The sequence below is a fragment of the Budorcas taxicolor genome, chromosome 11 (genome assembly GCF_023091745.1).
Source record: "Budorcas taxicolor isolate Tak-1 chromosome 11, Takin1.1, whole genome shotgun sequence".
Taxonomy (NCBI): Eukaryota; Metazoa; Chordata; class Mammalia; order Artiodactyla; family Bovidae; genus Budorcas; species Budorcas taxicolor.
In genome coordinates this window covers 63227636-63515993 of record NC_068920.1, presented here as the reverse complement: position 1 = coordinate 63515993, position 288358 = coordinate 63227636, and the positions used below count along the sequence as shown (strand labels likewise).

Below are 288358 nucleotides of genomic sequence, written 5' to 3'. Positions count from 1 at the left end.
CAAAAAACCCTGTTATTTAAACAAGCAAATAGCATATTATTGTGTTAATAATATCTAAAATCATCCTGAAATTCAATAATTTGCTAGAAGGACCCCCAGGACCTATAAGTTATTTTGCTCAAGGTTACAATCTATTGCAGTGAAAGGATGTATCAGTTAAGCCTGTAAGGAACCAGATTAATTTTTATTTAACTTTTTAATAATTTCTGTCTCTTGGACTTCCCCGGTGACACAGTGGATAAGAATCCACCTGCCAGTGTAGGGGACATGGGTTTGATCCCGGATCCAGGAAGATCCCACACGCCCCAGAGCAGCTAAACCTGTATGCCACAGCTACTGAGCCTGTGCTCTATCTAAGGCCTGGGGACAACAACTCCTGAGCCCGCATACCCTCGGGCCCATGCTCTGCAACAGGCGAGGCCCCACAGTGAGAAGCCTTGGCACCGCAACTACTGAAGCCCTCACTCTAGATCCCATGCTCTGCCTCCACAACGAGAGAAATCACCGCCATGAGAAGGCTTTGCGCTGTAGCGAGGAGTATCCCCTGCTCGCCAGAACTAGAGAGAGCCCCTGCAAAGCAGCGAAGACCCAGCACGGTCAAATAAATGAAAAAATCTAAAACCTTCTCTTTACTGATGCTCTTTATTTCATGAAACATTGTCATAATCTTTTTTTCACTTCTTTATGTTTACAATGACTTTGATGTCTTCTTCCACTAAGTACAAGCTAGGCTCTCTCCCAGGCGGTTTCTACAGCCTGCTTTTTCCTTTGCTTCTGTTTTCCTGTGTGTGGGTCACACCTTCCTGTTTCTTTGCATATAGGAACGGAGAGGAGCAGCTACGTAAGAGGCAGGACATTCCAGTGTCTGGTTACTTCTTTCAAAACCTGAGGGTGGGAGAACTTTCGGTTTCATTTTGTCTTCCACTTTCAGGATTCTGTGGATGTGGGGTGGATTTTGATCATACTTCTCCTTTTAGGTGTTGGCTCCCTCCTTTGATGACTTGTCTCCTGGCTGGTACAGCTGGATGAGCCTGGAGCTGTCTCACCCTGGAGACCCTCGAGGCAGGCCTCTGCTCTAGAAGCACCTTCTCTTCCTAAGTGGGGGCTTCCTCCGTACCTTCCATTCTTTGCTTCTTCCTATGGCACTGCATGTCAAATATTTTTACTTCAGGGCACTCATTTCTCCTGGATGCTGGGGTGGGTAAAAGAAAGCCTCTTGCAAGTGGAGGTGAATGCCTTAAGGATTCTGGCCCGCCCAGACCCCATCAGGAAAGTATATCCAGCACATCAGCTGAGCATAAGCCCTAGGGCCAAGATAAAGTATCAGTCATAGGAAAAAGGGACAAAGAGTCTTCTCAGTCTGATTTTGGTACAGGCCTCAGGCGAGAAGTCCAGAGTGTAGCAGTTAAGTCTGTTTTGTTGTTGTTCAGTTGCTAAGTCATGTCCAACTCTTTGAGATCCCACGCACTGCAGCCCTCCAGGGTTCCCTGATAGCTCAGCAGGTAAAGAATCCGCCTGCAATGCGGGAGACCCGGGTTCGATCCCTGGGTTGGGAAGATCCCCTGGAGAGGGAAGGGCTACCCACTCCAGTATTCCGGCCTGGAGAATCCCATGGACTGCATAGTCCACAGGGTCGCAGAGAGTCGGGCACGCCTGAGCGACTTGCACTCACTCACACTCGCAGCACTCGAGGCCTCCTGCCCTTCACCATCTCCTGCAGCTCACTCAGACGCATGACCACTGAGTCAGTGATGCCATCCAGCCATCTCACCCTCTGCTGCCCCCTCCTCCCCCTGCCCTCAATCTTCCCCAGCATCAGGGCCTTTTCCAGTGAGTTGGCTCTTCGCATCAAGTGGCCAGAGTGTTGGAGTTTCAGCTTCGGCATCAGTCCCCTCCTGTAAGGTTCAAATATCATTACCTCTGGGAAGTCTTTCTCCTTCCAATTTCCTCAAGAATGAATCAGTTCATCTTTCGTCTGTACTCCCAAAACAAGTACACATCAATGTGCTACAGCACTTTTTTACACTATCTTCACACACGGATCTGTTTCCCCTATTAGTCAACAGGGTCACAGAGGGCAGGATCTCGTCTCACTGAACTCTATGCGAGGCCTCACTCAGCGGGGCCCAACACCTGCTGCATGGTGTGTGTTCAACAATTTTCATTCTAGAAATTCTTTCACTTGGCTCCATGTTAGGGTCATCTGGAGAGTTTGAAAAAATTGTAGCTGTCTAGCCTCTACCCCCAAACCAATTAAATCAGAATTGCCAAGGATGGGGCCCAAGCATCAGGATTTTTAAAGGCCTGCCTGGGTGGTTTTAATGTGCAGTCAGGGTTGCACACCACCGGTTTAATTGACTGGTTCACCTTATCACACTTGCTCTTGCCATTGAGTCCTGCCATAAAACCAGCTTCTCCTGAGATTTGATTCAATTTAGCAGGTATTTTTGAGCACCCATTCGGTGCCAGCCATTGCGGACACCGACCCTTGCTACACAAAGTGTGTTTTATGGACCAGCAGCTCTAGCATCATCAGGGGACTTGTTAGCGATGCAGAATCTTCAGGCTCCACCCCGGATCTACCGACTCAGGATCTGCATTTAACAAGATCCTCAGGGTGGTTCGCATGCATACTGAGTTCTGAGGAACAGTGCTGTCACAATGTCAGAATGCTTGCTCACCGCGAATTTTATTTCACTTCTTATTCACTCTGCCGGAGAAGGCAATGGCACCCCACTCCAGTACTCTTGCCTGGAGAATCCCATGGGTGGAGGAGCCTGGTAGGCTGCAGTCCACGAGGTTGCTAAGAGTCAGATACGACTGAGCGACCTCACTTTCACTTTTCACTTTCATGCATTGGAGAAGGAAATGGCAACCCACTCCTGTGTTCTTGCCTGGAGAATCCCAGGGACGGGGGAGCCTGGTGGGAGGCTGTATATGGGGTCGCACAGAGTCAGACATGACTGAAGCAACTTAGCAGCAGCAGCAGCAGCATTCACTCTGCTTTTCTTTCCTATAAAAGAGTATCGTAGGGCTTCCCAGGTGGCTCTGTGGCAAAGAATCCACCTGCAATGCAGGAGACATGGGTTCGATCCCTGGATCAGGAAGATCCCCTGGAGGAGGAAATGGCAACCCATTCCAGTAGTTTTCCTTGAGAATCCCATGGACAGAGAAGCCTGGCAGGCTACAGTCCATAGGGTCACTGGTGCTGTTGCTGCTAAGACGCTTCAGTCATGTCTGACTCTGTGTGACCCCATAGATGGCAGCCCACCAGGCTCCCCCGTTCCTGGGATTCTCCAGGCAAGAACACTGGAGTGGGTTGCCATTGCCTTCTCCAATGCATGAAAGTGAAAAGTGAAAGTGAAGTTGCTCAGTCGTGTCCTACTCTTAGCGACCCCATGGACTGCAGCCCACCAGGCTCCTCTGTCCGTGGAATTTTCCAGGCAAGAGTACTGGAGTGGGGTGCCATTGCCTTCTCCGCCATAGGGTCACAGTTGGACACAATGGAAGCAGCTTAGCACGCATGCATGCACGCAAAGGAGTATCACAGTCTATTCTATTCTCCAGCTAAAATGGAACATCTCATTAAAACAGGCTGGGACTAGGCAGGGGAGAGATGACCTGGTGGATTCCCCAAGTGTGGAGGGAAGAGGGAAGGTGAGGCTGGCCCTTGGAGAGAGGAAGCATTCCTTGGCACACTGAAAATCAGTGTATCGGAGGCCTTGGGGATGGGCTATTGGAAGGGATGACTCCTGTCTGATGTTGCCAGTTCAGTGGGAATGATCTGGGTGTGCTGGAGGCCTGGAGAAGATCTGGCTGCCAGGGAGCATGCTGGCCTTGGTGCCTTTCTTGCTAGGATAAATAAAGCAGCCTTGCTCATCATGTGCTTTGGGGATCAAGGTATAGTGAGGCTCACAGACACAGAAAACAAACATATGGTTATCAAAAGTGAAAGCAGGGGAGAGAGAAACTGGGAATTTCGGACTAACAGATACACACTACTGTGCATAAAATAGATTAACAACAGGGACCTATTGTGTAGCAGAGGGAACTGTATTTAATATCTAGTAATCACCCTGCTTATTTAACTTGTATGCAGAGTACATCATGAGAAACGCTGGACTGGAAGAAACACAAGCTGGAATCAAGATTGCCAGGAGAAATATCAATCACCTCAGATATGCAGATGACACCACCCTTATGGCAGAAAGTGAAGAGGAGCTAAAAAGCCTCTTGATGAAAGTGAAAGAGGAGAGTGAAAAAGTTGGCTTAAAGCTCAACATTCAGAAAACGAAGATCATGGCATCCAGTTAGGGAATGGGTAGTTCGTGTTGGGCTTCCCTGGTGGCTCAGAGGTTAAAGCGTCCGCCTCCAATGCAGGAGACCTGGGTTCGATCCCTGGGTCGGGAAGATCGCCTGGAGAAGGAAATGGTAACCCACTCCAGTATTCTTGCCTGGAGAATCCCATGGACAGAGAAGGCTGGTAGGCCACAGTCCATGGGGTCGCAAAGAGTCGGACACGACTGAGCGACTTCACCTCAGCTCATGCATAGCTGAATCACTTTGCTGTGTACCTGAAACTAATACAACGCTGTAAGCCAACTACAGTTTGTGATGAAAGGTATGGTGGGCTAGACTTCCCTGGTGGTCCAAGTGGTTAAGATTCCAACTGCCAGTGCAGGGGCCATGGGTTCCGTCCCTGGTTTGGGAAGATTCCACATGTGGTGGGGCAACTAAATCAATGCCCCACAACTGCCGAAACCCTCTCACCCTAAAGCCTGTGCTCTGCGATAAGAGACGCCACTGCAATGAGAAGCCACAACTAGAGAGTGGCCCCTGCTCGCCGCAACTAGAGAAGGCCTGTGTGCAGCACTGAAGACCCAGCACAGCCCAAAAAGGAATGTTATATTAAAAAAACTATCGTGGGGCATTTTTGAGGGCTGGCAAGTTAGGAGTCACAGGTTATTCACAATATAACATTTTTTCCCCATGAAACTCACAAACAATTGAAACCTAATTTTTGTGGTGCTATCAGACTGCTGACTACAATCTGTAGCAAAAGAGTGAATTTTATGTCCCAATCAAATACATGACATGTGAGTGTAACAAACATGGTTTCCATGGAGCCATACTCCTGTGTATGGTGCCAAGGCAGTCTATTATTTTTATTATATTCCCCTAAAATTTGTTATTAGATTGGCTTCATGACCCGATCATGGATTGCAGTCCACAATTTGAAAAAATAAATAAATGCTTTTCACAGAATCACAGTAAATTTGCAGTGAAAGCATTAGACAGTCTCTGAACTGGTCAAGCTGACCCAACTCCTAGGGTGTAGTTTAGCATAAGTGGCTAAAATATGGGCTTCCGGAAGCCTGCCCGGTTTCCTAGCTGTGTGCTCTAAACAAGTGATTTCATCTTGCTCAGCCTTGGTTCCCCATCTGACAATGGGAATAGTGACAGCCACTTCCCCCTCCCTAAATCTCTTCTAAAACTGAGTTCACTCTTAGCCATCCCAAAGATGGCAAGATAAAGAGATGTGCCTCTGGGCCCACGGCTGCCTCTGTTACCACCAGCAGAATGGCACTGCAGGAATCTGGGGATGAAGACAGCACCCTCAGGAGCATTGTGGGCCAGGAGGTAGGTTTGGAAATGAGTTTTATAGAAATAGAACCCCGACTTGCTGGCACAGGAAATACAGTGCTTCCTTCCTGATTCAAAGGCAGACGTTATAAAATATTACACATAAACCCAAATGTCACTGGCTTCACACAGTGAAGGCCTATCACTTGTATCACAGTCTTGTGGGCTTGGAGGCGCAGGCTCTGCACCATGAGGCCTGCAGGTCACGGGGAGGAGGAGGAGGAAAGCGTGGGGTAACAGACACGCTACTTCCGCTCACACTTCTCTGGCCACAACTGGTTCCCTCGTCAGCCTGACTGCAAGAGAGGCAGAGTGAGGCCTTGGTGTCTGTCAGGGCACCCTCACCAAGACATCACCATAGAGACGAGGAAGGAGAGACGGTGACCATCATCAAAAGCCACCCACCCAGAGGGTCAAACACCTAGGAGTGTATTTATCATCAGTCATTGCATCTTAAATTCTACGAATGGTTCCAACCACATTCTTGCTTTGGCATCTTGATTACTGCAGTGTGCTAAAAAGGCCAAGCCACACCTTGCTGCCAGCCCTGAAGGCTGACGTTTGCACAGAAAAGAGCTGTTCCCTCCCACTCTTGCATTGCAAGCAGATTCTTCTACCGCTGAGCCACCAGGGAAGCCCTGTCCCTCCCACTCTGACCTGTTCTGTCTCTGAGGCGTGGGTGGATCTCCTGGTACAGGTTTGCACACAGTTCAGCCCAACCTTTCCCTGGAAAACCACTCCAAGTACTGACAGCCGTGCCCTCTGGATCCCTCGCTTCCCTGATTATTAACCTAAACTCTATAATCACACACACACGACTTCTCCTCTAATGCATTTAGGAAAGATACAGGCTATACTTAAAGCACAGAAGAGTCCAACGTTGCCAAGTCTGTGAACACTTATGTCTGTTAACAGCATGCACCTCGCATACCTGCCTGAATTAAATGGAAGAACGAAATAATTCTGTCAAAGCCGACGCTTCATCTGGGTCTAGGGTTAACCACTGCCGCCAGCAGCCGTGATCGGCTTGCTTCAGTAGCTTTACCAGTCCCACGGGGGAAATACCACCCAGATGATTTATACTGTGTCGTTTGTAACTGTCTACTCTTAGGCAATTTCATTGGTGATATATCTATTAATGTACTGACCAAAGTTTAATCCTAATATTTGAAAGTATATCTGAAATTTCAAAAATTTCCAAAGACCATCTTGAAATTCCCATTTAAGATCCTTGCCTTAGTGAAACAGAACTCAGATTGTTTTGAAGGAATTGTCAAAAGTATTTTGATGTTTTTGTAAGCTACTCTTTCAAGACAGATGCTATTCAGTATCTGAAGCATCATTTCCCAGGTTGGGGAGCCAAACACATGGTTATATTCAAGATAACTGACATTAGAGTCTTCTGGATTGCAATTGCCACAGTATAGCAATTGCTAGATACAAAGTCTGGTTTCTGTATAACTGCTTTGTCTTGGGGACAGGCAACTTTTGAAGTATAATGCCATGGATGTGTGGTTTTTTTCTCCAAAAATTTTGCTTTGTTGTGCTTCTGTGAAATCCATTCATCATGAAATTCTTGCATATAGAAAAAAATAGTCCATCATTTTAATTCTAATGGTTTCATTCGCGTTTACCTACTTACGTAGTCTCTGTATTCCTGATGCGGTTTAGCAAACACAGCCTTAGAGCAGAGTGTTAAAACAGAAGACTTGGAGGATTAAAGAATATTAGATGTGCAGGGGCCTCTCTGGCCAAGACAGGCATTGAAATATGAAAGCTGCTTACCTGGCCTGGGGATCTACCTCTTTCATGTCTCTTTTGTTTTTTTTTTTTCATAAATAATAACAAAAGTAACACATGCTTGTGTGTTGGAAAAAAATTGGATGGTACAGATAAGCAAATAACAAAAGGATCTTTCCAATTCTACCAGCAGACAGTGGCGTTAAGGATTTACACACGGATATTTCCACCTTTGGCTGTCATAGCTATTGCCTCTTCTAGAATGAAAGGCAGAATGAACTAGCACAAGAGAACTTGCCAAGGTCGCCAATGTCCTTCTTGTTACCAAATTCAACGCACACTTCACAGTTCTTCAGGGTGTGATGTGACATCATCAGTCACACCCTCCTCCTTGAATTTCCATCTCTGACTTTTACCATATCCTGACTGCTTACTTGCTCGTCTCAGTTCCCTGAAGGTTTCACAGGCAAGCCTTCTTTCTCCTTCAAAAATGGTTATGCCTTCCAGGCTTTAAAATACCGCTGACTACTTGACCTGTTAACTGTTTCTTGATTCTGTCTCTACTTCTCCACTGTTCAGCTTGCCATCCCCTTCTCCAACCTAGACCCCTCCCCTAGCCTGGACAACTCCCCTCTCTGGGCCTCCAAATCCAACTCCCACATAACAGGGGTTTATTTAGGAGGCAGCTCAACCCTCCAGTGTCTCTTTATTGCCACAGGTAAAGTCCCAAACTCCTTAGCATATGAATCTTCAGGAGATAACATTGGCAGAGGGGGATGACTTCCTATATCACAAGAAGCATCACCAGCTTTAACAGGTGGGAGAAGGGAGATGTCCAAGAAATAGGGTGAGGAAGGCCTTGCCTGTCTATCCTACTTCATCTCAAGCCACTCTAAACTTCTATGTTCTAGCATTATAAGATGTAGAATGAATGAATAAGTGATGCTGGTGGCCTAAAATAAGGGCGAACTAGAGTTTTCACCCTTATTTCAGTAGCTTCAGTAGCTCCAGCATCTCTATCCACAGAGGAGGGGAGGGTCCAGAGGCCAAGCTCCAGGGAAATGCAGGCAGCAGCCTCTTGTCACTTAGTTGAGTAGCTGCTTCAGTTTGCTGCACTGAGCTACAAACTGGTCCAGGAAATGCACCAGAGGGCAGCGCCCAGATCCTGGTATGGAATGGTGCTGGCTTCTTATCCAGCACAGATCGATGACTTTCCCCTCCACATTTGTTGGCAGTTTGTTGCTACATGCTTCTGAGCTCAAAGAACAAACTGAAAAAGCTGGTGACTCACCTAGGGAACTGAATGTGTACATGTGAACGCCCAGGTCCTAAAAGTAGAACCATCCCATTCACTGAAGACTGTGTAAGCTGCTTCTGGGTACACTGAAAAACTCATTCCTGTACAAATTTCTCTGACTAAGGGGAAGAAAACGAGAGTCATTCACTGCAGGCATCTTCTTTTTCACTGCCCCTCATACAAATAAAACCTATAGAGAGTTGCCAAAAAGAAAAGTTTGGAAAGTTATTTAGAGTTAGGATTAGGTTTCTTTTGCTAGAGAATCAATGTTACAAATGGAGATAAAGTTTCCAGGGAGCCTATAGATTTCTATTTCACTGATATAAAAACAGTGTTTCTATTAGAAAATGAAACCAGAATTCCATCAGGATGACCAGAATCTTTCTCTCCTCTGCTGCAGTCAGGATCTGTCCTCGCTACCCTCCACCCATCACCCGTTGTCTGCCTTGAGAAGACGTGCAACCCCGGCCTTGCACCGCTGGTGGTGGCAGGAGCATTGTGGGTGAGGGCAGTTAGGAGGATGTGGCAATAACTGTGGCCAAGGAGGGGTTGGGGTGGGGAAGGGCGGCCAAACAAGAGATGTGGGCTCCCTCAGCAGCCTCTCCTCCTTTCTTCTCATGCCCCCTAAACCCTTTAGATTTGCCTTTTGCCCCAAACAAGTGGGCCTTGATCTAAAGGTGAGCAAATTTTCTAAACAGGGAGCTTTTTGATGAAAATGGTATTACTTGTGTGTTTGACCTGAATTACTGAACAGCTTGTAGAGAACAGAAGTGAATTTGTACAAAGACTGAACTCTGTGTGATACAACATAAATCAAACTTAAACTATAGTTAGCAAGTACAACTTTCCACCAAAAAGAATTTTTTAAAATTTCAGTAGTTCTTGACCAGGCCCCCCACTCCAGGGTGGGGACTGGGAGGTGTCTGGAAAGGATATTGGCCTGTCAAGGTGACTGCAGGTGCCCAAAGCACTTAGTGTGTGGGCGGGGGGAAAGGGCCAGATGTCCTCGGTGTTATGCTCTGAACACAAGAAGGAGCTGTCCTGCCCCAGATGACACTGATAACTTAGAGTCAACCATTTACAGTTCCTGTTTCCATCCGTGATGACTATGTTTTTCAATGTTTTCTGGAAACATAAGGTCCGTTTTAATTGTCATGGCAATAGTAATCAAAGGATCTGGGCCACCTACAAAACAAGAGGGCCACAGTCTCCCTTTTTCCTACCCGCAGGATCAGAGACGGGCAGAGGTGGGGGGGCCTTGGAGACTGGCTGACCCCATCCCCTGGCTCTGCCCCAGTGTGTGCTAAGCTATTTCAGTCATGTCCGACTATTTGCCCACCAGGCTCCTCTGTCCATGGGATTCTCCAGGGAGGAATATTGGAGTGGGTTGCCATGCCCTCCTCCAGGAGATCTTCCTGACCCAGAAATCCAACTTGTATCTACTGGGGCGGATTCTTTACTGCTAAGCCACCCGGAAAGCCTAGTGCAGAGAGCTGCGATAGCTGTGATGTCACCCTGTTGGCAGCAGCATTACCTGACCACTGCGGCCCCGGGGCCCTGAACACAGTAGCCTTTCTCAACAAAACATCCAGAAACATGGTGGAGCTGTAGCATTTACTCATTCAACATCTGCAAATCCAACTGAGTTTGGGGCTAAAGAGGAGAGAGGGGAGGAGGGGAGCACTCTGAATGGTGTGGAAAATTCTGCCTGTCCTTCTGCTGCTAAAGTGGGCAGGGATCCCAAGAGTGTCTCAGAGTGTGAGCAGCCTGGCCGATGTGCCAGGACAAGGCAAACACTTTTTTCATTTAATAGATTTTTTGTTTCTCAGTCTCAACAATTATTACAAACATAAGGCCATTATTGAAAACTATATGCCTGACCAAAGAGATGAAAGACTTATATGCTGAGAACGATAAAACATTGATTAAGGAAATTGAAGATGACTAAAAGAAATGGAAAGATATACCATGCTCTTGGATTGGAAGAATTAATATCCTTAAAATGACCATATTACCCAAAGCAATCTACAGATTTAATGCAAGAAGAAAATGGCAAACCACTCCAGTATTCTTGCCTAGAAAATTCCATGGACAAAGGAGCCTGGCAGGCTACAGTCCATGGGGTCGCAAAGAGTCAGACACAACTGAGCATGCACACACCCACACACTATTAAATTACCCATGACATTTTTCACAGAACTGGAACAAGTAATCATAAAATTTATATGGAACCACAAAAAATCCAGAACTGCCAAAGCATTCCTGAGAAAAAAGAACAAAGCAGGAGGCATAACCCTCCCAGACTTCAGACAATACTGCAAAGCCACTGTAATCAAAGCAGCATGGTATTAGCAGAAAAGCAGACATAGGGATTAATGGAACAGAACAGAAAGCCCAGAGATAAATTCACACATCTACAGTCAATTAATCTTCAACAAAAGGGGCAAGAGTATACAATGGAGAAGAGACGGTCTCTTCAGCAAGTGGTGTTGGGAAAACTAGATAGCTGCATGTAAATCAGTTAAGTTAGAAAACACTCCCCCATACCACATACCGAAATAAGCTCAAAATGGCTTAAAGACTTAAATATGACACCATAACACTCATAGAAAAGAACATAGGCAAAATATTCTGTGACATAAATCGTAGCAATGTTCTCTTAGGTTGGTCTCCTAAGGCAAAAGAAATATAAGCAAAAATAAACAAATGGAACCTAATAAAACATAAGCTTTTGCACAGCACAGGAAACCATTAACAAAACAAAAAGACAACCTATAGACTGAGAGAAAATATTTGCAAATGATGTGGCCAGCAAGGACTTAATTTCCAAAATATACAAACAGCTCAAACAATTCAATAATGACAACAAAAACCCACAAGCACCCCCCCCCCCGAAATGTGCAGAAAGCCTAAATAGATATTTCTCTAAAACATACATACAGATGGTCAACAGACACATGAAAAGATGCTCAATATCACTATTTGTTAGAGAAAGGAAAATCAAAACTACAATGAGGTAACACCGCTCACTGGTCAGAATGGCACAAATACTAAGTGCAGGAGAGGGTGTAGAGAAAAGGGAACCTTCCTACACTGTTCACCCCACACCAGTACTCTTGCCTGGAAAATCCCATGGACGGAGGAGCCTCGTGGGCTGCAGTCCATGGGGTCGCTAAGAGTTGGACACGACTGAGCGGCTTCCCTTTCACTTTTCACTTTCATGCATTGGAGAAGGCAATGGCAACCCACTCCAGTGTTCTTGCCTGAAGAATCCCAGGGACGGGGGAGCCTGGTGGGCTGCCGTCTATACGGTCGCACAGAGTCGGACACAACTGAAGTGACTTAGCAGCAGCAGCAGCCTACACTGTTGGTGGGAATGTAAAATGGTGTAGCTGCTATGTAGAACATCACGAATGTTCCTTAGAAAATTAAGAATTATCATATCATTCAGCAATCCTACCCCTAGGCGTATGTCTAATTCTAAAATCTCTCATTCGAAAAGGTACATGCATGCAATGTTCTCAACAGCACTATTTACAACAGCCAAGACGTGGACGCAGCGTTACGTGTCCGCTGACAGGCGAACGGGTAGAGGAGATGTGGCATACGCACACGGCAGAATACGCACACGGCGGAATACGCACACGGCGGCACAGGCACACGGCGGCACAGGCACACGGCGGCTTACGCACACGGCGGCATACGCACACGGTGGCATACCACTCAGCAGAAACAAAAGAACGAAGCAACGCCGTTTGCAGCAACAGTGGAGGGCTGTTGCGACCATCCTAGAGATGATCATACTGAGTGAGGTAAGTCAGACAAGACAAGGATCATATGGTATCACCTACGTGAGCAATCTAAAATAGAACACAAATGAACTTAGTTACAAAACAGAAACAGACTCACAGACACAGAAATCAGATACGGGGTTACCAAAGGGGAAGGCTGGGGGGAGAAGTAAATGAGAAGCTTGGGATTAGCAGATACACACTATGATATATAAAATTAAAAAAATAGTAAGGTCCTACTGTGTAGCGCAGGGAACTACATTCAGTATCTTACAATAACCTAGATGGAAAAGAATTGAAAAGAACATATTTATATCTATCCATCTATATAATTGAATCACTTTGCTGTACACCAGCACCACAACATTGTAACCAACTATACTTCAGTAAAAAAAATTTAATTTTTATTTTTTACAGTTACTTATTTTGGATTGCATTGCACCTTTGTTGCTGCCTAAGGGCTGTTGCGGAGACCAGTGGGGTACTCTCTTGCTGTTGGCTTCTCAGTGTGGTGGTTTCTCTTGGTGGGAGCGTGGGCTCCAGGGGTGTGGGCTCATGGGCTTAGTTTCTCCGTAGCATGTGGGATCTTCCTGGACCAGCGATTGAACCCATGTCCCCTGTATTGGCCAGGGAATTTTCAACCACTGGACCACCACAGAGTCCCAGCAAAAATTTTTTTAAATAAAAATTATATGAAGTTATCAAAGAAAATCTGAATTGTTAATGAGTTGGGCACTCAAAATCACTCAGATAAATTAATTTTGAAACAGATGCACATACTGCTTTCATGGAAATAGAATGCCTTGTCAGTTTTCATGCTGGTGTGTCCTTTATCTCTTCTGTAAAAATGATCACTCCTTTGGTCAGTTTCCTTGTGGCATTGTAAACCTTAAAGAGAAGCTTTCTACTGACAAGTGACACTGGCTAAGATTTTGTATATAAACATATACAAAAGAACTCGGAAATGAATCAGGTAAACTATTGCTGCAAGTATCCTGCAACACTCTTGTCGGAATAAAAAAAACAGAGCTCACATCTCTGTTACTTGGAAGGGAAAGACACAAGGCTGCCCTGTCCAGAGAAGACTCTTTAGCTCTCTCTGCTGGGGAATTGTCATACTATACTTACTATATTAGAACAAGACCCTCTATTGCCATCTGCAGGAAATCCATCATAATAAACACAGAAGTGTGATTCTAACAAGGCAAGATGCCTCTTTAGGAGGGACACTTTTGGGCGCTGGGGCTTCCCTGAGAGCTCAGCTGGTAAAGAATCCGCCTGCAAGGCAAGAGACCCCGGTTCGATTCCTGGGTCGGGAAGATTCTCTGGAGAAGGATAGGCTACCCACTTCAATATTCATGGGCCTCCCTGGTGGCTCAGATGATAAAGAATCCGCCTGCAATGCGGGAGACCTGGGTTTGATCCCTGGGTTGGGAAGATCCCCTGGAGAAGGCAACAGCTACCAATTCCAGTATTCTGGCCCGGAGAATAATGGACTGTATAGTCCATGGGGTCGCAAAGAGTGAACATGACTGAGCAACTTTCACAACTAGAGCAACCATATGTGGCAGAGCCCTGAACTTAATCACTTAAAGTAAGCCAACTGTTTCCTCACGCTAGTAAAGTAATGCTCTAAATTCTCCAAGCCAGTCTTCAGCAATACATGAACCATGAACTCCCTGATGTTCAAGCTGGTTTTAGAAAAGGCAGAGGAACCAGAGATCAAATTGCCAACATCCACTGGATCATGGAAAAAGCAAGAGAGTTCCAGAAAAACATCTATTTCTGCTTTATTGACTATGCCAAAGCTTTTGACTATGTGGATCACAATAAACTGTGGAAAATTCTGAAAGAGATGGGAATCCCAGACCACCTAACCTGCCTCTTGAGAAATCTGTATGCAGGTCAGGAAGCAACAGTTAGAACTGGACGTGGAACAACAGACTGGTTCCAAATAGGAAACAGAGTACGTCAAGGCTGTATATTGTCACCCTGCTTATTTAACTTATATGCAGAGTACATCATGAGAAACGCTGGACTGAAAGAAACACAAGCTGGAATCAAGATTGCCAGGAGAAATATCAATCACCTCAGATATGCAGATGACACCACCCTTATGGCAGAAAGTGAAGAGGAGCTAAAAAGCCTCTTGATGAAAGTGAAAGAGGAGAGTGAAAAAGTTGGCTTAAAGCTCAACATTCAGAAAACAAAGATCATGGCATCTGGTCCCATCACTTCATCGGAAATAGATGGGGAAACAGTAGAGACAGTGTCAGACTTTATTTTTTTGGGCTCCAAAAATCACTGCAGATGGTGATTGCAGCCATGAAATTAAAAGACGCTTACTCCTTGGAAGAAAAGTTATGACCAACCTAGATAGTATATTCAAAAGCAGAGACATTACTTTGCCAACTAAGGTCTGTCTAGTCAAGGCTATGGTTTTTCCTGTGGTCATGTATGGATGTGAGAGTTGGACTGTGAAGAAGGCTGAGCGCTGAAGAATTGATGCTTCTGAACTGTGGTGTTGGAGAAGACTCTTGAGAGTCCCTTGGACTGCAAGGAGATCCAACCAGTCCATTCTGAAGGAGATCAGCCCTGGGATTTCTTTGGAAGGAATGATGCTGAAGCTGAAACTCCAGTACTTTGGCCACTTCATGCGAAGAGTTGACTCATTGGAAAAGACTCTGATGCTTGGAGGGATTTGGGGCAGGAGGAGAAGGGGACGACAGAGGATGAGATGGCTGGATGGCATCAAGGACTCGATGGACGTGAGTTTGAGTGAACTCTGGGAGATGGTGATGGACAGGGAGGCCTGGTGTGCTGCGATTCATGGGGTCACAAAGAGTCGGACACGCCTGAGCGACTGAACTGAACTGACTGAATTGTTACCTCTGATTCTCAGCCAGAGTAAGCTGAGATACTGGCATGCCGGACCTAACACAATCCTAGCCTGCATGCAGAGGGCAGTTTGAGAGATAAAAAAATGTATGGTCCATAGGTATATATACGTCCATCCCAAGAACGTTTATAGCAATGTTACTCATTGTGGACAAGAAGAGAAACAGCCCCAATCCCCACGAATACAAGAATGGATAAGTAAATCATGCTGTGTTCACTCAATGAAACAGTAGACAGCTGGAGAATATGGGCTACAGCTACACATACACCATGGATGAGTTTCGATAACTTTGTGTTGAACAAGGGAAGTCAGCTACAAAAAGCAAATACGATGTGGTTCCATTTATATGAAGTCAGAGAACAGACAAAGCTAATCTCTAGTGACAGAAATCAAATGGTTATCTTTCAGGGAGTTCCACTGACTGGGGAGTGGTGCAAGGGGGCTGCCAGGATGCTGGAGCTGCTCTCTGCACACGGGTTCATGTCCACATGTAACTATGTATCAAACTCTACATTTAAGATACTTCCCATGCGTGTCTTATCCACAACAAAATATTTGTCTGGAACTTCCAGATCTCAACCTCATTTAACTCCTTGTAAAACGAATTCTTTCTAAATGGATAAAAGATTCAGATATAAGAAATGAAGCCACAAAAATCCTAGAGGTGTACATGGGTGGATATGTCTATATTCTGAATGAAAAGACTTAACTGGGACATAAAGGCCAAAACAGATAAGACATTGATAACTTCAACATCAAAATATAGAAATCTTTGTGAACAAAAACTAAGTAGAGGGAAAATTGTATCACATGTTGACAAAGGAACACCAATTTGTTTTCCTAATATCTTCTCAGAAATGAATATGAAAGATGAAAAGCAGATATATAGGAAGCATTATAAACAGGGGTTTTAAAAGAATCATAAATAGCATATAATCATAAATTATTATATAAATGCTCCAGTTATATTTATAGTGAACTAAATCATGTTAAATAAGGTAATTTCCCAACTATTAGTCTGATAAAGAACAAAAATAATGATAGTACAGAGCTACTCTTATACACTGTAAAAAGATATAAACTTTTGGGAGAGCAACTTAATGTGCATCAAAAGTCTTTTTGAGAATTCCTACACTTTGACTCACTGATTGTACCTCCAGGAATTTTCCCTAAGGAGATTAATCCCTTAACCATTCAGCACATATTTATAGAACACCTATTATTATGCTTGGTTTTTTGCTGGGTATACACTGGTAAGAAAAAAAAATGACCAGATATCTATCAGAATGGAATTTAGTGTAGGAGGTAATGAGATGAAACCTCAGTAGAAAAAGGAACTAAGAGAATAAAAAATCATTCACCAAATAAGAAATGAATAGTGGAAACATGGGTGATTAAAGACTGACCTCGCTCACCTCTGGAAAGGCTGGGAAAATACGCTCTTTCGGGCAGGAGGTGGGCACACACCCTGAGAGAGATGTTCTGAGGCCATGCACACAGAATTTAAGAAAATGCTAAATGTGTGAGCCTCTTGAATAAGAATGACATATTTTCTTGGTGTCTGATAACAAGTCATGTGACTTAGTGTTTTCTTTTCTATTTTCTTTGGGTGCTCAGAGCCCTATTTGATGTTCAACCTTTAACCATTTAAATCTTAGGACACAAAATTGCACAACCTAAATCTAAACACGTGGGACATCTGAGAAACCCAAATGGAGGGAAATTCTGCAAAATAATCGGCTTCTTCAAAAAAGAGCAAAAGACCAAAGAAGATGAAGGAGCCAAATGTTCCAGATGAAAGGATGCTACAGAGATGTGATGATAAACACAGTTTGTGAGTCCGGATTAGATCCTGGACCAGGAAAAAGTAGAGCTTCTTGGGACTCAGTGAAATGTGAGATCAGATAAAATCTTTAAATCAGTGCTAAACTTCCTGCTTTTGATAACTGCACTGTGGTTAGGTAAGAAAATATTCTTTTCCTTGTTCTTAGTGAGGATGAGGGTGAGAACCACTGAGCTACAGACTCATCCAAGGACTGGGTCCAGGAAAAATTTTAAATCCAGGTAAATGTCTTTCTTCTATGCTATGATTATCCTAGTAAGTTATTAAGAGATTGTGAGGCTCTCTTTAGTCCTGGTTTTTGTTGGGCTGCATTTAACTTCATTTTTGTTAGCAGGCATGCTATCCTGCTAAGAAAAAAAATCCATGAATCCAAAATTGACCACAAACTATATACTAAAAAATGTTTATTCTCTGACGGCAGGTAATTTATGTTAGTGAATACAATGCCAAGACTTGGTGCTTTTTTCTCTTATCTCAATTGATTTGACACCAGGTGTGACATTTAAATTTTTGGAGTCTTAGTTTCCAAATTTGCAGGATGGGGATTCTAATACTTGCCTCCAAGTGTTGAACAGAAAAAAATGCAGAGCATCTGATATTGTACCAGACACCAAGCAGGTGCCTTCCACATCTCAGGGAGTATTACTGCACATGTCTCCAAGTCTCTTCCTGTTAGCTTAGCTGATTAGAGCCTGGGTCTGTGAAATACCAGCTTGATGCCTGCCCAAGGCGAATTGGTACTTTCTGGTCCTAAGCCAGCTCCCATTCCTGGATTCTGGGGTACTCATCAGCAAAGCCATTGGATCATAGAAAAAGCAAGAGAATTTCAGAAAAATATCTACTTCTGCTTCATTGACTACGCTAAAGCCTTTGACTCTGCGGATCACAATAAACTGTGGAAAATTCTTTAAGGAGATGGGAATATCAGACCACCTTACCTACCTCCTGAGAAATCTGTATGCAGGTCAAGAAGCAACAGTTAGAACTGGACATGGAACAGCAGACTGATTCCAAATTGGGAAAGGAGTACATCAAGGCTGTATATTGTCACCCTGCTTATTTAACTTATATGCAGAGAACATCATGTGAAATGCCAGGCTGGTTGAAGCACAAGCTGGAATCAAGATTCTGGGAGATAAACCAATAACCTCAGATAGGTAGATGACATCTCCCTAACAGCAGAAAGCGAAGAGGCACTGAAGAGCCTCTTGATGAAGGTGAAAGAGGAGAGTGAAAAAGCTGGCTTAACACTCAACATTCAAAGAACTAAGATCACAGCACCTGTCTCCATCACTTACTGGCAAACAGATGGGGAAACAATGGAAGACTTTATTTTCTTGGGCTCCAAAATCGCTGCGAATGGTGACTGAAACCATGAAATTAAAAAGATGCTTGCTCCTTGGATGAAAAGCTGTGACAAATCTAGGCAACATATTCAAAAGCAGAGACATTACTTTGCTGACAAAGGTCCATCTAGTCAAAGCTATGGTTTTTCCAGTAGTCGTGTATGGATGTGAGAGTTGGACTATAAAGAAAGCTGAGCATGGAAGAATTGGTGCTTTTGAACTGTGGTGTTGGAGAAGATTTCTGAGAGTCCCTTGGACTGCAAGGAGATCCAGCCAGTCCATTCTAAAGGAGATCAGTCCTGAATAATCATTGGAAGGACTGATGCTGAAGCTGAAGCTCCAATACTTTGGCCACCTGAGTCAAAGAACTGACTCATTTGAAAAGGCCCTGATGCTGGGAAAGATCAAAGGCAGGAGGAAAAGGGGACAACAGAGGGTGAGATGGTTGGATGGCATCACTGACTCAATGGACATGGGTTTGAGCAAACTCCAGGAAATAGTGAAGGACAGGAAAGCCTGGCGTGCTGCAGTCCATGGGTTTGGGAAGATTCGGACACGACTGAGTGACTGAACGACAACATCAGCAATGCAAGATCCTCTTACTGAGCCATCAGGGCCCGAGCCACCCTGTGTCTCACTTCCCATCACCATTCACAAAAAGCCACTGAGAGCCATGACCACTGATACATGGGCTCCATATAAAAGGTTAGTACAAAACTTTTGTTAGACATTTTTATTATTTTTAAGATTTTTTTGATGTACACCATTTTTAAAGTTACTATTGAATTACAGTATTGTTTCTGTTTCATATTTTGGTTTATTGACCAAGTGGCATGTGAGATCTTAGCTCCTCGACCAAAGATTGAACCCACACCCCCTCACTGGAAGGAGAAGTCTCAGCCACTGGACTGCCAGGGAAGTCTCTGTTATTTTCGAAAACCATCAGCCTATGATAGAAACAACTCGGCATGGTGGTTGCCTCTGAGAGCGGAATGGAGGTTGCCTGAGAAGGAGAGTGTGGAACTTTCTGGAGTGTTGGTAATGCTCTACATCTGTCGCAGGCTGTACAATGATCAGAGCTCAGAGGACAGGCACTTACTGTGTACTTCACAGTTCACACGTGCGTTTTGTCTCAGTAGGAAAAAAAAAACCCTGTAAGCACAACACTCTAACTTCAACACATGTTGAAGTATTTGGGAGGAATAATGGCAGCCGCAATTTACTTTGAAATGTATTTTAAAATTAGGCACATTAATGGATGGATAGAAGAATGGATAGATGAGTAGTAATAAAATAAGTACACTAAAATATAAATGGTAGAATCTAGGTGGTGGGTATATTGTTGTTTAACCACATAATTATTTCTATTTTGCTACATGTTTGAAAATTTGCAATACAGAATGTTGGGGATGTGGGGAGGAGTCAATACCCAGGACCCAGGACCTCAAAATGGACTGACAGTTAAAATAGTGATTATTTTTAACATTGAAGCCATAATCCTCATTGGGTTGGGTGAAGAAAACATAATTCTAACCATGAATAATCAGTTACCTTTCTTCTGTCTTGGCCACTGGCTGGTCTAGTGAACTGTAAGGACTTGGGCAAATCCAGGTCAAAGATGAAGGTCCGATGTCCAAGTGCAGCTCAAGGTGCAATTCTAGGCTCAGGACTCGTCACCGCGGTCTTCGTCTTCACGCTCACCCCAGTCCTCATGCTCAAGCTCAACGTCATGCTCATGGTCGGGTTCAGCTTTCCTCTCACCCCCAGGCTGACCCTCACTCCTGCGTTCACTCCTACTCCACACCGCAGTCTCACCTTTACTCTCACCTAGACTCACCAACTTCTAAGTATTCACCCTGACACCCTCAGTCTCACTCTCAAGGTTATAATTGCCGTCACCCTCACTTCAACCTTCTCCTCATTTCCACCATCATGTCGAAAAAAGTAGACACATGTAGATCCAAGATCCATGTCCAACATCTCTGTTAAGATCCGAGGTGCAGACGCATCATCCACGACCAAGGTCCGGTCTCGGTCCATACCTGAGGTCCGGATCCATGAGACAGTCCCAAGGCATAGTTTAGGACTGAGATTGAAGGATGCTTCCAGTTTTAAATTAAAAGGAGAGAGGTTCCCCACCCTCCCTCATGTAATAGCTGTGGGCTACAAGGGTGTTCTTAAATTCTGGTATTTTGGTTCTTTTCCTTTTTTTTTTAATTAAGATGACGCTGCGGTAAACATTTGTCTGTCTCTGGGTATACACACGTGGAAGCTTTCCTGTAATACGGAGCCAGAAGTAGGGTTCCCACATCACAGGTATGGGTTGTCAACTTTACTAGGCAAAATCACTTCCTGCACTTCAGAGAAGCATTTTTCCTCTCCAGTTTATTCCTCATGGTTTTCATTTTGCATTTCCTTCCTTGGGGTATTTTCTGGGCCCCCAGACCCAGAAAAGGAAGCTGCCTTGGCTTCCATTTAACAGAACTCTGGCAGAGGGGTTCTAGACAGACCAGAGTTTGCTTAACAAAGTTACAATAGTCTCTGTTAAATAGTTAAATAGTCTCTGGCCCTGCCTAACTTAGGGCGTTGGTAGCAGCAGATATGTGAGGGCTAGTGCTTCAGGGGGATGGAGCAGTCTTCTCTCATACTGAACCAGTTGAGTTACCAATAATTTCAGATGCTCTTTTTACTGGTTGCTGCCAGGATATCCTGGCATATCAGTGTGTCCTTAAGGTCTAGAAGCTCTGGGACTTCCCAAGTTTGAGGTATCAGAACCTTTACCAGGCTGGGTTCCTCAGACCCAAAGCTCCAGCCTGCTCATGCAAGGTCTGGCCAGCTCCCGCCTCCCCAGGGTTCTGCCAGGGAGCCTGCAGTCAGTCTGTACGTCAAGGGTCTGTACGTCACCAGCGTTTTCTTCCTTTCTTGTCTTGGAGACTGTTTTTCCTGAGACCGACAGATACACACACAAACACATACACACAAACACACCTCTATGAGTTTAGATTCTCATAGAAGGCACAAAGAGAAGCTATCTCCTGGCGTGGACCCCGGTGCTGGACCCGGTGCAGAGGGAGGGCCTGCCTGCAGGGGCAGCACATGGGCTGGGCTGGGAGCCCACAAGCCCTTTCTCAGGTTCCAAGACAGTGAATGGAAGTCCTGAAAACAATCTGAGACAATTTCCCAGCAACCTCAGCAGCCAAGGGCCAACTAGATGAAACTGTGTTCATTTATTCCTCCAGGATAATAATGTGACATTTTCTGCACCCAAGAGGTTGAAGGGCCATCTTCATTATACTGTATAATTTTAAAGTTTGTTCACAACAACTCTGCGAGGTGGGCAACGTAGTTCCCATTTTTCGGGTGAGGAAAGCCAGGTATAGTGAGGTCAAATAACCTGCCTGAGGGGCAGAGTCGTGACTTGAACAAGAGCAGTCCCAACCCCCTCACACCGAAGCCCATATTCTAACTTATTACCCAAACTTCTTGGGCGTAAGCATTGGACAAATTTGGGGAAATGCTTATCTGGCTTCCTGAACATCCATGCCTTCCTAGACTGCCTGACCACCACCCCCATGGTGACCTGGGACAAATGTTGCCAACAGGCTTAGCATCCCGCCTGGGATACACATTTTATATAACTGAATGCTTTGAGCTGCTCACTCTGACGAATGTCACAGGCCTGTTTGTCTTTCCTTGCCTGCTTTTTGTACACACCCCCTCACACGGTGCCTGTGTGAAACCTGCTCACCAGTGCCCGTTCCTTTGGGGAAGCTGGGCTCATTGCTCTAGAAACATACCCCAGGGTACGTGACCATGTGAGTTTTCACTTATGACAAAACATGAAGCAGGAGCCATTCAGTGTTTTTTTAAATCCAGGTCTCTATTTTTCCTGCGTAGGCAAAATTAATGGTTAAGGCTTTTAAAACATGTGCATTTTGATAACACGTTGCTAGTTACATTGTGCTGATGATAAGAGCTTGGACCAGATCTTTCTTTAACAGTTCTTTGAAATTTCTTTTAAAAAGTTAAAATGGTCAAATGATCCATAGTAGAAACCAGAACAGACCCATGTAAATCCAAAATGCATACTTGAAAAGGCAGCACTTTTTGTATGAACTACATTAGGGCCCAGTTATGTAGCATATGGATTGTAACTTAGACCACAGAGACTTCGAGGTTTCCAAAGGACATGGGGCATCTTGTCTGAGAAGGAAAGAGCATAGGAAGAAAGAAGAAGAGGAGGAAGAGAAGGGAAGGAAGGAAGGAAGACGGGGAGATGAGATTGGAGAGAGGAGCAGGAAAACCTGCATATATGGCTTCCCTGCATCAGGAGAGTGACTTGTCTTGGGTAATTTACAATGTGTATGAAGCAGAGGATGGACCATTAACCCTAATCTATAGATATTCTAAAATCTTAATGTAATATTATATACTGGATTAAACAAAAAGAGCCAGGTCGATACTCGGCACATTTTTGTCTAAGAGCTTTGCCTCAGGATGTAATTCCAAGGGAGAGTGAGGCTTCCTGTTCCAGGGTGCAGGGACAGTTTGGAAAGACATGGCCTAAGGGTCTTGTCTCTTGAAAGTCTTAGTGGTCAGCTTGTTTGCCTTAGGACCCCATTCCAACCTCCAACTTGGGAAACTTTCCCAACATGACTCTCCCCTCCAGGCCAGAACAGGCTGTCCCAGGGCCCCGAATCAGGGACTGGGACAGAGGCTGTCTTTGAAGCCTGTTGGGGAGTTAGGAGATGGCCCTTTCCCTAATGGAGATGCTCTTTGCCAGGAAACAGATTCTGGTTTCACAGGAGTTGATGGCAGGGCACCTGGATTTGCTTCTCAGACTTGAAATGGCCTCAGCCGGGATGACCTGGCTTCGTTCTTTGTGCCTGTCACGGCATGAAAGAACACACAAGGACATACCCAAGTCAGAAATATGCCCAAGCTGTTTCGTGTATCCAATCTGAGTTACCACGTGTACTCTCAGCTTCTGTTACCACTCCCTCATCAGGAGGTGGTGGAGTGAGGGGCAGGAGGGGTGGTTAAGTAAATAACCTCCCATTTACAAAAAAATGAAGTTCAGGAGTCTAAATATTCCTCACGGATTTAAAAAACAAAAAACTTCTGTGCTCCCATTTTTATACTCTTGGCCTGGAGATATCTCACACTTCACAAAACCCTGCCCCACGAAGCGTTTCTTGAGGAGTTCGCTGCAACCTGTCACTTAACTGGGACAGACATAAAGAGTTCCATCGTCTAGATGAGGAAAACCAAGGCTCTGCCCCAAGGCCACGCAGCTCACAGAGGGTGGGGAAAGCTAGAATGCGGTCCCAGCGAGCCCCGTGCCGGGCAGCGTCGCACTGACCGCCGCCCCAGGGAGGCGGGAGACGGCACCTGTGTCTTCAGGGCTAACTGGCCTCCGTTTGCGGAGCATCCCCATCAGGCGGGAGGCCCATCTTCACCTGGCTTTCCAACTGGCTGAGCCGCTGCTTCACCTTCATCTGAGTGGCGTTGTACTCAGCCAGGAGCCGCGCGAACCTGGTCTGCAGGGTGTCCAGGGAGGTCTCGAGGTGCTCCACCTTCTCCTCGATGTCCTTGGGGTCAGCCCCGGCCTTGGCCAGCTCCTCATCAATCAGGTTGTCCTTCATGAGGATCTGCCGCCCCTTCTCCTCCAGCGCCTTCTTGGCCTCGGGGTACTCGGTGAGCGCCTCCATCAGGTCATCCTTGGAGAGGCAGAACAGGTCGGAGTAGCCGATGCTCCTGATGTTGGCTGTGCGGCGGTTCCCGGACTTGCTCCCCTTGATGTTCAAGATGCTGATCTCCCCGAAGTAACTCCCGTCGCCGAGGACCACGAACTGGGTGATGCCGTCCTCGGCCACCACTGCCAGCTTGCCCTCCTTGATAATGTACATCTCCCTCCCGATGTCCCCCTTCTTGCAGATGTAGTCCCCGGGGCTGAACACTGCCGGCCGCAGCTTCAGCACCAGCTCCACCAGCAGCCCCGCCTCGCAGTCCTGGAAGATTCGGACCTTCCTCAGGGTGTCCAGGTGCACGTTGATGGCGATCTCGGCCTTCAGCTTGTCGGGGAGGCTCTTGAGCACCTCCTTCTCATCCACTGTCTTCTTATTGGCCCACAGGTAGTCGAACCAGCGGATCACCCGTGTCTCCAAGTCCTTCGTCACCTTGCGGAACTGCATGTACTGCTTGATGGAATCGATCTTGGCCTGGAACTCGGCCCGTGAGGCGTTCATGTTTGAGATCATGGAGCCCACGTTGCCCACGATGGTGGCAAAAATCAGGACGCCCACCAGGAAGTCGATGACCACAAAGAGATACTCCTCGTCTTTTACAGGGGGCGGGGTCTCCCCAATGGTGGTCAGGGTCAAGGTGGACCAGTAGAGACTGTAAATGTACTTTCTGGAGAGGCGCCCATACTCTGGGTTGGAGATGTTTGGGTAGACCCAGGAGTCGGTCCCAAAACCGATGAACTTGGAAATGGCAAAGTAGATGCAGGCATTCCAGTGGATGATGATGAGGATGTACAAGACCAAGTTCCCAATCCTGAACATGTTGGGGTAGTTGGTCCTTGTCTCTGTGCGGTCAAAGAACTCGAAGAGCCGGGGCAACTTCAGTAGGCGGTTGAACCTCAGTTCTGGGTAGTTCATGCCCAGCTTAAGATAAGCCAGGTCTGTGGGGACCAGGGACAGCACGTCCAGCTTGAAGTGCAGGGTCTTCGTGTAGTGCTTCCACAGCCGGCTGGCGTCCATGACCATCAGGCCTTGCTCCAGGAAGCCTAAGGGAGAAGACAGATCACGTGGGCATCAAAGAGGCTGCCTGTTTATGGTCGTGGCCCACAGAAAGATATTTTACCTTGTGACTACACAGGATGTGGTTTTATATATATATATATAATAGAAACAATTTCCAAAAGCCATGCTCACTATTATCACAGGAAACGTGCTCTGGTATTTTCTATCAGATCATCTAATCTATTTTATTCAATTAAAAATACAGGTCAACTGGGTAAATTTGAATGTGGATTGGGTATTTGATAGTAGTGAAGAAAGATTATTAAATTTTAAGAGATAAATTGAAGTTATATTCTAAAGAATGGGTCCTGGTTAAAGCTACATGCTAACATGGTTACTGTCTGAGAGTCACTTTAAAAAACCTCCATCCAAGAACAGGGTGTGGGAGGATAAATGAACCAAAATTAGCAAAGTGTTGATAACAGTTGGAGCTGGATGAGGATACATGGGGATTCCTAACAGTGCTCCCTCAGTTTTATATGTTTGAAAATATTAACAATAAAAACTTTAAAAACACTGGTCATGGCCTAGCAAATTGACTTTACCAGTTACTAATGGGGCATGGCCTTGCCCATGGGAATTCCCTAGTGGTCCAGTGGTTAAGACTTCACCTTTCAATGCAGGCGATGTGGGTTCCATCCCTGGTCAGGGAGTTAGGATCCCACAGGCTGGTCACTCAGCACTTCTGGGCCCTGGTTTCTAAAGCAATAAGATGGAGATAATCCCACCCACGCTTCTTGTCTCTTGCAGCAGTTCTTATGACAAAACAAGATGTGCTTGGAATGCTTTGTGTATTATAAAGCTGCCCAAGGTTGTGCTGTGATCTGGTGGTGTTTGTATCCACAACCACAGCACAGTTTTTAGTTTAAAAACCTTGGAAGTTTCTTTAGATAGATATATTCCTAAGTATTTTATTCTTTTCGTTGCAATGGTGAATGGAATTGTTTCCCTAATTTCTTTTTCTACTTTCTCATTATTAGTGTATACGAATGCAAGGGATTTCTGTGTGTTGATTTTATATCCTGCAACTTTACTATATTCATTGATTAGCTCTAGTAATTTTCTGGTGGAGTCTTTAGGGTTTTCTACATAGAGGATCATGTCATCTGCAAACAGAGAGAGTTTTACTTCTTCTTTTCCAATTTGGATTCCTTTTATTTCTTTTTCTGCTCTGATTGCTGTGGCCAAAACTTCCAGAACTATGTTGAATAGTAGCGGTGAAAGAGGGCACCCTTGTCTTGTTCCTGACTTTAGGGGAAATGCTTTCAATTTTTCACCATTGAGGATAATGTTTGCTGTGGGTTTGTCATATATAGCTTTTATTATGTTGAGGCATATTCCTTCTATTCCTGCTTTCTGGAGAGTTTTTATCATAAATGGATGTTGAATTTTGTCAAAGGCCTTCTCTGCATCTATTGAGATAATCATATGGCTTTTATTTTTCAATTTGTTAATGTGGTGAATTACATTGATTGATTTGCGGATATTGAAGAATCCTTGCATCCCTGGGATAAAGCCCACTTGGTCATGGTGTATGATCTTTTTAATGTGTTGTTGGATTCTGATTGCTAGAATTTTATTTAAAATACTTAGGAATATATCTACCTACAGAAACTAAAGACCTATATATAGAAAACTATAAAACACCCATGAAAGAAATCAAAGAGGACACTAATAGATGGAGAAATATACCATGTTCATGGATCGGAAGAATCAATACAGTGAAAATGAGTATACTACCCAAAGCAATTTACAAATTCAATGCAATCCCTATCAAGCTACCAGCGATATTTTTCACAGAACTAGAACAAATAATTTCAAGATTTGTATGGAAATACAAAAAACCTCGAATAGCCAAAGCAATCTTGAGAAAGAAGAATGGAACTGGAGGAATCAACTTGCCTGACTTCAGGCTCTACTACAAAGCCACAGTCATCAAGACAGTATGGTACTGGCACAAAGACAGAAATATAGATCAATAGAACAAAATAGAAAGCCCAGAGATAAATCCACACACATATGGACACCTTATCTTTGACAAAGGAGGCAAGAATATACAGTGGAGTAAAGACAATCTCTTTAACAAGTGGTGCTGGGAAAACTGGTCAACCACTTTTAAAAGAATGAAACTAGATCACTTTCTAACACTGCACACGAAAATAAACTCAAAATGGATTAAAGATCTAAATGTAAGACCAGAAACTATAAAAGTCCTAGAGGAGAACATAGGCAAAACACTCTCCCACATAAATCACAGCAGGATCCTCTATGATCCACCTCCCAGAATACTGGAAATAAAAGCAAAAATAAACAAATGGGATCTAATTAAAATTAAAAGCTTCTGCACAACAAAGGAAAATATAAGCAAGGTGAAAAGACAGCCTTCTGAATGGGAGAAAATAATAGCAAATGAAGCAATTGACAAACAACTAATCTCAAAAATATACAAGCAACTTACGCAACTCAATTCCAGAAAAATAAACGACCCAATCAAAAAATGGGCCAAAGAACTAAATAGACATTTCTCCAAAGAAGACATACGGATGGCTAACAAACACATGAAAAGATGCTCAACATCACTCATTATTAGAGAAATGCAAATCAAAACCACAATGAGGTACCACTTCACACCAGTCAGAATGTCTGCGATCCAAAAATCTGCAAGCAATAAATGCTGGAGAGGGTGTGGAGAAAAGGGAACCCTCTTACACTGTTGGTGGGAATGCAAACTAGTACCACCACTATGGAAAACAGTGTGGAGATTCCTTAAAAAATTGCAAATAGAACTGCCATATGACCCAGCAATCCCACTGCTGGGCATACACACCGAGGAAACCAGAATTGAAAGAGACACATGTACCCCAATGTTCATCGCAGCACTGTTTATAATAGCCAGGACATGGAAACAACCTAGATGTCCATTAGCAGATGAATGGATAAGAAAGCTGTGGTACATATACACAATGGAGTATTACTCAGCTGTTAAAAAGAATACATTAGAATCAGTTCTGATGAGGTGGATGAAACTGGAGCCGATTATACAGAGTGAAGTAAGCCAGAAAGAAAAACACCAATACAGTATACTAACACATATATATGGAATTTAGAAAGATGGCAATGATGGCCCTGTATGCAAGACAGCAAAAAAGACACAGATGTATATAGCGGACTTTTGGACTCAGAGGGAGAGGGAGAAGGTGGGATGATTTGGGAGAATGGCATTGAAACATGTATAATATCATGTAAGAATCGAATCACCAGTCTATATCCGATGCAGGATACAGCATGCTTGGGGCTGGTGCACGGGGATGACCCAGAGGGATGTTGTGGGGAGGGAGGTGGGAGGGGGGTTCATGTTTGGGATCACATGTACACTCGTGGTGGATTCATGTCAATGTATGGCTAAACCAATACAGTATTGTAAAGTAAAATAAAGTAAAAATAAAAATTTAAAAACAACAACAACAAAAAACAAAAACAAACAAACAAAAACCTTGGAAGTGACAAGCAGGGCCGCTGCCAGCTTATGTGATGTCTTTGTGCAAATCAGAAAGAGGATCCTCAAGGATGCACAGCTTGGAGACTGAGGCATGGGTGCAGCTTTAGGCCCGGCTCACAGCTAGAGGTGGTCTTGTTACTGTCTGGGGTCCTTGGACTCTTTAATCAGCAGAAACTGGTGAGAGACCAGACCAGGAAAGACCAGGAATTCAAGCAAGGCTTTACTGGGGCTCGGGCAGCAGTAGCACTAGGCAGTGAGACAAGTCACAGCCATCTTTGCTGGCTCCCTGAAGCTGGGCTGGTTTCTTAAGTGGGGTGGGGTGGGGGTGGACCTGTGGGTTGGGCTGGAGGTGTGGCTTAGGTGGTGTGCATATGGGGATAGTTATTTTTCATTTCCTATAGATCCTTTGTATTCTGTTGCTGCACCGCACTCTGGCAGAGGATCGCAGCTCACAGGCTGTCTTAATCTGAAGGAAATCACACCCTCCTAGGCCCTATTTCAGATTTTAGTTCTCTGTATATTACACCTACTCTGAAAGCCACGGGTAACATGCCCTGGCTCTTCTGACTGTCCACGAAGAGGAACCCCAAGGGCGACTGTTCTGGATCTCCCTGAACCTGCCCCCAGGCCCCAGGGCCCGGCCCCCCCTTGGCCCCCCCTCGGCCCCCGACTGCTGCATGTTGTGGGATCTAGGACCCAGGGCCCAGGCCCACTCACCTGTCCGGGCTCGGACCAGCACATCCACGCCATAGAGGATGTCCGCTGAGTAGTCCAGGACCAGCCAAAGCATCAGGTGCTCGGACTGGAGCTCATCGAAACAGGCCCTAGAAAAGTGCAAGAAGGGCCGTGTGGGGGAGGGCCCAGGGTGGGCAGCGCTACAAACTGGGGCTCAGTTCATCCCGCCAGCAGCCCAGCCTGCAGTGCTGTATCCCAGCACCCCACCCTGGCCTCAATGAGGCGCCCGGGTGCTCAGAAGCTTTTCTGCCTCGAGGTCACAGACCTCCTAAGAAGAGCTGAGACTGACCCCAAAGAGTGGGCCCTGTTGCCTCTTGACAGTAAGTGATGGCCCCTTCCCCACACTGGGGAGGGAGCAGTTTTTCCAGGCCTCAGTGGTAGAGTCAGATGAAGGGGCTGAGAATTTGCCCTTTCTGGGGCCAAATGCCAACAAAGATACAACAACTTCTAGAGATTAACAATGGAACAACTCACATCTCCCCCCACAAAATAGTAGCTCACCATGCACCCCAAACAGCTCAGAAAGCCCAAAGCCCCCCTCTGGTGTCTGCCCCCTGGTGGGTGAGGTTGGTCCAGACTGGGATGGACATACACACTGCTATATGTTAAGTAACTAATAAGACATCTAATAAAGACTTATAGTATAGCTCAGGCAACTCTCTGTATGACTTACACAGGGAAACAAACTAAAAATCAGTAGATGTATGTATATATGTAACAGACTCACTTTGCTGAACCCCTGAAACTAACGCAACATTGTAAATATACTATATGCCAATAAGAATTAATACAAAACAAACAAGAAAGCCCACAACCAGCGGAGAACACCACCTGTTACCTACACCACCGTCCTGCAGGTCAGCTCAGGAGTGACCCACCCCTCCCACTTCCCCTCAGGAGAGCAAAAACTCGCTCTTGCATCTTCCTCCTGTGACTCAGTTAGGAAGGCTCCAGGGTGCCAGGCCCTTTGCTTTGATCTCAAACACAGGTCCCCACTGGTGCTCCTTCTTTGAGCCCTTCCTTATGGACAGAGCCCTGGAGGGGGGCATGGCAGCCCACTCTAGTATTCTTGCGGGGAGAATCCCATGGACAGAGGAGCCTGGTGGGCTACAGTCCATGGGGTCACAAAGAGTCAGATACTACTGAGCGACTGTGGACAGAGAGATTGAGGCACATCTAGCCGGAGGGTAGCCCCCGGGCACTCAGAGCTCTGTCCCTAGCTGCCCCTCTTCGCTACCTGCACACGAGCAGACACCAGTTGTAGAAGACAGGCACGGCGATGACAGTCAGCCAGTGGTAGTACATGTTGCTGGAAGGGTCCACCACAACACTGTCCTTCTTCTTCCTGGGAATGCCCACACAAACAGCGCAGTGTGTTGGAAGTCTGCAGCTCTGGAGGGGTTTAGAGACCTGGTCTAGCTTACAGACCCCAGGGCAGCTGTGGGCTGCAGCGGAAGAGATGACTTCCCAGATAGGGTGCTATCAATCTCAGCGGGGCTCCTGTGGGTGTCCCTGTAGAGGGCCTTCTCTGCCAGCCCCAGGAAGCCACGGTAACTCTAAAACCATGGTGATGACATTCCCACGTGCCCTGTGGTGTCATCCAGGCACTGCAGGGTGCCAGGGAGGAAAGCGGAGCACAGTGATGTTGGAACCACCTCAGGGAAGCTTTGGGAAAATGCAAGTTCCCAGGCCCACCCAGACTCCTCCCGGGCTGGGGTCTGGAAATGTGCATTTGACCCTCGCCCCAGGTGGTTCTGAGGCAGCTCCTCTCTGGACTGACCTTGGGACCCCGGGGCTCCCCTTCAGGAAGGTGCTCTGTCCACTTCACTAACTGCATTTGTGCAGATGTTCTAAAGCCTCACTTCCGAGCACTGGGGTCCTGCCTCCCACTGAAAACCACCAACCTGGGAATCACTGCAGTTATGTCAGCCAAGACTGAGTGGAAGAAATAGCTTAGGGTGCTTTCTGCTTTCCTTTTCAGGATTTTTGGAGGGTTAGAATTTATAGGTGGTACTGGAGATCTTTTCTTTGGGTCCACCTGTCTCCTCCCCCATGCCAACTCCCTACCATGCCCACTAGGCCTGCAGAGCTGCTCCTGCACCCCAGAGGACATCCTGGGTTGCCTTTCTGCTTGCACCTCAACTCAGCAAATGCAAGATCAGTTTCTCACTGACGGGGCTTTGGACATTCCCAACCACCAAGACTCATCATCACTGGGTTTGAATTAGTTTGTGAACATGGTATTTTCTAGTGCCCGGGAGAGGGGCTTCTCATATCCCAACTGTGAAGATGACATGGTGGGCAAACAGAAAGCCCCAGGAGAGGGCACTGGAGCAGGCTCCCAGGGAAGTCCCCAGCTGCCCACCCAGGGCTGCAGAACACCCTGCCTACCTACAAGCCCCACTCTGAGGTCCCCGACTTTCCCCGCAGAATGAGACCCTCACATGATTTCAGCAGGCCTGATCCCTGCCTGAAACCAAGTCCTTTTCCATAGCCCTAAGCAGCCCCCTCTCCAGGGCTGACCCCGAGGCCCCACGGGGTCAGGCCCCTCTCTCCTCCCCAGGGAGGGACCAGGCGTGCTGTGACCCCCGAACTTCCCCTCTTTGGGGGCAGTTTCTCTTAGTACTTACTCCTCTTTCTTGGGGTCTTCCTTTTTCTCTTTCTCCTCCTTTTTCACCTTGTCACTGGATGACACAGGGTGACACTTAGCAATTTTTGTATACAACGGGGAGAGGGCAGGCCACTGTGACTGGAGGAGAGAGCGTGGTGCAGGAAACTCATCTTTCCAGCACACTGGGGTGAAGCAAGCTTACTGATTTCAATAATAATAATGTCAGGAAGCTGATGCACAGAGAGGTCAGGTAACTTGCCCAAGGTCACAAAGCTCTTAGGTAGCTGAGTTGGGATACAAATGCTCTTAACCAGTATATATATTAAATATATAGCATGTATGTGGTGCTAGCGGTAAATAAGAGACGTGGGTGTGATCCCTGGTTCAGGAAGATCCCCTGGAGAAGGAAAAGGCAACCCATGCCAGTATTCTTGCCTGGAGGATCGGGGAGCCAGTCCATGGGGTCACAAAGAGTCAGACACGAGTGAAGTGACTTAGCATGTATGTATGTATGCATCTATTTATCTACCCATCTATATTCTCAAAACATAGACCTAGAGAAAACTTGGAGGTGTATTTGCCAGCATGTGTTTCTCTGATACTGGGGTTCAGTTGTTAACACAGAGCATACTTTTGTGGTTGTGTGATCATGGGTGCTTTTCTGTGTCTCAAGTTTTTGACAGTGAGCATATTAATGAATTGAGTAGAAACAAAAAGTTATAATTGGTAAGTCTGTTCTCTTGAATCTACTGGTCTTTCAGCAGCTGAAGTCTTAATGCCAAGACACCAGCAGAGGGTGCTGCCCACAAGCTTATTGGGCAACTGAGCCCTGCTGGGAGTTTAATTACACCAGGCTCTGCCACCCTTGTTCAGGATTTGTGGCCTGGGTTACAAGCTTCGGCCTTTCCTCTGGCTACCAACCTGCTGAGGCCTAGGGAAGACCCTGTGCCATCCATCTGTGTCCCCGAATACACCCAGCACTGACTCAGGGGACCTGCACAGAGCTACAAATCGATGGTGGCTTTGACTGAGAACAATTTGATCAGGAGAAGGAAATTTTCAGAACCCATGGACTAAGCGAAAATGACATAAATGTGGTGGAAAAGTGGGGGAAGGTGTCCGTAAGAATTACTTCTGTATCTTTGTGCCCAGGTGGCCCCATTTGGGAACAGTTCCCAGTTTTGTCCTTTGGTCCTTGGACCCATGGTATGAGCCCCTCTGAAAAGATTTATCAGAGCCTGATGCAGCTGACCGCATCCACCCCCATCCTTGCCCACATCCTAGCCCCAGGTCGGAGAAGCCTGGAGACCCACCCACAAGGCCTCCGCCCAGTCTGGGGTCCTGAGTCTTTACTCAACTGCAGGACTTTCAAGGGTGTTTGATGTCAGGTTTGCCTTGACATCAAGCACATTTCGAAACAGCTATCATTTTGCAGATTAAATCATTTTGTTTTTCTGACATTTGGCTCTCTGGATTTGATGTCCCAATTTGGATTAGGAGTTTGAGATCAGGTCAACTCTTTGTGACCCGATAGACTGCAGCCCACCAGGCTCCTCTGCCCACGGAATTCTCCAGGCAAGAATGCTGAAATGGGTTGCCATTCCCTTCTCCAGGGGATCTTCCCAATCCAGGGACTGAACCTGGATTTCTTGCATTGTAGGCATTATTACTATCTGAGCCACCTGGGAAGCCCTTCTTTTTTTCACTTCAAGGGAGAAATGGATTGAGCATTGGGGATTAGCAGATGCAAACTGTTATATATAGCATGGATAAAGAACAAGTTTCTACTGCATAGAACAGGAACCTATACTCAATATCCTGTGATAAACCACAATGGAAAGGAGTCTGAAAAAGTATATAAATATATAAAACTGAATCACTCTGCTGTATACCAGAAATTAACACAACACTGTAAACTTATTTCAATTAAAGAAATAAATTTAAAAGACAACAACAACCAAAAAACCCCCAATGCAACTAATGTTCGCGGAGGGAAACAGAAACAAAAATTCTATCAGAACAAAGGGAAATAACAAGGAAAAGCCTTGGCATAGTTCTCTGTCAACTGGAAGTCAAGAAATTGGCATTGCTTGCTGATATTGTCCTCCTAGGCTCCAACTGAGACCACCCCCTTCCCTACCTATCCCCGTGGTGTTCCATAAAGGCTGGAGAACGGGGCACACGTGCACATGTGTTCACACATATAAATGGTCACACCACATATACACTTCCTGTTTGGGATTTTGGATGGCGTTGCCAGAATCACACATCAAACTTCTCTGCCAGCTCAGCATCAGGTGGTAGGAAACAATTGCAGTGGGCCAGTGTTTTAAGAGGTTGCTCTCTGGAAATATTTAAATTTCCTCTTTCCACTGATTACATCCTGATCACATCCTCCAAAGGGGCCCAAATTAGCCTTAAGACAAGAGCATTTCCCTGGCACATAGGAGCTTGAGGACGCAGAGTGAAAAGTACATTCTTATCATGAAGGAGAACGTCCACTGCTCAGTAAAGGGACTCCAGCTTTGCACCTTCAGATACACAGCAACAGAGGGTGCTGGCACTGAAAATGTTTACCCCTCCAACTCCTTCACTTTATAAATAAGAACAATGCAAGACACAGAAAAGAGGACCTGCCCAAGCAAGTCTCACCAAACAGGTCCCGCCCCACATTTGTCCTTGGGGACGGGTTTCCAATGCCAGGAGCAGGGTTCTAGCAGGGTCTGGCGGGTGTGGCAGAAGCAGCAGGACTGAGGAGGGAGACACAGCTGGGGTGTCTACAGCAGGAGGGCGGTGGTGGGGAGTGAGAGGGGACAGAGGTACTCACTCCTTCTCTGAGTTGTTGCAAGTGTTGGTGTTGTTTCTGGCCAGGGGCCAGTCACTGTAGGAAGGCAAAAAGAATCTGAACTTGGTCCACTTGCTGGGGACCCCTTGCCCTCAGGCAGGTACTCTGGGACTCCCATCCCCTGTCTCCTGGGCCTTTCCACGCAGTTTGATCACAGGGAATTGTTATCGTTGGGGACAAACTTCTTTTGTGTGTGTGACCAGTTTGTGCTGGTGAATGCCTTGGAGTAGAGGAGAGGATGGACACTGGGTAGCGTGAGGATTCTGAATAAATGGGGAGTGCCTCTTTGAATCCCATCCAGCACCCTGGCCTCAATTCCTCTCACGTTTTAGCGTGTGCCAGGCAGTGCACCAGACACTACGGAGGGCACGGAGGCTAGCCAGCATGGCGCCCGCCCCCGGGTGCTCCTGGGGGAACAGGCTGAGTGCCTTGGGCCAAGGTGGACAGAGTTAGCAGCAGCAGCAGCACTTTGAGAGGGTCGGCAGGGACGAGGTTCTCACAGGGCCCCTCCCTCAGACACCCTATCACAGGGGTCGCTTCTGATTCTTAGGGCCGAAAATAGACCGAGGGCAGAGCTGCCCCAGGGTTCAGCCCATCCTCCCCACCCCTGTCCCCAACATTCACCTTAAAACTTCAGGGCCCACTACCCAGATCTATGTGAGAATCTTGTAGAAGGTGGGGATTGGTTTTGCACCCAGTGATGTTTATTTAAAGCTGGACTGGGCAGTTCTTGATGGTGTTCTTTAGGAAAAGGCGTGATCCTTGTGAGCTCAGCTGCCAGTTCACATGTGTGACAGCTGGTTTAAGAAAGCCAGCCTGGCCTCACAGGGCTGGAGGGCGGCTTGCCTGTCTGTGGTCACTGCAGACCAGTCGCAGGACAGGAGGTCTGGGGGCCACAGCCAGTGCCTGGGACTCTCCAGACTGACTCTCAAAGCACCTCTCCTCTGATGTCAAACATCTAGCCAAATACTTTTTTTGGTACTTCTGCATGCCCTGCCCATGCCTCCCTCCCTCCATTCAGGATGTGGCTCTAATAGCTTTTTTCGGGATTAATTTACCATCTGAAAATCCCCCGAGAAATCAAAGCTGTGCTATTACAAAGGAAAGTTTAGGTTTCTGGGGTGCAGTGGCATGTGATTGCCACACCCCTGTGCCCATAATCTCATTGGGCCAAACCCCTAGGAAAACTAAGACCCATTTCTGCATACATTTTGCTTGGCTAATAGGACTTGGCCTTGAAAATTCAAGGTCTTCTTCCACCAGGAAGCCTCCCTGATTACTCTGCTCCCATCCTGCATCACTGCATTCACCTGCCCACCGTGAACCTTCCAGTGAGTTAATCAGGCATTGGTGGCAAGTTGGGGCCTGGCCCTGATGGGGTCCTAGCTCAACCCTCTACTTATCTGGTCACACAGGGAAATGTACAGAGTCTAGTGTTCGTCTCCATGAATCTCAAGTTGTGGAGAAAACAGTTTGATCAGTTAAGCCAAGGAAGTCTTTGCTTGCCCCAAAGGAACTGAACCAGTTTGTTGACTTGCTAACAAACCTCCTTCCCTCCCTACCACTTCTCTGCTCCCTGTACCCTACCTCCCTGCCACACACCATCCTTGCCCCACCCCGCTTCTCCATGTTCCCCTCTTCCTTAGCCTCCGTCCCTCCTGTCTCTCTGGCTCAGCAGTGAACAGCACGTGTGCCGTGTGGTCCTAGAGCTCCCTCCCAGGGGTGCTCAGCTCTGGGAGCCTGCACATGTCCCAGCGCTCAGGCCCTCCACAGCACCCTTCTCACAGCCCAGGAAACCAACGGTTTGTTGTCCAAACTCGTGTGAAACAGTAGCCCAAAAATGCTGCTCCACTGGACCTCTGCCTCTCAGCCAACAATTCTCATGCCTTCCTCAGCAGGGAAGACTAATGCAGACCTCCTAATGTCACTAGCAAGACATTTCTTTGAACTGTCATATTTTATCTTAAGCATGCTTGTATGTCTTGCACATTTCACAATGTATTGCATGACCTGTAATAAAAATATACCCCCCACCCCAATCTGGAAATAAAACTGAAGCTCTGAGAAGATCCATCCTGTTTTCCCCAAAGCTTCAGAGCCTTCACTCCCCAGGGGCTTTCTCTGCCTGTTTGAGGTGCCACATCTGAGCCCTTCTGTTTCTTTGACTCAAAAACAGCATTTTCTCTATCAAATGACATAGGGACTGTCGGTTCTGCAACAACCATGCTTCTTTTCACCCTTCTTTTTATGTCTTTTAAATCCTGGCATGACCTAGAGAATTCAGCTTAAAGATCTTGTTCAAGCCCCTCTTTCCCTTAAAGCAAGTTCTGAGCAAGTGTCCTCCTGTTTGTGAGGCTGAGAAGAGGTCTGCTTCCCCCACAGGCTTACCTCTCTTACTGCTAAGGGGTCTTAAAGAGACCTTCTGCTGTTAATCGACAACCGATTCAACCCGTGGTGGCTCAGTGGTCTCCCACTGACTAGAAGCTGGGTGCTTCTCAAGAGCACTAGAGGGGATGGGGAGGGGAGGCAGCAGCTCTGTGTGGGGCGGGGAGCAGGGGATATCAGTCTAGCCCCTGCAAACTTCTCCATGTGCCTGCACCCCACAGCACCAGCCACAAGCTCCCCGCTGAGTAGGGAGCCAGGCAAGGTGCTCAGAGCCCTTGTTCTGCAGACCCTTCTCCTGATGAAAAGCAAACACTCTCCCCATTCCCCCCAGGGCCACTTATTGTCCCCTCATTGTTCTCAACCTAACCTGGGGGTGGAAGGTTCCCCTTGAAAGTTCTAACCAACCTTCAGATCTTTTCCCCAGAAGAATGCACCTATACCCATCCATAAAATTGTGGGTACCATGTAGGTACTCCTCGAGGCTCGTGGTACAAAAGCCTCAGTTTTCTAGCAAGAGGGGTCACAGTGCAGTGTAGGATGAGGGTCCTTTGATGGAGAGACTGGTGAGGCCAATGTCCTGCAGGTGCGATTCTGAAGGGACCATCAGCAGGGGGTGCTAGGGGGGCTCTGCAGAGGACAGGGTCAGAGCTCAGCTGAGGCTAGGGCCTCAGATGAAAGGGCTCATCTCCTGCAGGGCTTCTTGAAGTCTGACGGAGACGCTTAGAGCATGCAGTGTAACCCCAGAACAGACCCTTTTTCAGGGAATACCTGGGCACTGATGCTCCAGCTGGGCTAATCCACACTGGACCACATGAGCCACAAGTGCTTCCAGCCCCATCTGGTACAAGTGGCCCCGTCTCCCTTACCTTCTCCCTCTGTCTGGTGGATCCTGGCTGCCCACATTGAACTGGGTATGGCTTTCTTGGCTGGACACCTCTTTGAGCTCGGCTCCGTGGAAATGCTCCAGCAAAGAGTCGGGCCTCTGGTCCTCCTGGTGTAAGTGCCTGGCGGTCCAGGCACGGAGCGAGATGATGAGGCGTGACAACCTGGAAGGACACAGATGGGCAGCCAGGGTGCAGTGGAAGGAGGCGGAAGCCACCTCCCAGGGGGTGGGGGCAGGGGCAGTGATGCCGGCAGGACAGGATCCCCCGGCAGGCGGCAGGCTCAGGTTTGACCCCACCCCTGCCCCCCACTCCCCAGAACTGCTTCTTCCTCCCTCCTCTGCCACCTGGGATGGAGCTTCCTCCATAAGAGATAGTATTTTCATTGTGGCTTTGTCACTTTAATGCCTGGACTCCATCAAAGGCATGATCCTTCCACTGGGGCCTTAGCAAGTTTTTCTGCTCATTTTTCCTTTTGCCCCATGTAGAGCTCTTTGTTATGAGTGGTAAGCAGAGGAACAGTAAAAAAAAAAAAATACAATTTCCAAATAGGGATAAAATTCAGAGCAAGTTTAATGGAGGAAGCACCCAGATACAACCTAGGCTCTTTCCCCAACACTTGTCCTATGAATTGCTTTTCATAAAAACTTTTATTTTCTCTCCAGGCCTGTGGAGAAGTCCCTTTGCCATGTGCACTGACCTCTGTCTTGCAGCAGACCTGGTCCAGGCCTCAAGCACCTGAACCCAGGCAGCCCACATGCCTAGAGCTCATCTCAGCTCCAGCTTTCCCTGTAAAACCTTCCCTCAGCCCCACCTCCTGAGTCTCTGCAGTGGTGGGGGACATTTGGAGGAGGTGAGGGGGGTGGGGGGAGTTTGGGCCGAGAGATTCAACTCTGTTTCTTGGTGTCTGGTTTCCCTGACTTGGCACCCACAGTACAAGGCACTGTCCCCCCAAATCTGTGGTGACCAACCTGGTATGGAGTCATGAATTGTCACATACTTTGATCCCCATCACACTCCTGTGACCATAGCCTAAAAACAGATGAAGTGCAGGAATATCCCACAAACAGAATGGAGAGGCTTATAGCTGCTGCAGCAGATGAATGTCAAGGTGCCTGCCCGGCCCAACCTCTCTGCTCTGACACTCCACCCACTCAGGTCCTCTCTCTGCTGAGGGGTGGAACAGAGCTCCAGCCTCGGCCAACAGGCTCAGGGATGGGCAACGGACAACTGACCCACAGAGACTCAGTCACTCAAGCCTCTGAACTCAAAACCACTCCAAGACGGGCTTGGGTGTTACAGCTCAGGATCGCATGGTGCAGGCTGTTTTCAGCCTGTACCCGCTGAGGTGAGAGAAGAGAAAGCCAGACACGGAGGAGGCACGCAGGAAAGAGCACATGGATCATGGAGTGCTGTTAGCGAAACGAGACAGGGAAGGCGGCTGCCTCCCCAGGGCCTCTCATCAGCCCCACCATCTCCATTTCCATGAGGTGGCCTGGACCTTAGCTTATTCCAGCCTTGCTCTAGCCTTCCCCTCTCCATTTGAGGTGAAGGTGTTCTCGTCCTTATAATCAACAGGCCTCAAGAGAGCATTTTATTAATAAGATGAAAAAACCCACTGCAAATCACTTAAGTGCCCAGCTACAAGCAGCTAGCGAACTAAATAATCCTCCACCATCAAAAACATGAAGAATAACTAGACAAATTAATTTTTTTGAAATACTGTTAAGCAGAAACTGTAGAACACACTACTGTATGAAACTCCGGCTTTGGATGAAAAAATATCAGTGGAAGGAAATAATGAGCCCAGCATTTGCTGACTGTCCAGTGTGGGCTCTGCGGCAGCCCTCATGCTACCAGGTGCATCTTCAGACAAGATTTGAGAGGCGACATGACATCCTCCAGGTGGTGCAGCTATTGATGCTGGAGGACAGATGTCATCAGAACGGAGACAGAGCTCAAAGCCTAGTTAATCTTTCAAATGCTTCTGCAAGGATGTGTGCTATGAAGTCTAGACACATGACTGCAGACCTGCCAGGGGCTATTTCAGACAGAGCCGCCATTGCCACCTGCCTGCCACCGGGGTCCACCCCGTAGTCCCCCCTGGCTCGCTGGCCCTCTTTCTGAATTCTTTTCTGAAACTTCTCTGGTTGGCTTTTTTTTTTCTGAATTCTTTCAGAATTGAACAAGTACCTTGATATCATTTTTTATGAGAAAAATTTCAGATAAAGGCAGTTTTTCTTAGATTTTTCTGAGCTCAGAACACCTGACCCAAGAGGAAATTACTCCCTGATAGATTTCTGCCTCTGCCTCTCCTGCCCCTTTCTTCTCCAAATCTGCAACCCCACCCTCATGCACCATTTTTTCCTAAGACTTATCTTGTTTCTGCCTCTGTCTCCTCTTTCCCAAGCTGAGGGCTGAAACCGGTCAGTTACCTGGTGGGTCCCTGGCTGGTGAAGGAGCTTTGCCTGGATTCAGCCAGTCCTCTAGTCTCCATGGCAATGCCTTCCTGCAGTTCTGATGATGTCTCCTCGCATGGCAAGTGGGTCCTAGGAAATCAAATATGCAGCAAGCGAAATTGATTTCCAGCTCATCCACCTCTTGGACACGTTAAGGACCAAGATGGCCAGATGCTCTGCTTAAAGAGGAACGCCGCTGTCAGAGATCCTCACCCCAGGTCTCCACACTTCAGTTCATGCTCCAGCAGATCCTGGCTTCTAGGATAATGTGTCCTTTCCTTTATGGCAAGGAGGCCACTGCCCATAGCCTAGGTGAAAGGGGCCATCCAGCAGTAAGTGGTCCTTATTAGAGCACTGAGGGCAGGGGGTTGGGGTCGGGGAGGTACCGTGCCTGCCTCTGGACCCACAGCAGTTGTTTCCAAATGAGGATTCCAGAACAAGGATTTTGGTTCACACACATCTCTGCATGCTGAAACCCTATCTTCTAAAGCCAGATCAAGTGCCTCCTCCTTCAAGAGGTCTTCCTTTGCCCTCTGTCCCAGTGTGTATGTGCTGCAGGAAACCACTGATTAAGAGGAGGGTCCTGAAATACTGTAATGAATTGGCTTCATATTTGTATAGTGCTTTCAAATAAAAGTCCACTTCTGCTGTGCCCTTCTGCCAAGGTAGGGGCGGAGGACTTTCCCTTGTGCAATTCAGGGCAAAAAGTCTGAGCATTAGCAGAGCCTGGTGTTTGTTGAATTTCCTGAAATAAGATCTCTCTGTTGGAGCCTGTTTTCCTTTCTTTCCCTTTAAAACTTCCTGGGGCTGAAGTCTGATCAGCCTGATTAAAAGCCATCCAGGCACTGGCCTCTAAGGATTTGCACTTCATCCTTTGAGTCTTGAGGAGCCCAAGCAAGACAAATTAATTTGATCACATGACCTATTCCAACCTAATCAGCCTTCTTAACAAGGTGGCAACATGGTTGAAGAAGTAAGCAAGAATTACTGTCAGGGTAAAGGCTCTGTGTCTCCCCAGTGAGTGATCAGAAGTCAGAATTCCACACCCCAGCCGCCAAGCTGCTGCCTCTTCCTTTCTGCAACAGCCCTGCTGTCTCCAGCATGGGGGGAGCTCACTACCACACCGTGTCTCCTCCAGGCAGTCTCTGCTCAGCCCTGACAGCCAGCAGGTTCTTCTCTCCCTCAGCTTCCCCATATCGAGGATACTTTTTTTTTTTTTTGCTGAAAACACACAGAGTGATACATAAAGTATCTTCCATTTATTGACTGCTTACTGTATGTCAGCCACTTACATTTTATTACTTAAATCATGTAACAACGTTATAAGAATGAAACCGAGGTCCAGGGAGATTAAATAACTTTCGGGAAAAACAGATTTGAATGCCATTCCATCCCATTTCAAAGCCTGCTGTCACCCACTCATGAATCTGCCTTCTGTATTTTCTAATTAAAACAAAAGTTGAATAGGACATGGCTGAGGCAGATGGTGACTGCAGCTATAAAATTAAAAGATGCTTGCTCCTTGGAGGAAAAGCTATGACCAACCTAGACAGCATATTAAAAAGCAGAGACATTACTTTGCCAGCAAAGGTCCGTCTTCTAGTCAAAGCTAGGGTTTTTACAGTAGTCATGTATGGATGTGAGAGTTGGGCTATGAAGAATGCTGAGCACTGAAGAACTGATGCTTTCGAAATGTGGTGTTGGAGAAGACTCTTGAGAGTCCCTTAGACTTCAAGGAGATTAAACCAGTTCATCCTAAAGGAAATTAGTCCTGAATATTCATTGGAAGGACTAACGCTGAAGCTGAAACTTCAATACTTTCTTGATTTGATGTGAAGAACTGACTCATTGGAAAAGACCCTGATGCTGGGAAAGACTGAAGGCAGGAGAAGGGGATGACAGAGGATAAGATAGTTGGATGGCATCACCGACTTGATGGACATCAGTTTGAGCAAGCTGCAGGAGTTGGCGATTGACAGGGACGCTTGGCGTGCTGGAGTCCATGGGGTGGCAAAGAGTCGGACACAACTGAGGGACTAAACTGAACTGAGGACTGAGTTCTGTAGCATGCCACTAGAGACGCGACTCTGGTTCCCCTAGCTGCACTATGTGGGCGTGTTTTTTTTATTGCCAAAGCACCTAATTGAATTCTCTCTCTAATCTCATAAGAGACTACTCACACCTCAACCTTATACATATAAGAGACCCTGTCAGGACTTCCCCTGACAGTGGATGAGAATCCATCTGCCAATACAGGGGACATGGGTTCAGTCCGTGGTCCAGGAAGATCCCACACGCTGCGGAGCAACTAAGCCCATGCACCACAACTGCTGAGCCTGCGTGCTGCAACTAGGCAAGCCCGTGTACCTAGAGCCATGCTTTGCAACAAGAGAACCAGCTGCAATGGGAAGCCTGGGCACTGCAACAAAGAGTAGCCCCCACTTGCTGCAACTAGAGAAAGCCTGCACGCCAAAACAAAGACCCAGTGCAACCAAAAATAAAATTAATTTAAAGAGAGAGACCCTATCAGAGGCCCTGCTACAATTATGAAGCTACAATTCCCTTGCCCTTCTAGTATTGTGTACCACAAAGCTGGGAATGCATCTTCCAAGGCACCAGGTCAGTTACAGGAGGAGGAGGCAGGGGGACAAGTGAATCCATCTCTCCAATCCCTGGTTCTGAGCAGCTGGCATGCCTGGGGGTGGGGAGCTGGAGGTGGGGGCAGCAACCGGTAGCTGGGCTGGAGCTCCGCATGGCCTGTGTGCCCGGAAGATCTGGAGGTGGTCCCCAGGACGAAGGTGTTCTGTCCCCGCCAGCTCCTCAGGGAGCTCCAGGTGCCAGGCAGTCAGCCCAGCATTTCTGCCTAGTCTGGTTTCTGCTAATTGTGTGGGAGCACCTCCTGAGAGCAGATTTACTTGCATCCGCAGCAAAAGACTCCATGCGCATCACATCAGGTCTTGTGGGTGAGTGAGAGGGGCAGAACTCATCCCAGATTTCAAAGCAGGCCTGCAGCTCGCAGCAGTGAGAGCCACTGCATGTGGCCTGGACCTACGACGTCCACTGGGAGGGGAGGCAGCAGAGTGGGGGACCCAGAGGCCTGGGTTTGAGTCCCTACCCCAAAACCTGTTAGCTAGGTGTACTGCGGGCTTGTCACTTACCCTCCCTGAGTTTAATTTTCCTGGTCTTTGAAAAGGAAACAAAGGAAAAATTGATTTAATAATGACTTGCTCAAACACCCAAGTCCCAAAAGGCACATTTAGTTGTGAGAAACAGGAAGGGTCTTATATGATGTAAGTCCAAGGGACCCAAGAGCCTTTTTTTTCTGGATGCATCTCCCTAATTGTTTCTTGATGCCCAAAGTTCTATGCTGATGTCTTTCTTCTAGCTCCAGAATCTCTACCCTTTTTAAACGCCTGGGAGATACCTAAATAATAGCAAATCTAATGAGTTACTCCTCAGAGAAACTGATTTCACAAGGGAGACAGAAGGGGAGATGGGGTGGGAGGAGAGGAAACAAATGTCTGAGGTGACATTTTGAGTCCCCAGGGACACACAGGTACTGCTAAAAGGGAGAACCTTCTGGCAATCACTGCAAGATCAGAGATTCAGAACCTCGAAGGGAAATACAGAGGGTGGAGACTGGGGGCCAGGCCCCATCCTGCCAGGAGCTAGCTGAGGACCTGACAGGCCTCAGGCTCTATAGAACGAGCAGATCAGGCCAGGACAACCCGACGTTGCCTCCCACTCGCAGACTCCTTCTCGGTGGTGATGCCACCTCTACAGGAAGAAGCCCTGTGAGGTCGGTAATCAGCAAGAACAAGGACAACTGGTGAAGCACAAGAAACTGACTGCTTGGAAAGACAAGGTCATTTTCAACGTGTAAAGCTCACCTTCTGTGTTTATTCATACAGAGGAATTCATGTCCATGAGGTGAGGGTTTTTTGTCACTGGAGGAAGCAGAGGTTCTCATCAGAATGGAAACCGGTAATTAACTTTGTGCTCTGTGGATCTGGTGTCTTCCTCTAGTGACTTTGGGGACATGCGAGTGAACAGAAGTGACCTTTTAGAACAAGGGTGGAGAGTGTGAGACATTATTTTTCTTCTCCTCCCAAGCCCTGAGGACGTAGAGTGACGGGCAGGTGCTGCCCCAGCCACATGTGACCAGGGAACCGAGGTCACTGCATTTTTGCCTCCGGTCCTGGAGAAGCAGGTTGCAAATGGTTTTCTTTTGTGATAATTGCTTTGGGCTCTGCTCAGGAAGCAGCACGAAGAAGTCTCCTCTTCTGTAGGACATGACCCTCTATCCCAACAGCTCATCTAGAATAGCTACACCAGGAGATTGCTCTGGGGGTTGAGGTGCCCTTGGTGCTAGCTGCAATTCTCTGCAGCAGGTTCTGAAGCCTTTATTGCCTTATCTGCAAAAATATGCCAGAGAGCTCTTAAATAATTGAGTCAATGAAACAGATCTAAATAGAAAGAGCAAAATGCAAGATATTTTTATTTCTGGTCTTTTCAAGGTGTAAATTTAATTTTTTTGTTGTTGTTGTTCAAAGGAAACACTTTGATCCTTCCTTATGACTCTTCACAAGCAAAATGATCTCAGTGATTTAAAAGAGAAATGGAAACTGGTCTCTAATTTGGTGAAAGAGCTGGGAAGAGAGATGTCTCAGGGGACCGGAAGATGACGTCTTCCCTCTTTGGGGGGGCCCTCAGCACAGGGCCAACCAACACACAGGTTCCCAGAGCAGCTGTGTGATATCACTGAGGATAAAGAGTGATTCATATTCAAGGACACCCATTTGTAATTATTTCTCCAAAAGCTTTCTAAAAGGATTGGAATTTCAAGGCAAAGATCTATGATTCGTTCAGATTCCATTTCCTCCCTCAAAATAGTGATTGGAAACTTTAAAAATTTTATGTGACTGTGTCAAAGTCCTTTGCTCAAATAAATCTTACAGGGAAAATTGGTCTGTCCATAAGCAGATGTTAGGCTGCTCAGAGAAGCAGGGGAGGGGGGCCTGGAAGAAGCTTTCTGGCCCAAGGCTGTACCATCCCCAGTGTGAACTCCTATTCTCAATCCTCAGTGATGCTAAGGAACCATCTTGGAAACTTTTGTTAACCCACTCCTGGCTCTGTGAGATAATGCTTCTCATGAAGGAAGCTTTTTTCCTGTCTCTCCTTTTGAGATCTCTCTAGTGTTTCCATGGGATTCTGTACTAATCTGTCAACAAGCTCTTACCACATGTGTTGTTGGGCATGGCCCCCAGTGGAGCTCAGTGAGACTTGACTGGTGGTCAGGCTGAGACAGCCTGATGTGGACACAGGCAGGAAATGGCCAGTCCAGGTGTCAGGGCAGCTGGGGCTATTGGAGGTCAGAGGGGTCAGAAAAGGCTTCAGCCTGGGACACAGAGAAGGCCCATGGAGGTGAGCATCTCCAAAACCAGCAGGGAGCGGTGATAAGTGCTCACCGCATGGCAGGGGCTGTGCCATGAGCTTTGCCCTGTTTTAACCTCACTGCTGCTGAGGTCAGAACTAGCATATTTTGCAGATGAGGAAACTAAGGCTTGGAGCTGTTGATCAGCTTTTCAGAGCCAGTTTTCAAACCTGGCAGAGTGGCCTCAAGCCTGTGCTGTTGGTCACCATGCTGGCCTGGGGATGCACAGCAGGGGAGGGGAGGGCATGGCATCACCCAGGGGAGAGGGCAGAGAGGACTGTCCAAGGGCAGCATTTCAGAGCCTCTGCTGTGTGGCAGACCCATCCTCGGAGTGTGCGTGGGCCCAACCTGACCTCACAGAGAGGCTCTGGGAAACCAGAGGCTCTTGAACAGCCTTCAGACCAGATGGGATGTGCTGGCTACCTGCTGAGGCAGAGCTGGGATGAGCTGCGCAGAGCTGGCCCGTGTGGTGGTGGTGTGGGTCGAGCAGGCATTCTGGGCAGGAGCCCCAGCCCACCTGCCTTCTCTTGACTCTCCGATGGGGAGAAGCCAGACAGACCCCAGGGAGCTTGGATCCCAGAGATGCTCTGGCTCTGTCCTGCCTGAAGCAAAAGGGAGCAATGGGGACAAGTTCCATGTTGCTTCACATGCTCTTGATTCTGACAGCCTCTGTCCTTCTCCCTGGGGCCCAAGATCCTAGGAGCCTCATGTCTCCAGGGAGCCTCTCTTTCTTGTTGTGTGCCATGCTTGGACATATTTTTTGTTGTTGTTTTTTTTAGTTGCAGCATGTGGGATCTAGTTCCCTGACCAGGGATGGAACTCAGGCTCCCTGCATTGAGAACTTGGAGTCTCAGCCACTGGACCACCAGGTAAGTCCCCCTTGGGCCTTTTTTCCATTTTATTGCAACCCTCTTTGAAGCAACCCTCTTTGAAGCCCCTCTTCAGCCCTTTCTTCAGGGGTTTTTATCAGCTCTAATGTGAGAAAGAAACTATTAATATATACCAAAGTTTTAATAGTAGATAACTGTCCTAACAGTGTTCTTTTTCCTTTTAAATAAGGGCAATGCCTTAAGCTAAAGGAAGGAGCCCTCAGTTATGGAACACAGATATTGACCGTCAGCCAGTTAGCAGGGAGAGATTTGAGTAGGGTGAGAATTTCTGATGCTCCTGAGTCATATAAAATTTCCTGGGTCTCAGCACCAACTTGCAACAGTGGAGGGAATAAACATCTGTTGGCATGCTTTGAGACTTTCCTTCCTTTGCCTGAATCCCAGAAAGTGGGGATCCAAAGACTGCATAAGTTTGCAGTGATAGGGAAACTACTGTCCATCACTCATAAGCAGAGTTTGCTAAGGACCTGGGACAAAGAACTTGGACACAAAAAATGAAATGTGCATCTGAGAGAGGAAGAGACATATACAAGTGAGTGAGGAGAAATGATGGAGGAGGGCCAGCGCCAGGGATGCAAGGACTGAGGGACTGTTGTTGCATTTTTGGGCCTTAGATAATGTGCAATTTACATGGGCGGGAGAAGTTCCCAGTACTATATATGTGGGGCAAAAATAACATTAATATTGGAAATACAGTTTCTCCTGATTTAACTCAATCACCTCACTGACAATTTAAGAAGCATCAAAAAAATGGAAGTCCGTCTGTACCAAATAGATACTCCCACTTCCCAATACTGCTCCATTTTACGGTTGAAGAATTCTGAGGCATAGGGGGTTTAGTGCACTTTCCCAGATCTCCCAGTAAGTTAGGAGCAGGGCTTGAAGTAGAGGCCCCAGATTTCCAGGTGACTGCCTATGTCGGACATCATCGATGGTGCTGATGTTTGCTGGCAGGCACGGTCCCTTCCCCCAAGTCCATGAGCAGGACTGAGTCCTGACTCTCCCCTGGAAATGAGGGGCAGGGCACTGGATTGGTACTCCACCCCAGTGCCCACGACAGTGCCTGGTGCAGACAGAGCCTGATAAATGTTTGATGTACACAAGGGAAAGTGTGGCACTTTGGGGACGTTTTTACATCCCCAAATCTGCTGCATTGTAATCTTCATTTTCCTGCCTTCCCAAAGTTATATAATTTTTGGAGCATTTTCCCACATCTCTAAAATGAGAATAAAAACTACTTCAGTGTGGGTTGGGAGGAGTCATGCAGTTAGAAGGAGTGCTGTGAACAGCCTCCACCCTCCAACCTGTCCTGCCTGGCTAAGGCATTCTTTCTCCCAGGTCAAGAGCAGCTATGGGAACAACCTGTTCCAGGCATGAAGTTAAAGCCCATCCTACCTGCTGAGACCGTTTTCAATGCAATCCAGATCTCTGTCCGTGGTCCTGACCGAGGGGTGTGTCCTGGTGGGATGGGAGTATTGCGTGCTAATCTTGGCCATCTTCTCGCTGTGTCGCATTCCACCCCAAGGTGGCTGCTGAAACATGAACATGAACCAGATATGTCGTCAGGACGAGGATGTAAATGAACACCCAGCTCGTTTGGGAGGGCTGCTCCCCAGACAAGCCCTGGCACACGTCCCCCCTCCATCTCTCCCACAACTCCTGCCACAGTGTTTCAGTTGGTTCTCTCTGGGTTCTTCTTCCCATTCAGAAGTACAAAGAAGGTCTTTTACTCCTTTGTATAAGCTGCATGCCAAGAACTGCTCAAAATTAAATGCTGATCAAACAAATGAATGAACTTGGTATCCAATGTAAGAAAGCTAAACCCTCATGATTCTCTTCAATGATGCCGTGTCCCTCTTAACTCTGACTTTGTGGTGACTCAGTGGTAAAGAATCCACCTGCCAATGCAGGAGACACCGGTTCAATCCCTGATTCAGGAAGATTCCCGGATACTGTGGAGCAACTGAGCCCAGGTTCCACAACTACTGAGCCTATACTCTAGAGCCCAGGAGCTGCAACTGGGCCCCCATGCTGCAGATACTAACGTCCGCACCCTAAAGCCTGAGTTCTGTAACAGAAGCCACAGCAGTGAGAAACTTGCACCGCAACTAGGGCAACTTTGTTGCCCTCACACACAGCAGCAAAGACCCAGCAGAGACAAAAATAAACAAACAATTTTTTTAAGTAAAAAAAAAAAGTCTGACTTTGTCATTTGCCTATATTTATCTTACAATTTTGCTCGTTTTATAGCTCCCCCAAATCTTGTTTTAAAACAAAGCATAAAAAGCCTAAATACTTGACATTTATAAAAACCTTTGCAACAAGATGTTCAACCCAATACACACTTCATCTCATTTAATCTTCAAAATAACCTCATCAGACACATACAATTTCTGTCTCTATTTAAAGATGACTAAATTGAGATCCCCGGAGAAGGCAATGGCACCCCACTCCAGTACTCGTGCCTGGAAAATCCCATGGACGGAGGAGCCTGGTGGGCTGTAGTTCATGGGGTCGCTAAAAGTCGGACACGACTGAGCGACTTCCCTTTCACTTTTCACTTTCATGCATTGGAGAAGGAAATGGCAACCCACTCCAGTGTTCTTGCCTGGAGAATCTCAGGGATGGCGGAGCCTGGTGGGCTGCCGTCTATGGGGTCACACAGAGTCGGACATCACTGAAGCGAGAAAAAAAAAAATTGAGATCCCAGTGCTGACCATGAATACTCTCCCTCCAGCAAACAGTGGAAGGTGGCCCTCTGATCGATGAGAAAAGAAAACTGATGTGAGTGCACAGCTAGCATGATGGAAACAGCAGACCAGTTGCATGGTTTCTGATCAAAATTCTGCAGGAGGAAAATAAATTCCTGAGGATAGTTTTTCTGAGGCAGATGAGCACAGGCTCTCTTGAGCAGCCGCATGGCTTAAGTGTGTCAGAAGTCAGTTGAGACCACTCCAGAGAAAAATGGTGATTTCCAGAAACAGCCCAATGGCTCAGTCCAGAACTAAATTAATTTCATATCCAAAGGAAGGTCAGTGCAAGGAGCGCAGAGCACTGCACCAAAGTCCCTAACATATATGTGGTCCGTGCTCATCACAAGTTACTCAGGGAGGGGAAGATATTGGCTTAGATAGTCCTGGTTCATCTCTGAGGTTTGATAGCTTAAGTCAATGATTTAATTAAAATTTTATAGTTTTCTCAATAGATAAAAAATGGTTTTGGTCTTTGAAAACGATGTTCATTTATGTAACTTAGTTTCTGGCTGACCACAGGAGATACAAAGAAATATAAGACAAAGACAGTTGTCAAGGATCTTACAAGTGGGGCAGATGACAGATACCAGAGTCCTGCTGGGTGTGTCAAGGGCTTGGATTCTACTCTAAGCCCAGCAGGGATGTGGTCAGAGGTGTAAAGGTTATTCTGGCTGCAATGGGGAGCATATATTCAGGGAACATGAGCAGCTAAGTGCTGCAGTATCTCAGGGGAGAGACAATCATTGCCTGAACTAGGTTTGTGGTAGTGACTCAAATGTAATCAATTTAAAAACTAAACGGATAGGAGCATGGGGACACGGCAACTGATCAAGGATCAATGAGGGAGTCATGCTGCCATGCCTGCGAGGGTGTGGGGCTGGTGGTGCTGCCCACTGAGGCGGGGACTGGGGAAGGAGAAGGGCTGAGGAAGAGAATGATTCCAGTTTGAGATATCTGCGGAAAATGTGACGCCAACATATGAAGCAAGAATCTCCCATTAAAGAAATACATCTATAATTTGAAGTCATCCATCCAGTGATTTTTAACTGAGCCCTGACTGTACTCAGCTATGTGCCAGACAATATGCTAAGAGCTAGGGTTTTATTAGAAAACAATATGCAGCTTTGTCCTCAAGGAGCTTACAGTGGGATCTAGAGAAACTCTTAAAGAAGTCTGGGACTCTGTTGAAAACCTATCAAAATTACTCTTTGTACATTTCCAGGAAAATGGTACCACACAAAGAAACATCTCATTGCCTCCAGTCTGGGCCCTTTCCCTGAACTGCCTGGGCTCAAACCCTGACCCTGATGCCACTGACTGGAGGCAGCACTTCTGGACCCTCACAGACCTGCCCACCGTGGAGAGCTCCTGCATGCCAGGCGCAGAGTAGGTGTTTGCGTAACACTGTCTCCTTTAACCCCCCCAGAGTCTCCCTTTTCCAATGAAGAAACTGAACAGGTGAGCTGTTTCCCTAGTGTTGTTGCTTGAGACCTGGGCCAAGATGAACAAAAATCTGATTCCAGAGCCTGATGGTGTAAAGTCTGTGGGTAGAAAAGAACTGCCACTGCTTTTTGGCCTAAGCAGTAGGGGCCCTGCCTGGGGTCCCATTCTTTAAAGGACCCACTCTGACCTCTTTCCAACCACAGCCCATGACCAACGGGACATGCCCACCCAGAACCCTGCCCCCTGCCCTAGGCTATGCTCTGGATGCCCTGGACCCCCAAATTCTCTGCCCAGCAGGCTGTGGACTGGCTCTCGAGCCTGCTGGGGCCTCTTCCCAGGTCTGTCTTCCTCAGAAGTGTGTCAGTGTGCACACCCTTAGACTTCCAGGTGGCTCAGGAGGAGCTGTTTGTGTGGGAGGGTTAAATGGAGCTTGGAGGTGTGGGGAGAATGTCCATGTGCATGTGTGAAAGTCTCCCCTGCGACTTGGGATAAACCCAAAGGGAAAAGAAGGGGGGCAAACCACGGATGGGAGAGTGGAGATAAAATCTCCCCATGCTACCGTGCTCTGAGGCCATTGTGACACGTGTGCAAACCCCAAAGTGCTAGATTGCAAGCCCTCCTTGGGCAACCCTTGACTGACAGAACCCAGAACCAAGGATAGATATTCCCCTCTTTTGTTCCCTCAGAGAGACAATTCAGACCTATATTCTACAGGGCTCTTTGCAGAACCCCTTGAAGGATCTAACCAGTTGCCCATAGTGGTGACTAGTTTGATAATCTACACTTGGGGTGGTTTCCCTTTTTTTCCTTGTTTTGTCTTCCAAGACTCTTACTTCTCTTCCTTGGAACCACTTTCCCCAAAAAGCTGCCTGCCAGTATGCCCTTACCCAAAATTCTGTGGGTTCTTATGGTGAGAGGAGGGAATTACCTCAACTCAGAGAATGTTTTTTAGTTGTTTAGACATGGTAAGTGGGCCCTTGACCCAGACCTCTCAAGGGTTAGAAGTAATCTAATTTTATTTTTTAATTCTGTGTTCTTTATCCAGGAGAACAAGGTTGGGCAGGTCAGGGCAAAATGTACATAATTAAAGGAAAATGTTAGTTTAAGATAAATCATAAGATCTTTTCCCCCAATTGTTTCATAAATGTCATAATGGTTGTCTTTTTAAAATTACTTAAAAGAATAAGGATCCGAACAAGGTCTATATATTCTGATTGCTTGATGTATCTCTTTGGTATTTTTAAATCTAAAGTTTCTATGCATTTCTCTTCTTTTTATGAAAAAAAACATAACTGCTTGTATTATTGAGTTTCCCACAGTATGGATTTTTGCCAATTCCAATTTTACAATGTTTCCTGTAAACTGGTAGCTGTACTCAGGATGTGGTTAAATTTGGGTTCCTTTTTTTTTTTTTTGCAAGAATATTCCTTTGGGTGATTTTAGCAGCCATTGGTGATCATTGATTCATTAGGAGTTGCATATTGGTGATATTCTACCATTCCATCTTCATAAGTTAGCTGAAATATTCTTAAAAAAAGAAAATTTGACACTATTTGGCTGCTCAGTAGTATGACTCAAACAGGAAAGGCAGGTGCATGCATGCTAAGTCACTTCAGTCGTGTCCGACTCTTTGAGACTCTATGGACTGCCATGCTCCTCTGTCCCTGGGATTCTGCAGGCAAGAATACCATTGTGGGTTGCCGTGCCCTCCTCCAGGGGATCTTCCTGACCCAGGGATCAAACCCGCATCTCTTATGTCTCCTGCATAGGCAGGCAGTTTCTTTACCACTAGAGCCACATGGGAAGCCCAGGAGAGGCAGGATAAACATTTAATTCAATCCAAGTGATCCCCCAACCGCCCAAGTGTTTTCACATATCTTGGTCCCATAAACTCTAGGAGAACTCACAGATGAGATCATGAAATTAAAATCAGTAATACTGAGGCTCTGTTGAGAATGGAAATCACCATCCAGCCAGGGTCCCCTGAGTGTGGGACACCTGCATATCCATTATTTGTACATCCTTAGGAATCTTAAGAGGTAATAGTGAAGCTGATTTTGGAGATAAGGAAATGCAGGTTAGGGCCTCTCTGACCCTGAAGTCCATGTTGTGGTTTGTTTTATCACACCCACTGCAGGAGACTAGAAGTACACAAATATAATTTCAATTTTTAAGCATGGGAAGAAGATACATCCTACCAACTAGCAGAGTGACCTTGAAGCAGATCCCAGGTGTGAGTGGTTTGTGATCATCTCCCAAATCCATGTGCGTTTTCCAGGGCTTGACTGGGGAATTTAGGACACACTGTTTCAGACAATTTCTTTCTTTCTTTTTTTACAGCATCACTAAATCCAACGTGTTTTCTTCCCACTGACACACTTACTGATTCTTTCCGTGTCCTAAACATTGCACCTGGCCCTGATGAGTATGAAGATGAAGGAAACAGGTCCCTGTCTTTGAAGACACAAAAGTGCATGAGGACACAGGCATGTAAACAGCAGCGGGAGGAAAGAGAGGTGCTGAAATAGAGACAGAGGCATGATGGGAAGCAACTCAGATGGCGGGGGACTAATTCCGTCTTAGGGACCGCTGAGGTCTGAGGAGACTCCTTATGTGAGGAGCAATCACCATAATTATTTAACAGTATTCGACATCTACAACGTGTGAACCACCGTGCTGTGCACCTTTAAGGATCTGATTGTCTTTTGCGCATCGCTCTGACTCTCTCCACTCTTCTCGGCTTGGACATCTAAGTAGGCAGGAGTCTAACACAACTTGCCCAGCTATTCTTGTGTTTTTCTCATTCCTTTATTAACTCCAGAAGACTTAAAGGAGTTAATAAACTTTACTTAACATATTTTATCCTCCAAAACACTCATCATATACTCATGGTAGGTAATAAAAAGCAGGTGGCATAAATGGAGGAAGATTCAGGTGAGTAACTGCAATGATGACAATGATAATTACTATAGTATATTTATTAGCATTTACTCTTTGCCTGGTACTGTTCTTGATAACTTAAGTTGTATTAAACTCCTTTAATCCTCCTAACACTTCTGTGAATGAGTCATGCTGAACATTTACATCCTATTTAAGAATGGAGGGGAATTTATGAGGGAGAGAGCAAGTAAGCCACAAAGGAAGTTAAAACATGTAAAGCTTTATTTTTTAAATTGAAATGTGCTTCTGAAAAAAAAATCTTGGTCCCCACTTGTGATGACTAACTTCTCATACTAAAAAAATATTGTCCATGTCCTGTCCTCTTTTTTATTCTGGCTTAAACATGAAAACCAGTCCTGGTTCCATGTATGTCGACTGACACATTGTCATTTTCCAAAACCTGGATGTAGCGCACCAATAGAGGGGTGTGAGGCCTCTGTGAATGATCACTGTCCTGGGCAGTGACTCCTGTTCAATCAGGGCCTGGCAGGTCTGATCAGTGAGACACTAAGTCTAGACACAAAGCCACGCCAAGCAGATGGGAATCCCCATCAGAGGAGAGCCCTGCAGTCCTGCTGGGCGCACACACTTGGCCCAGGCTTCCGTTTTCTTCAGCTGGGATGGACCATTTTTACCACTTGGGGTCTTTGATCTTCTCAAAAGTAACCTGTCTCCGGGCTTCAGCCATTTCAAGCCTCCACAACTCAACTTTTTACCTAGGATCACTCTGGGCCAAAAGCACTCAGCTAATTCTCAGTAAGTGTGAGGTTAGGCAGGCTCATTTTGTCAAATTAAACTCCAAAGATAAGCTAGTAGCTCCCACAAAGTCTGCACACCTTGGAACTTTTATCTAAAGCACACTTCTGATTGCCTTTCCCTTCTTTCCTATTTCATCTGAGAACTTCAGGGTAGAAGGGAAAAGCTCTAACGCTGAGCCACTGAATCACTCAGACATGTGAGCCAGCCACAAAACAAACACAGGGACCAGAGCAGACCATGAGCTCAATGATAACGGTTTTGAGTTTTCAAGCAGTTCCCTCTGAGTAAAATATCTTTCGTTTGAGACACATGACATTGGAAAGACAATATAGGTGGTCATGTGTACTGTACTAAGAGAAAGGAGAGCCGGAGTCTCTTCTCAGCTCAGCCTTCAATTTGGGCATGTGACCCAGCACTTTAGTTTCTTCATCTAATAATGGGACATAGACTACAGCACATAGATGAAGTCTTCCACAGAAACCCAATTCAAAAAACATTCACTTGTAGTGTTCTATTTAAATGTTTGATAGTTTTTATAAAGACAATCAGTGGGATATAAGTTAATTTTGACCATAATATCCAAATAGTAACGTTAGGTATGGAACACATCATACCAACCAATGCTATCTCTATTCATTTGGGGTTTTAAAATATTTAAATATACATTTTTAAAAACCCTTAAAATGCAGGTAGAATACCTTTGGGAACTCTGCAGAACAGACCTACAAACCAAGACCCAGTAGATTATTAAAGGGCCTTCTGTTTCAGAATTTCCATGATGGGACAAAACTCTACAGTGCAAATATTGTACCTGATAGTCCTCTCCTATTTTCTATGAATGTTATCTTATATGGAAGAGATAAAAATATTCTAGAGTTTCAAAAACAGAAAGGGGAAGCAACTATATAATGTCAATATTCTCTGGACATGGCACAGTACAAACAACTTAAATATCAGAACTTAATGTGAGAAGATGAAAATTATATTAATAGGCAAAGATTTTAATGACAAAATACTAGCAAACCAAATCTAGTAATACATAAAAAGTATCTTATACCACGGTCAAGTGATACTTATTCTAGGAATGCAAAGTTGGCTTATCATCCAAAATTAATCAGCCTAGTATATCATATTGGGCTTCCCGAGCAGCTCAGCTGATAAAGAATCCACCTGCAATGCAGGAGACCTGGGTTCGATTCCTGGGTCGGGAAGTTCCCCTGGAGAAGGGATAGGCTACCCATTCCAGTATTCTTGCCTAAAGAATCCCCATGCACAGAGGAGCCTGGTAGGCTATAGTCCATGGGGTCACAAAGGGTTGGATGCAACTAAGCACAACTATGCACACTACACCGTATTAATAGGTTAAAGGGTAAAAACATGTTCATCTCAATGGGCACAAGAAAAGCATTTGACAACATCCAACATATTTTCATGTTAAACTGTCAATAAACTAGGACTAGAAGGAAATGTCCTCAACCTGATTAAGGGCATCTATGATCAACTCATTTTCAACAATGGTGCCAAGATAACTCAATGAGGGGAAGAATAAATGGTATTTTCATCAAATGTTGCTGGTATGTAAAAGAATACATACCATTCATAAAAATTAACTCAAAATAGGTCACAGACTTAAATATAAGAGCTAAAACCATAAAGTTTCTAGAGGAAGACAGAGGAGTAAATCTTCATGACCTTGGGTTAGACAGTGGTTCCTTAGATATGACATCAAAAGTATAATGGACTAAAAAAAAAAAGGTTGGGCTTCATAAAAAATAAATAAAACCTTTGTGCATCAAATGATACCATCAAGAAGTAAAAAGGCAACCTGCAGAATGGAAAAAATAATTTAAAATTATATATTGGTAAGGGCCTTGTACCCAAAATATGTAAAGAACTATTACAACTCAATAATAAAAAGACAAGTAACCCAATTAAATAATGGGCAAAGGACTTGAATACATATTTCTCTAAGGAGATACACAAATGTTCAACAAGCACATGAAGAAATGCTTAATATATTTAGTTATGGAGAAATGTAACTCAAAATCATGATATCACTCCACACTGCCTAACAGGGCTATAATTAAGAAATAAACAGACAATAACAAGTCTTGGTAAGGATGTGGAGAAGCTGGAGTCTTCACACGCAGCTGGTAGAAATGCTGTAAATGGTGTAGCCACTTTGGAAAACAACTGGGCAGTTGCTCAAAATGCTGAAAAGAGTCACCATAAGACCCGGGAATTCTACTCACAGGCAGATACCTAATGAAAATATATGTCCGCACAACTTGTATTTCAGTGTTCATAGCTGAATTATTCATAATAGTCCCCAAATGGAAACAACCTACATGTCTATCAACTGATAGCTAGATAAACAAAATACGGTCTATCTACATAATGTTATTCAGGTGGAATTTTATTTGGCAATTAAAAAGGATAAAATACTGATACCTGCCACAACATGGTTGAACCTTGAAAACATTATGCTAAGTAAGCAAGCCAGACACAAAATGCCACATATCATATAATTCAATTTGTATGAAATGTCCAGAATAGGCAAATCCATAGAAATAGAAAATAGATTAGTGGCTGCCAGGGACAAGGATGGGAGGGGAGTTAGAAAAGAAAATGTCTGATAATGGGTGCAGGATTTCCTTTTGGAGTGTTGAAAGTGTTAAACTGTAACCCGCAGAAGGTGGAGTTCTCCTGCTTCTGAACTCTATGCATTTCTATAACCCAACCAAAGGGAAGCTTGCACATACCAGCTGTAGATTTTCAATTCCTGACTGAGAAAAAAAGCTACCATCGTCCCCAAACAGGAAGCGATTTAGGGTGAAAGAGAATGCACTGAAATTGTAACAATGTTGTTAGTTCTGTTACTCAACCACCAAACAGAGGCTTGCCACATGCCTGGAAAGTGTCTTGGTCTTCAGCAGAGATGATTCAAAATTCATGGGACTCTGGTTTCCTGAGCTTTAAGTGCACTCAGTTTCTAAATAACTACTTTGCAGTAAGATTCAGCTGCTCAGGCTGAGATTCCAAGAGGATGAAACTACTTTCTAGATGTTGCTAGAGCCAGTGAACCCAGATCTCTGTAGCCAGCCTTATAGATGCTCTCTGCAGAATTATGTCTGCTCCTCCCAACACACACAGATACACACACACTCACAGTCATCAAGGCCAGGCAAAGCACCTCCCTTCTTTCCCCAAGGACCCATTTCCAAGACTAGCTGCAAGCACAGGAAGTAAAGTGTGTTATTTCCCCTTAATTAACTTTTGGGATATGATTATAAAAGTAGTACACTGTCATTATAGTAAATTATAAAATGGTCGTATCCAACTTTGAGCACTTGCCATACCAGGCACTGTGCTGAGAAATTCACTCCAATTGCTTCATTTCTTCTCCAACAAGCCAATGAAGCAGATAGTGTAACTCCTGCTACCAATGTGCACATGAAGAACCTTGGGCTCAGAATGGCTAACAACAGTTATTGTTAACAATGGTGGCAGCACTGGGGAACAAGTCTGTTTGGGTTTAACTCCTACACTAGATTATTCTAATACAAGATGGGATGTGTGAAATTCCTCATAGAACAACAAAAGAGGGACTCCTTTGGTGGTCCAGTAGTTGAGATGCCATGCTTCCAAATCCTTGGTAGGGGAACTAGGATCTGCATGCCAAGCCAAAAGTAAATAAATAAGACAGGACAAAAGAAGTGATTTGGGGATGAGATGAGGGCCAGGCTGTGGGCCATGCGAGAGAGGACGCAGCATATCCAGGGAAGAGTTGATACAAAACTGACCTGAATGGCACCCTCCCACTGGAGCCTGCTAATCCCCCAGCTAAGACTGGCATAAGCTTCCAGACCTCCCTCTCCCTCATTTCCCTAGATCTACCAACACCAAGTCCTCTAGGTTATCTGTCCCCTCTGTTGCCTTCCATTCTTCCATTCACTAATTCAGAAATGGCTTGAGCCCTAACCATGTGCCAGGACTGTACCAGGCAGTAGGGGTGTGACAGTGAACAATCAGAAGCAGCTCCTGGCTTCTCGAGTTCTGCTCCCACCTTTGTCCAGGCTCTTGTCCCTCTCCCCAGGATTGTCGAAACAAATCCACCCATGCCCCTTGCCGTGGAAGCGCAGAGTCCTAACCACGGGACCACTAGGGAATTCCCACACAGTAGTTCTAATCATGTCAATCAGAAACTTTTAGATGTGGCCTATTTTCTCCAGCATGTAGCCTTGGCCTGACATTAAAGATGTTTTGTAACCTTGATCATATTACCTTAAAACTGATGCCCCATTTAAACCAAATCACTCACCCTTTCCTTAAAGGTGGTATGAGTTTTCTCATCCCACTTACTGGCATAGAATACTCACCAAAGCCAGTTGCACTGGCTTTTACTTCTCAGTCCCCCTTCCAGAGCAGCTGAGGACAGAGTGGCAGGCTCTGGCCAGCAGAGTCCCCCATTGATGGAACCCTGGCCCCCAACTCCACCAAGCCTTGGAACCGCAGACATTGTATAGGCAATACACTAAGCTGCTGAGACGTTCTGAATCTATTACTGAATTCAAGTTTGTGTGCCAGAAACACAGGAGGCCAAGTAATATCAAAACTAAAATGTTGCAGTTTGGAGCAGAGAAAGGTTTACTGCAGGGCTCTAAAAGCTTTCAGTAAAGCCTTTTTCTAGGAAAGGTGATGGACGGGTGTGGTGACTTGTTGCAAACTTCTTGGGGTCACATTCTTTGTTCCAGAGGTCAGATCATGGTCAGGTCACAAGGCTCCTGTAAACCTCCACCAAATCCACCAAAGAAAGTAGTAAAGCACAGACAAATAGTCTGACACGACTTAGCGGCCGAACAACAAATGTTATTCTCTGTTCTGAAAAGGAAGCGCAAGGTCCCAAGACTCAGCTCTCTCCCTCGGATGCCTGGGCCCTGGCGAAGGCGGGGTGGGGTGTGTGTCTCTGCTGGTGCCCTTCACCCTGCCCAGGAGGGTCCCTCCAGCACCCAGGAGGACCAGGTCCCCAGACCCTGCTCAGCCATCACCACTGGGTGACCGGAACCCAGCCAGCCCTCAGGCTTGTCGTTTAACCTGGAGAGAAGCATTTATATGGGATCAGCAGGAATACCCATTCTAGCAAATACTCATCAGGTCAGTTCCCAGCTCCTGACAACTGCCCTTGGTTGAGAAGAGCCCCATCCACAGAGGTGGACCTGAAGTAACCATGTGCAAGGTCCTTGAACTTAACCCGCACCTCCAGCCACTTACTAGGAATGGACAACCGATCTCTGCTGTTCCCAGTTTTGAAACTTGAAGGGAGAGACTGAAGCTGGTACCTGAATGGCAGTGTCCACACACTCCATTTGCTGAGGCCTCCACAGACTCGGACCTGTGAAGACCACCTCCGCCATTAGAAGGGGGAGAGGTTCCCAGGGCAGCTGGGCCGGGGGCTCTGGAGCTACCGAGGACACAGCCCTCAGCCTGTCCTGGGACCCCCAGCTCACCCACTGGCCCCAAGGCTAGAGGACCTGGAGGGTCCTGGGGAGAAGGCTGCCATCCACCTCCCACAGCACCCTCCGCCATGATGAGCACTGTGAGGGCGACCGTTGAGAAGCGAGCAGGCCCTCTGACGGACACGCTCTGGGCCTCGCGCTCAGGATCTCGCGAGAATTGTCGTGAGCTAACGGCTGCGCGCCGCCCCACCCATCTTATTAATATAAGTCTCTGCTACCGCGGGGCTAGCCTGTGCGGAGGAAATTCATGTCTTTGCTCCTGCTAGTCCCTCTGCCTAGAGACCGTTTCCCTCTTGCTCCTCAGTTGTAATTCCTTAGTTTCAACTCCAATATGTCCTCCCCTGAGTGAAGGGGTGGCGGTGGTCTGTCATCCCCACCTCTGTACTCTCCGGACACTATCGCCTGTATTTCAGTCCAGAGAGGAGGCCGTCTCTGCAGCGGGATGTGCGGAGACCAGGGGCTGTGTTAGTTTAGTTAATTCTGTCTTGCCATTTGTACTCAGGAGTAGTCAGTGAGCAGCAGACATGAGTCAGGTCAGAGCGAAAACCATTTTCCCCCAGGCTCATTGTAACAATTGGAGGATGGAAATGGAAACTTGACCCATCCCAACCTGGAGGCCACAGGGATTAGAGAGGGTTTCAGGGGAACAGGCGGCCAGGCAGTGCGTGGTGGGTGGGGAGGGGAAGAGTGAGCGCCGGCAGTACCTGATCATTGCCATCCTTCTTTCACAACTGCAGGAAACCCTCAGGCTGTGCAGGATCTGGGGGAGCTACTACTCAAGAACCTCTGCAGCTTCCAACTGTTTACCTCCAGGGTACCATGGCGATGGGAAATTGGTCGTCATGGCAACCCCATTATTGACAAGACGCTGCAACCACGGGCAGATAGTGAATGAGGACAGGAAACGCATTAAGCACAGGAGCATCAAAGGCAAGAGGCACAAGCAGTCCTGGCCAAAGTCCGTGCTAAAGTGACTGAGATCTTGCAGAACTGGTCACCCAGAGAGCATCCAGTGACTCTCTCCTGTCATCCAGCGCCCCTCTCCTGTCATCCAGCGCCCATCGAGGGCCCCATTTATGACGGAACAGAGGCGCCACGTCCTTTAATTCTCCCACTAGTTCAGTGAAATCCTAACGCGCTTCCCTGACCCAGCAGAATTTTCAAAAATCCGAAACTTGGGCGTACATGCTTAGAGCTAGTGGCTGTGACGGCGTTCTCCTCCCTTCCCCCGGCCTGACTTTCCAGCGCCCCATCCAGTGATTTCTCACTTAAGTATGTCACCCCATGCCTAGACAACGATATCAGTTGCGAATTTTTATGAATGAAAGTGTGTGTGCGCGCGTGGGTGTGCAGGTTGGTAGGCTGGAGGACAGGTCCGGAGAGACTGAACTCTCCCGGAGAGAGCCTGAATCCAGGTCTGGAGCTACTGCCCCAGAGCTGGAGGTACCAGGGAAGGTGCCGACCCCAGCTTCACCCCTCTGGAAGATTTGGAGAGGAGCGCCCACTATCATGATGTCGGGTTTCCAGATGAGGAGTTGTGCAGGCGGAACCCCTCACAGGGAGCTCTGAGCGAGCGAACTGCCTGTCCCGGGCACCGGGTCCACCGCCGCGGAGACCACAGACCCGGGCTCAGGGTTTTCTTTGCTGCTGCTCCCGTCATCGTCGGCCACATCCCGCGTCTAACTAGGGATACCCACTTCAGAATGACAACGTTTAAAGTCTCAACAACAGCATAAAATAAGGTAGCTGTGAATTGGGGGATTACACGGAGAGGAGAATGAATCGGCCCTTCCTTCCTCCAGTCATCCAGCCCTTGCCCGGGAAGGCTGGAGCGCAAGGGATTGCTGGCCGCGCCCCTGGAGGACTGGGAATGGGGGCGGCGGCTGAGCTGGGGAGAAAAGTCTGAGGACGAGGACAGAGAGCCCGTGTGATTATCCGCTTAGGGGATTGCTAAGAATCAGAGGGGCCCCCACCCCGCCCCTTCTTGCTCCTAAACGCTAAGCCCCTAAGGCAGGAGCAGCTAAGATCTCGGATTATGATTTTATCATTAAAAAACAAAAGTGACTGCTCACTCCCCCAGAGAATTTTAATTCTTTGCCTCTTCCTCAGCCCACCTGTCTCCGGATCCTCAAGGCTGAGTAGGGCCCAGCGGAGGCAGTCCCCCGACCCCCGTCCGCGTTCCCCTTGGCTCCTGCTCCCTCCAAGTCGTGGTCACAACTTCCTTAGGAGCCACGCACACTCGGGGAGACTCTGCGCGGGACCCCGATCTGGACCCCGGGGAAAGAGGCGGCCAGGAGTCTCTTCTAGGACGGGCGGCCGAGAAGGCGGGGCGTCCGGGTACCCGGGATCTTGGGGAGGTGTCTTGGGGGTGGTGCCAGGTGCATCCTTTTGTTGAAGGAGCCCAGCTTCTTCTGCCTCCAGCCTCGAGGGCTCAGCCTGACTTGGCCCAGCGCGGCGGCTGCGGGACGTGAGTAGAAGGGGGTGCGATAGATTTAGGAAGCAGGGACGGCCTCTAGTCCTTTGATTGCTGCTGAAAGGATGTGTGTGCCTGGGTGGGAACAGAGCTGGCCCTTGCTTCTGCCCCTTTCTCCCCTGTTTCAGAACCGGGGGCTGCGGACAGCGCCGCGTCCACCCGAGGGCCTCGCGACCCTAGTCCCTTGAGCGCATATCTTTAATCCACTTTCATGCTGGAGTCTGCGTCCCCCCCGCACCTCCCAGCGCCCCAAGAACCATCAGCTCAAGAGCCCCTAAATTCCTTACCCCACCAAAGTTTGAGCTCTCCGCGGCGCGCCTGTGCCTGGAGGAGCGTCTTCTCTTCGCTCTGGACAGCAGAGCCTGCCTTGCTCGCTCCCACACGCTCCAGCCCCCGGACCCTCCTCTGCGGGCAGCGGAAGGAGCCGGTTGCCTCCCTCTCTCTGCGAAAGTCAGGTGAGGCTCTGGAGCCTCAAAGGCGGTCCCGGAAGAGGCCGAAGCCGCTTGAAGCCGTGCCCTCCGAGACAAGAGGGGCGAGCCAGGAGCAAGCAAGCAGCAAAGTCCGTCTGTCAAATCTGGACTCGCTTCTAACCGCGAACAGCCTCCTTGGACTCCTTCCTGGGATTTTGTTTTAAAACTGGTAGTGTAATTCACACCGCATAAGGACACAGCAGAGATCTGGGAGTTTGAAGTTTAAAGGTGGGAATATATATACCCTTAAACTCATTTACAATCTTAGGAGGGAGAGTGTTAGAAACAAATTTCTCTTGGGAATATGGTGTATTCTCCTTGCAGAGTTTTGGGTTTCCTTCTATCACACCAGACAACACAGATTCCTGGAACTAAAAATTAAAACCTATTAATCCAGCTGGTATTCATTGCCCACTATGGAGGCCAAAGGTGCCTAAACTCTTTTTGAAGAAAAAACCTTATACATTTCTGCAAACTCACTTTCTCCACAGAAGGCATGTATCTGACACACACATATCAAGGCTAAAGACCTAAACTCACCTCCTGTTCACTCTCCGGTTCTGGATGAACAGGTCCCAGGAAGAGTCCAGCTTTCTTGTCTGGGACAAGAAGCCTCTGGGTTCCAGGTTCCCATAAATTAACACCCTTACAGGAAGAAACTCTGAAGGAGCAGATCCCCCTCAGGAGCCTGAAAACCAGAGGCTTCTCTGAGGAGTTGAACTGGCACCTGGCATTTCCTGAACATACCTATCAAACTGTCTATTCATGGAGCAAACTGCTTTCAGAGGACAAGCTTTCAAGTTCATGCAGATTTGAAGAGAGAGATGAAGTGTATCCCATTCACTGGAGAAATAACGAATTAGACATATGTACACACATTTATCTTACAGAAGGGACACAGAGCCTAGAGAAAAAAAACTTCCTTGAAAAGTCAGGCTAAATTGTTCAGATTCAAAGGATTCTGGTTATAGGAAAACAAATGAATGGAAATGGTGAATCAATAAAATAAAGTTGAAGCCACAGAAGATGGAGAAGAGAGTTTTTGTTTGGTCATTTGGGCTCTTGGAATTGAATTTACCACAAGAGAAAAAAAACAACTCATGAGACCATGGTCTCCTTAGCCCACAGAGTTTCTAACATACATCATTTACCCTGGGCAATTTTTTTTTTTTTTATAGTCCTTATTATTGAGAAATGCTGCATTTCTTCTAATCCCTGTGATTTACCATACAAGTAAGAGCTGTTTCCTGTTGGCTTGTCCTCAGGGAAGACAGGAAGCAGGTGGTTATCCTCTGTGGCCCAGAAATATTTTAGAGCTTTTAAAGAATCTTCAATGCTGATTTTGGAGAAAGTAGTAGTAGTAGTAGCTATCAGGAGACAATTTTTGAGGCATAATATGAAAAATCCATTTGAACTTTGTTTTTGAAATGCAGACCATTTCTAAGATCTGAAGGGGAAAACAAGATCTGACAAAATTGATGATAAGCTGGAGAAGTGCACTGAATCTGATGAAATAAAGTAGACCATCTACTATAGGACTGAGCACATAATTGGACAATAGGGCATTATGTGGGTGTCGGTAATTATTACTGAAGAACTTTTGGCACCTGAAAGATGGAAACAGATGAACTGAGACTGGGAATGAGCAGAAAGAGCCCACAGAAAATGTCTCTGTGAATTTGCCTGGAAAGACGTCTAGGAGCAAGATCTTTGGCTGCCAGGATAAAGGGTCCAGATTTGACCAAAGACACACTGAGTGCGGTGGCATCTGGGGATCTGTCCTATTGCTTAAGCTTCATCTGAGGTACAAGATGGTGTGTATGGATGGCATCTTTGTCAAGAGGCAGGACACAATCAGCACCAGGCAATCCCCGATGAGCCAGTGGCATGTCCTCATAGGTCCATGGGATCTGGAGACCCAGCATAGGGATCGTCAGAAACCCAAAGCCTTGTGCCAGAAGAGGAAGACCACGGTGCAAAGGGCATGATGGAGAAGACGCTACTTCCTTATTCTGATGCGGCATGTGAGATTGGGAGGAGGGAAGCCCGGGTGGACCCTATGTTGTTTCAGTCTCAGTCAGGACTCACTAAAGCAATGAGAAGGGGTCTGTGGGGGAAAGGGTGGCACTCGGCCTTTGGGAACTTGAGGAAGGCTGGCCCCAGGGAAGCTAGGAGACCAGTTCTGTTCACCTGTGATTTCAGTGCCAGAGAAATGAAAGGATAAATACTAGTCATGCCCAGAAGGATTGAGTTAGAACATGAGCCTGGATGAGTGTGGCTTAGGGGACTCCCCAGTGATATGGAAAAGACCCAGATACTGGGAAAGACTGAGGGCAGGAAGAGAAGGGGGTGACAGAGGATGAGATGGTTGGATGGTATCACTGACTCAATGGACATGAGTTTGAGCAAACACCAGCAGATAGTGAAGGACAGGGAGGCCTGGTGTGCTGCAGTCCAAGGGGTAGCAAAGACTCTTGGACAAAACTCAGCAACTGAACAACAGTGATATTTAGTTTTAATTGTTTTAAAATTTAGAAATGGTGTGATTACAGTCTATATAGTCTTCTGGGATTTTTTTTTTTTCCAACCAATATTAAGATTCAGTGATGTTGTTGCTTGTAGCCATAGGTCTTCAGTTTTACTCTGTATATGTACAATTTGTTATTTATTCTGTGTGCGTATGATGTACTTTCATTTTAAAACACTGGGAAGAGGAACTAAATTTTTGCTATTCTAATTATGTAAAATCTGCCCAGTCCAAACACTTCAGACATCCTGGGAACCTGATAATTACAGACTGGTGTTGAAAGGCACATAATTTGTGCCCAAAGGTGGGCAACAAGGCAGCCGCTTCTGCTGGGGGCCATATGGTGTCTTCTTTATGTTAAAGAACACACAATCTGATAAGCAGATAAACCACACTAGCAGATTAGAAGTAGAAATGCAAACAGATAAGCCCACTTATCAGTAAGGGGAAGGTGTCAGCCAGCCCTGGCAGGTGGCCTAGATCCTTGGTGAATGATAAGGCAATTTGTAGGAGTGGCTTTTGGGAAATAAAATACGCAGAGGCAGACAAGGTTCACAGGAGAGGCAATGCTGCATCAGTTTCCCCAGCAAAAATTCTCCTAGTCAGTGTAAAATCATCTGGGGGAAAAATGCCGAGAGGCAATTGTGTTTAGTTTTTAAGGCCCACTTTGCCTGCTTCCTTCTCAGACCATGAAGAAGATGACCTCTGTTTCCCTCACCTACCTGGCAGTTGGAAGAATAGAAGGAAAATAATGAAATGTGGAGTTATGAATTCTATCCGAATGTCATTAAGAGCCCAAGGAGGTCCGTGGTGCTGTGGATCTAAGCTACTTTGTCCTGGGAGCCGCCCCCTTCAGGTCAGCCTTGCAGGCAGTGGACAGGTAGGGGCTGCCGAAAAGGCCTATGTGGGTGGGAGCCTTCTCACTCTGTACAAATTTGTGTCTGACCACCAATGCCTGCAAGTCCACTCTCAGAATTTCATCCTTTTATTTTCAAACTTTGGTTCTTTTTAAAATGCCAGTAACTCCAGGTGCTAGAATGTGGTGGATAAAGAATCAAATAAAAAGTTCTGATAAGATTGAGGAGAGCATTTGATGATGCTGGAAACCAGTGAGGGTGGCATGGTGTAGATATCACGGTGGGGGGGGGGGGGTGCGGCGGTGGCGGGTGCTATCAGAGGGGGCCAGGGCCAGATGACAGACCCTCAATACTGAGGGGCAAACTTGGCCCCCATTGCAGCCATGCCTGGTCCTGGCCTGGGAAAAATCACTTGAGTGTTTCTCTAAGACTAAAACCTTCCTTTTCCACCCAAATGGAAGGACAATTATCTTTGCTATTGTAAAAGCTGACAAATGTGTACCGAATGCAAGGCTGCTCGAGTGGACTGCAGCATGAATGCCATCACAGGCGCTCATTAATAGATGTGAGTCGCCCTGGGGCTCAGTACTGCTCAGGACCACATTCTAATCAGGGCCTGGGAGTGTCCTGTACATTTCATTATAGATGGAGTGTATGGCTAACATGCTTTCAGGAAATATGGCAAATAAGGGGTGTAAATCCAGATCCAAAAAATACTTGAGAGCTTTCAGTGATGGGCTGAAAATACAGACCAAGAAAAAAAAGCAACAGGAACAAGGATAATGTTCTGCATCAGGGTCCTAAAAAATCAGCTGTCCCAGTACAGAAGAAGAGACATGTCTTAGCAGACCTCATTTAATATGATGTGAAGCCTCAGGATGATGTGTTTCTACAGAATTAGCAAAAGTTAAGGAGAATGCTGACTTAATAGAGAAGTTCAGTTCAGTTCAGTTGCTCAGTCATGTCCAACTCTTTGTGACCCCATGAATTGCAGCACACCAGGCCGCCCTGTCCATCACCGACTCCCGGAGTCCACCCAAACTCATGCGCATCGAGTCGGTGATGCCATCCGGCCATCTCATCCTCTGTCGTCCCCTTCTCCTCCTGCCCCTGATCCCTCTCAGCATCAGGGTCTTTACCAATGAGTCAACTCTTCGCATGAGGTGGCCAAAGTATTGCAGTTTCAGCTTCAACATCAGTCCTTCCAATGAACACCCAGGACTGATCTCCTTTAGGATGGACTGGTTGGATCTCCTCACAGTCCAAGGGACTCTCAAGAGTCTTCTCCAACACCACAGTTCAAAAGCATCAATTCTACGGCACTCAGCTTTCTTTACAACCCAACTCTCACATCCATACATAACCATCGGAAAAACCATAGCCTTGACTAGACGGACCTTTGTTGGCAAAGTAATGTTTCTGCTTTTGAATATGCTATCTAGGTTGGTCATAACTTTCCTTCCAAGGAGTAAGCATCTTTTAATTTCATGGCTTTCAGTCACCATCTGCAGTGATTTTGGAGCCCCCCAAAATAAAGTCTGACACTGTTTCCACTGTTTCCCCATCTATTTCCCATGAAGTGATGGGACCAGATGCCATGATCTTCGTTTTCTGAATGTTGAGCTTTAGGCCAACTTTTTCCCTCTCCTCTTTCACTTTCATCAAGAGGCTTTTTAGCTCCTCTTCACTTTCTGCCATAAGGGTGGTGTCATCTGCATATCTGAGGTGATTCATATTTCTTCCGGCAATCTTGATTCCAGCTTGTGTTTCTTCCAGTCCAGCGTTTCTCATGATGTATTCTGCATATGTTAAATGAGCATGGTGACAATATACAGCCTTGACGTACTCTTTTTCCTATTTGGAACCAGTCTGTTGTTCCATGTCCAGTTCTAACTGTTGCTTCCTGACCTGCATATAGGTTTCTCAAGAGGCAGGTCAGGTGGTCTGGGATTCCCATCTCTTTCAGAATTTTCCGTAGTTTATTGTGATCCACACAGTCAAAGGCTTTGGCATAGTCAATAAAGCAGAGATAAGATGTTTTTCTGGAATTCTCTTGCTTTTTTGGTGATCCAGCGGATGTTGGCAATTTGATCTCTGGTTCCTCTGCCTTTTCTAAAACCAGCTTGAACATCAGGAAGTTCATGGTTCACATATTGCTTAAGCCTGGCTTGGAGAATTTTGAGCATTACTTTACTAGCATGTGAGATGAGTACAATTGTGCGGTAGTTTGAGCATTCTAGGAAAGAGGTGAGGTTTGCTTAGAGCTTCTCATGTAAACCTACGTGGATTATTTTCATTTTGGTTACCACATTTAAAAAAAGATATCCCACAACCGAACTTCGCTGGTGGCCCAGTGGTAAAGAATCCACCTGGCAATGCAGGGAACATAGGTTCTATCCCTGGTCTGGAGGATCCTGCAGAGCAACTAAGCCCGTGCACCACAGCTACTGGGCCTGTGCTCTAGACCCCAGGAGCTGCAACTACTGAGTCTACGTGGCAACTACTGAAGCCCACGAGCCCGCGCTCTGCAACGAGAGCAGCCGCTGCAGTGAGAGGCCTGTGCATCATGATGAAGAGTGGCCCTTGCTCACCACAACTACAGAGAGCCTGGGCAAAAACAGTGGCACAGCCGAAAAGATAAGTGTTGCCCAATCATATTACAATAAACTTTAAAGATCAATTTAATAAATCAGTTCTACATTTTGTTATGTTCTAGTTTTTCTTCACATGCACATGTTCTCTTTTACAGTCATAATAATGTGTAAATACAATTTCGTTATCCTACTTTTAATTATCTTGAGGAATAGCCTAGCTTGCTATTTAGTTTCCAATGCTTTTCTGGTCACGGCCAAACCGTTTATCACTGGCCATGATCATGGCCAAATGAATTACATAATCAATAGAATGATTTACACACTTACTGATCTTTTTATGTACATTTAAATTATTTCCCATTTTTCAGTCTTAAATGATGGCCATGAGCACATGCATAGAATCTTTTCCTATTTTTGGTAATTATTTCCTTCTGTTCCCAGAAGTAGGATTACTCCAGAGACGTAAACATCTGAATCCAAGCGAAGTTTTAGCAATTTCTATTGCTAAAAATCATTCACCAGTTCCACCATTTTTTCACCCGTATTCTATTTTTCACATTTCATGCATAAACTCTACCCTGTTATTGTTTTAACTTGCATCGCAGTAAGATGTAGTAAAGTTGAACATTTTCTCGTGTTGGTTTATTACTTCTGTTTCCTCTTGGTGAATTATCGATTCATGTTCTTGGCCCATTTACATTAAAGTTGGTGCTTTCCTTCCAATTTTTATGAGCTTTTTGTGCAATACTGAGAGAAACTTCTCTCTGGTTTCTTTGATGAAAATATTTCTCACAGCTGGCTTGCCTTTGAGTTATAATATTTATTTTATAGACTTATAAAACATTTCCCACTGAGATTCATTCAATTCACTGAAATCCTAGAATGCATAATTCCACTACATATATGTTGCCTACTCCTTTTTTTGATGGTTTTACACGTTTTTATACTTAATATTAACTTTTTAATACCACTGGACTTGTTCTGACATATAGTCAAGAATTTTACTTAAAATCTTTGAAACTTTGAGAATTAATGTGGAACTCAGGTTCTTCATCTATTAAAAAAATGTTAAAGCCATGTACTTCTCTTATTCCAAGATCCTCTAATAGACCATTGAGTGGACAAATACATGATTGTCCAGGACACCCCCACCATTGTTCAGGATTCTTCAACCATGCTATGTCATTGACCAGTTCATTAGCTCTCAGCTCCCCAGTATTACCTGCTTCTCAGTGTAATATTAGGCATTTGTTTTGTGCAGAATGCAAGATGTTAAGCTGACTCCGTAGAGGAAGCAGGAAGGGACTCTTCTGCCACTTCTGGCAGCTGCACCACTGGTCAGCAGAGAGGACGTGAGAATGACCGGCGGTCTCTGCCCCATCCCCACCCCCACCCCGACTTATGCCTAAACCACACGGCTCCTTGATGATGTCTCAGCCCCAGTCCTCCCTGGTGGTTGCCTTCCTTCAGCTCTCTCAGCATGGACACCCAGTGCCACAGCCCATCCTGCCTGTACTGGTGCTCCAACTCCATCTGCTTACTTATGCCCTCACCCCCCAGATTTGTCTCCTGGGACTTTTGGTGCCACAACCCTCTGACACAAGCATCAGAGCTCTAGGTCTCCTCCTCACACCAGTGCCCTCAATTTCTTTGCACACCTGTATGGCTTACCCCATCTACATTCTGCAAGTTGCTTCCTGCTGGTCCAACAGCTGCAGATCAGCTCAGGCCTATGCAAACCAGCGACCTTCTCTGCCACCCATTGGCCTGCAGTTATGCCAGATCCAACAAGGTCCAAATTCTAGCCTTGGGGAGGAGGGGTTCCACTCCAAGTTTGTCTTTCGTTGGTTACTCCCCTTCAGCCCTGGGGTGTCATGTAGATTCTCTAATATCTCATGGTTACCCTTTGATCATAGTTTAATGATCTTTATAGTAATCTCCTCCTGTCTAAATTATTGTGTGGTTTCTGCCTCTTAATTAGATCCAAACTGATATAGGGATATCTTTTATATTTTTATCTGGAGAAGAGGATCAGAAAAATTTTCTTAAATACTAACTGGATAATAAGTATTCTAGGCTTTCAGGCCAGATGGTCTCTGTCACAAAATCCAACACTCATTCATGTTAAAAAACAAAATAAAACACAAAACTCTCAGAAAATTAGGAATAAGAGGAAACTTCCTCAAGTCGATAAAAGTCATCTTAGAAAAGCTTACAGTTAGAAGTTAGAAAAGCTTACAGATAAAATCCCACTTAAATTTGAAGAGATCAGGAACAAAGCAAGGGTATTCACTTTCAGCGTCTGTACTGAAAGTCCTAGCCAGTACAATACTGAAAAACAGAATGTGGCATGAAGATGAGAAGAATGTAACTGCCATTACTCAAAGACACCATGATCGTGTATGCAGAAAATCCAATTTACAAAAATATTAGAACTAATAAGTAAATTTAATAAGACTGCAGGACACAAAGTTAATATACAAAACTCAATTGTACTTCTATATAATATAGCAAAAAACAATAGAAAATGAAATTTTTTAAAGTATTATTTACAATCACATCATAGACATAATTCTTTATTCTATGTGTAAGACTTGTAAAACATTGCTAAGAAAAATTACTAAATACATGTAAATATATACCACGTCATGGCATATGTTTATGAAATCTCAATAATTTAAAGATTTCCCCTCATATTAATCTATAGATTTCATGCAGTCTCAAAGCCCATATATGTGTATGTGTGTGTGTGTGTGTGTGTGTGTGTGTGTATACAACTGATTTTTTGATAAAGGTATCAAGGCAATTCAGTGTGGAAAACAAATTCATTTTTAAGAAATGTCGTGAAAAAATCAGGATGTGTATGAATAAAACAAATCTCAATTCCTATTTCACTCTACGCAGGAAACTTCATTTGAGATGGATCATAGACCTACATATGAAAGCTGCAATCAGATGCATAGAAACAAAAAAAACAGAATATTTTCCCCATGATCGTGCAGTAGGCAAAATTTTTTTAGACAAGACCAAAAGTTACTAACCATAAAAAACACAATAAATTATACTTCACCAAAAAGTTTCTTCTAATCAAGAGATACCATTAAGAAAATGAAGAGGATAGTCTACAAAATTAATTGTATATGCTCTTCGATAACATATAGACTGACAGATGGGAAGACAGGCAAGGAAACTGAGGGACTCTTTTGGATTAAAGAAGTCTAACAATAAATGACAACTAAAGGCAACGTGATTTTGGTTTGGATCCTTGACTCCAGCAATTTTTCTGTCAAGGATGTCATGAAACAACCAATGAACTCTGAATAAGACTGTAGTTTAATAATAATTGTGTTAATAATAGTTGTGTGTCACTGTTAATTTACTGATTTTGATAACTGTACTGTGATTAAGGGGATGTTCTTGTATTTAGAAAACACTGAAGTATGAAATAAAGAAGTAACATCTCTGTTACTTAGTATCAAATGGTTCAGAAAAAAGGATTAGTATGCGTGTGTGTGTGTGTGTGTGTGTGTGTGTGTGTGTGTGTGAGAGAAAAATTTGACATGGTGATTGGTAAAATAACATTTATGGGTCCCGGGTGAAGGGTATATGGAAAATTTTTGGACTATTTTTGCAACTTTTCTGTAAGTCTTATTTCATAATAAATACTTAAAAAGGAAATGTATAGACATAAAATATTCACAATACATATATCTGACAAAGGAATTATTTCCAAAATATATAAAATTTATATAAATCAATAATAAAAAGACAACCCAATTAAAAAAATGGGAAAAGTATTTGAACAGACATTTTACCAAAGAATATATAGGGATGACAAATATACAAATGAAATGTACTCTGTCATTAGTAATCAAATTACAAATTGGAAATGTAAATTAAAACCACAGTGAAATACTACTGCACACCCATTAGAATGACTACTGAAAAAGTTAAAGTAAATATGGAGAGAATATAGAGAAACAGGCACACAGTTGGTGGGAATGTACAATGATGCATTTGTACTTTGGAGAACAACTTGACACTTTCTTATGATGTTAAAAGTACTCTAACCTCATGATCTTGCATTTCCGCTCTTAGATATCTTTTTCTCAAGAGAGATGAAAACATTCATCATCAAAATGGTTTGTACACAAATGTTCATAGCAACTTTGTTTATAATAGCTCCAAATTGGAAATAAGTCAAATGTCCATCAATACATGAAGGGATAAACAGATTATGATTTATTCAAACATGGAACATTACTCAGGTCTAACTTACTTAATATGATGAGGTGGCCCCCACGGAATGGAGGTGTTTCAAAGCTGCTGATGAAGGGAACATGGTTTGCTTTGTCCTTCTTAGAGTTATGACACAGAGCAACAGGAAGTCACAGGCACCTAGAATTTCAACCTCTTGAGTGGAGGCTGAGCTCATGAAGTAAAGGTTTCTAGGGGAAGTGATTCAGAATCTCTGGGATGACTTCACACAGTTTATTATTCACAAAATCAGAGTGACATTTAAATCATGCAGATGTACCCTGCTTATCTGTGAGTGGACTCAGCACACATCAGCAGAGCCACAGAGCAATAAATAACACGTTTTAGAGGAAACAAGGGTATTTTACATTTCCATTTGACTCTTTGTGATGCGGCTTTTGAATTTGCCTTCTCTATTGAATTCCAATTTCTCACCAAGTAGCTGTATAAAGGAATTTATCTTTTTTATTCTGCCTCTCCCCCACCTCCTTCCTTTCATTATTTTTCAGTCTTTTGCCTTCCTCTCCCTCCTCTTCACTTCTCTTCTCTGTTCCACCTCCTCCCTACTCTGGCTTGTACCTACAGTTTGGGGTGAGGGTACAACCACCATGTTCTCCTGCCCGGTGTGAATTCAGATCCTCTGTGTGTTGGATGGGTCCCATGATTACCACAAATGCTTGTTTTGGTTGTGGAAGGAGAATGAGGAGGGAGATTGTAGGAAGCAGATCTGGGAGGTTCTTGAGGGAATTTTGGATGCAGGAGTCTCCTCCCACACACCTGACCCCATTCCTCAAACCTGCCCATTGTACAGATAAGAAAACTGAGGCCCATAGTGGGGAGTAACGAGCTCAAGTTGTTGTTGTTGTTTAATCAAAGGAGTGTTACTGGCACACTTTCTTTTTTTTCCTCTCTCTCTCTCTTTTTTTTTTTTTTTTGGTGGCTGCACTGTGTGGTATGCAGGATCTTGTTCCCCCAAGAGGGACTGAACCATGCTCCCTGCAGCAGAAGCATAGAACCCTAACCACCAGACCATCAGGGAATGCCCTAGCTCTAATTTAAATGTAGTTCTGCTACTCACCAAGGACAGCCTTCTGTGATCAGGTTCTGGCTCTATTTCTAGCCAGATGATCTGCCCCGAAGTTCCCCTGTTATGCCTTCAGCCTATTAAGAAGCAAGCTCAGGATTTTGCAGACCAAACAAACTGAGGGTTTTGTGCTTTGGGAGAGATAAAGCTTGCCCTTTCCTTAGAAGTTACTTCATAACCATCCCATGCAGTACTTGTTATGCGGAGAGAGATGCTGAGAAAATATGCGCCCTGTTGGTAATCACGGTTACTACATTCAGGGCACTTATTCTGAGCAAAGCACTGCAAAGCACTTGTAAATCAATTCATTTACTTTTCTAATTACGAAAGGGGAAACTGAGGCATAGGAGAAGTGGCCACCACCATAGAGCTAGGCTGGCACCAGTGGTGGGTTCTTAAGCACACACTTAAGCTGGGTCTCTGTCACACCAGAAAGCTGGGCCCCTAGGTCCTTCTGGGGACTCAAGGTCCTCCCACCAGATACCTGGCAGAGGGGTGTGAAACCTCAGGCCACCAGGGTTGTTGCTCTCTCTGTGACATCCTCAGGATTCACCCCTCCCCCCTGCAGAATCACTGGGAAGGTTAACGGTGGGGGGCGGGGGGCCGGGAGGGTTGTCTACCTGGGTCCTTGAACTCTTCAGTCAGCAGAAATTGATGAGGTCAGACGAGGAATTCAGGCAGGGCTTTATTGGGACTCATGCTGCACAAGGAAGAGAAAACTAGAAGCAGGTGCCCTTGCTGGCTCCTCCCTTAAAAGGGGTGAGGGCAGGAGGGATCTGTGGGTGGGGCTGGAGGGGCGGCTTAGCTGGTTGGCCTGCCACCTGGGTAGCGCTCTGTGCAGGGAGCATGACCAGGACGCTGTGCACGGAAGCGGCAGTTGGGTTTTGGCCTTTTCGTATCTTATTGGTCGTGATTTGCCACAACTGCGCATGCCTGCAGTTATTTCCAGTCCCTTATAGTTTGCGAGAGGAGGAGAAGACTGTTGCTGGAGGAGACGTTTGTCCAGGTGCAAGCACTGTAGCAAAGGGTCCCAGGTCCCAGCCTGTCTCGGGAGAAACAATCTGAGGCCACTTATCCTGAATGGCTAGCTCTCAGATGGGTTAGCTACTGAGGAATCAGTAAGTGCTCATCTCCCCATCGCTGATGAGCTTAACAGCACCCCCGTGTTATCTCATTGGTTGCCCCTCAAACAGCAATCAGCTGTGAGCTGAGGAAATCGTCGTCCAATGGTTGTTTTTAGTTTAGCTATGCCTAGTGATGGGAAAGTTGGCAAAAAGTGTTCCTGGACCAGACCCATTTTATTCCTGACTTAGCTCATCTGTAATTGTTATACTAGCTGGAGGATATTGGACATGCAATGCAAAATACCACCATCGACTCCAGTACTCTTGCCTGGAAAATCCCATGGATGGAGGAGCCTGGTAGGCTGCAGTCCATGGGGTTGCACAGAGTCGGACACGACTGAGCAACTTCCCTTTCACTTTTCACTTTCATGCATTGGAGAAGGAAATGGCTACCCACTCCAGTGTTCTTGCCTGGAGAATCCCAGGGACAGGGGAGCCTAATCGGCTGCTGTCTATGGAGTTGCACAGAGTTGGACACGACTGAAGCGACTTAGCAGCAGCAGCAGGGATCAAACAGCTGGTTTAAGGTGTGGCCAGACCATGCTCCATGTGCGTCTTTATGGGAGGCCAAGTCAGGAAGGACAGGGTGGGCCTTCCTGAAGACTCTGGGTAACATAGAGATCCCTTCCAATCCCCATGCCCTGGGGTTCGTGCTGGCCACCGTTGAGGCCCAGTGTTAGTTATTTCTCTACAGTATACATGCCTCTGTGAGGGAATTTTGAAGCCCAGGAGCGAGGCTGCCTAAAGGTCCATCCATTTCACAAATACATACTGAGCACCCACTGTGTGCTTGGCTCACCTTGTCACACTGAAAAAGACCTCCTACCCTTGTGAATTAGCTGGGACAAAGCCTCAAGGTCATGTAAGCCACAGCTATTCTCTTCCTGGAACAAAGGTTGGCTCTCTTCTGAAGAACTGTTTTGGGAATATCAGGAAGTGTGCGGTGTGGGCTTCCCTGGTGGCTCAGGCAGTAAAGAATCTGCCTGCAGTGCAGGAGACCTGGCTTCTATCCCTGGCTCGGGAAGATCCCTTGGAGAGGGAATGAGTACCCACTCCAGTATTCTTGCCTGGGAAATCCTAGGAGGAGACTGACAGAGGAGATTGTCAGGCTACTAGTCCATGGGGTTGAAGAGAGTCAGTCATGACTAAGAGACTAACACTTAAACTTTCAGCAAGTGTGCTGAAGCTCAGTACAGTCACTGGGGTCTTGGGGAGATTCATAGCACTTTGACTCAAAGGGGTGCTTGGTGAGGGCCCCCATTAGCCACTCAATGCCTGGAAGGAGGGAGCTTATTGAAGAGACCACGGTGCATGTCTGGAATGACAGAAGAGGTATCTGGGATTACAGTGCACACAGGAAGGAAACCCACAGAGAAGGATGATGGGATGGTAACTTCTCAGTGGAGGATGGCTCTCTGCTGGAGGGGTATGCATAGGCTGCTGGGGGTGAAAACCCTGGGAAAGCCTCCCAGCACCTGGGAGATTAGGTGAAATGAGGATGGTGCTGATGCTGAGTGCACGGTTATAATCTGTCCTTCATGGATCTTGGCTGCTTTAAGTGGTGATCTCTTCCTCACAAGTAATGGGGGTAGAGGAATTCAAGAGGCCCCTGCCATCTCTCGGTGGGAGTGTTATTGATGCCAGTAGCCATAGTAACGGCTGTAGAACAGCTGAGGTGTAATGATTTCTCACTGTGCGCCTCACTCTGTTCCAAGTCCTCCAGCCATTCATCCCCATGAGAGCCTGTGAGGCAGGCATGATTTTCACTCTAGGTGCCCAGAGGACCTTCTGTAGGGACCACGAGCCTAACAGTCAAGAAGTGAACTGGCTCTGGGTCTTGGAGGCCAAGTTCTCCTTGACCTTGGTTGGAGGGTGTTTGGGGCTCAGACCTGGGAGGGAGATGTATAACAGTATTTATGTATAACAAGAGCATTTCCTCTTGGATCACCTGCTCAGGCACTGGTTCCCTATGTGTGATTTACTGAGATCCTGCCCAGGAGCTTGTTGAAAATACAGAATGCCAGTTTCCACCCCAAGCCTTCTGCATTCAACTACCTGGAAGTGGAGCCCAGGATTCTGCATTCTCAACTGGGCAATTTACTGACATATTAAAATCTCTAGTAGATGCTGAAGAGATCAAGAAGAGATGGAAAGAACACAGAGAACTATACAAAAAAGATCTTAATGAACTGGGTTACTACGATGGTGTGGTCAGAGTTAGACATTCTGGAGTGTGAAGTCAAGTGGGCCTTAGGAAGCACTGCTGTTAATAAAGCTAGTGGATGTGATGGAATTCCAGTAGAGCTATTCAAAACCCTAGAGGATGATGCCATCAAGGTGTTGCACTCAATATGTCAGCAAATCTGGAAGACCCAGGAGTGGCCACAGGACTGGAAAAGATCAATCCTCACCCTAATTCCCAAGAAGGGTAGTACTAAAGAATCTTCTAACCTCATCTCCCATGCTAGTAAGGTCATGCTTAAAATCCTCCATTTAGGCTTCAGCATTATGTGAACCAAGAACTTCGAGATGTCCAAGGTGGGTTTCGAAAAGGAAGAGGATCTAGAGGATCTCTAGATCAAATTGTCAACATTCACTGGATCATAAAGAAGGCAAAGGAATTCCAGAAAAGTATCTATCTCTGTTTTATCAACTATGCTAAAGCCTTTGACTGTGTGGATCATAACAAACTGTGGAAAGCTCTTAAAGAGATGGGAATACCAGACCATCTTACCCGTCTCCTGAGAAACCTGTGTGCAGATCAAGAAGCAAGTTAGAAGCCTGTATGGAACAACTGATTGGTTCAGGATTGAGAAAGGAGCATGACAGGGCTGTCTGCTGTCACCCTGTTTGTTTAACCTACACACTGCTGAGCACATCAGGAGAAATGCCAGGCTGGGTGAGTTACAGGCTGAATCAAAATTGCTGGGAGAAATATCAACAACCTTAGATATGCGGATGTTACCACTCTAATGGCAGAAAGCGAAGAGGAACTGAAGAGCCTCTTGATGAGGATGAAGGAGGAGAGTGAAAGAGCCAGCTTAAAGCTAAATATTAAAACTAAGATCATGGCATCCAACCCTATTACTGCATGGCAAATAGAAGGGGAAAAGGTGAAAGTAGTGACAGATCTCCTCTTCTTGGGCTCTAAAATCACTGTGGATGGTGACTGCAGCCATTAAGTCAGAAGATGATTGCTTCTTGCCAGGAAAGCTATGACAAACCTAGACAGTGCATTAAAAAGCAGAGACATTACTCTGCCAACAAAACAGAGATATTACTCTGCCATATAGTCAAGGCTAAGGTCTTCCCAATGGTCACGTACAGTTGTAAGAGCTGGACTGTAAAGAAGGAAGAGCACCAAAGAATTGATGCCTTCAAACTGTGGAGCTGGAGAAGACTCCTGAGAGTCCCCTGGACAGCAAGGAGATCAAACCAGTCAATCTCCAGGGAAATCAACCCTGAATACTCATTGGTAGGACTGATGCTGAGGTTGAAGCTCCAGTATTATGGTCATCTGATGTGAACAGTTGACTCATCAGGAAAGTCCCCAGTGCTGGGAAAGACTGAGGGTAGGAGAGGAGGGCATCGCCGATGCAATGAACATGAACTTGGGCAAATTTCAGGAGATGGTGAGGGCGAGGGAGGCCTCGCGTGCTGTAGTTCATGAGGGTTGCAAAGACCTCCACAAATGGGCGACTGAACAACAACAAAGTGGCAAAACTCCACTGTAGGGTGTAATTCCTACCTTGGACAGTTTCTACTTTGTTCTACAGAAAAGGTTGAAGTATTGGGAAGACTCACATACAGGAATATAATTTTGTATTCTTGGCGGGAGGTGAATCATTTATATTCAAATTTCCTCTAGAAGCAAAGGAACACAAATGAAGATTCCTGATAACTAGAATTGCTAGGTGGTGCCTTCAAAAAATCTCTCAGAGAGACAGTTGAAACCTCATGACACTCTTCAGCAGTCAGTGTAAATCCAAACAATGGCAGAGTTTCTCACAAGTGCAAAAGGCCATCCCGAGGAGCCTGAGTCACCCCAGCCTTTGCATTGTAAGCAAAGCTTTTGCTGTGACATTCTCTTGCAGGATTCAGAGAAGGCCTACCTGACTGCAACCTATGATGTGATGATGACGTGTGTGTTCAGTCATGTCCAACTCTTTTCGACCTCACGGACTGTAGCCTGCCAGGCTCCTCTGTCCATGGAATTCCCCAGGCAAGAATACTGGAGTGGGCTGCCATTTCCTACTCCACAGGATCTTCCTGACCCTGGGATTGAACCCGAGTCTCTTTCGTCTCCTACATTTCAGGCAGATTCTTTACCACTGGGCCACCTAGGAAGCAGACACCAGGTTAAATGCCACCTTGACTGGATACCCAAGGGGATGCTGTGGGGAGTGACCAGAAACCCCAGAGGTACCTACAATAATTATTCAAAATGAATATAGACAATTTATAGAGAAAGTAAATAGATCATTGTCCAGGGAGCAGAGGTGTGAGATGTGCCTTGGAAACAGCTGTTGGTAGAACTTGATGTGTTTCTCAGGGTCTCAGCCACAGCAAAACAGCAAAGGAGGTGTTTCTCCGCCAGACACAAGGTGTAGGTTAAATATATTAACAAAGAGAGGACATGTGAAAATGGAGGAGGAGGGAGAGCATTCTTCAAATAGCCCCACAGAGCAATCCCAGAACTGAAAGTCCCTGGACTGCCATCCTGCAAATCTGAGCCCTTGGGAAGTAAAGGAAAAAGGCCTCCCAGTAAGACACCATCCTCTTCTGGAGGCTGGGGGTTGGAAACAGGGCATAAGCAAGAGTCTGAAGTTGGCCATCTAGCCCCAGAATATTCCTGGAACCCTGAATGGCCCAGTGTGGTCCCTCTTTTGGAACATGGTGAGCCTAGCGTCCCAGGAAACCCACACAGGAGAAGCAGCCCTGGAATGCAGCAGGGTATGTGTTATTCCTAGGTTAGTTCTGAAGACCACAGTACAGCATCCCTCATCCCTCAGATGGAATCAGTTGTCTCCTCTAGGGTCATCTGAAGGGCTGTCAAACTGAAGAAGGAATTCATAGGGCCTGGACTCCATCTTAGGCCTGTTCATGCTGATCATGCTCGGCCACCTTTCCAGTGGACTCTGAACTCTGTGTTCAGTGCCTATGAACACAACAGCAGAAGGATAAGACCCCCTCCAGACAGGGGAACCTTGAAGATCGGATCTAGGTTACTCATCGCCTAAGACAAAACATACACTAATCACCCCTTCCTCCAGACAGGCCATACATTTTTCTGTATCAGTCAGAGTGTAACCTCTGGCTTATTGATTATTGGCTAACTGTTTGACTGTTTGAGCACATGAGCACACAGCGCGTGAATGATGGGCTTACTGGGATTGTGTTTTCCTTGGTTTATGTAAGTCTCAAGGAATTTGGAGTGGTGGGTTCAGACACGTACACATGGGGTATAAAAGATTTTCACAAATGCTGGTCAGGGTCCTTGGCTAAGAGGAGACTCTGCCTTGGGCACGCCCGTGTCATAAACTGCACTCCACTATCTATCTGCATTGTCCTTCTGAGTGAGTTTGTTTCCCGGAACGTGTGGCTACAACAAACGACACCCTTCCCTGGCCCTCACCTTCATCTTCTCCAGTCTGGCCAAAGTGACATGCAGAGGGCAGGCTGTCAGCAAGGGCAGGCTGGAACTCTTGGGCACTGGCTGAAGCTCCTGTCCACAGGAAGAATTTCTTCCTCATCAGAGAAGCTTCAGTTCTACTCTTAAAGGCCTTTCAACTGATTGACTTGGATTTACCCAGATTATCTAGGATAATCTCTCTTATGGACAACTGGTTATGGAGTTTAATTATACCTACAAAATACCTTCATTTCAAAACCTAGATATCCATTGGAAGGACTGTTGCAGAAGCTGAAGCTCCAATACTTGTCCACCTGATGTGAAGAGCTGACTCACTGAAAAAGACCCTGATGTGGAGAAAGACTGAGGGCAGGAGGAGAAGGGGACGACAGAGGATGAGATAGTTAGAATAGATAGATAGAATCCATCACAGATTCAATGGACATGAATTTGAGCAAACTCTGGGAGATAGCAGAGGACAGAGGAGACTGGCGTGCAATCAATATTCCATGAGGTCCCAAAGGGTCGGACTTGACTTAGTGACTGAACACCACCACTACCACCTAGATTAGTGTTTGAATTCCTGGGGACTATAACCTAGCCAAGGTGACACTTGGAAAAAAAGACCATTGGTTTCCCTGAGAGTTTACGCAAACATACTGGAAGTGGGGTTTCTCTCACCTTTACTGTCAAAGCCTAGTTCCACTGAATATACAATGCCTTGTTACAGGTTTTTGTAGTTTTCCTTTTTTCATGCACTTTGTTCTTCCAACATCTGGTTTCCATAGCTTTTGTTGAGAAGTCATTAATACTGTGTCATCGTTTCCTGGAATGTAACACATTGTTCTTTGGCTGCTTTCAAGATTTTCTTGTTATCATCATCTTTTTAACAGCGTGACTACAACTTGCCTCGAGTGGTTTTCTTTGTATTTATTATGCTTAGGATTATTTGGGCTTCTAGAATCTACTAATGTTTTCCACCACATTTTAGAAGTTATCAGTCATTGTCTCTATATATGTTTTTTCTCTTCTCCTGTCTCCTCTTTTGGGTCTTCGATTTCACATATTTTGAAAATGTTTGAAACCATACCACAGGTCTCTGAGGTTCTGTTTACTTTTCTCCAATACCTTTTTGTTTCTGTTCTTTTTGTTGAATTGGGTAATTTTTCTCAATATATTTTCAAGTTCAATGATTCTTATGCTTCCTCCTTCTGCTGTTCCGTCCTTTTAGTATGCTTTGTTATATTTTTCAGCTCTAGGATTCTCCTTTTGTATTTTTAAGACCTCCTTTTATCTATTGAGATTCCCTATTCATTTTTTTCCATTGATTTTTCTTTAATTCCCTGCATATATTTATGATTATTGCTTTGAAGTTTGTTAAACACAACATCTAGATTCAAAGTTCCTATTGATTCTTTCAGCCATTAGAATGAAACACATTTTCTTGTGTCTCTGCATGTCTACTAAGTTTTTTGATTCAAAATCAGACACTGCAGGCAATATATTCTAGCAGTGTTGAAGCCTGTTGTGTTCTTCAAGGGGGATTTTGTTTATTTATTTTTGGTCTGCTGGGTTTTTTTTTTTCTTTCTACTCTAGTAATAAGTTAACTTGCTCTACTCAAACTGTAAACTTTTCTCTCCTGTAGTATGAAGCAGCTCACATTTTTATTCTGTTCTTACGGCTTCTCATTGCTTTTTTTAAAGTCTGGCACCTTGGGTAAGTTCCCTTACGTCTACATATCTTGGTGGCAGATTTTGAAGCTCACTCTTTCCTTGTTTAAATTTTCAACTGCACTGCCAGCCTCAGACTCTGTCCCCTGATGCGGTAATCCCACAGGACTAGATCACTGCTGCTCAAGCTGTACATGATTTGCAAATACATTTAACAGGCAGCCAACACACAGACTTTGCTCCATGCAGCTCTATCTCATAAAATTCCTGTTTTCTGCCTTTTTGTTGTTGTTTTTAAACAGAGCTCCCTGAGTTCTCCCTTACACATGCTTATGTAGTTTAGTGATCAGTCAGGAATAAAACAGGTAACATTCAGTTTTTATGACTCACTCTGACTGTGGCTTCTTGCTCCCAAGATATCTTTAAATTTTCACTTCTTTTCCAGCCTTGAACTCTCATCTCTGGCACCTGGAGCCAGTCAGTGTATAGTTTTCTGTGGCCTTGGCCATGAAAGTTGGGAACTGCCCTTAAGCCAGTGTCTCCACCTCACACATCTTACCTCTTCTAGATGCAGTTTTTGGAGAATAAACTCTCCATATCCTATATGCTTTCGAACATTTTTATTGTTATTGTGGTTTTAAATACCTGTTGACTTTTATTTAATATTTATTTGGCTGTGCCAGGTCTTAGCTATAACATTGATCTTCGATTTGGCATTCAAGATATTCAGTTGCCACATTTTAACTCTCAGTTATGGGATCTAGTTCCCTGACCAGGGATTGAAGCTGGGTCTCCTGCATTGGGAGCGTGGAGTCTGGGCCACTGGGCCACCAGGGAAGTCCCACCTGTTGACTTTTAAAAATATTTTATCCGGGTCATAAAATTGTTATTGTGAAAGGATTTGCATTAGCACTTCACATTGCCACGTTTCTGGAAGTTCTCCAAATAGTTTTAATTTGTACTTCTCTTAACATGAGTGAAGTCAAACATCTTTACAAGCTTTTAGCTTGATTCTTATATATTTTTTTATATCCTTTGCCTATTTTCTGCCATGTTTTTGGTCATTTTTTCCTCTTCAATTTTTAAGAGTTCTCGCTATTTTAGGGACATCAGCCCTTTGTAATACACTAAATTTCCATTTACATTTGGGTCTGTTTCTAGACACTATTTTATTCCACTGGTCTCCTTGTCTTGTGTTAGCACCATCCAGTTTTAAGCATGAAGATGTTATCATGTTTCATGTGTTATCACAAGTCCCTCTTATGTCTTTTTTTTAGTCTTTTCAAGTTAGTGTCACATATTTATTTTTCTATATGAACTATACTACCAATTTCTCAAGTCCTATAAAACATTTGGTATTGTTTTTATTGGGACTATGTTACATTAAAAAATGAACTCAGGGAGAACTAATATTTTCATGATGCTGAGCCATTTTATCTAAAAACGGGATGTTTATTAAGTCTAATTTTGTGTCTTTCAGGAGTGTTTTAAAGTTTTTCTCCTATTGTTTTTGCACATTTATTGTTAAGTTTATTCAAGTTACAGTAGATCCTCATTATTGATGGATTTTCATATTTGTGATTCACCTAGTCACTAAAACATCTTTGTAACTCCAAAATCAATACTCAAAGAATTTTGTAGAATATGCATATGCTCAGAGTGGTGGTGAAAACTTAGGTCATCTTCCTGCCTCTCGTTTCAGCTCTCACACGGTAAGAAGATGTCCTTTTCATGGCATATTTAGTGCCATATTTTTTCACATTTTTGTTTACTGCTGGTGATTTCACTGTTTAAAATGAAGCAGAGTTGAAGTGCTGTCTAGTGTTCCTAAGTGCAAGAAGGCTGTGATGTATCTTACAAAGAAAATACATATTCGCTTCCTTCAGATAGGAGTTTCAGTGCTGTTAGCCACGAATTCTATGTTAACAAATCAACAATACATATTAAATAAAGTGTCTTTAAACAGAAAAACACATAAAAGGAGGTTAGATGTTGATCAGTTGGTGGAAATGATGTGACCAGAGGCTCATAGGAACCTAACCCCTAAGAACCATAATTCAGCATATGCTAAATTTAGTTTTAGAGGTAATTTTATAGAACCTAAATGCCACTCAAAATATGAGATTTATGAGAATTGACTATATTTAATTTTCTTAGTTGCTGTTGTAAATGAGGTTTTCTCTATCAATGTATCTTCTAATTGGTCATTACTTGTGTGTATGAAAACTGTATTGATTTTCACACAGCAACTGTATGATCTCTGCATATTGAATTTCTATCCTGCCACCTCACTGAATTTTTTGTTTGTTTCAATTAGTATCAATATTACCACTTATTCTCTCAGGGTTTTCATTTATTCTCTTTTCATGTAAAAATATCATTTTCTTTTTCAATTCTATTCTAATTAATTTTCTCATCCAATTGTTTTGGCTACAACTCCTCCCCCTTTCTATAAGGATGGGTTTTCATCTATGTTGAACTGCTCTGAATTAGTAATGGACTTAAGTTATTGCACAGACTCTCAAGTTAAAAGGAACTTAGAAGTAATGTTGGGGATTCTGTCATTTGATGCATGAATCTTTTTTACATCACTCAAGTGGTCATCTGGTCTCTTCTTGAACCATCTGTTCCCCTTCTTCTGGTAAGAGCTTATCACCCTGTACTCATTCCACATAGCTCTGTGTGGCAATCAATCACTCCATCCTGATGCCTCTGCTCCTGGCTTTTAATCCCAGCTAATTATAAAGGGTAGCTATAAAATCTGTATATATAGTTATTATTTTTTAACAGATCTAATCTCTCTTATTACTTCTTCTGTCATATGCTAAAAGTGCAGATTTATTCAGTGAAAATCAAATACACAAGTTACTTGAGGCAATGCATACAGATGCACATGTAAGGATGGCTGGTAATGCATCTCCTGCCTTTGCTGGAGCCTGGAAACTGTTTCTAGACAGTACATCAGGCACTCACATGGCTCACTTTGTCTGTTTCCCAGAGATCAAGGCTTCTGTCCAATGTTTTGGAAAGTGTTACATACATTTTTATCAGGTGGTTTTGTTGTTTCAGGTGGGGGATGGGTGTATGGGTAGAAATCTAATTTCTGTTATTCCACATTGGCTGGAAATGGAAATACATTGATTATTGCAGTTTTCCCAGTACAAAGAACTGTGCATTATTACTGAAGGACAGCACGTTGAACATATCACTTAATGGCATTCAGCATATCATGCACTGTGATGTAATATCAATATGCTATTATGAATATTCATCCTGTAGTTCATCTTTGCATCCCCATGGAAAAGGAGACAGAAAGAATAGTATAATGGTCTCTCTGCAGCCTGGAACACTGTCAGCACTCAACTGTTTACTGAATAATTGAGTGGATACGTGCAGGCTTACATGAGTGCACACAGGCATGAAAGAATCACTATGGCCAAGTGAATGGTTTCTTTCCTACCCCATCAGTCCTCAGCTGTACAGACCAAACCCAGATGGCTGCTCCAGCATCTTCCTGCTGGGGTTCTGGGTGACAGGATGCCCAGTGATAGGAAGCTCTCCCCAGCCTTGTTCCAGATCACTTCCTCACTCCTCAATTCCTTCCTCCTTGTATTACTGATGCATTTTTAACCTGATCCCCTTTTCTTTCATATTTTTGGAACTGGATTCCTCCTTGAAATTCTTCACCATAAGCCTGGTGTCCCCTCCTAGCTTTTAGGAATGTAAGCATCACTTTTAATTAGATTATGAATTTTAGAGTATCACAACACTGCCCTATCTTTTCTATTTGGAGAAAGCATCCAATATTTTTCTTATTAATAATCTGTACCCTATTATTATATAGCCCCAGGGCTATTACTGACTAGGAGAAGAGCATTTGGGAGACTATTTTATTTTTAAAATTAATGAAGCTGAGACTTCACTGATGGTCCAGTGGTTAAGAAACTGCCTTCCAATGCAGGAGATGCAGGTTTGATCCCTGATAGGGGAACTAAGATCTCAAATGCTGCAGGGCAACTAAGCTCTCAAGCCACAACTAGACAGCCTGTGTGCTGTAACTAGAGAAGCCCATGCTTCAGTGGAGACCCAGTGTAGCCAAAAAATAAATAAATTAAAAAATAAATAAACCAACCTTCTCATTACTCATCTCCAGGAAGCTGCAAGGAGAACTGCCTTTCATCTACACTAAGAATGAGAGGGGAAAAAATAAAATTAATGAAGCTAATTTTACTAAACAATTATTGAATAGAAATGAATATTTTTGTATGTCTTTGCCAAAGTGTGTTAAAAGAAAACAGTAACAAACAGCCCAATCGTTTTGAAATGTTTCCAATGTAAGAGTCTTTATTCTGGTTCCACACTCAATTAGAAGTACCTACAACAGACTTCAGACAAAAATAATTAGGGCGGGCTCAATAAAAATTTTCAGACAACAAAACAGGTAATGTTCAGTTTTACAGCTCTCAGACAAGTTACTAGGTCTTGATTTCAGTCCTAACATTTAATGATAAAATCTGATTATGATGAGATAATCAATGTAAAATGAGATTGCAAGCTTGGATTAGAACTACAGAATTTCAAGATTAGAACTACAGATTTCAAAAAACTTGAAAACCCTATGAAGGTGATCTGTCAGATTAAACTCTGTGTGTGTGTCTACTAGAAGATGGTATTCTATCAGTTTTGTGAGGGCAGGGTAAATAATAGGATGAAGAATGCCCCAGAAAAGTCAGAACCAATAGGCTCAACTAGATCCAGGCAGGGGCGACTACCTTTGTCACAATCAGGAAGGGACGGTGAGGACAGAGTGGAGTGTGGCCTTACCTCAGCAGAGGGGCTGGTTCCGCAGCGTCAGGTGGCTGAGGGCAGCCCCGAAGGAACGCTGGTGCTCGTGACCGTGGATGGCGCTAGACTGCTTTCCGGTTTCTCAGTGGTGCTACTCAGCCCTAGGCTGTGGGTCGCTTGATGAGGGCAGGGCAGGGCTTTTCCCGGTGTGGGTGTGGCAGCGATGGCATGGCTGGTTGACTCCTAGACCCCGGGCTGAGGACATTCTCTGGGGAAGTGATGTCAGCATTACTTAAGGGTGTTTGAGGGCCTAAACTGACCTGGAAACTGGGGTGTGAGCTCACATGCACTATCCTTGAGAGAGACTTCAGGGTGTTCCTGGGAGACATGATGTCCCCCTCCCAGCTTGGGCTTTGGGTGTCTCTTAGGGTGGGAATCTCGGGACCTGTTGCCACAGGAAGAGTCATCTGAGTCTGAGGAGACCACCTCCTGGAGAGGTAGCCTCTTGCTGGCTTTCTTTTTCTTCCTTCTGGGGTTCTCCTGTTTTGTAGCTTGTAAATCCCCTGTGTTAACTTCTTTGATTGGCCATACTAGGAGAGAAGAGTTCTTTGTGTCCATATCTTCCCTAGAGAGAGAGAGAGAAAGAGAGAGAGATCCGGGTTATCCTGGATTTGATGGCTGCTGTGTCTACAGAGATGTCCAAGTTAAGAAATAACAAGTGTGGGTGAGGATGTGGAGAAAAAGTAACCCTTTCGCACTGCTGGTGGGAATGGAAACTGGTAGTGCCACTATAGAAAACAGCATGGACTTTCCTCAAAAAATTAAAAGTAGAACAATATTTGTAATCCAGCACTTCTACTTCTGGGCATATAGCCAAAGAAAATGAAATCAGTATCCTGAAGCGATATCTGCATTCCCATGTTCACTGCAGCATTATTTACAATTGCCAAGATATGGAAACAACCTAGGTGTCCCCTGGTGGATGAATGGATAGAGAAAACGTGACATATGTGGAATATTATTCAGCCATAAGAAAAAAGGAAATTTGCCACTTGTGACAACATGGATGGATCTTGATGGCATTATGCTAATTGAAATGTGTCAGACAGAGATAGACAAATACTATATGATCTCACTCATATGTGAATCTAAAAAGAGCCAGACTCATAGAAAGGGACAGTAGTATGGTGGTTGCCAGGGTCTGGCAGCAGGCGGAGGGGAGGGGGGTGGTGGTGGGAGAAACAGGGAGATGTTGGCCAAAGGGTATAAAAAAATAAAATATATTGGGCAGTTTATTTATATTGAAGCGTTGTCCTTCAAAAAAGGTACCTTGGGAACACCATGATCCCTTCCCAGCCATGCCATCATGGCACACTATTTCAGGCAAGTGCCTTTTTCAGAGGCTTCAGGGCAAAGTAAGGACACCAGCGGCCTGGTATTCAACCTTATTTGGTTCCCATAATCAGTATCTGCCACCTTGATCACCTACCTTTCATGCTGAATAACTCTGACCATGGTTGTTTCAGATCCTTTTGGAAATTGTCAAGAGAAAAATCAGTAGAGTGAGAAAAGATTTTTAGTTATTTTTAAGTAGAAAATCCCTCTTCTGTGGTCTGAATCTCAAACCACATGTGATACTTTACAAAGACTGGCTCAAGGATTCAGGAGGTAATTTCCAAGAGAGATTAAAAAATTGGCCTGCCCACTTTATACCCATTAGGATAGCTATTGCCAAAAAAAGAAAAAGCAACACCAAGAAGTAACAAGTGTTGATAAGGATGTGGAGAGATTGGAATGCTTGTGATGGGAATGTAAAATGGAACAGCTGCTGTGGGAAACAGTGTGGCAGGTCCTCAAAATACTAAAAATAGAATTACGTAATCCAGAAATTCCACTTATTTCTGGGAATAAGTGGAATTTATCCCCAGGGACCCAAACAGATATCTTTACATGGTGATTACTCTTGAAACAAGGAACTAAGGATAGTTTTTAGTCTTTTTATTTTTAATTCCTAAATTATATTGACTATGGAATTGACTTTTGGAATAGGAATAAAACAATATAACAATCTGACTGCAATGTGGGAGACCTCAGTCAGAAAGGTTCCCTGGAAAAGGCAATGACTACCCACTCCAGTATTCTTGCCTGGAGAATTCCATGGACAGAGGAACCTGGTAGGCTACAGTCTAAGGGGTTGCAAAGAGTCAGACACGACTGAGTGACTAACACACACACATATACACAAGTTGTCAGGATTAGAATAAAAATGGATTGAGGTTTTGATCAAGGAAAAGCCTTTAGATAAACCAAGCAGATGCTGGGCCACTTTATCATACTCTCCAAAAGGACTGATGTTGACCAAGTTCAAGATATTCCACAAGGAAATGTCCACTCATTGGATGGCCAGCAGAGTAGGTGTGATATGAATCTGATGTGAAAATTCTTATCCATTCCCCCCATGCACCCTCACTTTGTTCTGGAGGGAGGGGAAGGGCGGCCATCTCCTCACTTTGGTCAGGGGACATTCTCCACCAGCACATCTAGAAGGACCCTGCTAGGTGGTTCTCTTTTGCCCTGTGTGTATTCAGTCGCTCAGTCGTGTCTGACTCTTTGTGACATTTTTGGACTGTAGTCTGCTATGCTCCTCTGTCCATGGGATTTTTCAGGCAAGAATACTGAAGTGGGGTGCCATTTCTTTCTCCACAGGATCTTCCTGACCCAGGGATCAAACCCACACCTCCTGCACTGAAGGCAGATTCTTTACTGTCTTAGCCACAGGGAAGCTTAAGCCCAAACTGAGTTAAATTTAGAGCCCTATTGTCTTCCACTATAGAGTTAACTCGGTAACAAAACAGACGGGCCACCACTATAGGGGGTGCTGGGGAGCCAGCCACTGTGTCTTCACTGGCTCTTCAGAGAAGCTGGTTCGACTTCAGGGAAGAGTTCTGAGCCTCCTGTCCACGCTCTCCTTAGGTTAAAACCCAATGCATTTCCTTGACCAGGCATTGTCAGCCTGCCCATATTCTTGCCAGTTCCCTGAGGCCTCAGTTCTGTTCTGCCCTAAGTGTGTCTCTGTCAGTAAGACCATCTTGGTAAATGAAGAACACGGGGACCTCTGGGGTGGGCACTGAAGCGATGTTTGATGAGGATCAGGAGGCCCCGGGGTTTTGACAACAGAAGGGGCAGAAAGTGGAGAAACTGGTAAGAAAAGGCACTTGCTGGGTTTTCCTGGTGGTCCAGTGGTGAGAGTCTGCCTGCCAAAGTGGAGGACATGGGTTCGATCTCTGGTCTGGGAAGATTTCACAGGCCTCGGGGCCACGAAGCCCGCACACCACATCTACTGAGCCTGTGCTCTAGAATCTGTTCTCTGTAGTAAGAGAAGCCACTGCACGGAGGAGCCTGAGCCCCTCTTCACTGAAACCAGAGAAAGCCCTCCTGCAGCAACAAAGGCCCAGCACAGCTGAAATAAAGCAATCATTTGAAAAAAAAGGCCAAGGCAGTTGCCATCCAAATGGCTCCCCCTGGCCCTCAGGGGTAATGGGTCTCCATGACTGTGTGTTCTGGTCCTGAGAACTACACACCTTCTGAGGACAGGTAATGGCATTTTTCCTCTGGATATGGCAGGGCACTCAATCATACGGTTACTGCTGGACTGCTTATCTTTTAGGTCTTGGAAATGAGGCTCCTGATCTGACCAGAATGAACTGAGGCTGCTAATGACATACAGAGGCTTATGATTTCAGAGGCAAGTTCCTTTTAAGGGAAAAATTGTCAGTAGTGACCAGGCGAGATGGTGGGAAGTGATTCATCTCGGGTAATGTCAGAGTCTGCACTGAATCTTGAAACTTTAATCAATGACTTATGTCCCTGCTGTCAGGAAAGCAGTGTGAGGCCAGGCTACATGGATAAAGGGAGGAGTGTTCAACAACATGGGAATTATCATCACCTGTGGGGGCACAGTCTTAATTCAAACAGCTTGATGGAAAATTACTAAACTGCTCAAAGAATGATAACGAGAGGCTAGTATTTTGCATAATAGGAATTAAGAGCTGGCCACAGACCCAGACAAACCACATCTGAACCCTTGGAGGAGGGTCCCCCCGCCAGAACTCTTATCACCAACTGCATCCAACAAAGTCCACATGGTTATTATAATCACGCATCAAGGAAAGAACACTCTTACCTCCAGGATCTCATGACCAACAACCTACTTCAGATACCCAATGATTTTCCCTCAGCACAGAGACAATAATTAGGTCACTCTGGCTTTCCTGAGATCACATTTAGAATGTTGCTAAATTTTTTTCAAGAAATCAAACTTCCTTTACAGTGACTTTTCTTAAAGAGGAGCCCTGCAGGCAATCTGCCCAAGTTGTGCTCTGTCAAGAAGAAAGGGAAGGACTTCCCTGGTGGCACAGTGGATAAGAATCCACTTGCCAATGAAGCAGACATGGGAAGATCCCACATGCCGTGGGGCAACTAAGCTCGCGCACCACAACTACAGAGCCTGAGCTCTAGAGCTGTGCTCTGCAACAAGAGAAAACACCACAATAAGACTGCACACCTCAACGAGAGAACAGTCCTGCTCTCCATAACTAGAGAAAACCTGAGCACAGCAATGAAGTCCCAGTGCAGTCATACATAAATCAATTTTTAAAAATTTCAATAAACGAAGGGGAGATGGATTCCAGCTCTGTTGGGAGGGTTTTCCAACTAGTTCCATGGCATCAGGGGCATGGATTCAGCTGCCAGAACTGCCCTGCCCAGAGGAGCACATGGTCACCAGCTGTGGTGGTTGAATAACACCAGTAGGGGCACGTCCTTTCACTGGAGGAAACTGGAAGTCCGAGCGTTAAGTCCACCAGGCACACTTTCCTGGAAGGAGTGAGAAGCCACAGCCTTCTGATGTGAACAGGATCCTGGGGGAGGTAGTCAAGGAGACTGAGGACGTGACTTTCCTGCTGGTGAGAAGGGAGGATGCCAAAAAGTGGGGAACATTCCTTCCAGTCCACTTGCTTTGGGGAGTTAGAAAAAATTACATATATGTTCTCTAAATGGGGAAAGCCATAGAAAGGTTAGGGGATATTCTCGCAAAGAAGAGAGATCTCTGATGCTGTGAAATATAGAAAAAGCTCAGGGACTTTCCTGAAGGTAAGGCACAGCAAAAGTGGTCATTTCCCTCCATCAGACACACCTCTTTCAGAAGCGCCATCAGAGAACACAGTCATTGGGTTCAAAGGAAAGAGGAAATTGGAACAGCTTCACAAACATGGTGATACTAAAACTATCTCCTTTAAGGACTAGTTATTTGGAATTTAGTGAACTTGGTAATATATTGTGCAAACCAAACTTATTATGAGGCTTTAAGAATCATTTCAATGTCAAATTTTGAAAATGAAAAATTTGTATCAGCTGCAGCCATATTCAATCAATGTGGAACTCTTCACCTTCCAAATACTGTTCTTCCTGCCTTTCACTACGTAACACCCTCATGAGGAACCAGAAGAGGGGTTTGCTGAAAATAGTCTGTCAGTCCCAACTGAAGACGCCAAGAAGGAAGGAAAAAAGGAGGGGCAGAGGGTGGAAAGTTGGATATCTGGCACTCTGGTCCATAGCTGTCTGGGGCCATGTACCCCTGGTCTCACCAACCCCAAATGGTTGGTTATAGTGGATTTGATATTTTATTTTTTTATTTTATATTTCATTATTTATTTTTTAATATAAATTTATTTATTTTAATTGGAGGCTAATTACTTTACAATATTTTAGTGGTTTTGCCACACACTGACATGAATCTGCCACGGGTGTACACCTGTTCCCCATCCTGAACCCCCCTCCCACTTCCCTCTTGACCCATCCTGGGTCATCCCAGTACACCAGCCCTGAGCACCCTGTCTCATGCATGGAACCTGGACTGGCAATACATTTCACATATGATAATATACATGTTTCAATGCCATTCTCCCAAATCATCCCACCCTCGCCCTCTCCCACAGAGTCCAAAAGACTGTTCTATACATCTGTGTCTCTTTTGCTGTCTCACATATAGGGTTATCATTACCATCTTTCTAAATTCCATATATATGCATTAGTATACTGTATTGGGACTTGATATTTTAAAACAAAATTTTGTCAAGTGATGTCCTGTTGGAGTTGTAACCTACAATTCATTTCTTTAATTAGTCCTTTGAAGAAAGTGCCATAATTTTTTTTAATGGTCTCATTTAGTGCAATGGTGTGAAGACCTGCTAAAGAACAACCAAAGGGAGGCGGTACATTTAGAAAGTGAGTGAGAAAGACAGAGGATGAAATCATGGTTGCCAGGGGCCAGGGGAAGGATTCAAAGAAGGGATAGTTAGGGAGTTTGGGATGGACATGTACACATTGCTGTATTTAAAATGGATAGCCAATAAGCACCTACTGTCTAGCACAGAGAACTCTGCTCAGTGTTATACGGCAGCCTAGATGGGAGGGGAGTTTGGGGATGAGAATGGATACATGTGTATGTATGGCTGAGTCCCTTGCTGTTCACCTGAAACTATCACAACATTGTAATTGGCTATAACCAATACAAAATAAAAAGTTTTTTTTTTTTTTTTAAATAACCATCTGCTCCAAATGTATGAAAATCATACAAAGTAAAGATATCTTAGGGAAAAAAAGAAAAAGAGCGGGTAAGAAAGAGCTTCTAATGAGAAAGGACCTGCCAGAAGGAAATTCCAGTGTAGATACAAAATCAAATCTACACCTTTATTCTGTGTGCTCACATCTGCCAGCTCCGATTATGGAAACAGAGCCAGATTAAGCTCTGAACTTAGTAGGCTGGATGCAACCTCTGCTTAGGAGAATTAAATGCCGTCTCTTGCTAGCAGAGAGGCAGCCAGAGCAACAAAACACTGGAAATTACAAAGGGGGACAAGAGGGTCACTGAATGTTTCTGCTGTGTAAAGACCCAGAAGCTGGGCTAGGTCACTAGCAGCGGAGAGTTTTAAATAAGGCCTGGGGCAGTAGTAAGGTAGAAAATAATGAAAGGCTTTAATTTTAATTCTAAAATAGTGATTGATAATCTTGAGTTTAATGAAGATGGTCGATACCTAGACCCATGTATCCATATTCCTTTATTAGGTACTGTAATTTGGATATCAAATTGTTTGAGTAGGATTTTTAGATGAACAAAAAATAGTGCTATTATTTAAAAATGAAATATTCATCTAGAAAAAGGACTGTAACATCTATTTTCAACAATCATACCTAATAAAAGCTTTTCTGTGGATCTACATGCCCCTCAGGGAGTCTTGCTGGGCATCCCCTAGTATTTGCTCATCTGTTCATTCTTCAAATTGTCCTTGGGTACATCTTGCAGGCTGGACCCTGGCAACCAGGATATAGAAGTAGATCCTGGCCTTTGCTTTCAAAGATTCATGTCTAGTGAGAGTGATGACCATGAAAGTATACAGCCCAAGACAAGGTAACAGTCTCATAAAGAAAATGTTTACAGGAGGCAGTGGGATCACCTCTCCATAGAGGACTGGAGTCCCAGAACCTCACACAGGGGCGATGGGATGCTTGCCTTCGATATTGGAATTCCCCAGGCAGCCAAGGGCAAGAGCAGCATTCCAGGGAGGGAATACTTAGCCTATGCAGAGGCACAGGGCTTTGAAAAAGCACAGGATGGGGAAAAAACTACAAGTTTATAAATTTAGTACGGTTACTGTGCAGAGGGCTTTTGGGAGGATAGTTGGGGAGTAGCTAGGGGAAAAGTAAGGCCAGGTAGGTAGGCTTGGTTCAGGTCAACAAGAAGCTAAGCTAGGTTAAGAGGAGGCATTTCAGGGAGGAAAGAGCTTTAGTAGGGGAGGGACAACAGCAGATTTGCCTGTGAGGAAGATTCTTCTGCCCAGCCCTCAGGGTAGATGGCTGGACAGCAGGGCAGGAGGAAGCCTCCTGACCTAAGGTAGCACATGTGTAGCAGAGCTGAGAAATATTTGCAAGCTGTTTATAGAATATGTCTGTCTTTAAATAAATCCACTTCTTACCTATGAATTTGTCTCTCGCTGAATTCTTTCTGCAATGAGACATCAAGAACCTGAGCTTCGTTAAGTCCTGAGACCAGGAGTGTGGTCTCAGTTAAAAGACAGGGGGTTCAAGTTCCAGTCTGGGTTGTGTGGTTTCAGATCTGGGTGATGAAGGGAGTCCAGGGTAGTTGACTGAGCAAGGATCCCAGACTGAGCAAGACCCCAGTGGGGTACAGATCTATTAGGGGAACTACTGATTGAAACTGCCTGCCCTGGCCAGGCACCATAGTAGCCACTTGCATGAGTTATCTCAAGCAGGAGGTCCTGGTAAGGAATGTGGAACTAACAAGCTTACCACCAACTGGAAGAACTCAGGGAAGGTCAAAAGGAGAGAGGAGACTCCAGTCCACATGTCCTACCAATCTCCCAGAATCCTACTGGCTGGAATCCATCTTGGCTGAGTGATGTGTACACCACCAGGAAGGACCCTGAATCAGAATGACTGGCCAGAGACAACCTGGAAACTAATCCCATCACCATAAAACCGAGACTGGGAGCCACATGGCAGAGCAGTCCTCCTGGTTCCCTTGCCCTGCTGCTCTCCACAGAGGTGCCCCTTCCTGATAAAGTCTCTTGCTTTGTCAGCACATGTGTCTCCTCGGACAATTCATTTCCATGTGTTAGACAAGCCCCCACTCTTGGGTTCTGGAAGAGGTCCTTCTTCCTGCAACAGACATACTGGGCAGATCAGTGTAGGACAAGGAGGGACTCTGATGTCAGGGGGAAGGATCCAGGCTTCCACAAGCCCAGAGGTGGGGAAAGCAGCACAGTGAGGGAATGTCTGATGGTTTCTGTCTATGAAGCACAGGTGAGGCCATGGGGATATGGAAGGTTGGCACCCAAAGATGGCCCAACCTGTGCTCAAGGTCACCTCCAAGGTCATGGCTCTGGCTCCAACTCTGATGCTCCTTGTTGGCCTCAGGGACTTGGGTTCTTGCCTACTCTCCAGGTCTCAGCTTTTTCTTACTGATTTTGCTTTAATCCACCTTTCCAGCTTTTAGTGATCCTGTTGCCTCAGATAAAAATGTGTTCACTCCACTGTTACCCCAGGAAACTACCACCTACCCACATTCACCAGGGCACAGGTAAGCCAGGACCTGCACCTTACTCTCACCCCCCATGGGGAGAGGCAACGGGTGATTGGTCCCAAGTGTAACTTAATCTAACCTGTGCTTTTTAGTAAGATTTCATCTTGGAAGGCTTTGAATCCTTACCAATAAAAGGAAATAATTCCTTCAGATTTACGACAGGATTGAATGCTTTTCTGAAAAGTCAGTAAAATACATAATGTTGAATTTGAGATTAGAACCAGATAGACAAACAGCCAGCAGATAAAAGGTGTGATGTGGAAGGAACCATCATCCTAGACTGGCATTTTAGCAGGAAATCCTCACTTTTGCTTTTCTCCCCAAGCATTTAGAGATCATGGATCTCAACTCAGAAGCAGATGAAAAGTGCAAAGGCATATATCAAATTCAGAAAATAAGAAGTTGGGTCCACTTACACTTTTGAATCCTCCTGAATTGGGGGTGAGTTAATATGAGAGCAAGAGAGAGCATATTTGTTTTGGCTGATCTTAATGAGTGCACTCCGAGGGCAAAATTCCTGTAATAATACCAAAAGAGTTTATTCAATTTAAATCAGAAATGTCCACAATTCAGATGTGATTTTATTTTTCTAGTACAGCCCATTGTAATAGCTACCAGCCATTTTCTGGTGACACTTAAGAGAGTGGTTTGAATGCAGAGTCTAACTTGGTAATTTTATGCTGAATAAAAGTCATCATTGAATCCTTTCTGTCATTTTTCCACATTCTGGACCATTTGCCAAGTTCACCCCCCTAAGATGCGTGTTGTGCATGCACAAACACACACTATTTCATGTAACTATCTTCCTTTCCATCTTAACTTCAGTCTTGGCCATCTCCTTTCTGGACTTATAAATTATCACCACCACCTGATGCTCAAAGTCCCACTGTCAGCCCCCGGGTCTCCCAGAATTCCTATCAGAATTGTCCTTGACATCTATCTTCCGTACCATGCTATCTAGTCTCTATGGCCCTGCTGCCCTGTGGATAATTTCTGAGGTCCTTCCTGGGCTCTAAGGCTCTTCCTCAGGGACCCTGGGTCACCTGGAACCCATTCAGGGGCATCTCGTCCAAAGACCCTATATCTGCTTTCTCCTCTCTTGCCTGGTAGAAGTCCCCAGAGCAGGGCCCCCTGGCAGAGATGCTTCCCACCCACTTCCAGCCTTCTTCACTATCATCCAAACAGCCCCAGAAGAGTCCATCATCCCTCAGGGGTTTTCCTGGATTGATGAGAAGGCGCCCTTTCTCCTTCTTGATCTGTTGGATTGGATACAGCACTCCAGGGGACACAGGCTCTGCTAGCCTTCACTCATCCATCCTAAATTTCATCCCTTCATCCTAAAATTCAGTCACCATGACCCCTTCCCTGATGGACATACCTCAGTTACAGTCAAGAATTGACAAGATATTTTAATTCTGTTTACTAGGCAGTTGGGCACAGATATTTCGAGAGCAGGCCATAAGACCAGACTTCCTGGTTCAAATGCCTGTAACACCGCCACCCTAGGTGTGACTTCACTTCTCCACTTCTGACTTCTTATATAAAAATGGGGATATGAGTATGTACCTCACAGTGTTCTCAGCATCCAACTGTTCACTATGTGTGAAGCACTTGGGTTTGTACCCATGCCACATAGAAAGTGCTGAATATAGTCAGCATGATTGTATTTGCTTGCCAATACATTTTCCAGGCATATTATATGGGCCATCAAAACAGTATTATTTCCACTAGAAACATCACTTATGCAAGCGCTTTATAAAACCATGGTGAGAATGTGCTCATTATCAGCAGATGTACCAGGGGTGCAAAGATGGATAGGACCCAGGCCCTGCCTTTAAGGAGTTGGGAGATTGGAGAGGGATCTGGTGTGAGAGGAAGGCAGGACGTTGTGCAAGGGGACCTGGGGGCCTCAGCAGAAACAGGGCAGAATCATTAGGGGACAGGAGTTTATACAGAAGAAGATGGAGAGGGTGATCCAGGAAGGGTTAAAAACCTAGAGGCTTGAGAAACTCCACTGTGTTCAGGAAGCAGTGAGCCTTCCACATGGCTGGGAGTCAAACTCACAGGGCAGGGGGTCAGGCTGAGGCTGGGCTGGGCTTTTCCTTGAGGTTAAAGTGTGTGTGTGTGTGTGTGTGTGTGTGTGTGTGTGTGTGTGTGTGTGTGTGTGTGTGTGTAGGGATGGAGCAGGGGCAGGTGGCACATCAGGTAGGCAAGTGACCTCATCATTGTAACCTGATATTTTTTCTAAAACTTTTAGGAAAAATACATAGGGAGGAGCAGTAGGGAGGGGGGGCGGTTGCTGTAAGAAACTAGGGGAGGCTCTTGACAAAGCCAGAAGTGGAGCAAGCCTCCCCAGTCCCCAAATGTGGAATGAGAGCCCCAGAGACCATCTGATGGGGAAGTTAGGAGAGCACTGTGACCTTAGCAAGGGCAGACTTCGAGTCGCCCAGTGGACGGAACTCTAGCCACAGAAGCTGGATGTGCAGGGGAAATAGATACAGCCAGGGCAGGAAAGAGCCAGGTACTGCACACAAGAAAGGCAGGGGTCAAGGAAGCCACTTTCTGCCTAAAGAAAAATGCTTTTCTAAATGAAAGTCTACTTACTCTCCGGTTGTTACACTTTAAAACTGTGTAGAATTTATTGTCAGCCATATCTTGATTTGGAAGTGCAATAACAATGGCGGGGACATAGAAGTCAAATCCTTTGGGGATCACAATTTTGGCAAACACATAATCTCCAACCTGTAGATGAGAACATCTTTCAGAGCAAATATTCAGCTTATGGATCTTAGAGACAATAGTAAATAAGCATGTTTGAAAACACCCCAAGATGCTAGCTGATGCTAGGATTCAAATACATTTTTTTCTTAGTTGGAAAGAGTTATAGTTCCAACATTCTCTGGGTTCATAGGGCCCTGGCTGGAATTTTGTGATCAGTTTGGGGAAGCTGCATTCAGCAGGGCTTCACCTGCCAAGGATCTCAGGGACAGCCAGCGAGGTGGCGAGGGTTCTGGAAACCAACTCTTACAATGACTGGTTGAAGGAACCAGGACTCTTTGACGCAAGAATGGGTTTGAAGGGCTGTCAGGGACAGAGGAAAGGAGTGTGTTTGTTTAATGTGGCTCTAAATCTCACACCTGGAATCCATGGGGAAAAGTCACAGAGAGAGAACTTCCAGGAGAAACAAAGTCTGGTGAAGGAACACACAAAGTTTTGGGCATCAGTCAGAGCGAGGGGATTCATGATCGGGGGAAAGTGCCCTGATGTGCCTTTGGGTCTGCCCAGGAGATATGGGAACAGACAACCCATGTGAATCTTCTGAGTGCCCCTCAGTGCTTTTTTTCCTCCAGGCTCATACTATTCAAGAAACAGCAGCAGTGGAACTCTGCAGAGGCCTTCTCTCTACTCTGGCCTTGGTGCTGGAATAAGGATAATACAGGAGAATGGGCAGACACAGCATGGCTCTGATGAATTTATAAATAGATGAGAACACATCAGCCTGGCTCACCCCTGGATGCACATTTAGGGGTAACTGCATTATGGCGTCAAGGTCTGGTATCAATTGACTTCTGGTGTCAGGGCAAGTGCTATCTCTGCTCTTGTTATTCAATCTGTTTTAGTATGATTTCCTGCAGTGAAGGCTTCCAGAGCTCCAGCAGTTATGGCAACTCCCTTCCCCCACCCATCTACTGTCTGTAAAGCGACAAAAACCTCAAGGCACAACGCTTGCACGTCTGAGCTATTTAAACAGGGCATTGGCAGATAAGGTTCAACAGCAAAGGAACTGGTAAGCAAGAGGTCACAGGAACAGGGGCCGCTGCTGTCCAGAGCTCTAGGAAAGGTGAAAAGGGGCCCGGGAACAGCTAGCTGGAGCAGGTACCTGGAGCAGTGGGCAGGGCATGGCGCCCCCCACCGGCGTGATGAACGAGATGGGCACAACCTTGGTGTCTCCATACCTGAAGCCCACAAGTGCATGGGTGGGGCTCACACACTTCTTCACAACACCTATAAGGAATCAAATTATTGAAATAAAATATAAAGACAATGCCTGTTCCCTTAGGCTTGCCCCATGCTCTTGGGTTTGCTAAGTTATAACACTTTGCCTGCTGAAATCAGCGAGCACCTTGATTTCTCCACTGCATAATGCTGGGTTCTGTGTGATGCCTGCTAGGGTTAACCAGCTCAGACAGCAGTGCCGTGCTCTGGTCTGGAGCTGAGCTGGGAAGCTGAAAGAACATGTGGGAGCTTGTTCAACCAGTATTCCCAGAAGCCATCCTGATGGGAACACTGATCCTAGAAATACCTTCTCCCTGGAGGCTTCCTACCATCTTACTTATTTATTTCAGCCATATTTCCTTCTATAATATACTTGGAGACAGAAAATCATTATTGTTAAATTGAGAAAGTGAAAAGAAATATGAATTCCCATCCTCAGCAGTAACAGCTTCACTTGGACCGCCTTATCCTGAGACAGAAATGCGCTCGTCCCCACACTGGGCTCCAACAGCCTGAGTGCCTTGGCTTCCTTCCCTACTCCAGCTCACTCGCCGGCCTTGGTGAAGTCTTAGGTCCTGCTGCTGCTGCTAAGTTGCTTCAGTTGTGTCCGACTCTGTGTGACCCCATAGACGGCAGCCCACCAGGCTCTGCCGTCCCTGGGATTCTCCAGGCAAGAACACAGGAGTGGGTTGCCATTTCCTTCTCCAATGCATGACAGTGAAAAGTGAAAGTGAAGTTGCTCAGTCATGTCCGACTTAGTGACCTCAAGGACTGCAGCCCACCAGGCTCCTCCATCCATAGGATTTTCCAGGCAAAAGTACTGGAGTGGGTTGCCATTGCCTTCTCCGGTCTTTGGTCCCTCCAAGTGGCAAAGAAACAGCTGCTGGCTTTCATCTTGAGTCCACGTATCTTGTTTCAGTTATTTATTTATAAAGGATCTAATCCTTTTTTCTTATACTGGCCACGCTGTGAAGCTTACAGGATCTTAGTTCCTCCACCAGGCATCCAACCCATGTCCCCTGCAGCAGAGGGGCTGAGTCTTAACCACTGGATCGCCAGGGAAGGTCCCCACGTTTCTTGTTTTAAATGGCCAAGAAAGGGGAAGCTTAAAAACAAAACAACCGCCCCTCGCCAAACATACACACAAGAAAACCAGCTTTATGTTATCTGTTTTCTTATTGGACTAAGATGTTTGGTTTGGTTTTTGAAGTACTATTTACACACTATTCACACGTTTTCTACCATAAACTGACTCTTCTACCCTTTTCATTAGGAAAACAAATGCTACTTTTTATAAAGAATTCCTCCTATGAAAACAAAGAACCACTGTGAGGTGAGAAGGATCCTTACATCCCCAGCATATGTGTACCCCTGCCACTACCACCAACCAGTGCCACAGAGCAGGAGTGAGGGTCCAAGCTGCCAGGATGACCTCGTTGGTCAGTGTGACCCTCCTCGAATTCTTAGCCTTTGGGACTGTGTAGAATCCAGTCTTAAAACTGGGGTGCAGTTTTTCAGGTGTCTGCCTGAGTTGAGCAGCTGTGCAGCTGCATGGCCCGTGGAGTCTACACCATATATTAGCTACTTTTTTACATAAAAAGCCTTCCTGCCTCTGATCTAGATCATTAGACCTAGACATTTGGTATGTTTCTACCAGCTCTTTTCTGTTTCAATCTCTGCATTCGTGGGTTTTTGTTCACCTCCAGAAATCAGTGTAGTTTCTTTCCAATTAACTGTAGAGCCATCCTCATGGTGTTGACACCTGGCTGGCTGTTAAGCAGGACGGAGGACCCAGAGCTGCTGGCCTGTCTGGTTATGGCTCAGCCTCTGCACTAACTCCTTCTCCACCTCATTAAGGAGTCGCTGCCATTTCCAGGTCCTGATTCCAGATCGGCTTCCTATCCTGGGCTGCCCTTACTCTGCAGTTTCCTTCTGCCCTCAGCCCCAGAGAGGTGAGAAGGCATCTCCCAGGGCCATTTGGGGCTCTGGCTCTGGAGTCTGGACCAGAACCACCTCCATGGCTTTCTTTCTTCCTCCTACTGGAGGCTCAGGGACCCCCATCTTCCTGGGTATGAGTCAGCTTCCCTACCTCGGCTGGGGGATTCTCCTATACCCAGGTGGGGGGAGAAGGGGGTACCCCCCAGTTGAGACTCTCTGAAAACACTGCCCATGCCCAAAGGTCCGAGGAATGAAGAAACAGTCTAAGTAGACAGCGTGGGTCAGTTCATTTAGCAAAAGAAAGCAGGGGTGGTTTTCAATCTTCATTCCAAACAGGAATTTCTTAGGCTGGAGTGCAGATTTTTTTTTACCTCTGGCTATAAGAACCTTCTGATATTCACAGCTGGGCTGGGATTCCGTTTCCTGGAAGAGGCATCCGTTCTGCTCAACTGGAAATGCGCCTTCCACTCGCCCCGCCTCCACTGACTTCCAGCTTACACATCTAGTCATCATAGTCTCTTCTCCCTTTAGTCTCAGGTTTCCTCTGTAGCTCACTGTGCTGGCTTTGCCTTTATGAATTGCTCTTAAACTTTTAAAACTACTGTTAAAGTTTTTAAACTTCCAGCAGTGTTCTATACCCCCAGGTGAGGACCCCAGGTGAGTTGTTTATATCTCCCAAGAGGCAGTAATAGAAAAACTCTACAGGTAATTAACACTTTCCAATTTCAAAATGCTGCACATTATCAAATTTAATCGACATCACGATCTTATGGGGGTTTTCACTGTTTTAAATCCCATTTGGAGAGAGAAGGAAACAAGCTCAGAATACCTCAGTGATGCCTGTCACCTGGCTGGTAGAGGCAAGAAACAGATTTCAAAAAAAAAATTAGGATTTTTCTGGTCCTAAATCATTACACCTGAGAAAGTATTCTGTTTCCCACCCCCAGCCTTTTTTTTTTTTTCCTGTTGTAACTTGTTCTGATGGCATAGTGCAGAAATCTTGCAACCCAGACTTTTCATCATTGAGGATTTCCTGAGATAAAATGTTGCTTTTTACTGGAGAACAGGAAAGATGACACAGTTCCTACAAATAATGATTAAAATAAAGTTCTGAAATATGTCCGCCTTCCTGATTTTCAGCATCAGAATGAATCAGGCTATCAGCTTGTCACTTCTGTTCTGCACAACACAGTCTGTCCTCCACTAGCTAATCCACACTGATCCCTGGAGCAGAGGTTCCTGTTGTTGTTCAGTCACTTAGTCGTGTCCAGCTATTTGTGACCCCATGGACTGCAGCATGCCAGGCTCCCCTGTTCTTCACTACCTCCCAGAGTTGGCTTGAACTCATGCTCATTGTGTTGGTGATCCCATCCAACCATCTAGTCCTCTGCCGCCCCTTCTCCTCCTGCCCTCAGTCTTTCCCAGCATCAAGGTCTTTCCCAATGAGTCAGCTCTTTGCATCAGCTGGCCAAAGTATTGGAGCTTCAGCATCAATCCTTCCAATGAATATGCTATGAATAAAGGACTGATTTCCTTTAGGATTGACTGGTTTGATCTCCTTGCTGTCCAAGGGACTCTCAAGAGTCTTCTCCAGCACCACAATTTGAAAGCATCAATTCTTTGCAACAGAGGTAGCCAAATGGAAATCCTTGCTCTGATTCCCAAGGGGGGCAGCAAGAACTGAGCCAGCTTTGCTCCTGCACAGACCTGGCCTTAAGCAAAGGATGCTTTGATCCAATGGCTCTGAAGCTGCCTTCGGCTTAGCTGTTTTTCTCTAGAAACATTTATGAGGCTTTGAACAAAGATTATCAGAAAGGAGTCAGCAATGAAGATCATGCCTGTGTTCCTCAAAATTCTATTTGGCCTTCCTTTTTGGAAGGAGTAAAAAAATTCAAATACAATATCCTAGTTGTTAGTTCTACACATATGTCTGCTGGAAACCCAAATTCCTATTTAAGTATTTTTCCCACTTAAAAAGCAGATTTAATTAAGTGTAATAAATAAATGGTGATTTTTAAACGGTGATTGGGAATAGGACTGGCTATACTTCAAGGTATAATCTTTTTGATTGACACCTCTTCTTCTGGGTTCTTTAAGCTCTCTTTCCCCATAGGCTTTTACATGATTTCAGTGAATACTTTTGTGCTGATATGTCAAAAATTTGTATCTCTGGACAGATTTCCTCTCCAGACTCTAGATCCATATCTCCAATTCCTTCTCTGACAACGTTAGTGTCTCTAGCATCTAGAATTCATCAGGTCCCAGACACATGTGCCTCTTCCTCTAAGGAAGAGGATGTCATAGGCACTCCATTCTCAGGGCTTCTAGTGAAGCCCTGCTATTCCCTTGCTAGAACTCTTTCCCCCTAGATAATCTCATGACCCCTTTTAATTAATTTATTTTTAAATTTTGTTTGGCTATGCAACACACTATGTGGGATCTTAGCTTCCTGACCAGGGTTCAAATCTATGCCCCCTACAGTGGAAGCCTGGAGTCTTAACTGATGGACCACCAGGAAAGTCCCTTATTGCTCCTTTCGAAAGTCCTGATTAATATATCACCTTACCCATAAGCTCTTCATCGACCACCATATTTAGAATTGAAACCTTCACCTTTGATGTGCTCAACTCTCTTCGTGGCTCCATTTTCCTTCATAGCCCTGGATCTGACACACTACGTATTTTACTTATTCAGTTGCTGTCTGACTCCCCCGACTAGCATGTAAGCTCCATAAAGACAAGAATTTTCTTCTGTTTGCTTACTATGTTAGACCAGCACTTTAGGAATATTACATACATGGAACATAGTGCTGCTGCTGCTGCTAAGTCACTTCAGTCGTGTCTGACTCTGTGTGACCCCATAGATGGCAGCCCACTAGGCCCTGTCCCTGGGATTCTCCAGGCAAGAACATTGGAGTGGGTTGCCATTTCCTTCTCCAGTGCATGAAAGTGAAAAGTGAAAGGGAAGTCGCTCAGTCGTGTCTGACTCTTCGCGACCCCATGGACTGCAGCCTACCATGCTCCTCCGTCCACGGGATTTTCCAGGCAAGAGTACTGGAGTGGGGTGCCATTGCCTTCTCCATGGAACATAGTAAATCTGTAGTAAAAAACTTGTTTACTAAACAAATGAAAGATTAATAAGTTTTTCTGGTGATTACTTCTCCACAAATATGGGTAGAAACCTCATCATCCTTTCACTTTAGAAGTGGAATACCTTAGTACAACTCATGAAGTGTCAGTGTGATAGGGAAAGCACAGTTTGAGAACTTCTGGTCCCTGATATCATATTACTTAGCAAAGGAATTTTACAAAATAAAATATCTACCTACCTGGAAAATAAAAGCCATTTTCATCACATCTTGCAATAACCTTCTGGCCTCTGAGTGGATCCAATTTTTTTGATTTGTTTTTCTTTGTTGGAGTTCCTTGAATTTTCTGTTGCTAAAAAATAAATAAATAAAACATTAATAATCACAGGAACAAGACAGTTTGTTATTCTCTGATGAGAATTACATCACTGAAGAATTACAGAACATGCACATACTATATACTCACTCTGGAGGACTCTGTTGGGGAAGAGGCTTTTAAACTTGAACAGATATGGGGAACCACTGCACATAGAAAATGAGGCAGAATTTCCAGCCTAATCTAATCAAGTTAAAATGAAACCAAAAAAGTCAACCTTTTCCAGTGCATTTAAACAGAACCTAGAGTCTTAAAACACAATATTTAATATATATGCATTATACAAGCCAAAATGCAACATACAAAAAAGCAAGCGAACATGATCAATTCTCAAGGTAAAAGGCAATCGATAGACCACAGAATTGAGATGAGTCAGGCATTGGAATAATCAGATAAAGACTTTAAATTAGCAGTCACAACCGTAGTGTGAGCACCAAGTCACTTCAGTCGTGTCCAGTTCTTTGTGATGCTATGGACCATGGCCCACCAGGCTCCTCTGTCTATGGGATTCTCCAGGCAACAATACTGGAGTGGGTTGCCTTCCCCTTCTCCAGAGGATCTTCCTGGCCCAGGGCTGTGGGATGTGTTGAAGTCTTCAGACTCACATAGCTTTTAGCTTATGTGGCCACAGACAAAAATGGAAGATGACCAACACCCTTTTGCTTGGGACCCTCCATTCTCATGGAATTTCTGTTTTTAGACATGCAGTCAGTATATCAAAGAGGATGGCTCAACATCATTGGTAGATGGTGAATATCATCTGACTGTTCCTAGGCTTTCAACCAGAGGAAACATCTAAGCACTCCTTTCCATGGGCAATCAGAATGACCTACTGCCAGTATGAAATGGTCTCAAAGAGATGGGACTGGACCAGGGGACAGGAGAAATGGGACCAAGTGCTATCCAGGTGGTTGTGTGAGCTTAGGCAGTATATTAACATTTCTGGGCTTCAGTTTCTGCGTGCGCAAAATAAGAGGACAAAATAAATGATCTCTAATGTCCTCTAATATCTGTCCAGGAGAGTCTTAGCCTTAGCAGACTTTCTGCAGTACTGGAGAAACTGTCAGGTCACATGCACACAAGGGCAGGAACAGAAGCATGATACCCTGGCTTGTAGTTCTTACAACATAACAGAAAAGTCATGGTCAGAACTGTGACATACTCAGCAGAGTTCTCCATCATAATTACCCCAAAGAGATGCCCACACCACAGACTACATAAGAACTGTAGTCAGTTCCTTGATGCAAGATTCCATGTACAGTATATTCTTGTTATTGATAGAATTCAAAATCTTGAAAATTCAGAATATGCCAAATTAAATCAGATGTCACATAAATACCTCACCTTTACATAAATTTAATTTCCAAAGCCACACTGCTTCACACCATCAGTGTTCATATCAAAGACCAATCAGCCAGGGAGATGCTGTTGGTCCCTGAGGCATGAGGCAGTCTTATCAGCTCCAGACCAATAACAACCTATTATTTACAAAAGATTTCCACATTGATTCTAGAAAGCCATTTTTCTCCTTTAGATTTCATCTGTAAAACAGAACCTATGCTTAGGTTTATCTAAAACTCCTTTTCAAAATTCGAAATAAGAACAATCACATAATTTATTTGCCTAGCCTCTTTTTATCTCTAGATTCCAAATATTGATTCTCTCAACCAGAGAGCTTCTCTTAGCCAGAAGCTAACAAATGATTGCTCTCTACAGTTCCACAGGTACAAATCTGTGAAGTCATTTGCCTGAAATCATCAGAGAGCTCTTTTTTACCTTCCTATAGCTGTCACTTACTTCCCAATGCATCTAATACAGAAAAACCACTCACTCTGTGAAGACCTTCCCTGCAAGGGTAATAGCAACGAATGGAAGTGATGCAGAGGGCTGCTCGTGTTCATTTTTAACACACTGAAAATGCTACCTAAGCAACTGCCTTTCTGGGACTTCCTTGGTGGTCCAGTGATTAAAACTTCACCCTTTCAAAGCAGGGGGCTTGGGTTCAATCCCTGGTCAGGGAACTAAGATCCCACATGCTGTGAGGCACTGCCAAAAAACCACCCCCCTAAAACCCTGCCTTTCTAAACAGTCAAAAAGTATCATCCCTCCTTCATACCATTCCCATACCTTGAGTTCACCTGAAAGGACCATTACAGCTACTACAGGGCTTTGTACACTCACATTCATTCTGCTCTTGTTTCCAACTGTTACTACTATTGGCAAGAACTCGCTCCTGGCTGTTTCTGTAGCGTGGAGCTGTATGGAAGGAACCTCTCACTGCACACTCAGTGATTCTTCCATATCCCTGCACAGGCAACTCAGCTATACCACAGATAGAGCAGAGAAGCCTTGGCAACACAGACCTATGGGGACCAGCTTTAATATATGGATTCATTCACAACAATAGAGCACTGCTCTTTCAGGATGGTAGGACACCGCTCAGGGCAGCTAGATACCTCATCCCTTCAGCCACAATGCCGATGGCACCTTTCCAGAGAGATGACATCCTGCTATTTTTGAATCTTGCCAAAGACTTCATATTTTAAAAAAAAATTATTTATTTGGCTGCACCCAGTCTTAGTTGCAGCACACGGGATCTTTAGTTGCTGTATGTGTGATCTAGTTCCCTGTCCAGGGCTCAAACCCAGGTCCCCTGCATTGGGAGCATGTACTCTTAGCCACTGGACTAAGCTCCTTTTCTGCCATAAGGCAACTAATCATATGCATAATACAGGCATGCTATTGGGCTTGAAAAAGATATCTATGGAGGATGAGAGTCACAGAGGATGGAGAATGAGAGAACGAGAAATGCCAGCGCTAAATAAATAAGCCAACCTATCTGTAGGCTCAGGTGCATGGGAGTACCTGCAGGCCAGTTTTAGTGAGGAAGTCAGATGGGCAGTGACGCTGGCAGTTAGGGATGCTGTTCTCTGGGTAATTTGATTCTACCTTGTTTCCAAAATTCAGAGACTCCAATTCACTCTTTTGCCAGATTCAGTTATCAAGTGATGTATCAATAGATACAGGATCCAAGATGCAATACCCTCCTTTTGTTTTATTACTTAGTTTCAAGGTCATGTTCTCAGGTTTGCATTGGTGGGGTGGAGATCACTAAATGTTTGATGCTTTAGAATTTTCCACTTAACAAACAGCATGTTTTCACATCAGGTACAGAACACACTTCTATGATGTAAGTAGAACTAGTCTTTGGCTCAAAATGTTGTTGTAAAATCACTGTATTTTTTTCCTGCCTCAAATCATTGGACTCTGCTGCAAACAACCCCTAAACAGTACTAGCACCAGATCCAACATGCTTCTCTGGCCATATTTTGTCCTTAAAGCCAAGTAAAGTCTGACTGCTGTGATCCAGATACTACATGTAGGGCCAGGGATCTTCTGACCTTTCCTCTCCATAGAGAACCTAATTATGAGACCAGAACATTTGGAAACTCTTTTGAAACCTAATGAGGAGAACAGGCCAGCCTGGAGCATTTTCTGACCTACTCTCTCTCTCCTCTCATTTATATGTAGAGGGGTTTGCTCCACCACAAGAGTATCCAGGATCTGCGTCCCTTTTAGAAATGGTTTCTGGAGAGAAAATGAGAAAATGACCTTATAGGAAGATGTAAACCAAGGGTGGCAAACTCCTGCCCAGTCCCTCGAGGCAGCAGAATGGGAGTGACTGACCCATGGTTGCTGTTGTTGGTGTTCAGTTGCTAAATTGTGTCAGACTCTTTGCAAACCCATGGACTGTAGCCTGCCAGGCTCCTGATTTCCCAGGCAAGAATATTGGAATGGGTTGCCATTTCCTTCTCCATTTCTTCTACCCATGGTAGAGAGTTGAAAAGACTTGGACAGTTTTCCTTTCTAGGAAATTTGCATTTTAGCAGGAGTCAAACTAAAGCCATAGAAGTGAAGCTCTAAGTGGAATTTCCTGTCCCAGCTCCCTCCATTTCAAGAGGAGGGTAAGTCTCCTTGCAAGATTTCTCAAGCACAGCAGGTCAGTGCTGGGCTCCTGGGGACACTGAGGAGTCCATCCGTGAGCCCAAGGCTTAAGAGGGAAGCTGCAAACAGGAGAACATGCAGAGAATTACTGTCCCATTTCAGAAGTTATGTTGTGGCTGACTCTTTTTCTATCCCATGGACTGTAGCCTGCCAGGCTACTCTGACACTTAGCTGTACTTTCAAATCCAAAGCAGAGTTGGCAAGTCTTTTGCAGAGCTTTGTTCCCCTCCTCCTCAGGGAATTTCATAATGTTAGAAAACACATGAGCAATACACGTCCGCAAATTTCCGTGCAGCTTCTAACCCCCTCTCCAGGGGCAGCTTGGCCTTACCCTTGTCCTGGTGTGGTTCCTTGAGCTGCGTAAGCAGCTGCTTACGAAGCATAGGAAACAATGATAGAATGAAGCCCTGAATGGCCTTCAGTCCAGCACACAGCAGCACTGGACTAGGGAGACTTAACCACTCTGATAATAAAGTCTTCAACCAAATCTCAATCCATAGCAACTCAAAGGGCTTTTGTGGAAGGGTGAATTTTTTCAGATGTTTCTTTTTTTTGGTAGTATCTAAAGTGTGTAAGTCTCTCAGTAATGTCTGACTCTTTGCCACCCCGTGGACTGCAACCTGCCAGGCTCCTCAGTCCATGGAATTCTCCAGGCAAGAACACTGGAGCAGGTTGCCATCCCTTCTCCAGCGGGTCTTCCTGACTCAGGGATTGAATGCAGGTCTCCTGCATTGCAAGCAGATTCTTTACCACCTGAGCTACCAGGGTAGTAGCAAAGGAACCTAATAAATATGCATTAGACACTGAATCAAATTATTTCTGTAGCTTGAAAAGCACATTTGTAACATCTTCTCAGGGAATATTCCCTCGTTGCTCTTTTAGGGAAGAATCAAGGAGAGGAAAACTTGAAAAGGTTTTAAGTATTTAAATCTGAAAATTACTGCAGCTCTGAAGTCTGTACTTTGGATATTACTGATAGTTATCCACAGGTTCTTCAGAGATGCACATACTAGAGCCACTTCTGTGCCATTGCCTGGAGTGTGGACCACCACCAGCTGACTGCTGCGGTTGTACAGAAATATCTCAAGTGAGGTGATGGCGTAAATAGAAATGCTGGGCCTTTAAGAAAACTTTTCAAAAGAATCTCTGTGCTGCTTACTCTGGTCCACCCATCTGCCCCTAGGTCCATTCTCTGCCCTGCCCTGCCCCATGTTCCAGAAGGCTGGCCCCTCCAAGAACAACATGACCCAATTTCTCTTGCTGACTGACTTTCTGATAGGCTGAGCCAATGGGAGGTGGGAGGTCAGAGGGCAGCAAGGAGAGAAGGGCTGGGGCATTGGTTCCAACCTCCCTCCCTGTCTTTTGTCTCTCTACAGATACCCGGCCCCTCAACCCCAACTAGTGGACTGCACTCTTGCAGGCTCCAGTACCACTATTTCCCTCCACCACTGAACTCCAGAGGTGCTGACAACTTCCTGCTTTGCCAGTTCTGGGGTGAAATCCCCTTTTAGCTGCCTTGACCTGCCTCCCCCTCTGCAAACAGTCCCTTCATTAATGTTTCTTCACTTGAAGTGACTGAATGAGATTCTGTTTCCTGCCTGGACCCTCCTTATAAGCCCTCTGCACTCAATTTTCCTCCTCCAGCCAGTGAAGTCAATGACCACACCCAAACCTGTTTAGGGTAGAATTATGCCAATGAAAAAACGATGAAAACTTCCCTGGTGGTCCAGTGGTGGAGAATCTGCCTGCCAATCAATGCAGGGGACCTGGGTTTGATCCCTGGTCTGGGAAGATTCCACTTGCCGCAGGGGAACTAAGACCACGAGTGCCGACTACTAAGCCCATGTGTTGCAACTACTGAAGCTGAGTGCCCTAAGAGCCCGTGCTCTGCAATAAGAGAAACCACTGCAGAGAGAGGCCCACGAACTGCCACGAACAGCAGCTCCCACTCGCTGCAACTAGAGAAAGCCCTTGCGCAGCAGTGGAGATCCAGCACAGCCAAAAGTAAACAAACAAAAGTAAAAAAAAAGGACGAGCCTTGTGGCAGGGGAGCGCTGGGGTCCACCCAGCTGAAATCTCTAGCCAAGAGGGTTGCCTTCAGCTTTAGAATGAAAAGAATCAAGGTGTTGATTTTTGTTCCTGGAGCTGATACCCCCCTCCCCTCCTTTCCACTCCTGAACATCAGGGTACTAGACAGAAACCTTTCTAGATACTATTTAGAGTTGGTGGGAGTTTTTCTTCCCTTCTTTGAATTTCCTCCATTGGCCGGTCTTCCTGAGCAGGATCCTCTCCTAAAATCCCCAGCTAACCATGGCACAATCATGACATGGGCAGCATCTTCTCTTTGGCATCCTTGCCCATCACATCCAGGCGCCTCACTGTCTGGGATTGCAGCCTCACACTGGCCAGGTGTCCTACCATCATCATCTCACAGGAGCCCATGGTGGGTCTGGTTTCCAGATGTTCACTTATCGCCTCAATGTGCATGTGTCGTTCTTTGTGTGATGGCATCGCAGATACACAATCCAGACTTGCTAATTCCCTGCCTGCACACCAGGGGACCTTCTATGTCACAGTCTCAGGAAGTCAGTCCTCCTATCAGACTCAAGTATCAGCAGAAGAGACTACAGTTTTCACTCGTGGAATGAGAGAGGCTGGCTAGTCATAAAGGGTTAAGGTGTGATGCCTCCCTTTAAAGAAGGAATACTGAGAGCTGTATAAAGGTGGGTTATGAGGCAGGAATGACAGACAACTGGTTCAATTACTGTTTGCGAGAAAACATAACAAATGACTCTACTTATTCTGACTTCATTTTATACAACTCAAAGAAATTTCTAAGTCTCCTGAACTACTCTTCTCTCGTGTAATGTCAAAGTCACAATCCAATATAATGTTTTCAAATCCAAGGGGTTTCTTTTCATCACTTCATTCTCGCATTCCCTTCTCACCCAGTCTCACCCACATCCTCCCATCTGTGGTGCATTTTCCTAATGCTCTTTCTCCTGGACAATTTTCCATGGAATGGAACACTTAATTAGCTATTTCTCAAAGCCAAAGACTCCAGATTCCTTGCTGGTCACAACTGGAAGTAGTAACCATGTGCGGCCAGCTGGGTCAGTTCATTTCCAAGGTCTCTATTCAGGCTGTTCACAGATGCTTATAGCTTAACAAGATTTTCCACCACCGTGTGTTTCAGGCAGCCAAGGTTATGACTGGGGTTGCCCTACACCAGGCTCCCAGGGAGAACTTGGGGAGGTTAATTATATCTTGGATGCCCTTGGTGCTTTCCACCGTCCTGCAGCCCTGAGGGCTCAGGATGGGCTAATGTCGTTGAACTCCTCAATCATGGCAACAAGAGCAGAGCTGGTGAAGGGAGCTTTCCAGTGGAATTTAAAAAGTTCAGAATTAAGGGACCTCCCTGGTGGTGCAGTGGTTAAGACTCTGTGCTTCCAATGCAAGGGGCATGAGTCTGATCTCTGGTTGGGGAACTAAGATCCCACATGCCATGCAGTGTGGCCAAAAATAAAATAAATACCAGGAAGATATTTCTTTCTTAAAAAAATAAAAGTTCAGAATTAAGACCTCTCCTTCCATTATGCAGTCAGTAATCCAAGCACCTATCTCCAAGGATGCCACAGAATGAGTGGATTACAGAAACAGGGAGAACAGTTAAGCATGGGATGTGCCCATTATAATGTGCTGGGCAGAGCACGTGAAATAATGATTCACACCCTACATCTGATCTTGCAAAGAACTGCTAGGGAAAGTCTCAGAGGAAAAGCAGGGCACAATCTAGCCAGACACTGGCATGTATAACCACTTCTCCCCACCACTAATCCTGATCAACAGAAAAATCATGAAGCTGTCCCAAGCTCAGGAAAAAGTGTGTCTATGCTGGGTGCCAACATAAGGCAGGGGAAAGTATCTGAGAGCCACAGACCCACAGGCTCCATGATGCACCCTCGACTGGATCAAATACAGTGACCACTCCCTTCTAAACACACATGGGCATTTCTGATTGCCTCTCATGCCAACCAACTTTGACCACCTTTTGCTGTGTTATCAATAAACTCTAGGGGATCTTAATGAAAACCAGAAGGTTTCTTCCTCTCCAAATTACAATCATTGATCAAAATCTTTGGCCTTTGCTATTAGAATTTAAAATGAGACTCTAGTTATATCTGAATCAATAAAGATGACTGCATATGTGATGGATTTTTCACTGCAGGATCTCAAAAAGTCTTGCAATCCTGAGCTTCGATTCCAACCATTTTTCACACAGAAAGGTTGACACCTGTTAGTGGGTCACAAAATCAATTCGGATAGAAATGAAGTAAAATATCACACAATATATCACATACAGTAAGGAGAAGCATCACCTTAAGAATTATACAGAAAATCTTCCTTTGCAGAGAGCCACTCTCAGAGTGGAAGAAACTGTGGATCATCTGCCAAGTATGACCCTCTCCCACCCATTCCTTACCTAAGGATAACTGTCCTGGGCACATGGGCACTGCCCTGAGCAGACAGTGGGGTTTTGGTTACCTGATAAAGTGACAGGGCAGTGAAAGGACATCTTTAATCCTTGACCAAGAAAGAGGGTAGCAGTGGACCCACCAATACCATTACATGAATTCAATGTCTTCTTTTGCTGTGGCTCTCACATCAAGTTCCCGCCATCTTTTTCTCCTTTCCTTTCTGTGAAGATCTTGAAACTAAAGTCTTCACTTCCTATATTTATTTTCTCAACTTCTATCCACTCCTCCACCTTCTGCAAACTGGCCTCCACTCCCCAAAGGCCACCGATACTGTTCTGGCTAGGATCATTACTGATATCCCTCTTGAAAGTCAAACGGCTTTCGGACATCATCCTGTATGATTATTTCAAAACTCCTCAGTAATTCATTAATCATAAAAATAGCAATGATAGACAATGTGTGTTGAGAGAGCATTTCCCATTGGACATTTAATGCTGCACACTGTCCTGAGCATATTATGTGAGCTGTCTCATAACCATCTTGCAGGTGGCCATTATAATTTTTCTCACGTAAGGATGAGGGACCTAGGCTTAGACAGCCTAAGGAAGGTCCCTCAGCTGGAATGTGGCAGTGCTGAGACTTGAATTCAGGTCTTTCTGACTCCAGGCCCAGGGCTCTTGGCACCTCTCCTCCTTAGGCTCCGGCATCATAGCTCCCGACCTGGAGCTTCTGCTTCTCTAGCTGTCCTGTACTGGCCCCTCTACAGTCTCCCTTTCTCATTACCTCAAAGAACCTTAAAATCTATCTCCTTAACTCAGACTTTTCTTCTAAACTCCAAACATGTAGGTGCCTATGGGCCTTTCTCACCCAGATGCCCTGGGGACATCCAAAAATCGAGGACCCAAAGTGAGTTTCCTTTCCTTTCCTCTCATGGTACCTCTTCCTTCTGTTCTTCCATTTATTTATTCATTCACGTATTTGGGAGTGCTTACAAGGTGTCAAGCAATACTCCAGCAATACTAGAAATACCTAGAACACAATGGACCAAGTCCCACTTATTCTAGTGGAGGATACAGATCATGAACAAATACATACATAATGTCAGGTGGTGAAATGTGCTGTGAAGAAAACAAAAATATGGTAAGGGGTGAGAGAATGACAGGGTGTTTAGAAGGGCAGAGGTGATATGGATGTGGTGGTTAACAGTGCCTCTGTCTCTTAGCTGTCCAAGATGGGGAGTTTGTGGGTGTTCTCAACTTCGCCCTCTGGCTCACTGCACACATTCACTTTCCACCAACTCATGGCTCTTTCACCTAAACCCTCCACACTGTACTGGCTTGGCTCAAGGATCAACGTCTCTCAGAGTCTGCACCTGGTTTTGGTCTTTCCCCGCTACATTGAATCTTATCTTGCTGCCAAAATAATCTTTCCAAAACAAAAATCTGTTCATGTTTTATGCTTGCTGTAAATCTCTCACTGGTATTCATTTCCTACAGGATAGAGTCCCTGATTCTAGGAGAGATTTTCAGTCCCCTGTATTCTGGGTCCATCTTCCCTTTCCGTCTCGTCTCCTGCCACACCCCTGGTGAATACACCATGTTCTTCCCCTCTACCTGTCTTTGCACACACAAGCTGTTTCTCTCACTCAGAACACTTCTCACACGCCCACCCTCAAATCCCTACACATCCTTCTGGATCAAATCCAATCACCCCCTTCCGTGAACGCTGCCTCAGCTCCCCAGGCAGAATTGTTCACTTTCCCTGCCTTCCAGTTGTTCCATGGCTATGCCTCCACTGTCCTATTTTTAATACTCTGATATAAGGGTCTGGGTTTCATTCCTTCAATAAATACTTCTGAGCACCCACCAGGTGCCAAGCATCTATAAGTGAGGCCAAACAAGATCTCAGCTCTCATGGGGAATATGTTCTAACACAGTATGTCTCCTACACTGGGCTGAACCCATGTCTCCAATGGTATTAACAAGCCCCTATTTTGTGTTCAATGTATAGCTTCACCTTGGCAGATCCCAAGGAAAGAAAGAGGAATGTGACAGGCTATTCACTGCCTGAGATCACCTGCACCATGAATCTGATCCATGGTAGGGAGTGAACAAATATTTTTGGATGAAGAAATTGTGGAAATTATTTTACTTACCACTCTGTGGAGAAAAGAATAAAGAAATAGAACAATTAACTCATATCTCACGAACAAGGAGCCTTTGAATCCCACAAATCTAGACAAATTCAGAACATACTTTGTTCTGAATCATAAGAGGCTTCTTTTCACTACATTAGCAACGCTCCCATTTTTAAATTTAATGTAAAGTATAGATGAAAGAATGCTGCTGCTGCTGCTCAGTTACTCAGTGATGTCTGACTCTTTGCGACCCTTTGGATGGTACCCCTATACGCTCTTCTGTCCATGGAATTTCCCAGGCAAGAATACTGGAGTGGATTGCTGTTTCCTCCTCCATGTGACCTTCCTAACCCAGAGATCGAAAGCTTGAAAATTCTGCTGTTAGGCAGTAACGTCTTCAGAGCTCAACATGGGAAAGCCCATCATTTAGGACCTATAATGGTCTGTTTTCTCAACTAGAATAAGAGTGGGGCTTGGTCCCTGTGTTTAAGTACTTCTAGTGCTTAGAATAGGGCTTGGCACCTCAGAGGAACTCATCAATATTTCAATTAATAAATAAAGGGACAAACAGAGAGGAAGAGGCATGATGAAAGAAGAGATCTCCAGGGAAAGGGAGTTAATTCATTTTCAGTCTTCTTGATTCTTGGGTGTCCATGGGACATCTACGTGTGAAAGGCCAACAGACAGCCACACATTTGGGGTCAACAGATGGTGCATTCCAAGGAAAGACTGAACAACTCTTTGAGGGGGTCACTTTGTTTGAATAAAAACAATAGTAAGAATCCCAATACATATAAATAAATAAAACAGAATAAGTAAAAACGAAAATAAAGATATGATGAAACTTTTACATTCTGAAGAAAAGAAATAGGTTTCTACACTACAGGAGGAAAAAGCCATTTTCAGGGGAAAATTAAATTAAAATAAGCAAACAAAACACAACAATCTAGAATAGCAAAAACAGAATTTAAAACCAGGCAAAGTCAGTATCATTTAGCAAAGACTGAAATAAAAAATAGATCAATCTCAAAGGTCAATTTTTTGGAGAGAGATATATATATATATTTCATGCCATCAAATGGTGAATATATGAAAATTTTATAGAAGTCAGTAAGATTCTGGATGAACTATTCCAGGTCTACACACACTCTACTACAGTCAGAAAGAGAATATTTATTATACAGGCAGCAAGTATTTAGAGCCCCCAGGTGTTTATGTTCTTTGGGCTGAGTCCCACTCCTAAGAACTTATCTTACCAAAATAGTTCAACTATATGCAGCATATGGAGAAGGCAATGGCATCCCACTCCAGTACTCTTGCCTGGAAAATCCCATGGATGGAGGAGCATGGTGGGCTGCAGTCCATGGGGTCACTAAGAGTCGGACACGACTGAGCAACTTCACTTACACTTTCACTATATGCACCATAGAAGCATCAAAACATCTGAAAGGAAAAATGAAAAAAAAAAAAACAAAAAAAAAACCCAAATATCCAACATTCAGTGAAGCGTTAAACCAATGAGGGTAGTTACACACCATGGAATATCATGTAACCACAAAAAATATCAATCTGATGGTTCAGCAAAAATAGAAAGAAAGTATATAAGACAATGCTAAATTGAAAAGTAGAATATAAAATGATTATGGACACTCTGTATCTATGTGTAAAATTTATTCAAGGAAGAAAAAGAATTAAATGACTGAGGATTTAAAGATGCAGAGGTGTAGGTGGACATGGAGTACATCTCTCTCCATGGATACATCGGAATACACCTTCAGACACAGAAGTGCATGCAGAACACCAGCTGAGAGCAGACAGGAGTGCCTGACCACTGGGAAAGAATCACACAAAACTCGGCAGGATGAAGGAACTAGGGGGGAAAACAGGAGTGTTAGCAAGACTGGACCTGCCCTCGATGGGTGGGGGAACTGAAGCAAGGGTCTGATCCCCATATTGGGGCAACTGTCTGAGTCAGAGGAGAAACATTTAAGTCTGAGAGGGAAACAGCTGCTCTGTGGTAGCCTAAATGGAACGAGAGTCAGACAGTCCTCGCCGCAGCCATACATACTCCGGACAGGGATGAGGTCCCCTGGAAGGCGCAGTGGCTGGAAGCTGGAGTTTAGGGATTGTAGAGCAATCGCAGGGCAAGGGCTGCTGTTGACTGCGGAGAGATGGATCAAGGGGATGTGAGGGAGGAGATTGTGGTGAGAAATGCCTGTGGAGGAAAGCTGGGCAGCAATGGAAGCAAGGCGATACTGCTGAGTCACGCATAGTGGGTGGAGCTATCACCATAGCCTCTCTCTACACAGCCAGTGGAGGCAGCTAAACAATACAGAGGCTGGCCCAGAGAGGGCCTGATGCACTGAACTACAGAATAGGACCCCACCCAGGGTGCTCCTTTAAGTGCCTGACACCCCGATCTACAGAGGAGGACCCCAACCAGGGGGGCCCCCTCTATGTGCCTGATGCATCAAACAACAGAGAAGGACGCCAGGCAAGGAAGCCCTCTAAGTGCCTGAACGGGCAGAGCTATGGAGACAGACTGGCCAAAGAGGCCTTCTGATCACCAGCTACTGCTACTGCTAAGTTACTTCAGTCATGTCCGACTCTGTGCAACCCCATAGACGGCAGCCCACCAGGCTCCCCCATCCCTGGGATTCTCCAGGCAAGAACACTGGAGTGGGTTGCCATTTCCTTCTCCAATGCATGAAAGTGAAAAGTGAAAGTGAAGTCGCTCAGTTGTCCAGTCGTCCAGGCTCCTCTGTCCATGGGATTTTCCAGGCAAGAGTACTGCAGTGGGATGCAATTGCCTTCTCCAATCGCCAGCTACAAGAGGCTCAAAAAAAGACTCTCTGATAGGGCCATAACTCCTGCAGCAGAGGCAGTCCATGTCCCTGCACATTTGGTGCTGCCAGGGTCCCTGCAAGCCAAGCAGCTGCACCACCTTCATGCTCAACTCTCCCTGGGGCAGAGCTGCCACAGACAAGAAAAAGTCTTGCGTCTATGCTTGCAGGGTTGCTTCGGTAGTCTCCAACTCTTTGCGGCCCTGTAGACTGTGGCCTGCCAGGATTCTCTGTCAGGGGCTTCTCCAGGCAAGAATACAGGAAGTATTGGCCAATACTCGTCATACCCTTCTAGAGCACTATATTTCCTGCTGTCCTAGCCACCAACTCCCCTGAGTACCTGATGCTGCCAGAACCCCTGCGACCCAAGCAGCTGCACCACCTCCACACCTGGCCCTCACAGGGGCAAACCCAAGTGCTCCAGGGCATCCTCAAAAGCAAACCCCAGAGGACGACCCACATGCAGAAGTGGAAATAAAACCACAATTGAAACCCAGAGGCAGTGTGGCTAAGGAATAAGACCTCAAACCTTCCCACCAGCTGTATAAGCTTCAGATTAAATCCACACAATCAACTAGGCAGACTCTGTATCTATGGAATATATAAAAGAACACTGAGAGCTTTCACAAAAGAAAACACACCAGTTCTGATAGCTGTGGACATTGGAGGCAAGAACACATAGAAGCAAGACTAGATTAGAATCTAAGGTGCCCCCACAACAGGTCCAGAGATCAGCACAGTGTTGGAGGGCCTGCTAGGGAGGTGAGGTGGACTGTGACTCCTAGTGAAGGAAAGGACTCTGAGAGCAGTGACTCAAGAAAAACATCTATTATTCCTATGTTTTGACTTGTTCTGTAGATTCGTTGGATTTTTTTCTTTTTTCTTTCCCCTTTTCCCCTCCTATGTTGTTGTTGTCAATTTTATTGGCACTAAGAAATCTAATTCAGCTTTTGTGCTTTTTCTTTTCTCTTTTTCTCACTCACATTTTTTATTGTTGTTATAAACCTCTGCCTCTACATTGGGCTTTTGCAGTTCTGTGGAGTTTTCCTTGTTTTTTTCCTTTTCTCTCTTTTCAGTTTTAATTAATTTTTCTACATTTATTCCTTTGTTTGCTTTTCCTACTGTTCCTTTCCCCTTGCAGTTAATCTTTAATGTATATAAATCTTGTTTATCTACCTCTATTTAACCTTGCATATCTATTCTTTATTTCTTTTCTTTCTTTCCTTTCCTCTCAACATATTTGTTAGTTTTATTTTCATTGCTTTATTCCCCAGTTGGCACTTTGCTTTAGTTTTATTTTCCAGTTTGTGCTTTAGTAAGTTTTGCTGTTAACTGGTAGATATAATTTTTGGCTTCCTTTGTTCACCAGATCAATCTATTGTACTTTATTTTTGTTAGACTCTTGATTTTGATTATACATATATATGCATATGTATATATTCAGCCACACTTTTTTATATTCAGTCACACACATATAATTTTTGATTTTGTTTGTTCACCAGGTCAATCTACTGTACTTTGTTTTAGTTGGTCTGTTTTGACTTTTCTTATGGGTGCATATGTATACGTGTATATTTCATTATTTAAATTATTATTTACCTGATTTTGTAACTGCCATTTGTCTGGGGTTCATCTTTGGTTTCTCACTTTGGGGTATTTGTTTTAACCTCACTTAATGCCATAACAAATCACTTGTGGAATCTTCATTCCTAACCAGATGTCAAGCCCTGAGTCTTTGGAGTAGGAGCACTGACTCCAAGACCCTAGACTACCCAAGAACTAACACTAGGGAGTATCAAATAATGAGAACTCACACAAAGGAAACCACTTGAGTACAAGACCCAGCATCACCCAACCATGAGTAGCATCCTGTGCAGGATACCTCATCTAAACAACAAACAACAAAAATACAAACCCAATCATCAGTAGACAGGATTACCACCTCATTCAGCCTTGCCCAACAGAGTCCAAACACACACCCCCCCCTCCCCCCCCCCCCACACAAAACCTCAGCACAAATCTCACCCTATTTGAAGCTTACACAAACCACTGGACCAACCTTAGGGGGGCAAAAACCAAAAGGAAGAAAGAATTCAACCCTGAAGCCTGGGAAAAGTTTACCTCAAACACAATAAGTTAAAAAAAATTATGAAAAGGCAGAGAAATACTATACAAATGAAGGAACAAACTAGAAAAACAGAAGTCCAAATAAATGAAGAAGAAATAGGCAAACTCCCTGAAAAAGAATTCAGAATAATGATAGTAAAGATGATAAAAAATCTTGAAAACAAAATGGAGAAAATACAAGAATCAATTAACAAAGACCTAGAAGAATTAAAGAATAAACATAAGAGACATACAACACAATTACTGAAATTAAAAATACTCTGGAAAGAATCAATAGCAGAATATCTGAAGCAGAAGAATGAATCAGTGAGCTGGAAGATAAAATGGTGAAAATAATTTCTGAAGAGCAGAATAACCTCTGGGACAATATCAAATGCACCAACATTTGAATTACAGGGGTCCCAGAAGAAGAAGAGAAAAAGAAAGGGTATGAGAAAATTTTTGAAGAGATTATAGTTGAAAATTTCCCCAACATGGAAAAGGAAATAGTCAATCAAGTCCAAGAGGCATGAAGAGTCCCATACAGAATAAACCCAAGGAGAAACACACCAAGACACATACTAATCAAACTAACAGAATAAACACAAAGAAAGAATCTTAAAAGCAGTAAGGGAAAAGCAACAAGTAACATACCAGGGAAACCCCATACGTTTAACAGCTGATCTTTCAGCAGAAACTCTGCAGGCCAGAAGGGAATGGCAGGATATATTTAAAGTACTGAAAGGGAAAAATCTACAACCAAGATGACTGTACCCGGCAAGGATCTCATTCAAAATTGACGGAGAAATAAAAAGCTTTTCAGACAAGCAAAAGTTATGAAAAGTTAAGAGAAGTCAGTACCACCAAACCAGCTTTACAAGTGTTAAAGGGACTTATATAGTCAAGAAATACAAGAGAAGTAAAAAGATCTACAAAATCAACTCCAAACAATTAAGAAAATGGCAATAGGAATGTATATATCAATAATTACTTTAAATGTAAATAGATCAATTGCTTCAACCAGAAGACACAGACTGGCTGAATGGATACAAAAACAAGACCCATATATATGCTGTCTACAAGAAACCCACTTCAGACCTCAAGACACATATAAGCTGAAAGTGAGAGGATGGAAAAATATATTCCATGCAAATGGGAAGCAAAAGAATGCTGGAGTAGCAATCCTCATATCAGACAAAATAGAGCTTAATATAAAGAATACTACAGGAGATAAGGAAGGACAGTTCAATTTAGTTCAGTTCAGTCACTCAGTCATGTCCGACTCTTTGCAACCCCATGGACTGCAGCACGCCAGGCCTCCTTCAGTTCAGTTCAGTTCAGTCACTCAGTCGTGTCCGACTCTTTGTGACCGCATGAATTGCAGCACGCCAGGCCTCCCTGTCCATCACCAACTCCCGGAGTTCACTCAGACTCATGTCCATTAAGTCAGTGATGCCATCCAGCCATCTCATCCTCTGTCGTCCCCTTCTCCTCCTGCCCCCTGTCCCTCCCAGCATCAGAGTCTTTTCCAATGAGTCAACTCTTTACACGAGGTGGCCAAAGTACTGGAGTTTCAGCTTTAGCATCATTCCTTCCAAAGAAATCCCAGTGCTGATCTCCTTCAAAATGGACTGGTTGGATCTCCTTGCAGTCCAAGGGACTCTCAAGAGTCTTCTCCAACACCACAGTTCAAAAGCATCAATTCTTTGGCGCTCAGCCTTCTTCACAGTCCAACTCTCACATCCATACATGACCACTGGAAAAACCATAGCCTTGACTAGACGGACCTTTGTTGGCAAAGTAATGTCTCTGCTTTTGAATATGCTATCTAGGTTGGTCATAACTTTTCTTCCAAGGAGTAAGCATCCTTATCCATCACTAACTCCTGGAGTTTACCCAAACTCATATCCATTGAGTCAGTGATGCCATCCCACCATCTCATCCTCTGTCGTCACCTTCTCCTCCTGCCCCCAATCCCTCCCAGCATCAGGGTCTTTTCAAATGAGTCAGCTCTTCACATCAGGTGGCCAAAGTATTGGAGTTTCAGCTTCAACATCAGTCCTTCCAATGAACACTCAGGACTGATCTCCTTTAGGATGAACTGGTTGGATCTCCTTGCAGTTCAAAGGACTCTCAAGAGTCTTCTCCAACACCACAGTTGTAGCATCAATTCTTCAGCGCTCAGCTTTCTTCACAGTCCAACTCTCACATCCATACATGACTACTGGAAAAACCATAGCCTTGACTAGACGGACCTTTGTTGGCACTACATAATGATCAAGGGATCAATCCAAGAGGAAGACATAATAATTGTAAATATCTAGGCATCCAACATAGGAGTACCTCAATACACAAGACAAACACTAACAGGCCTGGCGTGCTGCGATTCATGGGGTCACAAAGAGCTGGACATGACTGAGCGACTGAACTGAACTGAACAGACATAAAAGGAGAAATTGACAGTATCACAATAATAGTAGAAGACTTTAATTAATTAGGAGACTTTAATTAACAGAAAATTAATATGGAAACACAAGTCTTAAATGATACATTAGATGAGATGGCTCTCACTGATATCTTTAGGACATTCCATCCAAATGCAGAATACACCTTCTTCTCAAGTGTACATGGAACATTCTCCAGGATAGACCACATCTTGGATCACAAATCAAATCTCAGTAAATTTAAGAAAACTGAAATTGTATCAAGCATCTTCTCTGACCACAACACTATGAGACTAGATATCATTTATAAGAAAAAAACTGTAAGAAACACAAACACATGGAGATTAAACAATACGTTTCTGAATAGCCAACAGGTTACTGAAGAAATCAAAAGGGAAATCAAAAAATTTCTAGAAACAAATGACAATGAAAACACGAAAACTCAAAACCTATGGGATGCAGCAAAAGCAGTTCTAAGAGGGAAGTTTATAGCAATACAATCCTACCTCAAGAAACCAGAAAAACATTGAATAGACAACCTAATTTATACCTAAAACAACTGGAAAAAGAGGAACCAAAAAACTCCAAAATTAGTAGAAGGAAAGAAATCATAAAGATCTGAGCAGAAATAAATGAAAAAGAAATGAAAAAAAACAATAGTAAAGATTAATAAAACTAAAAGCTGATTCTTTGAGAAGATAAACAAAACTGACAAGCCTTTAGCCAAACTCATCAAGGAAAAAAGAAAGAAGAATCAAATCAACAAAATTAGAAATGAAAAAGGAGAGGTTACAACAGACAGTGGGGTGACCCCCCATGTCACACATTGGCAAGGCTGGCAAAATTACAGGGTGTCTCTGAAGAGGGCACCCTGGGGCAAGCACATCTCACTCTGTTGAAGGGGATCCATGACCCTGTCACTCTACTGTCTGGAGGAGACCATAACCAAGAAAGAAAAGTTGTCATGTCAGGCAGCTTTCTGGACTTGGAGTTGTGTTAATGAATAAGTGACGACTTGGTGACCAGAAAAAAAAAGAGAGAGAGAGAGAGAGAGAGACTATTATGAACAACTATATGGCAATAAAATGGATAACCTGGAAGAAATGGACAGATTCTTAGAAAAGTTCAATCTTCTAAGACTGAACTAGGAAGAAACAGAAATTATGAACAACCCAATTACAAGCACTGAAATTGAAGCTGTGATCAAAAATCTTTCAGAAAACAAAAACCCAGGACTAGATGGCTTCACAGGAGAATTCTATCAAACATTTAGAGAAGAGCTATTGCCTATCTTTCTAAAGCTCTTTCAAAAAATCGCAGAGGAAGGAACACTTTCAAATTCATTCTACAAAGCCACTATCACTCTGATACCAAAACCAGACAAAGACAACACAAAAAAAGAAAACTACAAGCCAATATCACTGATGAACATAGATGCAAAAATTCTCAACAAAATTTTAGCAAACAGAATTCAGCAACACATCAAAAAGCTCATACACCATGATCAAGCTCGGTTTATTCCAGGGATGCAAGGATTCTTCAATATACGGAAATCAATCAATGTGATACACCACATTAACAAATTGAAAGATAAAACAATATGATAATCTCAATAGATGCAGGAAAAGCCTTTGACTAAATTCAGCACCCATTTATGATTAAAACTCTTCAAAAAATGTGCATAGAAGGAACCTACCTCAACATAATAAAGGCCATATATGATAAGCCTACAGCAAACATTATTCTCAATGGTAAAAAGTTGAAAGCATTTCCCCTAAGGTCAGGAACAAGACGAGGGTGTTCACTTTCACCACTATTATTCAGCATAGTTCTAGAAGTCCTAGCCACACCAGACTAGAAAAAGAAATAAAAGGAATTCAGATTGGAAAAGAAGAAGTAAAGTTCTCACTGTTTGCAGATGACATGATACTGTACATAAAAAACCCTAAAGATAGTATCAGAAAATTACTAGAGCTAATCAGTGAATATAGCAAAGTTGCAGGATACAAAATCAATACATAGAAATCACTTGCATTTCTATATACTAACAATGAAAATACAGAAAGAAATTAAGGAATCAATCCCATTCACCATTGCAACAAAAAGAAATATCTAGGAATAAATTTACCTAAGGAGACAAAAGAACTCTACACAGAAAATTGTAAGACACTAATGAAAGAAATCAAAGGTGACATAAACAGATGGAGAGATACTCCATGTTCCTGGGTAGGGAGAATCAATATTGTGAAAATGACTATATTAACAAATACAATCTACAGATTCAATGTGATCCCTATCCAATTACCAATGACATTTTTCACAGAACTAGAACAAAAATTTTCACAATTCATATGGAAACACAAAAGACCCGATATAGCCAAAGTGGTCTTGAGAAAGAAGAATGGAGCTGGAGGAAACAAACTCCCTGACTTCAGATTTTACTACAAAGCTACAGTCATCAAGACAGTATGGTACTGGCACAAAAACAGAAATATAGACCAATGGAACAAGATAGAAAGCTCAGAAATAAACCCATACACCTATGGGTACCTAATTTTCGACATACAAGGCAAGAATATACAATGGGGCACACAGCCTCTTCAATAAATGGTGCTGGGAAATCTGGACAGCCACATGTAAAAGAACGAAATTAGAACACTTCCTAACACCACACACAAAGACAAACTCAAAATGGATTAAAGACCTAAATGCAAGACCAGAAACTACAAAACTCCTAGAGGAAAACATAGGCAGAACACCTGATTACATAAATCAAAGCAAGATCTTCTATGACCCACCTACTAGAGTAATGGAAATAAAAACAAAAGTAAACAAGTGGGATCTGATTAAACATAAAAGCTTTTGCACAGCAAAGGAAACTATAAGCAAGGTGAAAAGACAACCCTCAGAATGGGGGAAAACAATAGCAAATGAGACAACTGACAAAGGATTAATTTCCAAAATATACAAGCAGCTCATACAACTCAATACCAGCAAAATAAACAACCCAATCAAAAAGTGGGAAAAAGACCCAAGCAGACATTTCTCCAAAGAAGACACACAGATGGCTAACAAACACATGAAAAGATGCTCAACATTGCTCATTATTAGAGAAATGCAAATCAAAACTACAATGAGATATCACCTCACATCAGTCAGAATGGCCATCATCAAAAACTCTACAAACAATAAATGCTGGAGAGGGTGTGGAGAAAAGGGTGGCTCAGACGGTAAAGTGTCTGCCTGCAATGCAGCAGACCCAGGTTCAATCCCTGGGTCAGATCCCCTGGAGAAGGAAATGGCAATCCACTCCAGTACTCTTGCCTGGAAAATTCCATGGATGGAGGAGGCTGGTGGGCTACAGTCCATGGGGTTGCAAAGAGATGGACACAACTGAGCAAATTCACTTTCTTCTTTCTTTCTTGCACTGTCAGTGGGAATGTAAACTGATATAGCCACTATGGAAGAAGGTATGGAGATTACTTAAAAAACTAGGAATAAAACCACATGACCCAGAAATCCCATTCCTAGGCATATACCCTGAGGAAACCCAAATTGAAAAAGACACATGTATCCCATTGTTCATTGCAGCACTATTTACACTACTGACAACAGATGAATGGATAAAGACGTTGTGGTACCTATACACAATGGAATATTACTCAGCCATAAAAAGGAATGCCTCTGAGTCAGTTCTCATGAGGTGGATGAACCTAGAACCTATTATAGAGTGAAGTCAGTCAGAAAGAGAAAGATAAATATTGTATTCTAATGGATATATACAGAATCTAGAAAAAATGGAACTGAAGAATTTATTCACAGGGCAGCAATGAAGAAACAGACAAAGAGAATAGACTTATGGACGTGGGGAGGGGGGAAGAGAGGGTGAGATGTAACATGGAAACTTACATTACCGTGTGTAAAATAGATGGCCAAGGGGAACTTGCTGTATGGCTCAGGAAACTCAGACAGGGGCTCTGTGTCAACCTGGAGGGGTGGGGTGGGGAGGGAGATGGGAGGGGGGTTCAGGAGGGAGGGGATATATGTATACCTATGGCTGATTTATGTTGAGGTTTGACAGAAAACAACAAAATTCTGTAAAGCAATTATCCTTTAATAAAAAAATGAATTAATTTTAAAAAAAGGTAAATGATTCAAGACTTCTCTGGTGATACAGTGGATCAGAGTCTGCCTGTCAATGCAGGAGACACAGTCTTGATCCCTGGTCTGGGAAGATTCCACATGTCACAGAGCAACTAAGACAGTGCACCACAACCGCTGAGCCATGTGCTGCAACTATGCTATGCTATGCTAAGTCGCTTCAGTTGTGTCCGACTCTGTGCGACCCCACAGACGGAAGCCCACGAGGCTCTCCCGTCCCTGGGATTCTCCAGGCAAGAACACTGGAGTGGGTTGCCATTTCCTTCTCCAATGCATGAAAGGGAAAAGTGAAAGTGAAGTTGCTCAGTCGTGTCCAACTCTTAGCGACCCTATGGACTGCAGCCCACCAGGCTCCTCCATCCATGGGATTTTCCAGGCAAGAGTACTGGAGTGGGGTGCCATTGCCTTCTCCAACTACTGAAGCCCAAGCACCCTAGACCCCATTCTCTGCAGCAAGAGAAGCCACTGCAATGAGAAGTCCACACACTGCAACAAAGAGTAGCCCCCACTTGCCGCAAACAGAGAAAGCCCACATGTAGTAACAAAGACTGAGTGCAACCAAAACAATAAATAAATAAAGAAGTAAATGATCCAAAGTGGTAATAAATAGTAAGCCTGCTAGATAATAAATTTTCTTTTTAGAAGGTCTGTTTTACTAGTAACAATAATTGCTAATACTTATGGAAGACTTTCAATACTAACTACTTTAAATGTTCATTTTCTCATAACAAGCCTATTAATACTATTAATACTCTTATCTTACAGATTAAAAAAAAACCTCTAAGGTTTAGAGAGAGTCACTGGCCAAGATCACATGGGGATTAGGTGGCAGATCTGAGACCAGATGCTGGTCTGGCTCATATCAAAGTCCAGGCTTTTAATCACTCTGTGATACTTCTGCTTAGTTTTATTTTCCAGTTAAAATATGTATTGTTTAAAAAATAAGGTCAGAGTAAAATCAACGCCATTTCCTTTCTACTGAAAGAGGTGCTGAGACCTTCAGTGGGTTGGCTGTAACTCTTAGAAATCAGTGTGTTGAGAAGTGGAGGAGAGGGATGGCCAACACAGAGATGTCAAGGGCTCAGACCAGAGGGGAGGGAGCAAACACAGACCCCACCATGGTACGCATCTCTTTGAGTGCTTTGCTTACATAATTCTCCTTCTTGACAGCCTCTTGGAGCTCCATGGCCTGCTGCACGTACATTTTCCCAGCTAGGATTTCATTCTCCAGCATGGACAGCTCCTTCAGTGAAATGGGCCAATTCAACCTTTCTAATGCCTCATTCAAAGCTGCCTTGTTTTCTAAGTACCGCATTGGTTTGTTTGCATCTAACCTAGAGAAGGAAGAAGAAAGAGAAATGTAATGTGATCATAACAGAAAACATATGGAAAGATGGTTTTTCAGTCAACCCTCCCCTGAGAAACATCTGTCGGAGCAGATGTCAGGTGTTGACAGAATTGCAGCCAAGCCTTCTTGTCCATCGGGGCTTTGGTAGTTTGCACAAGTTAGAAATAATCATATCTGAGTCATGGGAGGCCCTTTTCCCCATTATTTAATTTGATGGTCTGATTTTATAGAACTTTGTTACACGAGTTTTTTTTTTTTTTTCCCAACAATTTTTTCCAGCATGTTTGGAACCCATTCCTTTCTCCTTAGGTCTAACATTTGGCAGAAGCAAAAGCAAGTTTCAAAGAGATTTCAAACAGCTATGCCTAGAAGTGACTGGAAAACAAGCAAACACTAAACCCAAATATTTGTCTCAGTGCAATAATTCTTCTATTAGCTCATGTTAGCTGCCTTTATCTCCTGTCCTCTTATAAGCCTAAATAGGCCTATACTTTCTGGTTTCACTGATTTGGTTCACAAAGAACAGAAGCCAAACTTTCTATCAGCTGATGAACAGGACGCACGATTCCAGGGGAAGCCAGTCGGGTGTGGAGGGCCCAAGTCCTAAATTCTGTTTCTAGTCCCAGCTACTTCTGAGTCAGATATTCATGGAAGGGGGTACAGAGAGGGTGATGGATAGATTGACTGAGGGAGATATGGGGAGAAGAACATTTCATAATTATCATTCTCTTATTGCTGAAGTATCTTTTTATTTTTTTAAGTGTGTGTTGGAAGAGCACACTATAAACCCAGTACAATCACAGGACTCAATCCACAGACAAACTTGTCTCCAGAAGGCAGCAAAAATTCTTACTAAAAATCTACATGGGAGTGAGGTCAGGAAAATAGTAAAATGAGAAACCCCAGGCCTCATTCCCCCACAGAAATGCTGACAATAATATGTGGACAAACTGCCTTTGTGAGTATTCCAAGAAGCCAGTTAAAAGGTACCAGCTCTCCAGAAGTTCAAAGCCAAGAAGAGTGGGCACTGAAGTGAGTATTAGGAACATTTGTTGCACGTTGCCTGGCCTAGCCCCTTCCCTTTCTTGGCACCTGCGGAGCAACTCAGAGGAAATGAAGTCCTGGCTTCTCCGAAAGAGAAGAGTGGAACATGTATGCAGCATTTTGGCCTTCTGTGGGGCTGCTTGAGAGACTAGCTTTTGTCTCACTTGACTCAGAGTGCCAATAAAAATGGCAGCATACTTTGCATGCCAGGTTACTGGCAGCTGAGAGCAAAGGCAAGCTTCATGGCTGGTTACAGTGCCAGAGATACTGCAGTACCCAAGGAAAGACACCAGGGGGAGGAAAAGATTACCCGCTCCTGAGAAAAGACAGGGGCAAATCTCTTCGACTGGGAAATTACACACATACACACCACCACCACCACCACCACTACCACTCCTAGAGAAGAAATACTCTCAGAAAAGCTGTGAGAGGTTCCCAGAATCTCTAGTCAGAATGATTGGTGAAGGTCTTCCCCTATAAGAAGTCATCTATAAAGACTGGGACAAGTGTCTGCCTTTTCAAATGTCCAGATCTTGCCTAAAAGTACTAAGGAATGAAGAGAAACAGAACAGTGGCTTAATCAAAGGAACAAAATAAATCTCCAGAAATCTACACTAAAGAAAAGAGCTATGAATTACCTGACAGAGAATTGAAAATTACTGTCTTAAAAATGCTCATTGAGCTCAAAGAGAATACAGACAACTAAATGGAATCAGGAAAATGATGGATGAACATATTAAGAATATCAACAAAGACACAGAAACTATAAAAAGAACCAAACAGAAATTCTGTATCTGAGGAATATAATAACTGAAAAATTCACTGAGTGAGTGACTGAGTGAAGTCGCTCAGTTGTGTCCGACTCTTTGCGACCCCGTGGACTGTAGTCCACCAGGCTCCTCCACCCATGGGATTCTCCAGGCAAGAATACTGGAGTGGGTTGCCATTCCCTTCTCCAGGGGATCTTCCTGACCCAGGGATTGAGCCCAGGTCTCCCACATCGCAGGCAGACGCTTTAACCTCTGAGCCACCAGGGAAGCCCGAAAAATTCACTAGAGAGCTTCAAAAGGTGACTTGGTAAATCAGAAAAAAAAATCAGAAAATTATGACTATTTTAAGTCATAAATTGTTACAAGAGACAAAGAAGGACATTCAATTCAGTTCAGTCGCTCAGTTATGTCTGACTCTGTGACCCATGGACTACGGCACGCCAGGCTTCCCTGTCCATCACCAACTCATGGAGCCTACTCAAACTTATGTCCATCAAGTTGGTGACGCCATCCAACCATCTCATCCTCTGTTGTCCCTTTCTCCTCCCACCTTCAATCTTTCATAGGATCAGGGTCTTTTCCAATGAGTCAGTTCTTCCCATCAGGTGGCCAAAGTATTGGGGTTTCAGCTTCAACATCAGTCCTTCTGATGAATATTTAGGACTGATTTCCTTTAGGATGGACTGGTTGGATCTCCTTGCAGTCCAAGGGACCCTCAAGAGTCTTCTCCAACACCACAGTTCAAAAGCATCAATTCTTCGGCACTCAGTTTTCTTTACAACCCAACTCTCACATCCATACATAACCACTGGAAAAACCATAGCTTTGACTAGACAGACCTTTGTAGGCAAAGTAATGTCTGCTCTTTAATATGCTGTCTAGGTTGATCATAGCCTTTCTTCCAAGGAGCAAGCGTCTTTTAATTTCATGGCTGCAGTCACCATCTACAGTGATTTTGGAGCCCCCCAAATAAAGTCTCTCACTGTTTCTACTGTTTCCTCATCTATTTGCCATGAAGTGATGGGACTAGATGCCATGATCTTCGTTTTCTGAATGTTGAATTTTAAGCCACCTCTTCTACTCTCCTCTTTCACTCTCATCAAGAGGCTCTTTAGTTCTTCTTCACTTTCTGACATAAGTGTGGTGTCACCTGTGTATCTGAGGTTATTGGTATTTCTCCTAGCAATCTTGACTCCAACTTGTGCTTCATTTAGCCTGGCATTTCTCATGATGTATTCTGCATATAAGTTAAATAAGCAGGGTGACAATATACAGCTTTGACATACTCCTTTCCTGATTTGGAACCAGTCTGTTGTTCCATGTCCAGTTCTAACTGTTGCTTCTTGACCTTAATACAGATTTTTCCGGAGGCAGGTCAGGTGGTCTGGTATTCCCATCTCTTTAAAAATTTTCCACACTTTGTTGTGATCCACACAGTCAAAGGTTTTGGCATAGTCAATAAAGTAGAAATAGATGTTTTTCTGGAACTCTCTCTGTTTTTCGATGATCCAAAGGATGTTGACAATTTGATCTCTGGTTCCTCTGCCTTTTCTAAATCCAGCTTGAACATCTGGAAGTTCACGGTTCACTACTGTTGAAGCCTGGGTTGGAGAATTTTGAGCATTACTTTACTAGCGTGTGAGATCAGTGCAATTGTGTGGTAGTTTGATCATTCTTTGGCATTGCCTTTCTTTGAGATTGGAGTGAAAACTGACTTTTTCCAGTCCTGTGGCCACTGCTGAGTTTTCCGAATTTGCTGGCATATTGAGTGCATTACTTTCACAGCATTATCTTTTAGGATTTGAAGTAGCTCAACTGGAATTTCATCACCTCCACTGGCTTTGTTCGTAGTGATGCTTCCTAAGGCCCACTTGACTTCGCATATAAGAAGGACATTATATGATGGTAAAATGGGTCCATCCACAAGGAAGATATGACAGTTATAAATATGCACCTAACTTCACAGCTCCCAAATATAGAAGCAAACATTAACAGAATTGAAGGGAAAACTGAAACACTATAAGAGAAGATTTCAATTTCCATTTTCAATAATGGATACAACCACGAAACAGAAGACCAATAAAGAAACAGAGGACTTGAAAAACATGATAGATTAATTAGACCAAACAGACATACACAGAACACACTACAAACCAATAGCAGAATACATATTCTTCCTAAGTGCACATGGAACATTCTCTTCAGGATAAACCACATGTAAAAGCACAAGTCTTAAAAGTTTTAAGATTAAATCATATAAAATATATTCTCCAATCACAGTAGAATAAAACTAGAAATCAAATATGTGGAAATTAAACAACCAATGGGCCAAAGAATAAATCATAAGAGAGACTGTAAAATATCTTGAGATATTTTAAAATAAGAATACAACATATTAAAATTCTAAGATATAGCAAAAACAGTCCTAAGAGGGAAATCTATAGTGCTAAGTACTTCTATTAAAAAAGAGAAAATATCTCAAATCAACAACCTAACTTTACACTTCAAAGAAGCGGGAAAATGAAGAATAAACTCAAAGTTGGCAGAAGAAAAGAAATAATAAAGATGAGAGCAGAAATAAGTGAAATAGAGAGAACAGTAGAAAAAAATGTATGAAACTAAGAGTTAGTTTCTGGAAAGAGCAGCAAAAATGACAAATGTTTATTAGCTAGATGAAGAAGAAGAAAGAGAAAACTCAAATAACTAGAATCAGAAAGGAAAGAATGAACATTACAACTGTTATCAGAGAAATAAGAAGGATATTTTATAAAAGGCTACCAGGATCCATTATACACCAACAAAGTGGATAATCTAGAAGAAATGGACAAATTTCTGTAAAAATATAACCAAGACTGAATCAGAAAGAAATTAAAAATCTGAACAGATTTGTAACTAGTAAGGAGATTGAATCAGCAAACAAATAATTTCCAACAAATATGAGCCCAGTACTATATGGCTTCCATGGAGAGAACTACCAAACATTTAAAGAAGAATTAACACCAATCCCTCTCAAATAATTCCAAATATTGAAGAGGAGGGAACATTTTGAAACTCATTCTATGATGCCAGCATCACCCTGATACCAAAGCCAGACAAAGATACTACAAGATGAGAAAACTACAGCCCAATATTGCTTTTGAACATTGATTCAATACTAGCAAACCAAATTCAACAACACATTAAATGAATGAGACACTGAAGAATGAGACTTATTCCTAGAATGCAATAGTAAATATCAGTCAATATAATAAATCACAGTAACAGAATGAAGGAAAAAAATGACTTAATCATCTCAATGGATACAGCAAAATCATGATGAATTCAACACTCTTTCATGATTAAAAATGAAAACACTCAACAAACTAGGATTAGGAGGAAACTACCTCAATATGGGGCCTCCCCAGTGGCTCAGAGGTAAATAATCCACCTGCAATTCAGGAGACACAAGTTCAGTCCCTGGGTTGGGAAGACCCCCTGGGGAAGGGCACGGCAACCCACTCCAGTATTCTTGCCAGGAAAATCCTGTGGACAGAGGAACCCAGCAGGCTAAGGTCCGTGAGACTGCAAAGAGTTGGACATGACTGAAGCAACTGAGCACAAGCACAAGCACTGCAATATAGTAAAGGTGTCATAACTCACTCAAAATCCTGCTTTAGATGGTAAGGAGGGAAGTGATGTCATGGAAGACAGTGGAGCAGAAAAATCAAGGAACTGGTCTTTTCACCAAAACAACTATTTGATAGAATTAACTGTTTCGGAACTCAAGAATGTAGTTGAATACTTATATAGCATTCAGAAGAATGCTTGATGAAGAGAGAGGCTGACATGTAGGGAAATCTCTGTCAGGTCACTGGCTGACCACAGGGATGACAATACTTTAGTGAACACACATGATAAAGAATAGAAAAACACCAATACAGTATACTAACGCATACATATGGAATTTAGAAAGATGGTAACAATAACCCTGTATACGAGACAGCAAAAGAGACACAGATGTATAGAACAGTCTTTTGGACTCTGTGGGAGAGGGCGAGGGTGGGATGATTTGGGAGAATGGCATTGAAACATGTATAATATCATATAAGAAATGAATTGCCAGTCTAGGTTCGATGCAGGATACAGGATGCTTGGGGCTGGTGCACTGGGATGACCCAAAGAGATGGTATGGGGAGGGAGGTGGGAGGGGGGTTCAGGATTGGGAACACATGTACACCCGTGGCAGACTCATGTTGATGTATGGCAAAACCAATACAATACTATAAAGTAAAAAATAAAATAAAATATGGGAAAAAAAGAACATTAAAGAATATAGTCTTTCCAAAATAGCGTGAAAAGACATTAAACAGACAACTGCAGGCTTCATCAAGCAACAACAGCAATTTCTGGGGAGGGTAGAGAATCTAATTTCCTGAGTTACTGTTACAATGCCCAAAATGTTCAGTTTTCAACAAAAAATTACAAAGAATACCAAGAAACATGGATGCATACAGCCCATTGACAGGGGAAGAAAGCAACAGACACATAAAGTTCAGACACTGGACTTGGCAGACAAAGACTTAAAATAACTTTCTTAAAAGCCAATTTTCAAATTCACATTGAATTTCAAGGGGCCACAAATAACCAGAACAGTTTTGAAACAAAACAACAAAGTTGGGAGACTTTCAAAACTCACTATAGCCCGCTAGGATTTTCTGTCCATAGAATTCTACAGGCAAGAATACTGCACTGGGTTGCCATTCTCCAGGGATCTTCCCAACCCGGGGATTGAACCCAGGTCTCTTGACTGCAGGCAGATTCTTTACCATCTGAGCCAGCAGGAAGCCCAGAAAGCAGACTGGTAGTTACTAAAGTGGGAGAGAGGAATGGGGAAGGTGTACTTAACAGGTACAAGGTATTTTGTGAGATGATAGAGAAGTTATGAAAGTAAAGGAACGTGCGGCTTGCACAATATTAAAAAAATTTTTTTATTGGAGCATAGTTGCTTTACAATGTTGTTATTTTCTGCTGTATAGCAAACTGAACTAACTGTGAATAACTTAAGTATTACCAAGTAGCACATTTTAAAACAGTTAAAAGAAACTGTTAACTGTAGGTTATATGAATTTTACCAAAATTAAAAAGCAATTTTAAAGATGAAAAGGAACTGGCTTACTTTTTTTTTTCCTCTGGAGATAATGCTCGCCAAACAATTTTATTCAAGCGCCTGTTTAAAAAAAAAATCAACAGTAATTATTTAATTGCAATACTTTACTTCAAAAGAAAAGGCTGAGCCCAGGCAGGGAAAGCCCAAGCCACACACCCCTACAGGACCACACCATTGCACTTGCTCGGAGATTGGATGTGAGGGTCTCCCTCCCTCAGCATCACTGCAGAAGCTTTATGACTCTGTGGCAATCATGCTAAATATGAAAGGAGGGCTTAGTTCTCAGCTCCATTAGGTAAAACCCAGGCTGAAAAAAGGCAGCAAACTAACTGGTCTCTCTGCACGAAGATATTTTTAAACATCTGATTTTCATCTTAAGGAAAAATACAAGTGTGCCCTTAGCCTGCCTCCTGTAGACATTTTTCTGTCTGAATTTGTAGAACAAAAAAGGGTTAATAGGGTCATAAATAAGAGAACTGGGATACACTTTAGAGATCAACCAGCCTGACCTCTTTGTTTTCCAAATGTGGCTGCTGAGGGGGCAGAATGATGAAGCGCCTTGCTCATCCAGCATAGAGAGTTGGGCCTGAGACTAAGCTCACTGACCATGTTTGCAGAAAGGTTCTGGAAAGGAGGAAGTTGGAGCCAGTGCTTTCAATTGGGTAGTTACAGCTCCTTTTCTTGTTACTAATCAGCGATGCTCCAGGTTTCCTGGAGCGCCAGGCACAGAACACTGGCTCCATGGGTTGTGAGCTGGTGTCCATGAAACGGAAAAGGCTCAATAAGTTGGAGTGGGAGAACACTGCCACTCCCCAGGAGGCACGCTCCTAATCCTTGGGCCCAGTGTCTGTGGCACAGGGCTCTGGGAGCATACTTTGGGTGGTGTTATCTTGCCCTGATCATCCATCATGAGCTTGGGGAGGTCATGGAAAGGGGTCTAGTGTGGTGGTGAAGAGCAGAGACTCTGGAGCCACTGGGCCCAAAGCTCAGTGTTCCCCTCTTATTATCCAGTAGACTTTGGGCCAGTAGCCAACTTTTCTGTAGAATGTGGATAATAACAGTACCTCCCTCCCAGTGTTGCAGTGCAGATTTAATAAGCAAGTGTATGCATCGTACACAGAACTGTGTCTGACACAGGTAAATGCTCTGTAAGTGACAGAAAGAGTCAGGAAGCGGGAAACAAGCCAGCTCTGCCCCTGTCTCCTTCGATATTTTTGGTTCTTTGTGGCCTCATTAGAAGGGCTTCCTTGGTAGCTCAGATGGTAAAGAACCTTCCTGCAATGCAGGAGACCAGTTTTGATCCCTGGGTCAGGAAGATCCCAGCAGGAAATGGCAGCCCAATTAGCCATTCTTGCCTGGAAAATTCCAAGGACAGGGGAGCCTGGTGGGCTATAGTCCATGGGGTTACAAGAAATTGGCTTTCTTTTAAAAAGATTTTATTTATTTATTTGGCTGCCCTGGGTCTTAGTTGAGGCACGCAGGGCTTCCCTGGTGGCTCAGACAGTAAAGAATTCTTCTGCAATGAGGGAGACCTGGGTTGCAATGAACGTTTGATCCCTGAGTTGGGAAGATCCCCTGGAGAAGGAAATGGCAACCCACTCCATCCAGTATTCTTGCCTGGAGAATTCCCATGGACAAAGGGAATGGGGTTGCAAAGAGTCAGACACAATTAAGCGACTAAGCACACAATAGGATCTTTAATCTTCATGGTGGCGTGCAGGATCTTTTTTGGTTGTGGACTGTGGGATCTAGTTCCCTGAGGGATCAAACCTGGGCTGCCTGCATTGGGAGTGTGGAGTCTTAGTCACTGGACCATCAGGGAAGTCCCAATTTTCTTTAATCATGTGGTTGATTAAACAAAGACGAGGGCTTCTAAAACTTGTGTGCATTTATGGAAAATAAAAAAACTATTTTAAACTATTTTAAAATTTAAACCTTGAAAGTGGAGGCAATGGGAGAGAGAGGCTGGGAGTGTAGACATGGGCTTGGCAGAGACACTGGTCTGGGTTCAAATCTCAGAGGCTCTGCTTTATTGCGGTATGCTCCTATTACATAACTTAAAAAAATATTCATTTATTTGGCTGTGTCAGATTTTAGTTGTAGCACTTGGACTCTCTAGCTGTGGCATGCAAGGCTCAGTAGTTGTGGCACTCAGGCTTAGTTACTTTGTGGCATGTGGGATCTTAGTTCCCCAACCAGGGATTGAACCTGCAACCCCTGCATTGCAAGGCAGATTCATAACCACTGGACCACCAGGGAAACCCCTGTTACCTAATTTTTGAAAACTGCTTTCTTACCAATAAAACAAGGATAACACCTGGCATTAAGGGGATTAAATGAGCAGTATGTATAAAGTGATCAGAAATAACTAGGGCTCATTCCTTCCAGGTTCTAAAGAAGAGGGAGACTTAGAAATTCAGGAATGGTTGGTGAATATGGGTTCAATTAGCTATGACATGTCTCTAATTTTATTTATTTTTAAAATGAAAAGAAAAATGCTTACCACAGTGCCTGTCATGTACTAAGTGCTCAAAGGTTAGTGTTTTTATTTATTATTATTATTATTTTGGCCATGCTGCATGCAGGTGGGATTTTAGTCCCCCACCAGGCATTGAGCCCACACCCCCTATAATGGAAGTGAGAAGTCCTAACCACTGGACCTCCAGGGAAGCCCCCTGTCTCTAATTTTGTTTCTTCAGAAAATATTTTCCTAAGAGGGTATGTATTTTCATAACCCCTATTTTTCCTCCATTTGCCATCTTCACTGAACTATTTCAAAGCACACAGAAAAAGCAAGCAGGCATGAATTGAGGGCAGTGGAGAGTATATGAATCCTGGCTCCACTGGTGTAGAAGGCAGCCACAGGAAAGCCTTTAAAAGTGTGGGATGAGAGCTGTCCGGGATACTGGGGTTTGATAAACCACAATCTTCCTGTTTTTAGGAGAGTCAAACTTGACCTCAGGTTCACCATGAACACAGCTGCAGAAAAATCACCCGAGAATCTAGCCAGCAATGATATCCTCAGAGCTTATGTGCAGATACACAAAGTCAAAACTGCTCCTGCAATTCTTAAAATACTGAAACACAAGGACTCCTATACCTGGGAATTAGGTGTGACCAAAATAGCTAGAGTGTCACTACTTTGACCAAAGGACTGTAAGCTTCCAACTTACTTGGTCATCCCCAACCATACAGACTTAAGAGTTGTATCTGGCTTACCTGTGGTGGGAAACTCCTTACAAATGTTTTATTGGGGATGAGATGGGGATAAATCAAGTTTCACTAATTATTTTTCATAGTCTGCATAGCTTTAGAAAGATGGGGCAAGATGGAAAAGGGAACTGAGATTTATACCAGCAAACAAATACTAATAAATACAAAAGATCAGGAGCTGTGTTCTAAATAATATGAATGTTAATACTATTAAAAACAACATTAAATAGTTCATTTAAAATAAACATCAAATTAATGATACCAAATAATATACATTCAATCAATATTAATATTAAAGTTAATGCTAATAATCATATTTAAATCAATACCATTTTATTATTTTAATAACAATATGGTATAATATTTCTCTGAGGGTTTTAAAGGCTTTTCCAGATTCACTTATTGGAAGTAAGAACTGGGACAGAGCACTGCTAGGTCTGTATTTTGGTTTTGCTATGAATGAAGGACTCTCTTCTGCCTAGGAATGGAGGGTCTCTGTCCTTCTGGAAATTCTCAGGAAAGGGTCATCTTAGTGGAAAGAACTATTTGACTTTTCCACCCCATGTATATATGATTATTTTAGCATCAGCAGATTCAGGGAATGAAAGAGGGAAGTAATTAACATTAGTTGCTCTTTATGTATATAATTTACATAACCTTCAAACCGCCCTGTGAACCAGATTTTTGCAAATAAGGAATCTGCAGCTCACAAGTGTCACATTGTTGCATGACCTGTTGCATGACCTGTTGCATGACCTGTCAAGCAACTGTCAGAGCCAAGAATGAAACCCCTGAGCTGTCTGACCTCAAAGCCCCAGTCTGTGGCCCTGTAGCAGGCTTTCACAGACTAGGTAATCACAGCACACAAATATTTGAACAAGTCAAGCAAATTAAATTATAATATAAATGATATCATTATATTATATTTTATATAACTGAACTAGATGAATTTTAATAACTAAACCTGAATTAGATCAAATTCAAATTAAATTCCGACAGTCAAAATATATATAGTGACACCTGCTAGGAAGAGGAGACCAGGGGGAAAGCCGGCAGCCCAGAGTCTGCCCTGGGGGGCTGACATCCTCACAGGGGAGAGGCAGGCCTGCATTGAAGCTGGGAGCACTCCCAAGCACCTCAGTCAAAGTGGGTGCTGGAGAGTCGCTGGGGAAGGGCCTCTGGTGGGGGGTGGCCATTGGTGCTGAGGCAAGAAGGGATGAAAGAGGATAGCTAGGTGGGTGGGCAGGGAGAGTGGCAATAGAGCTTGGAGGCAAGGGAAGGCCTGCCTGGTGCAGAGGAAGAGGCAGAGAAGAGGGCCAGACAGAACAAAGTCTCTGGCCCAGCAGGGAGGGTGACCCTTGGGAGAGTTCAGCCTGCCTTGGAGGGAAATGAAGGGCCCACAAAGACTCAGAAAAGCCCTGAGGCAACAGAAGAAACCCATGAAACACAGCCTCAGTTCTTAGGTGAGGGTAGCAGAAGAAGCTCAAGTGTAAGCAGATCTGGAGAGGCCTGAGATGGGCCTATTGCAGAAAGGCCAGTCTCTGGGCTGGGTCGTGCACTCCAGGTGGCAGAAGTCAGATCTTATATTCAGTTGGTCAAAAAAGTCTATTTGGGTATTTCTGTAACATGTAATGGAAAAATCCGAACTTTGGGAACAAACCAATACTTTTTTGAACACACACTAGACACACTAAAAAATGACAGTGGACCAGTTAAGGGCTGGCCTGGGCCCTGTTCACTTTTGCTTACTTTGATTTTCCCCAACCACATGGTAGTAAATGAAAACCCAATTGCACAGCTTCCAGAACCAAGAATAAGAACTTGCCTGGAGGAGCTGGGTAGCTCAAAGTTTAATTAAGAGTGTGCTCAAGGAGTAATGAAGTGCTAAGGGGCAGGGTGGGGAGGTGACTAGAGAGCTGGGAGAGGGTGAGATTCTAACCACAGAGCCATAATCTCCACTCTGAGACGGGCTCCCAGGTCAGGCCTGAAGGAGCCAGGCTCCAGGAAGGGGCTGGGATTCAAGGACCCTGGGTTTCTTTCCCACCTGGATCTCCTCCTCCAGCCTGGCAATGGCCTGCCAAATCCTGGGTTATCTGCCCTTGTGAAGAGAGGCCCCCTAACTCAGCATGAACACAGTGACTATTTAAGAGTATAGTTTTCACTGTAGTCAACTTGTCATCTTGCTTTTGATCTAAAAATTGTTTAAGTAAATTATGTCATTATTGTGGTGTTTTATTAGTCACTTTACAGAAAGTTAAATGCTAAAATGGTCCAGTTCACTCTGCTAAAAAGGAAGCTTTAAGAGTTCATGGAGGGACTTCCCTGTTAGTCCAGTGGTTAAGACTGCACCTCCCGAAGCAGGGGGCTGGGGTTCGATCCCTGGTCCGGGAGCTAAGGTCCCATATCCCTTGTGGCCAAAAAGCCGAAACATAAAAAAATAGAAAAAATATTGTAACAAATTCAATAAAGACTTTAAAAAATGGTCCACATCAAAAGAAAATCTTTAAAAATCTATAAAAAAGAAAAAAGTTTATGGAAACATGAGATGTCTACAGAGTTTAGAAAGGGAAGATGGTTTCTTGAAAACCCTGTTGGGCACATTCAGGTAATGAGCTTAATGTGGCGCAGGCATAGAGGAAGCCCCTTCTGTTAGCTGGAGCTGCTGTTAATATTTCCTATGGACTATTGTTAAATAGCTGCTCCAGATGAAAAATTTAAGCTAAAACAAGAGAAAAGCCAAAACAAATTCCACATCCATTAAAGAGTAGCCAGGAGAAATACTCACTTTTCATAGGACTTAATTGCCTGTTCCACTTTCTGCTTGTAGATATTGAGCTTCACTCCTTGGGGGTTAATTAAAGTCATCTTATTTGTGTCACTGCACACATGTGCCAGAGGGAACACCTATACGCCAATGTCAAAGGAAAGTGTCACTTAACATGTGCCTTCAAAACACAGTTTAATGGTTGTACAATATGTTTCTCTGGATAGAAAATCAATACTTTAGATTTGTAGAGAAATTAGAAAATATAGAAAATCAAAAATAAAGAAATAAAAATCAGAGATATCATTGCTAACCTTTTCCTTCCAATTTTTAAAACTACATATTTTAAGAATAACCATCACCTCAAAAAACTATTTCAGGAAACCCTAATCAGAATCAAGTATTCTCTTCATAAGCCTCTGTCAAACTGATGGGCATGAGCAATAAGAAATAGAATCTCATTGCTGCTACTTTGTAAATGACAGTTAGGTTCTTCCCTGATGGCTTAGATGGTGAAGAATCCACCTGCAATGCAGGAGACATAGGTTCAGTTCTTAGGTTGGGAAGATCCCCTGGAGAAGGGAATGGCATCCCACTCCAGTATTCTTGCCTGGAGAATTCCATGGACAGAGGAGTGTGGCGGGCTAGAGTCCATGGGGTCGCAAAAGTCTCAAACATGACTGAGTGACATCTTTTTCATGTACTTATTTTAAATTTGATTTTCTCTTGAGAATATATGATTACAGTTAATATCTTTGGGCCATTTTCCTTATCAATTTGTAAGAGATTCTTATACATGTAAAATAAGGACGGCTTAGTGATCAATGAAACCATGCTCTGTAAGAACAGTAGAGCACCAGAATGAGAGGGCATTTTAAAAATATTCTGTCTGCATCTGATGCTTGCTTCTTTCTGGGTTTGGGGATGTCTCTGATTCTATGCTATGTTAACAGGACCAGTAATAAATTTACTTTTTGTTGCTGCTTAGTTGCAAAGTTGTGTCCAACTCTTTCGTGACCCCATGGATTGTAGCCCACCAGACTCCTCTGTCCATGGGATTTCCTGGGCAAAAATACTGGAGTAGGCTGCCATTTCCTTCTCCAGAGGATCTTCCCAACCCAGGGATCAAACCTGGGTCTCCTACATTGGCAGGCAGTTTCTTTGCCACTGAGCCACCTGGGAAGCTCAATATTTCACTTTTACCTATTTGCATATTACTTATCCCTCCTTGAGCTTCTCTTTGTGGCTCAGCTGGTAAAGAATTAGCCTGCAATGTGGGAGACCTGGGTTCAGTCCCTGGGTTGGGAATATCTCCTGGAGAAGGGAAAGGCTACCTACTCCAGTATTCTGGCCTGGAGAATCCCATGGACTATATAGTCCATGGGGTCGCAAAGAGTCCGACACGACTGAGTGACTTTCACCTATCCCTCTTTAAGAATGTAAGCTCCCTCAGAGCAGGAACTTTGTTTCATCACCACTTTATTTCTGTCACCTGAACAGGGCCTGGCCCTCTACAAATATCTGTTGATAAAGGAATAAATGTATGTTCCTCAAAAGGTACATTCCATATCTTAATATTTACATGCAAAAGAAAGTCTAACAGGAGAAATACTGAGATACAGTGGTGTTTCAATACTGCATGTGATTCCAACCACAAGGAGCATGTAGGCATTTTAGAAATATGGGCAATCACTTTTAAGAAGTAAATTTTTATTTTCATTCCAGATGATACAGAGTTCATGTTTCCCTTTGCCTCCACATCATGCAAAAATTATATTGTTATTATTTAAGAAAAACGTATAGAAATAAAAGAAGGAAAAGAAGAAGGAAAGAAAGTAAAAGAAAGATGCATTGATATTTTCTATAGAGAAAAAGTTGAACACGTCAGCAGGACTGAAGTTGCAGGTTTGTTGACTCTTGTGTCCAAAGATGGCAGGGGTAGAGGGAGCTCAACTCCCAGGAAGCAAGTGGGACTCTGAGTCAGGCTCAGTGCCTGAAGCTGGCACTAACATGAGGTTCTCTCACCCCTGCAAGAAGGCCCTGCCTGATGAGAGACAACGCTAATGTAGCTTCACAACCAAGAACTAAACCAAGCCACCCTCAATCTGCACTAGCCCAGTATCATCATGGAATAAGACCTGTAAATGCCAATGACCGGGGAGTAAGGGGATGCATTTAGGTAACTGCAAAAAAAAGAAGGCAGAGGAAAAAACAGATTTTTTAAGTCTTATTAAAAATGAGCCAACAAACTAAAATTCCTAAACACACACACACACAAATACCCTAAATGGTAGCTGAGCAAATCAACAATCTGAATATCAATTCACTTGAGTAGAAATTAATTTTATGACCACCTAACAATAATTTTATATTAATTATGATTAGAATTAGTGATTAAGTTGCTCAAAGATGTAACAGTCATAAGAAAGTGTAAGAACAAACAGATGTGCCATGAAAACAAATGGATGAGAAAAAGAACAATATTTTGAATAATAAAATAACATGAAGAAAAGAGACATTGAAATTGAAAAAACTATGTATGTTGATTTTGCAATTAAAACCCCAAGACCAAAACAAACAAAATAACCAAAGATTCAGGAAACTGAGAAGGAAGCAATTAAGTTAGGCTGAATAGTCAAACCTTGCTACTTGTCAGACAAAAGAATTCATCATGTGACCTCTAAGCAAGCTTTGTCCAAGAGAAGGAGCCAGAACAGTGGGTTAAAAGGTGAGTTGAGGTGGTGGAGCAGTTAAGGGTCTGCCTGTTAATTTCGGGGACATGGATTTGATCCCTGGTCAGGGAAGGGTCCACATGCTGCAGACCAGCTAAGCCCACGCGCCCTAGATCCCATGCTCTGAAACAAGAGAAGCCCACGTGACGCAACTAGAGAAGGCCTGTGCAAAGCAATGAAGACCCAGTGCAGCCAAAAACCAATCAATCAATCAAATCAAATAAAAAATAAAGGTGAGTTGACTGGACTTTGAAAACTGAAAGAACTTTACAAAAGTGAAAAAGAAAAACATACAAACAAAACCCACCATCTTTTAAAATACCACATAAACTTGTAGAGGTAAAAAAAACAGCCTCAAAAAAAGTGAAAGATCCTACACTCTTATCTCTCCTGGGAAAAAGTTCCCTCTAGAAGTCTATAAATAGCTCTTCAAATTGCCAACTTATGGCTCAACTGCAAATCAACACCACAAAGTATAGCAACATTATATTACTTCATCAGGATCCGCTGGACCCCTGCCAGAAGGTGTAAAGAAAACCCTTTGTTTAACGTTCTACCTCCCTCTTTCGTGGGTTTGGATCTCATGCCTTGCATGGCCATCTTGGACTTCAGGGTGGTAGCAGTTCAAATTTGGCTCACGTGCACCCACTCTCATTCCTTTCTGTGTGCAGATTGAGGGAAAGACAAAGTCATACTCCACACCTTCAGTCTGTGGTCTTAGTTTTTACAACATGGTGATCAGCTGAAGGTCCCATGGGATATTCTCTTTATGATGCCAAGTTTGCTGTGACTGTGAGGTCATAAAGGGCATTCTCACAGGGACTTGGGGGATCAGAATTTTGGCTGCTCAGCTTCTGTAGGGAGGCAGGTGGGGAGGGGAGTGCAGTTAATGAGGAAACTGACATTGCTTGAAAGGGAATGAAACCACTTGGTCACATGTCCTTTGAACATGTTTTACTTTTTACCTCTTATAATGGAAATCGAGCATTACTAACTTATGGCAGGGCCCTCAGGGCCCTTCTGGACAGTATTTGATAATAAAAGGGAGCCTCAAGGTATTGCCTATTTTAATCCTCTTGAGGTTAATCTAGAAGCCTTAACAAATTAATGATAATCACAGTCTGTGTGAGATTTTAACTATGAGGGAGGAAGAGCAGAGGGAGAAAGGAGGAGGTAAGAGGAGAGGGGGCAGAGAGAGAGTCACTGACGATAATTGCTGAATCCATGGATAGCCTCAATTTGGGCTGATTTATCTATATCGTAAAATACTGTGTCTTAAACTCCACCAGATTTGAGTTCTTGGTGATTGAGGAATGAAATGAGCATAACTTTGCTATTTTAAAAGATGTGTTTGCCAAGAATGTGAATGATATAACCAAAATTTTAAGAGACGTATTTAGCGTACATAAAAAATTATTCTCAAACAATAAAAGAAAAAAGTTAAATTTGGAGTACCATTTTCCCTTAGCAGTAGGCAGGTTTTTTTGTTTTTAATGTTACTGCTCTAAGTGACAGTTAAGATGTAGGAAAACAGGCACTCTCAAAATGCCAAGTAAACTGTCCAATAATGCAGGGAATAGCTCAAGTAATTGTAGTAATTCATGTTACTGAATATTAGTACAACTATTAAAATTCATCCAGAAACGGTCATTACAAGGAAATACGTGCCTAAGATATGCTAAGTGAAGAAAGTGGGGCACAGAACTGTCAGTCAGTCAGTTTAGGTCACTCAGTCATGTCCGACTCTTTGGGACCCCATGGCCTGCAGCATACCAGGCTTCCCTGTCCATCACCAACTCCCAGAGCTTGCTCAAACTCATGTTCATCGAGCTGGTGATGCCATCCAACCATCTCATCCTCTGTCTTCCCCTTCTCCTCCTGCCTTCAATCTTTCCCAGCAACAGGGTCTTTTCCAATGAGTTAGTTCTTCACATCAGGAGGCCAAAGTATTGGAGCTTCAGCTTCGGCATCAGTCCTTCCAGTGAATATTCAGGATTGATTTCCTTTAGGATTGATTGGTTTGATTACCCTGCTGTCCAAGGGACTCTCAAAAGTCTTCCCCAACACCACAGTTCAAAAGCATCAATTCTTCGGCATTCAGCTTTCTTTATGGCAACTCTCACATCCATGCATGACTACTGGAAAAAACAGCTTTTCTTCAAAGGAGCAAGCATCTTTTAATTTCATGGCTGCAGTCACCATCTGCTGTGATTTTGGAGTCCAAGAAAATAAAGTCTGTCACTGTTTCCATTGTTTCCTCACCTATTTGCCATGAAGTGATGGGACTAGATCTTAGTTTTTTGAATGCTGAGTTTTAAGCCAGCTTTTTCACTCTCCTCCTTCACTTTCTTCAAGAGCTCTCTTTGTTTTCTGCCATAAGGGTGGTGTTATCAGCATATCTGAGGTTACTGATATTTCTCCCAGCAATCTTGATTCCAACTTGTGCTTCATCCAGTCTGGCATTTCTCATGCTGTACTGTGCATATAAGTTAAATAAGCAAGGTGACAATATACAGCCTTGATGTACTGCTTTCCCAATTTGGAACCAGTCCATTGTTCCATATCCAGTTTTACCTGTTGCTTCTTGACCTGCATACAAGTTTCTCAGGAGGCAGGTAAGGCGGTCTGGTATTCCCATCTCTTTAAGAATTTTCCACAGTTTGTTGTGATCCACACAGTCAAAGGCTTTAGTGTAGTCAATGAAACAGAAGTAGATGTTTTGCTAGGATTCTCTTGCTTTTTCTATGATCCATTGGCTGTTGGCTATTTGACTTCCTCTGCCTTTTCTAAATCCAGCTTGTAGGTCTAGAAGTCCTCGGTTCACGTACTGTGGAAGCCTAGCTTGGAGAATTTTGAGCATTACTTTGCTAGCGTGTGAGGTGAGTTCTCAGATTCTTTGGCATTGCCTTTCTGAACTGTTGGCACTGTTATTAGTTATAACTGTAGGCACTGTTATTAGTTGTTAGAGTAGTCCAGACCAGAAGAATTCGACCAGACCACATTCTGGCTCTGTTTATAAGCAATCCCACAACATTTTGAAAATGAGAAAATGGTGCAAACTGGTGTTTATATATTTATCATTCAGCACTGACTGAATTCAACAACTTCACTGTTTTTCAACTAAATCATTTCCTATACATGTCCCAGAGCTTGCTGCCAGATTGGGCAAGGAGAGGTCTGACTGGATGTGAGTAATGAAAATGCAAAGGCTGTGCACATCCTGCACAGATGCAGTGGCTTCAAAGTTGTACAAATTTCTGAGTGCTAAAGCTTAAACCTCTGCTTATATTTACTTACTTAAACAAATTATGTTTATTTAATTTTTGGCCATACTCCATGGCATGTGGGATCTTAGTTCCCTGACCAGGGATCAAACAGGAACCCCCTGAATTAGAAGGCAGAGTCTTTAGCCACTGCATCACTGGGGAAGTCCCAAACCTCTGCTTTGTAAATAGAGCCATTTCCAGGTTTCCATAGAGCAAACTGAAGGCAGGGCCACAAAATTAACTGGCAAAGAGGTGTGTCAATAAAATCATTCATAAACCCACGAAAATACATTACTTACAACAGGGTAGGTTACATCTCACAAACTTCAATCTAAACTTTTAGAAAATAGAAGATTATTTTTTAATGTAAACTTTATAAATGAAATTTGAATTTGTAAATTTTATGAATGAAATTTTCTGGTATGGAATGATGTTCAAAATAGATTGTTGAGTAAAAATCAAGGCACAGAATATCTTCAGTTCTACTTCATTTTGTAAAACAAAACAGAGAACAAAAGACAATATATGTAATGAAAAAGCTTTGATCAGACAGTTATCAAATAATTCATCTGTGAGGAATTATATTCTAATGTATGATTCTTTTCTACTTATCTGTATTTTCCAATTTTTCTACACAATGAATACATATAGTTTTTGTATTAACTGTTCTTTTAAATTCTTAATTAACTTTTCTATCAACACAGTTTTCAATGCTATCATATTTGAAAGCAGCAAAATGTTATGCCCTTAGCAGCATCCCTAACATTCCTTGTTAGCTAAATGATGAGATAAACAGTCACTCACTAGGTTGCTGTAAGTTTTAGATCAGACACTTTGATGAGATAAAATGCTTCTCTCAGAATCTTGTATGAGGGACTTTCCTGAGGTCCAGTGCCAAAGACTCCATACTCCCAACACAGGGGGCCTGGGTTTGCCAATTGCTGGTCAGGGAACTAGATCCCACATGCCTCAACTTAAGATCCCATACGACACAACTGACCCGGTGCAGCCAAATAAATTAATAAAAATAAATATTTAAAAAAAGAACCCAGCATGAGGGCTCCTCACATACCTGATTGAAGACCTTGCCATGGCCTGTCAGGAGTAAGTGACAGAGGTGGGTGCAAGCCCAGCCTACCTGGTCACAAGGCTATGTGCTGGACCCAGATTAGAGCAAAGCAGGAAGCTTTGATGAGATGCTGTTAAAGGTAGGATGGTGTGTGATGTTGTAGTGGCCTTTTCAATGATGCAAAAACTATTGTTTCCACATTCTTTTTTTTTCCCAAAGCAATTGGCAATAAAGAGCTTTAAATTCCAGATTCATCAAATAGCAAAAGCAGTTTTACTCTGTGTATGACTTGGTGATGAATTCATTGTTTTGAAAGAGCTAAGGTTAAAGTTATCTGGTCCGCTGAAAACTGAACATGCCGGTTAGCATCTTGTAATGAAGAGTTTCCAGGGCAACCTCTCTGCTCAACACTTCATTTCCAAGGTGATATATTTGATGCTGGTCCAGGAAACATGAAAACCAAAACAGCATTGTGTTCCAGAAGAAGAAACAGCCCATACATAAGTCATGAATGAAACAAATGGCTGGGACGAAACCAAACAATGCTTTACAATTCTACCCAGACAGACGTGGCCATACACAGGACACTGGAGTAAAAGTAAATTAAAATTCTCAGTGAAGTAGGTTAAGATTCATGTTTCCTTTTCAGCTCCATTCTACTTTTTGTCTACTTTTCAAAAAAACTGTTAGGTCCAAATATAAAAGCTATATATCTCACCCAGAGGGTTTATATTTTTCAGTCACTGTTTTCCCATTCTTTTCTTTAGTTGAGGGTCTCTTCCAGTTAGAGAAAATATTAAATAAAAGATATAAGTGTGCTTTGAGGGTGAAACTGGAATTTACTGCAGTATTATTTCCTTCATTGTCATGATTCTTGCTCCTATCAATAATGGACTGAGGAGAGCGTGTGTGTACTATGTGCTCACAGGCTTGTGGTGAGAATTTATGATGCCACAGAAGGCCCTGAGCATGAGTGCCTATGGTGGAAGGCACAGGAAAAAAATATATGTCCTGTTTCGTTGGCTTTGCTTTCTAAACAGAACCCTCAATACTCTTCCATTTATTTCCCTTCTTAAAAATCACTCAACATGTTTCGCTCTCTCAGCCCAATGTGGTTCTCTTTCTCTCCCTCTTTTTGACTTTTTCCTTTGGAGACTTTTATGATGGAAAAGATGCCACTGTATTTAGAAAGAGAAGGTAAGCAAAGGAGGATCATAATTTCCCACAAGTTCTCCCTGACCTTTGATATTGAATGATATTCTCTTATGACTCGTGACTCTGACCTAGAGGCTTTTCAGACATTTCTGCAGCTCCACACTGCCATCCATTAGCAAGGAGCCATAAACTGCCAACCAAACAGAGGCCAATTTCTTCTCAGCTTAGAAGCAAAAACGCTTAAGAGCTTCTCCCTCTGCTTTTCATTGTCTTTACAAATGATTTTTTCCCAATGGCTGAAATACATTTCTATTACAACTGTACAAGACATTAAATGGATTACTTTCTATGTAAGCAGGAAATGAAAAGTACATCAAGCAGGGACATATAGAAAATCACTTTTACCTCATCAAAGACTTTGGAAACAACGTGCTTGTCCAGAACAGGGACGTAGGTGGAGCTATGAGGAATGGCAGCCATGGACAAAGCATCCATGATGGTGAGCTTCTTGGCCGCCAAGCCGTGGATCTTGAGCCAGGTTGCTGAAGACATTTCTGCAGAACTAAGAACATGAGACTGTGACGTTTTAAGACATATCAAACAAAAACATAACAAGCCTGGCCTAGTAAAATTGAAGTACTCACTCTTGGTCATAAACTTGGCTTCCTTCTTGAGTCAATCTTTCTAATGACTTGTCATCTGGAAACTCATTTGTCAGCAGGATGCCCATTTCTGTAGAAAAGAAAATGGAAGCTGTATAATTTCCTCACATGTGGGGTTCATATCAAAATGCAAAAGGATCACACTCATCTCTGGGTTCAGTTGTGTCTGAGGACTAATGAATGGACTATATTTCCAAGAGCTGATCTCTCAGAGTGGGTTATAGGCAAGATGAATTTGCAATGGACACTAAAGGCTGATGCATGGGTAATAGGGTACTCACATTGTTTAACTAATCTATCTCACCCCATACCCACTGAGATCTCCCTCTGTGGAAGGATACTGCTGCTACTGCTGCTAAGTCACTTCAGTCGTGTCAGACTCTTTGTGACCCTATAGAGCCAGCCCACCAGGCTCCCCCATCCCTGGGATTCTCCAGGCAAGAACACTGGAGTGGGTTGCCATTTCCTTCTCCAATGTATGAAAGTGAAAAGTGAAAGTGAAGTTGCTCAAGTCGTGTCTGACCCTCAGCGACCCCATGGACTGCAGCCCACCAGGCTCCTCTGTCCATGGGATTTCCAGGCAGGTGTACTGGAGTGGGGTGCCATTGCCTTCTCCTGTGGAAGGATGAGATGGACTCATTCTCTCACACTCCAGAAAATGTATCTTCTAAATGTCAAATAAGAATGTCATGAGCCAATAATTATTCAGTGTTGCCCTCATTAGACTCCCCCCAGACTACACAGGACAGCCTTGTTCAACATTTCAGTTTTTGACAGTTTAGTCCCTGATTCCTCAGCTCTATGTGGAAAACCAAAATCCCTACTAAGTCCTATTTAGTTGTCAGTTCAAATTTTCAAACTATTATTTGGAATTTTTAATGTCTATTTTTATAGAAGCTTGGATTTACAAATGAAAAGCAATATTAGCTAATTGAATTAGTAGAAGAAGGGGTGTTTGGGAGTGAGCTAGTTAAATGCCTAAGAAATCACATCCCAGTCATCATATGGTAATCCTTTTAAAGGACTGTGCACGTAGAAGATTTAGGAAATATGGCAGGTTAATTAAAATTGAGGAAAAGGCACCCCACAGATCAGCACTGAAGAACACAGGGTTTGATTAAGCTATGGCTCAGTAACAGCAGGTATAAATTTGTCCCTCATGCACTTTCTCCTACTTAAGGGGTTGTGCGGATGTGCGTGTTTAGCCAGGGGCTTATTATTTATTAACCCTATGAAACATAGGGAAAAGTGCTACAGGAATTAAAATGTTAGGAAATTAAGTCTTTAAATTTACTATTTTAAAAATAATGATATTATCAATAAAAACTGAGTGGAAAAGTCAAACTTTCCTCATATTTAGCTCCCATAAGGCTGACAATATAGATCAGAGAGGTGCTCGTCAGATGGTACCACCTGTGAATGAATGGAAGAAAATAAACCAACTGTGAAGTACTAGGTTTTCAAATTCAAAACACGGAGTGGCAGCCAGCACCACCGCTAGTGCCAGTGGTTACATGAGCCAAGGGTGTATTAAACAACCAGGGAAGGATAAATGCAAGTCTGGCCCTAAGGAAGTCCAGCTCACTAAAGCAAGACAACCTGGCTTACAAGGGAGTCCTTCGAAGAGGTATAAACCTAGACTCACTTAAAAATGATTTGTATCCTCTCAAACTCTCTCTCCTCAGCTCTTTCAGAAGACGCACTGGGGAGGGGAGACCAGCTTGGGCTTCCTGATGTATAGACCCTCAATAGCTTACCCCTGTCACTTGGCATGTTCCAGCTGCTAGAACTGGAAAGCCTGTCCTTCCTCTCACTGCAGGCTGAGCTCTTGAGGGTGGTCAGCTGGCTTCTGAGCAGGCTGGTTTTGGTTGGTTCTGTGGGTGTCACAGGGAGAAGGGTTAAAGGAATTTGGGATGGAAGGAGGTGCTTCAGGAGATGCAGCTATGTCCTTGGAGACTTTAAAAAGAAAGCAGGTTTAGTCTCCCAACCCTCAGGGGGACAGTGCTGCCACCAAGTAGATGCTGTGTAATGGTGGATTCTACTGATCTGAGTTCAAGCTCTGCCCCTCCCGGATAGAGATCTGCTTCTGAGTTCCTTCAGCTTGTTGGCAGAAATTATTTCCTTGTGGTTGGAGGACTTAGGTCCCTTTTCCTTGCTGGCTGTTACGTAGGGGTCTCAGCTTCTCAATCACCCCCATTCCTATTCATGGACCCCTCCATCTTCAAGCCAGCAGTGGCACACTGTTTCCCCTCTTGCCCCAAATCTCTCTGACTTCCTCTTCTGCCACCATCTGGTAAAAGCTCCCACATTCAGGGGCTCATGTGAGTACACGGGGCTCTCCTAGGAACCCTGACTGAGGATCACATAACATAATCAAGGGAGTGATGTCCATTACCTTCACAGGGTGCACGGTTTAGAGCGGGACCTCTTTGTAGGTCATTTTAGAAGCTCTGCCCACCACAGCTGCTGTCTACACTTTTATTTGCATTATTTTCTACCCTCTTGTTGGGCCCTTTCAAATAGCAAGTAGACACTTAGTAAATAATGACACTGAATCTGTGTGCTTTAGATAGAGCAGGGTTCCCCAATCTTTGGGATCTAATGCATAATGATCTGAGGTGGAGCTGATGTAATAATAGAAACAAAGTGCACAAGAAATGAAATGCATTTGAATCATCCACAAACCATCCCTGCTCCCCCAACCCCAGTCCGTGGAAAAATGGGTTTCCATGAAACTGGTCACTGGTGCCAAAAAGGTTGGGGATTACTGCTTCAGAGGATAATGCATTTGCACCAAGATATTTGATTACTTTCCCATGGGATCACAGAAACCACACTAATTGTAATTGTTGTCTGTACTTTGTGATCTGGAGGCCTTTATGTAGTACCAAAGATTTATGTAGAATTCGTAAACAAAATGTGTCCTGTTTTCAACAAGAAGGGACTTATCCTTTCTTACAAGAAATTAGAGTGAAAATTAGCTAATAATCTGCATTGCCCTAAACACAGAAAGATAACCCCAGTAGTTTCCATGTGTGGAGTTAGGAGTGTGCTATGTGATAGTCACTGTTTTTCTAGGCAACAAATAGGGTGATTCCTGTCTCCACTGCCTCTGTAACAAGGAATTTGGAAGGATAAATTTTCTAGGGAGCTGTGTCTGTGAGCAAAAGAGACAAATGATCCACATAGGAGAGGTGAACGCCTGTTCCTCACTATACCAGCAGGCCATCTTGATCAAAATTGCTGGGTAGAAACAACAGATGTGTCCAAATGAAAATGAAATTTAGCTCCCAAAGTTTCCAGACATGAAAACTTTACTATTCCCAAATGGCAAATAATGAGTGAAGACATATTTATCTGGCAGTGGATTCAAGCATTTAACTACTCCCCCAGCTCTGCATAGTCTAACACCACATTTCATCACTATTCTAAATTAAAAATTGAATCAGAAAACAATTTGGCACAGGGCTGCCTAACAATAGCAACAATCCCAAATCTAAGTGAAATGGTGCAAGTGACAAAAGGCCATTAAAACATTTAGGATGAGTAGCAGGTAGCATTTCTAGCAAAAGTCAGGTTCACTGGAACGACCAGGCAGGAATGGCAAAAGGGATGCTGCCACATGAGTGGCCAGAATGGGAATCCTCTTTGTCCCCATGGGCTTAAGACAGAGAGACTAGGGCAAATGGACAGATCATGAAAGAGGGACCAAGCTACAGCAAATACTTCTTTGGTCTCTGTGGGTATAAGGCTCTCCTCCTCTGCCCAGAGACATAGGGAGATAAAAGAGACAGTGTGTATGGCAGAGGAAGCCATCACAACCTTCCTCACTGAGAGACATATAGCCTCCTGGCCTGGGGAGACTCCTCTGGTCCCTCAGGAAGCACCATAAAGGGACCAGTGGGAGCCACAATAACACCAGGTAACCAAACACCAAAATGATACCACAAAGGCTGTGAAAATGAAATGACCATTAGAACCCAAAAGAGCAGGCCAAAGTGAGACTTCTGTGTCAAGTTTAAACAGGACAACTGCTATCTAAAATAAAAGATATAAATAGCAGCCAGGGTCCCTAACATAAAAGAACATTCAGGAAACTATAAAAAAATCATCCATCATATCAGGAATCAAGAAAGTCACACTTTGAAGGAGAAAAAACAATCAAAGGATGTTAATACCATGATGAATCAGAAGCTGGAATTCTCTGACAAGGATCTCAAAGAAACTGTCAGAAAAATGGTTCAGCCATTAATTATAAAATTCCCTTGACACAAATAGAAAAATCTCAGCAAAGAAATAGAAGTTATAAAAATTTCTAAGTGGAAATTGTAGAACTGAAAAATAACAAATGAAAAACATTTTGGGTGAACTTAACAGCAGAGTGAAAATAGCAGAGGGTAGTATCAGAGAACTTTGGGAACAGAATAATAGAATTCAGCCTATTTTAACAATAGAGAGAAAATACAACAAGAAAAGATAAACAGAGCCTCAGGGGTCTGTATGATAATAGCAAAATATCCAACATTCATATCATCAGAGTTCTAAGACACAGAGGATAAAAGTGGGACTGAGAGACTATTTGAAGAAGTAATAGATGAAAGTGCCCCCAATTTGGTGAAAGATACAACATACAAATCAAGAAGCTGTGCAACCCCAAACAGAATAAACCCAAGGAAATCCATGCCAAGATGCATTATAGTTAAACATTTGAAAATTAGAGACAAAGAAAAAATTTAAAAAGCATGCCAGAGAGAAAGGAACCAGTACCTAGAGGGAAGCAGCAGTTTGAATCTGAGCAAATTTCACATTTCAAGTGTAGGCAGCCTGAGGAAGAGGCACTATGTTTTCAGCTACAGACAGGAAAGAACAATCAGCTGCAAATTCTGAACAAGGCAAAAATGTCCTTCAGGAATGAGGAGAAAGTAAAAAACATTCCTAGACAAAGAAAAAAATTATTGTGGCCAGCAGACTTCCCCTTGAAGACTGAACACAGGAAGTTCTTCAAACAGAAAGTAAATGAGAAAAGAAGGAATTTTGGAGAATGAGGAAGGAAGAAAGAACAAAAGAGAAAAATATGGTAAATACAATAGATTATCTGTTCTTCATGAGATTTATATTCGATGATTTAAACAAAAGTTACAGCATCACCTGATACTCAAGCCAATGACATTCAAAACTAGGGACAGCAAAGAAACCTAAACTGAAGGAAGATCTCCACACTCACAAAAAAGTGGTAAAATGTTGATACTAGAAGAGTGTTGTAAGTCACATTTATAAGCTGTTATACTCAGAGAAACCATTACAAAAACCATGCAAAGAGTTACACTCAAAAGCACTGGAAATAAACACTGAGGCCAAGTGGGAGATGTTCTAAACATATGAGGCTGCTTCAACATTTGAAAGCAATCGATGTAATCCACCATATCAATAGACTAAAGAAGAAAAATCATATGATACATGATCTCTCATTTGATGGGGCTTCCCTTGTGGCTCAGCTGGTAAAGAATCCTCCTGCAATGCTGGAGATTCGGTTCAATTTCTGGGTTGGGGAGATTCCCTGGAGAAGGGAAAGGCTACCCACTCCAGTATTCTGGCCTGGAGAATTCCATGGACTGTACAGTCCATGGGGTTGCAAAGAGTCAGACCCAACTGAGCGACTTTCACTCTTCCCTGTTCCCTGGTGCCTCAGTGGTAAAGAACCTGCTTGCCAATGCAGGAGATCCCTGGGTGGGCAAGATGCCCTGGAGAAGGAAATGGCAATCCACTCCAGTATTCTTGCCGCAGAAATCCCATGGACAGAGGAGCCTGGCAGGTCACAGTCCATAGGATCAAAAAGAGTTGGACACATCTTAGCCACTAAGCAACAACATATCATTTGACATAGATATAGCATTTGACAAAATCCAGTACCAATTCATGATAGAAGCTCTCAGAAAACCGGGAATGAGGGGAACTTCCTCAACTTAACAAAGAGTATGTACGAAAAACCTACAGCTAAAATCATATTTACTGGTGAAAGATTGAATATCTTTCCCTTTTAAGACCAGGATAAAGGCAAGGATGCTCACTCTCATTACCCTTATTAAATATACTACTGGAAATTCTAGCTTTTGCAGTAAGGCAAGAAAAAGAGATAAAGCCAGAAAGATTGGAAAAGAAGATAAAACCAACCCAATCTGCAGATAACATATTGTATATGTGAAAATGGTAAAAAACCCACAAAATCAAAAAACCTCCTAGACCCACTAAGTGAGTTCTGTAAGGTTGTCCATTATGGGATCATCACACAAAATGTATCACATATTGCTACACTAACAATAAACATATGATAAAGCTATATTAAAAAACCAATACCATTTGTAATTGTTCCAAATACAGTAGTAAGTCCCCTATATATGAACAAGTTCTGTTCTGAGAGCCTGGAAGTGGAGCAGCCATTTGTGACCATGAGAGTGAACTCTCAAAATTCACCAATAAAAAACAAACGATCCTTATATACTATGCAGAAAGCCCATGTGTGCAGACATTTAATTGAGGAGGATGTAAGGACTGCAGATGAGCACGTAAAAAGATATTCCATATTACTAGTCATTATGGAAATGCAAGTAAAAATCACCATGAGATGTTACACACCTATCAGAACAGTTAAAAAGTGTGTGTGTGTGTGTGTGTGTGTGTGTGTGTGTGTTCAGTCGTGTTTGACTCTTTGCAACCCCATGGACTGTAGCCTGCCAGGCTCCTCTGTCCATGGAATTTTCCAGACAAGAACACAGGAGTGGATTGCCATTTCCTCCTCCAGGGGACCTTCCCAACACAAGAACTGAACCCACATCTCCTGCATTGGCAGGCGGATTCTTTAGTGACTGAGCCACCAGGGAAGCCCCTGAAAATAAAAAAAATATTTATGACAATCTATACCAAGTTTGCTGAGCGCCGAAGAATTGATGCTTTTGAACTGTGGTGTTGGAGAAGACTCTTGAGAGTCCCTTGGACTGCAAGGAGATCCAACCAGTCCATTCTAAAGGAGATCAGCCCTGGGTGTTCTTTGGAAGGAATGATGCTAAAGCTGAAGCTCCAATACTTTGGCCACCTCATGCAAAGAGTTGACTCATTGGAAAAGACTCTGATGGTGGGAGGGATTGGGGGCAGGAGGAGAAGGGGACGACAGAGGATGAGATGGCTGGATGGCATCACGGACTCGATGGACATGAGTCTGAGTGAACTCCGGGAGTTGGTGATGGACAGGGAGGCCTGGTGTGTTGCGATTCATGGGGTTGCAAAGAGTCGTACACGACTGAGTGACTGAACTGAACTGAACTGATACCAAGTTCCGGCAAGAATGTAGAGAAACTGAATCACTCATTGATTACTGTGATAATATGAAATGGCACAGCCACTCCAGCAAATAGTCTGGCAGCTTCTTATAAAACTAAACATTCAATACTATATGAATCAACAGCTGCACTCCTGGGCTTTATCTTAAAGAAATGAAAAATTATGTTCACACAAAAATGTTTAGAACTGCTTTATTCGTAATAGCCCCAAACTAGAAACAACTCAGATGTCCATCAACAGATGAATGGTTAAACCAACTCTGGAGCATCCATATCACATGCTACTACTCTGTAATGAAGAGGACTGAAGTGTTGATACCTGTAAAATATTTGGATGAGTCTGGGGCAAAATATGTTGAGTGAAACAAGCCAAAACCCAAAGGTTATGAGTTGTATGATTCCATTTACATAACGCTTTTGAAATGACAACATTTTAGAAATGGAGAACTTAGTAGTTCCCACTAGATGGGAAAGGGTGTTGGAGGGAAATGGGTGTTGTTATAAAACAGCAAGGTCAGGGATCTTTGTGGTGATGGAAATGTTCTGTATCTTGACTGTAGGGAGGGGGGGATATGAAACCACACGTGATAAAATCAGAGAAGTACACACACACACACGAACACATGTAAAATTGGGGCAATCTGACTAAGATTGTGGACTGTATCAATGTCAATATCCTGGTTGCAAAACTGGACTTTTTTTTTTTTCCAACATGTGACCGTTGCGGGTAGCTGGGTGAAGAGCAGGTATACAGGATCTCTCTGTATGATTTATCACAAGTGCACGAGAATGTACAATTACTTCAATAATAACTTCAGTTTAACAAACACAAGTTTAGGCTTCTTTTAAAATGTTATGAGGCTTCAGCTTTATTCCTCCTTTATTCCTGTTAATACATTCTTGCACTGAAGGAAAACCGGTCATGAGATTCAAACATTTTGTTTACAGATACCTGCGTGGAGCACTTTCTTTCTCTGAATCTTTTGACTTGATGGGTCCTCTGGTATTTTTGGCATTCGTGATGATTTGACATCAGCATGAGGTTTTGCACATTTTTCTGGGGTTGAAACCATGGAACAAATTTCCTTTTGATGCCTGTTTTAGATTAAAAAGTAGACAAAGATGATGAAAGAAAAAATGTGGGAACTTCCTGTGTTCAGTCTTTAAGGGTAGGTCTGCTAGCCACAATTAATTTTTGTCTAGGAATGTTTTTATTTTCTCTTTGTTCTGATGGGCATTTATTAAATGCTTAATTTGCTAATAGGAAGACAGTGACTTTAGATGAAGAAATCCTGACTAGTACATATTTTCAACTTCTTTCCACTTTGCTATCACAAATCCGCCTGCAATGCGGGAGACCTTGGTTCAATCCCTGGGTTGGGAAGATCCCCTGGAGAAGGGAAAGGCTACCCACTCCAATATTCTGGCCTGGAGAATTCCATGGACTGTATAGTCCATGGGGTCACAAAGAGTTGGACACGACTGATCAACTTTCACTTGAGGTTAATAATCCAGCCCTTAAAAGAGATTCTATTTTGTGTATATTCATTTAGAATCAGAGAAGGAAATGGCAAGTCACTCTAGTATTCTTGCCCAGAGAATCCCAAGGACAGAGGAGTCTGGTAGGCTACAGTCCATGGGGTCCCAAAGAGTCTGACACAACCGAGCAACTTTCACCTTTTCTTTCACTTCTAAGTAAAAAGATATACTCCTGTTGGGGCATTTCTTGTTTGTCATTTTTAAATTGAACTATAGTTAATTTACAGTGTTGTGTTAGTTTTAAGAGCACAAAGTGATTCAGTTATATATATATATACATTATATATATATAATACATATATATGTTATACATACATTATACATATATACACATACACATATATATACATTTTTCAGATTCTTTTCCATTATAGGTTATTAAAAAATATTGAGTGTGCTATACAGTAGGTCCTTGTTGTTTACAATAGGGAAGCCCAGAATAAAGTTATTCTGTTTTATATATAATGGTGTATATCTGTTAATTCAAAACTCCTCCCACTGTTAATCCCAAACTCCCCCCATTCCCTACTATCTCCTTTGGTAACCATAAATTTGTTTTCCATTCCTGATAGAGTATTTATATGCTGTGATACATGAATGCTATGATGTCTGAATATCTGTACAATGTAAAATCATGTAAGATTTGACACATTTACTGAATGCTGGGGTGGTTTTGATTTTAGACATATTATTAATAGCATATAGCATGGGAAAGACCTGAAAAATCATCTATCTAAAATCCTATGACCACATCATCTTAACGAGGAAGAAACTGAGACCCACAGCAATCAACAGGTGTGGAGAGAAGTTAAGGATTCACCAAGGTCACAAAGAGTGAAGTCCAGCCCTTGAGCCTCCTGCTGCTGCTGCTAAGCTGCTCAGTCGCGTCCAACTCTGTGCAACCCCATAGACGGCAGCCCACCAGGCTCCTTCGTCCCTGGGATTCTCCAGGCAAGAATACTGGAGTGGGTTGCCATTTCCTTTTTCAAAGCATGCATGCATGCTAAGTCGCTTCAGTCGTGACCCTGAGTCAAATCTTCACAACAGCGCACTCCTACTCTGCTCTGTCACCTTCGTGTGTTGTGGTGGGGGTGCAGGATATCCACATTGGGTGCAGGTGAGACATCCTTAAGGATCACACCGGATTTGAGAACCTGCATATAAAGATGAGTATGTGAGGCTTCCTTGGCAGTCCAGTGGTTAAGACTCTGCACTTCCACTGCACAGGTTTGATCCCCAGTTGGGGAACTCAAATCCCATATGTAATGCCATTTGGTATGACCAAAAAAAATCAAAATTTAAAAAAGGATGAGTCTGTGGCTTCTGTAAGCCAATCATTAATTTGTTAGATTATGAGTTCCCTTTGCTTAAACAAAAATCCTAACATAATCATACTATGTGATGTTTTAAAAGAACTCTCACAGAGGCGGTCCTAAGATGGCAGAGGAATAGGATGGGGAGACCACTTTCTTCCCCACAAATTCATCAAAAGAACATTTAAACGCTGAGTAAATTCCACAAAACAACTTCTGAATGCTGGCAGAGGAACATCAGGCACCCAGAAAAGCAGCCCATTGTCTTTTAAAGGAGGTAGGAAAAAATATAAAAGACAAAAAAGGAGACAAAAGAGGTAGGGAGGGAGCTTAGTCCCGGGAAGGGAGTCTTAAAAAGAGAAGTTTCCAAACACCAGAAAACACTCTCACTGCCAAGTCTGTGGCGAGCCTGGGAAGCACAGAGGGCAACATAACTGGGAGGAAAAATAAATAAATAATTAAAACCCACAGATTATAAGCCCAATGGTAACTCCCCCAGCAGTGAAGCAGCGCAGATGCCTGCACCTGCCACTAGCAAGCGGGGGCTTGGCAGGGAGGTGCAGGCTGCTGCTTAGACTAAGGATCTGGCCTGAATGCCCCGAGGGCAATCTGAGCGAACTAACTTGGGTTAGCAAACCAGACTGTGGGATAACTACCATGCGAAAAGCCAGCCCTAACCTAAGACACCGCCAGGCCTGCGCACAGAACAAAGGACTGAACAGAGAGAGATAGCTGGCTGCAGACCATCCCTCTCTGGTGACAGGCTGCCAGAGCCAGAAGGGGACAATCGCAGCCCCAGAGAGACATTATCTACAAAACTGTAAGCAGGCTTCTTTGCTAACTAAGACTTCTGGGGGTTCTGGATGGTCAACATCTGCCTGAGAAGGTGTGCTGGTTGTACACCCAGAAAACTGAGCAGCAGGGATGGGGGAGGCGATAACTCGCAGCGACCGCATTCGCCAAACACCTTGTCACCTGAGCTGCTCGGACCTGGGAAGGGCACAAAACACAGGCCCAACTGAGTCCGGGCCTCTGAGGACTACCCGAGTGCCTGAACCTGAGCAGCTTAGACCTGGGAGGTGCATGCAGCCCAGGGCTGGCCTTGGACGATTCCTGGCGGAGCAACCTAGAGCCTGAGCAGTGTGGGCAGGGAGGGTACACGTGCCATGAGCAGGGGCAGGCCCAGTGTGGCTGAGGCACTGCGAACACACGCCAGTGTTATTTGTTTGAGGGGTCCCTCCCTCCCCACAGCACGACTGAACAAGTGAGCCTAAAAAAAGTGTCCACCACCGCCCTCTTTGTGTCAGGGTGGAAATCAGACACTGAAGAGACCAGCAAACAGAAGAAGCTAAAACAGAGGGAACTGCCTTGGAAGTGACAGGTGCAATAGATTAAAACCTTGTCATTAGTACCAACTACATAGGAAGGGGCCTATCTAACTTGAGAAATATAAGCCAGACCAAGGAACTATCTGAAAATAAACTGACCCCACAGTACCCACAACACCAGAGAAAGTCCTAGATATATTTTTACTATTTTTACAATCATTCTTTTTTTTTAATTTGAAAAAATTTTTAAGTCCTCTATTACTCCTTTAATTTTCACTTTTATAACCTACTACTACTTTGCAAAAAAAAAGATCCAATTTTTTAAAAGCAAACTTCATATATACATATATATTTTATAATTTTTGTGACTTTTTTTCCTCTTTTCTTTAATATTGTATTTTTGAAATTCCAAACTCTACCCTAGATTTTTAATCTTTGCTCTTTGGTATTTGTTATCAATTTTGTACCTTTAAGAACCCAATCTTCAGTACCCATTTTTACTTGGGAGCGAGATTACTGGCTTGACTGCTCTCCCCCCTTTGGACGCTCCTTAGGGCTTCCCTGGTGGCTCAGAGGGTAAAGTGTCTGCCTACAATGCAGGAGATGTGGGTTCAATCCCTGGGTTAGGAAGATCCCCTGGAGAAGGGAATGGCAACCCACTCCAGTACTCTTGCCTGGAAAATCCCATGGACTGAGAAGTCTGGTAGGCTACAGTCCATGGGGTCGCAAAGAGTCGGACATGACTGAGCAACTTCACTTCACTTCACTTTTCTCCACCAGGTCGCCTATGTCTCCTCCCTACCCCCTCTCTTCTCTACCCAACTCTGTGAATTTCTGTGTGTTCCAGACGGTGGAGAACACTTAGGGAACTAACCACTGGCTGGCTCTGTCTCTCTCCTTTTGATTCCCCCCTTTTATCTTCCTGGCCACCTCTGTCGCCTTCCTCCCTCTTCTCGTCTCTATATAACTCCATGAACATCTCTGAGCGGTCCAGTTGTGGAGTGCACAAAAGGAAGTGATTACTGGCTAGCTTGCTCTCTCCTCTTCTGATTCCACCTCATCTCATTCGGGTCACCTCTAACTCCCTCCTCCCTCTTCTCTTCTCCATGTATCTCTGTGAACCTCTCTGGGTGTCCCTCACTGTGGAGAAACTTTTCATCTTTAACCTAGATGTTTTATCAATGGTGCTGTATAGAAGGAGAAGTCTTGAGACTACTGTAAAAGTAAGACTGAAAACCAGAAGCAGGAGGCTTAAGTCCAAACCCTGAGAACACCAGAGAACTCCTGACTCCAGGGAACATTAATTGATAGGAGCTCATCAAATGCCTCCATACCTACACTGAAACCAAGCACCACCCAAGGGCCAACAAGTTCCAGAGCATGACATACCATGCAAATTCCCCAGCAACACAGGAACACAGCCCTGAGCTCCAATATACAGGCTGCCCAAAGTTACTCCAAAACCACTGACATCTCATAACTCCTTACTGGACACTTCATTGCACTCCAGAGAGAAGAAATCCAGCCCCACCCACCAGAACACCGACACAAGCTTCCCTAACCAAGAAACCTTGACAAGCCACCTGTACAACCCCACCCACAGTGAGGAAACTTCACTATAAAGAGAACTCCACAAACTGCCAGAATACAGAAAGACCACCCCAAACTCAGCAATATAAATGAGATGAAGAGATAGAGGAATACCCAGCAGGTAAAGGAACAGGATAAATGCCCACCAAACCAAACAAAAGAGGAAGAGATAGGGAATCTACCTGATAAAGAATTCCAAATAATGATAGTGAAAATGATCCAAAATCTTGAAATCAAAATGGAATCACAGATAAATAGCCTGGAGACAAGGATTGAGAAGATGCAAGAAAGGTTTAACAAGGACCTAGAAAAAATAAAAGAGTCAATATATAATGAATAATGCAATAAATGAGATCAAAAACACTCTGGAGGCAACAAATAGTAGAATAACAGAGGCAGAAGATAGGATTAGTGAATTAGAAGATAGAATGGTAAAAATAAATGAATCAGAGAGGAAAAAAGAAAAACTAATTAAAAGAAATGAGGACAATCTCAGAGACCTCCAGGAGAGTGTTAAATGCCCCAACATTCAAATCATAGGAGTCCCAGAAGAAGAAGACAAAAAGAAAGACCATGAGAAAATACTTGAGGAGATAATAGTTGAAAACTTCCCTAAAATGGGGAAGGAAATAATCACCCAAGTCCAAGAAACCCAGAGAGTTCCAAACAGGATAAACCCAAGACAAAACACCCCAAGAGACATATTAATCAAATTAACAAAGATCAAACACAAAGAACAAATATTAAAAGCAGCAAGGGAAAAACAACAAGTAACACACAAGGGGATTCCCATAAGGATAACAGCTGATCTGTCACTAGAAACTCTTCAGGTCAGGAGGGAATAGCACAGGACATACTTAAAGTGATGAAAGAAAATAACCTACAGCCCAGATTACTGTACCCAGCAAGGATCTCATTCAGATATGAAGGAGAAACCAAAAGCTTTACAGAGAAGCAAAGGCTGAGAGAATTCAGCACCACCAAACCAGCTCTCCAGCAAATGCTAAAGGATCTTTTCTAGACAGGAAACACAAAAAGGGTGTATAAACTTGAACCCAAAACAATAAAGTAAATGGCAACAGGATCATACTTATCAATAATTACCTTAAACATAAATGGGTTGAATACCCCAACCAAAAGACAAAGACTGGCTGAATGGATACAAAAACAAAGCCCCTACATATGCTGTCTACAAGAGACTCATCTCAAAACAGGGGACACATACAGACTGAAAGCGAAGGGCTGGGAAAAGATTTTCCATGCAAATAGAGACCAAAAGAAAGCAGAAGTAGCAATATTCATATCAGATAAAATAGACTTTAAAACAAAGGCTGTGAAGAGAGACAAAGAAGGACACTACATAATGATCAAAGCATCAATCCAAGAAGAAGATATAACAATTATAAATATATATGCACCCAACATAGGAGCACAGCAATATGTAAGACAAATGCTAACAAGTATGAAAGGGGAAATTAACAATAACACAATAATAGTGGGAGACTTTAATACCCCACTCACATCTATGGATAGATCAACTAAACAGAAAATTAACAAGGAAACACAAACTTTAAATGATACAATACACCAGTTAGACCTAATTGATATCTATAGGACATTTCACCCCAAAACAATGAATTTCACCTTTTTCTCAAGCACACACGGAACCTTCTCCAAGATAGATCACATCCTGGGCCATAAATCTAGCCTTGGTAAATTAAAAAAAAAAAAAAAACTGAAATCATTCCAAGCATCTTTTCTGACCACAATGCAGTAAGATTAGCTCTCAATTACAGGAGAAAAACTATTAAAAATTCCAACATATGGGGGCTGAACAACATACTGCTGAATAACCAACAAATCACAGAAGAAACAAAAAAAGAAATCAAAATATGCACAGAAATGAATGAAAATGAAAACACAACAACCCAAAACCTGTGGGACACTGTAAAAGCAATGCTAAGGGGAAAGTTCATAGCAATACAGGCATACCTCAAGAAACAAGAAAAAAGTCAAATAAATAACCTAACTCTACACCTAAAGCAACTAGAAAAGGAAGAAATGAAGAATCCCACGGTTAGGAGAAGGAAAAAAATCTTAAAAATTAGGGCAGAAATAAATGCAAAAGAAACAAAAGAGACCATAGCAAAAATCAACAAAGCCAAAAGCTGGTTCTTTGAAAGGATAAATAAAATTGACAAACCATTAGCCAGACTCATCAAGAAACAAAGGGAGAAAAATCAAATCAATAAAATTAGAAATGAAAATGGAGAGATCACAACAGACAACACAGAAATACAAAGGATCATAAGAGACTACTATCAGCAATTATATGCCAATAAAATGGACAACATGGAAGAAACGGACAAATTCTTAGAAAAGTACAACTTTCCAAAACTGAACCAGGAAGGAATAGAAAATCTTAACAGACCCATCACAAGCACAGAAACTGAAACTGTAATCATAAATCTTCCAGCAAACAAAAGCCCAGGTCCAGACAGCTTCCCAGCTGAATTCTACCAAAAATTTAGAGAAGAGCTAACACCTATTCTACTCAAACTCTTCCAGAAAATTGCAGAAGAAGGTAAACTTCCAAACTCATTCTATGAGAGCACCATCACCCTAATACCAAAACTTGACAAAGATGCCACAAAAAAAGAAAACTATAGGCGAATATCACTGATGAACATAGATGCAAAAGTCCTTAACAAAATTCTAGCAATCAGAATCCAACAACACATTAAAAAGATTATACGCCATGATCAAGTGGGCTTTATCCCAGGGATGCAAGGATTCTTCAATATCCACAAATCAATCGATGTAATACACCACATTAACAAATTGAAAAATAAAAGCCATATGATTATTTCAATAGATGCAGAGAAAGCCTTTGACAAAATTAAACATCCATTTATGATAAAAACTCTCCAGAAAGCAGGAATAGAAGGAACATACCTCAACATAATAAAAGCTATATATGACAAACCCACAGCAAACATTATCCTCAATGGTGAAAAACTGAAAGCATTTCCCCTAAGTCAGGAACAAGACAAGGGTGCCCACTTTCACCACTACTATTCAACATAGTTTGGGAAGTTTTGGCCACAGCAATCAGAGCAGAAAAAGAAATAAAAGGAATCCAAATTGGAAAAGAAGAAGTAAAACTCTCACTGTTTGTAGATGACATGATCCTCTACATAGAAAACCCTAAAGACTCCACCAGAAAATTACTAGAGCTAATCAATGAATATAGTAAAGTTGCAGGATATAAAATCAACACAGAGAAATCCCTTGCATTCCTATACACTAATAATGAGAAAATAGAAAGAGAAATTAAGGAAACAATTCCATTCACCATTGCAACGAAAAGAATAAAATACTTAGGAATATATCTACCTAAAGAAACTAAAGACCTATATACAGAAAACTATAAAACACTGGTGAAAGAAATCAAAGAGGACAGATGGAGAAATATACCATGTTCATGGATCAGAAGAATCAATATAGTGAAAATGAGTATACTACCCAAAGCTATCTATAGATTCATGCAATCCCTATCAAGCTACCAACGGTATTTTTCACAGAGCTAGAACAAATAATTTCACAATTTGTATGAAAATACAAAAAACATCGAATAGCCAAAGCAATCTTGAGAAAGAAGAATGGAACTGGAGGAATCAACCTGCCTGACTTCAGGCTCTACTACAAAGCCACAGTCATCAAGACAGTATGGTACTGGCACAAAGACAGAAATATAGATCAATGGAACAAAATAAAAAGCCCAGAGATAAATCCACACACCTATGGACACCTTATCTTTGACAAAGGAGGCAAGAATATACAATGGATTAAAGACAATCTCTTTAACAAGTGGTGCTGGGAAAACTGGTCAACCACTTGTAAAAGAATGAAACTAGAACATTTTCTAACACCATACACAAAATTAAACTCAAAATGGATTAAAGATCTAAATGTAAGACCAGAAACTATAAAACTCCTAGAGGAGAACATGGGCAAAACACTCTCTGACATACATCACAGCAGGATCCTCTATGACCCACCTCCCAGAATACTGGAAATAAAAGCAAAAATAAACAAATGGGATCTAATTAAACTTAAAAACTTCTGCACAACAAAGGAAACTATAAGCAAGGTGAAAAAACAGCCTTCGGAATGGGAGAAAATAATAGCAAATGAAGCAATTGACAAACAACTAATCTCAAAAATATACAAGCAACTCCTGGAGTTCAATTCCAGAAAAATAAACAACTCAATAAAAAAATGGGCCAAAGAACTAAACAGACATTTCTCCAAAGAAGACATACAGATGGCTAACAAACACATGAAAAGATGCTCAACATCACTCATTATCAGAGAAATGCAAATCAAGACCACAGTGAGGTACCATTTCATGCCAGTCAGAATGGCTGCGATCCAAAAGTCTACAAGCAATAAATGCTGGAGAGGGTGTGGAGAAAAGGGAACCCTCCTACACTGTTGGTGGGAATGCAAACTAGTACAGCCACTATGGAGAACAGTGTGGAGATTCCTTAAAAAACGGGAAATAGAACTGCCTTATGACCCAGCAATCCCACTGCTGGGCATACACACTGAGGAAACCAGAATTGAAGGAGACATGTGTACCCCAATGTTCATCTCAGCACTGTTTATAATAGCCAGGACATGGAAGCAACCTAGATGTCCATCAGCAGATGAATGGATAAGAAAGCTGTGGTACATATACACAATGGAGTACTACTCAGCCATTAAAAAGAATACATTTGAATCAGTTCTAATGAGGTGGATGAAACTGGAGCCTATTATCCAGAGTGAAGTAAGCCAGAAAGAAAAACACCAATACAGTATACTAATGCATATATATGGAATTTCCAAAGATGGTAAGGATAACCCTGTATGGGAGACAGCAAAAGAGACACAGATGTATAGAACAGTCTTTTGGACTCTGTGGGAGAGGGAGAGGGTGGGATGATTTGGGAGAATGGCATTGAAACATGTATAATATCATATATGAAATGAACTGCCAGTCCAGGTTCGATGCGGGATACAGGGTGCTTGGGGCTGGTGCACTGGGATGACCCAGAGGGATGGTACGGGGAAGGAAGAGGGAGAGGGGTTCAGGATGGGGAACAAATGTATACCTGTGGTGGATTCATGTTGATGTATGGCAAAACCAGTACAATATTGTAAAGTAATTAACCTCCAATTAAAATAAATAAATTTATATTTTAAAAATTTTTTAAAAAGTAAAAAAAATAAATAAAAGAACTCTCACAAAGCACTGTAGAAAGAAATGGTAAAGAGATCCAGCAGAGCACCCAAGAGGACCTCTGTGATGGGGAAGTGGGTGCTTTGCCATGCTTACTTGTCTCTATCTTTTTCTGCATTGTACCACCAGTCCATGACCAATGACTCTGAGTAAAGGCCTTGCACCTTCTCTAGATCACTGCGTCCTTGCTCCATTTCCTTAATTAAAAGAGTCAGATCTTCATTCTGGCAAAATAAGTAAACACATTGCAAGATTATACGAAAGTTCAGATTCCAAACATTTCTAACAAAAAACCAAACTGTATCAGGAAAAGAAGAATCTAAAGAATTTCATGTAGTTTTTATTTATTTTTTAGACAGCCTAATTGAGGTGTGGCAGAAAATGAAGAGGAACTAAAGAGCCTTTTGATGAGAGTGAAACAGAAGAGTGAAAAAGCTGGCTTAAAATTCAACATTCAAAAAACTAACATCATGGCATCCGCTGCCATCATTCATGGCAAACAGAAGAGAAAAAAGTGGAAGCAGTGACAGAGTTTCTTTTTTTGGGTTCCAAAATCATTGTGGACAGTGACTACAGTCATAAAATTAAAAGACACTTGCTCCTTGGAAGGAAAGCTATGACAAACCTAGACAGTGTATTAAAAAGCAGAGACATCATTTTGCTGACGAAAGTCCATATAGTGAAAGCTATGGTTTTTCCAGTAGTCATGTACAGATAGCTGAAGAATTGATGCTTTTGAACTGTGGTGCTGGAGAAGACTCTTTAGAGTCCCTTGGACTACAAGGACATCAAACCAATCAATCTTAAAGGAAATCAACCCTGAATATTCATTGGAAGCGGAGAAGGCAATGGCACCCCACTCCAGCACTCTTGCCTGGAAAATCCCATGGATGGAGTAGCCTGGTAGGCTGCAGTCCATGGGGTCTCGAAGAGTCGGACACGACTAAGCAACTTCACTTTCACTTTTCACTTTCATGCATTGGAGAAGGAAATGGCAACCCACTCCAGTGTTCTTGCCTGGGGAATCCCAGGGACAGGGGAGCCTGGTGGGCTGCCGTCTATGGGGTTGCACAGAGTCGGACATGACTGAAGCTACTTAGCACCAGCAGCAGCATTCATTGGAAGGACTGATTCCTAAAGCTGAAGCTCCAATACTTTAGCCACCTGATGAGTAGGACTGACTTTGGAAAAGACCCTGATACTGGGAAAGACTGAAGGCAAGAGGAGAAGGGGCAACAGAGGATGAGATGGTTGGATGGCATCACCGACTCAATGGACATGAGTTTGAGCAAACTCCAGGAAACAGTGAAGGACAGGGAAGCCTGCTGTGCTGCAGTCCATGGGGTTGCATGACTTAGCAACTCAACAACAACAAACTGAATGTATGTAAAATGTACCATTTGAACAGTTTTGGCATTCACACTTGTGAAATCATCTCTGCAACTGAGATAATAATTATATCCATTACCCTCTATAAAGTTTGTTTGTATCCCACTGTAGATCTGCCCTCCCTCTTAGCCCCTCTTCAAAAAACAAGCAACTATTCATCTACTTGCTGTCACTATCAGTTTCAATTTTCTGGAATTTTACTTGACTATTTTTTCAGCAGGTCTATATTTGTTTTCAGCAAAATACCCATGAAGTTTACTATTTTAACCATTTTTAAAGTGTGTACACATCAGTAGCATTAAGAACATCTACGATATTGTGCAACCATCACTATTATCTAGTTCAAGAACTTTTTAAATCACCCAAATGGAAACCCATACCTATTTTAAATTAATTTTTATTAGAGTATAGTTGCTTTATGGAATTTTATTTAAATGGAATCATACAGTATATCATCTTTTTGTGTCTAGTTTACTTTCATAATTATTTTGAGATTCACCCATGATACAGCATGAATCAATAGTACATTCATTTCTAGGGCTGAGTGGTATTCTATTTTATACCAAATCCAAAATTTAGTCACCTGTAGATGGACATTTGAGTTTCCAGGTTTGAGCTATGATAAATACTAAAGCTATTGTGTACAAGTCTTCATATGAACATCTGCTTTCATATCTCTTGGGTCAATGAATAAGATCACATGGGTGGTGATGTTGAACTTTTCAAGAAATGACCAAACTGTTTTCCAACATGATTGCACTAGTTTACATTCCCATTCGTAATATATGAGAGTTCTAGTTCCTCCACATCCTTGTAAAAACTTGATAAGGTCAGTTGCCTTAATTTTAGCCATTTTAATAGCTGTGTAATGGTATTTCATTATGGTTAATTTGTGTTTCCCTAATGATTAATGATATTAAGCATCCTTTCATGATCTTGTTTGAAATGTATATATCTTCTTTGGTAGGGTGTCTGTCCAAATCTTTTGCCCATTTTTTGTTTCCTTGAGTTTTGAGAAATCTTAATATATTCTGGATACAAGACAATGAATACAATTTGAAAATATTTTCTCCCAGTCTACAACTTGTCTTTTAGTTATCTTAGCATTGTCTTGGAGAAGGAAATGGCAACCCACTCTGGTGTTCTTGCCTGGAGAATCCCAGGGACGGGGGAGCCTGGTGGGCTGCTGTCTATGGGGTCACACAGAGTCGGACACGACTGAAGTGACTTAGCAGCAGCAGCAGCACTGTTTTTTAAAGAGAAATTTTTAATTTTGATTAAATCAAATATATTGAGTTGCTTTATATGGACTATGTTTTTGATATCCTAATAAATTTTTTTTTGGTCTAAGACAATGTCTCAAAGGGTTTTTCATATGTTCTCTTCTATGAGGGGAAAAAACCTAGGTTTTACATTTAGATCCATGTATCATTTTGAGTTAATTTTTTATTACAGTGTGATGTATGGAGCAAAGTGTGTCTATTTTATCCAACTGTTCCAACATTTGTTGGAGGAAAAAAAATACTTTCTCCACTGAATTGCCTTTGGATCTCTGTTGAAAATCAGTTATCCACATATGTGTTAGTCTATTTCTGGTTTTGCTATTCTGTTCTGTTGATCTATAAATCTGTCTTTACACTAATACCACCCTGTCTTAATGACTATAGCTTTATACATCTTGAGATCAAGTAGTATTAGTCTTTCAACTTTGATTTTCTTTTTCAAAGCATTTTGGCTATTTGAAATCTTCTGAATTTCCATGGAATTAGTTTGTCAACTTTTACTAAAAAGCCTGCTGAAATTTTGATTAGGAATGTGTTGTCTATTTTTTTCCTCTCTTAGTATTCTTTTTATTTTCATATAAATTAATGTCCTAGAAAAATTAAAATGAAAACACTAAATACAGTACTGCACATGGCAACCTCTGTTATATGCCCTATTATAGCACTGAAGAGGGTCATATACACATGGAATACACATGGAAGGACTGAAGGAGACAGGAAGATGGCAGAACAGCAACTTGAGAACCACTACCAGTCCATTCTGAAGGAGATCAGCCCTGGGATTTCTTTGGAAGGAATGATGCTGAAGCTGAAACTCCAGTACTTTGGCCACCTCATGCGAAGAGTTGACTCATTGGAAAAGACTCTGATGCTGGGAGGGATTGGGGGCAGGAGGAGAAGGGGACAACAGAGGATGAGATGGCTGGATGGCATCACCGACTCGACGGACGTGAGTCTGAGTGAACTCCGGGAGTTGGTGATGGACAGGGAGGCCTGGTGTGCTGCTATTCATGGGGTCGCAAAGAGTCAGACATGACTGACTGACTGACTGACTGAACTGACTGACTGACTGACTGACTCTGTCTGTGCCTGTCAACTACAGATTGAAAGGTAAAGGAACGACTACACAAATACAACAGAGATACAATTCAGATTTTCTTTTTGAGAATGCACATTCTAACATTGTGATGTCTTCTAACCCATAAACAACATACAACCCTCCATGTTTTATAGTTTTCAGTGACAGGCCTTTCACACACTTTGACAAATCTGTCACTACATGTTTCATATTTTTGATGAGATTGTAAATGATAATTTTTATTTTAATGTTTATTGTTATTTGCTAATATGACAACATTTTTGTATGTTATATGTTGACCTTATAGGATACTACAATCTTGCTAACTTCAATTATTAGTTCCAGTAGCATTTTTGTATATTCCATTGGATGTTGAATGAAAATATAGTTTAATTTTATTCTATTTCAGAAGGTTTTTCTGTATATGTACTACATAATATATATACCTAAGTATTTCATTTTGGATGAAATACTAAATTTCAATATTTAATTTTGAATTCTGTATGTTTATTTTTACTTTATCAAAATGTGATTGAATTTTGTGTGCTGATCTTATAACCAGTGACCTTGCTGAACTCAGTTAATAGTTCTAGGAGTTTTTTGGTAGCTCCCTTGGACTTTTATTTGTTACTTGCAAATAGGGACAGGTATATTTCTTCCTTTTGAATCTGTATCCCTTTTATTTTCTTGCCTTGTTGTCTTGGTAGAGCTTCCAGTAGTATGTTGAATGTGACTGGGAAGAGTGGATGCAGCTAAATTCCCTGGAAATGGATTGACCCTTTCACATTTTGCATTTATGATTTTCTCGACAGAAGTAGAGTAGCATTTGGCTGTTCCCACTATTGAGGCAAGATCTTCCTTTAAACTTTACCCAATACCCACTGAATTATGAGGTTTTCTAGTCTAGGTGATGGGAGTGGGCATTGCCCTCTGATGAGCTCAGAGTACTAGTCTGTCTGATTCTTTTGAGTGAGTCATTTCCAGACTCTGGTATTAATAGTTTCTCACATGTAAGCATTGATCAGTGTTCTGGCTTGTCCTGGATTTAAAGTCACTCCTTAGAACAGACAATAAGAAACACGTTCTCTAGAGGGGCACACTTGACATGCACATCTTCTGGCCAAAATTGGAGGATTAGGGCATAGAATTTTATTTACTTTCTTGTATTAGCTCATTACAACGAATTGTTTCATCAGATGGTCACATGGTTATACAGCCTGATGAGTCAGAAGACAACTGCCTAGCAAGTGAATTTTTTGAAACTTTCCCACAAATATGTGCAAACAGGCAGTGGTTAACAAACCTTATGTATGGACCCCCAGGGTGTTTGTTCCTAAAGTTTGGCAAAATGTTGATAATTGTTAAATTTGACTGATAGGTACATGGTCTATATGTATATATATACTCTTCTACTTTTGCATTTGTTTGCAACATTCCATAATAAAAAGCTTAGAAGAAAAATGGAATCTATTAGGATTCCTGGGCCTTTGTGCCTGGAGCCGGATTTGGTAGCTTGGTAGTGGAACTCGAGAATCTGAATTTTCACAGGTGCCCTAGCTCAGGTGGTCCTTAGGCCACCACAGTTTGCAGGACACTAGCTGTTAGGTGATTCATTTTCTCAAGTTAGTTGTCCTTATGGTTGCTGTTCTCCCCATCATTGTCCACAGATCTCCAACCATTAGTGCTCAAGTAAGTAAACACTCTCTGCTCGGCTCATGAAGCTCTTACCTGAACAGCCTCTGGAGTACAGGGATCCTTCCAGCCAAAATTATAAGAATGAAACTCTCCTCCAGTCAAAGAAGCAAGGTCTTTCAAAAATCCATCTGCAATCTCATCATTGTAACAGAAGGAGATGGTGTAAATAGGAATTTTCTGAAAAACTTTGACCTGGTCCATAACCATTTCAGGTGACTGAAATGATACATTTTCAGGGAAAACAAGGGAGATAGAGAGGAAGAGACAAAAAAACAAATACGTGAAAGTCCCTAGTATTTGTTCTAGATAGTGAAGTTCTCAATTAGTAATTCCTTATACAGTGGAGAGTGACTTCTTGGAAAGGTGTCAATCCAATTTGACTGACAAAGTAAACTGCCAGGTGGTGAGAGTACGAAGACCAGTGACTCAACGCATGCCCTCTGAGGGCTCACAGTTCTGACTAATCCAATTACTCGATTTAGTGCACCTAGAATCTATGCTTTTAAAGGGTTGGACCTGGTGGCTCAGATAGTAAGCAATCTGCCTGCAATGTGGGAGACCCAGATTTGATCCCTGGGTTGGGAAGATGCCCTGGAGAAGAGAATGGTTACCCACTCCAGTATTCTTGTGGGGACAATTCCATGGACAGAGAGCCCGGCAAGCTATAGTCCATGGGGTTGTAAACAGTTGGACAAGACTGAGCAAATAACACATATATACACATAATTTTGAGCAGGGCTTTCCAGATGGTGTTAATGGTAAAGAACTTGCTTGCCAGTGCAGGAAACTCGAGTTCAGTCCTTGGGTCAGGAAGATACCCTGGAGGAGGGCATGGCAACCCACTCACTCCAGTATTCTTGCCTGGAGAATCCCACGGACAGAGGAGCCTGGCAGGCTACAGTCCATGGGGTCACAAAGAGTCGGACACGACTAAAGTGACTTAGCACACACGCATACACATACTTCTGGACACTTAAAGTACTGAGTCATGGGTAAGACATCCTGGATACTGGGATTCTAAAGAATGAGGCCACAGAATCTTGGAGTGGCTTCCAAAGCTTCTACTCCTAAAAAGCAATGTCCAGCTTTAGATACCGGAGAAGGCAATGGCAACCCACTCCAGTACTCTTGCCTGGAAAATCCCATGGACGGAGGAGCCTGGTAGGCTGCAGTCCATGGGGTCACTAGGAGTTGGACACGACTGAGTGACTTCACTTTGACTTTTCATTTTCATGCACTGGAGAAGGAAATGGCAACCCACTCCAGTGTTCTTGCCTGGAGAATCCCAAGGACAGGGGAGCCTGGTGGGCTGCCATCTATGGGGTCGCACAGAGTCGGACATGACTGAGGTGACTTAGCAGCAGCAGCTTTAGATACCTCAGAGTGAAAAAAAGTGCTATCTCAGAGTGAAAAAAGAGACATTTATTAGGGTCCTTTCATGTTCTGAGCACTCTGCTGGGGACATAATACCCCAGTTAACCCTCTTGTGACAGGGTTTTGGAAAGATTACTAGTTGCCCAACTCTCCTTTTTACTGTCAGAGACCTGGTTTTCTTTTCAAGACAGCAACAGACTCAGCTAAAAACAAACATACAAACATAACAAAACACACATGAAAACTCATCTTCTGACACTTTTTTTTTTTTTTTTTGCAGCTAGGAGTGACCATGTGACCCAGGTCTGTCCGTTGAAGTTTCAAGGGAAAGTTTTCTTTTGCTAATAAAATAGACAAAGACTTAACAAAAAAAGCTAATGTCCTTCCCTTTTCCACCCCTGCCTCCTGGAAAATGGACACTCTGCTTAGGCATGAAGCAGCTGTTTTGTAACCATGAGGGTGGATGTCAAACACAAAGATCAGGTGAAGCATGAAGATTACAAGAAGCCTGTTTTCTTGGAGATATCCTTGCTGTATAACCTAGACTACCTACCACCAGGCTTCTTCTTCATAGGAATATAAATCTCTCCATTTCAGTTATCATTTGTCTGCTCTTCTGCTTTTTTCTCAAAGTAATATGAAATCCTAATTGGCACAGTAGGTATGGATTCCACTTAAAGATGGAGAAATTGAGGCTCAGAAGGACTAACCTTCCTAGGGTCATCAATCTCTTAAATGGTAAGACTAGTTTCAAAGACAGATTTTAGTACTAGAAGCAATATCAGATTATTTGTTTTCCCCTGCTTGCACTAAAGACTGTCACTTGGCAAGGATCGACTCTCGAAACATTACCAGACACACGGGGAAGGTGAACTGATGATTTGCCCTGCTGCCGCTCCACCAGCACCACCACACCCCAGTCAGCGCCCTCAGAAGCTGCCTCTGGTTGTCCTGCCCTCATTGCTTCTGTATTTCTCAGTCCCTCTTTGACTGATTCAACTTGCTGGCTCCTTTAGCCAGTTTCCACTCTCCACCCCCAATTCCTATTCTTTGACTATTAACCCTTCCAAAATGTTTCCTATGAACCCCGGGGAGGTGGGGTGATGAGGGAGGAGGCCTCTGGACTCAACACCTGCTGGCCTTCAGCAGCTCACATGCTGCTCAGGGAGGCGCCAGTTGAGTGGTCCCCTGGTGTCCGGTCTCATTCCAGCCACTACATACACATGACTTTGGTCTCTGTATTTGGTTCCAGTCTTGAGCCTGCCCTTGCCCATAAGCCAGACTGAGTGCCTAACACACACTGCCCATAAGCCCACCCCACTTCGCCTCCTCTCTTCTTTTCTCCTCTCCTCTCTGCCCATCAGCTGGTTCTGAAACAAACAGCAACCTAACCTAACTGAGGGCTGACCCCATCTGTCTTGTCAACTTCAGTTCAGTTCAGTTCAGTAGCTCAGTCCTGTCCGACTCTGCGACCCCATGAATCGCAGCACGCCAGGCCTCCCTGTCCATCACCAACTCCCGGAGTTCACTCAAACTCACATCCATCGAGTCGGTGATGCCATCCAGCCATCTCATCCTCTGTCGTCCCCTTCTCCTGCCCCCAATCCCTCCCAGCATCAGGGTCTTTTCCAATGAGTCAACTCTTCACATGAATTGGTCAAAGTATTGGAGTTTCAGCTTTAGTATGAGTCCTTCCAATGAACACCCAGGACTGATCTCCTTTAGAATGGACTGGTTGGATCTCCTTGCAGTCCAAGGGACTCTCAAGAGTCTTCTCCAACACCACAGTTCAAGAGCATCAATTCTTTGGTGCTCAGCTTTCTTCACAGTCCAACTCTCACATCCATACATGACCACTGGAAAAATCATAGCCTTGACTAGATGGACCTTAGTCGGCAAAATAATGTCTCTGCTTTTGAATATACTATCTAGGTTGGTCAAAACTTTCCTTCCGAGGAGTAAGCGTCTTTTAATTTCATGGCTGCAATCACCATCTGCAGTGATTTTAGAGCCCCCCCAAAATAAAGTCTGACACTGTTTCCACTGTTTCCCCATCTATTTCCCATGAAGTGATGGAACCAGACGCCATGATCATCGGTTTCTGAATGTTGAGCTTTAAGCCAACTTTTTCACTCTCCTCTTTCACTTTCATCAAGAGGCTTTTTAGTTCCTCTTCACTTTCTGCCATAAGGGTGGTGTCATCTGCATATCTGCTGCTGCTGCTGCTAAGTCACTTCAGTCGTGTCCGACTCTGTGAGAACGCACAGACGGCAGCCCACCACGCTCCCCCGTCCCTGGGATTCCCCAGGCAAGAACACTGGAGTGGGTTGCCATTTCCTTCTCCGATGCATGAAAATGAAAGTGAGGTCGCTCAGTCGTGTCCGACTCTTCACGACCCCATGGACTGCAGCCTACCAGGCTCCTCTGTCCATGGGATTTGCCAGGCAAGAGTATTGGAGTGGGTTGCCATTGCTGCATATCTAAGGTTATTGATATTTCTCCTGGCAATCTTAATTCCAGCTTGTGCTTCTTCCAGTCCAGCGTTTCTCATGATGTACTCTGCATATAAGTAAATAAGCAGGGTAACAATATACAGCCTTGACGTACTCCTTTGCCTATTTGGAACCAGTCTGTTGTTCCATGTCCAGTTCTAACTGTTGTTTCCTGACCTGCATATAGGTTTCCCAAGAGGCAGGTCAGATGGTCAACTTCAAGGACAGAGCAAATCTCTCTCTTTTGCCTGCCTCTCCTTTGACCTAGCTTCCATTGTGAGCACTTACCATGGGCCAGGCACTAAGAGCTCTGCCATGGTCTCTCCCTGCATCCCCTCTACAACCCACTGAGGAAGGTATGATCATTATCCTCATTTCTTACCAAGACTTGTCGCCACCGGCCCTCATGCCTATTTACCAGACTGGAGATACCAGACCTAAATTCTGTTAATTTGATAAGATAGGTTTTAGCTAGAAATTGCTCTTATATTGGGGCTTCCCAGGTGGCTCAATGCTAAAGAATCTGCCTGCCAAGCAGGAGATGAGGGTTCAATCCCTGGGTGAGGAAGATGACCTGGGAAAGGAAATGACAACCCATTCCATTATCCTTGCTTGGAGAATCCCATGGACAGAGTCTGGCAGGCTGTAGTTCATGGGGTTGCAAAAAAGAGTTGGACATGACTAAGAAACTAAACAACAACAATCTCTATACTGACTTTCAGCTGAGATATTTGGGGAGGGACATTAATGTTGATTTAGTGCTGACATTGTGGGTAGCATCTTCATTTTTATACATTACCTGACATCACTTCATAGATTTATTTGCTCACTGTCTGCATGCTAAATCACTTTAGTCATGCCCAACTCTGCGACCCCATGGACTGTAGCCAGCCAGGCTTCTCTGTGGAGTGGGTTGCCATGCCCTCCTCCAGGGGATCTTCCCAACCCAGGGATTGAGTCTGCATCTCTTATGTCTCCTGCACTAGCAGGTGGGTTCTTTACCACTAGTGCTACCTGGGAAGCGCGAAAAGCTTTGAGTTACTCACTATCTATCTCCACATAAAACAGAAGCTTTGCTGAAGGCAGGCACCTGGTCTGTCTTGCTCTCCACCATATCCCAGATTGATAACAGTACCTGGCTCATAAAAAGTGCTCAGGAAATATCCATGGAATGGATTCACAAGAACATCATAGCAAGTCTGTAAGAAAGGAGCATTAGCTCTAAGTCACGGATAAGGAAACTCACTTTGGGGACACTTGCCCAAGGTCATTCAGATAGGCCGTGCTGGTGATGAGCTCTAACCCAGGTCTCTGGATTTAAAGCTACTTATTTCCATCAGTCCTGACATCCCAAGAGAGCACGAGCATGAGAAAGTCCGCTACATGTATTGTCGTGAGCCCCCGACCTGCACACATCCCCAGGTAATGTTTGCTAAACTGGCACGAGGTTCCAGAGCCCAGCGAGGTGGTAGAGAGCTAGGCAGAGGGTGGGGCTGCATCTTGACTGCAGAAGGAGCTCGATCTCTGCCAGGGAAGATAACATTCCTGTCCTCCTGCCCGCCACCCGCAGACCCCAGGGATTCTCCTCCGCTGGTGGGTGTCCTCACAGCTTTGACAAGAAGACGTCCCCCTGCAGCCTGACTCACCCCAACTCTTCTCAGATGCTAAGCAGAGCTACTGCAGTAGCTCAGACGAAGGGCTTTGAATGTGGAGGTCACTCCCTGTGTAATGCCCATATAACTCTTTAATCAATTCCCTTCAAAGGCCTTGTTGGTCCCTAGGATGAGATCCCTAAGATGAGGCCAAGCTGCACGCCTGAGACATTCGCCCTGGTGCCTTGTCCCTGAGTCTAAACAGGTGTGTGGCCAGATGTCCCTTTCACCACAAAGGTCACCTTGGGGTGACAAGAAAGGCAGGAATGGTTCTCTCATAGTCTGAAGGAGGTTTGTTTGTACAGGGGCAGTGCCCTGGGCCTTCCCCTGCCCCTACCTCTCATATAACCCACGTGGGTCCTTATTATACATATGTTTTTGTTTAAAATGGTGCAGTTAACTTCCTCACATCCATTTTCTCGAATTTTGCGAGAGTGAGGCCCTAACTTCAAAGAAATCCTCAAACAATCACAGCCAAATGAGCTTGGCTTCTCTAGCAGAGGCCCCACAGTGTCTGCTCACATCCATAGATACCCAGCAAAGGACACCTAGTGACCCCAGTTTCATGAAAACTAGTATTACTAGAACCCTTTGAACTTGATTAAAGACTTGGCTTCCATATAATTCTGCCCTGGACATTTAATAAACAAGCAGTACAGTGATGTCCATGGAATTGAATCCTGAATAGCATCTCTGTGTGTTCTTCCAAGTAGAAAATTGTGCTGAATACTGGGAATAATAACATTGGTCTTACCTATTTAGGTCCTACACAGTCAGTGAAAATTAAAAAACAAATGGAGATTGAGTGCTATATTTTAATGTCCTCTACATAGAACATGAATATCAAATATCCTCTTTTTTGAGAGAATCTGAGGGGCAATACAAACTAAATAGACTGCAGATGGGGAAAAGGCAGAGAAGAATATGAAATGCCTGAATGAGAGTTTATAAATCACTTTTTTAGTAATCTGCATATTCCTAATTCCAGCTCATCCATATCTCTAGTTTCTTATCATTAACTGGACCACAGACCCTCTGAGAATCCAGGGAAAGCTACTGACCTTCTCCCCAGAGGAATGTATTTAAATATAATTTAAATATATTTTTTGGAGATTCCAATTTAAATATACTTCTGGGAGATCTGAGATCCTCATAAGTCTGAGATGAACTCCAGTCTAAGTATTGTTCTTAACACATTGTTGGTATAGTGTTACTTGGTAAATCCTTTTCAAGGGCTGTTTGGCGGGATCTATCAAAATATGTATCTTTTTACTGAGAACACTTCTCAGAATTTATGCTACGATACACTCATACAGGTGCAAAATGATATATGTGCACAGTTACTTTTGCAACCTTGAATAGAAAGATTGAAATAACCTAAATGTTCATCTCCAGGGGACATGACTAAGTAGCTGTGTGATGGAATAGTAAGCGGCTATTAAAAAATGAGGAAACCTTTTATGAAATGGTATTAAGCGATCTCTGAGGTATATTGTTTTATTTATTTATTTACAAAAAACTCTGGCCAAACCCTAAGGCATGTGGTATCTTAGTTCCCCAACCAGGGATCAAACCCAGTCTCCCTGCATTGGAAGGCAGAGTCTTAACCACTGGACTTCCAGGGAAGTCCTCTGTTTTATTAATAAAGGTTCAGAATTGTGTGTGTAATATGCTGTGTGCATGTGTGCTAAGTCATTTCAGTGGTTTCCAACTCTTTGCAACCCTATGGACTATAGCCCACCAGCCCCTTCTGTCCATGGGATTCTCCAGGCAAGAATACTGGAGTGGGTTACCATGCCCTCCTCCGTGGATCTTCCTGACCCAGGGATCAAACCTGTGTCTCCAGCACCTGCTGCATTGGCAGGCAGGTTCTTTATCACTAACTCCACCTGGGAAGCCCGTGTAATATGCTGCCATTTATATATTTTAGAAAGGAAATATATATAAACATTTATCTGTCTGCATAACAAACTATCTCTCAAAGAAAATAAAGAAACTAGTAACCTACATTGTCTCTTAGGTGATGAACAGGAGGTGGGAGGGGGAATTTTCTCTACATATCCTTTTGTACCTTTGTAATATGTACCATGTTAATGTACTACTATGCAAAAATTAAATCAGTTTTTAAGGTAGTTTTATTAAATCTATATAACTTAATACGATGCAGTCATTGAGAATGATGTTTCAGAAGAATGCCTCATGACTTGGAAAATTGGCACATATTAGATGAGAAAGGGCAGAAAATTGAATTATGAACTACTTATACTTACTTCTTATTCTTCCTTATGATTATATGCCTACCTATATTTTCTAAATTGCAATAAAATCAGTCAGCATTTATTAAAAAGAAAAAGACTCCTTGTCCAGATGACTTGCAAGTCAGAATCTCCAGCCTACACCTTCTCCAAATGCCAGTCCCATACTTGTACGGGTTTTGGACAGCCATGAAATCCAGGTGGCTCAAGCTCAGCTTCCTCCACTGGCAACCCCTAAGTCTTCATCTTCTTTAGTTGTCAGTCAGTTAATAACAATTACTAGACAACTGAAATCAGTCATCTTGACCCCTTCCTCTCTTGGTCCTCACCCAGCCCCCCACCTTCTAGCTACAAACTGGCCACCAAGTCCTTTGATGCTACTCCTATGATCTCATCTCTGATGGGTTCCTCCTTCCAAATTTCTGCTGCTCCTCCCTGAGGTGGGACCTCACCAGCTCTCATCAAGATCTAGTCTTTCCCTGGCTCTACTGAGGCATATTTACTGAGGTACTTCTGCTCCCCTGAGAGTACCCAGTAAGGTAAAGACCATCCTTTCCATGTGACACTCAAAGACCATCACGGTCTCCCCCAACTTAACCTCAGAGACTCGGCCCTGACACTCTTCTATCACTGCTCTTGCTCTCCGGTTGTCACCCTGAGCAGCCCACATAATTTTACACCTCTGTTCCTTCTGCCCAGGATACCAGCAATCTCCTCTGTTTAAAAAACTCCTTATCCTCCTTTCAGACACAGCTGAAGTGTGCCCTTCTCAGTGGATGCTTGCCTGGTCTTCTTTCCATCTCGTACAGCAGAATTCATCACTGTGCTCCCATCCAGTCCGTAGCCTAGGCAACCCTACTCCCTGTACAGTGCCAGAATTCACTGTACATGCTAGCACACCCTCCAACATGTAAGCTCCCCTATAGCAGGACATTATTCATCTTTGTAGCCTCATACCTTGGCACCAGATATGGAGCATAAACAAAGCACGGTAAACTGCCTTTGAGTAGAAAGTACAGTGAAATTGATAGGAAAATTATCCCAAATAAAATTTTACTTTATATACAACTTCTTGGCCACAAATCTAATGCTGCAGTAAAATCCAGTTGCTTTAGTATTTAAGCCCTGGACTGTTTGACACAGGATATTTTACAATATTTGCCTAGCAGTCTTCACACGCAGACACTTCACAATGAAGGAAACAAGTTGATGATACTAATTCACTTCAGCGGTTAATTTACATTGTACTGGCCTGCACATCCGTATATTTATTTAATGCCCAGAGCATTAGTCTTTCATTCACAAAGCTCAAAAGAAGATGAACAGACTCCACTAAAACTTTTCAAATATTTTCCAGTCAGGCTAAACAAAACAAAGAACATTTCACCAGAAAGGCATGCTTTTGTTTAAATGATTACTAAGTTAAAATTAGGGGTAAAACCAAGGACATTGTGCAGTGACATGTTTAGATTCAGTGTCCCTAAAGGAAAAAAAATCAAAAAGATACCCTTACTCTTAGTTTATAATAAAATATAAACCAGTCTTCCATGGAAGGCAGACATTTCCTTTCATGGGGTTGGTCTCCAGGCCTATGGGAGTGCATCAAATTAACCAGACAACACTCACTGTCACATAAATTTTCCTCAGTGTTGTAGTAGACAAAGGAATTTCTCAGTGTGGATGTGTTTGTTTTACCTCACTTCTGGGTCCCTAAGTCAAGCAAGCATCTGTCAACAGCTTTTTGGTGGCAGTGAAAAAGTTCCCCCAATTCCCACTCTCAGCTTTCACTTTCAGGGAATTAGTGAGTCTGTCTTTGTTCCCGACTTTGACAAGTACCTGATCAGGTCTCCCATCTGTCAAAAGGTAGATTACTTGTGTTTCTTCATCAGCAAAAGCAATTTGCAGGGCACTCAGGGTGTTTGTGGAACTTCCAATCTACAGAAAAGAGAGAGAGAGAGAGACATACCAAGTGTATACTTCAATCTCAAAAAAGATCTCACAAACAAGTGTTATTCCCTGCCTCCAAAAAGAAAAGAAGGTATTTGTGAAATAAAAGATAAATTTAAATTATATTGAGATAATAACTTCAGCCCAGGAATTCAAGAAGTCGAATCCTTGGATGTATCATAAAAGTGTCTATGCAGATAGTCCCAGGAGAGCTAGAAGCTGGGACAATGGATTTCTTGTCCTATTGACAGAGCTCTTAATTCAATTTTATCTTTGTGTGTTTCTGTGGGAGGCACTAACTCAGTTACTGTTCATTCAGCTGTCAGCATGGCTTAAACACGCAGCCTGAATACACTGGGTGGGGACCATGTTTGTTTTCAACCAGGATTGATTCATGACACCCAATATTCAGCAAACACAAGTGTGGTGTCAAGAGCAATCTGGAGGTACAGGAAGCTGTAAAACTGTAAAATTCCTGCAGCTCTGTCCAGGGATGGAGAGAACTGTCACTCCACAATAAAAAAGAGCCAGACAAACAGCAAGTATGTGACTTTTGTTACATTCATGAGAGAGCTCAGATCACAGGGCAACCAACTGGCCCAAAATCTGGGTAGAGGTGGGCATCTGGAGAGTCAGGGGGGGATGCAAGCCCTGGCTCCTGGGACAGGATGCAGCCAGACACTGAAGGAGAGCTGGGTTGGGGTGGCTGGTGAACCAGCAGAAGCTGCGGGTATATATTGGCAAGAGAGCACAATATGGGGGCATCAGAGCTCTTTTTTTCTTTTTAAAGTTTTATTTACTCATTATTATTCAATTTTATTTATTTATTCACACCGGCCGTGCTGAGTCTTTGTTGCTGCATGCCGGCTTTCTCTAGCTGCAGTGCATCCTCACTGCGGTGGCTTCTCTTGGAAGCACAGGCTCGAGGGTGAATGGGCTTTGGCAGTCATCGTGCGTGGGCTTACTTGCCCCATGGCATGTGGGATCTTCCTGGACCAGGGATCTAACTGGTATCTCCTGCATTGCAAGACAGATTCTTAACCAGTGGAATGCCAGGGAAGCCTGGCATCAGTGCTCTCTTGAAGACTGTTTCACCACAAACCCCACAGGGTATTCACAGGATAGACTGAGAGAGCCTAGAGGAAATCTCCTTCACAGGGCAGAACTGAGGGAGAGATTCAGTGACTCAGGCACATCCACAGAGACCCTGCTCTTTCTCCCTGCAGAACAAAAGCTTTTGTGTGTGTGTGTGTGAGGTAAAGGGCAGTAACGAACATACTAATCCTCAGGGTGCTGGTCAAAACCCAAGAAGGCTGGGGAATGGAAGAGGAAATAACAAAGTCCCTACACCTGCAGAAGGAGCAGGCCTACGTTCTGGGCTCAGAGGTACTGACAAAGCCACACCCCTGAGACTCCTGGACACCAGGCCCGACTAACACTGAGGCTTATTCAGAAAACACGCATCCCTGTTACTCCCCTAGAAACAGCAACTAACAAGCAACCTGCAAGAGAAAAGTTTTCTCTGAAGCCCAGTGTAAAGGGAAAAATCAAAAGCTGAGTGTGGAGCAGACAAACTTCTGGTACATCATCTCTCACCCTAACACAAAACATCACTACAATAATGTGAGGGCTATGGTGCAAACAGACCAACCCCAAACCCAGTCCAACTCTTAATTAGATTAATTTAACCCACACCACAAAAGAAAGGCATGCTCTTTTCCAGGCATAAAAAATATTTATCTCAGTCTCTATATACTGTATATGATGTCTAGCTCTTAACAAAAAATTTGTTGGTTGGTCCAAGTGCAGTGGTGTTTACAATTAATTGATCACAGCCAGTTACAGATTTCCTTGTTCCTTCTCCACTCCCACTGCTTCACTTGACTAGCCTTAAAAAAAAATAAATAAACAAAAAAAAAATTTTGTTGTTCATTGTTCAGTTGCTAAGTCATGTCTAATTCTGTGAACCCATATACTGAAACACTCTAGGCTTCCCTGTCCTTCACTATCTCCTGGAGTTTCCTCAAATGCTATCCACTGAGGCAATGATGCCATTCAACCATCTATGTCACCCCCTTCTCCTGCCTTCAATCTTTCCCAGCATCAGGGTGTTTGCCAATGAGTTGGCTCTTCATATCACATGGCCAATGTATTGGAGCTTCAGCTTTAGCAAAAAATAAGCATATCAAATAGAATATACAACATACTATCAAGAGACAAAAGTACTCATCAGAAACAAACTCAGATGACACAGATGCGAAAACCATCTGACAGAAAATTTAAAATAACTGTGATTCATACATTAAATCACCTCTAAAGACCAGGTAGGTAATTTCAGCAGAGATGGAAATCTTAAGAAATAGCAGAATGGAAATGCTAATAATGAAAAACACAGTAAGGGGACTTCCCTGGTGATCTAGTGGTTAAGAATGCACCTTGCAATGCAGGGAACACAAGTTTGATTCCTGGTTGGGGAACAAGATCCCAAATGGCAGAGAGCAACTGAGCCCCCAAGGCACAACTACTAAGCCAGCGTGCTCCCCAGCCCAGGCATCACAGCTAGAGTCTGTGTACTGCAATCAAAGATCTTGATGCAATGAAGACTGCATTCATGCATGCACTCATGATGCAATGAAGATCCTGTGTGCTGCAATAAGACCTGACACAGCACAACAAACAAAAATAAATAAATTTAAAAATAAACAAAAAATGCAATAGGAATATGAAGAAATCTTTCAAAGAGTTCAAAGTGCAGGTGTCTCTATATATCAACAGGGATTGGTCCAGGAACCTTTCTCCACAGATACCAAAATCTGCAGATGCTCAAGTCTGTTAAATAAAATGACATAGTGTTTGCATACAACTAATACACATCCTCCCATCTACTTTAAATCTTCTCTAGATTACATATAATATCTAATACAGTTTAAATGTTATATAAATGGTTGCCAGTATGCAGCAAATTCAAGCTTTGCTTTTTAAAAACACTTTCCAACATAAATCACAGCAGGATCCTCTATGACCCACCTCCCAGAATATTGGAAATAAAAGCAAAAATAAACAAATCGGACCTAATTAAAATTAAAAGCTTCTACACAACAAAGGAAACTATAAGCAAGACGAAAAGACAGCCTTCAGAATGGGAGAAAATAATAGCAAATGAAGCAATTGACAAACAACTAATCTCAAAAATATACAAGCAACTCCTGGAGCTCAATTCCAGAAAAATAAATGACCCAATAAAAAAATGGGCCAAAGAACTAAACAGACATTTCTCCAAAGAAGACATACAGATAGCTAACAAACACATGAAAAGATGCTTAACATCACTCATTATCAGAGAAATGCAAATCAAGACCACAGTGAGGTACCATTTCATGCCAGTCAGAATGGCTGCGATCCAAAAGTCTACAAGCCATAAATGCTGGAGAGGGTGTGGAGAAAAGGGAACCCTCCTACACTGTTGGTGGGAATGCAAACTAGTACAGCCACTATGGAGAACAGTGTGGAGATTCCTTAAAAAACTGGAAATAGAACTGCCATATGACCCAGCAATCCCACTGTTGGGCATACACACCGAGGAAACCAGAATTGAAAGAGACATGTATATCCCAATGTTCATTGCAGCACTGTATATAATAGCCAGGACATGGAAGCAACCTAGATGTCCAACAGCAGATGAATAGATAAGAAAGCTTTGGTAGATATACACAAAGGAGTATTACTCAGCCATTAAAAAGAATACATTTGAATCAGTTCTAATGAGGTGGATGAAACTGGAGCCTATTAGTAGGCCAGAAAGAAAAACACCAATACAGTATACTAACACATATATATGGAATTTAGAAAGATGGTGAGGATAACCCTGTATGCAAGACAGCAAAAGAGACACAGATGTATAGAACAGTCTTTTGGACCCTGTGGGAGAGGGCAAGGGTGGGATGATTTGGGAGAATGGCATTGAAACATGTATATCATATGTGAAACAAATTGCCAGTCCAGGTTCGATGCATGATACAGGGTGCTTGGGGCTGGTGCACTGGGATGACCCAGAGGGATGGGATGGGGAGGGAGGGAGGAGGGGGTTCAGGATGGGGAACACATGTACACCCATGGCGGATTCATGTCAATGTATGGCAAAACCAATACAATATTGTAAAGTAATTAGCCTCCAATTAAAATAAATAAATTTATATTTTTTTTAAAAAGAAACTTTCTGGAATTAAAAAAAAATCCATCTGGGGTTGGTTGAATCCATGAATGAGGAACCTGTAGATACAGAGGAATGACTGTAAGTTCAAAATATCCAAGGAAAGAATTAGAGAACATGAATATAGAGCAATAGAAACTATCTAAACTTAAATGCAAAGAGGAAAAAGAACAAAACAGAAAAGAGCATCAGAGAGCTGTGGAGCAAATGGTCTGGTATATGCTTAATTGGAAACAAAGCAGAAAAGGGAAAAAGAGGGTAGAAGAAATATTTGAAAAAATAATGGTTGAGCATTTCCCAAAAACAATGACAGATGGACCCAAGAAGGTCAGATAACATCAGGTAAGATAAATAAATGACCTAACACTCTGCCAGTGTGGTAGCTAAGAAAGCCAGGTAGTGAGCTGGGACTTTCATGCCCACCAACTGTAACATGTCCTCCCTGCGCAATGATGTCCATTCCCACTTAGCAGTGAAAAGGCGTTCCTCCCCATCAGGTTTCAACAGAGTTCCAATGGGGAACCTGAATTTCAACCTGCACCCAGAAGTATGAGGCAGGGCCCACCTACTATACCCCGATAGAACAGTGTCAGACAACACCAATAAACTAAATAGGAGGTTAGAATAATATCCAGAGTCTCATAAACATAAGACAAAAATGTCTAGGATTCAGTTAATACTCCTTCATACCAAGAACCAGGAAGCTCTCAATCTGAAATGAAAAAGATGATAGCAACAGCAAGAAGACAGAGATGTTAGAATTATTTGATAAAGATTTTAGAGCAGCTGTGAAAAAAATGCTTCAACTAGAAATGACCAATGATCTTAAAACAAATGAAAACTAAAAACCATCAGCAAAGAAATAGAAAGTCTCATGAAAAAAATAAAAGACATGAAGGAGAACCAAATGGAACATTTAGAACTTAAAAATACAATAACTGAAATTTTATAAATTCTCTGACCTATGCCAGCTGACCACAGCTCAGTGATATCAGCACATAGCACATTCAGAATACCTGGGTAGTGTCCTGAACTGACTTGGTTGATTTCTGGACCATATCAGTCCAAAGACTAATAGAGGAATCTGGTGTTCTTGGAAATGAATTTTACACATTCAGCAAGCAAGCAAAGGTACTTCAGTGAAGGGTTTTGAAGAGAACAGAATCACAGTGTAAAAAATGATCTGATGTATTTTTAGCCATTTAGATGAGACTGATTCTATTCATTAGCAATTTTTATATAGAGGAAACTGCTAACGTTTTCATAAATGGGCTGAGACTTGAGCTGAGGGCAGTGTTGTCAATAGAAGCTTATCTAAATGTTAGATATTGACTAAAGCTGACTGTGGCTGAGATCATGAACTCCTTATTACCAAATTCAGACTTAAATAGAAGAAAGTAGGGAAAACCGCTAGACCATTCAGGTATGACCTAAATCAAATCCCTTATGATTATACAGTGCAAGTGAGAAATAGATTTAAGGGCCTAGATCTGATAGATAGAGTGCCTGATGAACTATGGAATGAGGTTCGTGACATTGTACAGGAGACAGGCATCAAGACCATCCCCATGGAAAAGAAATGCAAAAAAGCAAAATGGCTGTCTGGGGAGGCCTTACAAATAGCTGTGAAAAGAAGAGAGGCGAAAAGCAAAGGAGAAAAGGAAAGATATAAGCATCTCAATGCAGAGTTCCAAAGAATAGCAAGGAGAGATAAGAAAGCCTTCTTCAGTGATCAATGCAAAGAAATAGAGGAAAAGAACAGAATGGGAAAGACTAGAGATCTCTTCAAGAAAATTAGAGATACCAAGGGAACATTTTATGCAAAGATGGGCTCGATAAAGGACAGAAATGGTATGGACCTAACAGAAGCAGAAGATATTAAGAAGAGGTGGCAAGAATACACGGAAGAACTGTACAAAAAAGATCTTCATGACCCAGATAATCATGATGGTGTGATCACTCATCTAGAGCCAGACATCTTGGAAAATGAAGTCAAGTGGGCCTTAGAAAGCATCACTATGAACAAAGCTAGTGGAGGTGATGGAATTCCAGTTGAGCTCTTGCAAATCCTGAAAGATGATGCTGTGAAAGTGCTGCACTCAATATGCCAGCTAATTTGGAAAACTCAGCAGTGGCCACAGGACTGGAAAAGGTCAGTTTTCATTCCAATTCCAAAGAAAGGCAATGCCAAAGAATGCTCAAACTACCGCACAGTTGTACTCATCTCACATGCTAGTAATGTAATGCTCAAAATTCTTCAAGCCAGGCTTCAGCAATACGTGAACCGTGAACTCCCTGATGTTCAAACTGGTTTTAGAAAAGGCAGAGGAACCAGAGATCAAATTGCCAACATCTGCTGGATCATGGAAAGAGCAAGAGAGTTCCAGAAAAACATCTATTTCTGCTTTATTGACTATGCCAAAGCCTTTGACTGTGTGGATCACAATAAACTGTGGAAAATTCTTCAAGAGATGGGAATACCAGACCACCTGACTTGCCTCTTGAGAAATCTGTATGCAGGTTAGGAAGCAACAGTTAGAACTGGACATGGAACAACAGACTGGTTCCAAATAGGAAAAGGAGTACGTCAAGGCTGTATATTGTCGCCCTGCTTATTTAACTTATATGCAGAGTACATCATGAGAAACGCTGGACTGGAAGAAACACAAGCTGGAATCAAGATTGCTGGGAGAAATATCAATAACCTCAGATATGCAGATGACACCGCCCTTATGGCAGAAAGTGAAGAGGAGCTAAAAAGCCTCTTGATGAAAGTGAAAGAGGAGAGTGAAAAAGTTGGCTTAAAGCTCAACATTCAGAAAACGAAGATCATGGCATCCAGTCCCATCACTTCATGGGAAATAGATGGGGAAACAGTGGGAACAGTGGCTGACTTTATTTTGGGGGGGCTCCAAAATCACTGCAGATGGTGACTGCAGCCATGAAATTAAAAGACGATTACTCCTTGGAAGAAAAGCTATGACCAACCTAGATAGTATATTCAAAAGCAGAGACATTACTTTGCCGACTAAGGTCCGTCTAGTTAAGGCTATGGTATTTCCTGTGGTCATGTATGGATGTGAGAGTTGGACTGTGAAGAAGGCTGAGCACTGAAGAATTGATGCTTTTGAACTGTGGTGTTGGAGAAGACTCTTGAGAGTCCCATGGACTGCAAGGCGATCCAACCAGTCCATTCTGAAGAAGATCAGCCCTGGGATTTCTTTGGAGGGAATGATGCTAAAGCTGAAACTCCAGTACTTTGGCCACCTCATGCAAAGAGTTGACTCACTGGAAAAGACTCTGATTCTGGGAGGGATTGGAGGCAGGCGGAGAAGGGGACGACAGAGGATGAGATGGCTGGATGGTATCACTGACTCGATGGAAGTGAATCTGAGTGAACTCTGGAGGTTGGTGATGGACAGGGAGGCCTGGCGTGCTGTGATTCATGGGGTCGCAAAAAGTCGGACACGACTGAGCGACTGAACTGAACTGAACTGAACACGACCTTTGTAAGTAAAACAAATGTCTATGTGAAGCCATGGCCATCCTTGGAGATCAAAGCAGTTTCTTAAGCATTTCTATCCTGATCTTTGTTCTTCTCCCAGACCCAGCCTCCTTCTTACCTTAATGTCTCTAATCCAGGCCTGGGCCCCTTTCAGATTATCCTCATTGATTTCAACAAGTTTTTCCTGCCAAGCACTGGCTTGAGCATCAAACTGCACAAAATTGAATTTCTTTTTATGTTTCAACTGTTCCTGTAAGGGATAATTATTATTTAGCAATAAAAATCATTTAAGTGTGAGAAGGGATTAGGACAGGTCATTGTTTGATACATTTTAATCACTATGATTTCTTTTTTCAGTTGTAGAAGCTAAAAATTACATTCAATAGAAAAAAATCTTATCTAGTACAAGAGGCATTTAAATAAAATTTACATATAGTTTGGACATTAAACTTTTACAAGTGTCTATATGTATGAACATATATCAGATATATGTTTAAGCTTATATATATATATAAAATATTACATTATTTTTCTTTAATACTGACATTAATGGTATACTGAATATGCACACTAAATGCAACATGCTTAAAGAAAAAAAGAAATCCAAAATCGTGTCATCACTTTTTGGCAAGGCTATTATTACAGTTGCAGATTTGTTCACTTGCCTTCCATCAGCCCATATTTCTCCAGTAGAAGTTCACCAAATTAAAAATTGTGTTTTGTATTTGTCAAACACTCCCTGTAACTGTTTTCTATGGTGTATACTCACTTGAATACCACCAGCTCATGACAGTACTCTGACACCCATTTATAGGTGTGGAAACTAGGAGGCAGGGAGTGTTAGTAATCTGCTTCAGGTTGCACAACTCAGAGATGGCACAGGTGGAATAAGGACCAGACGCTCCTGACCAACAGCCTGCCCTCCCCCCACACATCAGTTCCGGAGCCAGTACATGTAGCATCCCTAACACTCATTGGAAATTTAAAATAAACATGCCCAGCTGAAGAGTATCTGGAAAATAATGAAGGCATGGGCATGCCACAGATTTCAGGATAGAGCAGACCTGGGACGATGGACATAGAAATTCACTTAGCAGCCTGTACATTACAGGAAGGACCCACTGACCCAAGGATCTACTTGCGAAGAACGGATGACTCTCACTGGCAAAAAGGATCCTTTTTCTGAAGTGGCTTTCCTGTGGATTTCTAAGTACAAAGCTGGCCTGAGCATCTCTCATAACCACTGCAGGTCATGACTGGTGGAGATGTACTCATGATGCACAGGTGTCCAGGTGCCTGATCCCTACAGTACCATCTCACCTGTATGAGCTGGATGACCTTGTTCTTCACCAGGTCCAGTTTCCCTGTCATTGAGTGAGACGTGTCGATGAGGATGTAGACACAATCACTAGGTACTTTTCCAAAGAGGCCTCGACTCCCATCCTGTAACCATTTAATCCTGGGCAGGAAATAGTTGAAAGCGAATGGTTAGAGCCTGTGGCACTGAGAGCATCTTCCTAAAAACTTTATGATACATCTACAGAGGAAAATCAATAGGGCAGAAAAATAAATCCAATACTGGGCTCCAAAGCCAAAAGTAAATTACTTCCTGTCATCTGATATTTTGAGGCCTTTAGCTATGACTTCACACCATTTATTCTTCTAACCCTGCTGACTGCAGTCAAGCTAGTAATGCCAGCACATTCCTGAAGCTTCAATGAAGCTAATGGATAGAATCAAGCAACCCCATATCCCAACAATAATCAAGTGCCACTTGTTGTGTAAGCAGGACTGCTTCTGTGGTCCATGCTCAGGGTCCCATCACAGATGTAAATGGTTCAGGAAGTTCATGGTGCAGGCAAAGTCTGGAAGAGAGGGCAGGGCAGATATAAAAATACTTGAAATTGAGTTCAGAGTTCAGCAAGCCCCAACAACTAGACTTTATAGGGCAAAACACTGAAGAGAGTGCTGCAAATGAGAGAAAGCGGGTTGGGGAGTGATGGAAAGAGAGACAGAAAAGGACAGAATGTGCTCCAGAGGTCTGCAGGATGATTCTCTAGAGATTTTGGCTAAGTTATGATCAGGGCATGCATGTGAAAAAACTACTGAAGTCAGAGAATAAATCACCAAAAAAGGAATAGCTGGGCCAATCCCTCAAAGCTTACACAGGCCTGGGAATAGCTCATCTTCCAAGCAGTCAGAGTTGAAAGGCCTCCATAATGTATGTGGCATCAAGTAGAGTCCTCACAAGGGTATTGCTTTAGTAATAGGACCCAATGAATCCTGGACTAAAATGCCTCCTTGTTAGCACTATGCTAACATAACTTAAAAGCAAGTCCCAGAGTAACTTAACTGCACTCCAAGTAACTTATCTGCATCACATAAAACACATTTTGAGAGATGATATGGGGAGGGAGGTGGGAGAGGGTTCAAGATTGGGAACTCATGTACACCTGTGGTGGATTCATGTCAATGTATGGCAAAACCAATACAGTATTGTAAAGTAAAAAAAAAAAAAAAAAATAAATAAATAATAAAAATATAACAAAATCCAGTTACCAATAATGTTACATTCAAAATGTTTAGAATTCAGTAGAAAATTATCAGGCACATAGAGAAGCAGGAAAATATGATTCATAATCAGAAGAAAAACAGATCAACAGAAACAGACCTCAAAATGACACAGATGATGGAATTCTCTAAAAAGGATGCTACACAGCTATTATAAACATAACTCATCTGTTCAAGAAGATAAAGTAGGAATAGAATGAGGAGAGGAATGGAAGACATAAAAAAAAATCCTCTGAGGAAAAATATACTATATGCTATTAATAGTAAAGTAGACACTAGCAGAAGAAAAGATTAGGGAACTTTAAGAAAGACATAGCAATAGTAAACAGTTAAAAATAAAATACAGGGAGAAAAAAGGTTTAAAAATTATAACAGAGGATAAGCCACCCATGGAACAATGTCAAGGAGTCTAATATATGTGTAATAAGAAACTAAAGAGGAGGGAAAGGGGATAGAAAAATATTTGGAGAAATACGACCAAACGTTTTCAATTTTGATGAAAATACACCTACAGATCCAAGAAGCTCAAAGAACCCAAATAGACAGAAAAAAAAAAAAAAGATACCAAGACACATCATAATATAATGGCTGAAATCTAGTAATAAAAAAATCTTTAAGGGAGCCAGAGACAACATAAGAATAACAGGTGATTCCTCATCATAAATTATGCAAGTCAAAAGAGAATGGAGAAAAAATTTTAAGGTACTGAGAGATAAAACTGTAAAACTAGAATTCTATACTTAGCAAAAATATCTTCCAAAAATAAAAGTAAATTCAGAAGTTTCTCAGACTAAAATAGCTGAGTAATTCATCACCAACAGACGTGTGCTGGATCTATACAAAAAGAGTAAAGAGCAACATGAATGTCAAATATGTGAATAAGTACAAAATACATTTATTCTCATTTTGAGTCTATTTACAAGATAATAGATTATAATGTATTTTGGGCTTATAGCATAAGTAGAAGTTAAGTGTAGAACAACAATAGAAAATACCGAAAGGGAATGGAAGTTGGAAGACTTTCATGATGTGCATGAAGCAATTCATATTGTTTTAAGGTAGACTGTGATAAGCTGGGGCTTCCTGGTGGCTCAGGGGTAAAGAATCTGCCTGCAATGCAGGAGCTGCAGGAGACATGGGTTCCATCCTTGGGTCGGGAAGATCCCCTGGAGGAAGGTATGGCAACCCACTCCAGTATTCTAGCCTGGAGAATCCATGGACAGAGGAGCATGGTAGGCTATAGTCCACAGGATCACAAAGAGTCGGACATGACTGAAGCAACTTAGCATGCATGCACGTGTGATAAGTTAAGGACTTATATTGTAAATGCTAAAGTAGTCACATCACAACAAAACAAAACAAAGAGGTAGTTAATAAGTCAATAGCGGAGATAAAATGGAATTATTAAAAAATCTTCCAACAAAAGAAAGCAGAAAAAGTTAAAAAGGGAACAAAGAACATGTGTGAGAAGTAGAAAACAAATAGCAAGATTTTAAGTTTAAATCCAACCGAATCAATGATCACATTAAATGCAAATGATCTTAACACTCTAATGAAGTCAGAGATGGTCAAATTGGATTAAAAATAATACCTCTATATATTCTACCAATGAAAGGCCTAGTTCAATATACAATACATATAGGTAAATGAAAAAGGGTGGAAAAAAGATAAATCCTACAGAAAAAAATCAAAAGAAAGCCAGAGTAGCTATACTGATTTTAGACAAAGCAAATCTCACAACAAAGAATTTACCAAAGATAAAAAGGGACATTTCATAATAATAAGGGAGCTGATTCATCAGGAGGACATATGACCACAAGTGTTCATGTACTGGCTAATTGAGCTTCAAAATACATGAAGAAAAAACTGATAGAACAGAAAGAATTGGACAAACACAAAACTATACTTGGAGATTCCAGCACTCTTCTCTCAATAATTTACAGAACAATTAAGCAGAAAATCAGTAAGAATATGGAAGATTTGAATAATACTATCAACAAACTTGAGCTGAGATAAAGTCCACTCCACCCAAAGAAAGTTTTTTCTTCATATTCTGGGCCACAAAACAGATCTCAATATAAGAACTGAAATAAAACAGTATTTCTCCAGCCACAGTGAAATTAAAAGCTATCAGAAAAATCCACAAATACTTGGGACATGAACAACACATTCCTAAATAACCCTTCGGTCGAAGAAGAAATCAAAGGGGAATTAGAAAATGTTTTGAGATGAATGAAATGAAATACAACATATCGAAATCTGTGACAGATAGCTAAAGCAGTACTCAGGAAAATTTATAAAATTAAATGCTTATATTAGAAAGAAAGGTCAAAAGCAGTGATCTAAGCATCTATCTCTAAAAACTTAAACCCAAAGTAAAGAGAGAGGAGGAAATAATAAAGATTAAGAGTAGAAATCAATGGCATAGAAAGGAGGAACCCTACAGAGGGGGAAAAAAAAAAAAATGAGACCAAAAACCAGTTCTTTGAAAAGACTGAGAGGATGGATAATCTCTAGTCAGACTTACTAGAAAACAAAAATGACATAAATGACCAGTGTCAGCTTTATGTGTATTTAAAGAAATTGAAGGCCCAGTTTAAAAAATCCTTCCCGTGGTGACTTCCCTGATGTTCCCATGGCTAAGACTCTGCACTCCCAATGCAGGAGACCCAGGTTTGACCCCTGGTCAGAGAACTAGATCCCGTATGCTGCAAATAGGGAGTGTGCATGCCACAGCTAAAGATCCTGCACCCTACAATTAAAAGTTCCTGTATGCTGAAACAAACATTGAAGATCCTGCATGCCACAATTAAGACTACAACTAAATAGATAATAGTAAAACATTAAAAAATAATAAAAACTCAAAAATCTTCTCAGAAATAAAATCTCCAGGCCGAGACGGCTTCAATGGTGAATTCTATGAACATTTAATGGAGAGATGATACAAATTCTCTATGAAGTCTTCCAAAAAATAAAGGGGGAGAGAAAACTTCCCAACCATTGATACTTGGTGGGAGGAGGACAAAGAGACTCCAGAGCTGCCAGCTGGGGTATCGTCAAAGCAGCATCCTTTTCCCCAGATCTGAAATCCAAACTACTCTCCTCATGGAGTCAACTCCAAATCTTAAGCACAGCAGACTCCAGACACAAGGATTAATTTTTCTGTGTAATCATCTCTAGCTGGGTTTTGAGAAATTGAGGCTATGCAGAGCATACATGGGGTAGACAGCTGTTTGCAGCTTGTGACTTAATTTTTTTTAATTTTATTTTTTAGCTTGTGACTTTATAACAGAAAACATGGAAAGAGTGAAGAAGCTCAGACAACAAGCTACTGCAGGCTGGGGACTAGACTAAACTTATTAGATTTAGTGTCTAGTCTAATCCAAAAAACACATTTGTAAATGGTATTATTATTCCCACTTTATAAATGAGAAAGCTGATACTCACAGACACTGACTAACCTGCCCAGGGTCGTGGCAGACGGCAGACTGGGATTAGAATCCAGCTCCATCTGACCTTAGGGACTATGTACCTAAGTGCTAAGTTAGTCTAGAACTGTCTGCTGGCATTGGGGAGGTGAAAGCATAAAGGTGGGTCACCCCATGGAGCTGATGTTGAGGTCACAGCACTAGTACACGAGACTATGAGCATTACCAGATTTTAAGAACTAGCAGGGCTGAGGGGGGGGGTCACATGAAATTATTTTTAGCTGATTCCTAAAATGTATATATATATTATTTCATTGTATTCAAATGTTTCACAGCAGTGCTTTGAAATATAATATTCAAGAGTACAGAGGAGGGGTGTTATACAGTCTTATATTCACCTGAGGTCCACAAAAAAATGCAAGACAAAGCAGAAGCATTCCTTTGCTTCCTACAGTGATGCATAAGCAACGTGATAACTACATTTTTGCTGCTTTTCAGCATCTACACTGGCACCAAGGCAGCTCAGAGTCTGCATCCTAACATCCCCTTTGGTTATGAACAACCAGGCCAACAGCAAATTGTCAGATGGCAGCCCTGACTTAACAATGTTTACTGGCCATTTCTCTTGCTTGAGCTTTAATTTACCAAGCACTCAAGCAAATTTGAATTTCAAAGGAGGCTGGACCACTTGTACCTTCGTGCAAGTACACCAACCTCCTCTGGATCTGGGCCAGGACTGCGTGAACTCTTTCACTGAACCACGTGTACTTCTCCTTGGTGATGCAGACGTGGACCAAGCTCCCATCCTTCCAGGGAGCGTGGACGAATCTGCCACAGTATTTCGCATGGACTGTCTTCCTGTTGGTCTCCTGAGGAAAGACAGGACAGAAGCCGCTCAGAAACAACTAATGGAAAGCCCTCAGAAGGCACCTCCGCCTCTGCCTTATTTAGACAGCTGCTAGCCCTCACTTCCACTGCAAGATCATTCAACAGTTGGTTAAAGCAAACATGTACCACAGCCTGCTTCATACAGAGCCCTGTGCTGGATGTCATGAATGACAGTCAGAAAGACATGGGAAATCTCATCTGTGCCCCAACGAATCTAATGTTTCCAGCAAGGAGACACCAAACACACACAGTGATTCATACCCACATAGAAAGTAGCAAGGTAGAGTACCAGGCACCCAGTACCTGGTCCTGGGTTGAGACAGTAATGACTGGACAAGTTCTGGCAAAGAAGAAAGAGTTCACAGTGGACTGGAGGGTTAAGGAGATCCACAGGAGGTGGATTTGAGACACTCCAAGTGTCTTTCCATTGTTACTCCCAGCTCCAAAGGAAGAAAAGCACCCAAGAACCCCATTCCACATCTAGCACCCACTCCTGGACATACAGAATGGGTCTAAGCACAAAAGCTTCCCACAGAGAGCTTTCAGGTCTGTTTCTGTCACTCATCCAACCAGCTTATAAATGCATTAAGCACCACTCCACCAGGCCCTCTTCTAGGCACCAGGACAATCCATGAATGAAGACCAAAATTCCTACCTCTATGGAGCTCACAAGACCAGGAAAAGAGCCAGATGATAAAGCAATAATCATCTAGCAGATTAGAGGATGACAAATGCTATAGAGACAAACAAGCCAAGGAAGGAGAGCAGAGAATGCCAAGGGACTGGGGAAGGGTGGGGGCAAGTTGAAACCTAGAAGGGAAAGCCTCGAAGAGAAGGTGAAATATGAGTGACACCTGAGGGAACAAAGCGTGTGCCCATTTGAGAGTCTAGGGGCAATCTGAGGACACAGCCAGGACAAAAGCCCTGAGGTAACCGTTTGCCAAGCAAGTTTGTGGACTTTGAGGAAGGGCAGTGTAGCTGAAATACAGCAAGTGAGGGAAAGCAAGATGAAGCTAGAGGAGCAGGAGGAGGAGGAGGGCTGTAAAGCCTGCTCACTGATGGAAATCACCCTGGCTTGTCCTCTGAGTGAAAAAACGAAGCATCCAAAGGCTTCCAAATTCTTAGTGACAAAAAAATTTTAAATTGAGATAAAATTGACATTTAACATTATAATAATTTCAGTGTACAACATAGTGATTTGATATATGGATCTACTGTGAAATGATCAAGAGGGATTTTAGGAGTCAGGGAGGAATGGAGGGGGCTCAGAGAAGGGAGGCAGAATCCAGGGGTCCAGGGATGACTGATGGGAGCAGGGTGGAAGCGGTGATGGGATCAGTGCTGATGCTCCCAAGGCAGGCAAGAAGGGGAATCGTGTCTCCACTGCAGTGCAAAGAAGGGACGAGGAACGCGTCGTCTCTCTCAGTCTGATCATGTGCTCCCTACTCTGAACCCCGTCACGAGGCAGTTCTCAACTGTGCTTCATGCATTTCCAAATGGAAACACACAAGACCAAAAGTTATGTGAAAACAGGTGTCCAGCACCAGAATGTCCAAATGGGGAAAGCCCAGTGTTGAGAGCCCAGCAGATCTGAATTCAAACCCAGCCTCCACCTGCCACGAGATCTCAGGTAAAGTCATCTAACCTCTCAGAGGCCCTGGGACTTCATTTGCACATCTGTGATATGAGAGCACAAATATTTACCTTGTATATAAAGCAGGTAGGTATTTCATAAATGCTCCTTTCTGACCCACAATGTTGGTGATGAAGAAAACATGGAAGGCAACATCTAGTGGGCATCTCCTAAAGTGCCAGGCACAGTGCTCAGATATGCGATTTTCAAATTTAGACTTTACACCAACCCATGTTACAGATTTGGAGAGAATCAATCAGGTTAAATTATCTGTTCCACAGCTCATATTTAGTAACTGGTAGAAACAGCATTTACACCCAGGTCTTCTCATTCAAACCTGGAATGTAGTCAGAACCTTACATGGAACAACTGACTGGTTCAAAATTGGTAAAGGATTATGACAAGGCTGTATATTGTTATCTTGTTTATTTAACTTCCATGAAGAGTACATCATGCAAATACTAAACTAGATGAACCACAAGCTGGAATCACGATGGCCAGGAGAAATATCAACAATCTCAGATATGCAAATGATGCCACTCTAATGGCAGAAAGTGAGGAGGAACTAAAGACCCTCTTATGAAGGTGAGAGAGGAGAGTGAAGAAGCTGGTTTAAAACTCAACATTCAAAAAACTAAGATCATGGCATCCGGTCCCATCACTTGAAGGCAAATAGATGGGGAAACAGTGGAAATAGTGACAGACCTTCTTTTCTTGGACTCCAAAATTACTGCAGATAGTGACTGCAGCCATGAAATTAAAAGACTCCTGGGAGGGGGGTTCAGGATGGGGAACACAAGTACACCCATGGCAGATTCATGTCAATGTATGGCAAAACCAATACAATATTGTAAAGTAATTAGCCTCCAATTAAAATAAATAAATTTATATTAAAAAAATAAAAGACTCCTTGGAAGAAAATCTATGACCAACATAGACAGCATATTAAAAAGCAAAGACATCACTTTGCCAACAAAGGTCCACAGAGTCAAAGCCTTGGTTTTCCCAGCAGTCATGTATGGATGTGAGAGTTGGACCATAAAGAAGGCTGACTGTTGAAGAATTGATGCCCTCAAATTGTGGTGCTGGAGAAGACTCTTGAGAGTCCCTTGGACAGCAAGGAGATCAAAGCAGTCAATCCTAAAGGAAAGCACTGGAAGGCCTGAGGCTAAAGTTGAAGTTCCAGTACTTTGGCTACCTGATGTGAAAAGCAGACTCATTGGAAAAGACGCTGATGCTGGGAAAGACTGAAGACAAAAGAAGAGGTTGGCAGAGGATGAGATGGTTAGATTGCATCATCAACTCAATAGACATAAATCTGAGCCAACTCTGGGAGACAGTGAAGGACAAGGAAGCCTGGCATGCTGCAGTCCACGGGGTTGCAAAGAGCTGGATATGACTTAGCAACTGAACAACAACAGAAGGAGCATTTACACTCAGGTCTTCTCATTCAAACTGGGTGTACTTTCCACCCTACCACATTGCCTGGTGCATAGTGAAGGCTCAATAAATATTTGTTAGAGGAATAAATGATGAGACTAGACTGAGTTTCTGAACATCAGGGCTGGCTTTGTGCTCAAGCAGCATAAGTAGCCATGAATGCAATGTGACTTCATGGGCGCCCCAAAATATTGAGTTGTTAGACTTTGCCTGAAATTCCCTATTAGAAAAGTACTTTTGTTTTCTCCCCTCACCTGCTCATCATCTTAGAAATGCTTCATAGCAAGGCCTTTTTAGTCATTTATTTCTCAGTGTCTTGATTTCCTGGTTCTCTACCTACAAAGCAGTTTTTATAGTTAAAAGTTTATGGGGTTCTGCCCAGTGGCAGTCTAGGGTAACTCTAAATAATCAGTCTCAGTTTTAGGTATAAATCCAGTTTTAGATATGTAGCCCCAAATACTACTAAAAGCAAAATTGTCCCTTTCCCATCAGTATTGGTGACAAAGGATAGTTATATTGCATTTTACAGCTATACTGTATTTTATAGCTATACTGTAAAAGCTATTCTCAACTTTTACTATATTAGAACTTGCTAGCATCAGAAATTTGAGGCAAAATTCCCGATTTATAAAGCCAAATTCTTCAAACCATCCTTGTAAAATTTCACTTAAATTTGTCCAGAAAGAAAAGGAGAAATTCAGAATTAGAGAAGACCTATGTATTCCACACTGTAGGGAGCTTGCAGTAAGCTATATTCAAATTGACAGGAATCCACATTTTTCAATATTCAGGGCCTAATTATTTTAAAGATGAAAATGTGATGAAGTATGATTTCCTGAACTAATAATGTTACTGAATAATGTCTACAGAATCAGAAAACTGTGCTGGGGGAGGAAACCCACAAATGAGATTTCCCTGCAATGTAGCAATTACTCTGGATCCCAACATGTAAGTCAGGAAACAAGTCTTGCATCAATCCTGTATTTTTTATAATTCAATTTTAGTATTTTCCTCTTGCAGTTCATTCTAAACACACAGCAGTAAGAAGGCAAAAACACAACATCACGTGGCTAACGTGGCCCAAAAGAAAAATAGTGCTTCCTTGGGAGGAAATGTGGAATCCAGGGGCCTAAGAAGGAGTGTGAAAGGGACTGGAGTTTCGCCTCAGTAGGACTGAGAGACACTGCAGTGATGATCCTGACACTGAATCATAGTCTCAGAGGATACACAAAGGGACATGACATTTCCTTTCCTAGGAGTCTCTGCTAGGCTGCCGTGACTGGCACGGCTGCTCTGTGGCTTACATTTTAGCTCTCATTTCAGTGTCTTCCTGGGTCGGGAAGATCCTCTGGAGAAGGGATAGGCCACCCACTCCAGTATTCTTGGGCTTCCCTTGTGGCTCAGCTGGTAAAGAATTCGCCTGCAATGTGGGAGACCTGGGTTTGATCCCTGGGTTGGGAAGATCCCCTGGAGAAGGGAAAGGCTACCCACTCCAGTGTTATGGCCTGGAGAATTCCTTGGACTATACAGTCCATGGGGTTGCAAAGAGTCAGACACGACTTTCATTCATTCAATGTGGACCTGGATTTTAACCACCTTCTAAAAGAGATTTCCATCAGTTTTACAAATTTACAATAATCATTTTATCCTGATGTTTCTGTTTCATATGGAGACCTTTTTAGTCTTTCCATAATTCTAAACATTGGATAGCCTTCTTGGTCCTGTTCTACACACTAGTATTTCTCAAAGTGTGATCCATGGACTGGCAGCTTCAGTATCACCTGGCGATTATTATAAAGGCAGATTCTTGGGCCTGGCCTCAAACCCAGTGACTCATGCATGCTAAGGGCTAGAAGCCACTTATACATATACAATGGAATATTACTTAGCCATTAAAAAGAATGAAATAATACCATTCGCAGCAACATGGATAAACCTAGAAACTGTCATACTGAGTGAAATGAGATAGAAAAAGATAAATATCATATGACATCATTTAATATGTGGAATCTACAAATAAATGATACAAATGAATGTATTTACAAAATAGAAACAGACTCAGGGACTTTGAGAACAGAACTTATGCTTAAGGATGGTGGTGAGGGGAAGAATGGAGAGAAGGGATAGTTAGGGAATTTGGGATCATCATGTACACACTGCTGTATTTGAAATGGATAGCCAACAAGGACTTCCTGTATACCACAGGGAGCTCTGCTCAATACTATATGGCAGTCTGGATGGGAGGGGAGTCTGGAGGAGAATGGATACATGTATATGCAAGGCTGAGTCACTTTGCTCTTCACCTGAAATGATCACAACATTGTTCATCAGTTATATTCCAATATAAAATAAAAAGCTTAAAAAATAAAATAAAGGTTAGGCGCCACTACTGCAGATCATTATCCTTCCACTACCAGCCAGAGTTGGGCACCTGGAAAAGCTATATTCCTTTCAGAACCATTGTCACAATGGAACTGCAGCTTTCAGAAATTTACAGTATAGACCCTTCCCATGCTATAACCCCTTAGCGAAAATAATTTCATATTTATTGAAAATCCACTAAATGCTGGCTGGTAGTCACTTGCCAACATTCGCTGGAGCATGGAGAAAGCAAGAGAATTCCAGTAAAACATGTACTTCTGCTTCATTGACTACACTAAAGCCTTTGACTGTGTGGATCACAACAAACGGTGGAAAAGAGATGGGAATACAATACCACCTTACATACTTCCTGAGAAACCTGTATGAGGATCAAAAAGCAACAGCTGGAACCACACATAGAACAACTGACTGGTTCAAGATTGCAAAAGAAGTATGTCAAGGCTGTATATCGTCACCCTGCTTATTTAACTTCCATGCAGAGTACACCATGTGAAATGCTGGGCTGGATGAATCACAGGCTGGAATCAAGACTGCTGGGAGAAATATCAACAACCTCAGACATCAGATGAATCATTCTAATGGCAGAAAGCAAAGAGTAACTAAAAAGCCTCTTGATGAGGGTGAAAGAGAGTGAAAAAGATGGCTTGAAACTCAGAATTCAAAAAACTAAGATCATGGCATCCAGTTGCATCAATCCATGGCAAACAGAAGAGGAAAAATTGGAAGCAGTGACAGATTTTACTTTCTTGCTGTCCAAAATCACTGCAGACAGTGACTGAAGCCACATGCTGCTCCTTGGAAGGAAAGCTATGACAAACCTAGACAGTGTATTAAAAAGCAGAGATATCACTGACTCAATGGACATGAATTTGAGCAATCTCCAGGAGACAGTGGAGGACAGAGGAGCCTGGCATGCTACAGTCCACGGGGTCTCAAAGAGTCGGACACAACTTAGTGATTGAACAACAATAAGTCACTTGAATAATGTATCTTCAAGATGGTGACAATACAAGAGGGCCATAGAGATGCCTGCTTTGGGGAACATTCACCAGCAGTTTCTCTCTTCCATTCAATACGGGGAAACAAAGGGTTTGTTTTTTGACACAATGCCTAGATTTCTACAACTCCTGGTTTACATATAATTATTATCTAATTCACTTATATCTAGAAGCCATTCTCAGACTTGATCTCCACTCCCACAAGTATCATTCAGAGAAGTATAAGGCAGAGAACAGGAGTATTCTTCACAGACAGTCAACCTTGGTCTTGCCCTGGGTCCAGCCCTGGTCCCCACTCAGGGCAGCCCCAACCTAGGGGTTCGGTTCACTTACCGCACTGGTCTGCACTGACTCATTCCCTGGTTTGGATTTTATATCAACAACTCCATCAGCGTGGCGGAAGGAGCAGTCAGCAATGACATCGTAAAACGATAGCTTCTGGGCTTTCAAACCATATTTCTGAAGCCACTTCTCTGAGTCCCAGGTGTCCTCTGGATTTGACTCATGTGCTCCTAATTGCAGTTGTGGAATCACAGTTCATCAGCCATTTTTATTACACAAGACTTTAATAAGTCATCCTCAACTTAGTATTTTTCCCAAGCTGAAACATATTCCTTGTTAGCTCACATTTGTTGCAGGAGGCACACTTTCCAAAAGCAGGACTAGCAGAGAACTAGTTCAAAAGACTGGAAGGCAGGAATCTGCTACTTTTCATTTCACTTCCTCTATTACCTAAGTTGCCTGGACCCATGCATGGGGGGAGGTGGCTGACAGACAAGGCAAGGTATCAGCAGAGCATTAGACTTGGGGTCAGAAGCTCTGGGTTCAAGTCCTGGCTCCATTACTTACTAGCTTGGGAAAGTTGCTCAAACTTGGGTGCGTCACCCCACTTAAACTCTCTGAGCTTCAATAGAATTCTTCACCGGCCTATCTGCCTGGCCTTTCTAAGCAGGTTGAGGTTATTCAGTATGAAAAGTTACGTGAAAGTGTGCTGTAATGAAGAAGGAGGAGAAGGAGGGGCAGGAGCTCCCCTGTTAACATGGTGGATTTATCCCTGATTCAGAGCCTGGCTCTCAACTCTACAGGCTCAGGAACCTCCTGTCAGCTCAGGTGCCTGAAGCTGTGTCTATGACTCACCTTAGGCTCATAGGATCAAGTCTAGCAAGAAGGTCAATTGCCCGAATATCCTTAGCCTTGGGCACATTCCCTTGCTGTTTTCCAAAGCTTACCTATACTCTGTAAATGGGAGGAGATGTTATGCTTCCTGAGCAGAACACCCGGGTAGCCAGTTACTCATACAAACAGCAAAGTACTTACAATGTGCTCAGAAACCCTACTACCACCGAAGGGAGAGTGGGGTATCTGAGGGTGGGCACAGAGGAGGCATGGGTGTCTTAAGCTGGCCCAAGAGCTAACTGTATCCCTTTCTTCCAAACTCCACGCTCAGTGGTGGCACATGATGAAACTGACCAAGCCAGAAGTATTTACAAAATGTGAAAATCAGTGGATGCTACAAATGAGGGCTTTCTTATTCCAGAGTGGGTTGATAACATTTCTCTACATGCCCTTGGATGGAAGGCAGAGAGGACCCTGAGCTTTTACCCCTAGTGGGACCTAGGGAGGACTGGGAGAAGGTGCTAGGCAGAGGTGGTTTTTAAAACAGGCACTACCACGTATTAGGTCCACTAGCCCTACAGTTTACTCACTTGGATCAGCCGTTCTCAACTCTGCACACTGGAATCCTCTGAGAATCTTAAAAGACATTGATGCCTGCCCCCCTCCCCCCACACACCATGCATTAGATTCTGTTTTAACTGATCTGGACACTGAGATTTTCAGAGTTCCCTAGGTGATTAGCCAAGCACTAGGGTAAGAGGAAGAGAGCTTTCTAAATTGAGATTTGGTCATCCCATCATTTATGCTTCTACCAGACTTAAATTATACTTTTAATTAAAAAGTAGCATTCAATGTTGGGGAAATAAAAATATTACCCATAGTTATCTGCTACTATATCTAAGGAGATATATAATTAGAATAATATATGAAGAAATAAAACACTTGAGAGTCAATTATTTTTCAATAATACATGAAGGCTCTGTCCATTCATGCTATACTTGTCCTCAAATTCTAATAGAACAACTTTTAGAAAATTAACTCTGAAACCTACTGGGGCTGGAACTTCTCAAAGAAGCTTGATTTTGAACTTTAATCCAATCTGGCATCAAAAGCCCCTTTGGGCACCATCCCCAGTGCCAATAGTTGGTTTCTATATGGTTCATAAAGTGTCTTTTCACCCCAACAGGGGGCTGAAATCAGAATTTTCCCAGAGCTTTGGGAAAATCCTGAGGTTCTCCTGCATCACAGGGAAATAGCCTAAGGGGACTGGAGCCATTTCGGTGAGCAGGGTCAAGTTCCTTGGAGAAATCCTTTTGTTGTTGTTCAGTCACTCAGTCATGTCCAACTCTTTGCAACCCATGGACTGCAGTACGCCAGGCTTCCCTGTCCTTCACCATCTCCTGGAGCTTGCTCAAACTAATGTCCATTGAGTCAATGATGCCATCCAACCATCTCATCCTTTGTCATCCCCTTCTCCTGCCTTCAATTTTTCCCAGCATCAGGGTCTTTTCCAATGAGTTGGCTCTTCACATCAGGTGACCAAAGTATTCACGTTTCAGCTTCAGTATCAGTCCTTCCAATGAATATTCAGAACTGCTTTCCTTTAGCATGGACTGGTTGGATCTCCTTGCAGTCCAAGGGACTCTCAAGAATCTTCTCCAACACCACAGGTCAAAAGCATCAATTCTTTGTCGCTCAGCCTTCTTTATGGTTCAGCTCTCACATCCATACATCACTCCTGGAAAAACCATACTTTGACTATACAAACCTTTGTCGCCAGAGTAATGTCTCTGATTTTTTTATGTTTTGTCTAGCTTTGTTGTAGCTTTTCTTCCAAGAAGCAAGCATCTTTTAATTTCATGGCTGCAGTCACTGTCCTCGGTGATTTTGGAGCCCAAGAAAATAGTCTTTGACTGTTTCCATTGATTCCCCATCTATATGCCATGAAGTGAATGAAAGTGATTTTTTCTAGAAATGCTGGGCTGGAGAAACCCTCTGAGTGTTTTTCTTCAGTTATTGTTGATTACAGTCTAAGACATTGTCTCTTTACTCCTACTTTATTCTCCTCCCTCCTTTATGATCAATAGGTTCAGTAGGAAATAAACTTCATTCAGTTATTTCCATAGCAACATACACCCTATCACAGGCTCTGCTCTGTTTTGGGTTGTCTTCTTTAAAAAGACAAGAGTCCTTTATCAATGATAAATTCAAGTTGATCAGAAAAGAACTTCCTAAAAACACATCAATCCAATTCTAAGAAGGGATTTTATAGAGTCAGAGACTAAGTTTTGACTGGTAGTTCCACCCAGGACCAGGCACTGCAGTCAGCCTGGGGGCATGATTCAGGCTCCCAATTACCCTCTAAGTGGAGGCTGGGAGGAAGACCTCCAATAACTTGAACCTTATCAAAGAAAGAAGGGGCAGTCAAGCAGGCAAAAAACTCCAAAGCTGAAGAAAGGAGAGAAAGGGGGAAATCTTTTCACTTTCAGTGCTAATTACACAACCAACACCTGAGCCTGATATCCCAGGGAAGGGAGAGGAGAGGGAGTCATCTGTTCATTAGAGTCACTTACTAAGAGGTCCTTCCCATTCCCCTGTGGTTATCTTAATTAAAAATGCTACATAAATTCTCACCTATGGAGCTGAGTATAATACCTTCATTTATGATGGAAATGTGACCTCACAGCACATCCTGATTACACGGCTTTACCACTCCCCATGACTGATCTCTTAAAGATTCTCCCTCATCCATGGGCAGGAGAATCACATGCTAGATCACATATATGTCACAAGATTAACTTACCTGGCCTCCCTGTCCTATTTAGCCTGTCCACAGAGCCTGACTGAACCTTTCAGCTTTTCCTCATCCTTTGACAGTGAGTTTGGTATTTTGAACCAAGCATTCAGAGTCCAATCTTGGCATGACTACACAACATGATTAAACTAATCATCTCTAGTGAGTCTTAAAATGGCTGTGAAGGTTATTCCAAATAAGGACTTCCTGAAATTTTTTGAGCTGAAGTCTTGAACATTTTGTGAGAAAAGTCATAATCTTGTTCGATTGCCATAACTGGCATACACACACATAGAATGCTCAGATGTGCCAACAAGTCTCGAAACAGTTCAGCACCTCAGGAATGATGCATATTCTTAAAAAATTTTTATTTTTTATTTTTTTGCCACACCACACAGCATGTGGGATTGAACCCACGCCCCCCTGCATTGGAAGCTCTAAGTTTTAACCACTGGACCTCCAGGGAAGTCCTCCACATCTCCTCTTTTACTTTATTTATGAACAGCTGTGTTAAGGTATATTCATCATTGATAACAATAAACTATACACATTAAGTTTTGACATATGTATGCTTAGGTTTATGTCAATCACTTTGTTATTTGTTGTCTATTGGTGCCATCTGTCCTTTGTTCTTTTTTCCAGATAGCATTTTAAAAGAATTATTAATTATTTGTTTATTTATTTGTTTTGTTGCATTGGGTCTTTGTTGCTGTGTGCAGGCTTTCTTGAGTTGTGGGGAGCAGGGGCTACTCTTCATTATGGTGCACAGGCTTCTCGTTGTGGTGGCTTCCCTTGTTGTAGAGCACAGACTCTAGGACGTGTGGGCTTCCACAGTTGTGTCACATGAGCTCAGCAGTTGTGGTGCAAGGACTTGGTTGCCCACAGAATGTGGAATCTTCCCAGACCAAGGATCGAACCTGTGTCCCCTGCATTGGCAGGCAGATTCTCATCCACACCAGGGAAGTCCCAAGACAGCTTTTGGATTGAGTATTTTCAATTCCAAGTTATCTTGTTTGTTGGCTTGTTTTGTTATTTAATGGGTACTTTATTTAGAGTGAAAAGTGAAACTGAAAGTCGCCTCCACCTCTTTGCGACCCTCCAGGCCAAAAGACCTGGATTTCTCCAGGCCAGAATACTGGAGTGGGTAGCCTTTCCCTTCTCCAGGGGATCTTCCCAACCCAGGGATCAAACTCAGGTCTCCTGCATTGCAGGCAGATTCTCTACCAGCTGAGCCATAAGGGAAGCCCAAGAATACTGGAGTGGGTAGCTATCCCTTCTCCAGGGGATGTTGCCAACCCAGGAATTGAACTGGGGTCTCCTGCATTGCAGGTGGATTCTTTACCAACTGAGCTATCAGGGAAGCCCTTATTTAGAGTATACATCTTCAACATGTGTGTGTGTTAGTCGCTCAGTCATGTCCAACTCTTTGCGACCGTATGGACTGTAGCCAGCCAGGTTCCTCTGTCCCCTTCAGGCAAGAATACTAGAGTGGGTAGCCATTCCCTCCTCCAAGGGATCCTCCCAGTCCAGGGATAGAACCCAGGTCTCCTGCATTTCAGCCAGAATTTTTACCGTCTGAGCCACCAGGGAAGCCCAATGGATATTTGGATGGATAATTTCAATGGATATTATACTACCCCCCATATGCTGTAAGAACTGTATAACAGAGACTTCCCTGGTGGTCCAGTGGTTAAGAATCCACCTTGCACTACAGAGGACACAGATATGATCCTTGGGCAGGGAACTAAGATCCCACGTGCCTTGGGGGAACTAGGCCCATGAGCCACAACTAGAGAGAAAAACCCCTCACATCACAACTAGGACCTGACACTAAAATAAATTAAAAAAAAAAAAAATTTTTTTTTAAAGAACCTTACAATAGCATATTTCCTTTTCTCCCCTTCTGAATTTCTTTTTGGCAATGCAGTGGGTTTTTTTTTTTTTTTAATAATTGTGGTAAAATATACATAATGTGAAATTTATCATTTTAACCATTTTAAGATGAACAATTCAGTGGCATTAAGCACATTCACATTATTGGATCACTATCCAACCCCAAAACTTTTCAGTATCCCAGAAAGGAACTCTGTACCTATTAAATGACTCTCTCCATTCCCTACTCCCCCAGCCCATGGTAATCATTTTTTGTGTCTGCTTATTTCACTTAGCATAATGTTTTCAAGGTTTATCCATGCTGTAGCATGTGTCAGAGTTTCCTTCTTAAAGCTGAATAATATTCCATTGCACATACAGACCACATTTTGTTTATCCCATCATCTATTGGTGGACATTTGGGTTGTTCATCTTTGGAACTTATGAATAATGCTGTGATTCCCCTCCTGTCTTTTATGCTACTATTGTCAAACACTTAACTTTTATATATATCATATAGACCTCACAGATGCTTCCTAGTGGTACTAGTGGTAAAGAACCCACCTGCCAATGCAGGAGGCATAAGAGACACGGGTTTGATCCCTGGGTAGGGAAGATCCCCTGGAGAAGGGAATGGCAACCCATTCCAGTATTCATTCTTGCCCAGAGAATCCCATGGACAGAGAAGCCTGGCAGGCTACTGTCCATAGCGTTGTAGACTTGGACATGACTGAAGTGACACAGCATGCACACACAGACCTCACAGCACACTATTACTACTTTTGCTTAAACAGAAATTGCTTTCTGAAGATATCTAAATAGCAAAACATCATGTATTTATCTACAGTTATTTCCAGCCTTTTATTCCTTTAGGTAGAACCATATTTCCATTCATTTCTTCCCACATAAAAGCATCATTCTCCTCCTGCCTGAAGGATTTCTTCACGGTGCAGATGCACTGATAATTCTTTTCTGCTGTAGGTAAAGATAAAAAATACCTTTATTTTGCCTTTGTTTTTGAAAAAATATCTTTACAAAACACAGAATTCTAGATTGACAGTTTAGGGTATTGAATGAAAAAAATAAGATGTTACTCCACTGTCTTTTCACTTGCAGTGAGAAATCTACTATTGTGCTTATCTCTGTTCCTTTCTACAGAAAATGTCTTTTTTTCCTCTGGTTGCTTTTAAAATTTTCTCTTTTGTTTTTTGTGGACCATTTTTAAAGTCTTTATTGAATTTTTTTGCAATACATGCTCTGTTCTATGTTCTGATTTTTGGCCAAGAGGTAGGTAGGATCTTACCATGGATGGAACCTGTGTTCCCTGCACTGGGAGATGAAATCTTAACCACTGGACCACCAGGGAAGTCCCAAGATTTTCTCCTTATCAGTGGTTTTGAGCAATTTGATTGTGATGTTCTTTGGTACAGTTTCCCTCATTTTCTTGTACTTGACATTCCCCGAATTCCTTGGATCTCTAAGTTATAACTTTCATCAAGTTTGGAAAATTTTCAATCTTTATTTCTCCAAATATTTTTCTGTTCTGCCTCCTCCCCTCTCCTCAGGAATTCCACCTATATTCACTGATGCTCTTCTGTTTGTTCTTTGTTTTTGTTATTTATTCTCGTTAGTTTTCTCTGTGTGTCTCATTTTGAATAGTTTCTCTTGTTATGTCTTCAAGATCACCCATCTTCTTTCCTGCAGTGTCTAATCTGCCATTGATTTTGTTCAGCATGTTTTCACCTAAGATATTTTCTTGCCTAAAAGTTTTCATCTGTAAAAGTTCAGCATCTATTTTTTTAAAAAACACTTCCATGCCTCTACTTAACTTTTTGAATATAGGAATACAGTTATAATTACTGTCTTCTTCTGTCAATTCTAACATCTGTGTCAATGTTGATTGATTAGCAAGGGGCACAGCCTTCTTTTCATGCCTGGTAATCTTTGATCAGATGCCAGTCATTGTGAGTTTTACCTAGTTGGATACTGGATGCTTTTATATTCTTATAAATCTTCTTGAGCTTTGTTCTGAGATGCAGTTATGTTATATATAAAGAATTCTCTCCTTTCATGTCTTGCTTTGATGCTTCCTCAGGAGGGCTCAGAGCTCTTTAAGGCTAGTCATTCCCCATGACTGAGGTAAGACCTTCCCAAGCAGTCTACCCAGTGCTCTATGACATAAATTTTCCCAAATGGGCTGGTGAAAACAGGCATTCTTCTTCACTCTTCATGAGCTCTAAACCCTTTCTTTCTAATTCTTTCCAGTGGATCTTTCCCAGCCTTGGGTAATTTCCTCACAGAATGATTAGGATAAGCAGAAATCACAAGAGGGACTCTTGGCAGATTTCGAGAGTCCTCTCTATTACTTTGTCTTATGAAATCTAGATATCTTGATCTCTTGGATCCTTAGCTCTACCTCCCAAACTTTGAAGTTTGCTGTGCTCCTTCTTCTTACACCATGGCAAAGCATTCAGTTCAGTTCAGTTCAGTCGCTCAGTCGTGTCTGACTCTTTGCGACCCCATGAATTGTAGCACACTAGGCCTCCCTGTCCATTACCAACTCCCAGAGTTCACTCAGACTCACGTCCATCGAGTCAGTGATGCCATCCAGCCATCTCATCCTCTGTCGTCCCCTTCTCCTCCTGCCCCCAATCCTTCCCAGCATCAGAGTCTTTTCCAATGAGTCAACTCTTCGCATGAGGTGGCCAAAGTACTGGAGCTTCAGGTTTAGCATCATTCCCTCCAAAGAAATCCCAGAGCTGATCTCCTTCAAAATGGATTGGTTGGATCTCCTTTAAGCTGAGACAATCAGAGTTTTCCTTGGATTTTCCTGTATCTCTCAGGGATCTCTGGCCTTTGATGCTTAGTATCCAGTGTCTTTAAAAACCAATGCTTTGTGTGTTTTGGTCAGTTTTTTGTTTCCCTTAGGGAATTCTCATGTACCACTCTTGGTAATTAAAAAGAGGTCAAAATTACCAACAGCCAGAGTGTGTGTGGCCTCACCATCTTCTCATTCCAGACATCAGGCTGATGAGTCATCCGTGCCAGAAACTGCCCTTCTGATCCTATGATTATAGGTGCCAGTTGGGCCCTGAACCAGTGCACCTAGCCTGGGGGGGCAGGTGAGGGGCTGCCATGTTCAGGAAGGGAGACTTTGTTTAATACACATGAAGGTTCCACTTGTAATGACAGTCCATCTGATCTCCTCCATTCTGACCCTTCCCCTCTCCAGATGACTACCCTATCTCCTCTGACCCACAGGCCCTGGCAGCTAAACATGGGAAAGGCCACTACCTCCACACAAAGCAGACACAAGGTCTTGGCTGACACAGCATTTGCCTCAATAACACTGGGCTGTGGATGGCAACAGGAGCAGCCAGTCTCTGAAGCCAAAGCAAGGTTACAAAAGCTTCTATGGGAATCCAAAAGTGGAAATTTGTGTATCCAAATTTTCCTTTTTAAATAGAAATGGGACACTAAAAGCATCTTGAAAATTTATGCTTGAAGTCATTTTGGTTTTAATTCTGGGTATGTGTTCATGTGTATTAGACTGAAACAAAGGGATGACAATCTATCCCTCTAAAAATTACAGAGGCCAACAACCCTTCTGTTTCCTTTAAAAACAATATCTAAAAACCTTGTTACCCTCAACAGTACCCCAAGTTTAACTATTCCCTGTATTAGTTTGCTCAAGATGCCAAAAAATGCTTCAGACTAGGTGACTAAAATAGAAATTTATTTTCTCACATTTCTGGAGGCTGGAAGTCCAAGATCAAGGTACCTACAGGTTTGGTTTCTGGTGAAGCATCTCTTCCTGGCTTGTGGATGGCGATCTTCTGGCTGTGTCTTCATGTAGCTTTTCCTTTATGTGATGTGTGAAGTGAGAGAGGTCTCTTGTGTCTCTTCCTCTTCTTATTAGGACACCAGTTCTCTTAGATTGGGGCCTCACCCTTACGATCTCATTTACCTTTAATTTCCTCCTTGAACGCCCTATCTCCAAATACAGACACATTGGGGTTACAGCTTCAACATTTGAATTTGAGGGAGACACAATTCAGTCCATCGTGCTCCCCAAAACAAACACCTTAGTAGCAGGATCACCACTCTCTTTGCCTGGCATGGATGTTGGAGTATCCCAGGTGCCCTGCTTCATTTTCATTCTTCTCTCTGGATGCCAGAGGACTCTCTGAGTATTTGACTCTAAGATAACCTTTGGGGGAGGGAGAGGTGTCCCTAAAGTGAGCAGTCCCTCCGGACTAGCCTGATTGGGTCCCTTCTTGGAAAGCCCAAACAGCTGGTCCTTGTAAAGCAACTGCCGCTGCTGCCACCCCAGACCCAAGTCAGGACACCCACTCATGGGGAAAAGTCAGTGTTGCCAGGATTTTACCAAGTCATTCTGGACAAGCTCACTTCTGCCTTTCACCCCTTCCTCCCTCTAACTCATGTCCTCTTCCCATTTCTCCCCTAGCCAGCCTGGCCTCCTTGCTCTCTTCCCTCACAGATGCCTCTGTAACACAGGCAGGGCACCAGGAGCAATACAGCATGGCAGAGGTTCCCAGATTTTTTGCACATTATCATTGTCTGAGGAGTTCTCAAAACTCCCAATGTCCAGACTGAGAGAGAAAAAAAAATCTCCCAGTGTCCAGACTTCATCCTTTATGGATTAAATCAGAATGTCTGTGCTTGGAGCCAGACATCAGTATTCTTAATGAGGAACTCGGTTTTGAATCCTGGCTTCATTAGTTCTAGCGTGGCCTTGGGCAAGTTATTTAGCCTTAAATGGAGAGAATAGCAGCATCTATCTCATAAGATTGTAGCAACAATGAAATGAGCTAATACCTATGAAGAACTCAGAACAGTGCCTAACATTTAAGGTATGTACTAACTACTATCATTAATAGCTGTGCCCTAAATGAAACTAGTGACTACAGAGGAAAATCCCTTACTAACTCAAGAACTCAGGGATGAGAATCAGTATACTCATTGCCCTAATTGTGAAAGAGAAAAGATTGAGCTAACAGTTACCAAGAACCTCCTTGGTGCAAAGCATGCATTATTTATCTTAATTTTTACAAGAATCTCTCAAGACCAGTATTATAATTATTTCACAGACGAACAACCAAAGGCTCAAAGAGAGTCAGGTTAATCTAATGATAGAACTGGTATTTACAACCATATTTCTCACTCTAAACTCAGGCTCCTCTGAATCCTCTTTTCAGCTGGCTCTTGACCCCATGGACTTCTATGTTTGTCTTTGCATCACCCAATTTTAGCAAAAATCCTGCTAAGATAGTTTATCCAGGATCCCTCCCTCTCCACATCTGAGAAAGATTCCTCATACCCAACTATCCCCAGGTGATGTCTGATCACCTCAACCTACTTTCAGCAAGAATCCTGTCAGATAGGTTTAGCCAGAAACCCCCTTTGATCTCTGATGTTTCTTCTCAGTAATTTTCCATCCAGCAGCCCTCCACCCTGCTCCTTGGGTGCAAATCCCCACTTGTTCATGTTTATTAATAACCGATTCCACTTCCATACTGAGGTCTCTTTTCCCTTCTTGCAATAGTCCCTGAATAGAACCTTGTTTTTTCTAACCATTTGACTGTCCATCTCTGGTTTTGCTTTGACAACCAAAAGACACACACACGTGCATGCATACACAGACACACACACAACAGAGCTCTGGAGAGTCCCTCAGGAGCTCCTGCCAGCTGGACTAAGGAGCTCTCCTTGTAAGGAACATGGGAACAGTCCCAATCCCCGATCGGTAGCAGTTACAACTCAGTATTGACTTGTTCACACTCGTGCCTGTCAACAGCACCCACCATGGTCTGTTGTGGCCACACTGGTCTTGGGAGTCTCGGCCACCAGCCTCCGCATCTGGGCCAATGTGCTGCCAGCTTCCTCCATCTCCCTCCAGATGAGAAACACATCTTCTCTGACCCCTGCTCCTGAAAGGGAAACACATGTGAGCAAGTGACTGCCGGAGGCTCCAGAACCTCTGATGGTCTGAGCAGGCCTGGCACACCCTGGCCAAGTTTCTATAATATTTCTGAACATCAAATTCCATTTTTTCCCACTAATTCTTTCTGAGATTCAGAAGTGAAATCCCTAAGAAAATGCTGTCATCTCAAGAAATCATAAATGCAGACTTTAGGATGCAATAAGTCCTCACAAAGGAAATATTTGTAGCAGCCAGTATATTTTAAGATTAGTTTATTAATAACACTCAAATAAAATAAAGAGTAAAAATATTCAAAAAGCATCCAATGAAAGCCAGAGTTATCACTGTGGGGCAGGCAAACTCAACGGTCTATGAAAGTAATACCCCTCACCTTTCTTGACCAAGCTGAGACTTTTTGCTCCTCTGAAACCACCTTCACAACTTGGTATTTTTCCCTAATGTGCCAACAATTCTTTGGCCTCATTTTCTGGAACTCCGCTGTCTCAGTTAAGGTTTTGGTCTGGCTGTGTGTCTTTTTTTTTTTTTAATAATATGGCTAAATCAAATATAGATATTTATATCATTGTAGCAATCAATCATTCAGTCAATCAAAGTTCATCCCATGGGTAAGAGGTCCAAGGCTGGGATAGAAGGTCTGCCTCCACTAAGATCCTGGCTCTAACATGTGAGTAGTTTGAGAGGTTAAGGACGGTGTAGGAGCAGGAGGGAGATGGGTGTGACTATAAAAGTGCAACACGAGGGAACCTAGGGTGGCATATTGACAGCATCAATATCAATATGCTGGTGGTGATATCATCCTATAGTTTTGCAAGATGCGACAAAGAGCAGGTGGGTGGGACTTGCCCAGTGGTCCAGTGGTTTAGAGCTCACCGTCCAATGCAGTGGGTGTGGGTTCAATTTTGGGGAGTTAAGATCCCACAGGCCTTGGAATCAAAACACCAAAATGTAAAACAGAGGCAATATTGTAACAAATTCAATAAAAACTTTAAAAATGGTCCACATTTTTAAAAAAAATCTTTAAAAAAAGAGCTTGTGGGCCTTTCTTACAGCTATAGTTCTCTCTACCTACAGTTCTCTCCACCTTGTCCGCTGTGGATACGAGGTCAGTGGCAACTCCAACAGGCAACCACACTTAGCAGATGTCACTCACCCATTTTCAGTGGCATCTGTGGGCCCAGCCACCACCTGGCACCATTTAAGGCATCATGGGGGCTACAGGGGAGTCTCTGCTTTGGGGTGCTTCTGAAAGGTTGTGTAGATAAGAATTTAGCAGATGTATTCTCTAGCTTTAAAGATTCCATTTCAAAAAAGTTTACCCCCGCCCCCCCAAAAAAGTACACAACAAATCTATTTCACAGACTGTATGCAGTTGGCTCAGAGAACACTGATGCTTTTACTTAAGTAAGCTGAGTCCCAATTCTCTAATGATAAATACCTTTTCAGAGTACCTGCTATGTGCCTGGCCTTGTGCTTAGGGCTTTCTAAACATTTTCTCAATAAAATAAAATAAACATTTTCTCATCTCTCTTCACCACAGCTCTGCAGGCAAATTCTACTCCTGTTTCTGTTTCTCAGCTGTGTAAATGGAGGCAGAGCTAGTTGTCCAAGCTCATACCAAGGTCAAAAGTGGTAGAGCAGGGTATCAAATCCAAGTTGGTGTGACTGTACCAACTCAGCACCCTGACTGGTTGTTCTGGAAAAGGGGTGACTGGTTTATAGAGGCCCCTGCAGCCCCTCCCCCAGCAGATGCCGATGGCATCCCATTTAACAGTCCACAGATGCCCGAGATCCCACAGTCACAGAGAATGAGGGACCACCATCAGGTCTAGGAGATGATGCAGGAGATTTATCCACCCTCAAAGGACTGACCTTAAACCACCGGGACAGACCAGGGCAGACCAGAGTCAACGTTCCTGACTCTTAAAATGTAGTCCAGAAGGGCATGGTGAAGTTGAGGGACACCAGAGCTTTGCCCTCCTGAAAGACTGAGTGAGTGAGACAGTATTAATAGCCGTATTCATTAAGAAGCAAGTGACAATCCCTGACAGAGATGGATAGCCACCAGTGCTCTGCAGCCATCAACAGCCCCAGGAGTGAAATGTGATGAGTGCCCAGCTCCACGCTGGGAACTCCAAAAATATCGCAGGCTGCTGCCAACTGCAAACCTGGAGCCCACAGGACTTTCTGACCCTGTGACAGCAAAACTGACTTCCAGCTGCTTGCTTCAGCCTAGACGTGTTAAGTAGCAGACTTCTCTCATTAAAAGTCTCAAATGAGTCAAGGCTTTCCATTTTCCCCAGGCTTGTCAATGATATGTCAAGAAGTGGACCACTCCTTCAGTATCAAAGGAAAAGCTTCCAAGGAAATACAGTGGCCACTCACTGATCCAAGGACAGGAAAGTGTGTTTAAGGGGCAGCAGTGAGCTGGGATGTGCTCCCCTGACCAAGGAGTCACTAAACTATCACTCCACTGGTTTAAAATTAGGCAGCTACACATTCCAACACTGGGGATAGGGAAACAAAACAACTCAAAGCAACCCACCTAGGGCCTCCCTGGGGGCTCAGTGATAAAGAATCCGCCCACCAATGAGGAAGACACGATTCAATCCTTGATCCAGGAAGATTTCACATGCTGGGGAGCCACTAAGCCTGGGCACCTGAACTACTCTGTGCTCCAGAGTCTGGGAGCCCCAGCCACTGAGCCCATGTGCCACAACTACTGAAGCCCAGGAGCCCTAGAGCCCTGTGCTCTGCAACAAGGATCCACTGAAATGAGAAGCCTGACACTGCAACTAAAGAGTAGTCCCCACTCACCACAGCTAGAAAAATGCCAGAGCAGTAACAAAGACCCAGCGCAGCCAAAAATAAAATAAACAAACAGAATTATATGGCAACCCACTCCAGTACTCTTGCCTAGAAAGTCCCATGGATGGAGCAGACTGGTGGGGTGCAGTCCATGGGGTCGCTAAGAGTCAGACACGACCGAGAGACTTCACTTTCACTTTTCACTTTCATGCATTGGAGAAGGAAATGGCAACCCACTCCAGTGTTCTTGCCTGGAGAATCCCAGGGACGGGGGAGCCTGGTGAGCTGCCGTCTCTAGGGTCGCACAGAGTTGGACACGACTGAAGCGACTTAGCAGCAGCAGCACCCATTTAACTAGGTTTGCTTTAAAAACAAACAGAATGAAACAAAACCAGCTGGTAGACAAGAAAAAAACACAGGCAATAAAAAGCTTAACTTAGAAGGTAGAGGGGTTTTTTTTATGACTTTAAAAAAATATTTATTTATTTGGCTGTGCTGGGTCTTAGTTGCAGCATGTGGGATCCAGTTCCCTGATGAGGGAGCAATGAACCCAGGACCCCTGCACTGGGAGCTCAGAGTCTTAGCCCGCTGGACCACCAGGGAAGTCCCCAGAAAGTAGAGCTTTTATTTCAAGTTATCCTATAGGCAGTCAGAAAGGGCTATCATTTTTATCTGGGTCAGTTCTAAGGAACTTAGCTGGAAAATCAAAACAGCTGCAGCCAAGGAGACAGCCCCACTGAAAATAGAAGAGTGTGGGGGATGAGACACAAGAAATTTCAGTATTCAGAAAGCTCTGTGAGTTTGAAATTCTCCAGGTCAAACCAGAGGAGATGAAACCACAGTGGATCCCGACCGTCAAGGTATAAGCCATCTAGAGACCTGCCATGCACAGCAACAGGGTCTGTGTCTTAGAGACACCAAGGTGACCTAAAAGATCCTCCAACCCAAAGGACTCTCCCCCCTCACCAACCCCTGACATCCCCCTAGGCCTTGTGGGAACAACTTGAAGGCTCCCAGAATGCTGACACCAGTTGGAGCTGGGGTCACATCAAGCTGCTGTTTGTCATTTGTACCCGGTACAGACTTTTCAGACTGGCTAGTTCAACATATGAATGAGATCTGGGTCAGGTATGTTTTGACGTATCAGGGGAAGAGCCCACAGAGTACCTGCCACCAAACACCATCTCCCTGTTAAACTTCCTTGTCTCACCTGCAGCATAAAGTCCAGTTATCAGAGTCCAATTCATTAATCTTTTAAAATTTAATTAATTAAATAAATTGTTTTTGACTGTGCTAGGTCTTCGTTGCTGCGTGCAGGCTTTCTCTAGTTGCAGTGTGTGGGCTTCTCATTGCAGTAGCTTCTCCGATTGCGGAGCACAGGCTCAGTAACTGTGGCACATGGGCTTAGCTGTTCCGTGGCATATGGAATCCTCCTGGACCAGGGATTGAACCCGTGTCCCCTGCATTGGCAGGTGGACTCTTAACTACTGGACACCAAGGAAGTCCCCATTATTCATTTGGCAACTGTTCATTGAGCACTTAGTATACATGATGAGTGGACAATGTCAAGTGAACAGGGCCCTACTCCCTGAGCTGGCATGTAAATCCAGGGGTCAAGGCCCCCAGTACATCCCTTCTAATAGTTTGCCACCATGATCCCGGCCAGAGCGCTGTCCTCCCAGCCCTCCAGGGCCCCTGCAGCTGCCCTGTGCCCCCAGTCGGGGGCTCATAGCCCACCACTGCACTTACCCAACCCCACCCTTCAATCAAGGCACCGGCCTGATTCCATCATCAAGCTTCGCCCAGCCTCTCCAGGAAACAGCCATCTGCCTTCTGCCCCTTCTTAATTCCCATGAAATGAACCAGCCACAACCCAGCTCTCAGTGCTTTTGCTGCCAGGACCCACTCTCAGGCTGCATGCCATTAGACAGGCTGGCGCCATATGCAATTCCTGGCTGCCTGGCATGTCAACCTCCAATTCCAAAGAGCACAGAGAAGCATCGGGCAGAGATGGTGAATTAGTGTATCCAGACCTTGAATCCAGGCTAATTTAAGTCAATCCTTCATGAACACAAGGCTTTATTTTTAGTAAGCAGCTGCTAACAACACAGCTCACCACACAGCACTGTGTCCAGGGCCATCCTGGGGCTGAGAGCTGTGATCTACAGCTTTTCTATGGTATCAGCCTGCAGAATTGGATTACAGGTTCTGTTTGCAAGGGCACAATGTCTCTTCTGTCTTTATATCCTCCAAGGCACTCAGCACAGGATCCAGAGTTTCCAGTAAGAATTCCTATCCTTCCTCCTTTTATTTTTTTATGAAGAAACAATGACCAAGTACCTAATATGTTCTTTCCTCAAGGAATTGCACTGCCTCATAACTGACAGCCCCTAATCATGCAAGAAACTCTTCTGAATGGTATATAACAGACTTATATCATTTGAGCATATGGCTATGCCCCAGGTGTGCTGGATATTGACAGTGACAGGCCCTAAAGTAGTAAGTTGTTTACATTTAGATCTTCATGCCACAGCAAGGAAAGGTTCACCTCTCCCTCCAGTACCTGAAATATTAGCAATACCAGGGGCAGGAGAAGAAAGGTGATTAATGGACTGTGAGCTCGTTAAGTTTGTGGCCCTTTCCCCATGGCCAGGACTCTTGGGGGAGGAACTGGCCCCCCCGGGTGGAGATTCGGCTGACTGCCTGAGCCCTAAATGCCTACTCAGTTTTAAGGATATAAAAAAGCTGAAGATGACTCGCAAAGGCCGAACTTTCAGGAAAAAAGGCACATCTCTTTTCAGAAAGTGATGAATCATTTAAAAATAATAATAAACAATGAGGTGATTAAAATTCCAAGAGACCTAAAATTATAATATGGATCTGATAAAAGGGGACATATTACATCCATAAAGGGATTGAAAATGGTGAAATTGGTAGTTTTTGTTATAATGGAAAAATTCACAGTTCCTTGTGTTAAATTATATATTAAGATATTTTGCTCAGTCTTGCCCTATGGAAATTAACCACTAATTCAATTCAGTTCAGTTCAATCGCTCAGTCGTGTCCAACTCTTTGAGACCCAATGAACTGCAGCATACCAGGCCTCCCTGTCCATCACCACCTCCCAGAGACCACCCAAACCCATGTCCATTGAGTTGGTGATGCCATCCAACCATCTTATCCCCTGTCGTCCCCTTCTCCTCCTGCCCTCAATCTTTCCCAGCCTCAGGGTCTTTTCCAATGAGTCAGCTCTTCGCATCAGGTGGCCAAAGTATTGGAGTTCCAGCTTCAACATCAGTCCTTCCAATGAACACCCAGGACTGATCTTTATTTTAATTTAAAGCAAATAGACTCATTTCACCACCTTGATAAACATCTAACATTTTCATGGGACAATGAATATATGTGTTTCACAAACAACACGATGTCTTAAAAGCAATTTCAAATCTCAAGTGTGGGTAAACCTTAACAGTTGGCTATGGTTTCATCTCCTGGGGTCTCTTTCTTCTAAGCGGAACACTATAAAATGCAAATAGAATGCAGTCTAATCGTCCAATATTCACATAGAAAATATGAATATAAATCATCATTCTTCTTCCCATGGTAGAAAGCAAGGAATAAAGGGGTTCCTTGTGGAAAATTCTTGAAGAGATGGGAATACCAGACCACCTGACCTGCCTCTTGAGAAATCTGTATGCAGGTCAGGAAGCAACAGTTAGAACTGGACATGGAACAACAGACTGGTTCCAAATAGGAAAAGGAGTACGTCAAGGCTGTGTATTATCACCCTACTTATTTAACATATATGCAGAGTACATCATTTGAAACGCTGGGCTGGAGGAAGCACAAGCTGGAATCAAGATTGCTGGGAGAAATATCAATAACCTCAGGTATGCAGATGACACCACCCTTATGGCAGAAAGTGAAGAAAAACTAAAGAGTCTCTTGATGAAAGTGAAAGAGAGTGAAAAAGTTGGCTTAAAGCTCAACATTCAGAAAATGAAGATCATGGCATCTGGTCCCATCACTTCATGGCAAATAAATGGGGAAACAATGGAAACAGTGTCAGACTTTATTTTCTTGGGCTCCAAGATCACTGTGGATGGTGATTGCAGCCATGAAATTAAAAGACGCTTGCTCCTTGGAAGAAAAGCTATAACAAACCTACACAGCATATTAAAAAGTGGAGACATTACTTTACTAACAAAGGTCCATCTAGTCAAAGCTATGGTTTTTCCAGTAGTCATGTATGGATGTGAGAGTTGAACCATAAAGAAAGCTGAGTGCCAAATAACTGATGCTTTTGAAGTAAGGTGTTGGAGAAGACTCTTGAGAGTCCCTTGGACTGCAAGGAGATCAAAGCAGTCAATCCTAAAGGAGATCAGTCCTGAATATTCATTGGAAGGACTGATGCTAAGGCTGAAACTCCAGTACTTCGGCCACCTCATGTGAAGAGTTGACTCATTGGAAAAGACTCTGATGCTGGGAGGGACTGGGGGCAGGAGGAGAAGGGGACGACAGAGGATGAGATGGCTGGATGGCATCACTGACTCGATGGACGTGAGTCTGAGTGAGCTCCGGGAGTTGGTGATGGACATGGAGGCCTGGCGTGCTGCGATTCATGGAGTTGCAAAGAGTCTGACATGACTGAGCGACTGAACTGACGTGAACTGAAGAGTTTGGGGTTCCCTGAATAGGAACTTTGTCTTCTATTCCTTTTGAATTTCCTCCTCACCCCTATTGAGACTCCAAAGCACACACAAGGCATTTAATAAGTGCTTAATTAACCAGAGGACTGTCTCAGAGCAGTATTAATAAGAAATCCAAGGCAAGCAATTATTAGAAGGAGCAGGACTTTGGAGATAATTAAAGTCTCAGCCTCGTAAACTGTAATGTGGCAACAGTTTTGGAAGTGCAGCTGCTCTGGCTCCATCTATTGAATTAAACTGAGTTCTTGGGAGCAGGAAGGAGACCTCTGAGAGAACTGCTCTCAGTAAACCATAAACAGGCACCAGTCGGTGCTTCTAAATTAAATTACAGCTTAGAAACAAAGAAGTGATGCCAAGTCTGAGTGATGGGCCCACAAACTTTAAATATCTAATTGAAGATCACAATGTCTTCCAAGGATAAGAACTTGGTTGCTTTTTTTCCTTAAGCCAGACAGCCAGAACATACCTTAAAATAAGTAAATTTTGGTTTTGTAATACCTGGTTTCTTTCATGCATTTTCCCTTCACCAACACACAGAAAAGTTTAGTTTCCAAAGGTAGAATCAGCCAAATTTTTACAGCCACACCATTTTTGGACTTCAGAACAATTCCGTGGAGCAGAACAGATTTCCCAACATTTCCTAACATTTTGCCAGGCGTATTGGACACAAAAACTCTCTCAGAAAATCATCATCTTTTCTAAGGAATTCACTTCTTTTCTACTTTTTTTTTCACCCCCAATCTTTTCTTTTCCCCCACACTATACAGCATCTTAGTTCCACAACCAGGGATTGAACCCACACCCCTGCAGTGGCAGCTCAGCATCTTAACCACTGGACTGCAATGGAATTTCCTTTTTTCCCATATTTTTAAAATTGAGACATAATTATGCTATACAGTAAGTCTTTGTTGTCTATTTATTTTACAAATAGTCATGTGTATCTGCTAATCCCAAACTCCTTATTTATCCCTCTCCCACCCTCTCCCTCTTGGTAATCACAAATTTGTTTTCAATGTCTATGAGTCTATTTGTTTTATAAGCAAGTTCATTTGTATCTCTTTTTAGATTCCATATATAAGTGATATCATATGACACTTGTCTTTCTCTGACTTCACTAAGTATGATAGTCTCTAGGTCTGTGCATATAAAGTCAACAAGAATCTTCAATAGAAAAATTATAGTCTCTTCGATAAATGGTGTTGGGGAAACTGAATATTCACACTAGAAGAATGAAACTGGACCTCTATCTTATGCCACTCATCAAATCAACTCTAAACGGATTAAAGGCTTAAACTTAAGTAATTTAAACATTTTGAAACTGTAAAACTACTAGAAGAAAACATAGGGGAAAAGCCCCTTGATACAGGTTTTGGCAACAATTTTGGGGGGTAGGACACCAACAGAACAAGCAACAAAAGCAAAAATAAGTAAGTGGGGCTATATCAAACTAAAATTGTCTGCACAGAGAAAGAAACTATCAGTAAAACAAAAGGCAACCTACAGAATGGAAGTATAATAGATATTTACCAACTTTTTATTTTAGGAGGATTTAACACAGAAAATGTAAAGGAACTCAAACAACTTAATAGCAAAAACACAAACAATCCAATTAAAATGGGCAAAAGACTTGAATAGATATTTTACCAGAAAAGACATACAAATGGTCAACAGATACATGAAAAGGTGCTCAACATCACTAATTATCAGAGAAAAACAAATCAATACAAGATATCACCGCAAACCTGTTAGAATGGCTATTATAAAAAGATAACAGTGTTGGTGACAATGTAGAGAAAAGGCAACATTTGTGCACTGTTGGTGGGAAATGTAAACTTGTGAAGCCACTACAAAAAACATCTTGAGGATGGAGGATGGAGGTTCCTCAAGAAACTGAAAATAGAACTATCATATGATCCAGCAATCCCACTTCTGGGTATATAACCAAACAAAATGAAATTACTGTCTTAAAATGACATCTGTACTCCCATGTTCACAGCAGCATTATTTACAACAGTCATAACATGGAAATAACCGAATTATCCACTGACAGATGAATGAATTTAGAAAATGTGATTTTATATTTTATTTTTTATGGGCATAAAAATTTAAAATATCTATCTATGCAATATTAATCAGTCATGATATAGAAGGAACCTTGAGGGCAGCTATGTGAAATAAATTAGAAAGACAAAATGCTATTATGATCTCACTTATATGTGAAAACAAAAAAAGGCAAAGTTGTAGAAAGAGGAAGTAGAATGGTTGTTGTCAGCGGCTGGAGTGAGAGAAATGGAGAGAAACTGGTCAAAGGGTACAAATTTCTAGTTATTAGATGAATAAATCCTGGAGATCTAATGTACAGTGTGGTGACTATATTTAACAATACTGTATTACACACTTGAAGGTTGCTAAGAGAATAGACATTGAATGCTCTCAAAACACAAAAAATATAATTATGTGAGGTGATGGATGCTTTAACTAAGCTTATTGTGATAATCATTTCACAATATATGTGTATCACGCCATCATACTGTACATCTTAAACTTTCACAATACTATGTCAATTGTATCTCAATAAAGCTTGGTGGAATAAAAGAAACTCCTGGGCAACCAGGCAAAAAGACAAGTCACTTATGAAAGAAAAAAAAATCAAGCTGGCCTTGGAGTTCTCGGTAGCATGATCTATGAGAAGATACTGTAGCACAACCCGTAACACACAAGACAAACAAAATGTGAGCCAGAGCTTTCCATCCAGCCAAGATGTCTTAAGTATAACAGGTAGAAAAGAACATTTGGAAACACTGGGGATATTTTGTCTCTGATCTCCTCCTTGGAGAAACTATTAGAAGATAAACTTTAGTCAACCAAGGGATGGCTTGGGAAACCAAAGCAGATGGACTGCAAGTGAGAACTAAATGTACTTAATAGAAGAATTAAAACAAACATGAGAATTGGAATGATAGAAGTAAAGGTAAACAAATTCAGTCTTTAAGTTGCTTACCTGGGGGTAGTAACAGTAGAGTAACCCACAGGATGATGGTTATGACAATAACAACTTCTAAATTATTGACTGGTTAACTATGTACCAGGTACTGCTTAAAACACTGTGTGTGCGTGTATAAATATATACACAGTGTTTTATACAGTGTATACACACACACACACATATATATATACACAAATACATATATATATAAAAATATATCCCTAACCACCCATAAGGTGAACGTCACCGTGTGTGCTGCATGCTCAGTCACTTCAGTCATGTCTGACTCTGCAGCCGCATGGACTGTAGCCCACCAGGCTCCTCTGCCCGTGGGATTCTCCAGGCAAGGATATTGGGATGGGTTGCCATGCCCTCCTCCAGGGGATCTTCCTGGCCCAGGGATTGAACCCAAGTCTCTTATGCCTCCTGCAATGGCAGGTGGCTTCTTTGCCACCAGTGCCATGTGGAAAGCCCCAAACATCATCATCTCCATTCATAAAGAAGAAAGCCAAAGATCAGATTAGTTAAGTACCTTAACTAAGATCACATAGCTAAGCGATAAATCCAAACTTAGGTCTGGCTCCAAAGTCTGGGCCTTTAATTTTATTGCATTTGAGTTCCCTGAACATAGTACAACACTTTATTTTTCTCCGGCTCCTCATCATTTAACACAAATAATATAAATATACAGCAATATGCTCTCCAGGTGGCACAGGGGTAAAGAATCCACCTGCCAATGCAGGAGATGCAAAAGATGCGGTTTGATCCCTGGGTCTGGAAGATCCCCTGGAGAAGGAAATGGCAACCCACTTCAGTATTCTTGCCTGGAGAATCCCATGGACAGAGGAGCCTGGTGGGCCACAGTCCTTGGGGTCATAAAGAGTTGGACATGACTGAGCAACTGAGCACATGGCACATAAACAGTAATATAATATAGTATAATATAGTAATTTATTAGTCCCATTTTATAGATGAGAAAAGGAAGCAGAAAGGTTAAATAACTTTCCCAAAGTTACACAGCTACTAAAGTGATGATGCAGCTAGTGTGGCTCTAGAGCAATACAATCCAATACTAATTCAATAGGTGAACCACATATATGATTTCTAATTTTCTAGTAGCCACAATTAAGTTAGAAAGAACTTAATTTTATCAATATATTTGATGCAATGCATATTTTTATGTTATCAGTTTGACATTTAATCTATATTAAGTAGATTTTGTGATAATTCACATTTTTTCATGTGGTAATTTGCACTTTTCCCCACTCAGTCTTTGAGATCCTAGGTGTATTTTTCACTTACCTTACAACGCATCTCAAATTGGATTCACACTTCAATGCTCACTAGCCACAGGTGGTCGGTGGCTCCCATACTGAACAGAGCAGATCCAAACCTACATGCGTCACCAACAGCATCCCAACTCTCCATTTTCCATTCTCCAACACTGATTCCTGAGGTGTTATTTTATAAAATAAAAAATAGCAACTGGATATATTATCTTCCTTCAGAGAAAGCCCATCCTGGGGTTAAGGTTCCACCTCTATAAAAGGTCATATTTATGCTTATCATTCAGTTCAGTTCAGTCACTCAGTTGTGTCCAACTCTTTGCTACCCAAGGACTGCAGCATGCCAGGCTTCCCTGTCCATTACCAACTCCCAGAGCTTGCTCAAACTCATGTCCATTGTGTCAGTGATGCCATCCAACCATCTCATCCTCTGTCGTCCCCTTCTCCTCCTGCCTTCATCTTTCCAAGCATCAGTCTCTTCCAGTGAGTGAGTTAGCCAAAGGTAGCATCATGTGGCCAAAGTATTGGAGCTTCAGCGTCAGCATCAGTCCATCCAGTGAATATTCAGGACTCATCTCTTTCAGGATTGACTGATTTGATCTCCTTGTAGTCCAAGGGACTCTCAAGAGTCTTCTCCAACACATGTTCAAAAGTATCAGTTCTTTGGCACTCAGCTTCATTTATGGTCCAATTCTCACATCCAAATATGACTACTGGAAAAACCATAGCTTTGACTAGACAGACCTTTGTTGGTAAAGTAATGGCTCTACTTTTTAATATGCTGTCAAGGTTGGTCATAGCTTTTCTTCCAAGAAGCAAGCATCTTTTAATTTCACAGCTGCAGTCACCACCTGCAGTGATTTTGGAGCCCAAGAAAATAAAGTCTGTCACTGTTTCCAGTGTTTCCCCATCTATTTGCCATGAAGTGATGGGACTGGATGCCATGATCTTAGTTTTTTGAATGTTGAATTTTAAGCCAGCTTTTTCACTCTCCTCTTTCACTTTCATCAAGAGGCTCTTCAGTTCCTCTTTGCTTTCTGCCATAAGAGTAGTGTCACCAGCATATCTGAGATTATTGCTATTTCTCCCAGCAATCTTGATTCCAGCTTGTGCTTCATCTAGTCTAGCATCTCACATGATGTACTCTACATGTAAGTTAAATAAGCAAGGTGACAATACACAGCCTTGGCATACTCCTTTCCAGGTTCCATGTCCAGTCCTAAATTTTGCTTCTTGACCTGCATACAGGTTTCTCAGGAGGCAGGTAAGGTGGTCTGGTATTTCCATCTCTTTAAGAATTTTCCAGTTTGCTGTGACCCACGCAGTCAATGAAACAGAAGTAAATGTTTTTCTGAAACTCTCTTGCCTTTTCTATGATTTAACAGATGTTGGCAATTTAATCTCTGGTTCTCTGCCTTTTCTAAATCCAGCTTGAACATCTGGAAGTTCTTGGTTCATGTCCTGTTGAAGCCTGGCTTGGAGATTTTTGAGCATGACTTTGCTAGCATGTGAGATGAGTGCCATTGTGTGGTAGCTTGAGCATTCTTTGGCATTGCCTTTCTTTGGGATTGGAATGAAAACTGACCTTTTCCAGTCCTGTGGCCACTGCTGTTTTCCAAATTTGCTGGCATATTGAGGGCAGCACTTTCATAGCATCATCTTTTAGGATTCGAAATAGCTCAACTGGAATTCCATCACCTCCATTAGCTTTGTTCATAGTGATGCTATCTAAGGCCCATTTTACTTCTCATTCCAGGATGTCTAGCTCTAGGTGAGTGATCACACCATGGTAGTTATCTGGGTCATGAAGATCTTTTTTGTATAGTTCTTCTGTGTATTCCTGCCACCCCTTTTTAATATCTTCTGCTTCTGTTGGGTCCATACTGTTTCTGTCCTTTATTGTGCTCATCTTTGCATGAAATGTTCCCTTGGTATCTCTAATTTTCTTGAAGAGATCTCTAGTCTTTCCCATTCTATTGTTTTCCTCTATGTGTATCGTTGGATCATATTTTTTATGTTCATCTGTTCTCCCTGTATCTTTCTCTTCCCCATCTCCTTCCTCCACATTGATGCAGGTATCAGGAACACAGCAAAGTTGCCCCAAAAAAGGCAGCCCAGAAAGATGAACTAGCCTGTAAGACATTCTGACTTTTTCTATTGAAGCCTAACCCCATCCCCCACCCCCTGAAGAGAGGTGCTGGGGTTTACAAAGCAGGCAGCTTTAAGAAGCAGTAGGAAGAGAAGCATTATCTCAGATTACAAGGAGATTCCCCTTGGCTTGGGGAAGAAGAGAAGAGCATCCTGGGATAAGGTGAGAACTGGCTCTGAGTCTCTGCAGCACCTTGGGATGAAGGCCCAGGGTAAATGGTGGGGTTGGCGGGGTAGAGTCTACAAAGGACTCCCACATCCAAAGCCACCATGCACAGGAGCAGCACAGAACTGCTCAGCATGGAGTGACCATAAGACGGGCACAGGGGATAATTATAGGGCAATTTGCAGGAACAGATGTCCAACTACTAGAGTCGCCTCCCGATGCCTCAGCACAGCGGAGGATCTCCAAGCTGTGGGAAAAGCTCAGCAGTCATCCCTGGGAATGACTGGGGTTAACTTTCCCCTAATTTGCTGCAATAGTAGGGCACTGGAATCAAACATTGAACTGAATTCTAGAAACCAAAGAAAGTGGCCAGCCTTGGACTTGCACCCTATACACACACAAAGAGAGAATGGACTATTACTCAGCCTTTTAACGGAAGGAAATTCTGACACGTACTGTAACATGGATGAGCCCTGAGGACATGTGCTAAGTAAAATTAGCCAGTCACAAAATGACACATGCTGTGTGATTCCAATTACCTAGAACAGTCAGATTCAGAGACAGGAAGCAGAATGGTAAATGTTGGCGGCAGGGTTGTGGAGGCGGAGAAATGGAGAGTTTTTTTAATGGGTACAGAGTTTCAGTTTTCCAAGAGGGACAAAGTTCTGGAGATGGTTGCACAACACAGTGAAGGTACTTGACACTCCTGAGTTTAGAGAATGTACTTAACCCTTTAAAAATGGTTCAGATGATAATTTTTTTTTTTGGCTGTGCCACTTGGCATATGAGATCTTAGTCCCCCAACCTGGGATCAAACCCATGGCCCCTGCAGCATGGTGTCTTAACTACTGGACTGTCAGCAAAGTCCTTAAGATGATAAATTTTATGTTATGTACATTTTACAACAGTTTTTAAAAACTATTATCTTGACTACAGAGGTTTATAGTATTGATATAGTGCATGGGGTGAGGGGAACTCACACTCTGGAAACCTCAAAGTCGGAAACAGCAGGACATTTCTTTCAGTTGCCAGTTCGCTTCTCTGAGCGCTGCTCCTCCAACCCCACACTTGACAGTACGTCTTTTCTACATAACAGAAGGCGGAATTATCTCCAGAGGAGACTAAAGAGGGCCTTGAAGGAGCTCAACTGATAAATGCTTGAGTCAACTGATGGAGAGACAGGGAGGGGGAACTGATCAGGGCAAGATTGGAGAACTGCCTCTGAGCCTGAGTGAGGCTGAAAAGCACACATTTTCCAAACCAAAACCATCTCAAGGATTTCTGGGCAGGTTTTTGGTTTTGTTTTTGTTTTTTTGAGTAGGAGAGGTAGGTTGGTAAAAATGCTGCCATTTCTAGGACACTGTGATGGATTGAAGGGACAAGATCACATATTTAGGATTTGGGATTCTCTCCCTAGTTCAGAACATGTGATCACTGAAATGGCATTAGAATGGCAGGCCACGCCCTGAGGACCTCATTCTAAGAAAAATGTTTTTATCTGTAATTTGATTTGTATGCTTCAAGGGAATTGGAAAGAGGGTAGCTGTTGAAAATGTAAGCTACGCAGAGATGCTTCCCTTTATAACAAGTTGCCAAGGAACACATAGGTCTGAACTAAACCCCATTTATGGTCACTGGTGCGCCTTGGGGAGCTGGTGACATTTCACAGTCTTTACCTTGACTGATTCATTGCCCACTAGGTTTAATCTTATAAATTACTTTCAAAGGCAAGGCATATATCCTAAATTAATGTTTTTCTTAGATTAGCATCAATCTTGCTTATCAACTGACGTTCTCTCAAATTCCCTGGAGATGTCCACCTCACCATCAAAGCAAAGGTGTAAGTGACCCAAAGCAGTGACCCTGATGAGCTCAACTGGAACCTTCCCCTGCTCTGGAGCAACCCAGAATCTGAACTCACAAAGTGTGTGTCAACTCCCGAGCTGCGAAGGCAAGTGGCTCCAACGCAGTCCCAGAGCCCTTCTCTCTGGAGCCTCTGCAACATTGTTATGTAAACAGAGGAAACTTGCAAACATGTGTACCCTGCACTTCTTCCCCAGCCCCAAACTACCCCCCAAAGAATAGCTCCTGGCTGTTTGAAGTTAGAAATCTTTCTGATGATTATTATAAATGAGCGGGAAGACAGCGGTCAGGATAGGCTTTCTCAGACTTCTAATGCCCTCTGTCTGTGCTGGGTCATCTCACATTCCCACAGCAGCTGCCTTCCCTGCTCCGCTCCTCTCGGTGGTGTTTACTCAGTGTATTTCGAGCCTAGCAATTTCATCAGCTCCCCAAAGAAACTCCCATCTCCTGCTTTCGGAGGAAGCCTCTAGAACTGGATTCCTGAATCCCAGTACTATTTCTCACTTGTTTCCTGAGCTTGTTCTCAATGCCTATTGAACTCTCTGATCACACCTTTTGAGTGAAAGAGGAAGTTCGGTCAGCCTCCAGTCTCCTGTATGCCCTTGGCCCTCACAAGACGCGGGATCACCCAGCATGTACAGCGAGCAGCACTGCCAGCCCTGACGGGGAGGCAGCAGGAACCACAGGAAGTGCGGGCATCCTCATTATAGCTTCCAGGCCACCCGGGCCACAGAGCACTCCGCCTGTCCAAGAATGAAGGCTGCACTGACACGCCTGGGGCCATGTCTCTACAAGTTTCCCAAGTTAGGAAACACATCTCACTGAGGCTACTTCTTCAGGTAATAAATACACTTATGCCTGGTTGCCAGGCTGCCAAATGCTCCATTAACATCTATGAACTCTGCCCTTGTACCACATGAATAATACAAAAGATACGGTTAGTCTCTCTCCCTCGTGCTTTATTTTTCAAGGCTAGGAATCATCTGGAGTTATTAAGACATAAAGTACACACTTCTTTTTGACCCCAGATACCTGGAGGGAGTTTTCCTTTCAGTTTCCTTGAATTCCAAGTAATCACACTGTCACCATCCTTAATGGGAAAGGCAGGAAATTCTACACATTCTGTTCTCTCTGCAAATGCATGGAATCTGAAATAGGAAGAGATTTGCCACATTAGGATAGTAAGTGCACATGTCTACGCATTATCCCAAGGCTGTGAATTTGCTCTTCTGTGGTGCTAAGCATCTTCCAAGCATTCACTGCTTTCCCCTGTACCTTGTCGATTCCCACAAACAAAAGACAGGAAGGCAGAACAGAACAGAGAATTGAGAAGCCATTGGGATTTTAACTGATGACTCTTCCGTTCATTAGAGGACACTTAGCTCAACCGAATGGTATTTACTGATCCTGGAAAAATGATACCCTGTGCTGAGATTTATTCTTTTGTTCCCAGGGTTCCATCATGTCAACACCGTTTTGATAGCCAAGAAGCTAATGAGGGGCCAGACAGTGCCCACAGTCCTGAGGGCTCAGTGTTGAAATTTGGTGATAACAGGCACTATTGGTTCATCTGATGGGCTGCTGATGGGCTTCAGTCAGCTTTAACTCAGCAAACACACACTGCCCCCAGGACCTGAGCATAAGGACTAATGAAAAGAATTCAGTGTGGGTGAGTTTTTAAGGCCTGACTTCTCTAAATGAGGTCCCATGAGCAGCAGCAGCACCTGGGAGCTGCTCGGGATGCACATTCCTGGGCCCCACCTGGATTCACTGAGTCAGAAGCTGCACTTTAACAAGGTCCCTGGGGCAGTTCCATGTAGCTTAAAGCTCAAAAAGCACCTGTGTACCAATGTTCACGGTGCACTATTTACCCTAGCCAAGACATGGAAGCAAGCTAGGTGTCCATCAATAGATGAATGAATAAAGAAGATGTGGCACCTATATACAATGGAATATTATTCAACCACAGGAAGAATGAAACAATGCCATTCGCAGCACCATGGATGGACCTAGAGGTTATCATATGAAATGAAATAAATCACAAAGACAAACATTGTATGATACCACTTATAGGCAAAGGATACAGGGAAAGATATACCCAACTGAATGCAGAGTTCCAAAGAATAGCAAGGAGAGAAAAAAAGACTTCTTAAGTGAATAATGCAAAGAAACAGAGGAAAACAATAGAACTGGAAACACTGGAGATCTCTTCAAGAAAATACCAAGAGATATCAAGGGAACATTTCATGCAAAGATGGGCACAATAAAAGACAGAAATGGTATGAAACTAACAGAAGCAGAAGATACTAAGAAGAGGTGGCAAGAATACACAAAACTGTACAAAAAATGGTCTTAAGGACCTGGATAACCATGATGGTTTGATCACTCAATGAGAGCCAGACACCCTAGACTGTAAAGTCAAGTGGGTCTTAGGAAGCATTGTTGTTGTTCACTCACCAAGTTGTGTCCGATGCTTTGCAAGCCCATGGACTGCAGCATGCCAGACTTCCCTGTCTCCCACTATCTCCCAGAGTTTGCCCAAGTTCATGTCCACTGCATTGGTGATGCCATCCAAACATCTAATCCCCTGCTGCCCTCTTCTCCTTCTGCCTTCAATCTTTCCCAACATCAAGATCAGCTCTTCACATCAGGTGGCCAAAGTATTAGAACTTCTACTTCAGCATCAATCCTTCCAGTGAATATTCAGAGCTGATTTCCTTTAGGATTCACTGGTCTGACCTCCTTGCTGCCCACGGGATTCTCAACAGTCTCCTCCAAAACCACAGTTCAAAAGTGACAATTCTTCAGCATTCTGACTTCTTTATGGTCCAGTTCTCACAACCATCAGTTCAGTTCAGTTCAGTTGCTCACTCGTGTCTGATTCTTCGTGACCCCATGGACCACAGCACACCAGGCTTCCCTGTCCATTGCTAACTCCCAGAGCTTACTCAAATTCATGTCCATTGAGTTGGTGATGCCATCCAACCATCTCATCCTTTGTCATCCCCTTCTCTCCTGCCTTCAATCTTTTCCAGCATCAGGGTCTTTTCCAATGAATCAGTTCTATGCATCAGGGGGCCAAAGTACTGGAATTTTAGCTTTAGCATCAGTCCTTCCAATGAATATTCAGGACTGATCTCCTTTAGGATGGACTGGCTGGATCTCCTTGTGGTCCAAGGGACTCTCAAGACTCTTCTCCAATACCACAGTTCAAAAGCATCAGTTCTTCAGTGCTTGGCTTTCTTTATGGTTCAACTATCACATCCATAACGTGACTACTGGGAAAACCATAGTTTTGACTAGATGGAACTTAGTTGGCAAAATAATGTCTCTGCTTTTTAATATGCTGTCTAGGTTGGTCATAGCTTTTCTTCCAAGGAGCAAGCATCTTTTAATTTCATGGCTGCAGTCACCATCTGCTGTGATTTTGGAGCCCAAGAAAATGAAGTCTGTCACTGTTTCCACTGTTCCCCCATCTATTTGCTATGAAGTGATGGGACTGGATGCCATGATCTTAATTTCCTGAATGTTGAGTTTCAAGCCAACTTTTTCACTCTCCTCTTTCACTTTCATGAAAAGGCTTTTTAGTTTTTCACTTTCTGCCAAAAGGGTGGTATCATCTGAATATCTGAAGTTATTGCTATTTCTCCCGGCAATCTTGATTCCAGCTTGTGCTTCATCCAGCTCGGCATTTCACATGATGTCCTCTGCATATAAGTTAAATAAGCAGGGTGACAATACTTGACATACTCTTTCCCAATTTGGAACCAGTCTGTTGTTCCAAGTACAGTTCTAACTGTTGCCTCTTGACCTGTATACAGGTTTCTCAGGAGGCAGGTCAGGTGGTCTGGTATTCCCAGCTCTTTAAGAGTTTTCCAGTTTTTTATGATCCCCTTCACGGATCACTGCCTTGTTGTGGTGAAGGGGCTTGCATAACTTAAGGAAGCAATGAGCCATGGTGTGCAGGGCCACCCAAGATGGACGGATCATAGTGGACAGTTCTGACAAAACATGATCCATCCACTGGAGGAGGGAATGGCAAACCACCCCAGTATACCTGCAATGAAAACACCATGAACTGTATAAATAGGAAGGATTAGTACAAACAAAGCTAGTGGAGGTGATGGAATTCCAGGTGAGCTACTTCGAATCCTAAAAGATGATGCTGTGAAAGTGCTGCACTCAATATGCCAGCACATTTGGAAAACTCAGCCGTGGCCGCAGGACTAGAAGAGGTCAGTTTTCATTCTAATCCCAAAGAAGGACAATGCCGAAGAACGTTCAAACTACTGCACAATTGTGCTCATCTCACATGCTAGCAAGATAATGCTCAAAATCCTTTAAGCTAGGCTTCAACAGTACATGAATCAAGAACTTCCAGATGTACAAGCTAGATTTAGAAAAAGCAGAGGAACGAGAGATCAAATTGCCAACATCCATTGGATCATAAAAAAGCAAGAGAATTCCCAAAAAAATCTGCTTCATTGACTATACTAAAGCCTTTGACCATATGAGTCACAACAAACTGGAAAATTCTTAAAGAGATGGGAATACCAGACCATCTTACCTGCCTCCTGAAAAGCCTATAAGTAGGTCAAGAAGCAACAGTTAGAACCGGACATGGAACAACAGACTGGTCCAAAATTGGGAAAGCAGTACGTCAAGGTTGTATATTGTTACCTTGCTCATTTAACTTATATGCAGAGTGAACATCATGTGAGATGCCAGACTGGATGAAGCACAAGCTGGAATCAAGATTGCCAGGAGAAATATCAATAACCTCAGACATGCAGATGGCATCACCCTAATGGCAGAAAGTGAAGAGGAACTAAAGAGTCTCTTGATGAAGGTGAAAGAGGAGGGTGTAAAAGTTGGCTTAAAATTCAACAGTTAAAAAACTAAGATCATGGCATCCAGTCCCATTACTTCATGGCAAATAGATGGGAAAACAATGGAAACACTGGCAGGTTTTATTTTCTTGGGCTCCAAAATCACAGCAGATGGTGATTTACAACCATGAAGTTAGAAGATACTTGTCCTTGGAAGAAAAACTATGACAAACCAAGACAGTGTATTAAAAAGCAAAGACATCATTTTTCAGCCAAAGGTCCATATAGTCAAAGCCATGGTTTTTTACAGTAGTCATGTATGGATGTAAGAGTTGGACCATAAAGGAGGCTGAGCACTGAAGAATTGATGCTTTCAATTTTTGGTGCTGGAGAAGACATCTGGGAGTCCCTTGGACAGCAAGGAGATCAAACCAGTCAATCCTAAAGGAAATCAACCCTGAATATTTACTGGAAGGAGTGATGCTGAAGCTGAAACTCCAATACTTTGGCCACTTGATGCAAAGAGCTGATTCATTGGAAAAGAATCTGATTCTGGGAAAGATTGAGGGCAGGAGGAGAAGGGAGTGACAGAGAATGAGATTGTTGGATGGCATCACTGACTCAATGGACATGAGTTTGAGCAAACTCCAGGAGACGGTGAAGGACAGGGAAGCCTAGTATGCTGCAGTCCATGGGTTAGCAAAGAGCAGGACACAACTGAGCGACTGAACAACAACACAGGTGCAAAGGGGAATGGAGACTAAACGCGCCTGGAGAGAGAAGATCAGAGAAACCAATTTTTTGGCCGCACTGGGTCCTCGTCGCTGTGTGTGGGCTTCTCATTGTGGTGACATCTCTTGTTTCGGGGCATGAGCTCTACACTTGGAGGCTCAGGAGTCGTGGCTTGTGGGCTTAGTTGCTCTGCAGCACGTGGAATCTTTCCAGACCAGGGACTTAACCCTTGTCCCCTTCGTTGGCAGGTGGTTTCTTTACTACTGGAGCACCAGGGAAATCCCATAGCAACTGATTGGTCATGAAAACCACTCGGAATCAAGACCCACCGCTGACTTCATGCAAGCAGCCAGTTCACTCAGTCTCCCTGGAGCCTGTTTTTGGCCTACCTGCCGAAGGTCTTGGCACTCAAGTCCTTCAGGAAGGCTATGGTGCCCTGTCCTCTGGCATTGAAGGACACCGTGCAGACAGGACAGGGGATCTCCAAAGCGTGCTGAAGGAGAAGCTCCTTGGGTTCCTCGGGAACGTCTCCCACCACGAAGTAGTAAATGGATTCAATCTGCAAAACAGTGGTGCCATCGGTTTACTTCCCTGACACACCCTATCCTTGAATCAGACTCATGGGCCATATAATCTCTATAAAACTGCCTCTTTAAAAAGATAAATGGGCAGAAAGAAGAGCAGCACTCCTCAACGTTTCTTGAGGATGCATGGGGGCCAAAGTCAAGAAGTGAGATATTCAAGGCCTGGTGCCAAGAAGTCTCAGGCTTTACATGGAAAGGATATGACTGGCAGATTTGGAGAAAAGCTTCTTCTGAGCCCACAAATACGTTATGAGGTCAGGAGTGGCTATTTTCAAGTCCAGGAATGAAGAAGTATTGGCATAAAACTGGGAGCAGGAAGCTTATTAGCAATTCCCCATGTTGGTGCCAGAATTCTACAGTGCAAACTCAGACATCCTCAGTCTGAGGCTGTGTGTGGGGAGGAGGGCATATTCCCAGCTGGTTCACCCTCTGGTCTCACCTCAGGGGACAGATACCTGGGGAGACACACACACACATCCCAAGCTTAAACCAAGGATCTGGGAGATGCATACCTCACCCAGAAAGGAGACGATGACAAAGTGGTCCCTGCATAACTTACAGACATCGACTCCATCCACAGGGCCCCAAGCAGTGGTCCTGCCCCACCCTTAACCACACTGCTCTAAGGGTCTCCTCTGCCACTATTGAGTTCCGTAACCTTGGGAAAGCGGTGTAAGTTCAGTTTCTTCACTGTGAAAAGGAGCTTATGCAATTGGCTTCATGATAGAGCTGAAACATGATGACTTACACTTACTCATGTATATAAATCTCAGGAAGTAAAAAACCACAGGGAGGGCCAGGAATGCACATCATCTAAACCTAACCCCACCAAACACCCTAAGTGATTCTCTACTTATAACCTGGCCAGAACCTCCAGCACATGTGTTCTGTTGTAAGGGATAAACAGATGTCACCAGCCCTTCAGGATTCAGGAGCCTCTAATTACACATCCCCCATCCCGGGTTAGCTGAAGGCAGATAGTCAGTTACTTCACCTCGACTTCAAAGCTGGGACTTAAGCCTACCTGACCCAGAGACAGGTGGGCAGAGGGTCAGCTCCCAGCTGCTTAGAATGCCCAGTCAGTGGCAGCAAAGGGGGGACAGTCTGTGCCTAAGGAGGCAGGTGGGGACAGGGTGGCAGGGGGTCAGGAGATGGCCAGACTGGGAGCTGAGCCCCGTTAACTGCAACCACACTCCTCCTCGAACTGGGCACAAAAAGTCCATCTGACCCCTCACTCTCTCAGGCCCTTCATCACAATGTCTCTGACTTTTAAAAGTACCTCATGGGAGGTAAAGACGAATGAATGTTGTCTATTTCCCCCAGTCAGTCACCTGAAAAGAACTAAAAACACTGACAGGAGGAAGAAAGTGTTCTTCAGATTCCTAATTAGACAACTAATACTGTTCTTCCAGAAAGCGCATTCTCTGTCACCCTCTTCACGGTGTTAGACGTCACTTTACATTGCTGTTGTTCAGTCTCTCGGTCGTGTCCGTCTCTTTGCCACTCCACGGACTGCAGCACCCCAGGCTCACGTAAGACACCTGAAGTAGGCTCCACTGAGCCACAGTTACTAGTCTTCTAGCTGTGTTGGTGCCCACGTTTAGCATGAGGATAGCTTCATCCTCTCATGGGATCTACAATCACACAAAGCTCAAAACAGGAAAACAGACACAGGGAGTATAGTCGAGGGTTTGGTACATCAACAGGAAAGTGGTGAGGACAAATATCTCTCATTGTTCTGTTGACAGCTTATGACACCCTGTATCTCTGCCTCAAGCAGTGCAAACATAGCTTCTTTGCTCTGGATATAACCCAAGAACCTGAAATCCTCACACAGAGAGTTTTTTCCCTCAAGATTTCATCAACTAGAAATTGCTATAGCCAGCAGTGAGTCAGGATTTGCTTTCGTTCATTAATCAAGGCTATGGGGTTATTCACTATTCACTAAGGTTCTTGCTCAGCTTAGTTGCCTATGTTTTTGGTCAACTCTCAGTTATCCGTGCTCCAGAGTTCTGGGGACATGCTTTCCCAAAGACCACTATCTTCACACTGCTTTTCTTTCTTTTTATAAAAGAAAATATTTACTTATTTGGCTGCACTGGGTCTTTGCTGTGGCATGTGGGATCTTTAGACGCAGCATGTAGGTCTAGTTCCCTGACCAGGGATCAAACCTGTACCTCGTGCATTGGAAGTGTGGAGTCTTAACAACTGGACCGCCAGGGAAGTTTTTAATAGATTTGTTTTTTTAAGTCTTATCCTATTTATAGGGTGGTGGTGGTGGTGTTTTTTTGACACACCACTTGGCATGCAGTATCTTCCCCAACCAGGGACTGAACCCATGTCCCCTGCAGTGGAAGCTCAGAGTCTTAATCACTGGATTGCCAGGGAAGTCACCATGCATGCTTTTCTTTACTCATTTTAAGACATAGAGCATGGCATTTTTATATGTGAGGCAGTTGCATTTACTAACACTCTCCTCGGGACCACAGCCAGATACAAGTTCTGAGTGGAGAACACCAGTCTGAATACGTTCCGCATCTTTCACACCCCATAGTCTCTGCTCAAGAGTTTTCATGTGGCATTTGGTGGCCAATGCCAGGAAACTTCTTTCTTGGTACTTTCTCTTCCACAGAACTTCCCTGGAACTCACTATATTGTTATACATTTCCTGGGCTAGGGAAAAACCCCAGAGAAAGGAGGCATACAAACCAGAGGGACATAAAATAGAAAGGTAAGATCACCAGGAAATCTTGCTGTCAGGTCAGGTCGCCAGAGCCAGCTATGACCAGGGTAGCCAGGGGAACAAAGAAAGAGAACATCCGTGTGCACATGCACACACACATCCGAGAGCCTGGGAAATATTCCATTTCTTGAATGCTTATCATAGTGTCCAGACATTTGAAATTTTACAGATGTTAAAACAAACTTGAAAGGCCAAAGAACAAAGTAGCTTGTATTTTGTTCTTCTTTAATGGAAAACATTTGTTCCTTTGACTTTATAAGGATAAACAGTATGTTTCCAATTTCACACTATCAACCCTCAGTATCAATAAACAGTCTGGTGACCACTGAGGGCTCTCCTTTCAAGGTGCCTCACCCAAGAAATGACTTCTTAATACAATGGAGTAAAGCTTGAAATCTACAGAATCCCCATGCTTCCAGGGTAGAAGCAGAAATTAATTATGAATGTTAATTAATATGGATCAATTAGTAAGGATTAAGCATCTATATCCCAAGACAAAGCAGAAAGTTGAGGCTTAGAGCCCCGCTTAGAAAGTTGAGGCTGCCCTAAGGACCTCACCTGCTCAGAGTACGTCCTCTCTAACCTGTCACTGTCCTTAATAGTCACTCACAGAAATACACACCCTAATGGCTAAAAGAGACAAACCACCACCATTTAATCACATCTTCCAGGTAAAGCTTTATTTCCCAAAGGTCCCTATCAAAAAATATATGTGAATGCATTAGCATCTGAAAACAGATGATGTACCAGCAGGGATACACTTCACCTTGGAAAGCACCTGATGGACCCGTTTGTGAAGAAGAGGAACTGGAAAAGACTCAAAGCATGGATGTTGGGGAAACCCTATTTCCTCATCCTTGGGGTTCTATGAGGAGTCTTATAACTTCTCCTCTTATAAGAAAGAAAGGTGTTAGTCACTCACTCATGTCCAACCTTTTGCAACCCCATGGACTGTAGCCTGCTGGCTCCTCTGTCCATGGGATTCTCCAAGCCAGAACACTGGAGTGTGTTGCCATTCCCTTCTCCAGGGTATCTTCCTAACCCAAGGATCAAACTTGGATCTCCTGCATTGCAGGTAGATTCTTTACCATCTGAGCCACCAGGGAAGAACCCATAAGAGCCCATAAGAGACATGTTTATCTAATTGTCAGGTGAGCAAAAGTGGAAAAGTGGAATTGAAGCATTAGAGATACACAATCAGGGCCTCACTGCCTTCCTTTCTTGATGCTCAGAGACTGTGAGCAGCACATGGTTCTCCCAGCAGCAGTTAAAGGAGGGTGTGCCTTGTGGCCCCAATCCCCTGCTGGCAGGGGGAGCCCAGCCAGGCTCGGGGAGCAGAGTCTGATTTGACTGATCCACCTCTGCACCACCAGATATGCTCTTTTGATCCCCATGTGGGGCCTGTCATCTATTTCTCAATTGGATCCAGATTCCAAGGCGAACAGGATTAAGACTTCTGGGGCTCCTGGATTCCAGGAGGCAGTGTCTGTGTGATGCAACGGGAAGGGCTCCGGCTCAGCTGAGAGGCAGTGTGAGGACACTGAGTGTGAAGGAATAAGCTCAAAGCCACTTTTGTGACCTGGGACCAGACACAGACGCACACTCACCACTTCATCCTTTCCCGCCTCCAGCAGAGCTTCCAGGTGGCTGGTGTGGCTTGAAGCCAGCTCAAAAGGCAACTTCTCAACCCAGCTGATGGCGGCAGCTATGGATGGTGCTGTCACAGGAACAGCGTTTTCCTGCCATTTCACAGGCTCTTGAGAAACCCTGAAAGGAATCACATGGGGCTGTCACCAGGCAGTGGTCAAGGTAGCTGTCAGCCCTCAGTCTCAGAGCTACAAGCAACAAGGCACCCAATGTCACTAGAAAGAAAATGTAGCTCCCAGACCTCTGAAAATTACTGAGAAAACAGGTGAGCTATTTAAGGCAGGTTTCCAAAGCACCATGACTTTCCATAAGCTGTACTGATTGGGAAAAACAACATTTATAGAAGGGCTTCCCTGCTCAGTTGGTAAAGAATCCGCCTGCAATGCAAGAGACCCCAGTTCGATTCCTGGGTAGGGAAGATCTGCTGGAGAAGGGATAGGCTACCCACTCCAGTATTCTTGGGCTTCCCGTGTAGCTCAGCTGGTAAACCCAACCGCAATGCCGGAGACCTGGGTTCAATCTCTGGGTCAATGCCGGAGACCTGGGTTCGATCTCTGGGTTGGGAAGATCCCCTGGAGAAGGGATAGGCAACCCACTCCAGTATTCTTGGGCTTCTCTTGTGGCTCATCTGGTAAAGAATCTGCAGTGCGGGAGACCTGAGTTCGAACACCGGGTTGGGAAGATCCCCTGGGGAAGGGGAAGGCTACCCACTACAGTATTCTGGCCTGGGTCGCAAAGTCAGACACACTGAGCGACTTTCACTTTCACTTTTCACTTTCGAGAATTAAGAAATCTCAAAAATTTGAATACTACCAAGTACATTAAAATTATTGAGGAAAGTGCACAGGGAACTATATTCAATATCTTGTAATAATCTACAATGGAAAAGAACCTAAAAAAGAATAGGTATAAATTTTTATAACTGAATTACTCTGCTATACTCCTGAAATTAACATAACGCTGTAAATCGTACTTTGCTGTACTCCTGAAATTAACATAACACTGTAAATCAACTGTATTTCATAAAAATTTTAATGTCAAAAACTTACTGAGGAAAGTTATTTTCATAAATAGGCAGGTTTAGTTGCAACTGTCTTCTATGAGTAGTAAGTTTATAAGCATTAAGATTTGCAAATCAGCAACAATTCTGTTACTCCACAACTTTATTTCTAATTCTTCTATTACATTGTTTTCATTGTTCTGAAAGATTCCTATCAGTTACCCTTTTTAGGATCAAAAACAGTAATGCTTTGAATTCATCAGAGTGTAAGTTTTAAAATTCTTGAAACTTTTGATTAAATCATTTAATTTGGGACTGGAAATGTGATGGAAATCTGCCCCCCCACAAAAAAAAACACAACAGCTACTTGAGTTCATCTCTGTGTTTATAATTAAATTAATTATATGAATCATACGGAGAAGGCAATGGCACCCCACTCCAGTACTTTTGCCTGGAAAATCCCATGGACGGAGGAGCCTGGTTGGCTGCAGTCCATGGGGTCGCTAGAGTTGGATACGACTGAGCAGCTTCCCTTTCACTTCTCACTTTCATGCATTGGAGAAGGAAATGGCAACCCACTCCAGTGTTCTTGCCTGGAGAATCCCAGGGATGGGGAAGCCTAGTGGGCTGCCATCTATGGGGTCGCACAGAGTCGGACATGACTGAAGCGACTTAGCAGCAGCAGCAGCATGAATCATATATGAATTTGTAATAGGAAGAATTATATGAATCCCAGACTAAATGAATCAGCCTGATTTGTCCCTCCTGGCCTATACTTCCAGAGGCCTAGGTTGCCTCACCTCTGTGTCTGTGTGGCCTCTGCATAGAGGATCTGGCTAGGTGGCATATATGCTATAGCACATATTTCCAAGAAAGCTGAGGCACTATAGACTTAATCTCTTAATTCCTTCAATAATTTATGTGTGATAGAAATAGGAACCTAGGATAAAACAAACACAATCAGGCAGTATCTTCGAAGGTGTCATCTGTTTTAGCTGAAAATATTTTACTTAGAAAAGAAAGACTCAGAAAAATGGCCTTCTCATCCAGGTATCTTTTGTCAAGAAGACAGAGCAACTGTTCCACAGGAGAAGTCAGCACTGAAGTCCAAATTCTCTTGAATCCAAGAATCTGTAAATAATTGATTGTGAAGACTCGGAAATAAGGGAACTTCTATAAAGCCAGCCACCTGTTGTTCTGATTAAAAGAGAGGTCAGCTCACAGAGGAAATCAAGTTGAGCTGCAAACTCAGTCTGAAAAACAGTGAAAATTTGTGATGCTGAAATTCATCATCAAACCTAAAGTCTAAAGTGTGTGGAGGAATTGTATGGCCTTAAACATATATTCAATATAATAAATATCCTTATATTTTGACTTTGACACACACTGAAGAGAAGGCTGTTTTAAAATCTCTTCTAATGCCCTGCACAAAATAGATAAAAGTTTTTAATACTGACTCACTGTGGGGTTTTGCTGGAATAATAAAGTCTAAGAAATTACAAGCTTATAGCTCTTCCCTATCCACAGAGCTAACTGTGTTAGTGATGCTAGTTAGCTCCAGATACATGAAAATTACTCATGAAGTTTCAGGGAAATACTCCTTTCCCATGGGAACTCACCATATGACATTGAACTTGGCTATGTGAGCCACTTGCTCCTGGAGGACCATGGTTAGAGCATCTCGGCACAGATTAAGCTCCTCCTCCAGCATGCCACCAAAATCCAGCACTATGGTGATGCACTGCTCCAAGATGACACCAAAGATCTGCCGGCTGTTGCTGGTGAGCCAGTCCATCCGCTGCTTGTAGCTCTCCACAGCTTGTGTTAAATGTTCCATATACTGAGAGATTAGTTCTGATTTGGCTGTCAGCTTAATGAGAATAAAATTAACAAAATAAAATAAATAGAAGCATACCAAAACAAGTCATTCTAAAAAATAATTTACTGGAGTATAGCTTTTTTTCTTTTTTTACAATGTTTTGTTGGTTTCAGGTGTACAGCAAAGTGAATAAGTTTTATATATATATATCTATATATATATATATATCCACTCTTTTTTTAAAAGATTATTTTCTCATACAGGCCACTACAGAGTATTGAGTAGAGTTCCCTTTGCTATACAGAAATAGTTTTCTATTTTACATATGGTAGTGTGTATATGTCAGTCCCAGTCTCCCAATTTATTCTCTCCATGTCCCAGTAACCATAAATTTGTTTTCCACATCTGTGACTCTACTTTCATTTTGTAAATAAATACATGTGTATCTTTTTTTAAATGCCACATTAGGCAGTATCATACAATATTTGTCTTTTTGTGTCTGACTTAACGTCACTCAGTATAACAGTCTTTAGGTCCACCCGTGTTGCAGTAAAGGGCATTGTTTTGTTGTTTTTCAGAGCTGAGTCAAAACAAGTCATGTGAACCCCAGTGCCGCCAGGAACAATAGGGCCCACTGAGTTATGACTTTGCCATCAAGAACTGTATATTAATAACAGTTTCTTAGATGATCCTCCAAACCCCATACATTCCAGGAAGAAGTCTTCCAAACTTACAAATAAAAAATCCTTGGATAATTTCCCATAGAAGGAAACATGATGATGAGATCTATACAAAAATATAGCATTCTTTGGAAAAAAAAAAAAAGTTTCCAGATTGTGTTTAACCTTTCCAGTTACAGAATCATTTTTAATTATGAAAATGCTCAGGGGTACTCTGAAGAAATTAGGTAAAAGAAAATAGAGATCAGCAAAGGCAGATGGAAAAAAAAATTCCTAAAGAAGCCAGATAAAGATGAGCAAACAAAGCATAAAGTTGGTAGAAAGAAGGAAATTACAAAGATCAGAGCAGAAATAAATGAGATAGAGACTACAGAAACAATGGGAAATATCACTGAAACTAAGAGCTGATTCTTCGAAAAGATAAACAAAACTGACAAACCTCGAGCCAGACTCATAGAGAAAAAAAGAGAGAGTGCCCAAATCAATAAAATCCATGATGAAAAAGACAGAAATACAAAGGATCATGAAAGCTTGCCATGAACAATTATATACCAATAAAATGAACAGCATAAAAGAAAAGCACAAATCTTCCAGATGGAGCCAGGAAGAAACAGAAAACATGAACAGGCCAATTATCAGCAGTAAAACTGAATAAGTTAAAAAAAAAAAAAAACTCCCCTAAAACAAAAGTCTAGAACCAGATGGTTTCACAGGCGAAAATGTTACCAAATATTTAGAGAAGAGTTAACACTTATCCTTCTCAAACTATTTCCAAAAAATATTACAAAGTCAGGAACACTTCCAGATTCATTCCACCAGGTCAGTATCACCCTGATATCAAAACTACACACAAAAAAATTACAGGCCTGTCACTGATGGACATAGATGCAAAAATCTTCAGCAAAATATTGGCAAACCAAATTAAAAAATAGGTTAGAAGGATCATACACCATGATCAAGTGGGATTTATCCCAGGGGTGAAGGATGGTTCAATAGCTGTAAATCAATAAATGTGATACACCACATTAACAAACTGTAGAATAAAAAATCATGATCATCTCAATAGATGAAGAAAAATCTTTTTGTAAAATTTAACATCCATTTATGATTTTTTAAAAATTCCCCACAAAGTGGATATGGAGGGACCTTGACAATATAAAGGCCATATATGATAAACCTATAGCTAATACTATACTTGATGGTGAAAAGCTAAAAGTATTTCCTCTAAGATCAGGAACAAGACATGGATACCTGCTCTTGTCACTTTAATTCAACACAGTATTGTAAGTTCTAGTCAGAGCATCAAGCAATCAGACCTAAAAAAATGAAAGCAATTCAATTTGGAAAGGAAGAAGTAAAATAGTCACTGTATACAAACAACATGACACTATACATAGAAAATCTTAAAGACACCACCAAAAAAACTACTAGAGATCATGATGAATTCAGGATACAAAATCAGTACACAGAAATCTGTCATAGTTTTATATACTAACAATGAACTATCAGAAAGAGAAATTGAGAAAACAATCCCACTTACCATCACATCAAAAAGAATAAAATATCTAGGAATAAATCTAAAGAGATAAAAGACCTATACTCAGAAAAATATTAAGATATTAATAAAAGAAATTAAAGAAGACACGAAGAACTGGAAAGGTATTCCATGTTCATTGATTGGAAGAATTAATGTGGTTAAAATGACCATGCTACACAAGATAATCTACATATTTAATGCTTCTGTATCAAAATACCAATGGCATTTTTCACAGAACTAGAACAAATAATCTAAAATTTGTATGGAAACACAAAAGACCCAGAATAGCCAAAGCAATCTTAAGAAAGAAGAACAGAGTTGGCGGTATCATGCTCCTTGACTTCAGACTATACTACAAAGCTACAGCAATCAAAACAGCATATGGTACTGGTACAAAAACAGACACATAGATCAATGGAGCAAAACAGAGAGCCCAGAAATAATGGGCAATTAATCTATGACAAAGGAGGCAGGAATATACCATGGGGAAAAGACACTCTATTCAATAAATGGTGCTAGGAAAACTAGACATCTACTTATAAAAGAATAAAATTAGAATATTTGCTCACACTGCATATAAAAATAACCTTAAAATGGATTAAAGAACAAAATGTAATACTGGAAACCATAAAACTCCAAGAATAAAACATTGGCAGAACACTCTTTGATATAAATCGTAGCAATATTTTTTGGATCTGTCTTCTAAGGCGAAAGAAACAAAAGCAAAAATAAACAAACAGGACCTAAATAAACTTAAATATTTTTTCTCACAGCATACTAAACCATTGACAAAATGAAAATACAGTCTTCTGAATGGGAGAAAATATTTACAAATGATATAACTCATGAGAGGTTAATATCTAAAATAAACAGCCATTAAAAAGAATACACTTGAATCAGTTCTAATGAAGTAGATGAAACTGGAGCCAATTACACAGAGTGAAGTAAGCCAGAAAGAAAAACACCAATACAGTATACTAACGCATATATATGGAATTTAGAAAGATGGTAAGGATAACCCTGTATGCGAGATAGCAAAAGAGACACAGATGTATAGAACAGTCTTTTGGACTCTGTGGGAGAGGGAGAGGGTGGGATGATTTGGGAGAATAGCATTGAAACATGTATAATATCATATAAGAAACGAATCGCCATGCAGGATACAGGATGCTTGGGGCTGGTGCACTGGGATGACCCAGAGGGATGGTACAGGGAGGGAGGTGGGAGGGGGGTTCAGGATGGGGAACCCGTGTACACCTGTGGCGGATTCATGTTGATGTATGGCAAAACCAAAACAATATTGTAAAGTAATTAGCCTTCAATTAAAATAAATAAATTTAAATTTAAAAAAATAAATAAAATAAACAGCTCACAACCCAATATTAAAAAAAAAAAAAAAAGATTGAGAAAATGGGCCAAAGATCTAAACAGACATTTTGCCACAGATGATACATGGATAATTAACAGGCACATAAAAAGATGCTCAACATCACCAATCATCAGAGAAATACGAATCAAAACCACAATGAGATATCACCTCACACCAGTCAGAATGTCCGTCATCAGAAAGACCACAAATAACGAAGGATGGAAAAGGAACAGAGAAAAAGGAGACCTCGACACTGTTGGTGGGAACGTAATTGGTATATCCACTATGAAAAACAGTATGGAAGTGCTTTAAAACACTAAAAATACAACTGGCATATAATCTAGCAATTATCTTGAGTATATATCCAAAGAAAATGAAAACACTAATTTTGTATAAGATACATGCAGCCCAATGTTTATTGCAACATACTATATATGAAATAGATAATTAATAAGAACTTACTATATAGCACAGGAAACTGGACTCAATAATCTGTAACAATCTATATGGGAAAAGAATCTGAAAAAGAATGAATATGTGTATATGTATAACTACATCACTTAGCTGCACACCTAAAACTAACACAATATTGTCAATCAACTATCTGCTGTTGTTCAGTCACTAAGTTGTGTCCAGACTCCGCAACTGCAGAGATTTCCTTTTTCTCTGTTCCCATGAACTGCACCATGCCAGGCTTCCCTGTCCTTCACTATCTCCTGGAGTTTGCTCAAACTCATGTCCATTGAGTCAGTGATGCTATCCAATAATATAAAATAAGAATTAAATTTTTAAAAACTTGTATTCAACAAATCTAGATAAAATTCAGATATTCCAAAGAAAACTAGGTGGGGCGAGGAAGAAATTAGGTAGAAGAAAAGCGAGATCAGCAAAGCCAGATTGAAAAAAAAAATTCACTGAAACATCTGCCTAACTACAACATGCCAAAAACATTTCTGAAACTGCTTCTAAACATGCCAGCATATCTGCCTGGCGTCCTCTAAGGGGTGCCATCCCAGTGCCCATCCTCGTGCTCATGGCCTTTGTCCTGAGACCTCTTCTTGTTTCTCAGGCCGAGCTCCCCTGTACCTAGATCACTTGATCACCCAGAACCACCACCAACGCTTTAGGGGCTGCCCTTGAAAGGTGACACACAAATAAAGCATCATTCACAAGGTCAGGAACAATCACGCAAGGCCTTCCAGGGTGTTGGCAGGGGGCAGGAGATATACAAAATGAGAAAAAATGGTGTCCTATTCTGTGAAGAATCAAGTTTTTAAAGATATGGTATTAAAAAAGAAACCTTTCAACAATCCTCACAACACCTTAAGGAAGGTGTGTCTCCTGAACACACCATGTAATTCCATGTTTTCATGCCTTGGCTCATGCTCAGCACTCTGCCTTCAGCTCATTTCATTTTCACCCCCAACTCTGTGTCTCAAGCTTATTCCTGAAGCACAGGCGTCACTTCCTGCTGCTTTCCATGCTCCCTAAAGCAGCATTCCTCACCCCCTTGGCAGACTCCGCAGCACTTACTACAAGTCACTACCACAGCATGGAAACCAGGGTGGGACTGTGTCACAGGGGCCATGAAGGTGGAATTGAATGGCAAAGACAGACATGTTCAGTATTTCTGCATTGACTTTTAAGGTAATTCAGACAAAAAAATACATTTTGTACACCAAATTCAAAATTCCATGGATATTATTGTTTGTGTGTATGCTAAATCACTTCAGTAGGTCTAACTCTTTGCGAACCCATGGACTGCAGCCCGCCAGGCTCCTCTGTCTATGGGATTCTCCAGGCAAGAATACTGGAGTGGGTTGTCATTTCCTTCTCCAGGGGATCTTCCCAACCCAGGAACTGAACTCCTTCTCTTATGTCTCCTGCATTGGCAGTGGGTTCTTTACCACTAGTGGTACCTGGGAAGCCCTACTAAACAATATTATTGTTTAGGAACAGGCTAAGTATGAGAGCAACGTATATTTTTCAAATACTAAGAAATAACAGTCCAAGTGGACTCTACATGGATGTACAGTGACATGAACATGTATCCATGAAGCAACATGATGGGGCGTGTGTCTCTGGAGCTCCCTGTGGTGGCTGGGGTGTGCACAGGGCCTGACATGTGGTGGGTGCAGGAATCTCATGTTGAATTGCTGGGAATGAAGGACTCCAGTACAAGGTGGCACTCTCTCGATATACACTACTACCTGCATCAGTGGTCCTTTATTTTAGAGCACCTGTCAGGTAACAGCAGCCTGCTCTTGCCTTTCAGATGACCCCTGTCATAACAGTATTCCTCCCCTTTATTTTCCAGGTAAAAGAAAGTGTTGATATGCAAATGTCTTCACCTCTGGTCAGGTGGTTTCTGCACTCATTTCTAATGGGTCAAGTTCCTGGGCTGTGACTTTCACCACCCTCTACACTGTCAGAAGAAATCCTCCAGCACTGATAAGGCCCTGGCTTGGCTGCCTCTCTGTGTCAACCTCAGCAGTGTGTCCCTGGACCTGCCCATCGAGGGAACTCCAACTTACATTGTACACTCTGCCATCTTCGGTCGTGTAGATCCGTGGAAACAGGCCGTTTGCGTACCGGGAAGCCACAAGTCTCCCCAGAGACACCACATAATCTGCATGTTTATAAAGAAAAGCAGTCAAAATGGTACAATATCAACACTTATTTTTATTTCCAAACGCTCATCTCTGACATCAAATTATATCTGCGATGCTTAGAATTCTGTTCTAAATAATGAAGTATTTCCAGGCACTATGATAAATGTGACTGCTATAACACCAAATGTATGAATGAATGGGAAGGATGAACAGTGTTTATTTCTTGGTCTCCTGGGTCTTTTGCCCAGAACGATTAAGGCAGAGGTCAAAAACATGACATAGAAGTTATGTTTAATTCCAGAAATCTTTTATTTGGGACTTGGACTTAGTTTTCAGAATTTAAAAAATTAAAGCTAGGGGCTTCTCTGGTGGTTCAGTGGTTAAGAATCTGCCTGCCAACGCAGGGGACACGGGTTCCATCCCTGCTCCTGGAGGATCCCACATGCCATGCTGCAGCTAAGCCCATGAATCACAACTGCTGAGCCCACACACCCTAGAGCCCATGTTCCGCAACAAAAGAAGCCACCTTAATGAGAAGTCTGTACACCGCAGCTAGAGAGTAGCCCCCACTCACCACAACTAGAGAAAGACCACATGCAGCAACGAAGACCCAGTACAGCCAAAAAGTAAATTAAATGAATAAAAATTTTAAATATTAAACTTAGATATTATCTACTGTTCTCTCAAGTAGGGGGTTGTGAATAAATGAGATGAAGCAAGAGTCAGAATACTCATACAGAAGGTCAAACCACTTTCTTCTCAGAGCATATGCTCAGCTGTTCAACATCGACCCCATACACCCTCACTGAACACCCACTATGTGCTAGACACAGTGGTTCCAGAATGAGAATACAATGCTTCCTGAAACATGGTCATTCCCTCACACAACTAAAAGAAAGTTTCATGGACTAGTTATGACTTGGCAAGACAGAGATGAGGTAAGGCTTCAGGAACTGTTTTTATTGTGATTATTATTTTGTTATTATTATAAATTATTAAGGCCCAAAAGTGGTGAAGAGAGCGGTGATACTCTTGGATCCAACACTTCCTTTCCTCTGCCTTTCTAGGGAGGCAGGATCACAGCCTGCTTGGGAAAGGCAGGAAGGGCAAGGCTACATTTTATAGACCAGGCTTGGTCCCAAATCACCAGCAATGATAAAATTTACAAGTCTTGAAGTTCAATGTCCATAACAGGAAGGAGCAAAGAATGGGTACTCGAATTCTGTCAGCAATAACCTTATTCAATAAATCTCTCAAACTCTAAAACCTTCATTTCCAAGATTTCAACATTGTGACTGACATTTATAGAGCAACTTCACATCACCAGCAGCATTCTCTCTTTACCTCAGGCATTTATCTGGAGTCAGGAGAGAGGGCTGTGTTTTTGAGAACTGAAGGAGGTTAATTTATGTAAGGCTCCATCAGCTGTATTGCCAATTAAAATGAAAGGCATTGTGAATTCCTCATTCAATAATGGTGAAGTAGGTTTTATTGGCTAACTCTTACACAGGAGAAAAAAAACAAAACCTCTCAACAAAATATTTAAAAAGCTACTTGAAGGCACTAGAGAGCAATCAAGAACAGATGGAAACTGGAGTGGCATTAATTCTTTTGGGAACACATGTAAGAATTAAAGATTTTAAAATTAAAAAAATAAAAAACTATAAAAAAAAAAAAGGAAGGAAATTGGTGAGTTCTGCATTTATTTAAAAGGGGAGACAGTTTGAAGTTTGAGTCCGACCAAGTTACCAGAGCACCTGACCTGCCTCTTAAGAAACCTATAGGCAGGTCAGGAGGCAACAGTTAGAACTGGACATGGAACAACAGACTGGTTCCAAATAGGAAAAGGAGTACGTCAAGGCTGTATATTGTCACCCTGTTTATTTAACTTATATGCAGAGTACATCATGAGAAACGCTGGACTGGAAGAAACACAAGCTGGAATCAAGATTGCCGGGAGAAATATTAATAACCTCAGATATGCAGATGACACCACCCTTATGGCAGAAAGTGAAGAGGAACTAAAAAGCCTCTTGATGAAAGTGAAAGAGGAGAGTGAAAAAGTTGGCTTAAAGCTCAACATTCAGAAAATGAAGATCATGGCATCTGGTCCCATCACTTCATGGGAAATAGATGGGGAAACAGTGGAAACAGTGTCAGACTTTATTTTGGGGGGCTCCAAAATCCCTGCAGATGGTGATTGCAGCCATGAAATTAAAAGACACTTACTCCTTGGAAGGAAAGTTATGACCAACCAAGATAGCATATTCAAAAGCAGAGACATTACTTTGCCAACAAAGGTCCGTCTAGTCAAGGCTATGGTTTTTCCTGTGGTCATGTATGGATGTGAGAGTTGGACTGTGAAGAAAGCTGAGCGCCAAAGTATTGATGCTTTTGAACTGTGGTGTTGGAGAAGACTCTTGAGAGTCCCTTGGACTGCAAGGAGATCCAACCAGTCCATTCTAAAGGAGATCAGTCCTGGGTGTTCTTTGGAGGGAATGATGCTGAAGCTGAAATTCCAGTACTTTGGCCACCTCATGTGAAGAGTTGACTCATTAGAAAAGACTCCGATGCTGGGAGGGATTTGGGGCAGGAGGAGAAGGGGACGACAGAGGATGAGATGGCTGGATGGCATCACGGACTCGATGGACGTGAGTCTGAGTGAACTCCGGAAGTTGGTGATGGATAGGGAGGCCATGCTGCGTGCTGGCATGCTGTGATCCATGAGGTCGCAAAGAGTCAGAAACGACTAAGCGACTGAACTGAACTGAACTGAAATTAACTGCTGCTAGGATAAGAATCAGATCTACACCCATCAAATGATAAGTGGATAAACAAACTGTGCAATATCCATACAATTCATCTCCTGACAGTAATTGACCATAAAATGAATAAAGTTCTGGTATATGTTACAACATACTAATAGATGGATCTTAAAAACATCATATTAAATGAAAGATATCAGTCACAAACGGGTTTCCTGGCAGAGGATGAGATGGTAGGATAGAATCACCAACTCAATGGACATGAATATGAGCAAACTCCCAGAGACAGTAAGGACAGGGGAGCCTGGCATGCTGCAGGTCATGGGCTGGCAAAGAGTCAGACATGACTTAGCAACTGAACAACAACAAAAACTGGTGGCTCAGTGGTAAAGGACCCACCTGCCAATGTAGGAGACTCAGGTTCTATCTGTGGGTCAGGAAGATCCCCTGGAGAAGGAAATGGCAACCCACTCCAGTATTCTTGCCTGGGAAATCCCATGGACAGATGAGCCTGGTGGGCTACAGTCCATGGGGTTGCAAAACAGTGGGACACAATTTAGCCACTAAACAACAACAATCAGCCAAAAAACAACTCATATTATATGACTCTATTTATATGAAATGTGCAGAACAAGCAAATCTAGAGAGATAGAAAGTAGATTACTCTGGCCTGGGGCCTTATGGGCAGGGTGTATAGCTAAGAAGTACAAAGTTTATTTCTGAGGTGATGAAAATTTTCTTTAAGTTGACTGTGATGATAGTTGTACATTTCTGTGAATATACTAAAGAATACTGAATTATACATTTTAAATTGATTAATGGTATAGAATGTGAATTACATCTCAGTAAAGCCGTTATTTCTGAAAAGCAGATATGAGAGGGACTTCCCTGGCAGTCCAGTGGTTAAGACTATGCATTTTCACTGCAGGCGGCACAGGTTTAGTCCCTGACTGCGGACCTAGGATCCCACATGCCACATAGCATGATCAAAAACAATTTTTTTAAAGTAGATATAAGAATATAGCTGTGTTTTTTAAAATTAATTTTTACTGGAGTATAATTGCTTTACAATGTTGTGTTAGTTTCTACTGTACTGCAAAATGAATCAGCCATACCTGAACTAGCTGTTTTCCATTGGGATAAACATTAAAGAGATTTGCAAAAATGTAAAACAGTGCCACTCTTCCTGCTAGCATTTTTATTTTTAAAAATTTACTTATTTTTCTTAAAAATGTTATGCTAACATATAACAAGTTTGTGACTTGTAAATGAACAAATATTTTTAAAGGTTTTAGTTTTAACTTCCAATACAACAAATATCAATAGACATAAAATGCATATATTCTAAGTATAAGAGATTAAAAATGAGTACATGATATGAACATGTATAAAGGAAATGTAATGAATAAAGAAGCATCAGGGTAAAAACATTTTCATTCCCTAGTGGTTCAGTGGCAAAGAATCCTCCTGCCAGTGCAGAAGACATGGGTTCAATCCCTGGGTCAGGAAGATCCCCTGGAGAAAAGAAATGGCAATCCCCTCTAGTCTTCTTGCCTAGAAAATCTCAATCCATGGGATGGCAAAAGACAGACATGACTGAGTGACATTCTAATGACAAAACAAAATAAGAACAACTCTACTGACAGTGGTTTTCTCATCAGAAATCACGGAGGGGGCTTCCCTGGTGGTTCAGTGATAAAGAATCCACCTGCCAGCACAGGAGGCCTGGGTTTGATCCTTGATCCGCGAAGATCCCACATGCCTTGGAGCAACTAAGCCTATGGGTCACAGCTAGTGAGCCTGTGCTCTAGAGCCCGGGAGCCGCAACTGCTGAGCCTCCACTCTAGAGCCTGGGAGCTGCAACCGCTGAAGATGGCACGCCCTAAAGCCTCTGCTCCACCACAAGAGAAGCCAAAGCAACGAGAAGCCTGTACAGCACAACTAGAGAGTGGCCCCCTACTCTCCACAACTAGATAAAAGCCTATGTAACAACAAAGACCCAGCACAGCCAAAGAAATCATGGAGGCCAAAAGGAAGTAGCTTCTTTGTTTCTTTGTTTTGGCTGTGCCTCTTAGTATGTGGGATCTTAGTTCCTCAACCAAAGATTGAACCTGTGCCCCCTGTGGTGGTAGCGCAGAGTCTTAACCACTGGACTGCCAGGGAAGTACCCACACAGTCTCTCTTCAGCGCTAAAAGAAAAGAACTCTCAACACGAAATCTTATATCTGGTGAAATTACTCTTCAGGAATGAAGGAGAAATAAAGACACTGTCAGGCAAAGAAACTAAAAAAAAAGTTCCCAGCAGAACTATTCTTATAGAATAAATAAAGTTCTATAGACAGGAAGGAGATGGTTAAAGAAAGAACTCGGAAACATCAGGAAGGAAGAACACAGTAAGTACTGACACATATAAATATGTGTAAATAAAGCAGACTCTTCTTGAATTTTCTAAATCGCTTGACAGTTGAATCAAAAACTACAATACAGCCTCATGTGATTCTCAATGTATGAAAAAATAAAGCATATTAAAAATGAGGAGATTAAAGGGACATAAAGGGAAGTCGTTTCCATTCTTCATCCAAACTGGTAAAATGCTGATACCAGGAGACTTTCATATGTTACATATTTATAATGTAATACCCAGCACAACCACTAAAAGAGCTGTATGAAGGGAGACACTCAAAATATTACAGATAATTTTTTTTAATTCTTAAAAGTGCTTAAGAAACCCAGAGCTAGGCAAGAAAAGAAACAAATGGAAAACAGACAAAAAAAAAGAAAACAAAAAAACAAAATAGCAAACTCTAACATACAAATAATTATATTAAATACAAATGGTATAGAGACCACAGTTAAAAGAGATTAGCAGAAGATTTAAAAACTGATTAAATAATGTGTTTAAGAAACTTGCTTAAAATATACTGATATATAAGTTAAAAGTAAAAGGACAAAAAAGATGTTATGTAAATATTAACAAAAACAAAGCAGGGTTGATTGTATTAATGTAAAAAAAGGAAACTACAGAGCAAAGAATATTACTAAGGGTAGAGGAGGACATTATATAATTATAAAAGTGTCAATTCACCAGGAAGACTGAAATTCTAAATGGACATGCACAACAGGGGTACATTATGTAAAGCCAAGACTGATAGAACTGAAGGTAGAAATAGACAAAGCCACAGTTGTAGTTGTTGATTTCAATATCAACAACTGATAGAATACCAGAAAATCAGCAAGAATACTCAATACCACCATCATAAACAGCATCTAGTTGGCATTTTTTTAAAAAAATATAATGTTTTATACAACAAAAGAATATACATTCTTTTCAAGTACCACAGAATATATACCAAGATAAAATATATCCCAGGCTATCAAACAAACCTCAAAAAATCTAAAAGAATTGAAAGAGTATGTTCTCTGTCCACAATGGAAACAAATAAACATCAATAATAAAAGATAACCAAAAAGTCTCCAAAATCTTGGAAACTAAATAACATGCTTCTAAAAATAAAAATCCTTGAGGCAAAGAGGAAATCTCAACAGAAATAAAAAATTCTTTCTTAAGTGAAATGAAACTGAATGAAATGATATTGATTTGACAATGACAAATTGATGAAATGATAATACAACACATAAAAATATGAGGGACACAGCTTAAACTGTCTCAAGAGAGAAATTTACAGCACTAAATTCTGACATAAGATGAGCTGAAAAGTCTCAGATCAATCATCTAAAACTGGGCTTCCCTGGTGGCTCAGTGGTAAAGAACCTGCCTGTCAATGCAAGAGACCTGGGTTTGATCCCTGATCTGGGAAGATCCCACATGCCCTGGAACAACGAAGCCCGTGCACCACAACTACTGAGCCTGTGCTCTAGAGCCTGGGAGCCGCTCCTCAAAAAGAGAAGTCACCACAATGAGAAACCTGCACAGCACAGCTAGAGTAAAAGCCCTCAGAGCAATGAAGACCCAGCACAGCTTAAAAACAAAAACAAACAAACAAAAAAACTAAAGCTCCCATCTGAAGAAACGAGAAAAAGAAGAGCAAAATAAATCCAAAGCAAGCAGAAAGAAATAATAAAAATCAAAGCAGCAATCAATTACATTAAAAATAGGAAAAATAGAGAAAATCAATGAAATTAAAAACTGGTGTTTTAACTAGATCAATACTGACAAACCCCTAGCAATACTAACAAAGATAAAAACAGAGTAGACATGAATTACTGATACCAGGAATAAAACAGGGGCTATCCCTTAAAACCCTACAGACATCAAAAGAACAATGGAACACTATAAAGAACTTTACGGCTTCCCAGGTGGCACAGCGGTAAAGAGATGCAGGAGACAAAAGAGATGCAGGTTCAGTCTCTGGGTCTGGAAGAACCCCTGAAGGAGAATATGGCAACCCATTCCAGTATTCTTGTTTGGGAAATACCATGGACAGAGGAGCCGGACAGGATACAGGGTTGCAAAAGAGTTGGACAGGACTCAGCGACTAAAGAACAACTTACCACCTAACAACTGCATTCCTGGGCATTTATCCCAGAGAAGTGGAAATGAATGTTTACATAAAAACCTGTAAACAACTGTTCATAGTAGCTTTATTTGTAATATCCCCAAACTGGAAAAACACCAGGTATCTTTTAATGAGTGACAAGTTAAATAAACAGCAGTACATCCATACCATGGACTACTACTCTATAGTAAAAAGAAACAAACTATTGATAGCTGCAACAACTTGAATGAGCCTCAAAGAAACAATACCAAATGAAAAAATACCAATCCCAAAGGGTCATATGTGATACCATACATACATATTATATATGATTTCATATACATGCTGCTGCTGCTGCTAAGTCACTTCAGTCGTGTCCGACTCTGTGTGACCCCATAGATGGCAGCCCATCAGGCTCCCCCGTCCCTGGGACTCTCCAGGCAAGAACACTGGAGTGGGTTGCCATTTCCTTCTCCAATGCGTGAAAGTGAAAAGTGAAAGGGAAGTCGCTCAGTCATGTCCGACTCTTTGCAACCCCATGGACTGCAGCCTACCAGGCTCCTCCATCCATGGGATTTTCCAGGCAAGAGTACTGGAGTGGGGTGCCATTGCCTTCTCCATTCATATACATAAATGATCTCTAAAGGAGAAAATTATAGATATGGAAAACAGACTGGTAGTTGCCAGAAGTTAAGAATGTTGGAAGATAGGGTGTCTGTATGACTATAAAGGGGTACCACAAGGGAGATCTTTGTGGTGATAAACAGTTCTGTATATTGATTGTGGTGGTGGTTATACAAACTATGCAAGAAATAGAATTGCATAGAATTAGCCACACACTGTGTATCTATGTAAAATTCCTGAATTTGGTATAATGCTATGATTTTATATAACCATTAGGGGAATTGGGTGAAGGGTACGTGGGATCTGTCTATATTATCTTTGCAACCTTCTGTGACTATATCACTCCAGAATAAAAGACTATGTCAATCAATCAATAATACCAAAAAAAGAAGGTGAAATAAAGATAATATCAGATAACAACTGAGAAAAATCTGTCACCAGAAGCCCACCACTACAAGAAATGCTTAAGGAAAAAACACCAGATGGAACTTCAAATCTGGAAAGACAAAGGAAAGACAAATATTATAAATAGTATTTAAATATGTGGATTTTAAGATGCTATTTTTTCCCACTCATTTTCTTTTAAAAGACATATGACTTTTTAAAGCAATAATTATAACACTGGAGTGCAAGATTTGTAATATATATATAAATAAAATATATTAAAACAATAACACCAAGGACAGGAGTAGGGAATAAGTGGAGCTACACTGTTGCAAGATTCTTACATTATACATGAAGTAGTGCAAAGCTAACTTTTAACAGATTGTGACAAGTTAAGGATATAATTAATAGAGTAACCACTGAAAATATAATGCAAAAAGGTGGCCTTAAAGTCTTACTGAAATTTAAACAAAAATAAAAATGGAATTAAATGAAATATAAAAATATTCAACATACCCAAAAGAGGGCAGAAAAGGAGGAACAGAGAGGGAAGAAAATGATGGGACAAATGGAAAACAAATAGTAAAATGGTATACCTAAATCTGGGCTTCCTTGGTAGCTCAGCTGGTAAAAAATCGCCTGCAATGCAGGAGACCCTGGGTTGGGAAGTTCCCCTGAAGAAGGAATAGGCTATCCAATCCAGTACCCTTGGGCTTCCCTGGTGGCTCAGATGGTAAAGAATCTGCCTGCTATGTGGGAGACCTGGGTTTGATCCCTGGGTTGGGAAGATCCCCTGGAGGAGGACATGGCAACCCACTCCAGTATTCTTGCCTGGAGAATTCCATGGACAGAGAAGCCTGGCGGAATACAGTCCATGGGGCGCAAACAGTCGGAGATGAATGAGCAACTAAGCACAGCACAGCACATACCTAAACCTAACTAAGTCAATTACTACATTAAATATGGAGAAGCAAACTACAATCAAAAGACAGAGACTGGACTTCGCTGGTGGTCCAGTGGTTAAGAATCTACCTGCCAATGCAGGAAACATGAGTTTGATCCCTGGTCCAGGAAGATCCCACATGCCAGGGAGCAACTAAGCCTGAGAGTCACAACTACCAAAGCCCATGTGCCTCAATCATATGCTCCTTCACAAGAGAAGCCAGTGCACTGAAAAGCCTGCACACTGCAACTCGAGAGTAGCCCCTGTTCGCCACAACCAGAGAAAGCTTGTGCACAGCAACAAAGACCCAGCGAAGCCAAAAACAAATAAATAAAATGAATAATGAACAAACTAATGTAGGTAAACAACAAAAGAAAGAGATTATCAGACTGAGTTAAAGGGGTACTCTTTAATGACATTACAACTGGTTTGAAAGTGAAAGAATATAAACATGCATGCCATATAAAAATGAACAAGGAAGTTGCAATAGTTAGTTAGACAAAGCAAATGTTAAAACAAGGACTACCATGTGAGATAGTTGGACATCTCAAAATTATCAAAAGTTGCCAATTCATCAGTGAGATATGACAATCTTAAATATGCATGCATTCAGAGCTTAAAACTATATGAACAAAATTGATAAAACTAAAGGGAAAAATGATGTACTCTGCATATAAGTTAAATAAGCAGGGTGACAATATACAGCCTTGATATACTGCTTTCCCTATTTGGAACCAGCCTATTGTTCCATGTCCAATTCTAAATGTTGCTTCCTGACCTGCATATAGGTTTCTCAAGAGGCAGGTCAAGTGGTCTGGTATTCCCATCCCTTTCAGAATTTTCCACAGTTTATTCTGATCCATACAGTCAAAGGCTTTGGCATAGTCAATAAAGTAGAAATAGATGTTTTTCTGGTACTCTCTTGCTTTTTCCATGATCCAGTGGATGTTGGCAATTTGATCTCTGGTTCCTCTGCCTTTTCTAAAACCAGCTTGAACATCTGGAAGTTCACGGTTCACGTATTGCTGAAGCCTGGCTTGGAGAATTTTGAGCATTACTTTACTAGCATGTGAGATGAGTGCAACTGTGTGGTAGTTTGAGCATTCTTTGGCATTGCCTTTCTTAGGGATTGGAATGAAAACTGACCTTTTCCAGTCCTGTGGCCGCTGCTGAGTTTTCCAAATTTGCTGGCATATTGAGTGCAGCACTTTCACAGCATCATCTTTCAGGATTTGAAAGAGCTCACCTGGAATTCCATTACCTCCACTAGCTTTGTTTGTAGTGATGCTTTCTAAGGCCCACTTGACTTCACATTCCAGGATGTCTGGCTCTAAGTGAGTGATCATACCATCGTGATTATCTTGGTCGTGAAGATCTTTTTTGTACATTTCTTCTGTGTATTCTTGCCACCTCTTCTTAATATCTTCTGCTTCTGTTAGGTCCATACCATTTCTGTCCTTTATAGAGCCCATCTTTGCATGAAATGTTCCCTTGGTATCTCTAATTTTCTTGAAGAGATCTCTAGTCTTCCCCATTCTGTTATTTCCCTCTATTTCTTTGCATTGATAGCTGAGGAAGGCTTTCTTATCTCTCCTGGGCTGGGCTGGAAGAAGCATAAGCTGGAATCAAGATTGCCAGGAGAAATATTAATAACCTCAGATATGCAGATGACACCACCCTTATGGCAGAAAGTGAAGAGGAACTAAAAAGCCTCTTGATGAAAGTAAAAGACGAGAGTGAAAAAGTTGGCTTAAAGCTCAACATTCAGAAAACGAAGATCATGGCATCTGGTCCCATCACTTCATGGGAAATAGATGGGGAAACAGTGGAAACAGTGTCAGACTATTTTGGGGGGCTCCATAATCACTGCAGATGGTGACTGCAGCCATGAAATTAAAAGACGCTTACTCCTTGGAAGGAAAGTTATGACCAACCAAGATAGCATATTCAAAAGCAGAGACATTACTTTGCCAACAAAGGTCCGTCTAGTCAAGGCTATGGTTTTTCCTGTGGTCATGTATGGATGTGAGAGTTGGACTGTGAAGAAAGCTGAGCGCTGAAGAATTGATGCTTTTGAACTGTGGTGTTGGAGAAGACTCTTGAGAGTCCCTTGGACTGCAAGGAGATCCAACCAGTCCATCCTAAAGGAGATCAGTCCTGGGTGTTCATTGGAAGGACTGATGCTGAAGCTGAAACTCCAATACTTTGGCCACCTCATGCAAAGAGTTGACTCATTGGAAAAGACCCTGATGCTAGCAGGGATTGGGGGCAGGAGGAGAAGGGGACGACAGAGGATGAGATGGCTGGATGGCATCACTGACTCGATGGACGTGCGTCTAAGTGAACTCCGGGAGTTGGTGATGGACAGGGAGGCCTGGCGTGCTGCCTATTCATGGGGTCGCAAAGAGTCGGACACAACTAAGCAACTGAATTGAACTGAACTGAAAGGGAAAAATGGACAAATTCACTAGGAAAAAAAATCACTAAAGATGTAAAATATCTCTACAATACTATCAACATCTTGAGCTAATTAACATTTATGAATACCACTTAACAACTGCAAAATACACATTCTTTTCCAGCATGTATTACATGTGCAGCAAGATACACACTGGAACACAAGTCAAATGTCAATCAATTTCAAAAGACTAATAGATGTTCTCTAAACTCAACAGAATTAAATTAGAAATCCAACAATGACAAAAAGCTATCTTTAAAAGCCCTAAAATATTTTAAAATTAAACAACATATTTCATTTTAAAATATGAATCTAAGGAAAAAGATTATGAATCTAAGAAATCTAATCTAAGAATATGTATCTAAGAAAAACAGAAAAAAAATATTTTATACTGTGATTCAGCCTAAGCTAAGCAATGCTTTGGGAATACTTATAATTTCAATACTTAGGGGAATACTTATAATTTTTCTAATATCTATGAGAAAAAAAAGAAAGGTTTAAAATCAATTATCCAAGTTTCCACCTTAAAAGTGAGAAAAAGAAATGCAAGTTAAAGTAGAAGTAAATACATAATGAAAATCAAAGCAGATACCAATGAAATGGAAATTAAAGAACATTTAAAAAATCAACAATCCCAATATTTGATTCTTTAAAAAGAGATATGATATACCCCTAACAAGAGTTATCCAAAAAAGTGAGATAAAACACAAATTATCAATGTCGGAAATGAAAGTAGGAACATCACTACATATTCTACAGGCATTTAAAAAATGTCAAGGGAATATTTGAACAATATTTTGCCAACATATTAGAAAACATGCACAAAAGGGACAAATTCCTTAAAAAACAACTTTCCGAAACTAGCATGTTTCAAAACAAAACTAGTTTCAAAACAAAATTTGAATAGTTTTACGTCTATTACAGAAATTGAATTTCTTATCAAACTTTTCTTACAAACTCCAGGCTCAGATAAGTTTTACCAGTGAGTTCTATCAAACATTTAAAGATGAACTAGTACCAATCATATACAAACACCATCAGAACACAGAGGAGAGGGCAACACTTCCAAATCATTTTATGAGGCCAACATAATACTGATACCAAAACCTAATAATACCCTTTGAATAGGCTTCCCTCGTGGCTAAGATGGTAAAGAATCTACCTGCAATGCAGGAGACCAGGTTCAGTCTCTGGGTTGGGAAGATCCCCTGGCGAAGGGAATGGCAACCCACTCCAGTATTCTTGCCTGAAGAATCCCATAGACAGAGGAGCCTCATCCATGGGGTCACAGAGTCAGACATGACTGAGCGACTACTTTCACCATTTGAAAAGGAGGAGTCTGCCAGAGTCAGGGTCTATGGGATTCCTATACTATTCCCTGCTCCCTGTTGGAGGGCAATACTCCTGGGAATTGAAAATCAACATTCTAACCAAGACATTTAGAAAAAACTGGACCATTAACACAAGCAGGCCACAAAAGGAAAATATTGAGTTCTCCCTGAAACCACACAGACCTATTACCCTAATCCATAGCCTCCAAAAGGGGTTTGCACATGCCAGGGAGGAGCAAGACATCTGCAGGGTGTGAGGGGTATAACTTATATTTAGGTTTTATTTCATCTTTAAAAGAAGAAAGAATGAAATTAAGTATTACTAATATTTAATAGGTGGATTAAAGATTGTACATCTATATAATATACATATATTGGGGGTCCATGTGCAAATCTTTTTTACCCATTAGGATGTGAGATCAAAACAAACTCAGAGGAACATCCCTGGTGGTCCAGGGGCTAGAACTCTGTGATCCCAATGCAGGGGGCCTGGGTTCAATCCCTGGTCAGGATGTTATATCCTGCATGCTGCAACTCAAAGATCCTGCATGCTGTGACTATTAATAAGGCCTGGCGCAGTCGAATAAATAAATAAATATATATATTTTTTAAAAAATCCAACTCAGAGACCTGTGTTTTGAGGCGACTTCAGAACTGATGCCGCCTTCTCAAAGGCTAAAGGGCAGCATGCTGTTTGGGTTTTCTAGTCAGCGCTGCTTTGTATTAATACCTTCACAATGTGGGAATCCAATCTGCGATAAAATCTGTTTCAAGGTCAATTTGTTGCTCTTAAGCCCATGCAGCTGAAGCCATTCCTCAGATGAGATGAGACTCTGCTTGACTGAGTCTGTTCTAGTGTCGCTCAGCCCCTCTTGCTTCCGAGGCTGCTCCTCAGAGATGGTGGAAGATGAGCCTGGTACTTCCATCTCTGAATTAGGATCTAAGTCACAGGAACCTCCTGTAATGGCAATTGTCAAAATCAGACTTCCTGAAAACTTGGAAACAAGCTAATATCAACTGAGGACTGGTTTAATATATATGAGTACAATCATTACACTGAATGCTATTTAGCACACGTAACAATAATACAAATTGTATATTTGTTGGCAAAGAAGATACCTAAATGTACGACTAAAATGTATCCATAAGATTCAATATCTATATGTGCATACCCCCACTCAGAAAAACATCAAGAAAGATATATGCCAATTTAACAGTAGTCTTCTCTGTGTGGTGAATACAAAGATTCACCATCCCATGTTTCATCCTCTGGGACTTTACTTGAAAGTTGTGGCTTTCTGGCTCAAGTAGCCAGAAAGTTTAAGAGATCAGCCCAACTTAAAGCAATATACAACACACTGAACTGATCCAGACCTGCCTAAACAAAGCTGGTGTACACATGGAGTGGGGAGACTGTAATGTGATCTTAGCTCACTCACCACTACTTCAGGCAGGGCCTGAAAATCTGGGGAAAGAGTAGAAAGCTCTGCTTCCCTTTGTATCTAGGAATGTGCGGTGCATGTAAATGGGTTCCCTGGAATGCAACATTTTCCAACAATGGAAAAACTCCCTTTTCCCATTTCTAAAATTCTCATCCTATTTCCAGAAAGTATCCCTGTTATGACAAGCAAATTCAGTCAAACAGAAATCAACTGGACCCATTCTAGGGAGGTTTTGTGAAAAGACGTTAGACATACTATTAGCAAACGTTTATTTAACTTTGTGTATTTTCTGTGTAGTATACATTTTCCCTTACAGTGACCTAATGAGGTAGGTAGTACTACTATTTCCATCTTACAGATGAGGAAACCAACACAGAGATGGTCTAACTAACTTGGCCAGTTCTCACAGCTGGTGGGGAGTGGGGTGGGGGGAGGTATGTGGCTTAGATTCTAACCTGGGTCTTCCATTCCAGAGTCTATGATCTGCGGACTTTACAATAAAAAAATCCAACTGCATGCAGCCACTTCCATTTGTTGGCCAGGAACTGGGCTGAGCCTTTCAAAGACTATCTCACAAATTCTTCATAATGGTATCATCCTACTTACATTTGAGGAATTGGAACATGTTCAGGAGACAGCAATGGCAACCCACTCCAGTACTCCTGCCTGGAAAATCCCATGGACGGAGGAGCCTGGTGGGCTGCCGTCTATGGGGTCGCACAGAGTCGAACACGACTGAAGCGACTTAGCAGCAGCAGCAGCAGCAGCAGCAGGAGACGTAGTCAGTAAAGCAGAAGCAGAAATCAAAGCCATTTCTTTACCACTCTGCCATGGTGATAAGTGACATCTTCCCACCTGGTCCTATGCTACAAGGCTACAGACTCCATACAACAGGACTGCTGTCCAGGAGGGCTCCTGGGTCCTCACTGAAGACGGAGCACTGATCTTTATTCTCAGACCTCAGGCTCAATAAGGGTTTTCCAGGTGGCAGTAGTGGTAAAGAATCAGAGACACAGCTTCGATTCCTTGGTTGGGAAGATCCCCTGGAGGAGGGCATGGCATCCCACTCCAGTATTCTTACTTGGAGAATCCCCATGGACAGAGAAGCCTGGCGGGCTACAGTCCATGGGGTTGCAAAGAGTTGGAAGTGATTAAGCACACATGCACAGGCTCAATAAGCTTTTTGACTTGTTTTCAAATTTTCAAAGATAATGATTTCTGGACTTCTCTGGTTGTCCAGTGGTTAAGAATCTGCCTGCCTATGCAGGGGTCATGGGTTCCATCCCTGGTCGAGGAAGATTCCACATGCTGCAGGGCAACTAAGCCCGTGAGCTGTAACTGAGCCTGAGCTCTGGAGCTGGTGCTCTGCAACAAGAGAAATCATTGCAATTAGAAACCCACACACTGCAATTAGAGAGTAGCCCCCGCTTGTCACAACTAGAGAAAGCCTATGAGCAGCAATGAAGACCCAGCACAGCTGAAAACTAACTAAATAAATAAAAATAACAAATAAAAATAATGATTTCCATTTTAAGGTTTATGTGAATTTGTATTGTCTCTACATGTTGAATTCCAAATTTCAAACAAATTCATATTTTTGGTGAAGATCTTCTTTCTACAAAGGCTCAATTTGATGAGAATGTTACAACAGTATTTGGAGAGCATCATGTAGGAGTTGGAAGATAAAAGATGGAAACTCCGTGTAGGTCCATTCTGCTATTTTAAAGCAAGTGATTCCTCCTCTCTGCACTGGTAACACACCCTAACTCCCAGGGCTACCGCAAGGAACAAATGTGGATGAGAACTTGATATATCAGAAAGAACTATGTACAAATAAATTCCTTAAAAGTCATTACTCTTCATACTATTTGTAAGCTAATAAATGGACTTTTTAAGCTTTAAAAAAAGTTATTACCCTTTAGTAATTGTGCCTTGTTTCATACATCCACTTTTATCCAAACCTCCTTTTGGAAGTCCCAAAGTTCCCAGAGCTATGGAGTTTGGAATCCTCCTCCTCATCCTTTAGAATCACAGAACATGAAGACAGCAAGAAGGGCAGACTAATGTGCTTCTGCTTTCTTTTTGAGATCTGTCCAACAAAGACTGCCAGCTGAAGGACTTTTAAATTTGGTCAATGGTTCCTACAGAAACTAGAAAAAGGAAGCTCAGAATATATTTCACTATTTCATCATTTCCAGTTACTCTCTCTCTTCCCTGAACACACTCATCCACCTCCTGTAATCATCTTCCTAAAGGGAGCTACATGCCTGAGGTTAAAAAAGGAGCACAGCTACACAAACTTCTTCACTGAGGCTACTAACTGGATTTTGGAAGCTTAAAGATTTTAGAAGAGCCATAGCTTTTGCTTTTAAGCCAAACGGACATATTCTCAATTTCAAACAAAAGGCAACTGAATCCTTCAGCTAAGGTGTATGCTCCAGTCCCTTTTGCATTTGAAAGATTTTTATTTATCTTAAAAATATTATTTATTTATTTATTTGACTGCACTGGGTCTTAGTTGCCACATGCCTAGTTGCAACATATGGGATCTAGTTCCCTGACCAAGGATAGAATCCAGGCCCCTGCAATAGGAGCACAGAGTCCCAGCCACTGGACTACCAGGGAAGTCCCTCAAATGATCTTTTTAAATAATTTTTTTAAGTCTAATAGGCTCTGTCGGATCAGAGAACCTATAGGAGTCCTCCTAATTCACATCTTGACTTTTCTGGCTTTTTAGCGTGAGAATACCTGTATTGAGCTGAACTTATCCAGAGAAAACAAGGAAGGAAAGAGAGAAAGGGCACCTCCAACAGAAGAGATCATTCTTCTCAAATGGGTTAAGAGATACCCTGGAGAAGCAAGAAAGCTTCCAGAGCGAAGTTGCCAAGTGAACTGACAAAGCAATCCTTCCACACAGCCGACCTGTTTTCCTACCTCTAAGCTGGTCTCAGGTCATTCTCCTGCATGGAATCTCAGCCTTGAAGGCCCATTTCCAATTCCATCTCCTCCATTAAGCCTCTCCAGAGGCCTCATCAAACTCCTGCAGCCTCCCCCTGCGAAAGCCCCAGTTTTTGCTTGGATATTCCACCCATATGGCCTTGGCCACTTCAAGTCCGTCCTCCCTAGATTGGAAATAGATTCAATTACCACTGGGAGAAACCACATGAATGTCCTCAGCACAGTGCCTTATATACAGCAGGTACTTTGTACAGGTGTTGCTGCTGCTAAGTCGCTTCAGTCGTGTCTGACTCTGTGTGAGCCCATAGACCGCAGCCCCCCAGGCTCCCCCGTCCCTGGGATTCTCCAGGCAAGAACACTGGAGTGGGTTGCCATTTCCTTCTCCAATGCATGAAAGTGAAAAGGGAAAGGGAAGTCGCTCAGTCATGTCCGACTCTTAGCGACCCCATGGACTGCAGCCTACCAGGCTCCTCCACCCATGGGACTTTCCAGGCAAGAGTACTGGAGGGGGGTGCCATTGCCTTCTCCATGTACAGGTGTTGAGTTGAATTAAATTGATCACTCAGAATTACTGGGAATCCTGATTGTTCCAAACAAGGCAAAGATTTGCAGTGCGGGAAATAGCTGTCTCTTTAAACAGACATTTTCCAGCTCTGACTATGTTATTATGATTAGTATTATAACTGAGTTTCTTAATCTGAGGTTATTACAATACAAAGGAATCCAGAAGTTAGAAATAACAAATTCCAGTTGAGCACTTCCCTAAGTTTTAAAAGCTATCCAAGAGCCAAAGTTTTGGGAAATAGAAAAAGGTTTTCCTTTCCTACATAGAAAGAGGAAGTATAAATGGAAAAAAGAAAAAAAAAAAAAGAAGTGAAAGTGTGAGCTGAAGGCAGCTGCAGGCAGGCAGAAGTTTGGGAAAAATATAGAAAGTTGTCTAAACTGGCACAGTCCAAAGTCCCCAAGCAAGGTAACTAGGGGCTCCGGTTACAGCCACCCTGGAGCTGCTGGGTCTTTGGGTACCAGGCAGCAAGAGATGTCCCATGGCCGCCCTGAGCTGAGTCCTGCAGAAGGCCTCATGCCTTAAGAGAGCAGTCCTGTATGGTTAGAGGTTGAATGGCAATGTTATTCCGTTGTGTCTGACTGTGCAACCCCATGGACAGTGTAGCCTGCCAGGCTCCTCTGTTCATGCGATTCTCCAGACAAGAATACTGGAGTGGGTAGCCATTTCCTTCTCCAGGGGATCTTCCCGACCCAGGGATGGAACCCACATCTCCTACTTTGGCAGGCAGATTCTTTACTAGCTGAGTCACCTGGGAAGCCCTGGTCCCACCGTGGTGCCCACCAGTGGCTGAGCTGGTGGTATAGTGGGTGCCTGCCTTGCTTCCACTGCTCTTCTAGCAGAAAGGTGCACTCCATAAAGCAGCCGGTCCAAACCAATACCAGGCCGCTCCTGCAATTTCGCCCTCCAGCCCTTGGCTGAGGGAGGTTTGCAGGCGGCAGAGACCACGGTGGCCACGTGGACACGGTGGACGTGCCCCATCAACCGGGATCACAGTCTAAGTTGGCCAGCGCCAAGGGCCCAGCCGGCCCCGACCCCACCAGCCAGCCCATGACCAATGAAGTGGCCCTGGAGCTACCCTCTGCGCCAAAACGGGGCTCCGAGTCCGCTTGTGCAGTGTGGGAGGCGGGAGTAGGCCGGTCTGGTGGGATATGCTGGGCTGAGCCCAGAGAGTTGTGGGGGAGCCGGCCGGCGCCAGGGAGGGAAGGGCCCTTCACACCTCGGGCTGGGGCTGAGGGGGCCACCACCACCACAATCCATGACTTAATTATAATTTAATTCAGTCTAAATATTTGGCACACTTCTACCTGCTTCACTTTATCAGTGTCGGGCTAGAGTACAGACAAAACTTTTCTAGGCTGGGTCTCCACCACAGAGGCGAGCTTCCCCCCCGGAATGAGGGGAGGTGCAAAGCGCTCTAAGGTAGGAGGGGTCGGGACGCGTTTCTGGCTGACCCTGGTATGAATTAGTTAAGTGACTCAGGGTAAGTTGCCGAGCTTTCCTCTAAGCGGGGGCCAGTCCAGCTCGTAAACTGTGGGATTCCAAGGCTTCCAACAGCAGCTTGTTGGCAACCTGGGTGCCTCAGGGGTTCTGACGTGAGGGGACAGCAGTCCGCACTTACGAGGCAACCTGTCAGGTGAAAGACCACGCAGTTCCTGTCAGCAGCCACCCTCCCCTGCTTGGGGGGCCTTCCGGCCCGGGAGGACGAGCGAGGTATGCATCTCGGTTGATAAAGAGCGACTCCAGCGGGCGAAGTGTCCGAGCTTGGCGCGAAAGGATTCCAGCCGTTCTGTTTCTCTGTGACCCGAGGGCGACCTGAGGGCCACAGCGTCGCGGCGGTCGCCCGGACACCTCCAATCACGGCGCGGCTCCCCGGTCCGGCCCCGCCCACGGAGCACGTGCCTCCGCGGAGGCGGAGCCAGGGGCGAAGGGGCGGGACTCCGAGGAGGCGCTTGGAGTCGGTGCTTGGGCGCGGCCCGCGGCTGGATGTGGGGGTTCAGCTGAGCCAGATGGACTGGAAGAACTGTGAACTGTAGTCTTACAAGTTTGTAATTTTGGAGAGGGGCGGGGGCGGGCTGCAGTTACCAAAATTCCTCCTTTCTATTGGATGTGAGTATTCCTGTAGGTATTACTTTTTCCATTTGGCTTTATTTTTTTAATATAAATTTATTCATTTGGCTTTATTTTTAACCCTTATTTTTGTTTGTAACAATGAGTAAGCAAACAGCGCAAGACGTGATTTTTTTTCAGCCACTCGGAAATAAAATTGTTTATGAAAAGCATCTTTAAATCCTTAATAAGATCCCACAGGCAAGTATTGTTTTACTGTGTTGAGATATTAAAATGTGTCTTAGATTTTAAAATTCAAGAAGTGACCAGATTATTTTTGGCTTTTTTTTTTTTTGTAAGTTTTTGGCTCAGAGATATAATAAAACATAGTTAATATTATAACTGAATAATTCTGTCCCCAACAGAAAAGTCTACCTCATCTACAGAGGCTTATTTTTCCTATATTCTTTGAATGCCTTTATAACTATAAAAGTACTGAAAGATTTGCTCTCAGATCATAAATCATTACACAAAATTATTAGGTTGTATACTACTGTCCCAGCAAATGACACCTGCCATTTGCACCCCCAAAAAACAAACAAAAACTCAGCAGTACTGAAGATTCAGAAGGCAAGTAGCACAGTGGCCATGCCCATGTTTGCCTATGCCACATTAAACCCTGCTGCCCACACCCTGCCAGGCTTGTATTCCTAGGTCACTGTGGGTGAGACCGAGCATACAGCATCCACTCTACCAAACCCACTGCCTCATGCTGTCACGCCGGGCACTCCTGTCCCCACCTTCATCCCATGTTCTCTCCCTTCCCTGTGACGCTCGCCTCTTAACATGCAAGTCACTGCAGGTGACTCTATGCTTTTGTCAATTATGTTTATATGCCTGTAAGCATACATTCTTAGGAAACATTATTAATTATTTAAATTGTAGACAGAAAAGTGAGCAGAAGTTGAAATCATTTTGAAATACTGCGTTGCTAATAGGGACTTCAGTTCAGCTCAATGAGGGGGAGTTCAACTCATTTTTGTTTGCTGAGTGGTGTGGAGTAAGAATATCTTTAGCAGAACTTCTCTGGTGCTCCAGAGAAGTTATTTGACCTTTGTACTATTTACTTTTCAAGTTGAATGGTTTTTCTTTTCTCTTAAACAAGCCTATCACTGGCACTACTAGGATTAAGACTCTGCGCTTCCAATGCAGGGGGCACAGTTCCATCCCTCGGGAAACTAGATCCCACATATCAAAACTAAAGATCCTGCATGCCTCAACTAAGACCTCTGCAGCCAAATAAATAAATACTAAAACAAAACAAAACCCTTTAGCACAGTTGCAATATGCCACTGGACTGAACCTTTACACTTTTGTTTTGAATTTTATACATATTTTGTATCCTACCTTCGACCTTAGTAATTGACATCTATCATTTCACTCCCATCCTTAAAGTAATATCTGTGTGTGTGTGTGTGTGTGTGTGTGTGTGTGTGTGTGTGTGCTCAGTCATGTCCAATTCTTTGGAGTTCATGGGTTGTAGCTTGTGAAATTTCCAGGTGAAAATACAGGAGTGTGTTGCCATTTTCTACTCCAAGGGATCTTCACCACCCAGCAATATAACCCTCCTCTTTTACATCTCCTGTGTTGGCAGGTGGATTCTTTACCACTGCGCCACCTGGGAAGTAAAGTTTAACCTGAGTTTACCATTGCAGGACCATATACTTTCAGCCTCTTTGCCCACAACTCAAACTCTCCAGCAGAGAGACAAATGTGGTCCCTGCCTCTGACCACAGATGGCCCTACTCCAACACCTGCTTCACCTGAATTACTACCACTTGGGAGCCACAGCCCCCAGGACCTACAGGGCCAGCTCAAGCCCCTGTCTCTACTCAGCCCTCAGGACACTCCAGCCCCAATCATTTCTTTCCACCTGTCCAGATTTAGAGCACCAGTTGTTAGTACCACACTCTTGGCACCATGTCCGAGTATGACAACCCTTTACATTGTTATTTGACCTTTGTGCTGTTTACTTTTCAAGTTGAATGTTTTTTCTTTTTTCTTAAGACGATCACTGGCACTACTGGGCTTATGATCATGATTAGAATCTTGGTAGGTGAGGGGCAGGGAGGGTGATAAACGAAACAAGAGGAAGAAAAGCAATTTTCCTGAGCCCACCACAAAACCCAGAACCAAAGAAAAAGTAAAATGTTAATCCAAGGGAATTGTGTATATATGTGAGGATGAGTCTGAGAGAGAATTAACACAGAAGCACTCCTGAAGAGGAAGGAGGCAATGGGGAGTGAAGCACCTGAATCAGGCCGCAGTTGCTCTTGAACCTTGGATGGTGCTGTTGGTCTAGGGAGTTTGGCTGCCATGGGCTGCCTGAGACGTCAGGGCAGGCAATGTCCAAAGAGACGTTTGCACGTAGCGTGATGTTCTTCAGTTCACTGTTCTTTGTGTGGGGAGTGAATGCAGGTCTGCAGCCCTCAGTCTAACATCTTTCATGAGGAACGGAGATTTTAAGCATAACTGTTCTGCCCTTTGACAATTGCTAGGCTGAACGCCAGAGAATTGCTGCTTTTGAACTGTGGTGTTGGAGGAGACTCTTAGTCCCTGGGACTGCGAAGAGATCAAACCAGTCAATCCTAAAGGAAATCAACCCTGAATATTCATTGGAAGGACTGATGCTGAAGCTGAAGCTCCAATACTTTGGCCACCTGATATGAAGCACCGACTCATTGGAAAAGACCCTGATGCTGGGAAATATCGAAGGCGGGAGGAGAAGGGGACGACAGAGGATGATGAGATGGTTGGATGGCATCACTGACTCAATGGACATGAGCCTGAGCAAACTCTGGGAGGTAGTGTAGAAAGGGAAGCCTGGCATGCTGGAGTCCATGGGGTCACAAAAAGTCAGACACAACTTAGCAATTTAACAACAATGTTCAGTGTTAATCAACATTTAAAAATAATAGCTAGAATTTCTTGAAATCCAAGCAATGTTCTAAGCACTATTAATATGTCACTTCATTCAATACTTACAAAAGCTCCAGGAGGAAGATACCATGATTATCCCCATTTGACAGACAAGTATACTGAGACATAAGCCCAAGCAGCTTCTCCAAAATTACTCAGCAAGTAAATGGTGGCCCAAGAATTTGAACCCAGGCAACCTGCTTCCACACCCCACCCTCTTAATTATGTGCTCTGATGATCAGTTATTGGCTTTAGTTTTCTCCATAAGAAATGTTCTGTCGTCTTGGTTGTACAGTGTTCATTTAGAACTGGATATTAGTGCCACAGTGAAAACCTCACTGGACTTGAATGGGCTTTTAACAGAACACATTTCAGTTTTAAATGGAATAAAATACATCCATTTTCTAATCACCCCTCCTTCCCACACTTCCTGTTAATCAACCCTTTTGCAATGCAGTGTTGCTTTTCAATAAACTAGATGCCTTTGAGTCTACAGTCATATCCCAATTGCTGAATTAAGACTTAGATAAATATTTTATCTAAATAAGAAGTCCCAAACACCTAAACATTTTAAATCACTCTTCAGAATAGATACTTATACCAAATGCTGGCAAAACAAACACCCCTGGAATGAGACTTTGATCATATGCAAAAATCTTCAGGAATGGGTCTGAATATTGCTTTGGCTGGGAGATGCTCTTCTCGTGGTTCCTAAGGATTGGAGTAGACACAGTGAACAATGACAATGGGAAATAAGACATTTCCTTATTTTAGGGAGTGGCTTAGTAGTAAAGAATCTGCCTGCCAAGCAGGGGAGGTGGGTTTGATCTTTGGGTCAGGAAGATACTCTGGAGAAGGAAATGGCAACCTACTCCAGTATTCTTGCCTGGGAAATCCCACAAACAGAGGAACCTGGCAGGCCACGGTCCATGGGGTTGCAAGAGGTGGACACGATTTAGCAACTAAACACTGCACTACACCGCGTGAACCTAAGACAGGGGGAACTACAGGGCACAGGACTCAGGCACAAGTCTAGGGTCTCTCCTTCAAAGCTCAGGTCTCTCTGCCAGATCCTTGCCAAGCCTGGAGGGGCAAATGTGTGACACTGCTAATGTGGGAGGAAGAGAGAAGAGTGTTTGCCCACCAGAAGATGTAAGTTCTGGTTTGGCTGCCCTCTTGTCCCTTTTGTGAAAAAGCTGAGTGCCAGAGGGAGAAACACACCTGATGCATCCTGAAATCTGATCCAATTAGGCCAGCACTCACACTTCCCGAGGAGTGAAGGGAAGAGACGAAAAAGAGGAAGAGGATAACATTAGACCACTTGGAGCATTCCCACTGATGAATCTAATTGTAAAATTCCCAGGTAAAATAGCAGCAAATTGAATTTAATAGAATATTTTTAAATCATTTTTTGAATTGTAAACATATATACCTTTCTACCTAGCCATTCCACTTTTTGAAGTCCTTGAGAATATATGAAAGTGTTTTTATCGTAGCAAAATAATAGAAATCTAAGTGTCCATCAGTGAAGGAGTAGTAGAAATTATGACAGGCTTCCCAGGTGTTGCTAGTGGTAAAGAACCTGTCTGCCAGTGCAGAAGATGCAAGAGACACAGATTCGATCCCTGGGTCAGGAAGATATCCTGGAGCAGGAAATGGCAACCCACTTCAGTATTCTTCCCTGGAGAATTCCATGGAGAGAGGAGCCTGGCAGGCTATAGTCCATGGGGTTGCAAAGAATTAGACACGATTGAAGCAACTTAGCATTCACACAACGCAGAAATTATGGTATGTTCTCATGGTAATATGATAGCATTACAAAGTTTATTTGTAATAATGCAGAACAGTTTCCAAGGTATGTTACTGAGTTATCTTTTAAACAAGTTGCAAAACAAATGCAAACATTTTATGTACATGCACACACACAGTTACACTGATGTAGTCATGTTTGCATCCACTCACAGCCCATTGGCCAGAGCAAGTCACATGGCCCCACCTCATTAGTAGGAGAAGAGGAACTATGGGGAGCTCAGGCTAACCAGTGGGCAGTAGGGATTTCTCTCTGCCATAGAAACCAAGGCCTGGGCTCTTGGAGAATAACAGAAAGAGTTGCAGGCAAATACACTGTGGTTTGGGCTTCCCAAGTGGTGCTAGTGGTAAACAACCCACCTACCAATGCAGGTACCAAAAGGAAGTTTTGAAGGTATAGGAATCAGAGGTAATGGGTCAAGGGGCCCATGCACTGATTGAACACACCCACTAGCTGTGTGACCTTAGTCAGGTTAATTGTACTCTTTGATCACTTTTCTCAGGGGTCATAAAACATTCATGCCTTCATACCTCCTGGAATGTTTTAATGTACAAATGTGAAAGAAAACAAAATACCCTTCTCAAATACCATACATCAAATAACATTGTGTATCTGAACTTGAATTCCTAGAGTCAAATGAACATGTGTGCGCATGAATGGGCCTTTAATGGCAGCTCAGTGCCTTTCAAGAAACAGAGTTTCACAGGGAAGAGGCGGAGGCAGGAGCCTTCTTTCTGGGCCCAGAGCAATGAGTGTGGCTGCAGAGGAGGAGAGAGCAAATTGTGAATAATGCATAAGCTTGTATTCGATACAGAGAACCCTGAATGTACTGATCCAGGGCGCAAAGCACAGGGAAATACAAGTGGAAGGAAATTAGCACCTGCAGGAAAGGGGATGCAGGGAGGTGATAAAGACATTTGGGGAACTCTCCTGGTGCTCCACTGGTTAAGCTCCCAAAGCAAGGGGTCCAGATTCAATCTCTGGTCAAGGAGCTAGATCCCACATGCCACAGCCAAAGATCCTACATGCCACAATGAAGATCAAAAATCCCAAGCCCCGCAACTAAGAACTGGCATAGCCAAGTAAATAAATATTTAAAAAAGAAAAAAATCTGGGGAAGGGTCTGGTCAGTCTTGGTTTCCTGTGGGTGTCTGTCAAGCTGAGCCAACATAGACATGGAAGGAACCTGGCTTTGAATCAGAGGATGGAATGAAAATAGACTAAAGGAAGCCCCCAGCCTGACAAATAGGGTGAAGATAGCCAAATGGATGAATGCCAGCAGTGGGGGCCCGATGAAGCCAACTCTGCAGGGGCTGCACTGGACACCAGACTCCCCGAGAAGCTCAGAATCCCTCTCACTGTGGCCAGGTCTCCCTTGGATGTAGCCAAGATGTTGGTTCAGTGTGCAAGAGGGGAAGCAAGCAGCCATGCTTGAGGCCCATTTGTTGAAGAAATCTGGGATTCTCCAGGCAAGAATACTGCAGTGGGTTGGCACGCTCTCCTCCAGCAGATCTTCCCGACCCAGGGGTCTAACTCCCTTCTGTTATGTCTACCTGCATTGGCAGGCAGGCTCTTTACCACTAGCACCACCTGGGAAGCTTTGAACTCTTTAATCAACAGAAATTGAGAGGCCGGACGAGGTAGTCAGACAAGGCTCTCTTGGGACTCGTGCAACAGGAAGGAGAGAAAACAAATAACATGTGTCCTTACTAGCTCCTCCAGGGGTGGGGTGGGGGTAGTGAGCTGGTTCCTTAAACGCTCTGAGCGTGGAAGGGTGGGAGCGGATCTGTGGATCGACTGGAGGGGTGGCTTACATGGTCCGTGCGCCCCCTTGGTAGTTCTGTGTGCAGATCCTGGGCAGGGGGACTCTGCTTTTGCTCCCAGCTCCTCAGAAGCTGCAGTTAGTTTGTTGACTTTTTGTATCTTGCACATAATTTGCACCAACTGCTCATGCCTGCAGTTGTTTTAAAGTCCCTGATAGTTTGAATCTACTGCTGAAAGAGATATTTGTCCAGGTACAAGCACTGCAGCAAAGGGTCCCAGGTCCCAGCCTGTCTCAAAAAGAATTCTAATTTCTGTGACATTTTGGATGAATGCTTTGGAAGTCCTAGATAAAGGTGAGTCACTAAATAACATTACTATGGAATTAGAAGTGGGTAAAACTGGGGGCACATAACAAGGGGAAGGGACAACAGTTACGCAAATCTAGAAGTATTCAGCTTGCTGATCTTTAAGGTCTATTTCCACATTACAGAGAGTGAAACTAAATTGTTGTTGCCCGTGACATTTTATGAGTGTGATTTTTGAAAAAAAATAAAAAGGAGAGAAGCAGCTCTCAACAGTGGAGAAATAGTCAAAGGAAATAGCCTTGACCTAAAAAAAGATAAAATCATGACTTTCATACAGGTATAAAAATGAACACACATTAAGATTCTATTAATGTATCAAAGGGAAGAACCAGGCAGATAAGTGCTTCATAGTAAAGTTTTTAAAAATTATATGGAGTAATTTTGAATTGACTATGCAAATAGACACAGACTGGTGTTTCCACAGGGGAGAGGAAGCTCATCTTTACCAAACAACAGAATTTGCATGTCTGTCAGTTACTCACACTATCTATCTGATAAGGCAGGAGGTTACGCTACAGACAACACATCATTTTCCATTGAGGTACAAATTTTTTGTCTACAACCCTTTACCAAAAGATTGATGTTATATCTTTACATGAGCCAAATTAAAAATGAGGTATCTCAGGGGACTTCCCCAATGCAGGCAACATGGGTTTGATCCCTGGTCGGAGAACTAAGATGCCACATGCTGCATAATTCGGCCAAAAAACAAACAAATGAGGTATCTAAGATTTGCGTATCATTGTTTTATGGTTCCAAGATTTTTCAATGAACTGGTTAATAATTAGCCCCAATCTCTTGAAAAGGAGAGTCTCAGGTATAGTAGATTTTCTTTCACTGGATGAAAGGACTTAAAGAAAAGTTTCAATATTTCCTAGTTTAAAAAACGCAGAAATCATCTTTTCCAAATGTTGTAACCTAACAAATGAACTTTATAGTAAGCACTGGGAGAAACTGGGTGAAAGGTACTAAGGACTTCTCGGTACTTTTTTGGAACTTTCTGTGAGTCTATAATTATTTCCCCAAAAAAGTTAAAAAGCAAAAGACCCTTCAAGTACAGGCTTCCCAGGTGGCACAGTAGTAAAAAATCTGACTGCCAGTGCAGGAGATACAAGAGATGCAGGTTCTATCCTTGGGTTGAGGAAATCCCCTGGAGTAGGAAATGGCAACCCACTCCAGTACTCTTGCCTAGAGAATTCCATGGACAGAGGAGCCTGCCGGGCTACATTCCATGGGGTTGCAAATCGCTGCACATGACTGAACAACTGAGTGTGCACACACACAGAGGCAGGTTCAAGTGCAGCACCAAAGAAGACCCCTCTCCCCCAAAGATGGCAGCTTCTCCTTCTGGTAGAATGATGGGAAACTATCTTTTGGCCACAGAGAGCAAGGAACAAGGGAGGTCTGCTCTGTGTATTCAAGATGAGGAATTATGTGAACCGCGTTTCTCTGCCCAAAGAACGGTTGGTTATTACAAAGTCAAAGAAGCCTGAGCAGGGTGAAGTGTGGAGACCTTGAACCTAGTAGTAGCAGATCTTATTAGGAGATGGAATTCATTCATTTTCTTAGGTTTAAGGACTTTTGATTCTTATGCTGTCAGATGTCAAAAAGAATGGTGAGAATAGCACCAACGTCAAAGTCAATTTCCTGGCTTTCATACAGTTTTGTAAGATCACCACACTGGAAGGCAAGGCAAAGGCTACAGGGAATTCTCAGCACTATTCTTACAACTACCTGTGAGTCTATATAATTATTTAAAAATAAAAGTTAACGAATGGTGGCATATCTTTCAAAACTGATAGAGCTGACTGTATGAACTTTTACTGACAGAGGCAGAACGGTAATTTCTCTGTTGTGTTGGATCTATTGTAAAGTCAGATCACATTTGGGGTAACCATGGGCCAAGTTCAGGTTAAAAGTGTCATTCTGGGGTTACTGAAGCTTTCTCTATCAGTATCCTAGGGTTCATCATTAAAAAGTTAAGAAGTGGAGATTTTTTAAAAAAATCTTCAGAGAAAGACAGACCCAAGAAAGAGCTTCCTTCTGCTCAGAATGATCAAACATCTAGTTGCCAGAGAAGAAAGAAAAAAAGGCTGTGATTGTTTCCCTTCTCTCTCTGTAAATATTTTCAAAGATTTGCAGGGGATTTCTTTTCACATGCTCAAAGGTAAACCTAGACCTGGGCCCAGCTGTGCATATTTCCCTAGAGAGAACCTTGGCCTCGGGTGCCCCAGTGCCTTCGTCTTTGACACTGTTGTTATCACTGGGCACTCAGTGTTCCTGGTCTTCGTGGATGATATTTATGGTCAGGGAAGGGCTTTGTCGGTACAGGGGTGGGCAGTCTCTGGACATTCTTTTTAACTTCCGATGTTAACCTTTGGCTGAGTAACCAGTGGAACTTCCATGACACCCTCTTCTATCTGTCCTCCTCCTTTCCTTGTCTGTCCTTTGTCCTGGAAGCATCCCATTTTTCTTCCCAGTGTGGAAACTCATAATGAGGGATGGGGAAGGTTTCTTAGCAGACTGAACAACTGAAAAGAGTCTGTTGTCTGACTTAGCAGAAAAGTAAACAAGACCACCATTGTCTGCTAACCATCATCTTTTAAAACAAGAGCTTTCCTGAGGAACAGGGTATTGTTTCGAGAAAGTAGCTTTTTGTAAAATGTGAAATGGCATTGTCTTATAGTCACTTGTGAAGAGTGTATTGTGTAATGTTTTCTGATACCAGTTAGCTGTCATTGGTTAGTTGCTAACTCTTGTCTGACTCTCTGTGACCCCATGTTCTGTAGCCTGCCAGGCTTCTCTGTCCATGGAATTTTCCAGGCAAGAATACTGGAGTGGGTTGCTATTTCCTACTCCAGAGGGTCTTCCCAATCCAGGGGTTGAACCAGTGTCTCTTGCATTGGTAGGTGGAAGAGATCAAACCGAGGCCCCCTCCATCGGGAGTGCGACGTCTTAGCCACTTGACCACCAGGAAGTTCCACAGTTCTTTTTTTGGAGGAAATAGAAAGCCAGCAGAGGGGGAGAACACAATAAGCTTATGTCTCAAGGCCTGTGTCCCTTTTCCATAAGGAATCTGGGGTATTATATAAGATGAGGGCTCCCAGTCAGGAGTAGGTGACGAAGAGAGTAAGGATCTCGTATTCTTTCTGTTGCACTGTTTCAAAAACAGTCGTAGGCTGGGATCAGGTAGCCCAGGACCTGGGTCTGGCAGCCCTATAGCCCGGGAGTTGGGTCCATTGTCTTTTGTGTAGTGTACTGTGGCCTTCTTTCGCTAATGTTTGGAAATGCACTGGAGGGTTGAAAATGCACTGAACCATTTTGACTTCTTCAGTGAAGTCAGATTCAGCAACTAAAGATTTTCCTGTACCTCCCAGCCTTAGGCCTCTGTGGTCGGGGGAAGGTTGGTCTGCTAGTGCCAGAGGGTCTCCCGTGGAGGCGTGGGTCAGCAGTGGCCAACCCTAGGGATGAGGGCACTGGCAGCAGCAGTCCTGGAAGGTGCCCCCTGATGTAAACCCCCACAATTCTTCTTTTTATGCAAGAAAATAAACAAACCCTAGGTGTGTCTTTAACAGAATTTGCAGTTATAGATGAAAGAATGCCTTCCAGTTTTCAAAAAAGCAACTTCTTTGAGACATCAGAAAACTAATCTTTTCTGATGTTTCATTTCATTTAGATGAATCTCTTTCGAGGTTTAATTTCACTTCAAATTGCATTTTTGTTGCCAACTTGGACTTTTAATAGTTAAATTCATGCAGCCAGTCACTGTGCTGTAGGCAGATAACTAATCAAGATAAGCACAGTTTTCCGTAAGGGAACTTGTGCCTAAATTACCAACTGATCAATAAAGACTAAATACATATCAAGTGAAGGTTTATAATGGCGCAAAATTATAATCAACTTGATTTTCAAACAAGAGGTCTTGGTAAATAAATTATAGTATACACAAATAAGCCGTTTAAAACAGTGTGTAGAAGGCATATTTAATGACTTGGAAAGGTTGAAACACTATTGTAAGTGAAAACAAAAAGATCTCAATGTAAAATTGTGTACATCACCTGAAAGTACAAGGAAGTACTTGTACATTGTGGATCAGCGAAGTTATCTCCAAACGGTATGGTGAGGGGCAATTTTCATTTTTTTTCCTTTTTATAGTTTCTAGATTTTCTATAATAAATCTGTATTACTTTAGAATTTGAAAAGCTAATAACCATTTCCCCCTTAATTGAAAGGAAATACATTCCTGATGTTATCTACAATATGAAAATATGATGTTAGTAAATTATTTTCTTTAAAAATATGTATTTGGGGACTTCCCCACTGGTGGTGCAGTGGTTAAGACTTTACCTTCCAATGCAGGGGGTACAGATTCAATCCCTGGTTGAGGGGCTAAGATCCCATGTGCCTCAAGGCCAAAAAAACAAAACATAAAACAGAAGCAATTGTGTATCAAATTCAATAGGACTTAAAAAATTTTTAAATCTTTAAAATAATAATATATATGATGGCTTATCTGTGCACAAATTATCTCTGGACGGAGACCAAGACTGCAATATTGGTTGCCTCCAGGAAGGGGAAATGAGAGGCTAGGGACACCAGTGGAAAGAAGATTTTCACTAAATATTGTTTCATATATTCCAAGAAATGAATTGCCAGTCCAGGTTTGATGCAGGATATAGGATGCCTGGGGCTGGTGCACTGGGATGACCCAGAGAGGGAGGGAGGGAGGTGGGAGGTGGGTTCAAAATGGGGAACATGTGTACAACCATGGTGGATTCATGTTGATGTCTGGCGAAACCAATACAATATTGTAAAGTAATTAGCCTCCAATTAAAATAAATAAATTTAAATTTTAAAAATAAAAAATAATAAAAATAAAAAATATATATATTCTGAATGTTATACTGTATAAATGTATAACTTATTCAGAAATGAAAGTTTGAAATTTAAAGAATTTAATCATATTAGCTTAAAGTAATCTTTAGAAACATTAATCAAGTCCTTACATTAATGTCATTGGCAACGCCTGGGATCAAAACCAATATACCGAGGACTTTTCCCAACTCACTTACTACAGAGTAACTCATAAGAGCATTGTGCATTCCTGAAGCACGGTCATGACTACTCTTCCCAGGAACCTGATTGCTGTGGGTAGAATATTAAATCTAATATGATCTAATGTGCTCTGTGGGCTACAGCTGCCAAAGCAACCTGTCAGTTAATTCTGCTTACTACACACTTGGTGATTCACTGGGTAGAGAGAAGGGGTGAAGGAAAGTCATGGATTTAATTAACTGGGTAAAATATGTTGACCTCAATGATCCAAATGGAGAGTAGCCCTTGGTAGCATCATTGCTTTGATGGCCGTACCAGATCTTCCTGTGTGTGATGTTTCTCTGTCAGTCCTGGGATGCCCTGAGCCCCCTTTCATGGACCACCCTTTGGGACACACATCATTGCAGGATTGGTTTCCGTTCTGTACTGTTCGCCTAACGCTCCATTCAGCTGCCCCTCCCATGAAGCTCCTTCTCATTGCTCTGCTCCTGGGCCTTTCAGGCCACTTGACACTCATGCTGCGCCCTGCAGTCTCAAATGAACTGATTGCTAGTGTCGTCTCCCCAGCCGCCTCATCTCTCCCTTTTGAACATAGCCCTTAGCCATGTCTAAACATGAAAGAAACCAGTTAGTTTTTTAAATACATCAGAGAATAGCCAAGAACAATGTTTCTCAAACTGGACTCCCAACCCTATATTCCTGAAATTTCTTTTTGGATGTCTGTGAATGTTCTGTGGACATTTATTAATGTTGTTTTCATTTCCATTATTCATCTGTAAAAATATATAGCTATTTTTTGATGAATTCATACATCTTTGAATGATGTCCTGCCAATCAGTGGGATTTGACGTGACCATGTTTACCTGTGCTTATTGGTGTGTTGCTGTAGCAATAAATGCCTCAAATAATAAGACAAGAACTGGGAGAATAGCATGATTATGAAATGATGCATTCCGCCCAGTAAAGGGCAGATGATTGTTAAAGCTACCTCTATGCAAGTAACTTTCACTGTGGCTTGATAGAGACCAGTGATGGGGAAAGAGAGTCATCATGTTGAATCTAGTAGTGAACACTGTACCAGGAACAGGCAAGCTGTAACCTCACACCCAAAAGCACCATATCCTAAGAGATATCAACTTGAATTGTACTGGGTTTGGTCACTTTTTCATGTTTATTTTATAAATTTCTTTTGGTTTCACAATTGTATGTGTGCTATAAGCCCGAGGATTTTTGTTGCTGTTTAGTCGCTAAGCGATGTCTGACTCTTCACGACTCCATGGACTGTAGCCCGCCAGGCTCCTCTGTCCATGGGATTTCCCAGGCAAGTAAACTGGAGTGGATTAATTTGTATTGTAAGGCAATAGTGGCTGTTTTCTTTTCTTTCAAGTGAGTCCACATGTTCCTGAAGAAACTCTGGCTGTTAAGAGTCTGTCTTTGGAATGTCCCTGGTAGCCCAGAGGCTACGACTTTGCATTTCCAATGTAGGGGGACTGATTCCCATCCCTGATCAGGGAATTAGATCCCACATGCTGCAACTAGATAAGTACATAAATATTTAAGAGTCTGTCTTTGACAGAAAACAAACTTATGGTTACCAAAGAGGGAAGTTGGGGAAAGGGGATGAAGGATAAATTAGGAGTTTGGTATTAATAGATACACACTAATATTAATATATATAAAATAGGTACACAACAAGGACCTACTTGAAATTGATTGATGTCATTTCAAGGGGGTGTCTGAAGAGCTCTAGTACCATAGTCCTTTATGTCTCGTTGCAGAGAAGAATTCCAGGAGAGCAAGGTGATAGATAAGAAGTGATTTCTTAGAATAGAATGCTTGTGAGGCTTACAAGTGGGCGAGAAATGCTGTGCCCCAAGAACTTACTGGGCTACAGTTTCATAATCAAAGGAAAAAGTGGGGAGGGGGAGAAGAACTTCATTGTCTTTCTTGAGTAGATGTCATGTTTTTATCATCAATTCTTCCTCCAGGTTGAGCAGGGGAGTTTTTTTATCCCTACATGGTCAAGCTAGGTCTACAAACTATGTTTTTTTTCTGTGTGCAGAGAGAATGTCCCAGGGATCATTAACTTACTGAGCTCACTGGACGTGATGTGCGTCTCGGGCCACCATTGTTTTATTGTTCGGGGGCATGTCCCATGCTTCTGTCGCATGATTTTGTTGCTAAGCAAGCTGCTTGGTTTTGTGATTGAGCAAACCTGCTTTTTTGAGTAATCATTAACTTACAAGAGTGTCTCATATTTTTCTAGTTATCAACTAATTAGCCATTTATTTTGTAACTTTGTTTTGTCCCTATCATACTATATAGCACAGGGTGCTATATTCAATATCTTCTAATAACCTATAAAGAAAAGGAAGCTGGAAAAGAATAGATAGAAATATATAACATAATATATATGTAACTGAATCACTTTGCTATACACCTGAAACTAACACAGCATTTTAGTTCAGCTATACTTTGGGTTTTTTTTAAAGAGTCTGTCTTTGGACTTCTCTACATAGGCACCGATGTTCTGAAAGTTAGTGACTGTATTTGGTTGGTTTGCTTTCCATATCACCTACTATAGTAGTTAGCAATGTCTATAATCATTAT

General features: G+C 43.0%; 2 protein-coding genes across 2 annotated transcripts; both read right to left on the bottom strand.

Moving 5' to 3' along the window:
• Nucleotides 1–23964: 23964 nt before the first annotated feature.
• CNGA3 (cyclic nucleotide gated channel subunit alpha 3) lies at nucleotides 23965–60413 on the bottom strand. Its single transcript, XM_052649391.1, has 9 exons — nucleotides 60339–60413; nucleotides 48500–48636; nucleotides 40757–40870; nucleotides 38307–38486; nucleotides 35038–35091; nucleotides 32230–32283; nucleotides 30837–30944; nucleotides 29582–29688; nucleotides 23965–25349 (listed from the first exon to the last, which is right to left on the bottom strand). The coding sequence occupies exons 1-9, from the start codon at nucleotides 60411–60413 to the stop codon at nucleotides 23965–23967; spliced, it is 2214 nt and encodes a 737-aa protein (XP_052505351.1).
• A 27864-nt stretch (nucleotides 60414–88277) lies between these two features.
• On the bottom strand, nucleotides 88278–267690 carry VWA3B (von Willebrand factor A domain containing 3B). The gene is made up of 26 exons (XM_052649405.1): nucleotides 267495–267690; nucleotides 253686–253780; nucleotides 247366–247616; nucleotides 244707–244866; nucleotides 240162–240331; nucleotides 235244–235359; nucleotides 218109–218234; nucleotides 206835–207013; nucleotides 199875–200029; nucleotides 194482–194620; nucleotides 193280–193411; nucleotides 185336–185434; nucleotides 175760–175942; nucleotides 170378–170505; nucleotides 160177–160319; nucleotides 153648–153764; nucleotides 151873–151960; nucleotides 151634–151790; nucleotides 143028–143146; nucleotides 137039–137089; nucleotides 129839–130055; nucleotides 106412–106523; nucleotides 101030–101154; nucleotides 99754–99891; nucleotides 97566–97666; nucleotides 88278–88614 (listed from the first exon to the last, which is right to left on the bottom strand). Exons 1-26 carry the CDS (start codon nucleotides 267688–267690, stop codon nucleotides 88278–88280), a joined length of 3834 nt encoding a protein of 1277 aa, XP_052505365.1.
• Nucleotides 267691–288358: the final 20668 nt, after the last annotated feature.

Bases quoted from the DNA above. Each gene is read 5' to 3' on its own strand.
- VWA3B (XM_052649405.1), bottom strand. From the start codon at position 267,690: ATGGAAGTACCAGGCTCATCTTCCACCATCTCTGAGGAGCAGCCTCGG. The intron at 170,506-175,759 runs GTAAGAGCTTCA...TTATTTTGCCAG, and splicing joins GTACTCCAGAGGCTGTTCAG to AATGAAGATCTGACTCTTTT. The intron at 99,892-101,029 runs GTACCTGCTCCA...TCTCATCTACAG, and splicing joins TGCCCTGCCCACTGCTCCAG to GTTGGAGATTATGTGTTTGC.
- CNGA3 (XM_052649391.1), bottom strand. From the start codon at position 60,413: ATGGCGGAGGTGGTCTTCACAGGTCCGAGTCTGTGGAGGCCTCAGCAA. The intron at 48,637-60,338 runs GTACCAGCTTCA...TTCATGTTTCAG, and splicing joins GTGTGGACACTGCCATTCAG to CAGCCACCTTGGGGTGGAAT. The intron at 40,871-48,499 runs GTAGGATGGGCT...TTGATTTCCTAG, and splicing joins ATTGAAAACGGTCTCAGCAG to GACCCACTTGCCATGCGAGG.